We start from the raw sequence: 206460 nt of genomic DNA on the forward strand, positions 1-206460 counted from the left end.
GTTCTGGAGCGGGGGTTGTGGACATGGTGTTAACTTATTGTTTAGCTGTGTAAAGAGAAGGAGCTTGAGGTCGTCGTGAATACAATTCATTTGTATGACTGGTAGTTTTATGTGGGTATTGACAAGTAGATGCCAAGTTGCTAGCACACATTGACGTGAAATTATTTTTCTGACTCGTTCCTCATGCCTCACTTTCAAGACTCTTATAGTGTACTCGGCATACATCATTGTAGCTCATTCGTGACACATCTATCTACTTGTCAGATGAGCAAGGTGGTGAAATGTTGAGACTATCACAAAAGGCGAAACAGGACAGGGTCGCCCTCGTTATCCTGATCCAGAATTGAAAGGAAGTTAATCGCAGCCTCACCACATCAATCGAGAACCAGAATGAGCCGAACTATTTGCCCCGAAAATGAAGTGCTATTGGCCTTGTGGAGGATCGAAGTCCAGACCTTCAGCATTTGATGGTAGTAGCAACACGAAGAAGATACAATGCAAAGCAGACTCTACAAGCCCAATCGATGAGGGGTAGATGGTGACTCGAATGGAGCGTCATCCATGTACTTGTGCTGCTGCCTTGACGGTCCTGGTGTTGTTCCATGTCACGACTTCAGCAGTCATCGCTAGCGGTTGGCTATCCTTGGAGCTGAATATCAAAATGGTGGGAAGCCTTTCGTAGAGAACACGGAAGACCTACCTGGTCCAAGCCGGCTCAACAGGACGTTGTAGGCCTTGCAATGTTCCACAGCACTTACCCACCACGTCCTGTTAAATCCAAAGAACATGTTCATGTCGTTGTCCTGTCTTTGCGCAAAATATCTATACCAGACGAGGCGTCATGGTATCATCACGTGACGGGAAGCCAGTCCTCTCAGAGGACTTCGAGGCAATCAATCGCGGCCGGGGTAGCTCAATCGGTAGAGCGTGTGGCTCTTATGAAGAGACAACCTCAAGGTCGCGGGTTCGAGCCCCGCCTTCGGCTATTCCTACTTCTTCCTGTGACGATGAGTTTCTTTCGGTTGTATGGTGTAATGGTTAGCACACGAGATTCTGATTCTCGTGATCCCGGTTCGATTCCGGGTACGACCTATTCTTTTGGCTGATTATGAACACTCGAAATTGACAAAGCGGTGGTCGTTCCTTTTTGCTTTGCGAACCGGACTTCTGTGCAAGGACCAACTTCATGCATATGCATGTGTCCATGTGGAGCCACGTTAATGGTCCATCGGTCTGGGTGGCTGCGTCTTCAGTCACAATGCTGTCATGTCTGCTAGCGGAAACCAAAACTAGACAAGCAGTCGCTATGTCTCGAGAAGGCGTGTCCAGTGACAAGAGCGCAGAGACAAGCTCCGCAGCGGCGATTATGCTGTCATGATTGAGAGGATGCAGGTTGAATCGAATGTATCTTGTTAGTGTTATGATCGATACTTGTGGTAATATATGAACAATTGTCTGAGATAAATTTATGATGTTTTTGATGCCTGTTCAAGAACAAAGAGTAGCAGATTGTGATATCGGGTTCGACGAGTATAGCCTGCTCCGGAAAAGTACAAAGACACGTGGGATGTGAGCTGGTTTGGCCGCGAAAGAACACCATGCCCTCAATGACTTGTTGCTTGAACTTCATTCAGGAACGAGGAGCGAAAGACAACTAGACAGGTGAATTGGGCCCAGGCTGCAGATACAAAGCAGATGATTATAAAACCCTCAATGTGAATGCGGGCTGGATCCAGAGATTGTTTCGGTCAAGTGTTTCTACTCAGGGATGAGGCGAGGTGGTTGAAGTGAGGTACAGTATGGTAAGGTAAAGTAGCCAGATCGCCCGCAGGCGGGAGTGAGACGCTAGTCGGTTTGTGTACAGCCGCGCATAGTTGTCATAAAGAGACGAGAAACACGGGACACAGTACTCAGTTGCACTCGACCATCGAGGGGTAAAGTGTGTGACGAATTTTCATCAAGATCATAGCCTGGTCTGCACTGTATCTCACACAAGAAGATAAGAACAGGAAGCCATTGGTTGTGACTACGACTTCTGTCACTCCCAGTCCCAGCTGCCCTCCCTGAGCCGAAGCTGAGTGGAAGATGGAAGATGCAGAGCTGCAGTGGGACTAGCGTGGGCTTGGCGCTCCTGCAGTTCTCGGCTGGGCGATTTTGGCCCCGCTGCCGTCTGCCTCTGGACGCTTATCCCTCCCTCACTTGAACCACAACAACACCTTTCGTAAATTCTCCACTCACCCATCTGTCACCAGAAAAGAAAAACCCTCCCTGAGACTCTTTCCAAGGACGTAATACCCCTTACGCAGCACATTTCAACAAAACCCAGTCTCCAGTAACAGCCAGCCACTGCGTTTTATGTCGATCGAGAACTTGAAGAGTTTTGGTAAGGACGACAACCCCTCCTTCGACGTCACCTTGACCCTGAGTCGCTGTTCCCGACGGGCTATGGTTCGAATGTGGATGTGTAATGCATCTTGCTGTTTCTTGATCCCGGATGGATGTCGAGACTCGCCTGACTGCGTTCGCATTCTGGCTCATCGTGTCTGCCCGACTGTCACCGTTGCTCTCGCCGTCGTCGTTCCTACTCCCAGCCGCCGGCACGTGTCGCTGACAAAACCTCATTACAGACCCCTTCGCCGAAGCCGATGAGGATACAGGAGAGACTAAGCAGTCTCAAAACTACATTCACATCCGTATTCAGCGTACGTTTCTCCTCTTTCTGCTGTCGCTAGTCATCACCTCCAGCTGTTGGAGCCCAACACATCACCGTCTTGTCGCCTATTGGACAAGAACAAAAAAAAACTAACCATTTTCTCTTGTCCAATCACAGAGCGCAATGGACGCAAGACCTTGACCACTGTCCAAGGACTTCCTAAGAAATTCGATCAGAAGAAGATTCTCAAGGTCATCAAGAAGAAGTTTGCCTGCAATGGCACCATCGTCAACGACACGGAGATGGGTGAGGTGATCCAGCTTCAAGGCGATCAGCGTAAGGATGTTCAGGAGTTCTTGACCGACAAGAAGGAGGGTCTCGAGCTCGATGCCAAGACCATCAAGGTCAGTGATTTTGTTTTGCCCAGTCTAAGACTATTATGTCCGCATATTGACTTGAGAAATTCAGGTCCACGGTTTCTAAACGTCCAACACCGCGCCATCACGCCTACTCGTCTGGTACGAGAGAGCAGCCAGCGAACCTGACGACAAGAACCACCTTCGCTTCTTCACGCGCAGCAAACGCCACGTTCACCGGCCATTTTTCTCTCTCTATATACGACTCATGACGAACACAGTAGGCTGTGCACCCGGGGTTTGTATCTCTGGATGCGGCGCGGGATTTTGGCGTTCAAAGATACCCTCTTGTCAACTGAAACGAAGCGTGTGAAGGCAGTGTTTTCAATTTCCATTGCCTTCTAGCTGTTGTAGTTGTTGTTGCTTTTGTGCTTTTCCTTTTTGAACGAGGCAGTCTGTTATCGGACGGCGATCGTTTTCTCGGATGAAGAGTGGCCTCGATTTGGTTTGGCGGTTTCGGAGAAGGGTAATACTCATTCGATACTCGGCCGTGTTGCTCTTGGCAAGTAGCTATTCAAATGCAGCATCGATTTCATGCTCAATTCTTTTTATTGTTGTATGTGTGAGTGATATGTACAACTTGAATGTTGAATTTACTTTTCCTCGTTTGATTTACATGCTATGTTACATTATACAGAAACGGCAGCAGGATGCCTCCTTTTTCTTTCTTTTCTTTTGACATGCAGGGCCCACTTAAGCAATCGCCTTTGTCTCCTCTGCCTGCAACTTGTCGAGGGTCATCTCTTCCGTCGTGCCCCAGGCCTTCCACTCACCCATCTTGCCCTTTCTCAACGTCCTCTGCACAACGAAATACTCGACGACCTCCTTGCCGACATTGTCGGGCGTGCTGCCCTCCTCCAGCACTTCCGACACCTTCCCACCCGACGACCTGATCTTCCTGAGTCTCTGCAGCGACTGCCTGCTACGAATGCGCACCACAGCCTGCTGGATGGCGCTCTGCTTGGTCTTGTCCTTTTCGCCCGCCGTCAGCGGCACAAAGCGATGACTGACGACCTTGGGCGAGCCGATATACTCGTGCAGCTTCCAACGCATGCTGGTGTTGGGCGCCCGGGCTAAGATGCGCGTCTTGAGCCTATCGAAGACGTTCTCGCACAGCTGCTTGCGGATCACGTCGATGTCGCCGCTGGCGAAGTGCGTGTACATGGACTCGTAGAGGGACTTGGAAATGGCGGGCAGTTGGTGGCGCTGGAGAAGGGGGAAGCGGCACGCGGTGCGCCACTTGGGCGATTTCAGATTGCTGAAGATGGTGCGGCGCGAGGGGTCCCGGATGTATATGTATTTCATCACCCCCGTCGCGAGAAGGTCTTTGGTGTGTTGGATCAGACGGGCTTTTTCTAGGGCCAGGCGGCCGGAGGGGTTCGAGAAGATGCTGGGCAGGTTGCGGCCGTGGGGCATGATGAAGGTGCCTGGGATATGTCAGTCTTGCTTCTCTCCATGACGTGCGAGTATGTGTGTGTGTGTGTGTGTATGCATGCGCAATGGGCGGATCCACTCGCGGTGCGTGGCGTAGGGTTGAGCGTAGAGATGGAAAAACGAACCAGGCAAGAACCCGATATCATCAGGAAACTGCAGAGCCTCCTTGGACTCCTGCATCAGGATCTTCATGCTCTTCTGCGGCGTCGTCTTCTGACTCGGCATCTGAGGAATAAACGAGTTGTTTCTCTTAGCCATTCCTTGCCGTGTGGTGGTGAATGATCGAGCGCGAGGGGAGAGGCCATGCTGCGTCTGTCGCTGCTGCTGCTGTTGCTGGGCCTGCACAAGTAGAGGAGCGCATTGCTGCTGTCTTTGCTGCAGAGTACAAGGGCGCAGGATGACCTGCCGTAGTCGTGTCGTGGACGCCATTGGGAGGTTTTAATGGGATTCTTTCTGTATGCCGGGAATATTATGTTTGATTCATGACCAGCGAGCTGCGAGACATTGATCATGCGGCCTTGGCGGATAAGGTCCGTGCACTTTATATTCTATCTACTCCGCCTCTCTGCCTCTATCCATATCTATCTCACTCATCATATTTGTAGCATGAAGGACAGTGGGCCGAGTCTTTGGTTTCACACTGATGGCTGAACCTTTGAGTAGCTATCCTACCTGCGCAAATGGCTGTCAGACGACGAACGACCCGTTCCTACGCCTGATGGCTGACTACAAGCATGATACTCCACCGATAAAAGGCTGCTAACCCTCCATCATGCGCAATAGCATACATGTACAATGCAGTAAGATACACCATGAGCAAAACCCAACCTACCGGAGAGTCCGTGGCGAAAATTTGTGGGTCTGCACAACACGAGGTAGATAAAACCCCCTCACTTGAAGGTCGTCGCGAGAGCATGTAACCCCTCCTCGCCCATGCAGTTGTTGATGAACCATGGGGCCGCATCTTCGCAGATAAGCAAATGCGCCTGCAGATACCTTACCAAGTCGAGTCTGGCTACGGTCAAGCTTCTCTCAGCCCTCGCATATCTCTTCACATGTATCGGAGCATACTTCGTATCATCATCATATGCAACTTATTATAGCCAGCCGTCACACCAATCCACTCCGGATGGAGTAATGGTGCTGCAAGACAGCGCAATTGATGCACCTACTCGTCAGCTATCGGCTGAATAGCTCATCTACATACACTCACTTGTTTTGATGCCGCGTCCTGTACTCAGTGACTGTCCTTTTCTGCCTTACCTCTGTAGCAACCTATACCGAACATCGTTGACAATGTCCACCTTCAACCCCGCCCTTGGAGTTAGTGGGACTGACATACCGGGCACGGTCTACTTGATTGATCTTGAGCACATCGGAAGAGACACGCAACATGCTGGCCACAAAGACATTATTCTGGTGCCGCAGCCAATCCTCGACAACAAGCGCGATCCGTTGGTAAGCAGCGTTCAATCCTCGCGAAGGAGATTTGTCTGCTAAAAGTGAGACCCCTAGAACTGGCCACGCTACAAGAAGTACTGGTCTTTGTTCCTCGCCTCGCTGTACGCTTGTATCGTGGCTTTCTCCGCGAACATCCTAGGCGCAGCCTGGACCACAGTTGCAGAAGATTCTCATACATCTCTAAACCAGATGAATGGTGCCTCAGCAATGTGGTACATATTGGTCGGCTTTGCCAACTTACTCTGGGTTCCAACGGTAAGCCCAACCAGCATCTGCCGCTGCAAGGATTGCTCTACTGACGGCAGCTCAGGCAATGAAAGTAGGACGTAAGTTCTGCTATATTGCTGCCATGACCATCGACGTGGCATCTATGATATGGAACGCATACTTCATGGGCGCGGGTCAATGGTACGGTGATAATTTCCTAAGCGGGATTGGTGTTGCCGCCTACGAAGCTATCATTCAGCTCACGGTATGAAATTCAATGAGCCTCTCGTTGCCGGAAGCTGAACTTGACTGCAGATATTCGACATGTTCTTCGCACACGAGCGAGGAACCATGCTTGCGGTATACGTCTGGACCATGTCATTGGGTGCAATCCTCGGACTGATCCTCGGGGGATATATCAGTGACGATATTGGCTGGCGAGCTGGTTGCAAGATCAGTGCTATCCTTGGCGTGCGCTTTGATGCTTACAACTGTACTGCTGATATACTGACATACATCAAAGGGTGTCGTCGTACTCCTGTTCATCTTGACTTTCGACGACTCGTTGTTTCCGCGCCATGTTTTCCGGGACGGCGTCACAAATGTCATAGTCACTGAAACTCGGACTGATTCTGAGCCGACTGATACCGAGGGAAAACATGCTGCCGACAAGACGTCAGAACCAATCACTCGCCAGATCAGCACTTCCGTTGGACCTGTCGAAGTCCCGCCTCGGTCCTACCTAGAGGTGCTGAACCCTATTCATTTCTTCGCAATCGACCAGACCCGATGGATACAATACTTCTTGCGTCCCTTTGAGCTTTTCCTCTTCCCCAACATCGCCATCGCTGGCATAATCTTCGCCTTTGGTGCCACAGGAGGTGTAGTAACCTTCAACACGATCAGCGAAATCATGACCGAGCCGCCATACTCATGGACGGACGGCCCGACCGGTCTCATGTACCTCAGCTCTTTAGTCGGATCGATCATCGGCATGTTCACCGCCAACATGGGTGATCGCATTGTACTTTTCCTGGCTCGACGAAACGGTGGGTACAAAGAGCCCGAAATGCGACTGTGGATCCTGGCCGTCACTTTCGTGTATGCCGGGGTCGGGCTCTTCGCCTACGGCTGGGGCGCTGAGACCGGCGCCCCGTGGGCCGTAATCGCGATTGGGCTAGGCGCCGTGAACGCGCACCAAGTGACGGCCTCTAGTGTTGCAACGGCGTACGCAATGGAGTGCTACGAGGGCATCGCAGGCGAGTTAGTCGTCGTCCTGGCGTGCTGTAGCGCCGTCGTCAACTGTGCCATGTCCGAGGCCGTCCAGCCGTTCATCGCAGATGCAGGCTATGGATGGACGTTCACGTTCTTTGGCTTGTGTGTGCTGCTCAGTGTCGGTCTTGCGCTGCCTTTGGGAATTTGGGGCAAATCTTGGAGGAAAAGGGGAAAGGCAAGGTATGAGAGGTTTATTTCTCAGGGAGTGGGCATTGGCATGGGATGATGGTTTGTCTAGGTATCCATTCTCCATAGAAGAGACATGTGATGATACCGTATACTATATCCATCTTTTCTTACTGCGAACCTGGCAAACTATCATTGCTGTACTTGAAAACCTGTTCACTGCTATCACTATCTCCAGCGTATAACATATAATGACAATCTGTCTGTAGCAGGTGACACTAGCGATCGAAGAACCACAAGGTCTCCCTGCGTCATCAATAACACTAGACCTCTGAGACTTTGGTTTCACTGCATAATGTTCGCACCCATATCCTTGACCTCGCCACCCACAGATCTCACGGGGTGTCGATCGATAATGAAAAGCCTGTCAAACGTGTCTGCGTCCCAGCACATGCGCGCGGAACTGAACTCTCGCGCTGCGAACTGCGGGCCGAGCGTTTCGCGGAGTAAAGTGCGCATGCGGGATTCGGAGTCTAAAGGGATCTGATTGCGGGCGAGCGGGGTGGATTTGGGGGGGGCGGCCTGGGCAGGTGGAGACGGGGTTGATGTAGCCTGGGTGTTCGTCGCAGATTTCGAGCTCTGGAGGGTTCGAGGCTGTGGGCTCGATGAAGAGGCCTCGGTCTGCGGCGAAGAGGACGGGGAGAGCTTTCATGCGCGCTGCTTCGGGAGCTGTTAGAAGGATGTGGGCTAGGGTCGGTTTTGGACTGATCAGCTCAAAGTGAAGACGGGTGAAGGAGGAGGGATGCGGGTGCTGACCCATGCTGTCTGTCTTAGTTGGCCTTCGAAATCAAAGATCAGATCAGAGGATGCTCCAGCGGCGAGAATGACATGTTCAGCGAGATGCTCGACCGCATCTGCGGTTCTCGCTCCCAGAACCTTGCCGGCATCCTCATCATATATCAATGCCTGCACTTTCCCCACAGGATCACCAGCAACGAACTTGACACCCAGTCTACACGCCTCTGAATATGCACTCATCATCGCGCCTCGAGCGAACACCCACCCAGCACCTTTCTTCCTCCAAAACCCTCTCCAGCCAGGGAACTCACCGTTCAACACCCCCTCAGGCATCATCTTCCTAAACGCCTCTTTGCCATTCACGACCTCATACTCGTCCTCATGCCCAGTCGTATACCCCTTGACATGCTCATACGCTTCATCTCCCACAGCAGCAAACACGATGCCCGTCTCATGGTAGAAGCGTTTGTACACCTCATCATTTCTCCAGGCCTCAGTAGCTATCTGATGCATGCGGTTCCAGACATATGACTCTTGGTTATCCGTCGACGAGGGCGGATCGCCTTCTTCCATGATTTTATTCACGTCGTTGCCCGCTGAGATGCTAGAGGGGATTGCGCAGCTGTCGAGGACGAGGATGTCGGTGTAGCCTCGCCGTGCCAGGGTTAGTGCTGTGCTGATGCCCCATGTGCCGCCGCCTATTACTTGGATTGGAGAGTTTTGAGTGGGAGGCATTGTTGAGGGTGTGGTCTTTATGAGGTTGGTATATTTGCTTTGCTTGGGCTTATGGATAGGTCAACAGGGCAGAATTGTCAACCGTATGGTTCAGGCCAAGTCGATCTCTGTATTGCACGTAAGGGTAGATATATAAAGCGAAAGTTCAGACGATGCTAATGTAGTCAGACACGATTGAAGTGAATCAAGATATCACAAGCATGATTAGAAATGAACATGATTTCAAGGAGGTAGTTGATGTTTCATATTCTACACCATGCAGGTCCGATGGTGGCGTGGGAAGATGTGGTGGAGACGTATATACATCGTGTGGAGACATGTGATAAGAGGAATTGGTCCACCTTCCACTCCTGGCTTGCATATGACAAAACGACTGAGACGATCCTGCGAGCTTACCGCATTCATAGTGGCAATATGGATTGTGAGATCCAGGAGTGGTGGATTGGCACATGAGTATGATATTCGTGGACGAGTATACGATTAGTCGACTTTCGGCTGACCACAGCGCTGTGCAGTATTGCGGAAAGCCATGATCATCACTATCTATACAAGTTGAAACTACTATATAGGCACATACGGCCACAGGCAGCTGAGAACTGGGCATCCCGTCCGCTCTGCCAGACATAAGCAGTTGACCGGCTGATTAGTACTACGGTGGGTGACCACGTGGGAATCCCAGCTGCTGTATGTTTTGTATTTTTGCAACAGACATACGAACATCGGTCTTCGCACTGTTGTGGTTCACCATGTTTTGGGCATCGTACTCAGAGCACGTCCTCGTAGTGGTACGCAATTCAAGCTGCGTAGTGTTTGAGTCGACCGTGTTCGGCTGCGACGTCCAACTCGTGACTCTTGCTGGGCTATTTAGAATTCAACATTTCCCTCCCGGTTATATTACTTTTGTTTATCTTTCAATCAACGTGAGTCTCGTAATGACCGATCTCTCGAACGATCTGGGCTTGACTGGACCAGACCATATGCTGTAGATGCGTAGCTAGACTTTCTCCTGCTCGTGAGTCATCATACGTGTGCCCAGCCATTCGCAACAACGACCTGCATCTCGTTCACCAGGCAATAAACACCGCGTTCTACTCGACCTGCAGCACCTGAAGACCAAGCCTCAACTCTTCTCCGCATTTCCCGTTCTTTGAACCACGTACTCGTGAACCATCTTCGAAGCCGGTTCTCCCATAATTTGCTGAATATGCGGAAAGAGCTCAACCAGTCATTGTAAAGGAGAGGACTCATCCGTCGGTAAGCTGCATCATTGTAGCCAACTCGTACTCGAGGGTTGACCCATATGCCGCTTTCCTTTGCTAAAGGGTTATCGGCGTATATGAGACAGCATTCAGACCCCTCCACATGAGATTTTGCAAGACTATCAGGTACCCCTCGGAAGCGAAGTGGGTTCTTCGAATCATAGAAAGGAGCAGCGTCCATGACGACTGTTTCGCGTCAAGAATGAACGATCTAACAAAGTGATTCTGTTTGACGTACCCATGCCATTCCAGCAACCCACTACTGGTACAGGTCCATTTGCTTTCATGGCTTCTCTCGACTTCCTCGCGCGAAAATAGGGCCACGTCATCATCAGTGGCTCATGTCCCTCGGCATCACGGAGAGCGAACGTGTCGTAAAAGTCTGGTGGCTTGGAGAAGTCCAAGGAACAAGCAGCTCCATAGTGCCCCTGATTAGTGTTTAGGAGTGTACGGAAATCTTCTGTCTGGTAAAAGTCAGTAAAGTTCAACATTTGTATGAAGATAAGGATGCAGACATCAAACACGACATCGTTCAGGAACAAAATCTTGTCGAATACGGTGCCATTCGTGGCAAGCTCATAAAGCGGCTGTAACGAGAGATTACGCATCTTCGACAAGTATGGTATACGCCTCAGTTCAGATTTGCCTCTAGAAGTGAAAATCCACCCGTCGGTCGTCAAAGGAGTTGCAATTTCGTCTGCGTGAGTGCTTTCACTCAACGAGATGCTTCGCTGTACGCCGATTCTTTCGAGTTCGGCATCAAGTTCTTTGAGTGCACCCTTCGAGTCATCCCAGCTCCCGCTTTCTACGACACTGACAAAAAAATTATCCGGTCCAAGATACATGCCTAAATCAGCAACCGCAGCGTTCCAGTGACTGCGAAGTAAGGCCTCATTATTCCAATGCGTACTTGCAAGGAATATTTTTTGCCGTTTTGATTCAGTGACATCGCTTGAAGGACTCTGAGGAAATGCCACTAAATTTCGTCGTACATGTAGAACCTCCAGAATTGTCCATATTAGCCACACTATCAAAGTGATTCTCCTCGCCCTCTTGAGATGTCGAAGATGTGAACGCATCGCCATAGTCGGCAACACGGAAAGGGAGGAAACAACTTTTAGGCTACAGTAGTGGTACTGTTTACCCTTTGATCAGTGACCTGAATTAGACTAGATCCCCGGTACAAGGCAAGAGCCGTACCTTATCTGCTCAGGGGTTGCCACCGTCTACCGCCGTATGTGGAGACCTGCGGTTCGCCAAGACACTAGGCTGGACTGACTGGTAGTCAATTATCTCAAAACACATGCTCAAGCGACGTAATGGATATTCAGCATAATCACCCACTCAGAAGACATAAATTAGCGCCGTGTCGAACAGATCTAGACATCTGATAGATAAGAATAGATGTCTTTGCGAGAAATGAATTAGGGCGGTCGCTAGGTCTGCATCTCTCATTGCTGGATGAGTGATTTCCAGCAGGAACCGCCGCAATGCATCACACTACTATGCAGATAGAGCTCCTCATAATGTAGGAATGTCCTGCCTGCTGAAAGCAAGAAAGGTATCCTCCACCCTTCCTAAGTCGCGTCAGGAGGTATCACGATGTCGAACCTTTCTCGAGAGACTTTGCCTCAGCGTGCTGAGAGCCACCTGGGCGGAAGATCCGATAGCATATCCGAGGTCGCATCCAGTCTCGACCTTTCCGACATTACAATAATTGACGGCCAGATCAGCAGTTCGGATGTGAGACTACTAGAGCTGTATGTCGAAAAGCATGCTCGAGAAGTCCGTCTCGACCTGGGCCGTACGAGCGGCCTTCAACTGAGTATCATTCCGTTGACCGATTTCCCAACAGCAATAGGCGATCGGAATCTCGAGCGAGTAGTACTGTCAATTCGTCTACAAGAACTTTGGCTGATGGTCCATCCATGGTCCTCTCAGTCCACCCTGACCAAGATCAGCAAGGTTTTTTGCTTCGGAACCTCTGCAAGGTTCTGCGTCTGCAAATTCTTTGCGACGTATACGACAAGCGCTTTGGACACCACGTAACAGAGGTGAAGAAAGTGGCAGCTTTCAAAGACCGCAGGCAAGCTTTGGTGCGAAACATGATACACATACCGCCAATGGCAGCAGCCTTGGTGGTCGTCATCTTCAATATGGAGCAGTATTATATCGGTGGTGAGCTCAGTGGTGCTACAGGTCAAGATGTGGAGAAGCTAGCTGCGTTGACATTTGCGGCCAAATTACACGAACTGCTAATGTTGGCTTCGTTGGGTGAAGTTGTCTTCACCTGGCTTCGTAAAGAGTTAGCTTTTGGTGGTGGAGTGCCGTTCGGAGCTGTTTTCGTTGGCCTTCAGATTGATGCAATCAGCACGTTGTGGGCACCAGAGTTCTGGGGCACAGTTTACGATGCTTGGACTAGAGGGAAAGGTAATCGGCTCAGGAAATGGGCTTTGATCTGTCTCATTACGACTTGTATCCTACTAGGAGTGTCCGTTGGACCATCGACAGTAAACTTGATGAAGCCACGCTTGAGCAACAGGCCGGCGGGAGGTACTGACTTCTGGCTCAATGCAACTGAACGGAATATCTATCCCGCCACTATCAACGCAACCTCAGCCACTGACCGATGTGCAGCTGAAGATACTGGGGACGCCTCCTGTCCATACGGGGACTATGAGATGATAGAAAGACATTATATGGCATTCTGGCCTCGTCTTGAAGCACTCGGCGACATGCCTGAAGAACTTTTTGTCACCGGGCCTGCATCCTTACGACGGATGGAACTACGGCACCGTAGTCAGCGGGGTAACAACAGGCCTATCTGGACAAATGCTTATACTACGGTCACAGTCCCTTTCGCTGGGATATCAGATGCCCCCGCCGAACTTGGGAGGATGTGGGCCTTCGCAGCAGCCAACGCCAAAGATTCGAAACGATTCAGGTATCGTCGAGATGCCGAGTACTCTGTCGACATGTATCAACCTGTAGTCATGGTGCGCTGTGAGAACATCTCTGAAGTCAAGCAGGTGGCATCGCGGATCGTTGAATTCGTCGACTTCGGGAGTCTTGTAAAAGACATTGATGGCAATAGCGGTGCCGAAGCGAAGTACTCTAGGAAGTTTTCTTGGGATAAACCATACGATCTCGAAACTCTCAACTTGACACTACAGTACTCGATAGCGCCTCAAGTCATATGGCTCGATGACGCCATGCTTTTGCGTTCCATCGGGAGTACCCTGGCAGCTATTGTCACATTTCCGAACAGGACTGGCCATGGAAAATACTTTTGCTGTAGTATCGACAGCCGTCTTGCTCCTTCAAAAGGAACCAGCACCAGAAATTCGCCAAAGCTAGTATCAGGATCGCAAGAAGACTGGGTTAGTCACGGGACTATCCAGGGTGGGTGGAACAAGACATACCCTTCTGCTGCATGGGCGAAGAGTATATTCCCTCCAACGAACATCAGCGCAAAAGCAACACACAACGTTTTCAGTAGCTTGGCATCGGCCGCCGGGTTATGGGAGTCGTCTGCCCCAGCGGAGCCCCTTAACGACAATTATATTGTTGAAACGCTACTGGCATCCTCTGTCGCTAACGCTCTTGGAAGACTTAACTTCAATCTGAGTACCATAGGTGCGCTGAAGCACGCCACGACTCATCCATGGGCTGCCGGCACAGCAAAGAATAGCTGGATCAATGATTTTTTCCCCAAAAGCCAAATGAGCTCCGGTGGCAACATCTGCAACATCACAGAAGACGAGAAGCAAAAGTCGACGAAGCTCAAGATGCTCGCAGTCGTCAATGGTTACGCGTACAGTTCATCTAGCGGCGAAAGTATAGCTGAGATCATGGTGCTGCTCATATATCTTCTGGTCGCCGGAGCGCACATCGTTTTCTCCGTACTGACTGGTTGGACGTTCCTCTCCTGGGGCACTGCGCCCGAGAATGTCACACTTGCCCTCAACTCGGAGCAGAGTGAAGCGATGAGAAACACAGGAGCGGGTATCGGGACGGCAGCGACCTTTGAACAGTCTATTCGAGTCATGAGGAGGGGCGACAATCTAGAAATCTAGAAATGGTGTTTGATGATACCAAGAATGCTGAGTTGGAGCCGATCAGGCCTAAAGTCGAGTATGGGTGAAGTGTTTGTAAGGGCTGCCAGAGCCACCACGGCTGTCAATATTTCTCTCATACCTTGTCCTTGTGTGTTATCATACATTTGGCATTGCTACAATTTAGGAACTACTTCGAAGGAAATTCCCGGACGGAAGATGCAATTTGGCATCCGGAGGCGTCCTGCCAAACCAAAAGCTCTGGTCATTTGTGCAAGGCCAAAGACCGTAATTCAGCAAAGTCAGGGGGGCAGTTATGATGAGAACATCAAACTGTCCGGACTATGCCAGCGCTGTTGTCATCTTCCTTCATAGTACTGCTCGAGAGCTCCACGCTTCAGCTTGTTCTCCAAAAATCATACTCAGAACTGTAAGGTTAGCCGCGTAACATAATGGAGTGAGTTGCAAAATAAACAAGAAGACTCTAAGCTTCAGCTCTTCACTTCTAGATACCCAATGCCCATATCAGATGAAACAGACCCACAAGTCAAGCAATCGGGTATCTTGTTAACACAGGAAAACCTCAGATAGCCTTGACTACTGGTTGATGTAGTGATGTAAGCATCTCCATTACTTTAGCATGCCATCATTTTCACTTTCCATCTTTCCGGCGCCGAATAGTGACCAGTCAGCCACATTTGCCGACAAGAACTATACAACAACATACCTCCACCAAGAACTCGTGTTCTCTGTGACTATTATTTTCCAGCAAGACCATCCGGGAAGATAAAGCCGATAAGTATGGTCTGCCTCACTTTACCTCTCGAAAGCCTCGAAAGTGAGGACTTACTTTACTTTTCTCGCGCCTGCCTCTTTGGAAATGTCACTTCACTTCGCCGTCGTGTCTCAACGCTACTTTGTCTTGCCTTTGTTGTAATTTCCATCCAATGATCCAATAACTTCGTTGAGGGAAGGAAAGGGATAGGTACTCGGATGAGACAATGGATCTGTGCCATTTATGGAAGCGAGTCACGGCGATTTCGAGGCTCATGACAATGAGGACTCAGGTCAACGAATCGGACCGTGAGGAACCCCTGTCTGAAGAGGTCAGTTGCTTTTCCATCTGTCATACTTGTCTACACGCTGCAGCCGTGCAGAATGAAAAGAAATACCCTCTCATGAGTCTACATCCATGAAACTAATCCCCAAACCCTTGCAGAACCACACTTTCTCCCGCAAATCTCCTATGAGAAACCCATGTCCCGACGACTCAACCACCTCCGCTAGTCGTGGCTGCAACGAAACCTCCTTCGACTTCCTCGGCCTCCCCCCCGAAATCCGCACCATGATCTACGCGTTTCACTACCCGCACTCGCCGCCCTCAAAGCCCGACCGCAAGAACTATACCGCTCTACTACGTGTTTGCAAGACCGTGCATGTGGAAAGTAGAGCCTACTTGTATCAAAGGCCGGTTTGTGTCGAGGGATTCAAGGGGCTCAAGGCTTTTTCGACGCAGATCGGAGAGGTGAATAGGGGTTTTCTGAGGGATGTCACCGTCATCCAAAGGCTGGACGAAGAGCCAAAGCAAGAAGATGACGAAAGCTTGGAAGAGGAATTGGGGGAAAACCAATGTTTGCGCGAGGGCTTCATGACGCTTCTGTCCGACAACGGCGTTTCGACGAAGCCAGGGCTGCGGGTGCTGCGTGTCAAGCGCGTGCTCTTCATGGCTGACGGGAAGCTGGCGACTCCTGGATACGTCTCAACTTGTATGACACGGATGCTTCTGCGTCGTATCGAGCTGATCGTGTTGTTGTTCACGGCTGACGTAGGTAGGAAGGTCACCAGGACGTCTTCTTCGGACTATAAGGTCACGTCGGGCGGCGCAGAGGTGACGTTTGTGGAAGAATGCAGATTCGACTGCATGCTTTGAGGATTCCGAAGCTGCAGAAAGACAGAGAGATTGGGGGAAATAACGCAGGTTTACCAGACTGGAGTCCAGCCCGGTGCAGGCTAGAGGTGAAGCAACGTCATGTGTTGCCATTTACGCTTTTTTCTTGCCTGTATTTTTCAGTACCATCTAACCGTATGAGAGGATCAAAACACATAACAATTTGCGCACCACTGAGCCACTGATTCTAGATCCCTTCTCCTCCATACTCAAAAGAAAACCAACTCAATCTTCTTCTCCTTGTCTTCCTGCGCGTACCCTTCTTTCAATTCTTTCCTAGCGAGGAACCTGACAAGCGGGCCCAACGTCTCCTTCATATCCAGGATGCCACGTTTCTTGCCATCGATAGAACTCGCATCGATCACGATTCTCTCCAGCTTGTTCAACTTGAGCGCACCCGTCTCGCCCGCATCAGCCAGATCAATCAGGCGCTGCGGCGTGCCGACACCGATGCCCATTCGCGTCTTCTCGCACCCCGTGATGGCTTCCTTGAGCTTGATGTGTTTGGCGAAGAGTTTCGCGACGGCGCATTCTTTGGTCTGGAACTGGCGCAGCGCGCGCGTGACGTCTGCGGCGCGGATGCCCGAGGCGCACACCACGAGCGTGTGAGGGGACCCTGATTGCGTGGGCGCGTGCGACAGTTTGCGTTTGGCGTGTAGACCCGTGCCGCGGCGCGGCTTGCTGTATTCTTCCAGGAAGAGAGGCAGTTTCTCTGCCGTGCGGTCGAGAGACCAGGTAGTCGTGTCTTTGATAGCGGACGCTAGATCTCCCATTAGCCCGTAGAACAAACGCAAGCAAGACGAAGGAAATCTCACCCTCAACCCTTATTTCATCCTCCTCGACCCCCGTCAACTCCTCCCCCTCAAACCTCCTCAGCCTCTGCGCCACATGATCGGCAATCAACTGCCCGTCCATGAACCCCAGCGCCCTGTTTATCCCCAACTCCACATCCAGCGCCTCCTCGCGCGCTTCCTCCTTCTTGCTGCGCTTGCTGCCTTCGCCTTTGGCTTTTTGCTTTGCTTTCTTCGCCGCGCGCTTGCTCAGCCCACTGGGGACGGCGGATGTTGGCGGGGCATCGAGGTCGGCGTCCGAGTCTTCGAGGTCGGGCTCTTCGGATTCCGTGGCTCGCTTGCGCTTCTGCGTGGGTTTCGTCGGTTTCGCCGTCGCTGCTGCTGCTGCTGCTGCTGCTGCTGCTGCTGCTGCTGCAGTGGCTCGGTTCTCGGGCGGCGTCGTGCTGGGCGAGAGCGGTTCTCGTAGCGGCACTCCTGCTGAACTACTCTCCGAGTCGGACATTTTTGTGTCTTGTCGCTCTTTCTCTTCTTGTTCTGATCAAATCTCTTGACCGGGAGTTTTCTCTCTGCCTTCCGGTTCTTGTGGGTTTTCTTTGTATGAAGAGTCACGTTGTCGGAGGCAGTGTATATACAAACGAGATGAGTAATTTCAGGTACAGAAGATGAAATAAATTGGAGACAGAGCACCGTTTTCTGCGTTTGGGGGATCAGAAAAAGGTGTCTTATCGATAAGAAGAAGAAGCTGGACTGGCGGCCGAGACAATAAACTAGGACTGCTATTTATTGCTGTACTTCGTCGCAGGCATTAATTGAGGTATTCACTATATATCCTACCTAGACATACCTGGGATGCCTGTAGCCTTTGACCTCGACGGGCTGCTCTGGCTAGCATAAAACGAGCTCTGGCGAGGCAATGAGATAGCTAGTTCATGTTTGGGAAACATCGAGTCGTTACGGTGTGTGTCCCCAGACTAAGTACCGAAACCCGCTCGACTGCCCGTGGTCCATCAACACCACCACCACCACCACCACCACTACCATCACGTCGCCAACCTCAGAAAACAAAATCATGAGCGTCCTTGCCTCGACACATCTTCACAACCCCCAGTCCTGTTCCAAACCGGTGTGGCACGTTACCACAGCTCAAGGACGCCGGTGACTCATAGATTCTGCATTGGCTCAATCTTTCTTTCCTTTCCCATTCTCCCATTATTGGTCGTCCTCGAGTACGAGCCACCACCACATGAACCAGCTTCCCATGACACTTCCAACGCCACACCGCCCACCTGATCCTGATCTCGCGCGAGTGGCTTGGCTTTTTTCCTTGTCTACAGATACAAGAAGTGATTTTTTTTTGCATATGAAGATCAAAATCAATCGGCAAGAAAAAGATCATTAGAAAAATTTGCGGGTATTAGATCCTGCTTTGGAAAAAGAAGAAAAAGCAAGATGTGAGATCAAAACAAAAAACCAGATGGCGAACAATGACACGAGAGAAAAGGACAAAAGGGTTACGAACGAATGAAGGGACATATAGCAGTAGTAATAATAATAGTATCAATAGTGTGAATGAAATGTTGGAAAAAAGGAAGGAATAGTTGCATAAAATAAGGAATTATGTCCACGAAAGGAGTTTTGGTGAGATCAAGGCCCACTGGGAAACGCGAGCAGGTCGACCTGACCTGACATCAAGCGAGCTCAGACGAGCTTCACATGACATTGCTCTCCTCTTCTTCCCAGCCAGGAAGACCACCCTCAGCAGAGATGGCCAGACCATAGCCATTGCCAAGTCCACTTAGACCAGCACCGAGGCCTCCGAAGCCTTGGTTCTGCTGGTGCTGTGGCTGTGGCTGAGAGAAGACTGGCAGACTGACTGTCCTCGAGTGCTGGCTGCGTGCTGCACTGCTGTTTCCAGCAGCTGACAGAGTACCAGTACCGAACCCGCCATTGCCGAAGCCGTTGGTCAGGTTCACCGAGTGTGTCGAGTGATGGCCGTAGTGCGAAGGCGCTTGCAGGCCGGTGGAACTTCTGCCGTTGTTGGCATCACCGCTGTAGAACGCTTCCTGCGGAGTGAGCTGCGATTGCTGTTGCTGCTGTCCTCCCTGGCTCAAACTCATGTGAGAGAATTGAGGGCTGATGTCATGGGGCGACGACTGGCCATGCTGTTGCGGCTGCTGCTGCGCATGCTGTGCTGCAGCAAGATACATCGTCAGAGGATTGTTACCACCGGCGTTGAGAATCGTGGATGGCGTCGGACCCTGGAGAGGGTTGAAGTTGTTCGATCCGCCCTGGCTTGGGGAGATGGAGTTCTGACCGCGCATAGCACTCAGCGGACTAGGCGATTGCACGCCCTCCTGTTGCTGGCTCTGCTGTACTTGTGGGTTCTGCACCATCTGTCTCGGGGGATTGCCGCAACGATCCTTGCCAAAGTTGACCTTGAAACGCTTGTATTCCTCTTTGCCTCGGATGGCTTCGATGGCCTTGATCGCGTTGGCAATGTTGGTGAAGTTGACAAAGGCACAGCTCTTCTCGCGCAGGGTGTTGACCAACTCGATCTCGCCGTACTCGGAGAAGTCCTGTCGAAGGCGCTCCTCGGTCCACGACTCATCGAGGTTGCCAATGTAAACGTTACGGGAAGCACCACCGCTGACAGCGAGAGCGATAGCGGGAGGAAGAGCTCCGGAGTGTTTGCCCCAGCCAATCTTCAATCGTCGGTTGTGGATCATGAGACCTTGGAGGTTAGACAAGGCGAAGAACGCGGCAGCGGACGTGGGGTCGATGAACGTCACAAAGCAAATGTGCTTGTCGGGAATGTAGCGAATGTGATGCAGGAGACCTCCTCGGACGACGTTGCAGATTTCCTCAATGGTCGTCTCTGGATGAATGTTGCCGAGGTAGACGGTGCGGTTACCAAGATTGTTCACACCTCCCGCAGTCGTAGCAACAGCGGCAGCGGCGACTGATTGTTGGGCAAGAGCATTCGAGATGAGGTCCCGATCGGCGCCGTTCAGCACGTGTGCATAGCCAGGGGCAATGCCCAGATACTGGGCGGCGTTCTGCTGCTGCGTCTTGGAGACATAGGCGCATCTATCCTTACCGTAGTAGACACGGCGGGGTGCTTGCCACTTGGCCTCTTGAGGGAGTTGTGTGACAGCCTTGATGGCATTGCCGATAGACAGGAAATGAACGAAACCAATGGCCTTCTCTCTGACAATCTTAACAGTATCGATGGGGCCGAACTTGGTCAACTCTTCCCTAAGCTCATCCTCGGAGACCTCTTCGGGGATGTTACCGAGGTAGACGTTACGAGAAGCGCCGGACTGTTGGACAGCGAGGGCGACAGAAGTGGGGACGGACGAAGGCTTTCCCCAGCCGATCTTGATATCCTGACCCTTGATGCAAAGCTTCTTCAAAATCGCGTCCGAGTGGAAATGAGTGGCCGAGCTCCCATCCAAGAAAGAGATGAAGGCGCAGTTCTTGTCGGCCAGGAGGCGAACAGATTCGATCTGGCCGCTGCGGACGTGGTTCAGAATTTCTTCTGCAGACGTGTCCGGGGGAATGTTGCCGAGGTAGACGGTGCGACTCGCACTCGACATCAGGCCAGGCGCGATGCCTAGAGGTGCGGTGGACAGAGTGCCCATGTTCTGGTTGGGAAGAGCGCCATAGCCAATCGACTGCTGCTGACCGCCGGGGTAGTATGGTGTAGCATTCATCTGCGGCGGAGACATGAGACCAGGGTACATCTGCGGCGACATGGCCACGTTCTGTTGAGCCTGGTAGCCATTGTTCATCTGGTTCTGTTGCATCTGCTGGCGTTGCGGTGGCTGGAAGGAGGAAAAGCTCTGGAAGCCCGGTGAAGCAAAAGCGGACGGTGACTGAGGCTGGAAGGGACTGCCGATGAGCAAGTTCGAGGGAAGTAGCGGAGTGAAGTTCATGTCAAGCCCTGTACCAGGGGTCTGCTCATTGGTCGAGGTCATCTGGGGCAGACGACCGGTGTTGATCTGGGGAATGTTGGTTCGGTGTCTGTCAGAGAAGCTCGGGATAGACTGGTGATTGGTGGTGAAGGCGCTGTGGGAGAATCCCAGATTGTCGCTGTTCATGCCTTGATTCGCGAAAGCTTGAGACAGACGGTTCGCTTTAGACGCCGACGCTGTCGAGTCCGACACTTGCATACCAAGAAGGTGAGGAGGCAGGACCAACGAGTCCCGCGAGTGGGGAGATAGGACAGCCGTGGTGTCAGAAGAGGACGTGTCCGGGGTAAGCGAGACCGGACACGTGAAATGGGTTGATTTTTTTTTGGTTCTGTCAAGTCAAGAGCAGTGACGAGGGCGGTAGTGTGTGTGCAAGTGCAGCGACGACAAAAGGCGGTCGAAGAAGCTGTAGGCAATAATTGGCGTTCAAGTCTGTTCGGGTACAAGGTTAGCAGTAGAACGGCGCCAGTGCCAGCCAGCACAGCAAGAAAGAAACAGACCCACCTACCTCGATAAGGATGAAGCAAATCTGGTATGTGTAGATTGTAACTGTCAGAATAGGAGAGTCCCAGGTATGGCGATCTCCCAGAAGTCTAAAGGAGAACTAAAGGAGAAATGAGAAGCTGTTTGTGGTATTATTGGGTATAACTGTGGTATCCAATCGAAAGTGTGATATATAGTATAACACCGTGCTCTGCGGTAGCCGGCGACGGACTCGCTCTCTTGTCTCGTAAATTGAGTGACCTTTTTTTTTTGTTCGAGGCGGTGGAAGGAAAAGGATCAGCTAGACACGGGAGTCGGGCCCCAGAGGCGTGTGTGAGAGTGTCGGTGCCAAATGGCGCTATTAAAGAAGTATGGTGGGGATATAGGGGGTTATAAATTGTGTAAACGAAGCGAATGGATGATTGAAAGTGAATGGATTTATCCAAAGTAGAATTGAATTGAGACAAGCAAGAAAGATGATAATTGAGAAACGAGTGACGATTTTCAAAGGGCGAAAAGAAGACGACGACGACGACGACGATGACAGGGCGCTTCAGGAGCAATGGCAGAAAAAGGAAGGAAGGGAACAGACCACAAGGCCAGAGACTAGATGGATGTGGATGGTGGAACGTGAATGCCGGCTCACGCTCGCTGCCCTGGTGGTTGAGGGGAGATGATGATTGCGAGCATCAGGGCCAGCGTAACCAAAAGGCGTCTGGGCGTGATTCCGCCTCAAAAAAAAACCCAAATGGCTTCAGCGTCAAAAAGACACACCAGAGTGGCCGAAATTACAACATTTGCCCACCCAGGCGCTAGGGCTGCCGTTCCAAGCAGCAGTGTGCAGCAACCCTCGCGCCCCCTCTTCTTTTCATCCATTGTTGTATCTCCAGGACTACCTCAATCTCTCAAGATTGCCCTTTCCATGCGATCCTCCGTCCATGGCCAGATCATGCCGTTTTCGGTCGTCATCGTGTGCTGTGATGCAGAAAAAGCCACACCCATGCGGACACACACTTTGCTCGTCGAAAGCCTCTGTGAAGCTGTGGAAATGTGAAACGCAGCTGTGTGCAGGCCGCAAGACCACTTGCCCAGTGTCAACAAATACAAACCACGGCCCTTTGCTCCAAAATAAACGCCGATCGTCAGGTACAGGCCAAAGCGCGCCGAGCTGTCATAGACGGCCGTCCAATCCTGGCATCTCATCCCCAGTTTTTAAGAATCCGCGGCTAAAATAGAGTAACTCTAGCTGCTTGTGCTAGCTGTATTCGTCCACCAGCAATCTCCAGAGGCGGCCCTCTCGCTACCACTCCCCATCTCCTTTCGTCTTGAGAATCCAAGTATACTGGCACGCTACTGCAGCTCTGTAGACAGACGCTCGACAGGGTGACTGCCTGCCTCGTCAAATGCAATCTAATCTCACCTGTCTCAATACTAACATACCTGTGGTACTTGGACAAGCTTCGTAAGGCGGCAACGGTCGTGAGCCCTCCTGTTGCTTGTTGCTTTACCTTACCTGACGCTGCTGCAGTGCATTGCATACGGCATGTACAATACACTGACAGTTGCCGTCGCCGCCACCTCGGCTCCGCTCCATAAAGCTCTGACAAAAACGCTCTGGGACAGAAATAAACGTGCCCATGGTGCGACAGTCTTTTTCACCTTTCCTTGCCCTGCAAATAGCCTCACTGTCTCATTGTCTTACTTGAAGATCTGCACACGCGACACTGCATCTCTGGCTGTGACCTGCGACTCTAGCAAATATGTCTCATCGTTGACAGAGGGCAACGCTGCTCGACCGAATTTTTTACTTTCTGCTTTGCCCTTCCAGCGACCGGGTAAAAGACGACCAACCGTTATAACATGTCTGCTATAGGGGTCTCACGACATGGATGTCCCGAACCTGCAGCAGAATAAGTGCTGGCTTCCGCCACACAAGTATATACATGTGACGCAACAAAAGAAACAACCGGCCTTGCAACGCCCGCAAGTCGGCAAGTAGGTAACAATGCGAACAAGCAAGAAGCTGCGTCACAGATCTGGTGCCAGAGCCAGGCAAGGACCGTGTGGAGAGGGAAAGATGTCATATGTGTGCGCATCGCAATCTACACTTGGTTTGAACTGCTGCTGTATGACATGTGTAATGTATGAAGTGCGGAAAGACAGATCTCAACTCTCAGTGTGTACTTGCGGTAGCTTGACATAGAATCAACGACCAAAAAAAGGGGGGCGGAGTGGAATTGGAGTAGCGGAGACTCCACTCTCGGCCCATGAGTGCCGCTGCCGTCCTTGGTAAAGGCATGGTGAGGTAATAATTGCACCTCAAGTATTTAAAGATAGATATAATGTAGGCTTTGAAGGCAATGTGTTGAAAGCCCCATTCTTTGGTGGAGCTCATGGTCTGCTTACTCTACTGTAGGGTGATACTCTTTGCCTCGAAATCCAATACGAAAATTCTAGCTTGCGCCGTCTCGAGTCGCAACCAATATTATGTGTACTCTCAATAGCAGACAGAGTGGATAGATACAGTGTTACTGTCTCGAGTGGGCAACTTGGTGTCACAGTGACTCAGAAGTTAAGAGGACACAACACTATGATTTATGAAAAACAGACTTGAAGTGATTAATTCATGTGTATCCATATATTGTATCTATCCCACTCTTTCTATCAAATGAACGCAATATCATCATCCAACCAGCTCAACGCCCATGACCATCTATCTACTGTACGCCAACTCGTGAAATATGCAAATGGAAACGTCGAATGGAGTCGCCTGCGACCAAATCCCATACGCCAGCAATAACACCATGACTTGCACCTTGAGACTTCTAAGCGCAAGTCGTCGCAGAAATGCCCATGCTGAGGGAAGACAACATCACAAAAGAGCGATTTCAAGGCTTCGCAACCCATGTTTGTGAGTAGCATATGCCTCCACCCTCGGCTTTCTCGGCTACAAAATCGCTATCTTCGCGACCGACGTGAAGACCAACCTCTTCTACGCCCTTGCAAAAGTCCCAGCAAGCACTCCGCGATGCGCAGAAAGCGACCCAGCCTGGGCCAGTGAGTCTGTCGCATTGCATCCTGAGTCTTTTCAAATTGATCGATTCAGCCAGCAAGTGCAGACAGGGAGTGTTCAGAGGGTGCCCAAACTCCCAGGAATGAAGAGTTACATCGAGTAGCATAGCGCGGTGTTCCGGGCCGATTGCGAGCAGGAAAGTGTGTAGTGCTGCAGTGTCCTGGAAGTGCAGAGGCTGGCTGTAGAGAAGCCAGAAAGCTTCGCGATATATCTGTTTGTTCGCCAATACCAATGCGCTGTTCAAGGTGATGTCGCGTGCGTGATTGACGTCTCGAGGATTCTGACGGCGCGCGACTGCTTTGCCGCAGCTTGGACCGTGGTGATGATACATTATTGTGACACCGGGTACCTTAAGCACATTGAGGTAGATCTCGTTGCGCAGCTCGGGCGGCAGCGACAAGAAGGGGAAGTGGTTACGACGAGACATGTCGTCTTGACACGGTTTCTCAGTATCGATGCTGGTGACAGCGGCTTTGGAAGAAGTTGTAGAAACAGAATAACGAAATTCGTTGAACGATGACGATTCCGAGGAATGATAACGAATTAATCAAGGTAGGTTCGGGTAATTGCGCGTTCCCGTCTGCACCCGAAAACGGGAGAAACTCCGGCCGTTGGTGCAGGCGTATGCGGTAAGGTGTATGCGGTATGCTATAAAAGTATGGCATAGATTGCGGGAACAATAATGAAAAAGAAATGCGATTACCTAGAGAGCACCAGTCGTGATATGTTCCCACCGACTGTGAGGATCCGGACCACGGCGAGCAGGCTTGGGTGGAGTGATAACGATGAATGGCGTGATGGTTTCAGCCGGAGCCAAAGTGGTGCAGCGCTCTTGTACAGTAGAATATAAGGAAATTGTGGGTGAAGAAGAAGGAGGACTCAGAGACGAAACATGCGACAAAAAGTCGAACTTACCTAGTCATTACCATCACGGTGTCCATCAAGGTTTCTCACACATGCTCTGGAGAGCACGACAGTGTCGAGGGGTGGAGGACGATCAAAAATCGTCTGCTGACAACATTGAACACACGACTCTTCTCAGAGTAGACCAAGCCTGTAATCATTCGTCTATTCTCTCGCGAGCAATCTCCAGTCCGCACTTGACAGCGTAGGGTTGCACCAAATACTCCTTGAAGGACAACGTCGGTAGGCAGCACCCATGCTCGACTTATGAGATCAGATTGAACTCATCAACCACAGCCTATTGAGAGGCCCCACGCGGTGGAGTAGATCATGTTACTTCGTGAAGATGAGCGCTGGGAATATCGAGAAATGGGCAGTGGGCAATTGTGTGAGAGGAAACATGGATGGGGAGCGACTGAACAGGTGGGGTAGCCTCGGCAATGGAAGAGGTATTCTTGTACCATGATCCATGACAGGAGCGAAGACACAAATGTGGCAATGATCTAGGCTCAATATTGATCTCGCTTTGGTCTTAAACGTTACTTGATTGAGGGCCTGACAGGGTTGAAATACCATCAACCACGAGCTGGAGGATTGATCCTCGTATGGCTGATTATACAATGGTGTTCCTCTGAGGCAGTAGACTCGGTCCATACATGACAATGGCGAGAGATGACATGTCGTGTGAGAGTATGATGATAGAAGTCGATGGCAGTCATACTACATGAAGGAAAGCAGAATATATTCTGAGTGATTTGAAGAACACAATAAGCATGAAGTATTGAGCGAACAGTAGAATAAGGTCGTGTTTGAAGGCGAAACAAGATGGGAGATGGATGGTCGAAAGTCCAGGAGCGGAACAACTTCGGCAGGATTGTGCATGGGTACGTCAATCGACCTTCGAAGCTCCAATGATGAGGCGCGAGTGATTCCAGAGTAACAAACCGCCATTCATCTCCAATACCACAACACTATCATCTCATCCACAGATCCATCAAGTCTCCACTTCACTGTGTAGAGAAGAAAAGCTGCACACCATCTCAGACACAACACGAATCTAGCGAGCGCCGCAGAGACATTCACCAATCATGTCCGGCGGGATCATCAAGGCCGACAAGGACTACACCAAGGAGGTTGACAAGGCCATCCCTGAGGCTGAGCAACTTGCAAAGGTACGCCTGGAGGTCAGCTGCTCCTCGGGCCTGATTGATGCTGACAGTAATACAGAGCGATGTGCAAGGCGCGGTCGAGAAGCTCCTTGCGCTTGAGAAGCAGACCAGACAGTCTAGTGATCTACCGTCAACATCCAAACTTCTCGTTTCCATCGTCACGATATGCAAAAATGCAGGCGACTGGCCGCTGCTTAACGAGCAGGCCCAGTTGCTATCCAAAAAGCACAGTCAGCTCAAGCAGGCCATTACCAAGATGGTCCAGGTGGTGATGGGTTTCTTGGACGAGACGCCAAACAAGGAGACTAAGATGTCGGTCATCGAGACGCTGCGCACTATTACCGAGGGAAAGGTGCGTCTATCATAGCAGATGGTTGACTAGAAATGCACTTACTGATGATGAGTGTACAGATCTTTGTCGAGGTTGAGCGAGCCAGAGTCACACGCATTCTCTCAGACATCAAGAAGAGCGAAGGCGACGTCAAGTCTGCCGCGAACATCCTCTGCGAGCTCCAGGTCGAGACGTTTGGATCCATGACAAGGCGAGAAAAGACCGAGTTCATTCTGGAGCAAGTGCAGCTGTGCATCGACAACGGTGACTGGACACAGGCCGGTATTTTGAGCAGAAAGATCAGCACCAGATACATTGCAAGAAAGCCCAAGAAGACGGCGGAGCAGCTGGAAAAGGAACGCAAGGAGCACGAAGAGAAGGAAAAGAAGCGTAATGAGGACGAGGCATCCGAGCCAGTGGAGGATGATGTTACGGACCTGAAGCTGCGCTACTACGAGCAGCAGATTGTGCTGGCGAAGCACCACGACAAGTACCTCGATGCCTGCAAACACTATCGACAGGTCTTGGATACGGAGGCTGTGGAGAACAACCCAGAGCAATTACGCGCAGTGAGTTCAATCACAGTCTTAGACGATACTTCATTCATTGACAACTTGACCAGGCCCTCCAACGAGTCATCTACTTCGTCATACTCGCCCCTCATGACAACGAGCAATCCGACCTTCTTCACCGCATCCACCGCGACACGAGGAATTCTCAGATCCCTACCGATGCCGCTCTGCTGAACCTGTTCACCGTTCCCGAGCTCATGCGTTGGCCGTCGGTCGCCGAGAATTACGGCCCTCAACTCTGCGCAACCGACGTCTTTGACGCTTCCCCCAAGGGTAGCGATCCCAAGGCGCACCAGCGATGGGCCGACTTCCGTAAGCGCGTCATCGAACACAACGTTCGCGTCGTCGCCAAATACTACACTCGTATCCACTTCAAGCGTCTCACTGAGCTGCTCGACCTGAGCGAGGAAGAGACGGAGAAGTACATCAGTGACTTGGTCGTCAGCAAGACCATCTACGCCAAGATTGATCGTCCCGCCAGGTTGGTCAGTTTCGAGAAGAAGAGAGATGCCGACGAAGTGCTCAACGAGTGGTCGGGCAACATGAAGAGTCTGCTGGGCTTGCTGGAGAGGATCGACCATCTCATCACAAAGGAAGAGATGATGGCCAGGATCCAGCCGGTCAAGGGAGAAAAGGCGGCTACTGCCAAGGCAAGATGAGAGGCGTGGACCGCATGACACGAAACACGATAGACGGGCGAGCATCTATATCTCGCCTGCTGTATTCTAGCATCGCTGTAGTCTAAAGTCGGGGCCCTCTATCATCGCTCTACGCTACAATAGAACAACGTCGATCATGACCATGTAATGTCGAGCCGTGCCATATCATGCTCCTCCTCTCTTCGTCACGTGTGAATGTGGTGGAGATATGTATAGCCCTAGAACGGCATGTCCATGTCCTCGACACTCTCTTCCTCCTTGGCCGGCTTGCCATTCGGTGTCTGACTCACGACTTCCCTGATGAATGCGACAAGTGCGGCGACATATTGCTTCTGGCTGCTAGGCAAGAAGTGACCACCAGGGTGGTAGACGAGTCTCGAGACTCCACCCTGGGCTCCTCTGCCCGCAGCGCAAGCATCCACAAGTCTCAGACTCCGATCTTCCTCCACCACGGTGTCGACACTACCAATAAAATGCAACATGGGCGTCTGGATCTTAGGCTCGTAAAAGGCGCGATACAGCTCGTTCGTCCCAGCGCCGAATCCCGAGTACGACACGGCGAACTTGAGGGGAGGGTGTATCACATCCGTCATGAACCCCGTGTCTTTCTCAAACGACTCCGGGAATCTAATGCCGCCGTTGGCCTGCGCCTTCTCGAAGGCTTCTCGTCGTCCGTCCTCTAGCAACGCAGCGACCATGCCTGCGAGCGCCGCACCCTGCGAGAAGCCAATCGTGCCATCGAACGGTCCCTGTGTCTTGAGCACGTCTGCAACAGTCTCGAGTCCCTGCTCTATGCCCTCGTAGCGGAAGGGTTCGCCATCTCCCTTTCGTCTCCACCACGCATAGGCCTCGGGGTCGGCGGTGTCAGCTGATACGCCGTCTGTGTCGTAGCCTGGTATGTCGTTGACCGAGAGCTTGATCGGCGCGGTCGGGTAGACGAGTTCGACACCGCCTGGGTACGAGGCCAGGTGCCCTGGCTTCGGGGCTGCTGGGAAAGCCTTTTCGAGGTTTTTCTCTAGAGCTCGGGTTTTGGCACGGAACAGAGGCCCGTTCTGGGTGTAGCCGTGGAGCATGAGCATCTTGAGTTTCCGCGGTGAGGCGGATGCCCCATTGGTTGAGGGTGTAGCGGTAGACATGCTCACACAGGCGAAGAAGCGCAGTCTTGGGTTGTTGTGCTTTATTATGGGACGTGTGGAGATGGAATGGAATGCTATCGTCCTGGAACGCAGGATGACATGGCCCGGGATCATTGATTGTATCTATACAAATATATAATAATCAACGGACTTTTGATGACTGTTCTGTCCTACATAAATGGCTGCACGCCACCGGGTTAATCGCCGTTTATTTCCATGTTTGGGGTGTTTGCTCATATCTTCCACCCCACTACCACTACCCTCGACGGTCATCTCTCTATGCCGCGCTGTCGCTGTCCACCACGCCCTATCACTGCCTCTTCTAGACGTCGGCGAAAGTCGTTCATGTCACTGCGTCACTAGTTACTTTTCTTCTTGTGTTGATGCTCTGGCGATACGGTGTCATGGTAGCCGGTGACCCAATCTGTTCATGACATCCCAGATCGAGTATCGTGGGAACACGTCTGATACAAATGCGTCCCTGCATGAAGACGCCAAGATATCGACAACCATGGATATGGGAGACAATCATCTCGCTCAACTGCCTGAAGAATTGTTACAAGCATCCCTGCGCTTTCTAGACGGCCCGGGTCTGGTGTCTCTGGCCCAGTCTTCCAGCTGGTCTTATGAGAAGGCCATACCTTTCATCTGGCATGATGTTGAATTAGTAGACTGTCGGACGAGACATTTCACTGAGGATGTTCCGTATCATAGTGATGAGCATGATGACACTCCTATCATACGCAAATTGGTCGTCTTAGCTAGGTAGGTCAATACGAATGAGAATGATTGTATTTCCTTGGAACCTTCATAATTTCCGTTTCCTTTGCGACGGTACTCGAATCGTTATATCGAGTATATTGCACTTGCTTGGCCGAAAAGGCAGTAGGGCAGACTCCACCCACGGTGTGACCAGGGCCCATGACTGACTTACTGCTTCTCAGCAAACCATGGATTGCATCCCACGTTCACACAATAACACACAGATGTCATCTTCCGCCGCCGGCTCTATTCGCTGAGCTGCCCAAGACGAATTTCCAGAGTCGCTTCCTCTCTCACGATCCGAGGACCCTCCAGTTGCTGGATCTTGCTTGCGCGAATCTGACCCACATCCAGACCCTGAGAATCGTCTTTGGTCATTGGCATATCACTAAAGGTCTGCTGAATGGGATTCTTGACAAGTCACGCAAACGTGTCATGCCACTACGCAAGCTATGGCTCGAGAATTGTGCACTTACCGGTCTCTCTGCCCATATGTTGTCAGACCCCGACTTGGGGCGTCTCGAAAGTCTGCGACTTAGAAGATTGCAACTACTCCCTCATACGGGACGGGCGTCCAGCCAACAAGTGTATACGAGAGGACAATCGACACAGCTCATGCAAGACGGTCAAGGATCACAGTACATGACCACCACTGACCAGTGGAACCGTCAGGAGGTTGCCTTTGGAAATGCTGTACATAGCTGGGGCACACCTAGCTTTGCGTGAGTCGCACCCTCCAAGACTCACTTGTTTCGTGCGCTGAGATAGACTAAACAAAGGCAAGCCTTCGACGACTGGGAGAAAATGTTCGAGAGCTCTCATATCTACGACGACATGGTGTATGATGATGTTATTCGCACCTCGGGTGGCGATCTCGATCGCTACAGGAACGAGCTATGGGATCATCGTGATCGAGTAGATTTCCACATACAGAAAATCTTCAACTTCAACGATCATGATTTTCCTGCTGCTGAATCAGACTCGAATCCGTTTCCTGCGACAATGGGTCTTATACAGGCTGCCGCGGATTCACTCACATCTCTCAACCTCGACTGGGTCATCACACGGAGAATATATAGCGTCGGAACTTCTGAAAGTACCCACAAACCTATGGTGGCTTTCAGGGAGCTCTTCAAGCTTCGCTTCCCCAACTTACGCGCATTTCAAGTTCGTAATGCTGTGGTGAAGGAATCCAGACTTCCTGAGGGCTTGTACCTGCTGGATGAATGTTCTACATCTTCAACAGACCCGGAATTGCAGGGTAAGTGGTATAAGTTCCATCCCTGCCACATATAGCTAAGATCAGACATATTAGTCCCTCGCGATATGTGCATCGACTTCATGGAAGCGCATCCAAAGCTGATCTGTCTTGCTTGGCCCATGGACGCTTTTTTCAGCGGCAGATCGAGATCTGAACAGTCCGGTCGGGTATCTAGGATCATCGACACTCTTGCACAGCACCTATTTAACCTCCGCGTCGATGTCATGTATTCTCCAAGTGGCGAAACCCAGTCGGACGTTTCAGCAGACGGTGCTAGTGAGTTCTCCGTTAATGGCTGTTGTCGAGATCCATACTGACACGATGATAGAAGAAAGGGCCAATCGCAGGCGCTTCATATCCGACTTTGCGTCGAGAATGCGAAAGTTAGAGCATGTGAAGATGGAGGGTTGCATCCCTCGCGATGAGCGAAGAGAGACAGTCCGCGCCTTGGGCAACTGCCCCTTGCGCAAGATTGTTCTGATCGGTGTGAATAGCCCGGTGGGAAATACTTGGGGTTTGCGCGGGCAGGATGTAGAGACATTGGGCATCAATGAGGATCTGAGTGACCCGGACGATCTTGAAACGCTCGAAGACGAGCACTATGAAGCTATCGCACATTTAGGCGCATCAAAGCCAACACGAGCTGCATTGGGAGATGTATTCCAAGCCGAATACGGCTGGCCGCCAAGTCCACCACTCATCCATACGCTGGCTGCATATCATGCAGACACCATCACCGAGCTCAAGTTTTGCGGGTACCGGGGAGCGCCACTCCTCTGGGAGCCCACTCAAGTTACTTACCCGATGTACTCACCTCTTCGTCATTTCCATCGTCTGCAGTCTGTAGTACTCTCACTATGGCTCCAGACGTTCTGGGAGAATGACTATCGCGACAAGGACATCATTGCCTATTGGCTCAACTCGCGGTCCCCCCAATCTACCGCTTTAGCAGTACTCCCCGACCAGCCTTTGACGGGGTGGGCGAAGCAGTTGGCAGATAGATTCGAGCCCTATGCTATCGCGCGGCGCCTGAAAGACTTTATAGGTCCGTTTCTCAGCGAGACAGCAAAGGCATCGAGAGCAGGTGTACATGTAAGGGGCAGTTTCTGTATCGGTATGTTTGGTGGTATATATGATGTTGATATCCATGTGGGCAAGGGTGGGAACGGCGAGGATGTGCTACTTGACTGGATTGGACTGAGAGAGGAGTTGCATCCGGACAGAAGAAGGGAGAAGCTCGAGCGCAGGCGATGGTTTTAGAGCATGATATCAGCCTTCAGTAACTGAATGCTACTGCCGTATCAGTAGGTGAAGCGGTCCGTGGTGACCGCAGAAGTTCAATAGCAATGGTGCGTGCTATAGTCTCCTGATGGTTTGAATTATACTTCAGGCGTGTTACAATACAGCGTTGTGGCCGTGTATCGCTGATGGTATTGCCACAACAGCAGGCAAACAACGGTGGCTGGGGGATACTATTGTGGCCTATTGTCACCCTCATCACACTCGTACGCTAGCACAGTGCTATATCAACATATCTCCTGCTACTCTTTCCTTCTCTCTTTTCCTTTCCTCCTTGACCATCGTTTTCTTTGACTCTATCTTCATACCACTGGCTTTTTCCCTCATTTCACATCGACCACAACTGCTATTCACATAACCATCACCACGATGAGTGCTGTTGATACCCTCAGTGATGGGGAAAAGGAAATGGTCAAGGCCATTTTCCTTTGCGCCACGGAGGCCCCCAAGGTAGGTATATAACACATCATCCCTTTACCCCTATCCCTTACCTACACAGATTACCGCCACAAACGACATCATGGAGGCTCGGCGCGGATTTCCCCAATGTTTACTGACAACACACAGGTCAACACCAGGGAGATGGCGCGCCTAGCGGGCTACAAGAACGCAACCAGTGTCAACACCGCATGGCACAAACTCCGCATCAAGCTCGGCGAGATCAACCCCATATTGACTCCTCCACGCGCAGTCGGTCGTCCTCCTACGACTGGAAAACGAGCAGCGGCGAACAGAGTCCAGCCTCCTCGAGCCGCTACCATGGCGGACCCGGTGGTTGACGCTGTCTCTGTGGCTTCGTCTACTTCTTCGTCTTCGTCTTCGTCTTTGACTTCTGTTGGAGATGACGCTCAGCCTGCTCCTGCTGCTGCCCCTACTGCTCCCGCGCCTGAGCCCGTTCCAGCTCCTCGTGCTGTGAGCAAGAAGGCCACTATCAAGCCACGCACCACTACTGCCCCTCGAAAACCCGCGAAGCAGCCCACCACAGCCGTCTCTCGCAAAGTACGAGCAATCACCGACGACAAACCAGCCCGCCCCGCGTACGGCCTGCGCAGGAACCCCCGCCGCGGCGTGACCAGCGCGGAAGAGATCCCACAACCCAAGAAACGCCTCGAAATACCCGTGATGACAAACCGCATCTTCCGAACCCCCAGCCCCGCGACCCCTCCCGCTCCCCTGAGCCCCAAAACCATAGCTCGACACGCGCGCAACGCCGCTCGAATCAAAGAGCTCGACGAGCAGATGGAGGCGCGCAAAAAGTCACTGATGGCCGCGAGCGCGCACTCGGTCTTCGTCAACAGGCTGTCTCCCGTCTCAGCGGCTCGGTTCCAAGGTCTTCCGCTGCCGCCTCCTCGACCCGCTAAAAGACCTGCGTATCCGCGCGTCAGTAACCCACCTGAGCATGGTCCGTCGACGGAATTGGATCTGCATGTTGAGGGACACGGCGAGAGGCTCGACAGGCTGTGGGTTGAGCGCGCGGAAAAAGCTAAGCTGAAGGCTGAGGAGAAGAAGAGGAAAGGCGAGGAGGTTAAGAGGACGAGGGTCAGTCGTCGCATTCAGAACTTGGAACGAAAGGCGGCTGTTGCTGCGCTCGTCGAGGCTGCGACTGAGGAGGAGGGGCCGATTGGGATGGAGGGACAGGTATCTGAGGGTGGAGACCGCAAGGGTCCTGCGGTTGGAGAGGCTGGACCTAGCACTTAGACCACTTGATGGTGGAGACTGGTCGTCCCTTGATGCGATACATACCCCTGATGGGTGGATCGTGGATGGAGTGGTACCCTGGATGAATACTTCCCATGGATAGGAAGGTGTCACAGAAAGTGGCATTCTGCCTCTTGTTTCTTGTTTCATCATTTTCTTCTCTTTCAACTTTTTTGTTTTCTGTTATCTTGATATCCACTCCGACCTGCTGTTCCTGATCCGAGGCCAATCAGGATACACCGAGTCAGAGATATTGTGGTCCCAGTGCCGCGTAGTCAGGGGTTTCCAATAGCTGCTGATCGAATGATATTCTGTTTTCACGTCTCTTTGCCTGCGGAGTAGTTTGGGACTCCCCTGTCTGAGTTTGTATAAATCAATTTATCCTAGTCCCTTTTTGGGTATACGAGGATGGTACGTCGAGGCTCAAAGGGCAGCCCTTTTCGGTGTCACAATCATCGGCATGGGCTCCGACTCGACGACATGTCTGCGCTAGGCAGGAGGAAAACCCAGCTTGACAAGAAAATATCTCCTTCAGATGCCTCGTGTCAATTGATTCGATTCTATATTTCAACTATGTAAATTGCTCCAACCACAAGATCTTCGTTAGACATTCGTCGCAAGCTACTCGGATATTACACATCAGCGTTCGCGAGATCAGTCTTGAACCTCGCCGTCGCGCGGGCTTTCGTCTCTGCGAAATCCACATGCGGCGCGGGATACCCCAACTTCTCAAACTCGGCTTTGCTCAGTCGCGCATGAGGAGCAAAGACGGCTTTGCCCTTGACGTCCTTGAGCTCAGGCACCCACTTGCGGATATATTCGCCGTCGGGGTCGTTTTTCTCTGCCTGGCTGACGGGGTTGAACACAGTATATGAAGGCTCCCAGCCCTGCGTGTTATTGGACAAGTCCCAATCGACGAGGTGTTCGGCGAAGAAGCGCTCTCCGCGGCGATAGTCGATGAGCAAATTACAAGTCAAGTAACTCGAGACGTTCATGCGCAGCCGGTTATGCATCCATGCCTCGGCGTTGATCTGTCTCATGCCCGCGTCGACGAACGGCACGCCGGTCGTGCCAGAACACCATTTCTTCCAGCCTTCTTCGTCATCTTCCCACTGTACGTTGTCGAACTTGAGGTTTTGAGGCAGGTTCATGCTGTTGTGTGGAATGATGCAGGTGATTTGTCGGTAGAATTCTCGGAACACGAGTTCACGCACCCAGGCTGCTACGCCTGCGTCGCCGGAGCTGTCGAAGTTGGCGTTCTTATTGTGTTGCTTTGTGCGCGCCAGGACTTCGCGGATGCTGAGGATGCCGGAGGAGAAGTAGGGGGATAGGCGGGAGGTTGAGTCGTGCGCTGGCTGTGAGCGGGTTGCTGCGTAGTCGCCGATCTGTAGCAGAGTTATGTTAATGGATGGACTTGCGGCTGTGGACATGTCTCGGACTCACTCTATTCAGAAACTCTTCCAATCGCTTCATGCCTGCGTCGTGACCGGCTGGCCAAAGCTCCCGGATCTTCTTCTTCTCGTCTTCGTCCTTGAACTGCTTGTTCTCTGGCAACTTGGGCAGTTCACCCTCGGACAGATGATTATACTTCTCCACGGCCTTCTTGTCATTGCCATCGGGAGGAGGCACTAGATCCAGAAGACTCGGGTCGTTTGCCAACTCGGCAAGCCATGACTTGTGGTACGGAGTAAAGACTTTCGCGGGACCACCACTGCCCGTCTTGATTGCCCCGGGCTCAACAACAGTCTGGTCATGCAAGAGCTCGACGCTGACATCCTGCTCGTCATGCAAATGTCTCGCGACCTTGAGATCCCGTCTCAACTCATCGACCTCATACTCGAAGTTCGCGAAAACATGACTGATATCATTTTCTCTCGCAAACGACAGAACCGCCTCTGTCTTCTGTCCTCTTTCCTCGACCGGCACAATAGCAAGCGGGATATCTTTGTCGTGCAGCTGTGATCGAAGGATACGCAGAGACTCGAGCAAGAAATCAGATCGCGCGGGCGAAGTACCATGCCACTCCAGATCACGAGGCGAGTAAAGGTACATAGTCAACAGCACGCCTTTACCCTCCTTGACCTTTTGCGACGCAGCATGCAACGCCCTGTTATCCTCCTGCCTGACATCCTTTGAGCGAAACCAATGCAAGACGTTCCGAACCTCGTGGTCAGTCTTCTGCTGCTCCAGCAGAGAAGTCAGTTGCTCGAGAGGCGGATCGGCATCGATTTCTTTGGCGCGTTTGGGTGTAGGGTGTTTGAGCATGGGGTCTTGACTGGGCGTCTTGGTCTCTTCTTTGTTCTTTTTTGATTGCGGCTCCGAGTCTGCGACCGCGCGCTCGTGGCTTGTGGATCGCGCGTGTTTGGCCATTGTTCTTACTGTGCTCTGTCTCGAGATGCTATTGATTCTGTTTATGTATCCCAATGGGCAGATGCGGTGGATTTGTCTGCGGGCGAGGAACATTCAATTGGGAGTGGGCGATCCAAGTGGAGGTTTAGAGATAGGATAGAAAGAAATGCGAAAGGAAGGAAATGTTAACAACAGCTTTTGTTTAATTTGTTTCATTGCACCTACGTAATATCCTACCTTACTATTGCCTGTTAGTCTCGCTATAGTTTAATGGAATGCCTATGATGTAGGAAGCTTGAATTGTTTTGGAATGCGATTAGACTCGTCCGATCTGGGGAGTCCATTGCGTCATGCCGAACCTTATCTCGGAAAGTTCAAGATCTCGATCTAGGGTACCTGTATCTTTTCCTGGTAGTTCACCATGCCTTACTTTGGACCAGGTTGATAAATATACTTGAGATGTGAAAAAGTGCTTTGAGGCATTGCTGCCATGAAAAGGGTATCTAATTTGTGAAAAACAATGACTTCGCCTGACCCCATAGTCTCTGTCTAGGCCGTTTGCACTCTGGACGTGATAGATAATGAACCATCGAACGAACCCTCCGTGGTCCCTATTGGTCCTTTCTGTGTTCTCTGTTCATGTTCGACTCAACAGCGTGCTTGATCTCCAGCCCAGAGTCACCACTGTCGCCTCGCGTGTCCGCTTCTGTACCACCGTCCTTTGCCTGTCCGCGCTTTATCAAGTCACGCAGGCTGATGGGTGGGACAGTCCTCTTATCCCGCTTGCCATGAAGCAGTCTCGAGTTCCTCAGCTCCTTCTCGAGACACGCACTTAGTCGTTCCAGAATCCACTCTGTCTCTGTCTGATGGCCCATGAGAGGGCTCTTCTCTCCCAGCCAGCTCCAGCGGTAACGTCGTTTCTTCTCCTCCCATTCTTCCTTTGTCTCTGGCAAGCGCAGTCCCTCTGGGACCACTTCTTGACCTGTAAGCATGCTCTCGTCGTACTCAATTGCCATAAGTTTGAGGAAGTATTCCCACTCTGACCACTCGTATTGTTTCGGCGGGGAAGCGCTGAGGTGTTCGAGGAGCCTCTTGCTTTCGCAGGCCAAGACGAAATGGTAAAAGTGAAGGTCTCGATCAAGCGTGTCGCCGCTTTGCTGCGCCTTGGCCGCTGCATGCAATTCGTCCCCTTTCAGATGAGTGGCCAATCGATCTGCTATACGATCGTGTATGGTTACATGCTCGCCATCATTATATGTCTCCTCATCTCGCGCGTGCGATCCTCGGGCGAAGTCAGGTGCATGATGGGACGCGAATTTCTTGGGGTTGAGTTTACTGATAGGAACTTGTTTGAGCTGCTCTTTTGCTGTCGCTCGAAACCCTCCTTCACCCGGTAGCACGGTCAGTGTGCCTATCCAGATTGTGACGTTCGAGAAGAACTGTACGACTGTATCACTCATGTCGCTGATGAGAATGGTGAGTGAAGGCACAGCGAGCAAGGACCAGAGGACAAAGAATGCCCTTCCCGAATTCGATGTTGGCGATGGGGTACCATATCCGATGGTGAGAAGGCACGTGTAGCTAAAGTACACTGCTTCGAAATAAGTCCATCCTTGGACGTGTCGCTCCGCTACCCAGAACACTACAGCTCCAACAAGCCAGAGAGTGAAGGTAAGAAATGTAGAGATACACAGAGCCATCCACTTACGATCACGTTCTGCGCAGCTCTGCACGCTACGCATGACCCGGAACTCCTGCTCCCTTTGTCGAGACGCGTTGCTGAACGTCTCATAGAATGGGATGGTCTGGAAATAACTGACTTTGATGCGGTGATTATTCGAGTCAACGCTGTTGATCGCACGAACCCGCTTCTTCTCCATCATGCGTGCCGAGATTTTCTTTTGACCTCGTTGCAAGATAAGAGTCCTAATGGACCCGATAACCAGCCCAATGATGACGATACCTCCAATAGCAAATGGAATGAACAAGCCACGTCCAAGATGTGTTTGCGGGCTAAAATCGCCCAAGCCAACGGTAAGGAGAGTCACGTCTGCCCAGTACACCGCCTCAAGATATTCCCATCCCTCAATGTGACTAAAGACGAGCGCGCCCAGGAGTAAATATGTTACAAATGACATGGTCTGCAACATTAGAGTCCTCTGCGCGGCTGTAAGGTTGAATTGCCGGCCAAAATGCCCTCGATACACCCCCCAGACAGTCCAGCACATGAGCAACGCGATGAAGAAGTAGATCGCCGTTGCCATGATTGCATAGTAGAAAGCCGGGGTCAAGGCATGGTTGATCGCAGGTGCCGCAGGACTCGACTGGGGTAATTGATATGTGGGAGATGCAGTAATGGCGATCAGATCGGCCATCAATAGACCCGTAGAGAGAAGAAAGCCGATGATCGTTATCGGCTGAGCTATGACAAACTTGAGCCGGCGGGACATGTTAAGAAGGAGTGCGCCGTTCGCAATCAGCGCGGAGGCTACAGAAACAGAATTCAACGCAAGAAGCCTATTTTCCTGTCAGAGGATACCATGCGTTGGCTCGTGGTTACTAACCATTTTGGATCATCTATCACGGTTCCTTCGGCCGGCGCAGTTCCAGGCGGTAAGTAGAACCTCCAGCTAGAGGACAAAGAACAAATGTTGAACGCTGAAGCAATAGGACCAAAGGTACCAGCCAAGAGTGGAACTGCTGTGGACTCGAACCAATAAAGGCTGAACAGCACAGGAATCTTTAGCTTCTGCTATCTCGAATAATTGTACAAAATACATACTTTGGATCTCGGTAGTCTCTTTCTTCCTGCTCGACTTTCCTATCTTCTTCCTTGGCTTCGGCTTTGTCGCCCGCACTAAACTCGGGGTCGAGTTCTTTCGCTGCCTGCTCGATCGGCGCAGCAGTCCCTGGGTCGTTCATATCGGCAGATCCGTGTTTCGTAGGTGGATATGCCTATTACTGCAGTGCATATTCGTCCTTTACAATGTCAAGGCGTGTCTTAGGAATACAGAAGGTGGAGAACAAGGAGACATAAGGTAGGAATGGTAAGGTTTCCCAGACACGTGTGGACCAAAACAAGCATAATTCTATCGTCGAGCAAGCCATTGCGTAATGCAGATCCACTTTCCTACCAGTTTGAACGGGTAAGCGAGGCTTGCGGTACAGTGTTTTCCAGGTTGTGACGTGCCAAGGAATCTAGTCTGACCCCATGCTCATCTCCACCCAGATGTTCTGGGGTAAGCATAAGCTTGATTCGACCTCATCTTGTTTCCTGTGGAATAATTGTCCTGGCCGCATAATAAAAGTACCGACGGATACAGTAATTCTTCGGGCTTGATGTACATACCGTTTTCGTTAACTCAGTATGTGAGGACATCACTTCTCGAGTAACAGTGTCTTTCTATGCCTTCGATCAAGTCTCCTTGCTCAAAGCAATCAGTTTCTGCTTCGGACAGCTCTATCTCGTGCTCATAAGTCCAGGGGACTATATGCTTTGCGTTTAACACAAACTGCTATGTAGTCCATGAAATCGAGAATATCTTCTACATGACTTATGGTCATCCATAAAAGCATCGGTAGCTCAGCCAGCTATAGCTTGCGATGCACCAAGTCCAATGCGATTCGCGCATGTCAGGTCTATGATGCACGCCCAGTATCCTTGCGCTGGTTGATGTACAGCGATTATTCTGGGCTACTATGCAGATTTTGCTTGTCTAAAGCGCTTTGAAATCGAGATTGGTGTTTCTTGTAGAGTGAACATCTCTGTATAGTTTCGGTGGCAGAACCCACTGCGGTTCGCTCAAGTTCATGGTATGCTTGCGCGGCCGAATCATGTGTGCCTTGCACCAGGGGGAGCTGATGACTTATGTCATGATTCCACATATATAACGTCAGTGTATCCTAGAGGAAGCAGGTGATAGAGTTTGAATTTAGGATGTGTTAATAATCTAGGTCGGTGATATGTTTGCGAAGTTAGCGTTTTCTCTAGATAAAGAGGAAAGAACAAGCCCTTTGCACGCGGGAAGGTGAGTGAGCAAGCTCTACTCCCAGGCTTCCCAATGTTGGTCGACCTATCTGTGATGGATCAATAAGTCCCGAAATCAAAGAGAGGTCGATAGTGGCTCTTGTCGCACGACATTTCAAGCCATGCTGTATGATGTACCGCTAGGAGGAAGTCATCAAGAGGTCAACGATATCTGTAATTAATCGTAGGATGAAATCTTGTTCGGCTTTCTCAATGCAGACTAATAAGAAGAGTCAAGAGTTGTCAATTCATCAGTCAAGCCATGGGTAGATTCAGCGATCTCCATCTTGAGTATAACAAGTCTTTTGTCCATTCATAGGCCATAATTAGGAAGTTGCCGACCTCAAAGGGTTTTGCAGGACTATACAGAGTGGGAGATGGTATGATCAACTCTACTGCATACTTGTCCTGTAAGATAGTGAACATCGCTTGTGTATCGATCGATAGCATAGGCCCTTCTTACTAGTCTCTCAGGTGGTCAAAGCGCATACTCTGCGTAGAGCAGAGAGATGACTAGACAAGAACCTCGTGAGGCGAAAAGTTGACAGTATAGCTCGTATGTGTTGCATGATATAGAGTTAATCCATCGTCCGCATCTACCTTTCGATAGAAGGATGAGGCAGTCATGGAATAGGAGGACAAAGTGAGTAGCAAAGTCTTGTGTCGGGTGGTTGATTGCAAAAGCATCGATGAACCCCTGAATTCGAACTCACGACCTCCAGGTTAGGGGCAACCCTCGATGGTATCCTTATGTATTCCTTTTGACTGGGTCAGCTCTTGACATACTAAAACATCAAGAGGATTGTCAAGCAGTGAGGGCAAGCAGTGACTGCTATTTTGTGTCATCAATGACTTGCAAAAAGAAACCCTGAAGGACCCGCGGACTCTGATGAGCCTCCCTGACCGGCTCGACCCAGTCTACGGATTGCTGTTGCCACTGCTGCCCACTGAACTGTAACATGGACGTACCTGGCTGACTACACCAACGGCCCCCAGTTGCTCGGGGGGGCGAAAGTGAAGCACTTTCCATTTGATATATACCCAAAATTTAGGGGCTTTTCCCAGTCTCTTTCTTGGCAGCCTGGATATACAACGTTATTATTCACATACCCTTGTTTCCCGTATATACCGAAGCTCAATCATCTTTTGACAGACAGTAGGCTTGAAACACAACTACATCTGTCGCAAATGATCCTACGCCCTGTCCTGTTCCACCAAGGACAGTTGCGCAGGGTCATGTTCCCTGGAAGCTAGATATTCCAACTCTACCGGTGCACCACCGGGCTTGCATGTCTTGAGAAGGCAGCATAGAGAAACCCATTAAATGGCGTTCGGCGACATCATAATTTCAGAGTGGGATCATGCAAAATACCCATCTCCAAAGATCAACTGGTCAAGCATGCTATGCTCCATGGTTATGAGACATCCCAGTACAGTCACCGCAGATCCGCGTCAATCATAAGTGGTGCTATGCTTGGTAGCGAGGGTACAAGAGCAATTTCACTAGTGAGACACGCGAATCCTTGTTTCAGTATAGAGTCCATGAAGCGGAGGGATAGCATAGCACCATGCCATACTGCTTTGCATTGATGGCAACCAGTAGGACAAAGCACTAGCATGGTGTAGAGAAGTGGTTCGGGGATGGTACGACTTTGACGCTCGGACTACCACTTATTCGGGGTCACGTTCAAAGTGTTGTACCGTAAGGTAGCTGTCAACATTTATGAGCATTCAGACCATCCCTGTCAGGACATGACTTTTACTTGAATTCTTCGACCATATACCACAGCCATGTGAGCGGTGATAAAGGCACATTGTGATATTCATATCTCCCTCCAAGCGAGTCGTCATCTGCACTAGTCCATGCAGGATGTGCGTATCAGGAAACCAGAACTCTTGCCTGCACGGCAAATGTCTGTCTTGCTCCTTCGAAACATGCTGAGATCATACGATCAACAAGGACAACTCCTCGGGATTCCAGTCGTACAGGAGATAGCTGCTTCGATCTCCCATGACATGAGCGGCTCAAATCTGTCGCTTTTCAAATGCATGATCATAATTCTCCGCAAGTGCGTCGCAGCTCCAACGACAAAGCCCTGGCTACCGTAAGCTAGGGATCGTTCACTAAAGTCGCTATGATGTTTCAATACTTGAAGTCGCGTCCAACAAGGCAGATGCTGGGAATGTGAACATCGCAATTGGCACAATATGTTCGTTGTTGGATGAGATCCATAATTTCCATCAATCTTGTCTATACGGTCTCGAGAACGAACCCATCATGGAGCAAAATGACCGATGGTTACGATTTCCAGCGATCTTGGCAGATCGTTGCAACCTTGAAGCGCATTTGCGAAGTTGTCGTTATAAGCAGCGACTGCGCTGAACGGATGTGGTTGGCTTTTGCCAAACATGAAACGATTTGGTGAGAGTTGTTGCAGCACTGCATTGTAAGGCTGGCACGAAAGATGACAGGGTGCGAGATGCCAGCTACAATTCCAGTTCGTAAACGCGGACAACAACCCCTACGGCACCTGGAAGTTGCATGTCAAAGTCCCGAGCGGAAGACTCGCCATCCAGACTCTCATCGACAAGGCAGATCAGCTCGATGGAAGATAAGTTGCTATAACCGTCTGCTCGGGAGTTCGCAAGGACTGCTTGAGAGATACATCCACAGTATTGGAGTACCTGACGAGGACTTCGATCATCGTGTAGCATGCCCCACAGAAATGCAACCAAGGATTTTGTTTCCAATATGCTCTGCCAGTAAACTACAGAGCGCGCAGTGATGGAGAGCACTAAATAAAGATGGAAAGCCAACCTGTATTCGACCACAAAGACTTGGACATCGATTGGTGCGAATGCGTCCCAGTCACAGGGTCATAGATGATGAGGATCTGCCAGCGACCTCTTTTTGCCTTCATCATAATTCGCAGTCCACGATCGCGAAAGATTTGTCCCGAAGGCATCGACGAAAGACAACGACTGAGTCACGCCTTTTGAAAGGAGTACGCTTCGATACACAGGTGTCTTTGAGTGAGGGCAAATTGGTACCCTCAGAACTTGGAAGCCGTGCAGGTAGTGTCTCTCTATGCGAAGATTACTTCCCATCAGCGAAAAAGCATTTCCTGCAACGACCGTTGAGGAAGGTCTAATCATGCATGTAGTGATATGCTTCATTAGTCAATTGAGCTTGGGAACGAGAATTCTGCTTGGGAGCGCAGAGCCTGATTCAGCAAAGTCCTGGCATAATCGCGGGATGAAGGCAGCTGTGGGAACAGATCTGCTCAATTGTGCCTCTCAGAGCATGCCACGATTGAAGCTTGCAAGTTGGTATTGAATCTCACAAGCTTCGGGAATGTCGCGAACCTCAGACGAACATCATGTCATGGTGCTGACTCGGATCGAGTTGCACGACCCCTGCTCAACCTTCCGCTGTGCGCGTCGCATCGTCTAGAGGTCCGGGTCTCGGATGCTTGTGAATTTTGAGTAAAATGTTCGTTTATACAGGATGACCCGGAAACTAGCTCAGGATTTGATGCCGAAGGGTGTTTCCCGAGCCAAGTTCTTTGCTCTTCCGGCGTTGCAAAGATCAAGCTTGAGAGATATCAAGTGGCGATTTACTCAAAGATCATCCAATGTGTGGTCCAATGCGGACTTTCGTGTGAGAGTTGAACATCGTCGAAACTCAGAAAGCGAGTTTCCTTCCGACCATTGGTGGCGTAAGTCCTCTCCGCAGTCGAGGTGTACCGCAGATGAAGACACCGTGACGAATAGAGTCGAGCGCCAGAGCGACAACGGGGCATTCGGACTGCCACCTTACATACATTAACCGCCGCTGGGATAAATTGATATGCAGGTCCAAGCACATCCGGCCCTAAGAGATCTGGCTTTGATTCAACCAATGTGGAGAATCATGATGGATAGGTATGGCATTATGGGCTTTAGGCTAAGCGAACTCTGCCGACCGATGCATGTTCCATGTTTCGCTAGTTGCAACACCATACCATCCATCATAGTGGTTCAGATAAACGAAGAAGACTGTTGATATTTGTGCCATCTGTATGCACAATATGTCGAGGCAAAGTCAGTGGGCGGAGATCGAGTCTGGCCAGAATAGACAGATGTAATTCCTGCGAGAAGGGATGCTGGTCCAAGCTTCCACAAGACAAAGGAACACTACAGCAATGCAAGCTTGGCTGACCCAACCCAAGCACCGCTCACGCATCACAGCCATGTCTACCTTACTCAGAAACTTCATGTTCTTTGGGTACACGGTCTGATAATGGTACATCAGCTTTTGTGTATCTGCCGATTTGGGCTGCCGATGCGCTTCTCTGTGCGCCTTCATTTGTCTACCCGTATGAAAGGTGCTGGATGCGGGCTCCCTTCGTATGATATTAGCCGAGTCCCTTACGACAGACTCGATGTCGTGCCGCCTTGGTCACCGCTCTGATGTGGCATGTGACCTCAGTGATCTACCCAAAGTTCGACAAGATCTTGCCGACGTTAGCCTATCACATGGAACGGACAGCTATGCTTCCTAATCGCAAAATCCAAAGGCAGTTCGGGATAGCGACAGAGCATGGTGAAAGGACTGAGAGATGATGGAGCTCCATACGAGAAATGCACTTTCTAGCTGGGCAGGCAATTGTTACCTCTGGTAGCACGATCTCTCCAATATCTTGGATGGATTGTATGGTCGTTTGATGCAACATATTCTACGGTCTAGCTTGCAAGCGAGTCACTTCTTTGTAGCATTGATTGCAGTCATCAACATTCCACTTTAGCAGCACAGAATGATGGCCATTGATCGTCTTCGAGGACTGAGGTCGAGCGAGGGCTTTCATCTGGTTGCTGGCAGAGTCTCCATCAACGTGCAAAGTATCCTTGACACAGAAATAACATGAGGATGACATTTTCGCCAGTGGACGGAAAAGCTTGAGACGTCCGATAGCTCAGAGCACTACAATCGATTATAGCATGTATGATCAATGTTTCGAGAGCCTTTGGAATCTGCCTAAAGACTTGATGAGCTTCAAGAGCATAGCAAATGAAGCAAGTCACACATTCTTGCCTTGGCGCAGTCACGTCTGCAATCAACAAGATGATGGCCAGCCCACTCTTTGTCCGTTCCCTGTTGCCTTTTCTCTCATGCCCCGATCCTCAACCATTCATCCTCACACCGTCTAGAGATTTCATTATACCTGGTTCTATCAGTTGAGGGCTCCTCAACGCAATCCAATTCCATCCTTCTTGTATGTAACGCCGTAAATTCTCATATATGCCTATCCAGCCATCATGAGACTGTGGTTGGTCAAGAAGAACATTGTCTCAGTACAGTACTAACATTACCACGCAGAAATTGCAATGAGTGTCAGTACGTATGACTATTTCTTCTACTAACTCGATTCCCATCTCCGTCCTTTCGGGCATCAGAGGTTATGCTATCATGATCATTCATCGATTACCGAAGATGCGAGCCAGAGACTGCGGCACCACTATCACCCTCACACATGAATCAGGACTACGCTGCCAGCACCATTCGTGTCTTGCTTAGACATTGGGAATGTCACTGGTCGAGCTTCGCGTGTCAGACTATGGCATCGACGGCTCTCTCTCTGAATCGGGTAATCATCTTTGCCAAACGACCCCTCGCTGTCTCCAAACAGGGATGATCGATCACATGTCGCTCGACGAATCCCGGCTCTACCTACCTGGATCCTGAGAAGTGAAGGACAGCGTCTTGAAACGACTAGCTTGGTAAGATTACTCCTTGATTCCGGTTGAGAGCGTTATAGAACTGAGGAAGATGAAGTGGATCTCCAATGAAGTCGCTGATAAGCTCAGGCCGTATCTGGTAGTCATCACCTACTGCTCTCAACAAGTCACGCGTCTCATATTCGTTCAGAGCAACTATCATCTTCGAAAGATGGAGTATCACGGACTCTACCACTGATCCACCAGTCATCTGTGAACACCCTGACCTTGGGACGGAGATCTCATCAATGGCATGCCTCTGGGCCCCAAACTACCTCGCTCACTTCCACCTTACCCTCAAGTCTTGGCGGTCAAGTTTGCGACTTCCTCAAGCACTCACTTCACAACTCTCGTACCTTCGTCTCTCGTGCCTCCTGTGTCTCACGCACACAGACCTTACCCATTTGCTTAAAAACTCATCTTTCTATCTTGCTGACCTTCTTCTTTTCCCTCCAGTTGCATCCTGCGAAATCTGTCAAGAGCTATACGTAAGTACATTATCCTTCCTTCATTCACTTGCCCTGTCATTTCGCCTCTAGCGTTCTGGTATCACTCCACCTTAACCTTCATCGCCATTCATTACGTTCTCACTTCTCGACCATTATCACTAATTCCACCGTGAGCTAGATCGAACTCACACAGATTGTTGGCTACATCGAAGGCAACCTGCGCTTGCTTCAGGAGATCCATAACCGGCTACCGACACTCTACTCTGGTCAACACCTGGTTTTGGCGCTAGAGCCAGTGGTGCGGGAGCATCAACAATTGACAGCTAACCTACCCAACGTTAGACTTACTCGTGGTGCTCTGCTTGCGTTTCATCGTAGTTGTCACCATCACGGTCTTCTTCTTGCCTTCCCTGGTCTTCGCTCTGTAGCTCCCCTTTCGCCACGTTTCGCAGCTTTCATCGCACAATTCGAACACCTTACCAACAACCCGCGTTCTGATTCCAACCACAGGCATGGACGCGGACAGTGAAGCTCTGGCCAGAGCTCAGGCTCATGGCTGGAGTGATAAGTCGAAGCTGGACTACGGAGCCATTGCACTCGCGGCTCCATCGTGGGCGAGCGATGCCCAAGTGTATGAGTGGACTGGTGATGAAGGCGAAGTCGCTCCTGCAAACGCGAGCCTCGAAGAACGTCTTTACAAAGATGTGCACCACCAACGTGCAGGTACCGCTTTCAGCGCTCTGGACCTCAGTGTCACTCAAGAGGGTCCTGTCCGTATCGTACCTGTAACCCAGGTAAGTCTTCCCCCTTTTGCTACCGTCTCCATGGTTGGTGCAATGCTTACACACTGCTTCAGTTCGAGAACGCCGGACTCCATCCCAGACTGCTTGAGAACGTAAAGCTTTGTGGTTACGAAAAGATGACCGCCATTCAAGCCTACACTATTCCAGCGGTCATCATGGGACACGACATCATCGCCATCGCTCAGACCGGATCTGGCAAGACCGCCGCTTATCTGATACCAGTCATCAGTAAGCTCATGGGCAAAGCAAGAAAACTGCAGGGCCCGCGTCCCAACATCAACTCCCCTGACTACGATCCCCGCCGTGACAGGGTCTGCGCTGAGCCTCTGGTCGTCATCGTGTGTCCTACGCGTGAGCTTGCCCAACAGATCTTTAACGAGGCCCGCCGTCTCTGCTATCGATCGCTCCTTCGCCCCGTGTGCTGCTACGGTGGTGTTCCACTCAGAAACAACATTCAAGAGCTTGGCAAGGGCTGTGATGTCCTTGTAGCCACTCCCGGCCGCCTCTGCGACTTGATGAACAAGCCTCACCTTCTGTCCATGAAAGGTGTCAAGTTCACAATTATTGACGAAGCCGACGAGATGCTTCACGGGGACTGGTCTGACGAGCTCAACAATATCATGGGCGGTGGTGACGCCAACGAAGACGCTGATCATCTCTACATGATGTTCTCTGCAACATTTCCTCCCGAGAGCCGTCGCCTCGCTCGCGAGTACATGGCTCAAGACTACGTCCGTATCCGTGTCGGTCGTGCCGGATCCTCTCACCGCAACGTCAAGCAGGACGTCGTCTATGTCGAGGAGGATGCAAAGCCCAATGCTTTGCTCGACATTCTTTTCAACGAAGAGCCATGTCGAACTCTAGTTTTCGTCAACAGTACCTACGGCGTCGAAAACGTGGATGACTATCTGTTCCAGAAGGGTCTACCAACCACCTTCATGCATGGAAAACGCTCTCAATTTGAACGTGAAGATGCCATGTAAGTCAAAATGTCCTTTAATGTCTTGCTCTCTTGTGACTCACTAATCTACTACAGGCATAAGTTCAAGACTGGCGACACACCCATCCTGATCTCGACACACATTTCCGGCCGTGGTATCGACATTGCCAACATCGGCCATGTTATCAACTACGACCTTCCCTCAGGTGTTGGCGGTGGCATCGACGAATACGTCCACCGTATCGGCCGCACAGGTCGCATTGGACATGTCGGCAGAGCCACATCTTTCTACAACGACCGCAACGAAGACCTGGCTCCTGGTCTGGTGAACATTCTTCTTGAGACCCAGCAGCCAATTCCAGACTTTCTCGAACCTTTCAAGCCGGAGAGCGGTCTTGCCGAGTTCGACGACAAGAGTGATGAGGAGTTGGATGAAGGTGACGCTTGCGCTACAGGTCCGGCGAAGGCATCTGAGGAGGGAACTAAGGCTACTGGTGGCGAGATCTGGGGAGATTCCAAGCCTGTCACTGGTGCTGGTGACTGGGGCCATGAGCCTAGTGTCGTCGCTGATGACGCTTGGGTTGCCGCACCTGCTGCTGCAGGAATAGAGGCTAAGTCGTAATGTGCCAGCCTTCCTCTCCACAACCGCACGTGGGTTGCCTTTTAGGTGAGCCTATCTACGATGCTCACACTGACTGAAGCTCTATACAGTCAATTGAGCCTCGCTCGATCGACTTGCTTCTTTGCAGCCACAGCGATGGATTACCTTTGTACTTTATGTTACGCTGACTACTGCACTTACCATTGTGGATTTCACCTCTGGCCATAGCAGATAGTCCAATAATGGAAACTGATGATTTGCAAGCATGCTATCGTGTCATCTTCGTGATTGCCAGCGACACAGCCGAACGTTCAAGGCGTAGACACATTCACTTGCACAGCGACTCTGATCTCTATCTCTTCAAGACACCTCATAGTAATCGGTGGGCGTGCTTTTCAGTACACGAAGGTAGTGTAGGCAGCTTTTGTCTCACTGATCAGCTCGTTCTGTATTATGATGACGGTGTCGGCTTGGGTGTGGGCTCGGGCGTGGGCTTGGGCGTTTCACGACCCCCACGTGGCGGGTGCGGCAGTTGGTTCCTGCAGCTGGTAGGGCTGGGCAAACACAAAGATCCACTCAAGCCACACCTGCTCCAGGGTCAGAACAAAACAAGATTCCCGCCAGGACTTAGAATGATTCGTGGTCGTCACAACAAGATTCAGCTTCACGCGTCAGTGCAGCAGCCGCCAAAGCAGAGTCTTTGGCGAAACTCTGCTGGCTCTTATCGAAGAGGTGGCAAAGAATGGCTGGATAAAAATATCTGAAACTAGGTACATGGCACCCTACTTTGATAATCCTTGCAAGTGTGTGGATGGGCTGAGCCACTCCACCAATTACGCAGGCACTCCCCTCTAAGTTTTACCCATTGGTCGATGATCGTCAGTGTCAATTTGCCAATGTCTGCCTTTCACAGACTGGGATTATAATAATCTGCTGCTCTGCTGCTTGTAGGTTTTGTGTTCTAGTCACTCTGTCTATCCATCTTCAAATCACAAACGGTGCCGTAAATCTCCAACGTTGATCTCTAAATCTTGCATATCGTTTCGTCTATCACATTTTCGATACCCGCCAACCTCGACCATGCGTTTCTTCGTCATTACCGCACTTGCAGCTCTTGCTGTCGCTCAAGGCACATCCACCGCGAGCTCTGCATCGTCTTCCACATCAGTATCTCCATCTTGCGCTGCTGGACAATCCACGTGTAACGGCGTCTGCTTCGACTCTACTGCCTACACCTGCTGCTCGTCGGGTCTTTGTGCATCTGGCAGTTACTGCGGTCAAGACTCTAACGGCAATGAAGCATGTTGTGCTCAGAACACTGCCGGCACCTGCAGTGCAGCTTCTACTCCTACCTCGTTGAGCCAGGGAGCCACATTGACCTCGGGCGCCTCCACCGCAAGCGCCACCGGCTCATCCACCCAGAGCACGTCCGGTAGCGCGTCAACCACTCGATCATCGACTACTGCTGCCTCGTCGGCCGCCTCATCCGCAGCCGCAAACAGCTCATCATCATCTGGCGCTGCAGCTGGCCATGCCGAGAGCTGGCTATCCAACGCCGTGACCTATGTCGCAGGCGGTCTTCTCGCCATCGCTTTGTAAAAGTCTTCCAAACTCATCTGGAACTCTGGAATCTCTGGCGCAAGGGAGATCATTATCTTGATCACGCAGTGGCTGAATATGGCCGGATAACATCTGCTTAATGAGAGGAGGTTGTATAGATATGGTGTTCTGGGATGCATTTCATTATTCAGATTGGATATGATGTTCGTCATGGGATGTAAAAGCTATATACCAGCGCGCACTTGCGCATTTTATCGATATATGTTCTTTCCTTGTCAAATTATTTCTAAGGTCATCAGTGCGGTGACAACTGCGACTTGCCTTCTTCATCAAGATCGGTCGATATAGTGACTTTATCGCCACATGGTCTTACATACACCATCACTATAACACAACTTACCTCATCATCTATAAGTGTACAAACAACTTCACCGTAGTAAAACCAATCCTACTACACAACCTGGAGTTCCTATTCAACCAATCAACCGACACAGAAGTCACCGCCACGACAGACCTATCGTCATCATCACCAACATCCTCAACGACACAAAAAGACAACTCCAGCATCACGTCTCCGTCAGCAGCTGCACCACCTCCACCGCAGTCTACAGACATCGAGCCCGCACCCTCGCAGAGACTCAAACGAGCAATACTCCTGAACCGTCTTGGAGCGCAATATACTAAGACTTCGCTGCGGGACAGCGTACATGGCGCTCTGCATGTGACGCAATCGCAGGCGAGCGATGACACGGCGGGAGAGGGAGAGTCTAAGTCGAAGTCAAAGTCGAAGTCGTGATTTCGTAGGCTTGGAGACGCTGTTGTCGATGTCTTTGCAAGAGGATCTCATGGTCTACTTTGGGAGGAGAGAGACTCGATGGCTGGACGACGATGGTGTTAATATGACGAGGGATAATTGGAAACCTGATTTATGAAGAAAACGTCGAGGAACCTAGACTCCTTGGTCATAGGCTGTTGTGGATGCCGGGGAGCTCTTTGTCGTGGGCGTGGGACGTAGACTGCTAAGAAAATCGAGCGATGCAGCTCCTGAGGACGTTATCACTATATCACTATGTCCAAGTCTCATGTGGGACTGGGAGGAGAGAACCTGTGTATTTGCTATAGACGGACGGAAGACAAGCACTTAAATCAGCTTGTTCCATGGTGTCATCGATACATGGTGATTGGATGTGATAGCTTGTTCTTGGAAGCACGATAGTCCTTCTAGTCGAGATTAGACTTCAAAGCTCTCAAGCAGTGAGCGGTCAAAAAAGATCCTCAAGACCTATATGTCAAATGTTTCGCAGAGTCGAGTATGAGTAAGTGCACATATCATTATTATTAGAATTATTAATTATCTATACCGGGTTCGTCCATGGACAGTCATCCCCAGCAGAAGGTATATCTCCATTCCTATATCTCGTCTTTCTCGTGAGGGAACGGGCTGTGTCTTCGTTCCCTCGATAGATTTTCCTCCCTTGCAAAGTGAAAAAGTGAAAGAGCGAACAGATACTGTAAGCTGCTCTCTATGCGTGAGCGTGATATACGACTTTTGTCGTAGACAAAAAGAATAAAAAAAATGTAAAGAAATATCGTTCCTGCCCCCCAATATATGTTATTGTCTTCAGTCGTGAAAACATCAATGTGTTTGTACCTGTCAAGATGATGATTAATCATCGACGGGAAGCCGTAATGCATCGCTGTTAAATGCTAGTGAAATTGAGAACCGAAGTTGAAGTAGGAAACAAAAGGTGTAAGATGGTCAGGTGAGCAGGTGATTCAGTCCCTCACTACCATCTCGCCACCTCGGCCGGGTCGACCAATCTTGTCGATGCCGAGCCACTCTCGGCCGTCGCGACCAATGTATCGACCGAAGCCGTATTGAGGCTGCACCAGCGGTCCCATAGACCCACCAGACAGGCGTGTCTCGGCCTGGGCGTCTCGACGTGCTTGCGCGATTCCACGCAAGGAATCGGCGATCGAGGCTTTGCTCGCGGTTGCTGCAGGCGGTGCTGCACCTATGGCGCCAGCGGCGGCGCGCTTCTCTTGATCGTGAATGCTGACCCTGTTGCCTGATCGAGCAGAGAGCAAGCGGGTGACGAGGGCGACCTTGGATCCAGGAGCATGGAATTCCGGGTCGTCGAGGATCTTGCTCTGGTGAACAAACGCGATCAGATCGGCAAGGCAGCGACCGTTGTTTGGCAATCTGCGCAGTTTGCCCGGGAAGACAAGAGCGTATGCCAGGCAGTAGAGAACGAAGAAAACAGTAAGGGCGTAATAGGCAGACATGTGGGAGTAGACGTTGACGCGTTGCTGGCTCACGGAGAATTGTGACCAGAAGACTCCACCTGCGAGTACGGGCAGAATTGCAGCAATGAGGGTAGTAAGACTGATTGCAGCGACACGAAAGTGTTTGTTGACCGTAGCTTGGAGTGTGACGAGTATTGGTGCGTCGGCATTGTAGGAAAGCAGCAAAGATTTTTCGGCAACCTCACCGCCCGGAGTGCTCAGAGCAGCATATGGTTGAAGACGACGAAATGCAAGGTCGAAAGGTTGCCAAACTAGCAGACACAGAAGTCCTAGCAGTGATGGGATGAAGGAGTAGAGGAAGTTGGTCGCGCTGAAGCCAAAGTTGCCTTGGACCACGGAGAGTTGCGGGTTGAAGCCAGCACTAACGCGAGTCTGTGGGAGGTACGAGACAATCAAAAACGCGAGTAGGAGAACAACCGCTAGGATGAGCCATAAGGCTACCAATGGTGTGCGCAAAAACCATAGAATATGTGATTGCCAAGACTCGGCCATGTCCTGAGGGAGTACTGGGTCCGTTGTGTTATAAGTCCCTGTGGAATACTCACTGAACGGACGGCCACCTTCTGCGTCGTCGTATGTAGTAGAGTATCTTTCAGACCGTCGGACGTTTTCCCCGCCTACCCTTCTCGAGGGTCGATTGGGCGCTCCAAGAGTATGGACCACCTCATTGGGACGAAGCGAGCTGTGGAAGTAACCAAGCATATCATCTCGGGCAGAAATCGTCTCCCGGACCTCGTCTTTGGCAGTAACCAAAGGGTAGTACGCGTAGCTGTCAAGGGTGTTGCTGGCCTGAATTATAGTGATGAGGTCGGCGAGACTACAAGCATCCCATTTCAGTCCTGTCTGTCGTCGATGTAGGTAAAAGAAAAGTACAACTGATGCAACAAGTAGCAGTATGTAAAGGACGATGACGGTCCAGATGACGCCTTGTGTAGCGAGCCAAACCCAACGACCATCTTGGAAGTAAACATTGAATGATGAGCCAAGTAGAGGGATGGTAAGGAGACTCAGCCAGCTGGCGAAGAGAAAGAGAGTGACCGCCGGCTGACCGGCTTTGACGTGGGTGAAGCTCGGCATGAGAAAGTTCGAGGGCGAGAGTGGCAGAAACACTCCATGACTTCTGGTAACGGACGTCTTCGATGACAGAGCAATGAATGGAGCAACGCGGTAGACAGCGCATTCGATCTCGAATAGCCAGAGAAGAAGAGCCATGCCGAGCATTGTAGGCAAGTATTGCCAGAGAAAGTATCGCCCGTCGCCTAGCTGACCATACTCCGAGAGTCCTGTCTTCACCCTTGACCAGATTGCGCAAAACAACAGACATATAAGATATGCAGTGAGAAGGGAGATGAACAAGGACAGGCCAAGCGGTCGAAGAATCCGCGGTAATGCTGTCAAAGGCTGATGAAAAGAGTCGGTTGCTGGGTCGAATGGCATCAGCAAACTAGGAAGAGGCGAAGAGGTTGAATTGTCAGGCGAATGGGTAACGCTCCTCCGTGGGCTTCGTGGCGGAATTGGCGGTGAAGTTGTGTCTCTTCGATTTACTGGATGACTCCTCAGGGGGCTGTTCTTCTCAAACATAAACGGGCCCAGATCGGGTTTGTCTTCGTACGATTGGTTAAGTGGTATTCTCTCGCCTCGCTCGTTAGGGCCATTGGTAATCTGATCGAGTGCGAACCGGATGTAAGGAGCGTCCGACGTTTCCGGAGAGGGCGGCTGAGGGGCATAGGCCGCTTGCTTCATTGCTGAGCTCTCTACAGGGACTGCAGAATACCTGATACTTGAACGTGGTGAGTCCTCGTATACTATACTCGGTACGGGTTTCCTTCGGATAGTGGCGCTACTGCCTATTTCGGACTCATCCCTTCGCCTTCTGCCGATTCCCCTCATGGGTGTTATACGTGGTAATTCGACCTGACGGACTTCGACTGGCGTTGCGATTCCTTCATAGCTTACTCTGGGAGGACTTGGTCTTCGTGACGGGGCTGTTAAAAATCGCTCTATGTGTGGTCTTGGAGGCGAGCGTGGGGTTGGGTGTACACGTCGTTCTCCCGAAGCAGTCGATGATCCAGATCTGGAAGATAGTGAATAGAAATCCTCTGAGGCTGCAAGTGATTGTTGCGATGTCGTTCGTTGTATTGATGGTTGCGACACTGTCGTTAATCAGTAAAATAACTTGACAAAGTTGTCGCTATGAGCAATTACCATTTGTGTGTTTGAGATGCAGTGAGTCGCCTAGAGCCGCCATGATCGATTTTTCAACGTCGATGACGACCGTGGTAACGTGCAAAACGTGAGGTAACGGGAAGTGAGACTGAGGTATGAAGATAAAGAGCGTTATAGCCCAACGTGCGAACACCTACATCTTTTTCTTCTCACCTGGTGGTGGACATTGCTATAGTCTTTCGTGTGGCCGGCTAGGGAGGCTGGAAGCCCAACCACCCCCGTCCAAATGCTCCGCCTACATTATACGATGCATCGTGGGCACATAAGAGTCATAACACTGTTCTAATTCATGTCTTTGTCGCTCTAGAGCCCAACATGTGCTACATAATGCCGGGCATGTGACGACTGTCAAGACTCTGTCCTCAAAAACACATTGCCGTGGTCAACATGGTTTGTATACATCCCAATTACCTGTAGATGAAACATTCGCGCGGCATACGCGTCGTCGTACCAAGGTGCGCATTTGGCGACGATCCCTGGAGATTGGTGCCAAGAGGTTGGCTATGCTGATCTGCCTCAAACTCTATCTCACTTTTCCCCGCCAATAGCCGCTCAACTATTTCAGGTACTTCACATAGTAGGGTGCAGTAGGTCGATGGAGCATCATGCCCAGTTAGTAGGCCTCGCCTCGCGTTCACTAGCCTTCTCAAGTGACAAGTCCAGGCCATGAAATACCGTGGTCCTTACAACCGTCCCTAGACTCCTTCTATGTCGAGTATCATGAGTTTCTGACGTTAGGCCACCCGATACCTTGGTACAATATGCGACCCTTGCTGAGAGACTTGGCTCAAGGATGGAACTCCTCTTGGACGGCGCTGGGTATATAACCATGGTATTTACCCATTTTATCGTGTCGAAGTCTCGTCTTACACTCAACATTGAAATCCTGAAGTCGTACAAGCAATGAATAGCGGCAAAATGTCAGCGAGCAAACAAAAGGTCCTCATCACTGGCTGCTCGGACGGAGGTCTGGGTGCTGCTCTCGCTGTAGCATTTCACACTGCTGGCCTGCACGTCTATGCTACCGCCAGAAACCCTTCCAAGATGGCACATCTTAGATCACTCGGTATCGAGACGATGACGCTAGATGTGTTGTCTGATGCGTCAATTGCCGCCTGTGTAAGCCAGATATCAGAACTCGACATCCTTGTCAACAATGCTGGAGCTGCTTACTTCATGCCAATTTCTGATATCTCCTTGGACGAGGCGAAAAAGCTATTCGATCTTAACGTGTGGTCCTTCCTTGCCATGTATCAGGCCTTCCTACCGTTACTGCTCAAGTCGAAGGGAATAATTGTCAACCACACGTCGATCGCGTCCGTCGTCACCATACCCTTCCAGTCTGTTTACCATGCCTCGAAAGCTGCAATGGCGATGTTTTCTGACTCTCAACGTCTGGAATTAAAACCCTTTGGGGTCAGAGTTGTCGATCTAAAGAGTGGGGCAGTCATAAGCAACATCATGGAGAATCAAGCTGCGACAGCATATCCATTACCAAAGAACTCTATTTACGCACCATACGCGGATAAGATAGACATCACCGGAAAGAGAACCATGGACAATGCTATGCCCGCGGACAAGTGGGCTAACCAGGTTGTGCGTAACTTACTGAAGGAAAGCCCCCCATCAACCATTTGGACAAATGTCTACCAAGCTTTTCTCGTGAGACTCTCAATGCTTCTACCTTTCGGCTGGTTCGATGGTTTTGCTAAAAGCATGGTCGGATTGGATGTTGTTGAAAAGATTGCTCAAAGACCAAAGTCCGACTAGCATTAGTATAGCCTCGGCGTCGTCTCTCCATCAATGTGGATCACGCATAGGAGACACATTAGCGATATTTGTGAATATCCGACAAGTGGTACAGTGTATACGTTGTGGGTTGAAAGGTGTTTTTATGAGCTGCAGCACTCGACAGAAATGTCTAAAGATCGTATTTATTCGAGTATTATTTTCTGTATATTAATATCACAAGATGTTGGTGGCCGCAAATTCGATCCTCTTTCAGCTTCTCCGCGCTGCCAAGAAAGAGTCCGCACTACTGTACAACCCAAAGTACCTACGATGTCGGTCCGCCGTGCTTTTCGTTCCACACAAAAACCTTGAGTTCGATGCTGTCAGATCGCATCCGGTGGGAAGCGGGACAGCCTGTGATTCATCACTGAATATAGTAAACTATCAACCTATGAAATTTCTGTCATTCAGTCTTACACAGACTTCATGATCTGATGATTTACGTCCAACGAACGATTGAACTCATAGCTTGCTTTGCACTTGCAAGAATGACGCGATGAGCCGTGTTCTAGTAATCCTCTACGTGCCATTTAAAAAATGTACGGCAACAGACCTCGAATAATCATGCCTTCGAACATATCAAGTCGAGCACCACTTCCGGAAGCAGTGCCGTTGCGGGACTTCTCGCCGCCAGCATCGGTCTTATCAGATGACTTTGACCGTTTACTATCTGAAGACGACCTCGCATCAGAAAGCGACATAGATCTAAACTTTTCCCAATCCTCAGCTCGTAACTTGCCTCCTGTCGATAGCGGCAGACATGCGTGGACTTTCCTCGCCGTGTGTTGGCTCATGGAAGCTTGTCTCTGGGGGTTCCCTTTAGCATTTGGTGTGTTCCAACAGCACTACTCGGTTCATCCGCTCTTCTCTGGAAGCGAGAGCATTCCTTCCATCGGAACTTTGGCAACAGGCGTATCATATCTAGGCATGCCATTCACAAATGTAGTCGTGCTTCGTTGGCCCCATTACCAACGACACATGTGCTTCGCTGGCTGGCTCCTCTGTGTGTTCGGACTGGTCGCAGCTAGTTTTGCCACCAAAGTGTGGCAACTAATAATGTTCCAGGGATTCATATATGGAGCGGGATGGGTAGTGTGCTATACACCGTTCCTATTCATGCTGAATGGATGGTTTGTCGAGAGACGAGGACTTGCATATGGTATACTATTTGGGGCCAGCGGAGTCAGCGGACTGTTCATACCCATCGCTGTCGGCGCTCTACTAGACCGATTCGACTTTGAGATAACTCTAAGAGTCTATGCTATCATCACCATCATGATCAGCGGACCAGGCTTTCTGCTTCTCAGACCGCGCATACCGCCATCGGTCCCTTCGTCTGCGCCCTCATCTTCCCACTCTCACACTATCAAGGAGGATATCCGTCTCGAAGGTCATGTGCTAAACCAAAGAGCATTCTTCACTACGGAAATGCAGCGTATCATAAAGTCCCCCCACTTCATCATATTTGCCCTTGCAATATTCACCCAGGGTCTCTCATTCTTCCTCCCCAACATCTTCCTCCTAACATACGCAAACACTCTTTCTCTCGCACCCACGGCCTCCAACTCCCTCCTCACACTCACCGCTCTGAGTCAAGTCGCTGGACAGATTGTCATCGGCTACATCAGCGACATTTTTCCCCCACACATCCCCACCTCTCTCTCGTCTCTCTTCTCGGGCCTCTCGGCAGTAATACTCTGGGGCAACGCGAAAGGAATGAACCTCCTCGTACCCTTTGCACTTGTCTGGGGCTTTTGGAGCGCGAGCTACAGCGTGCTCTATAGCTCGATCTGCAGCTTTTTGACACAGGACCCCGACGTAGGCATGATGCTATACGGCATTTTCAGCTTTGAGAGAGGCTTGGCTAATGTCATCGAGGGACCTGTGGGAGGCTGGCTCGTCGGTGTTGGAGACGAAGGCGTGGACTTCGAGGCGTATGCTTTGGGCAGATACAGAAGTGTCGTCCTGTTCACTGCGGGTTGTATGTTTGCCAGCTCGTTGGGTATTGTCGGATTGGCTTTCCGGAAGAGGACATAGTGGAGTTGTCCATTAGTCTGATCATCATTTGTTTTGGAGCGCGGGACGAATAAACGATACACGGAAAGGGAAGACATTCGTGTGCGCGTCTCTACATTCATGACTGTAAATGCAGCACCTCCTTGCGTCTCGTTCGAACTCGGTCGAGAGGGCAACCTCTGTCCATTTAGATACACATTCACTATTCAGACTTCCTACTATGACATACGAATAATGTATCCAAACAAGTTGACATTCTCTTGCTTCAATACCCGTCTATATTCTGTTCATTTCTTCTTGCCTTGGCCTGATGTTTGTAAGGTTTTTTGTGCGACAGATCTACCTCTCGATGTGTTCGGATGTTGCACATTTCAAGATTCATGCTGCAAGCGTTTCTCCAAATATTGAAGGATGTCTCACGACAATGACCTCCCCTCTTAGTCAACGGGTGAGTAAGCTCACTCACCTGCGTCGTCGAAACTGTGATTTCTATTCTAGATGCGGACTTGACGGGGCCTTCATGGTTGATATTGGATGTGTACATATCTGTTTGAACTTGACAGGAAGGGCCAGCCTAGCTATATCCCGAAACCGAGTCTTTCAATTTCGTGGACTCTCTTGTAGTCTTGAGCGGCGTGAGAAAGACTCACGTTGAACCCGTTTATTGGGTTTTTCAGTAGTCATCGCCGTACTTGTCGATCAATCCCTTCATGATCCTCGCAGCACCACTTCTATATCCACCACCAAACATGGCATAATGATTTAAACGATGATACAACTCGTACAGATCCACACGGTCCTTGTACTCCTCCACAGGCTCCGTCTTAGGCACCAACTTATGATACTCGCTGAAGAAGTCCCGTCCAAACCCGCCAAACATGTTCATGATACCGAGTTCGAACTCGGAATGCGCGTACACGGCACTGGAGTCGAAGATGACGTCCTCGGAGTCCTGCATACCAGGTAACTTACCCTTGGACGCATTACCGGACCATAGGTCTCCGTGGACGACGACCGGTGTCACGCCCTTGCCGTCGTTGAGGTGGTCGTCGCCCAGCAGTCGAGGGACGACTTTGTACGCTGTGGTTTCGATCATCTGTCGTAGTTCGCGGTCGGAGCCGTTGGATGCTTCCGAGCGCTTGAGGATGAACATTAGTCTGTTCTCGGCGTAGAAGTCCGCCCAGCTGGACTTGTAGCTGTTTCCTTGCGGAGTGTCGCCACAGCACGTCGTTGCGGGGAACCCGAATTGCGGTCTGTTGTAGCCTTGAGGAGTTGGTGCTGGAGTAGTGTGGAGCTTGGCTAGCTTGGCTGCTAGCGAAGGTGCAGATGAAGAGGATGAAGAGCTGCCGAACCGTGGAGAAAGATCCAAGAAATCGGTCACCAGGAAGTGTTTCGATGAGTTCTCACCGAACTTTCCATGACCATAAGATCGAGGACACAAGGTCGGCACGACATCGTGGATGGCCTTCATCGAGGCATGTACGCCTATAGTTCATGTTAATTTATGCCCTGAGAAAATACTTGATTTTGATTTGGTACCCATAGACTAACCTTTAAACATGGTTTCGGCATCTTTGCCAGATCCACTTTTCATAAAATACTTCTTCTCACTACCGTCAGGTAATGTTGCTGTTATCTTCGATGTTGACGCCGAACTGCAGCCTCCCTCACCTGCCGAGGATACTGAAGCATTGGCGGGGTCAAGTCCAAGTAGTTCGATGATGGCTGAGTCGAGATTCATGGTGGCTGTGGTCGCGAATGATCTCCGTAATTGACGTGAAAGCATCGAGGTTGGACCATGACTGAAATCAGAGACACAGACGGGCAAGTATGTCAAGCCGTAATTCACTAGACAGACCGCCTTTGGATGATCTAATCAGCTCGCAATAATAAGGTGTTGCCAGGGTGTTGCTTCAGATGCTGGGGATGTGATGTCAATTCCCCATAACGCCAAGAATAAATGTGTAAGCTCGCTCTATATCCGCTCGGCAGAAGGACGTCAATGATTACTCAACATCATGCCTGTATCATGCGAAACAGACGCTTGTAAATGTATGGCTGACTTCAATTGTATATCATATTAATGTCGTGAAGCGACTTCAATGCTATCTACCAGGATCCCTCGGTCTCAGCATTTCACGCGCCAATAACAAGATCGTACAGTAAGCGAAGACTCTCGGGGATCTTCTTGCGTTGCTTTCTCGGCTGTGTTTTGTTGAACGCGAGCCTCTTTGATATCTCGTTAGCCTCCGACAAGCTTACCAGCTTCCTCTTCCGCGAGAAAGACATGTCTTGAACAAGTGCTTTCTCAAATTCCTGACACACTTGCAGAACACATTCTGTAGTGTTTCCCTGCTTGTCTGCTTTCTGCTGGCCGTCATCAGGCAAGACGAAATCTTCTGGGTCCTTCGACAAAGCAGGCCGTGCTGGAGGGTTTTGTGCGATGAGAAGGTTCTCGTTACTCAAATTCCAGTGTCCAGTCGTAGTTGGTATGAAAGGAGCTCTGGAGAAAACGTCGGCTAGACGACCATCAAGCGCCATCTCATAAGGAGTTCGTCCAACACCATTTTCTCGGAAAAGAAGCTCAGAATTTTGATCTAGCATAACGCGGACCAGTTCTGGTTTGCCATGTTTGATGACCGTGTGCAGAGGAGTGTCACCTTCGCCGTTAATGATGGTCAAGTCAACAGCTCCACTGAATTCGAGCAACATGCGTACAAATTTTGCTGTTTGACCAGGGCAGTTGTGCCGTGGTTGCCATTGCTGATGGTGTAGCCACAACGCCAATGGAGTGGTAAAACCAGGATCTACAAAGGATCGTTCAGTAGCAAGTTTCTGGTAGATCCGATTATCGATCTGCTGAAGCAATTCCTTGATGAGGGCAACTTCATCGTCGAACTGCCATGGCATGACAGTCAACAATACAGCGTGGAGGATGTTTCTCCCAGACTTATCGCGACAGCACTGATCTGCACCAGCTGCTATCAGTTTTTTGACCATCGGCAGATGATGAAGGGTGAATGCATAGTAAAGCGGCGTCTGACCGTCCGAATCTCTTGCTTCTAACGCATCCGGCTGAGTTTCGATGAGATATTGCACCAGATCGAGAGCTCCAGAGCTCTTGCCCAACACCGTGAGGTGCATCAGCAAGTGTGCATCTCGACTCAACCAGTCCTGAATCGATTTCTCCAAGCCATCTTCTGATGCTGCTAAAGCTGCAACTCGCTTATCGGCTTGATTTGCCTTGGCGAAGGCCATGTAACACGATCTGGCTTCATCGCTCAAGAACCATTTGACAAGTTGGAGATTGCCATTGTAACCTGCCTGCAGTAGTGGTGGAAGATTAGCTCTATACCGAGACGTTCTGACTCCTCTGTCTTCCTGTGCCCAGTCTTTACGTTTTTTGCCATAAACGGAAAGACCTTGATAATACTTGCGAGATTCTTGGACTTCTGCACCACTCTCTGAGATCAGTTCGTCCAGCCCAAGCCCGGCGCCAGTTCGTGTAATCAGCGGAATCAGGAATCGGACGTTGTCCAATCGCATTGCGAACTCGAAGTCAGACTCGGGAAAAGAATAGAAATTGAGTGCTTCACTCGCGTCCACAAGCGGGCGCCGCACGTGGTCTTCTGCAAGATCGATCAAGAAGACAAACAGGTCAAGATGGTCTGACTGCATTGCCATCTGGAAGAGACTTAACGCACAAACATCAGACTCATCATTCATAGCCACAACGGGCTTCCCCAAGCGGAAGTCTGCCGGATGCCCAAGGTGAACACAGCGATCTTGTGACAGGTCCAGAGGTGTAGATTGACTTTTGACTTGCAGATTAATCGCATCGATGTTCTCAATGGTATATTGGTCGTCCACGAGCTCGGAATGGATTTCAACACCGTCCTTGACTTCATTTTCACCACCGTTGCTCTCGTCGTCTGACGTTCTTGAGGCCAGGTAGTAGCGAATTTTACGATTGTTGCCTCTTGGAGCATACTGGATCCTTACAATTTCCAGGACTATCTTCGCAGCCTTCAAATGGCCTCGCAACATACATATGTGGAAGGCGTTGACACCTAGCCTATCAGTGGCAGACATTGACAGAGGCGCAAAGGTTTTGTCCTCCCTGGTCCAGGGCGCCAAAGTGTATTTCTTTATGATGTCGATGTTGCCTGTCCAGCAAGCCTCGAACAATTCAACGTAAGCTATTCGTGTGCTTTCAGTGGGGTCGCCACGATGGAAGATGAGTTCTGGCTTCCAAACACTTGGCTCTTTGTTGTGAGACTGCCAAGTATTGCGACCGTAGGGCTCTTTGGGCTCCTTGTGCATATCTTTGAAGGATTTTGCACCATACTCGAGAAGCCGTCTCTCGAAAGTCTCGAACTCGTCACACAACCTTTTGATCTCGGCCTGTTTTAGACTCAAGCCTTGTTGATATCTAGGCTTCTGTTGTATTTGACATTCCCAAACCCTGCATTTATGCGGGTAAACCACGTCACGTTGTTCGCGAATCTGCTTGGAAATCGTCCAATACGCATAAGTCCCTGGTTCGTATGCGTCCAGATAGGATGCTTCATCTTCCACAGGATTGACAGGCTTAAGGGGTTTGGAATCCTCTTCCTCGTAATTCGAGTAGTCTCGGAATTTCCCCCTGACTAGGTCGAGTAGAGACTGTCCTTCTGAGTTAGGGCGACAACTATCCTCGCTAATTGCTCTGTAGCCGTCAGGCGTCAAAACATTGACGTCGGCGCCATATTGTAATAGCATTGACGCGATAGAAGGCAAGTCACATTTGATGGCTGCAATGATGGGCTGACTGAAACTAGTCTCGAAACGCCCAACAGCATGCTGATAGCTGTCATTGAAACCTTTCTGAAGATTGCTGTATGCTTCCCAAAACGAGGACTTTTCCACTTGAGTGTTCGCACCGGAATCAAGTAGGAAGCGCAAAGCCTCATCATTACCTTGTAGGACCACTGAGCATAGCGGGGTAGCGACGGTGGGATTCCAGTGAGATCCAGAAATCGCAATATGATTCAAAGCAATCCGTGTTGCTGGGGCATTCGCGTCCATCATCGTTCCGATCAGCTTCCATTGGCTGCTGACGGCAAAGTAGTGCAAAGGAGAAGCTCCGCTGATGTCAGCCTGGGTGATAGAAGCTCCCAAGTCCAGCAATAGTCTTGTCATCTCCTTAGCCTTCTCGGTTGGTAGGAACAAAGCTAGAACCATGGTGATGATCGCGCTTCCATCCAGCTTGACAGGCAGTAATAGGTTCGCTCCGAAATCAGAGACGAGAGTTTTGACAACATCAAAGTGTCCTCCGACAATAGCGAGGTGTAGGGCCGATACGGGAATGTCCCAGGCGACAACATCTACATCGTATATGTCCGGCTCATTCGCCGTAGCATCCCCGAGAAAGTCATTCCCATCGGCTGTTTCGTGGCTGACCATTACATATGATTGTTCAGTGACGGCATTGGTATTGGCATCAATCTCACTTGCAGCGGTATTTGAGCCATCGTCCATGCTGATATCAGACTCTTCACCTTCTCCCACGTCTAAGGTGCGATTCTTTGAATGATTTGACTTTCTTTGCTGTTCTTCGTCTTGATTCGCCTCACTCTTTCTCAGTAGAGCGGCCACTATTTCAGCATTGCCACGTATCGCAGCCAAATGCAGTGCCGTTCTGCCATCGACCAACCGAGCTACTATACGCGCGCCACGATCGATCAAGCATTGAACAATCTGAAGACTCGAGCACATCACTGCCAGCTGCAATGGTGTTCGGCCCGTATGATCCCGGCGGTTAGGGTCAGCACCGTCCTGGCTCAGCCAATGCTCGACCACCTCGAAATCTTCGTTAATAATGGCGTCGCAAAGTACTGCAGTGTTGCCAACATAAGCCATCTCAGTCCAGTCATCATCTGTCAAGGGATGGAAAGAGCCGATCGCCTGTCGACCCGGGTCATCCTTGAGAAAGCTTACGTCTCCAGAGATGAATTTCTTGCTTTCAATTTCTGCGATTTCCTTCTCCTCGGGTGTAATTGGAACTGGGCAGGAGCCACAGCAGTCATGCATCACATCATGGGCGCTTCCGAAGAATGCCGGATGTCTGTGCAAGTTCACTTCCCTATCATCAGGCCGGTTCCACTCAGCATTAAGTAGTAGATCTTTCTTGTACACAAGAGCTTCTCGATTCTACGAGCATGGTATTTGGGACCATAAGGGATGGAAAATGTGTGGTAGTCGCTGACATCTTCTTCATCTACCCAATCGGCAACCTCATCTTCATGTTCATCTTTGATGTTGCCATGCAACGTATGTTGTTGCTGCAGCCATCTATTAGCTGGGGGTCTGCCGCGCTCTCTTCGTCGCTGATCCACATATGATTCTCTGTCGGCGGCAGTCGGGAGCTTCTCCAAAACAAGGAGACGTGCCAAGCCGAGTGTACGTTTGAAGCTGCGCTCGAATATAGTGGGGTCAACACGCGTACGATCAAGACGCGGCCAGTATATCTCGAAGCCGCGATGAGAATACTTAGAGAGTCGATTTTCGTACGATGGGGATCTCCGAGTCAAATCCATTGTGTTGATCTGGGTCACGCATGCAGCTACAGCTCTAGGACTAGCGTAGACCTGGGTGCCGTCGTAAGCCACACAGGAACAATCAACATCGAAGCCAGTTAGAATCTCTGAAATCGAGCGGTAGATGCGGAGGACGATTTGGACATGGCGAGTGGGGTATTGACTAGCAATAGTGATAGTGTTCTTTGTGCGAATGGTCGTCGTTTCGGTCAGAATTGAATCACGAACACAACGCTCAATCTGTTTGATCTTCTCAGTAGCCTATTCTTCGGTCATTTCGTAGAGGAAAAGGTCAACATCTGACGCTGGTGCTACTATTTCATGGTAGTATTGGCGAAGAGCACGCTTAGAGGTTGCATGCTTGGCTGGCACAGGTAGAAGCGGAGTCAGAGCTGCACTTCCAGCAACCACGACGTTGGACCAATCTCGATCATTCAGTGACGATTCGCAAAACACGCTAAAGTTGGTGCGGAATTCCTGCAGAGACTGAACAATTGCCGGACTTCCATTCGGCTTTCGACTCGGCTCGTCAAGAGGCATCAAGAAAGATTCCTGCTCTGATTGCGACTCAGATTCAAGCTCTCGAGCGCGAATCTTCAGCTCAGCCTGCGGTTCTCGGAAAAGCGGAACGATATTGGGTGTCGAGATAGCAGCATGATCATGTTGCTGAGCGAAAATATGGCGGAGCTTGTAGTCGTATTCCTGGTATGGCTCAAGGATTTGACTCATTGGCAAATGGGGGTGTTGCACAGCATAGGTGACGAAGTCCTCATGTCTGACCGGCAGACTAGGGAGCTGTATAGGTGAATCCAAAGTTTCCTGAGCAGCCATCTTCAATTGATAAAGGCAGCGCACTATTTGAGATGTCAAGTCGTGGTGTGATGGAAGTGGCAATATCTAGGTTGAATATGATGAGGTGAAAGTAACGGTATGAAGAAGCTCACAAGCATCTTTATACGTCTTCGCATTGCACCTACAGGTAAAATGAGGAACGCCATTCACGATCACTAGTGTGGTTTGATGGATTGGTGCCTATGATAGTACCCACCTTTCAGGCAGCACGAAGTCTTGGCGGCTGACTCTTGCAGAATGCAGCGAAGGATGCAGGCAGCGACGAGGTACGCGTGAAGTTCGCGTTTGAGTAAGGCAGGATTAGAATCGTTCATAACAACAGAAGTATACCTCAGCTTCGACGAAATTGAGAGTATGCAGAAGCATCTGAGCAGTCCTTGCTCTGACGGACTAAAATGAGACACAGATGCAGGTAAGGTACCTTCACCATCATCTATAATGCAATAGGCTTTGCTAAAGGGAAAACAAACCCCGGGATGGACTTCGGACTTTCCACAACTTCTGAAGAAATATAGCCTCTACGCGCTTACGTGGGTAGAGGTATGTTGGGAGAAGACAGAGTGCCAGTGATGTGAAGCGAGGCGAGGGATTTGGATAGCGATGTCTGCTGTCCCCATGGACGCTGGAGAATGCAGGTATGGCAACATATCCAGATATCAGCAATGGACACTTCATGACTATGTTACTTCTCGGATCGAAATCTGCCTGAAATAATTCTTGCACTGTGAGTGGAGTGGAGTATAGAAATGTTCATGGTATGCAGCGCACTCACGAGCATGCATGTGGAGGCTGGGTGAGGATATCCTCAAGCATTGAGGCGAATCAAACAGGACAAACTTCACCATAGTTGATTGGCTGCTGGTGACGCGAAGCTTATGTCTGGAGCGCGACTTCCTAAACGTGGAAGTGAAACCCGCGTAAAGCACTTGCGCTCTTGCCTTCCTTGACTTCTCCAACATTGTCGCCGTCGCCCTCTGGTACCTTCTTCTTCACATCTCGGCCAACCCACCATCAGGAGCTGCAGACACAGACACTCATCGCTTGCAAGCTGTCGGCTGTTTCTCCATCACGCATAGAGAGGATAGATAGATTGAGCACTGCCAGTTGTTTCCCCGCAAGCAAGCCGCAGAGGCTTGACTCAATATATTCATCATGGCAGATGATCAGGTCAAGATTGACAAGCAGCTCTTCCACCATCGTCTTTCTGCTTTCGTCGCACAATGGAAGCAGGACAAGCGTTCTGGAGACTCAGTCTTCAATGGCGCAAATTCCATCGTCGCCTGCATAGGTAAATCGGAAGAGGCTCAGCTGTTCAATAAGATTACTGCTTTCCAAGTACGCACCGTTTCGGCATTCTCTCGTGGTTTATATGCGTCTAATTGACATTCTTGTAGTTCTGGCTATTGGGTTATGAGTTCCCTTCGACACTTTTCGTCGTCACTACGGACATGATGTACATCCTGACCACGAAAAAGAAAGGTTGGATCACCCCTCCACGTTTATCGTAAGCTCTGCTGACATCAATCTCTTAGCCACTTACCTCGAGGTGCTCAAGGATGGAAAAACACCTGTGGAGATCCTAGTCAAGGGCAAGGATGAGGCAGAAAACAAGAAGAATATAGAGCGATGCCTTGATCTTATCAAAGCCGCAGGCAACAAAGTCGGCACTGTCGCGAAAGACTTCTCATCTGGTCCTTTTGTGACAGAATGGAAGAATGCCTTTTCTGAGATCTCCAAAGAGGTTGAAGAAGTCGACATCACTGCAGCAATTTCTGCTGCGCTTAGTGTCAAGGACGAAAAGGAACTTCGCGCCATCCGCGATTCTTCTCGCGCATCAAGTGGTCTTGTTGCCAACTACTTTGTCGACCAAATGTCAAGCATTCTCGACGAGGAGAAGAAGATGAGCCACAAGGTCCTCTCAGACAAAATTGCTAACAAGATCGAGGACGACAAGTTCTTCCAGAAACTCAAGGTTTCCAACGGATTTGATCCTCTTCAGCTCGACTGGTCTATCGCACCAATCGTTCAGAGCGGTGGCAAATACGACCTCAAAATCTCGGCCCAGCCCGACGATGCCAACCTTCACGCCGGTGTGATTCTGTGCACCCTTGGTCTGCGCTATCTGACCTATTCTTCCTTGATCGCTCGCACTTATCTTGTGGACCCGAACAAGTCCCAGGAAAGCGCCTACAAACTTCTGCTTGCTGCGCACGAAACAGTCATCAAGAATCTGAAAGAGGGGGCTATCGGAAAGGACGTCTACAGTAAGGCCTTGTCACTTGTTCGCTCGAAGAAGCCGGAGCTAGAAAAGCACTTTGGAAAGACCGTCGGCTACGGTATCGGTCTTGAGATTCGCGACACGTCCTTTTCTCTTAATTCGAAGAACACGCAGACCCTCCGCGATGGTATGACCTTTTGCATCACTACCAGCTTCACCGACGTTGAGAACCCAAACCCTCAAGACAACAAGAGCAAGGTCTATTCCCTCATTCTCACCGATACCGTGCGTGTTGGAGATGCGGAGGGCTTGGTCTTTACAAAAGATGCAGCCTCAGATCTGGAATCGACGTCTTTCTTCTTCAAGGACGATGACGAGCCGGAAGAAAAGGCTAAGCCAAAACCAAAGAAGGACCCGCGTGTTGGCGCTGTCGCACAGAGGAACATCACCAGTACTCGACTTCGCAGTGAGCGCAGCTCGCAACCCAACGAGGAGAAGGAGCATGCTCGTAAAGAGCACCAAAAGGAGCTCCACCAGAAGAAGCTTACTGAGGGACTGGAGAAGTACGGCGAAGGCGTAGGAAATCTGAACGGCACCGAGGAAAAGAAGTTCAAGCGATTCGAGTCCTACAAGCGCGACAGCCAGCTACCTACGAAAATCAAGGATCTCATTGTCCTTGTTGACATGAAGACCTCTAGCATCATCCTTCCTATCATGGGTCGCCCTGTCCCTTTCCACATCAACACCATCAAGAACGTCAGTCAGACCGATGAGGGCGCCTTCTCCTATCTTCGCATCAACTTCCTCTCACCCGGTCAGGGTGTAGGTAGAAAGGATGACCAGCCTTTCGAAGACCCACAAGCTCATTTCCTGCGCAGTCTGACTTTCAGATCGAAGGACACAAACAGAATGGACACTATTGTTTCGCAAATCACCGAGATGAAGAAGTCCACCGTGCGCAAGGAACAGGAGAAGAAGGACATGGAGGACGTTGTCGAGCAAGACAAGCTTATCGAGATCAGACAGCGTCGCCCACATCGTCTGGACAACATCTTCATTCGTCCAGCTCTGGAGAGCAAACGCGTTGGTGGAGCTGTCGAGATTCACAGCAACGGTCTTCGCTACATCCACTTGGGAGGCATCAGAGTGGACGTGCTGTTCAGCAACATCAAGCACTTGTTCTTCCAGCCTTCGCAACATGAATTGATCGTCATCATCCATCTCCATCTTCACAACCCTATAATAATTGGCAAGAAGAAGACGAGGGATGTTCAATTCTATCGTGAAGCTACGGAGATGCAATTCGATGAGACGGGCAACCGTAAGCGTAAGCACAGATATGGCGATGAAGAGGAATTCGAGGCCGAACAGGAGGAGCGTAGAAGGCGAGTTGCTCTTGACAAAGAGTTCCGCTCATTCGCCGAGAAGATTGCGGATGCAGGCAAGTCTGAAGGCCTGCAAGTTGACATGCCATACCGCGAGCTGGGTTTCAACGGTGTGCCATCCCGTTCCAGCGTCTACATTCAGCCGACCACCGAGTGCTTGATTCAAATTACCGAACCACCATTCATGGCAATTTCCCTCAGCGAGATCGAAATTGTACACCTCGAACGTGTGCAGTTTGGGTTGAAAAACTTTGACATGGTCATCGTCTTCAAAGATTTCCAGAGACCACCAGCGCACATCAACACTATTCCTGTCGAGAGTCTCGATGGCGTCAAGGACTGGCTGGATTCAATTGACGTGCCGTACTCTGAGGGTCCTCTGAACTTGAACTGGGGCACCATCATGAAGACAGTTACTGCTGATCCCCACGAGTTCTTCGTTGGTGGCGGTTGGTCATTCCTTGCCGCAGACTCTGACTCGGAAGACGACGAAGAAGAGGAAGAATCTGCATTCGAGGTTAGTGAGGAGGATCTCGCCTCTGATGAGAGCAGTGAAGACGAATCCGAGTTCGATGATGATGCCTCAGCGGAGGCGTCCGAAGAGGAGGTCAGCGATGAGAGCGAAGGCGAAGATTGGGATGAACTTGAGCGTAAAGCTAAGCGCAAGGATCAGGAAAGCGGTCTCGACGAGGATGAAGATCGCAGCAAGGGCAAGAAGAAGCGATAGGCTGGTCGATGAACCTCGCTAGTCACGAATGAGAATTGGATGCGAACGGGCGGCGTTGAAGGCGTCAAAATGGCTCTTGTTGTTGAACACACGTAGTATATCTATGGAATACCATTGACAAGTAACGTTATGCTGCTTCTGAACACCACGACGCTTGAATCGCCGGATGAATTGCTTCATATGGTGAGTCCTCCCGGCAGCCATTGTCAGCATTCAAAGTCCTGGCCCGCGTGGTTTATCAATATCGAATGATCCGACATTGGGAAATGCTTCTTGCAAGCCTCGGACAAATTCGAGGGCTTCTCCCTTCGCCTGTCAATCACAACACTAAGGACGTCATCTATAGGGGAACACAAGCACAATGTTAAAACTGCCGCGTACTTCTCGTTACGTTGTGTGCGTCGAACTTGTAGAACAGTCAAGGGATGAGCCCGACATAACCAGCAAATTTACCGAGCGCACAGCTTTCGCAAGGGACTAGACTAGCTCGCAGCTTAGGTCCATGAACCCAACAGTCGCCAGCCATGCTTATCTCCTCTGTACACAGCAAATTTTTGATATGAGTGGCGGACTTCGATGGATTGCTATTGCCATGTATGCCGGGCAGGCAAAGTCCGGCCACATTTAAGCAAGGTGGAAAGTGCACCAAGCTGATCCACTCTGTTTCTTCCTGCCAATTTCTCTCAAGAACTATCATGCTGATATCCGAAGCTGTCTGCATGATCTGGATGTAAGTATGTCTGGACTGACCTCCTATCATCCCAGAGATAGGTGCTGTGTTTCCCAGGAATGTCTCTGATTTGGGAGTGGCATTCTTGATTACCCCTTGATTGTTGACCAATTTGAAGCATTGGAATGCAACAAGCTGTCCATGTCACTGAACTAATCTCAAACATCTTCTTCATTATCCTTGTGTGCAGCCACTGTTTATTGTTTCCTTTCATCGTCTACACGTCGAGAGCGGACAGAGTATAGCACGAAGCAAGATGCACCACCGATCCAAATTCTTTCCAGTCTTTTTCTATCTGTTTCTGATTCAAACAGCTTGGGCTCGACTCGCACTTCAACATAATGCAATCGAGCGTCGACAGAACGATGTGCGCCCATACAGTGGATCACTAGGGGCGATAACAGGCGGTACAGGCAAACAAGTCTTGACTTTCGTTACGCCTTCCCCTCACGCAATACCGGTACCAATCACGACCCAGAGCCAGACCGTGACATCTTTCATCCCGCAATACACTCTTTGCGAGCTTCCTCCTGGTCCAGAGGCTTCTGTGATGACAACTCCCACCCTGACCACTGCACCGTACAAGAACTTCACAGTCCCTAAGCCGTCCAGCACCAAGTCATGCACCACGATCTATAGTCCGACCATCTCCATGGTCTGTGCAACTGTGCTGACAGGCTTGGTGGATCGGTACAGTGTCACGGCTTGCAACCAGTATATCACGTTCTCGACGAATTATGGATATGCTCTGGTCACTCCTACGCTTGTGATTACTTATGTGCCTTTGAATGCTACGACCGTGGCTGGACCAACTGGAGTTGTGATCAATGGCACTCTGATCGGCACATTCAATGGGACTAGTGGTGAAGTAGCAGATAATGTTCCTTCGATTGACATTTCGAGCACAATCACAGCTTCACCGAGTGCGTCCAGTCCTGAGGCGCTCGAGGATCCCGAGACCATGCCTGCCAGCATGCCCGACTCGCCTCCCACTTCAGCGATCGTGACAACAACGACGGGAATGCTCGCGCTGCATCGTCGTGCAAACGTGACTCTACAACAAACGACCATAATGCCTCCGCCGATGGTCCAGACGATGACAACATACTACCTCGCACCGTGGCAGCAATTCACATCTCCCGGCTCACTTGGCCACACGCCTCAGAATGTGGACTTGGAAATATGTACGACGTTTGCCAACAGTACGAGGTCTTGCATCCTCGAATTCCACGAATGGATCACTTCGCTCGCGACGATAACGACGGCGACGACGACATCCGTCAATTTGACCACCAAGATCCTGGGGCCGAGTCAAGTGATTGTGGAGACTTTGTCCGCGAATGTCACTGTCGAGGCAACGACGTTCAGGCTCCAGACGGCGATGGTGTTGGAGTATGAGACGGTGGGCGTGATCACCAGTATGGGGACTAGAGGGCCGACTAGTACTGGGCCTACTATGTATCAAACACTGACGGTTGTGGCGGCTGGTGAGACTGCGTAAGTTCCTCGACTTCATGTGTTCCCGGCTTCCCCTATATTCAGTCCATCTCTTCTCCCTGATGAAGAAATAACACTGACATTTGATCGCAACACGAACAGGTCCCCAGCAACGCCAACGCGAACCAGTACGTCAACAATCAGAACAACGAGGACAGTGACTGTCCTGGGCGGAACCACCACGGTCATCGTCTCTGACGCGATCAAGACCTTGCCTGTCGGGTAAGTGATTTTCCGTCTCAATCCCTTGTCGTCCGCCTTGTGCTTCTCCTGAAGTCAGGGATCTTTCTGGAGCCTCACCGTTGGAGCACAGCGTGTACACGCAGGCTAGTATCGAGACTAATAGCAAGACCAGAGTGACCTCGCTCGACGCAGCCAGCGCACTGGGTGTTGGATCCTGAAACTAAGGACTACTCGACGATCCAGGTGGCAGATGTCTGGTTCTGGAGACTGGGGTTCCACGGCCTGCATGGTCTGGGCAAGCAGTTGGAGATGATGACCTGCGTGCTTCTTTTTGCTTCCTTCTTTTCGTTCTCTTTACTTTACTTTCCCTGGGGGTTGTCTTTTCTTGATCATCTGCTTTCCTCCATGTCTTGAACATCGTCTACTTCTTTTTTCTTCCTTGATCGTCCTGTCCCGTCTGTCTGTGTGTCTGTCTGTCTCTTCGAGAAGTTCTAGCTCCAAGTGTGTAGCGACATGAGAAGCATCTATTTATCCATCCACGTTTCGATACCTCACGACTTCATCATCTACTTGTTCTCCACCCAAAGGGGCATGGGACAAGACATCTTCCTACCGGCAGGCAGGATACTCGAAACAAGTAGTGATGATGCAAGTATATGGTCCAAGTATTGATATGACTTGGGAAATTGAGCTGGGTATCTTATTTACATATCTGCAGAATTCCGAGAAAGAAGACAGACCAAAGCCCAAAACGCCCTCCCACCGGGTGAGACGAGATGTCGGGGCTTAGGACCTTTTCATGCCCGCTTTTATTAGTCCTGCCGCCTCTTGCTGAGAGTTGAGTTTTGAAGCTTGGTGTCTGCTAGTGTTACATGGCTTTTTCCCGCCGTCTCCTTTTGCTCGGACGCGCGTGGGGAGTGTAGAAGGGAGGGTGGGGTGGAAACTATTATTACATGGAGCGGAGAGACAGGAAGAGAAGAGAAATGAGTATGTGGCCGATGACAACCCGACTCACATATCCCCCATCATATCCCTCTTCCGCCGCCCGTTGCCCGTGCCTTTCTTATCTCTCTTGTCTCTAATCCCCTTGATCTTCTGACCGCTCCTCATGCGGCCCGAGTTCTTGACTTTGATGTCTTCCTCCTTGATATTGCCGTCTGCGTCGTATCCGACCTCAATGACATTCTTGCCGCCCTTTTTGGCGTTCTTGTTGAACGGCGATGGTGATGACGATGACGACTCGGCGGCAGCAGGGACATGGCCCCTCGTCTTTCGGGACTTGCCCTTGACGTTTATCGCGCCAGACTTGGAGTCGACGCCGCCGAGCTCTTCCTTGCCGCGCCCGATGCGCATGTTGCGATTCGTGCGCGTTTTGGCGCCCAGCGCCCAGAGGTCGCCCCAGGCTGCTTTGCGCGCGTCGCGGTAGGCTTGACGTGAGAACGACTTGGGGATGGTCCAGCGCTCGAGAGTGCCCGAGGGGGTGCACACGTCCATGATGACGTGGCCGTGGCGCTTCATTGGGGGCATGACTGCTCGCGGAAGGGAGAGAGAGTGCGGGTCTCCGTTTGCGTCGAGCAAGTCGCTTGCTGTCGAGTTGAATTGTTCGATGTCTGGGATTGCGGGCGCGGTTGGGTCGAGTGATTGTTGGGCTGCCGCTTGTTCTTGTTGATCCACGGCTGCTGCGGAGCTGGCCTCGAGCGCGGCATCGACGTCTTCGTAGCCTGCGAATGCGGCGAGTGTTGCTCGCTCTCCTTGGATCAAGCCGTCCGAGTCTTTGTCTCGAAGATCGCGGCCACGCATGATGGACAGGTAGCTGAAGTCGATGTCTTCGTGGTTACGGTCTTTGGCACCCAGGATCTTCTGAAGGAACGGAGGCCGGATGTATCGTTGAGTGAAGTGGCAATGGTCTTTTCTTCCTTTGCTTGTGCCGCTGCCTTTGACGTACATGGGACACTCGAGGTGGTTTGTGCATGGAGCGATGATCATACCCTTTTCCCTGGGGGCTTTGCCCCATTGGACTCCCTGGCCGTCTGGGTTGCCGTAGATGTCTTCGCCGATCATCATGGCGTCTTCTTTGCCTGGGGTGGCCAGACGGGTGTCGAGCAGCATCTCACGGGCGGCGGCCACCATCTCGAACCCCCGAGGGACGCCCTTTTCGAAAAAGATGAGCACACCTCCGTCGCTGCTCAGGAGACTCCAGAGGTTGTTTATGTGTTGTTTGCGTATGTAGTCCTCCTTGATTTGCCAAAGAGTGTGTGGAGCGAAGATGATGTCGAACTTGCCTTTATCTCGAGCTTCTTCGTCACTGGCGTGCAGATAATCGGGGAGTCGGGGCAAAAACGAGGTGTCGTCAAGTAAAGCACTCGCACGTTGTCGCAGGCTGTCACTTCCGGTGAGCACAGTCGCCCTGCCGACTGGAGCGGGAACGTATTCTCCACCAGTCTTGCCTCCAGCTTCTGCGATGGCTGTGACCGAGTCTGGATCGTCGCTGGTGTCGTGCATGCGCTCCCACTCTGCACGCAAGACATCACGAGCTGCGAGCACAGCAGCACCTGCACCGCCTGCATCTAGTATACGAGGACCGCCTTCTCTCTTGAGTAGACCCTCTAGCCATGAGCTACCCAGTCTCTTTCTTGTCTCGACCATGATGCTGTAGGCCGTGGCATAGACCCCAGGCATAATGGTGGCTGCATAGACATCGGCGTCCATCTCAGACATTCTTCCCTGATACGTGTCCAATGGGATAGGCTTCTGGGGCATCGTCAGACCACGTCGTGGTGTCGAGGCGGAGTAGGGCAGACCAGGACCACCGAAGACGCGGTGAGCTGTATCCGAGATGTGCTTCGGGGGCAAGCCAGACAAGATGATGGAGATGGGATCGACAAGGCTATTCTTAGGGAGCTGAAGGGTGGAAGCAGGCGTGGTGAATCGATTTGCGATAGTGAGTGGATGTGTACGCTGGAATATTTCATATCCCGAGTCTGTGTCGGCCTGATCGCCACTCTCCACTCGTAAGGCAGCCAGATCTGCGAGGGTCTTGTCGTCGAGCTCGTCGAATCCAGGTCCTAGTTTCTGCACTGCCTCTTCCCTGCTCTCTCTCTCGTCTGTCTCTTCCAGCTCGTCCAGCTCTTCTCCCTCTTCCGCCATGTCGTCTTCCTCCTCTTCCTCGATGAACTCGACTTCTCTCAGCTGTCCATCTCGGCCTTCCTTCAGGATGCCAGTTCCAACATTAATCTCCTCGCCGAGCTCACCTTGGAACTCGCTCTCGTCAAAGTCCACGAGGTCATCCTCTTCTTCTCCCGCCTTGAGGATTCTGATCGGCGGTCCAAACAGACGCTCGTAGATCCTGTACTCCTCAGCGTCGAGAATGTCTTCCGGTAGCGAATCTCCGAACTGGACTCGTGCTTGTCTCGCCACTTCCTCGGGCGTGAGTGTCGCGTCGGGGTCCCATTCGAAATCCACTTCTTGACTGTGCAAGGAATGCGTCACGGGCGTGTCTGTCGTCTCTACATCGAAGTCGTCTTCGGCCTGTCTCGTGAGTCCCTCGGCTTCGAGCTTAGCGTCCAGTCTTCCTATGAGCGCTTCGAGCTCCGGATTTCTCTGGCCGATCGTCTCTGATCTCGCATCTTGCTGTGATGATAGCTGCCGAGACACTGCAGAGAAAGGGCGGACGCTGTTGGAAGCTGTAGAGCTAGACCATCTTGAGGGAAGAGGCGTGCGAGTCCTGGCGAACTGTTTCGCAGCAATGAGAGAGCGGATCCTGCAGCTGGCGCAGGCAGACTGATGTAGCTGCACAAGCGACATGGATCACGGTGGCGATTAGCCTCTATACCCTTCTTCTCAGCACTGTCTGAGATGAAATGAATACAAGGGCGCGAATACCAGATGGGATGCCAGTATAATTCCAGCATACGCCGTCGAATATATTATTTGACTCTGCCGGGCGGTGGCCTTTCTTGGCAGTATAAGCATCGCCTCATGCCCTCTCATTAGTCAACTTGACCTTGACTCCTGCTCTTTTTCACACGAACACTTGCCTCACTATGCCATTAGATGCAATCACAGCAACAGTATTCGGACCAAAGCAATTTGTGTGAGCTAGACTAAAGTAAACCTTTCCCGAACGCAACAGCCACCTCTCCATCTCTCCGTCTCTCCCAGCTAGACAAGGAGCAGGAATATCCTCCTGCTGACGTTGACAACGCACCATGCTTGACCCATGCCATGCCGCCGTCACCATTCATGCCTTGTCTCGCTCTCCTCAGCCCCCATTGTAAATGTATGTGATAACAATTTGTTGCATCCACGGCTCCCCTCGTCCCCTTTTTGTGCAGCCCGAAGCTGTCAATAGCATCCCCACAAGTAATCCTCCAGATATGGCGCGAGTGGTGAGTGAAAGGGAAAAAAGCAAAGCGTGGAAAAACAAAAAGAAAAAAAACCGACTAAATGAAACTGGGTAATTAAGGGCATGTTGTGGACAGTGTGTGTGTGTGTGTGTGTGTGTGTTGATGTTTTTGCTAACAAGGGATAGTGACCATAAGAGCCTGCAGGTCAGCCTAAGTAAGGCAGCCTGCCGAGTGACTCTGCCACGAAAGAAGCCTGCGTCCGTCCTTCCCAGATGACCCAGTGAACAGCCGACGAGGGCCGTTCCTGTCCGGTCCCGAGGGCGTTCACCGCTTGTCCGGATCCATGGTTATGCGGCGAACCAGCATTTACCATTCGTGACCCCGAACAATCGGATAGACAGCAGATTAAGGTTGTGTAAGGGGAAGCCTCATGCATCCGACCGCCTGCCTAGGCCGGCCCCCGGATGACATGTCCCCGAAATGATTGAGATGATTTGTGTGAAGTCGCGATACGCCGCCCGCATTCCGAACTGTGAATTGTGTGACACTCTTTGAGAACGGACGGAATATATCACGACACGAGAGCAATTGATCAGTAGCCAGTGTATCCAGATTGGTCGACGCCGCGCTTGGAGGAACGGAGTTGCCTGCACAGAGGAGAGATTGTCAGCACGGGGCACACGGGCTTCATATCCGCCTCCGCCTCCGCGGCAAGCCTCGTCATAAGAGCACTCAAACGCAGAGGAGGGGGCCCTTACAAACAAGGATCTGGATCGGGACAAGGGTGAACAACTCACATTCCCGATCCCTCGGCGCGTGGAGCGACGGGTCCACGGCGCTTGTCAGTCACGGCACCAACAGTGTTGCCGGCGGTGGCCTGGTTGGTGCGAGTGCGACCGGCCTTGTCATCGGCATCATCGGCCTGAGGCTGGTTACCAGCGGCCTGAGCGATGGCCTGGGCATTCTTCTGGTACTTGTAGACGGTCCAGTCAAAGACGTAGTCGTACTGGAAGCCTTCGCGCACGAAGAGATCACGGAAGATCTTGCGGAGATAAGAGTAGTCAGGCTTGTCGTCAAAGCGAAGAGAGCGCGTGTAGTTGAGGTAGATGGCAAACTCATTGGGGAAGCCGCGGCAGAGGACCTCGGTGGGGGTCGTCATCTTCTTCTCCATGATGCGGTCGTACTTCTGCTTCTTAGTAGCAGCCTTCAGACCTTGCCAAGGCAGAGAGCCACGGCAGAAGTACAACATGACATAACCCAGAGACTCCATGTCGTCACGGCGAGACTGCTCGACACCCAAGTGGGTGTTGATACTGGCGTAGCGTGCAGTACCAGTAAGGTTCTTGTTCTCACGGTAAGGGATATGGAAGTGAGTCTTGGGGTCACGGTACTTCTTGGCCAGACCGAAGTCGATGACGTTGACCTGGTTTCCACGCTTTCCGATGCCCATGAGGAAATTGTCGGGCTTGATGTCACGGTGGATGAAGGATTTTGCGTGGATGTACTCGATACGCGAGATGAGCTGGTCTGCCAAGAGGAGAACCGTCTTCAGCGAGAACTTGCGGTTGCAGAAGTTGAACAGATCTTCGAGAGAGGGACCAAGGAGGTCAAGAACCATGGCGTTGTAGTCACATTCTGTGCCGAACCAGCGGACGAAGGGGATGCCGACGCCACCGGCGAGCGACTTGTAGACACGGGCTTCGTATTCAAGTTGAGGGTGCTTGGCCTTGACAGATTCGAGCTTGATGGCAATCTCCTCGCCAGAGATAATGTTGGTACCTGGTGCATAAGCGTAAGCAGACATGCAAGACAGAAAAAGGAAGAGGTCATGAGTGTACCAAGGTAGATGTCACCAAAACTACCGCTACCGATCTTTCGGCCGATACGGTATTTGTTGCCCACGCGAAGATCCTGCCGACAGTGTTAGATTTCCATGTGCCCGACTTAGCTGACTGGCAGGCGTATGTGACACGGTGGTGTTATATTGGGCTGCGCGGCTTCTGGTGGTCTGCCCTTACCATTGTGGTCATGCTTCCCTAAAGAGGCGTGTGGGGGGGCTACGTCGCTGGAGACGGAGTCGGTGGAGATGTGGTGTTGATTGAGGATGGACGAGAGCTAATAGACTTCTAAACAATGAAGATATTCGTCAGTCAGGCTAGTCGGCGTGGCGGTGTGGCCAAAGCGGAATGCCAAATGAAAGAAGTGGAGATGAGGGGAATATGAGTGAAGAGTTTAGGCAGATCGTCAACAGCAGACAACACAGCGTCAGGCAATCACCAGCGTGGCAGTGTGACCAGCTGCTTGAGATTATGGTAACGTGATGGAGAAGACAGAGACGATAATTCGAGTCAAGTTGTGATGAAAATTGCAGCATGTGACTGAAGTGTCGATGGTGCTACAGGTGGTGCTACAAAGGGAAGGCAGGGGCTGGTTAACGCACCTCGTGCTTTCCGATGGTTGAGTCGGGGAATCGGTGACAAGCTGAGCGTCAGAGTGACGGCAAGGGCGATTCAAACAGCTAAAGGACAGCCGTCAGGGTCGTAAAAAGAGGGCGGTTGATGAGACAGAAAGCCACTCTAAGGGAAGAGGTGTGAGCTTCTGGAAGAGCAGCCCGCGAGATGGGAAGGAAAAGATTATACGGGTTTAAAGGAGAACGTCCTTTGGGATTGAAGAGTTGGAAGGGAGGAAGGGACCGAGTGAGAGAGTGAGTGTGTGTCAAGGCTTTGGCTTTGGCTTTGGCTTTGGCTCTGGCTTTGGCTGAGCCTAAGCCCCGAGCCTGAGCCCTTTCGCTTTTGCAACCACCCGCGCCTGAACAGTCTTGGCATCCCTTCCCGACGCCCAACCCGCCCGCTTTTCTGACAATTTCCAAAGTCCCACGCGCGCTTGCTTGTCCAAGCACTGTGCGGAGTACTGTCCTCTGTACCCTACTCGTCCCCTCTCTCACCTGTGATCCTCCTCCTTGCAACCTCATGGTCTGAATAATACTCCCTCCATGCTATGTTATACACATTCACTGTGGAAGTATCTAATCACGGTATGTTTATCTAATTCTGGAACAAATGGCCTCTTGCCGCCGTGTTTAGTTTTCTGTCTGCCATTTCATAACGCTTTTCTCGGCTGTCCTTTGCGAAACAAGAAAGGTTTCGACACTCTACCGTTGAAAAGCATACGAAATCCAGAGGATCTACGCTGACCATTATGTCGCCTTATCAACCGGTCAGGCTAAGGCACGCTCCTAGAAGAGGCAGCTCACCAGACTCGACCACTGCATGAAGCTCCCGGATTTCCCCCAAGATTTCCTTGCATTGATCTTGCACCAATGCGAACCTGCTGCATTTGCATTATTGTTGAAGATGGCTGCATTCTGCACGATCCCTATTTAATCTCCTCTCCAGCGATGTGTTCTGTGGAAGGTTGAGCAGGCCCGGCTTGGCAGCTGTATGCCCTGTATCTGTATCAGAGTTGCACAACGTTCCGCAGAAAAGCAAACTTCTGATTTTGCTTGCCAGGGAGGGCGTCTTAATATCAGGCCATCTTTGCCATCACAGTGCGAAAAACTCCATGACGTATGTTTCAAGGACGTAGCGACAAGGGGTATGTTGATTTGCCATGCGTGATACATCACCGTTTATTGACTGGAGCAACTGCGTCTATGGCCGTCTATTCCCGGTCGGTCAGTCGGAATGCATAATCTCATGCAACTAACAGTACAAAAAGCTGATGATTTCTGATACAAAATGTCAAAGCAACTCTTCGGTTTCACTGAGATTCAGCTAGTATCTCCGGTCAGTATAAGCTACGGCTAAGACTAACGAGGGCGCTAGCGAGCGTAGTGAGCATGCTGCCCGTGTTGGCAATGTCCCCATCTCGAGGCTCACATCGATTGTGGCGCAAGGAACGATTCCAGATGGCTGATAGCTCGAATCTGATAATGGGGTACGGCACAGCAGCTGAGCTCCTTATCCAGAGTACCGTGAGATTGACCGACGAAGTCTCTCAGAAAACAGACAAGAAAAATCACGAATTCGGTTCCAGACAATGGAGCAAACGTATAACTCTAATTTCATTGCCACACAAGCGATGTGTCTCAAGTCATGAGCTGGAAGGGTCCTTCCGGTGCGGATAGTACACATGGTGGAGTACATCCGATTATAAATAGGTTGATTCGGCATCGCATTGTAGGGCGCGACTTGGCTCAACTTCGGAAGCGGTCTATTCCCACAGTAGTACTCCGTGCTCCGCAGGAGCAAACGCCTTCGTATAGCGACCACCAATACTGTAACACTCGAGTCTTGAGGGAGGTATAACGAACGACGAGCTTCTCTCAATACGCTATATCTCGCATCCAGTCGATTCCGATATGCTTTGATCCATGCAGAGACTTGCTTAAGGTTTGTTGACGGCCTTTCTGCTCGTTGTAAGTCACAGGGCCCAATAGGTAAAGCACGTGAATCTGCCATCTCGCGAGTATGAGAGCTGAGGTGCATTCACTGCATTGCTTGGCAGCGCCTGATCCTTCGACGACCTCACATGGTGGGGTATCACCACATCACTCCTCACTTACTTATTGAACATTGCATTGGCCTCTTGTGCGCACACTATACGTCAATTGCGAAGGATCATCGATTGTCTTGACTGGGCTATTGTGGTGCAGCAGGCACTCCACATTCGAGCACTAAATTTACATCCCATCGCCCGGACGACAACAGCACTTGTGGCTTGTATGCGGGGCTCGGATCACACATGTTAATTGATCGCAGTTTTGTGCTCTCTACAAGTCTTTCCTATATTCTCTGACCTCGGCTCGCTCACGTGCATATGTCGGGACATTTTTATGATTGTATGCACATGACTGCGACTCAAGTATAGCTCAGGCGCCGCTGTAATCGCGCGCAGTAATTAGTCAAGAAAAGACTGCACAATTAAGGCGCAGAGAAGAAAAAGAATATATAGCAGTGGAAGAAAAGAAGATGCCTCCCAAAAAGAGACAACTAAAGACGTCCTCGACGAGTCCAAGTGAATACGAATCCGACAGTTCATCTCGAGCCAAAGATCTCAAGCGGTCCAGAAATCGAAAAACATCCGACCATTCAACATCAGAGAACACCGAAAATGACGAAAGCAACGACAACGATGCCACGACCCTAGATCCAGATCCCAAACACAAACTCTACACAGAATGGGCAACATCAACAGGCATAACCATCTCCTCGATCGCCCCCATCACCCTATCAGGCCGCGGCACCGGCCTCCTCGCCACGACCCCCATCCGCGCGAACCAGAAACTAATCTCCGTGCCACCAACCAGCATGCTGAAACCGCCGACCTCCTTCTTGACATCCCAGCACCCATCTTTGAAATCCGCGTCGCCACAGGCTCAACTAGCTGCCTATCTAACCCTCGCGGCGCGCGAGAGTCCCGCGCCCCCCGTTTGGTACCAGAGGAGCGAGAGCGTGTGGCCGTCGTTTGACGACTTCAGGTCGTGCATGATTGCGCTGGGCGATGATGCGCGCGAGGTGGAGGTGTTGAAGCGGAATGCGCCGCCGGGGGTTCTGAGGCCGCTGGAGAGGCTGGAGCAGGATTTGGAGAGGGATTTGAGGGATGTCGCGGGACTGTTCTCTGTTGCTGCTACTGAGACGCAGGGTCGAGATGGTTCTGGAGTCAAGAATGAAAAGGAGCACGGTGAGCAGGAGGTGAATGGCAAGGTGACTTCTTCTTCGGACCCTGAATGGAAGCAGAGCTTCGTTTATCACTGGATCCTGGTCAACACGCGGAGTTTTCACTGGAAGCCGCATGGTGTCCGTGAGGGAAGCATGGTCATGTGTCCATTCCTGGATTACATGAATCACTGTCCAAACGGACAAGGGTGCACAGTGACGGTGTCGACGCACGGGTATGAGTTGACTGCGAATAAGGATTATAGTGAGTTGTGTTTTTCTCCAGCTATGGCTCCTTCTCTACTTGTCGAGGACAACACATGGGCAACGAACTAATCGCCGCCATTTCCAGAACCTGGAGATGAGATTCTCGCGACATATGGTGCGCACCCAAACGACAAGCTTCTAGTACACTGTAGGTCTTTCCATTTTCTCCCTGCTTCTCAGACCGTTCCGAAGCTGATGAAGCTTTCTCCAACAGATGGCTTCATCCTGCCCGATAGTCCAGATGATGAGATCCGCCTGGATCATGTGATCCTATCACGGATGACCGAGTCCCAGCAGAGCACTCTCCAAGATGTTGGTTTCCTCGGGGGCTACGCCCTGGACCCGACCACGAATGAGCTTTGTTTCAAGACGCAGGTCGCCATCAGATCAGTCTTGCTGACGGCGAACGAGTGGGAACACTACATGGGTTCCGGAGAAGATCTTGCGTCCGACAAGGAAGGCGAGGTTTATGCGTGGCTGCGGCCTGCTCTTGACGAATACGCAGCGCAGGCAGAGTCTGCCATTGAAAGACTAGTATCATTGCGTAAGGATGTCAAGTCGTCAAATACGGCGTTTGAGAGTAAGCTTGCGCTCTTACAAGCCAGGTGGGTGCAGATCCAACAAGCTCTGGAGCGTTTCATGAGTCAGTCGTACGCCGACTAGGGAGCTGCTGCTTCCCACGCATCCTTCAGCAAATTTACGGCAGAAGAATATCGTATTCATCTTTAGAAATCTTGACAGCGTCTTCGCCCATGCCATATTTGCGTCGAAAGACCTCAAAGACAATCAGACCAGCACTGGTGCTGGGCACTGTGCGCAGTGTCGTGGACCAGAAACCCTGAAAGAGCCATCTCCTCCAGCCACCATGGTCTCTCGCGCGGATGGCCGCCTGGCGTAAGGTTTTCTCGTATGCGTGCCGGTACAGTTGCATAGTGTTCAGCCGAGAAGGCTTGGAGTGCATCTGCTCATCCAAGCTCGCCAATCTCTGGTAGTGTAGCTCCTGGATTTGTTGGATGGGGTGCACTATGCCCTGTTGCAGAACAGAGGCAGAAACGCCAGCAAGCAAGATAAATGCGGGCTCCATCAGATAGTGCGGCTTGATGAGTGGTCGTTCATAGGTGTCGTGTTTCATCTGAGCGTCGATCTGGTGCTGATGAAATATAGACAATATGTTATAATGACCATACCACCTGCTCACAAACTCGTAGAAGCACTGGGATTTGATGTACTCGAAGCTGGCGAAAAAGGCGCCATAGCCGAAGGAGTCTTTGATGGATGACAGACCGTATCCGGCAAAGACACCACGAGGTCCTATTTCCTTCAGCTTGTGACTGGCGTATTGCCACATGTGTCGGTAATGGCCTTCGGTCAAATCCTTGGTCCGAAAACGAATTGTCAAAGCATCCAGCGGCGCGGCAACAAGACTCTGGATGATGCCTGCAGAAAAGCCAGCCAGGAACGTCCTCTCGAGCGGCGGCGGTGGATAGATGCGCTTGGAAGAGTGCGCGGCTGGTTCATATAGTAGACCCAGATTGGTAAGATACGAGGCATACAAGACGGCCCCGATACTGACGTTAGCAATGAGGGGTGGCAGGACCTGATTTGGCAGAAAGGACCACCCGTGAGTCTTGATGGCATACGCAAGAATCCCAGGGGTGGTCAATCGCCAACTCCATTTGGCGCTCTCCTGCAAGAAGGGATTGATGGCCCTCGGAAATGCCTAATCAAACGACTATCAGAGCGACGGAACAGACAAGAGAAGGAGAAGTTTCAGCCTTGACATACAAGATAACTATTCGAATATCAGAGAGGTGAGTATATGAAATGAGAAAATAAAGGTAGTCTAAACCTACTCGATTCGTGTCCGGAAGAAGGCTTTTACCGGTACTTTAAAGTAAAAGGCAAACATACGGGCAGTGACTGCTCGCATACCAGCAGCTGAGGCACCTGTGGCGGCATTATCCTTGCCCTTGTCACGTTTGTCTTTATGTGCATGTTTGGTATCCGGTCGAGTGAAGGCGACGGACGAAGGTCGCTCCACAACAGGATTCGCTGCACTCATCGTCCACTAGATTCTGCTGCAGACTTCGAACGCATAACAACAGTCTGTTCAGCAAGGAGATCTGGACCTCTTAACTATGTTTCTCAGGCACAAGGACAGTTATCATCACGATCACAGGGCTTTTGGTCAAGAACGAATAAGCCGAATGGCTGGTCCAAGCGTCCGGAGAGCACTGATGCTTGGCATCTGACGTTTCGACGCAGGGACCCTCGTGCATGTGAACGACGAAGGATTCCGGGGTAAAGTGAACCTTACCTTACGCTATCTTCCTCTATTGCTTTTACCTTGTGATAAATACACATTGACATTTACTTCCATCGAAAACCATCGGTCTTTTGCTCTACACACTATGTTCTATCAGGGAGACTTGCAAAGCGGCATCGCCTTGGCAATTCAAGAACAAAAGCTGGTTGCTTGTCTGGTACGCAAAGGTGAGGAGCAGTGTCCATGACCAAGTGTAAGCAGGTGATCGAACACATCTGACCTTGCTCTTCAGATGACGATCCAACCAGTGAGACTTGGGAGAACGAGTGGCTGAAGAGCACGGTCGAAGACTCGGAGGTATGCATCCGACGAATTGTCCGAGGCACAGCATCCGCTTACGGTCAAGTCAGACCTCGTTGGGTGACAGATTGGCAGAGAAGGCCGTCTTCCTTCGTCTCGACCATGGCACACAAGAAGCTGGCTTTTTGTCTGCCTTTTGCTCTCTAGAGTCAACGCCTAAGCTCATCATAATCAAGTACGGTGGCACTCTTGTCATCTGTGTCACATTTGCGTCTAACAGCACCACAGGCAAGGCATTGTCCTCGAGGACATCGACTTGAGCGTTTCCGAGGAGGTTTTCAAAAGTCGACTCCTTGCACAATGCAAAAATCCGACCAAGCAAGCGTCACACATCACTTCCGCCAACGACACAGCGCCCACAGATGTCTCACAAGTACTGCCAGCAGCAGTTACCCAGGCGATTGAGCCCTCAGACACGACTGCTCCCGCTCCACCTTTGGCTACTGTACAGGATGCCGCGGGCACAACCGCTCAGCCTCAAGAAGCGACCCTGCAGGAGATCTTGTCAGAGCGAAATGCCCGTATGGATGAAGACCACCAACAGAAAAGAGCTGCTGAGAAAGAGGCCAAGAAAGCGGCCGTTGTCAGATCAAAGGAGATGGCTGACAAACAAGCCGCGGAATCAAGTTCGGTGCCGGCTGCTCGGCAGGACTGGCTCAATCAGCAACGCCTGAGGCAACAAGAAGCACGAGCCGAGAGAGAGAGGATACTCAAGACTATCCAACAGGACAAGATTACTCGACAGGAAAGAGAACGGCAAAGGAAGATTGCAGCTCAGGGCAGTAGCTCTTCTGCCGTGCCAGAAGCATCTTCCTCAGTCGCGCCGCACAGATCTGATCACCCACGAGGGTGGGCAAGCACGACATGCAATCTTCAGATCAGACTGTTCGATGGCACCTCACTCCGGTCTCGTTTCGATTCTTCTGCTACGCTCGATGGCGCAGTCAGAACCTTTGTCGACGCGCAGTCGGAAAGTGAGGTACCATACAACTTTCGCGAAATACGAACGCCGCAACCCAGCAGAACAATTGAGATTGGAGAGGAGGGACAGACTTTACAGTCACTCGGACTGACGCCCAGTGCGACTTTGGTCCTCGTGCCCGTCCACGGCTACACTGACGCATATGCCTCGAGAGGGGCAGCTGGGTTGATGTACAGAGGGGTTCATTCTGGGTTTAGTCTGGTTTCGGGAGCATTGGGCGGGGCATTGGGCTTGGTAGGTGGCATGTTGGGTTACGGCGGTGACGCTGTGCGAGACGGGCCGTATCTCAGCGGAGTGGCAGACGAAAGTGAGGAGGCGTCCGATGCTGAGGGAACGAAGATTGCAGGAGCCGGACCGTCGTCGGGCTTCAAGGTCAGAACATTGGCGGATCAGAGGGAAGACAACGATGAGCAAGAGTTGTATAATGGCAACCAGGTAAGCGGTGAAGAAAATGACGTCTTGCGAGTTCGATCAACAGCTGATATCACGATCTAGCTCAACTTCGAGCCGAGGAAAAAGGCAGACGATGCCGATGAAGACAAACCGTAGAAAGTCGGGTCAGACAAGGCTCCATGGTATGGGGAAGGATGTGTTGCATAAGGTAGAGTTTCGGGACATGATATGGACGATCTCGTGTACTGTACAGTATACTCTACTACTTGGCATCTATGGGTCCGGCAGCAACAGACTAGTTTCTTGATATTCAGTGATAATGTGATGCACCAGGTGAAGTATCTGTGTAGAAAGTCAGACAGAAGCAGGGCCATGATTTATATCCGACTCATAGTTCTGCGTAGCAGCGATGTATGCGCGACGCCGACGAAAGTGTATACCCTCGCAGACCCTTGGACAACAGTAATTCGGTGTCCCCGGGCTTCACTTTGGCCGATCTGCACTCCATACCACCGCATTGCGTAATTCAAGCGGTCTACTTTGTACTGACAGTGCGTGGTGCTATGCAGCGGAACAGTAGTCTGGTATCCATGTACTTGTATCTGTACCACTGTATGGTACATGGCAAAACAGTCCTATGTCTGGGCCACGAGTCGTACAAGCCCACATGAGCAATCTCTGGGCACAACAGTAAAGGGGCTCTTTTGGATGCAACATGCATGATACCAGCCCGTGTCGACTCTTGGACTGACCGGATCATCAATTGATTTTTTTCCAACGTGTATGAGATGGTGCTGCAGTAGTTGCTGGCGAACACTTCCTTCGTCCTCTCAGACCCTGAGGATCTCGATCCCAGGCGGATCAGGGTCCATGATTACAGAACGTCATATCAATCAGGAAAGCGAACGGACATTAGACCTTGCCTTAGTGGTAGTGAATAGTATGGGCGGAGTGTGGAGGTGGGATGCTGAGCCAACGCCAATCGCGAGCCAGAGCCCCAAAAACCATGCGAAAGATGGCAAAAGAGCAAGAGAAAATAGGTGAGTCTGAAGCCGGAGCCAAGCAGATCCCGTTTATGGCGTTCTACACCAGTCAAACAAGTGCCCTTTTTTCCTCTCAGATGATTACCGGGTCTGGTATACGAGCAGCTCCAGCACAGTAGTGGTACTGTACTGCAGCTCCTACACACATGATGCACGCCTCTTCCCCCCCCCTTCTTTCGGTTTTCCAGCATGAGAGAAACGGGCGCATCGTCCATCGCCCATCCCACCTGACCTTGCTCCCTAACCCCTAGTCACAATAATTGCATCCATCCCGCCTTACCGCCAAACTGCTGATATGATAAGCTTGCTTGGCTAGCTAGGCAGCCTGTCCACCTGCTCGACCCAGGATAGGACGTGGTCTTTTGTTTTATTTGTGTATATATCTGCATCAATCTCACCTCTTTTCGCTGCAGCAGTCTTTGTTGCGCCTTTTCGCATGCATTGTTCATACCTCAGTCTTTGACCACGCCTCTTTCTGCGACCGATAGACCAAAGAGTGTTTTTTAGCTCTATCCGAGAGTTAGCAGCGCTGGTCGTGGCTCCTCGTACCGATTTAATACAACCATGGACGCCTCTACGAATTCCGGGCATAATGATCCGGCACCGGCCGCATTGGGAGACACGAGTAACACGCAGCCACAAGACACAGAAAATAGAACCAGGAGTGGTTGGAGACCATGGGGAGCAAGAGGAGGAAGAGGAGGAAGAGGAGGAAGAGCAGCGGGCGTGGACACGTCCGACAGTAGTTCGATAACAGATCCCCCCAGCCTGAAAGCTCGTCGGAAAAAATGGACGATGGGAATGCTGAACGACACGGAGACGGACGAAGTGCCTGGTACGACTTATGCGCTGCTGCTGCTGTTCTTGTAAAGTCTATTGCTGATCAACGGAAAGGTTCCATCTTGCTCCTGTCCAAAGCCTCCAATCGCAACGAACCGCTTGGTCTTCAGAATGCACCCGCGAGGAGATCGTCGTCCTCGATACCCATACCCTATCCTTCATCACAGCCTCACTCGCGAGCACCGTCGATTGCGTCTCGACCGCCGCAGCCGGAAACGAAAAAGACGGCAGATGGCGGCATTGTGCTGGAGCCTCAGCCCGATGAGTCGATGAATGATCCCTTGAACTGGGCGACTTGGAAGAGAGACTCGGCGCTGCTTTCTCTTGGCTTCTACTGCATGCTGGGTGGAGGCATGACACCCGTCCTCGCTGCAGGGTTCGGCGAGGTCGCTGAAGCGTATGATGTTAGCTTGTCCCGCGTCGCCTTGACTACCGGCCTGTACATGATGGGTCTCGGTCTTGGGAGTGTTGTTGCCTCGCCCACGGCCATTCTGTTTGGCAAGCGACCCGTTTATCTGGTTTCGGGCGTCATTTTCATCCTGACGGCCATCTGGTGCGCGCTGTCGCCAAACTATGTCTCGCTGCTGATTGCCCGTATATTCATGGGCTTTGCCGTCAGTCCGGTCGAATGTCTGCCTTCTGCAACTGTCGCCGAGATCTTCTTCTTGCATGAGCGTGCCTACCGCCTTGGCATCTATACTCTGCTGCTCCTGGGCGGTAAGAACTTGATCCCGTTGGTCAGCGCTGCCATCATCGAGTCACTCGGTTGGCGATGGGTTTTCTGGATAGTCGCTATGGTCGTTGGTTTTGGATTGGCTTTGTTATTTCTGTTCGTTCCAGAGACCTTCTGGGACCGTACCCCAAGGCCTCACCACTGGGACCAGCACCACGATCGTCCGCAAAGGCCTCGCCAAGCAAGTATGTTGTCGCTGGCGTCCATCTTTCGTCACGAAAGACATCACGATGTCATGGCGGATCCTCACCCTTCTGAGATGGAGAAGGACATGACGCTTCATTCTCCGACGCAAGAAAATGGCCCTGAAGTTGCAAACAAGAGGCCCTCGAGACATGCACATTTCGGTGACGATATAGAGAAAGTCGATCTGACAGAAGAGTCCTTGTCGCCACATGACACATCTACTGTGGAACCGGCGGCAGTCAGCAGTGAAGCAGCGGCTGATGCGAGTGCGCTGTCCACGGAGCAAGAGCCCGAGCATGCCCGTCCATTGACTGCAGAAGGTGACACAAGGACTTCAAGTCACACTCCGGAGACGCACGCATATCCAGGTTCGGTCAAGCACAACTACACCAATTATTACCGTGGAGCACCCCCGAAGTCTTTCGTGCAGACATTGAGACCCTTCTCAGGGCGTTTGTGTCAGGACAACTGGTTTCGCGTGGCTTTCCGACCTTTTATCCTGTTTGCATACCCTGCAATCCTCTGGTCCGCGATGGTGTATGCGCTCTCTGTCGGCTGGCTCATTGTGCTCTCCGAGTCTGTGAGTACCATCTACGAGTCTCGCGACACATACAACTTTACATCGTTGCAAGCCGGTCTCGTCTACATTTCGCCCTTTGTCGGCGGTATCTTGGGGACGGCAGTGGCAGGCAAAGTCAGTGACTTGATAGTGCGGTACGTCAGCCGAAAGAACGACGGCATCTACGAGCCCGAGTTCAGATTGATCATGGCCATCCCCGTCGCCATCAGCACGACCATCGGACTGATGGGATACGGATGGAGTGCGCAAGAGCGAGACGCCTGGATCGTGCCGACCGTGTTCTTTGCCATAATCAGCTTCGGCTGCTGTCTGGGCAGCACAACGGCAATTACATTCGCCGTCGACTCGTACAGACAGTATGCGGGAGAAGCGCTCGTGACGCTGAACTTTGCAAAGAGTGAGTTTTTTTTTCTTTTCTTCTTTTCTGCCAAAAAGGTGAAACGTCAATACTGACGGACCCCCCCCCCCCCCCAGACATCTTCCACGGCCTGGTGTTCTCGCTGTTCTTCAATCGCTGGCTCACAGCCGACGGCTCCAAGACTGTCTTCTTGTCCCTCGGCGGCATCCAGCTGGCCTGCTTGCTCTTCACCATTCCCATGTACATATACGGCAAGAGAGCGCGCATGTGGACTGTGCGGAAGAATCTGATGGAGAAGTTTTGAGATTTTCTTTTCGACGTCGAGGAAGGGTAGAGTTGGGGGGAATTAGAGAGGTCTTGGTGATGCGATGATAGATGATGACGACGATGATGATTTAGCATATATATATATATATATATATATACCTGCACGTCTCGGATGGGGGTTTTTGTCTTTATTCCTAGACGGTCAAGCACAGGGGACAAAGGAGGTCCATGAAATGAGCTTTCATCGAAGCATTTCAGCGGATTTATATGAGAAGTAGAGAGTATGGATACAACATGCGAATAGCACGAGGGCCGTCGTCGGTCATGTCTTTGGATTCTGGAGTTTTGGACGGATATACACTTATGATTACACATACATACACGACTTATCTAGAATCAGATGTACAGATACAGAAACAAATACAGATACAGACATAGCCGACGAGCGAAAGCGCTTATCAATGACTCCACCGTGGGTTCTCGACGCAGCGCACAAGAAAGGACAGAGGCAATGACAAAATGAGTTGGGGGCAGAGAGTAAAGATGCATGATGACAGAGATAAGGTGACTCCTCGAGCATGGCGGATGTATATACATGGATCATGAGGATATATGCAAGGAACAGCAACACCTTACTTATGGTCGGGACGGGATGTGGATGGAGGGCGACCCTGTCTTCTCACTCCTTCTCTTTCATCACTTGTTTTATCTTCACTTCACGCACTGAATACAGTACAGGAACCGGGATCAAGTCTCCAGACGAAACCTGGAAGATTGCACAGTACTGTTGCTCTATACCGTTTTTGGTGATCATTTACCCGGTTCTTTTGATTATTACTCTTGGTTGCATCGACGGTCGTGTCAGAGAGGCGGGACGGACTTCAGGATGCCGAAATGCACTCACTCGTTTCGAGCAGAGTTTCGACAACCGAGATCCCGAGATGGTAGGGATATGAGTCGTGTAAAATACAGGATGAGACAAAAAAGCAACGAGGACTGATTTCACAAGAGGGAGAAGAAAAAAAAGTGACGATATATTGTACAAGCACTTTCTGCCATTCACTCCCAACACTTATTTATCTAAACAAATGATGGGACAGAAAACGATCACAGAAAGTGGAGGAATCCGGCTCTGTATTCGCTTGATACCCTGTCTTCTTCTTCTTCTTCTTCTTCTTCTCCTCTTCTCGTCCTCCTTCACTTCCTTCCTTGTCGCATCCTCTCATATCTCGCCCGATCTGGTCAAATCAGACAAAGAGACATTTAGTGAGCGGCGACCTTGCCGGACTTGACGGCGGGGTTGCGAGGGTCGTGCTTGTACTCGTCGGCTGTTTGCGGAGGGGTCTCGTCAGTGACTGATTGATTCTGGTTGCGCTGGCTGATTGATGGATTGCTGTTGTCTGGCGGCTGCAATGCAATGTAATAGTGCGGAGCAAATGAAAGAGGTTCACTGACTGTTCATGAGGGCGGTGGCGAGGGAGTTGATGCCGTAGAAGATGATGCCGCCTGTTTTTTGCGTCAAGTGTTAGTCTGGTGGTTCGGTTCGGGATCGTCTTGTCGTCCAGCTGTTGCGCTGCGAGGAGGATTCGTGGTCCACACGTACCGGCGATGTAGAAAGGAGCCATGGGCCTCACTGCAGACATGTCAGCATTTGTGCCGTCTGCGTATTCTAGAGCAGAGAAGAGGGCGGTAGAGAAGAAGAGCGCGCGTGGGCAGGAAAAGAGAACGGCGGCGGCGGCGGAGTCGGCGGCGCAGGCGACATACAGACGGGGGTGGGGAACTTCTTTCCGAGGATGCCAGACATGATGACTGAGAGATTGTTGGAGTTGAAGGGCAAGATTGGAGTGATGTTGTCTGGATTGATAGACTCTTGCTCTCTCTCTTTCACTCTCTGTCTCTGTCTCTCTCTCGCCGTCGTTGCGGGCGCTGAGCTCTCGACTTCCGAACCTGCGGACAGAGAGGCTTGGCGTCCTGCGGGCTTGGCACGAGTCCGTGTCATAGCTCTGTTTACCATCATCATTTGTACAGATAGTGATACATATACATATCTGTTCGATACGAGAACACACGGAAAAGAAAGAAACCAGGATGAGCGCGTGCAATGCAGCGCTGGAGGGCTGTGTGGCTTCCCTGCGCTCGAGCATGCAGCTGCTCGATTCGTCGATAAACATCCTCGACTCCGCCGTCAGTGACTATCCTCGACTGGCCAGGGTCTTGCAATCGACGAGGGTAAGTCTTTTCTTCTTTTTCTTCTTTCTCCTCTCTGTAAAGAACAAGACACATTGACAATAGCACAAAAACAGCATTACGAGTTGGTCTCGGAATCCGACCTCGATACCGCCCAATCCGCGCTCTGCTCGGAGATACAACCGGAAGTGGACAACCTGCTGAACCGCGTGTCTACCCATCTCGACAAACTCGAGCGTCGCGAACAGTCGTTGATAGCCAAGTGCGACCTGCAGGAAGGACGGCTGAACCGCAACGGACCGCCGGCAATGAGAGCAAAGAGTCCAGCACGCCGTGGTCTGACCAGGCGAGACGGCGGCGAGGGCGCGGTCAGCAGCATCGAGGAAGTCAAGATGCAGCAATTGCGACAGAAGAAAGAAAGGCTGAGCTATGCTGTCGGACGCTTGGAGCTGCAGGCGACGCAAAAGGAACGCCAGCTGAGAAAGAGCATGGCTGGCACTGGTGGCTTGAACTTCAACGAGGATTGATCTTGATCGTCTCATGAATCATACGCATCGGACGGGACTGGACGGCATGGGCGTTATGGCGAACGAGATGGACGATGATACCCTTTTTTTCTTTTCTTTTTGTCTATTCTTCTGCTTAAACTCACGGCCTGTAGATGTTCCTGAAGTCAAACGAATTGATCTCGTCGCCTGAGTTGCGCGACTGCTAGACCGTATACTCTGTACAAGTGAAGATTCAGCATCATTGACACGTCTGCCATCTGCCTGAATAAAAGTATTGATTGACTCACCTGATAAGGCCATGTCAAGTGATGCACAGAAGTGAAAGTGAAGGTGACGCAGATACAAAGCTGCGAGTCATGCGTCGGGCAAGCAAGAGTCATCTCACCAGGAATCCAGTCAAGAAACTTGTGCCCCGCCCTCCAAGAGTCATATATCTTTATTGTATCTTTGTTATATCTCCCCGATGACACATCCTCATATACCGGTATTCCACTGATCATCCACAGTCATGGCCGACCAGAACGCATTGGAGTCCAAGCCGGCTCAATCCATTCCTGAGCGTCCCAAGGAAGAGACTCCTGCCGCCGCCGCTGCTGCTGGAGGAGATGGAGCAGAAGGTGACAAGGGACCTTCGAAGAATGCGCTGAAGAAGGCGGCAAAGGAAAAGGAAAAGGTATCTTTCTTCTCTTCTATTCTGCATGAGAAAAACACAATAACCAACACGCTACAAGGCAGAGAAGGCGGCAAAGCGCGCAGCAGCAGAGGCGGCCCGGAAAACGGCACAAGAGTCGGAAGACGTCTCCAAGGAAGACTACGGCGAGCTCCCCATGATCGGATCCACCGAATACGTGCCCTCTGGAATCCCTCGCGTGAACCTGGCCGAGATCGCAGAGCAGTACAAGGACACGACTTCCATGGACGAGGCAGGCGGCCCCGACGTCTGCTTCAGAGCGGTCGTCGACAACGCCCGCAACCAATCAGCAAAGCTCTCTTTTCTTGTCTTCAGACAGGGCATGGCCACCATCCAGTCCGTCGTTGCCGCCAGTGACAAGCTCAGCAGACAGATGGTCAAGTTCGCCGGCGGCATTCCCGCAGAGTCGGTTGTTCTTGTTCATGGTCTGGTCAAGAAGACGCCCGAGCCCGTCAAGAGCGCAACCATCAGCCAGCTCGAGATCCACGTCAAGAAGCTCTATATCGTTGCAAAGGCCGACTCGCAGCTGCCCATGCAGGTCGAGGATGCCGAGCGTGCCATCCCCGTCGAGGGCGAGGAAGAGAAGGAAGATGCCTCGGGCCGGCCCAATGTCACTCTCAACACCCGTCTGAACAACCGTGTCATCGATCTCCGAGGAAAGCACAACCGCGCCATCTTTGCCATCAAGGACGGCGTCGTCGCTCTCTTCTCCGAGTTTTTGCGCAACAACGGCTTCATCGGCATCCAGACCCCCAAGCTGCTCGGTTCCCCTTCGGAAGGCGGCGCCAACATCTTCCAAGTCACCTACTTCGCCACAAAGGCCTTTCTGGCCCAGTCACCTCAGCTCTACAAGCAAATGCTCATCGCTGCCCGTTTCGAGAGCGTCTTCGAGGTCGGTCCCATTTTCCGCGCCGAGAACTCAAACACCGCTCGTCACTTGACCGAGTTCACCGGTCTCGATCTGGAGACGACGTTCGACGAGGACTACCACGAGGTCGTCGAGCTCCTCGAGAGGCTGATGCTGTTCATCTTCAACGGCCTCAAGACCCGCTACAAGGCCGAGACCGACCTGGTGCGGTCCATCTACCACGTCGACGAGTTCAAGCTGCCCGAGGCAGGCAAAGTGCCGCGCATCCCCTTCCGTGAGGGAATCCAGATGCTGCGCGACGACGGCGTCGAGATCGGCGACTACGACGACCTGAGCACGCCCGACGAGAAGCGACTCGGCGCGCTCGTGCTGGAGAAATACGGCTCCGACTTTTACGTGCTCGACGAATTCCCCCTCAACATCCGCCCCTTCTACACCATGCCCGCGCACACGAGTCCCGCACACCCCAAGAACGCAGGCAAGCCCAACGACTCGCCGCTGGGCATCAACGCCGGCTACTCCAACTCGTACGACTTCTTCATGCGCGGCCAGGAGATCCTGTCCGGTGCTCAACGTATCCACGACGCCAAGTTCTTGGAGAAACGCATGAAGGAGTGCGTCACCCCCGTCGACCCCACCTCGGACGGTCTGCGCGACTATGTCAACGCTTTCAGGTACGGATGTCCACCGCACGCCGGTGGCGGTATCGGCCTCGAGAGAATCGTCATGTTGTGGTTGGGCCTGCCCAATGTCAGACTCGCGTCGTTGTTCCCTCGTGATCCTAGCAGGTTGATGCCTTAGATTCTTTTTTTTTTGGCTGTTTCTTTTTCGTTTTCTTTCCTTGGATCATTGGATGGCGAAAAAAGTAGTAGCAGTAGCAGACACTAGAAAATTCCAAGAATGTGTGTATACGAGTTTCCTTACAGCTGACACTCTATTTCTCCTCTTTCTCTTGCGCTGTCGTCGAGCCGAAAAGAGGACCTGATGAAGAAGCGAAATTACATTTTGGGGAAAGGAAGATTGAATGAATAGAGAAAAAAAAAAGAGAGATGTGGTAGTAGAATGTCAGGCATTGTTACAGAGTCGCTCATTGCTTTGCAGAGAGGCCAAGTGAGCTCGACGTCGGTTGAGCTTTGATCGTGTTTGTTTGTGTCCGGACGAGATACCGCTCCACCTCTTCTTGTTCTTGACCAAAGATCTAGATAGAGACTCCGAAAGTTTGAAGAAGAGAGACAGGATATCGAGATAGAAAGCGAAAAGAAAGGGAACTACCGCCTGCCCAACATAGCCAACCTCGCAGGGTGAATCCCACTATCCGCCTGCGCAGGCACGTCCTCCACACTCTCCACCTTCTTCTCCTTCTTATCTCCATTCTGCAGCGACTTCTTATTCTTCTTCTCCTTCCTCTCCTCAGACTTCATCTCCGCCTCGGCGCGCCTCTTCCTCTGCTCCTCCAACCTCTTATTCTTCTCCTTGAGCTTCTCCTTCCTGCCCTCGGATTTATTGCCCCCACCTCCCGCCGTGAGCTCGACATTAATCCGTCTCTGCGACTTCTCCGCGGGTCCGACCCCGCTGTCGAACAGGCTGTGGTGGTACAGCTTCAGACACGTCTTCATGCGGTCGTAGTTGTCGAACTCGAGGAAGGCGTAGCCTTTTGATTTTTTCGTCGCTGGGTCCGTGATGTGTCGGATTGACGACGGGGTTATCGAGGCGAAGTGCTTGGTTATCGTCTCTGTTGTTGCGGTGAAGGGCAGGTTGCCGATGAAGACTATGAAGCGCTGGTTGTTCTTGGGTGCTGCTGCGGCGGCGGCGGCGGCGGTGCTTGGGTCGGTCGTGTCTGCGTCTGTTGACGAGTTGGCGGATTTGCCCTTTTTCTGCTTCTTGTGCTTCTTTCCCTTTGTGTTGCTGTTGGTGGCTTCTTCTGCGCCTTCTGAAGCAGCTACTGCGGGGGCTGGCTCGTCGTCCTCCTTGCCGTCGCGCTTGCGCTTCAGGGACTTCTTGTCGCTGGATGCATCTTCGCTCTCTTTCGCTGCAGCAGACGATTCTGCTGCTTCTTCGGTCTTGCTGCTGCTCTTCTTGCTCTTCTTGTGCCTCTCGGCTGATCGTGCGGCTTTCTTTGCTTTCCCCGTCAATGGAGCTTCTTCTTCTGCTGCTGCTGCTGCTGCTGTTGTCGGCTCGGTCGCTTCTTCAACAACTTCGACAGGCTTCTTCGAGTCCTTTTTAGACATTTTCGGTTTCGCTTTTCCTTTGCCTTTTCTTTGCTTGGAACACTGACGCTTGGGGGGGAATTATCTTTGATATTTCTCGGAGGAAATTGAGATGAAAAGAGACAGATCGATGGAAAAAAGACGATGGAAAATGGGTTTCCTTTTTTTTTGTTATTCAAGGCGTCTGAGACTTTTTTTCTTTTCTTTCTCCAACAGAAAAGGTCGGGGCGGGTTGAACTTTGGGTCTATTCTCCGCAAACGCCGGAGGTGGAAAGTGTGGAGAGAAAAATACACAGGGTCAGACAAATACGCACCACACCACCTACCACCAAGGGTATTAAGAAAGTCCCTGTAACTTGTCTACTCGTGTAACTCTGTATATACTTAGCTTGACTATCATCACTAAAGTATCACTCGTCTGTATCACTTGTCTGTATCGTGGGAAAGGTGTATGACCAGAGTAAAGAATAGAACCATATTCATATCTGAAGCAATTCTTTCGGTTCCTCGTCTGTTACCACTCTAGGCTACTCTAGGCTAGGCTCAGAACATAGATATCTCGGTCGCTGGGTTTGGGGGCTGTCTCGGATTGCACTAATACTGTTCCTCGTACTACGAAGTACCCGAGCATTGTTTTGTCGGACTACGGGGATTAGCATCCACCTTCATGCAAGATGTGTGTGCTCATGATGAGTTATGATGCATATCGATTCAATCCAGAACACTCCTCGTCGATCTGCAGCACAGTATTACTCACGACACACTGTACATAGCTCAGACACTTTTGTCAACTTCCGACAAAACCAAAGGGGTTTAATCTTAACATTAGGGTTACTTTCTTGAAATGGGTCGAGGGCAATTTCGGCGGATGTGGTGGTGAGAGGTGGGGGTAAAAGAGGGTGGTAGAGAGGGAAAATGTGTGGGTGGGTTCTATCTACAGCGTTGTTTCAGGTTGCGGGATCAAAAAAGGGCGAAAACCATTTCAGACGTTTCCAAGAATAGACGACGACTGAGATATGCTCGGCTGTCCGTAATCTTCGAGGAAGACCGACTCTGATCCTGCTTCGCCTTCCTTTCCCGCGCCTCCTCGTGTTCGCTTTACTTGCTGTCTTGAGTCGCCGAGCGCGAACACCTGGGTTTTCGATATCCTGCGTCGAGCCTGCGATTTCCGCATGCTGTGTGTCGCTGTGATGCCTTTTGAGAGCAGAAGAAAGCGCGCACGTTGCGTACTACGGTAGCGGGGTTGGTCGGTGTATGGGTGTTTGAAAGGGGGGGTATCTGCGCCTTGAGTCTGCATGTTCATGTCCGCTGCGTCCTTGCCAGTCAAGAAACATATAAGAAAAAAAAGGAAAAGAGTCGTTGATCCAACGCCAGCCACGCCGGGACTAGACTAAGGCAAATCGAGTTTGAAGAGAGATCTATGATGCTGGGAAAGATGCAAGTACGTTCGAGGTTGGGGAGGAAATGTGATGGTCGGATATTCGATAGTGTGAGGGTTGTTGCTGGGCGTTGCTCCTTCGGCTTCTTTGTTATAAGTATATCCCTCAGAGAATGACACACTTGGACTTCTTGGGCTTCGATGTAGGGCGGGGGCTCAGAACAGCTCTGCGGCTCATGTCAGACGATTGTTATGAGAAGTTCACGGGTATAACCCACCTGATGGCCTCGTCGAAGACGCTCTTGAGGTTCCTTTGAGTCAGGGCAGAGCACTCCATGTACTTGACAGCCTTGATCTCCTTGGCCACAGTGACTGCTTGCTCGTATGTTATCGGCGCCATCTTCTTTTGTCGGAGTCCCTCCTTGGTGCCCTCGTCATCTCTTAAATCAAGCTTGGTTCCGACAAGGATGATGGGCACGCCGGGTGCGTGATGCTCGATCTCGGGGTACCACTGCATGGCGTGTCAGCTTCGGGCTGCAGAACAGGACGATGGGCCGAACATACCTTGGCCTTGACGTTGTCAAACGACGGCGGGCTGACAATGGAAAAGCAGATGAGGAAAACGTCGGTTTGAGGATAAGAAAGTGGTCGCAGTCTGTCGTAATCCTCTTGACCAGCAGTATCCCAGAGTCCAAGACTGATGGGCTTGCCATCGACCATGACACTGGCCGAGTAGTTGTCGAAGCTACATTACAACAAATTGTCAGACAGCTGTTTCTGTGTGTGCGTGTATCATGAGCGGTCATACACGGTTGGAATGTATTCGCCGGGGAATGCATTAGTCGTGTAAGATATGAGCAGACAGGTCTATCAACAGCGTCAGCATCTCTGGCCAGCTCCATCAAGCTTCGTGGTCTCTCACCTTTCCAACGGCACCGTCTCCTGTCACAACACACTATTAAAAAACAATAAGCATAGGCTCCATGCTCATTCCGAGCTCGACGAGTTTCATTGCGATGGCCTACTTTCAGGGACTGAGTAGCGGGCGCTGCTGCCATTTTGGAGTGATTGGGCGAGGCGCTCTTGTCGACGTCAAAGACAAGATGAAGACACTAGCTAGATGTATGGCGGTCTTTCGGTAAGCGGTCTGTCTGATAAGAGACATATATCAGCTACCTGGCAGATTGACAACAATAGGTGATGACAACACCAGCTGCCCCCAAGTCTAGAACTAACCGGTCTTTTGAGGATTCACGGATTCCTTGCTCCTGAGCCGGTCCCTTTATTGGTCCACAGTTGGTCAAGTGCGTGCGTGCGTGCGTGCGTGCCGGAAGAGGATTGATGGATGGGCAACGGTGCTGCACAAGAGACCGTTTGATGTGATATGCCTTTTTTTCTGTTTTCTGCCCTGTCAGTTCGTTTGTAGAACAGCTACAAGCAAGTATCGTCGCCTCCTGATCTGGAGATCTGAGGTAAGGTTCACAAGGGCTTCTGCCAACGATTGGGTGGTTGAGGCTTGAGACCGACGGGACGAACCGAGTGCTGTTGGTCTCCGACTTTGCGGGGCGGCACGAGGCACAAAGGTAGTGGTTTGAATTAATGTGATAGCGCGTCTTGTCTGGTCTTGTTGGCAATACTAAATAAGATGGCGTCGGGAAGAAAGTGACACAAAAGTCCTGTCAAAAACACACAAAACACCCGATTGTGCATCTGCACGTTGTATCCGTCGTGTGTAACAGGAACCCTTCCTCTGCACCTTAGCCTGCACATCTGCAGGAGCAGACTTCCAACGAGCTCGCAGGCGGTCAACAGCCCGTCCGCCTCTGCTCACACAGACCCCTTGCCCGCCGGAAGACTGTCCATCTACCCGCCACAAAGGGACGGAAGACGAGACGATCATGATGTTGGCCATCGTACTTGTAGTCAGTTCCAAGTTTGTCCCCAATCTATGCAACTATTGCTGCTTCTTCGGTGTCGGACTAGACAAGTAGGCTGGACGCGTTTTCCATCAATCGGGCTTAGCCTCCTGAAGTGGTCCTCTTCAACCTTACTTACCACCTGAGCCACCGCATCAACTCAAAATCCATTATGTACAAGTGCACAGTGCCTGCCCAGCTCTGAGCCTCACGAATTCATCTGACAAACGTGTATCCGTGTACGAGTATCTGTGCATATGTACATCTGTGCATACGCTTTTATGACTCTCTTAGCTCCGCTTCAGGAGAAGCTGCAGGCTGCCAAGCCTTGCCACTCTATCATATTCAAGACACATCACCTATGTCTGTCTGCACGTACAGACACATCATGCAGTGAGTCGTTGATCGTGATCAAGGTGCTTCCCTGATACTCAATGCGAAGTGTCGTTGGCGCCAGAACCGCGTACACGCATTGATGAGATTTTAGTGTAGATTGCGTTTGTAGGCTATCTCGTTTGCAACCAGACTTTCTATGGTGGAGCTAGTCGCTGACTGCCAATTGGGACCAAAGTCTAACCGCCTTCGGGTTATTCCTCACAGGCGAACTTCTCGTGAGATCGAGGTCTATCTAACCTCACTACTTCGTTGACTCTTCCTCATTTTCTCCATACCACCAGGTAAGCAACGTAACGGTATGCAGAACGTAGGCGGACCTTGTTGCTGCTGCTGACATGACACCAGTCGACACAATATGCCAGTCCTCCGTGTAGGCCAATCAATTCGATTGAAGCCAGAATACGCGGACGAATACATAAAGATCCACGCAAATGTCTGGCCCGGTGTCTTGAAGCGCATCTCGGAGTCCAACATCCACGACTACAGCATCTTTTATGACAAGAAGAGCGGCATCCTGTTCGCTACTTTCAAGTACACCGGAGATGACTTTGACGGTGACATGAAGAAATCAGCTGCGGATCCAGAGACCCAGAGGTGGTGGCAGGTGACTGATAAGATGCAGGAGAGCTTGGACGGAGGGAAAAGCAGTGTTGATGGTGGGTGGTGGAGGGTCCTGGAAGAAGTCTTTTATGCCGAGTGATCAGGTAATGGTTCGTAGGTAGAGCCAAACCACACATCTCTTTTGCCTGTTGATTCGTGCCCTTTGCATTATCTCTCTACGAATCTGTGCATTGATCGCCACAGCAAGTGAAGTAGATCGCATCGACGAGCCTTGGTTCAGTTCGATGTTACATCCACAACACACTCCACATTTCCACTCTTCTGTAAAGCACTTCTTAAGCCTCAAACACACAAGACCTGAATCCACAAGCATCAATTTTGTTGCAAGGGCTAAAGAAGAAGAACACGATACCTCGTGCTCATTTATAGCGATTCACGGAGCTGCACATCAGTAAATGCTCCTTGTCCTCATCACTCATCTTTTGGATCACTCGCACAGTTCCAAAAGCATCTGCATGTCGCTTTGCTGTTGTCAACTGCATCCTTACTGGAAAAGACTTCAAAGTCTCTCTCCATAATCTCGCTGCTGAGCGAGTGGTAACGATGCCACTTAGGCTGCCTGGGCGCCTTCCAGTGCCGTCCACTCCAGCTGTGCCTGGTACCAATAGTCAGACTGTGATACCTAATCAACTCACTGGCAGCAATGGAGGCACAACTTCACATAGTAAGTTTTGTCTGCCAATTTTCTCTTCATATTCACCTGACTGTTGAAGCAGATGTGTCCAGTGAAGCTCCTGGTGTGACAAAGCGGAAGCGCAGCGACACCTCTCCTACAACTCCTTTGAAGAAACAGAAGCAACTTTCATCTGACAGTAACAGCGCGACCCTCCACAGTGTGGAGTCAACTGCAGACCCAGACTGGAGCGACCAAGCAGGACCTAAATCTGCTAGCAATGTAACTCACTTGCCCTCACCATTCTTGAGCCCACCGAATGTTGCCCCCGGCTCGTACATCACCAGAATTGGATTAAACCCTACCTACATGCCGAGCCCTTTTCAACAAAGGACTTCATTCGCGCGTTCTACCGAAAGCGGTGATGCAATCAATGTTACAACTGGCGAAAAGCCAAATGAACAAAGAAATTCTGACCAACATATGAATTCTCCTGATCGGTCACAAAATGCTCCGACCGATCCCAGTTCAAGGCCAGATATGTTGTACCCAAGGTATTCTTACCAGCAGCGCCCCGTGGGCAGTGCATACCGCTCTGTATACCAGTATGAGCAGGGAATATATCCAAGGCTGCTTCAGCAGTCAACATCGACGCCCACAGATGTACCTCATTATAGGGATAGCTCATACAGATCCCCTTATCAAATTCAGCAAGGTCCGCTTGGTGGAACGCCTGTACCTCATGGCAGTCCTGTCTTTACTCCCTCCGCAATGCCATCCGACAATAACACGGTAGCGCAGCCAGAGAATGTCAGAACAGCCAGAGCAGGAGGACAAACACCTTCACAAATGCAGCCAAGCAGTACTCAGCCCGTCAACCAACACGACTTGAATCACAGTCCTATTCCCGGTGCATCATACTCTGTGCGTGATCCTGATGGGTCACCATGGCCTGGATATATGTCTTCACCCAACAGATCACAGGTGCCTCGGGTGAATCTGACAACACCAACTAAACCAAAGATCTCGCATGCGATGTTGCCACCTGAGGGACATCCTTCGCAGAAGCAAATCAAATCTAATCAGGAACAGGCGAGGAAGCTTTATGTCGTAAGTTTCTTTTGGGACGTTTGATGTTCCTTAAAGCCTGACAAAGTGCATCCAACAGCGTGCTTACGTACAAGAACATGGAAGATACCCACCAAAGTTCGAAGCAAGATTTGTTGTCTCAAGTCGTAAGTAGCCTGCCCCAAGGGACATAGGAGTTTCGACATGTTGATAAGAACCATTAGCACAACCACCGGTTCCAGCTTCGAATGATGACGATAACCAAAACACAAATAACACCGAAAACCCTTTCAACGCCGCCAACATATTCACGGCTGGTATTGGTAACGATATGGCTAACCATTCATCAGAAAGGAAAGGTAGAGCTAATAGGTCGCAGAATCGTCCTCTGTACCTCCCAAGCCAGTAGCGACGCTGGCACCAAAGAAAGCACCCGCTCGGCGACGGGCGTCCAGAGCCAAGATCAAGCCTGCGGTTGCTGTAACTACCGGCAGCAAAGACACTTCTTTGACACAACAGCCCACACTCGTCGCAACCCCTGAACCTCCTCCAGTGTGGAAAGAGATCAGCCAGCAAGGCTCCACCAAAGCCACTCTTGTGCCTCCCACACTACAAGAGAATACAGCAGTGTTCCTGTTTCCCAGCCCAGCCGAAGATCTCAATATTGAGCTTAAGATACCACTCTACGAGGTCGGCTCATTCAAAGACGTCCCAGGCAGCACAATGGCGCCCCGCGGCTACGCCGGCTCAAGCAGAGGCGACAGACCCTGCATAGCGTCTGTATACAAGCCACAGACCGTGCCGCCTCCCGGATATGCACCTACTAAGACGAAAGGCTATCGCGCTCCTGCTCCGAAGAGACGATCGATTATCACCTTGACGGCCGACAAAGACGGAAGCAGAAGACCTAGCGCTGCTGATGAGTGGATGGAACGAGAGAAGAAGAAGAAATTGGAAGGATTGAATCTTGGTTCTGTTGAAAGGACTGAGTTTCCTTTTGCCATGCTGTGTAGTGAAGGGAGTGTTGGGCGTATGGTGAGGAATATTTGATTTGGAGAGGAGAAGAGAGACTTCGATTCCATTGGGCTTGTATAGTGATCACAAGCCAGCGGGAAATCTACCTCCTTTAGGCTATGCTTCTTAGATCGAAAGAGTTCAAGAGATCAGGCGCGGCAAGGGGTATCTTGGCTCCATACAGAGGAACGGAGCCACCGGGGGTGGACTGCAAATTGCATAGTCTTGTGCAATTCAGCCAACCATGCCAATAGATGACTTGAGCAACAACCACGGGAGAAGTGGGATCGAACGCGTATACATTCTCAAATCGTCTTGCTCATAGTAAATGCATATGCGCATATCGCCACTCTCGCGACCGAAGAAGCAGTCGATCGAAGAGAATAACGGATTGTCATGCCATCACGACATCGAAGCATTCACCTACATGCCCTTTCAGTCATCGTCCTCACAATACCTTGACACAATCACTTATTATCACTACTTCATAGAGACTCGATTTCGCAACGTCTCGTACCATGGACATCTTGAATGAAATACACCATATCGACCGTGCGTTAACGTTCTAGCGGGAATACTGCTACCGCGAGTCAGATTGAGCTGAGTTGTGGTTCATTCATTCGAGATCATTGGCATGATGCTGCGACGTCTGGTCTCTACCAAAGTTCTAGTAGAGGCGGTCGACAGAGACGCCAAGAGCAAGCAGACAGGACCCTGTGGGTCACTTTTTTGGCGATAGAACGATGAGGTATTGCATTTTACTTGAATTGCTGGGAGTTCATATGTCTGATTACTTCATTAGATATCAATTATGTGCTTAGAGAAGTATCGGTCTCCGGCTCTATAGGGACATCTTGCGATAGGCTGCATTCAACCCGACTTTATTTGAAGTGGCGAAATCATTACAAGCAATAAGCTTGAGAACACAAGAATCTTCACTATACGAATACAGCAAGAAATCCAGGATCATATCTTCTTTGCTATATCGAAGGGAAAGAAATATAAAAGAGATAGAGATACAAAGGATCTGGATAGTATCCAGAAACCACCTCATCTCCAAAAGAGAAAAAAAATGTTCAGATCAAAACCAGCTTCAACGCAAGGACCCATGTTCACGCCTTCGGACATAGCAGCACTGATATCACAACTCCAACCACTCAAAAGTCCAGCAGCTGCGACTTGTTCGTCTCCCTCTCCATCTGATGTCCAGGAGCCAAAGGCCCATCTCATACGCAGTCGCTCAGGCAATAATCTGCTGCACTCTGAACTCAGCCGGGCGCGGTTCAGCAATCTGCTCCTGCGGTCAGATGCCAGCATTTCGCTATCTACTCTCGCCCTTGAATTAGGCGTAGACAAAGCCTCAGACTTATCATGGCTTCTCGAGGGTGCTGGAATCTGTTTCACGAGAGACAGAGAGCGCATCCTTTCCGTGCAGCAACAAAACGAGGTCCGCGAGTCGTTGAGGCTGGACCTTGAGGAAGGGAGACAGGGTGGCGTCAGATTAGCTGAATGGGCGGGACTCGGTCGATGGGATATAAGTCCCAGGACGGCAGAGTTGTTGGCGGGCAGTATAGAGGGATGTGAGATCACAGACTTGCACGGCTTCATCTGGGCTGCGTCAAGGCTACAGAGGTTGCGAGAAACGATCGCGCAGGAGTTGGGAGAGACTTCGGACGCGATCGTCGACGTGAGTGCCTTCAAGGGCGACATGGCTCTATCTAACTCGTGGCTCGTGGGGGTTTGTCAGTCGCTTGTGGAAGAAGACGGTAATGGCATTGAAGGAGTCGTGGAAACGAAAGGTGGCAAAGTGTTTTTCACCCCACAATCTGCGCTTTCAGCACTCAGAGAAAAAGAGGAGATGGCTGTGAAGCAAGCCATGGCAGAGAAAGTACGAGCGTTGGAGGAAGAAGGGTGTTGCGAGGTCGAGTCCACCAGCGGTGCCTCACTGGACGCCATCGAAGCCGCGTGGCGGGAGAGACGTCCGGAAGCACTTCTGTTACGCCTGGGAGACTCAGAGGCATCTGCCACCCTCCTGGCGCGAGAAGACGTTTTAGCAAGCAGAATCGAAGAACTAGTCCAAAGCGCCAGCAAAGTAGCAACCTCAATCTGGGCACCACGAACACCAGGACAAGAACCAAGTTACGAACCAGACACCTTCATTTCCACTCTGACAGACCTTAACGAAGCAACGACCAGAACCAAGACATCGACCTCGTTCACCCGCGTCATCCTTTCGCAACCACAATCCTCTTCGACAATCAGAACCGCATTCGAAAACACCCTCGCAGCGCTACAAACCAACACCGCGACCGCCCTATCTCACCTCCTCCGAAACAAACTAATCGGCCCCTTGAACCTCTATACCGCGGGCGTAAGCAGTCTAGTAAACAGCAACAACCCCGACCTGGCGACCCGAGTCTCAGAGCACATCCTAGAGACCACCTTCCGGCGACTCACACTCCCAGAAATCATCTCCGAGATCGAGCTGCACAAGTTATTTCCGACGACCAGAACCAACGTCAGAGAACTCGACCGATTCTTCGAAAACAGTCTCGGCAGTACCGGAAACAGTAACAAGGCAGAGACGAGCACGAACGGCAGCAACAGCAGCAACAGCAGCGCGAAAGCCCCAACGATCAAGTCTCTGCCAGACCTACAGTCAGCCTCTGCACGGCTAGCGCGCAAACTGCGCGTCGAAGCCTCACTCAGCGCGGACGAGCTCAAAGACATCAAACACGCATGGATTCAAGACCGACTCGACGGCATGAAGAAGATGAAACGCGGCAGCGACGTGCTGCAGAACCTGGTCTGGATCTTGCTCTCCACAAGGCGCGAGGGAGTGTTCGCTAGTGCGGGCAAGGATACTAGTCGGATGATCAAAGTCGTTCAGGCGGATTTTGCTTCTTCGGCTTCTTCTGCTGATCATAACGGTGAGGGTGATGGTGATGGTGCTAGCAGCAAAGACAAAGACGACAGGGCTTTGGGGAAGAGATTGGGCGAGTTGAGGGACTTGGTCAAGGAGGGGCGGGATGGAGACCGGGAGAGGAAGGAGATGAGAGAGATGGCTAAGGTTGCTGCTGAGGGTTTCATGGCGACGTAGAAGTATTATAGTTCGAAGCATCCTTCCCAATGGAATGCAGGAAAAGTAAGAACGATTGTTAGGACGAAGTTGACGCGCAGCACATTGCTCTATCCATAATTGAAATCGAGATCCTATGATGATAAGAACATCACTAGAAAGACTTGAACGACTTGCGTGCATACAAAAGATTAAATCTGCAAATTTGGTATGGGTGTATTGTATGTCATAGCAAAATAAGTGAAGTCCAGATCACAAGTATAAAATGCACATGGAGGATCAATCGTCGCAGGATGATGCGAAGGTCTGTGACTGCAACTTCAATCGCATAGACGTAATTTCGATGATGTTCGACGGCTGTCCAGAGGCATAACATTTCACATGTACAGAACGAGCATACGGGAGGCGGTGGGTCAATCGGCATTCAAAGACAAAACCCCTGTTTCTTGAGACATCGTTAGCATAATGTGCTTGCTTGCGTGTCAAGAATGTGAAAGTAGGGTAGATAGTATAATCAATCAGATAGGAGCGAAAGATGATGGAATAGTTTATCCTCAAAGAGATTCGGTTGAACTATGCATTGGTATTGTGGATCATCATGATGAAGGAGGAGAGCTGTGGAATGTGCAACGGAAGGAAGATTGCTTACCATCATTGGGAGGTTGGGATTTTCCAGTCGTTGTCGTCGTGTGCCAGAGATCTGTGTTGTTAGAAATGCACCAACGCAGCGCACTCGAAGATCAAAACGACAGAGGACAGATGCTCGAATCATTCGGTCATTGAAGAAGAGTTCATATACGGCTTGACTAGTCGTCACTGAGGCCGCCGAGACGCTCGCAGTAGAGCAGCCATGCTGAACACACCACAGCCACTTCAACCTTCCTTGTCATCCCCGGCCATTGTACCAGTTTTGTCCTTAGTGCGCGTGCGAGTTTGAGAGGAAGCGAGATGTTCACATCCACATGCAGAAAACAAAAAACAGCGAGGTTGGAAAACTCTTTTCTTTTTGCTCGAATCTTTTGAATTTCGCTTGTGCCGTTGCCGAAAATAAAAAAAACTCCCGTTCCAATGTGTGGTGATTGTCGAAGCACTCACAGTCCCCTCCCGGTTTCATTTTTTGTTGTTGCAGAACGACATGATTTAAGCCTGGTTGGAGGGGCCACGGGCACCCTTGGGGGTACCGTTGCGGAAGCCGTTGCTGAACTTGCGCGAGACGAGCTTGAGTGTTCTCATACGGCCGGTACCGGTGGTCTTTCTTCTCTTGGCCTTCTCGCCCCAGTTGTCTGTGAGGTCATGTCAGATAGAGTGCTCCTGGATGGGTGTTGCATGTGGTTCCGAGAAGAGTTTGCGACTCGGATTCGAGTTGTTCTTCCGTCGAGGTGGAATTGATTCGAGGTTTTTTCATCGGGGGATAGACATACACTTTCTGATGGAGGCGCTGGGGTATCCGCAGTTGGAGCAAGTGTGCTTCTGGACGTGGAGAGAGCGGCTGCCTGTAAGGTTCATTCCCATCAGTCTTCTGTCTTTCTGGCAACCAAGTAGCCCTGCAGACGACGATTCTCATTGATCGCTACCCATCTGTATCCTGCTCTTTCTTTTCATCGCTCTCGTCACATACCGCAGCGTCTGCACAGAACGTGCGTCTTGTTGTGGCGCTTGCCGAAACTGGAGGTACCCTTGGCTATAGCAATCCGTCAGCAAGATATTCCTCCGTTCTCGCAGACACTCAAGGTAGTCTGTCTGATCGATGTGACGCACTCATTTTGACTTGTCGACTCCGGTATTAACTGGGTGGGCTGGGTGTTATCGTCTTCACTGGTCGTCACGTCCGGGACTTCGAAGTTCAGCACGAAGCGCAAAATTCAAGCGAGCGGTGGTGCAAGGTGCGAAGCGGCACTACCCGCGTCTTGGCATTTGGCATTTTGACCAAGAACAAGCCAGGCTTCCGGTGGTCCGTGCACAGCGTAGAGAAACTCGCGCCCAGCTTTTTCCCCTTCTTTCACAATCTCGGTGCCAGAGGCTCAGGCACCGTCCCTGATCTTGTACTATGCTTCAGTATACGCAGCTGCTGGACCTTGAAGAAGAATATGACTATGACATGCACAACGTATAATCAGAAGCACCAGAACAAGTAACTCATACAACCGAAGACATGTTGGATTAATCTGCCGTACCCTATGTACAACACACACACGTTCTACCCCTTCACATCCAGTCTAGCCCATCCCCCACCCATACATCAACTATGAAACCAATAACGTAACATGCATACAAGCAGAACAAAAGAAGAGTAGGTAGGCTAGCTCATATTTTCTCTCCAGCCACAGGCCCTGCCTGAAATATTTGTGCAAACCGATAAGTGATCAGTAGGCAAAATCATATGACCTTCTGAACAGACGCCGTCGTGTCCTTGGGTTCGCGTCGTCATGAGGAGAATATAACAAGACTTCTGCCGGTAGCTCTAACAAAAGGCGTGATGGAAGGGAAAGACGAACAAGTAAAGGGAGAAGAAAGCGAAAGAAGTAACACTTTTGCTGCAAATCAAGATGAAACATTGCCAGGTGAGATGTGGCGCCTAGTGCTCATACTAGCGACATCACCAGTATGCACTGGTCATTCATAAGAAACCCTACATATCGGTGGGATATCTTCCCTGAGGCGTCAATCCTCCAATACCAGGAGCTTGTCTGGTGTTCATAGGCGGACCGCCTCTGCCGCGAGGGCCATTGCGGAAGCCACCCCTTGGTGCGCCCATTCCTGGGATGCTGAAATCAGGATTGGCTCCAAGGATCATGTCATTATGTTCATTTCGTCGGGAAGGTGGAGGAGGCCCGTTGCCATATGCAGCGCCGCCGGCCATGCCACCTGGTGGCGGTCCAGCCCGCCAGTTGGGGTTGACACCGCGTTGTGATACGGATGTAAAGTGAGAGATGTCGCTGCCCGCCGGCGACCGAGCACCCTCGGCAATGTTTTCATAACTGCTGTCTGGCTCAAGGTTATGGTGTGAAATTCCGCCGTGGCGTCCATCGTCTGCAGCGAGATGGCCTAGTGCACCAGGCATAAGGCTGTTGGGCAAAACGCTCGAGCGCTGCGGTGATCCACTATCGTAAGTGATGGTAGGGACGGGCTCGGGGTCGACCGCGAAACGAGGATCAACGTCTTCGTAGTAAGCGTCCGAGCCTGCGCGTCTGTGGCTCGGCGAAGCAGTTCGCGCACCGTTGGTCATAGGCATAGGATAGTCGGCCTCGATGGGAGAGACGGGACCATGTTCCGGGACTGGTGGAGGCCCTGCCCAAGCCGTCCTTGGTGGCACATATGTTCTAAAGAAATCAAGTCAGTTTGGTGATATTATGACACTGGTCACGTTAAAACTTACTGTTGAGAGTAGATGCTTGAAGGCGTCGGTGGCTCAGGGTTGGAAGGGTTTCTCTGGCTCGTCGGAGTGATATCCCGCTGGTTTTGAGGGGTTAGATCCCTACGCACTTGAGGTCCATCATGATTCTGGTGTCCATAAGTGTTCACTGTGTCCATCGGCGGCTGTACCATTGGGCTTCCGGTGCGCTCATCCATCTCGATTGCTTGGCCGATCGCAACGTCTTCGCTCGGATTCACAGGGGAGCTGTTGTTGCGGTTGAATGGCGGCAGACCAGGTGGAGGCATGTCGTTCTCGCCACCGTATGCAGAACCATAACCTGGCGGTGGTGGGCCTTGCTGTCCACGACCCATTGGCATACCAGCCACAACCATCGTGCTAGGTGCAAGGCCGCCTCTACCCATTGGCGGACCTCGCCAACCAGGTGGTGGAGGACCTCGCATGCCTTGTGGGCCACCTCTTCCTCTGTACATCATGCCTCCTCTACCAGGACCGGGGCCAGGGCCGGGACCGTAGCCACCGCGCGACCCGGGTCCGAAATTGGCTCGTGGTCCAGGTCCGTATCCTCCTCGTGGCCCATAGCCTCCTCTTCCTCTAGGCGGGCCATTAAATCCTCCGCGACCGCGATAATCTGGTGGCGGAGGACCCGTGCCCATGCCCGATTGCTGCGATTTGTTCGAGCCGTTGGAACCTACAGATCCCCTAGAGGCGTGATGTCTTAGACCTGGAGGTGGTAGACCCTCTGCCATTGCGATCTCTCCATGTGTTATGGGGTTGCCGTACTGATCGCGTGGCTGCTCCCTCATGTAGTTGTTGTCGGGCATTGGGGGTGCGCCATCCATGGCAATTGCCGGGTTGGTGTGGTGTCCAGAACTAGCGCTTCTGACGGATTGTGCACGAGGGTTGAGAGGAGTCCGGTCATCAGAGCTCTTTCTGTCCAGAGTGTTCGTCTCGTACGATGCGAACTGGGGGATCTTGGAGTTGTCCTCAATCGCGCCAGACATCGGTGGCGGACTATCGGCTCTCGGGAGCTCATCGGCAAGCATTCTAGGAGGCTGCATGTTGGCGTAATAGTTCTGACCATTCATGTCGGCATTTTCAGCAATGCGCTTCTTGCGCGCCTTTCGTGATACGAGTGTTCTTCTCATCGCGCAAGTGACAACGCCGCTTGCAATGATTAGAATGGTAGCCGCCAGAACAATCCATCCTCCCCACTGCATGTGCGGAACAAAGAGGAGGATGTCCACGAGGAAGGCCAGAAGCGCGACCAGCAGGGTTGGGAATGTCAATATCAAGAGGGCCAGCAAGTAGCGGGGCGAGTGAGCTGGGGAATGGAAGTGAGCAGCAAAGGCCAGGAAGAAGCATATCAGAGTAAGAAGCGCCGCAACGGGGTGCACAATAAGGATGCCAGAAAGCGAATGTCTTGCGCTGTAAGGTAGAGAAAAGTCATTGTCATCGGTAGACCCGCTTATGCTGCCAGTGCTGTAGCCAACTTTGGTGGTACAAACATCACCTCGACAGTATCCGAAAACGCCATAATCGACACCGTCGAAGCTGGCCAGGGGGATGACTTTGATTATTGGAGTCGATATTGTAGCAAGCAGTAAAAGAACAAAAGCGACCAGAAAAAGAATGGTAAGCGGGGTCGCTGGCCGTAGTAACATGATGGGCTAAAGTCAAGATAGACAAGTCGATATAGAAGTTTTGACGAGAGATGGTCTCGATCAAGGATCGCGCTTGTGCGATGGCATATGTCTGTAAGGCACTATGCTGTACCTGCGATATGCCTGTACCCTTTGGGATTCTTGGAGTCCGGCGCGTGGTGTCACGGGGGCCTGCAGCTTCAATTTCCTGTCAAGACAAGATACCTGGATGAGATGCAGCTTGATGCAGACTGATGCAGCAGAACGACAACCCGCGCGTGGAGAGTGTGCGACGGGGGGAACGGTAAATTAGATGTGAATCTGAGCGAGTGTAACAGATGTCGGCGCTTCAAACACACGCGCAACAAGGATTCGTGAATGTCAGAGAGATTGAACCGTCCCAAGAAGAAGCAGCAACGAGGCAGCGAGACAGGGTGATTTGGAGAAGAGAGAATTGAGAAAGCGACGACAAGACAATACGGTACCAGACCTGAACAGTGGGGGGGGCAAGAAAGAGGCGGTGCTGGGCACTTGTGCGAGCAACCAGGATACACACACACACACACACAGGTCGAGGGACAGATTGAGGGCCAAAGAAGGGGCGGCATTCACTTCTACTCCACGTTACTGGGCCATGTGCTTGACGCTAATTCCGATTAACGGCGTCCGCTATAATACCTTAATTCGCGCCAAACAAGCCTGCTTGACCCGTCCTTGCACCACTTTCCTCCGCCAAAAAAATGGCAGACGTTGATGTTGTCAAGGCTTCGTCGTCGTTTTCGAGTCACCTTGCGCAGCAACAGAGTGCTAAAGTCGTTGAAGCGCGAGCACAAGCCAATCGCCAGTGCGACAAAACAAGGTCAACAGAGTCGCGTCTCAGGTCATTGCAAGTCATGCTCTCCTTGAGATTGGACACGGCTCGATTGTGCGATCGTACTTTCGGCCAAAAGCCTCAATTACAGCCCCCGGGTTGCGTGATTGGCCCGGTTTTGCTCCAGGCTCTACCAAGGTGCAGCTTGTCTGCGAAGTTTGGCCAAGAGCAGCACGCGTCTTTAATCACACTCTGATAGTCTAGAGCCTCATGCTGCTGGATTGACTTGTACTTGTTTCAGTATTTCGTATGCTTTAGTCGTCTTGTCCGATCTTACTCATTCGTGTAATAAAAGGAGTCAACTTCAGTTTATACATTTCTCGTACCTGTCTCGTGCCCTAAGGTACCTTACCTTACACTAGACTCGCGACGACGTATTTCGTAAAGCCCCGACAGAGTTCATGCCATCCACACATCCAGCGCTCGCTTTGTCCTTCTAAGGTTCTCTCCGCATTTCACAATTATATCCCCACTTTTTTAGCCGATCCCTGTCAAAGCCTTGAAATGAACCAAAGTCCGGATCCTTCGAATCGATAAGACTCAGGTACAAGTAATATTCACGCATTGGCATTACCGACGACGACCAGCCTACTTGTATACGACAGCCACTCCAGCCTATCGACTCTTATGACAACACATCACATAGTTCGCTGTAGTGATGCCAGATGCAGGCCTGTCCAACGCAGATGAAACCCTTTATCTTCGCGAAATGTTAGACTCTACGCGTGGACCATCATGTCATATAATCTTCGTGTGCTCTGGCAAGCTTTCCCAAGATAAGCTCTCACCATATCTCCTGCCATCTCGAGCCTCTTGTCAGATTACCGGAATTAGGGCCCTTCTTTAGAGCCCAGATTGCCCAGTGAGCACCCACAGTCGGTCTCGCCCTAAATACCGCTAAGCCTTCTTCAAATCCTTCGACCCAGTATCTATCACTAAATGGCTGCGTATTTTTACGGTTCGCGAGATATGCATGTGTGTCGTCGATAAACATGTCCCTTGTGCTATCTTCTGACACGGCAGCCATCCAAAAGTCCCAATCTGTCTTCCCCCACAGTGCGTCTCCATCTATAGGTACACCAGAGCTTCGTCGCACTGTCGGATAGAACTGACTCTGCTCAACGTAGACGCGGGGATCGAAAGTGGATAGATTGAAGAGCGCCGATGGAAAAATGTTGAAGGTAAGGTAAAATATACCATCTCCATACGTGAGGTCGAAATATGGTTGGTGACTTCGAGCGTCCGTTTCGACCCCAAGACCATCGACTATCTTGTGCGCGAAAGAGGAGCCTAAATCCGTCCATGTCTGTCGTTTCGTGATGGAGCCATAAGCAGAGAGCGCAACAGCAGCCTTGACGGCCAGACTGGTCATGTTAGCGTATCCGCCGAGACCATCTGTAGTGGACAACTGCCATTCTGGGTAAAGACCATAATCAGATATATATGTGGCCCATTGTTCCAACAGTTCACCATACTCTGACGACCAGGAAGTATCGCCAGTCGCTTGTTCGTAAGCTTTGATCATGAGGATCATGTTGCCTGTCTCCTCAATGGGCATCTGTTCATCGATGCCATCATCATGGCCTGAGGCTATTGGATAAGAAGCTCCGAGATCATGGATGGCCCAAGGGTGAGGGTATCTGCCAGCTTTGGAGTACTGGAGTACAGGATCCAACAACAATTTGATCCATTGCGGACAGAAAACGTAGAAAATTGGGAATAGCGGATAGATGATGTCCACGGTGTTGAGGTTACCATCGCTTGATATCTCCTTGATGAAGGCTTTGGCCTGACTGATATTCCGTGTATCGGCAGGATTTGTCAGGTCTATCGCACCAAAAACCTGTCTAGTCGATAGTGCCAGGATATCTGAGTAGTTCGAGCCCGCCAATTCTTTAGCTGTTGTGTCGATAGTCGAGTCCAGATCGCAAGCCTCACTCAAAGCACTCTCGTAATCACCAAAGAAGTGTTCGACAACACTGGCAATATCTGGATAAGCAGAGCGATAGTAGTGGGTCTCGGCCGAGCCGAGATAGTCAATTGCCTCCTCGCGTACTACGCCTACGGCCAGTCGCACTGTGATCCCTTGGGATAAAGTAGGACCAAGCTGATAAGCAAACCCTCGAAATCCATTCTCGTAACATGAATCACTTCCTCCATTCAGTACTCCATTGCTCTGGAACTGCTTCTGGAGTGTAGTAGCGGGACCAGATCCGAAGCTAAGCATGCCAGCGGTACGTTGCTCTGCTGCATACACAACCCGACCCCAGAGAGCCATCTCGTCGTCTGATTCCTGAAAAGTGGCGCCGTTCGCGCTTATGTCATGGATCGAGGTATTGCCAAATTGATAATGAGAACATTCCGCCGCTTTTGGTTGGCCAGTCCAGTCTTCACCAATACCTGTGTACAGTTGCAAGGACTCCGCTTTGCCAATGGCACTGATGGTCAAACAGGAGAAAGGCAGCGACTGACGAACGTAATCGTCGAAAGAGACGGGTGAGAAGAAATCAAGTGTAAAAGTCTCCGTCGCAGCACGAACCTCAAATATGCTATGTGTCGATGTATAGTTTGCATTGATGAGGGTCGCCGACCTGAAGTTCGATTTCTTAGTCTTCGCACCCAAAAGGCTGTATGTATGCCCGTCGATCCTGGCCAACACCGTCCACGAGACCTTGTTCCCAAACCAGAACTCTGGCTGAGCTGCAGAAATTGTCTCTGCTTGGCTTCCTGGTAACCAGACTGTGCTTGTGCTTAGCTTACTCTACTACGTGTATTTGAGCCTACTGGGAATATTACCGGACAGATAGGGGTTTCGGACAGCTAGAGGATAAGATGGAGGTTGGATCGGGCTGAAGGAGGCATGTGCAGTCACTTCATGATGCCCGATCAAGATCCCCAAAGTCCATTTGGCTAGGTTGACCATCATCGAGTATTTACAAGTGAGAGAGCCATCCAGCAATGCGACGCAGTACAAAAGTATGGTGAATGTCATCACTGAGACTACAGCACAGTAGGCAAAGACGGGTTTTCCGACAATCCTCCCCCATCCAGTAGGCTGCACAGCTCTACTTTGCCCCGATATCGTTCCATAGTTGGTACCTGGTGAAGCATACATGATCTCCTTCAGTTGGACGTCGGATGCTGAAGGGAGGAAAGGTCATGTAAGAGATGCATGCGAACCAGAGGATGTCAAGTCACAAGTGATGATCATGCATGCGATGTTTACGCGACTTCCGTAGAGCAGTGCCCGATTGATCGTTGATTTAACAGAGCTTTGTTCATTACAACCCCGCAGACTGCGCAAGTTGTAGTAGGATGATGTATGAAGTGAAGTTGTCACACGATCACTTGAGACACATACTGACCTTCGGGAATGGCTTGCTTTCCAGAGCCACAGCAGAGTCATAGTCCAGAAAAGACAGTGCTATACAGTAAAGTGGTTGGACATTCACTACCAGCTTTCAAAGCTTACTTTACGTTATGGTGGAGTTGAGGTTGGGGTTCACGTTGCATGTGACGGAGAATCGATCCACCGGCGTCCGATCAATAGGATGCAGCGACATACGAGACCATTTCTTCTACTTATCATCTCTTGTACGACTGAGCTGGTTTGGAAACATTGTGCGTAAAGGCACGGACCCAATGAGCAGTAAATGAAGAGATGGGCATATATAAGAACGTAGTCATGCTTAGAGGTCCGCTTGGCGCGGATGTTCAGGACGCGTAATTTGATCGCCTCGCTATCAAAAGAACTGTTCATCACCATGAACCTCGTCATTCACCCATTGGTAGTCCCGTAATGCATATTAGTCGAAGGAATGTGGAGGAACGAGTCAGAGCTGCGCATCCTATATACTGTGGATACGCATTCAAGTAGGTCGAGTATAGAACAGATGAAGATGCGAAGGGTCAGCCTCGAAAGCGAAAGCACAGTCAAAGGTGTGTTTCGGACATACTGTCCATGGTCGAGTTGCTCAAGCTTCATGATTGACTGGTGAGAAGTGTACGTGGAGACATCACGGCGGCGGCAGCAGCAGCAGCAGCACAGATATCACGAAAGGGCCAATCGGTATGGTTCTTGCGCAGAAGCAGCAGCGCCACCTTGTCCGTTTTCCAACGATTTGTGTGCTGTACAGTGTAGTATGTGTACTTGCAACTGTAGTAGTGAGCTGTTAAGCTGTGAGGCTCATGGTACCTTAACTAAGGTGGGTAGGGCGTTAGGAGTGGGTACTGTACATTAGGTGGGAGGTCCGGGGCTAGACGGAAGCCGAGAATGCAACGGTGGACTGGCTGCTTCTGTTCCGTGCTTTTGCTCTAGAGACAGCGCTGGCGAGATAGTATGCAGTAAAGTACGGTAGAGTAGTAGTGGTTATAGTAGAGGTACTGTATACCTTACTGCGCTGTACACAGCAGAGGCACAGTACAAAGCGCAAGCTGGCCCAAGGCATTTGTACCTTTCCACTATCCGAAGCCACCATTTATACCTACAATAATACATTACATACTTTCATATAATCCACTCTTCTCTCTCATTGACCCTTTCCTCCTCTCAAACCGCTAAATCAACTGACCATTTGGATACGGCCCCTGGCGTTCTCGTAGAGATGTCTGGAAAGTTCGTGAGAGCGTCGAAATACCGTAAGTAAACACAGCCACGCGACACGTCGAAAGGCAACCTACTGAGCCCAGGAAACAGGACACGTTTTTGGCAGATCTACCAAGAAGGTATGCGCGCATGCTGTTCGACTCGACTATCGCCACATTAATTGACACTGCTGCCTCCAGGAACAATGTTACGATAACTTGAGGATCTCCAAGAACGCCTGGGACACCAACCTGATCAAGGTCGGTCAAGGAAGATGCGACGGAAGGACATGACACCTTTCTTACCCCCTCGATAGGCAAACCCCAAGTATCTTTCGGTCAATTGGGAAGCCAGCGGAGGTGGTTCTTTTGCTGTCATCCCAGTCGACGAGAAGGGAAAGCTCCCCGAGATCCTACCGCTCTTCCGTGGCCACACCGCCGCCGTCCTCGACACCGACTGGAGTCCTTTTGACGATTCGCTCATTGCGTCCGGATCTGACGACGGGAAGGTCTTCCTCTGGAAAGTCCCCGAGAACTTCTCACTCTACCAAGACACCGAAGAGCCCGTCGATGTGTCCCCTGTTGCCAAGCTCACTGGCCACACTCGCAAGGTTGGACATGTCCTCTTCAACCCTTCCGCCGAGAACGTTCTCGCCAGTTCATCTGGCGACTACACCATCAAGCTCTGGGACGTCGAAGCCCAGACTGCGCCCCTCACCCTGAAGCACAATGACATCGTCCAGTCGCTCTCCTGGTCTGCTGATGGTGGCATGATGGTCACCACGTGCCGCGACAAGAAGATCAGATTCTGGGACGTCAGACAAGAGAAGGCTGCCTACGAGGTTCCGGGACACGCTGGCGCAAAGAACAGTAGAGCTGTGTGGATGGGCGAGCACGACAGAGTCGCCACCACCGGTTTCTCGCGTATGAGTGACAGGCAGTTGGGTCTCTGGGATGTGCGCAACCCCGCGGAGCCTATCAATGGATTCGAGATCCTCGACTCCATCAGCGGTGTGTGCATGCCTTTCTGGGATGACAGCACTCAGATGCTCTACCTTGCCGGCAAGGGGTGAGTCTTTTTCTGGACTAACGCATTTCATGCGCTTTCGGCTGACGACGAGGAAACAGTGACGGTAACATTCGATACTACGAATACGAGAACGACAAATTCCAGTACCTGTCGGAATACAAGTCGGTGGAGCCCCAGCGCGGTATCGCTTTCGTACCAAAGCGCGGAGTCAACACCCACGACAACGAGGTCATGCGCTGCTACAAGACGGTCAACGACGCCTACATCGAGCCCGTGTCGTTCATCGTCCCCCGCCGTGCTGAGGTCTTCCAGAACGACATCTACCCTCCCGCGACTGGCACCAAGCCATCCATGTCTAGCAGCGAGTGGTTCGGCGGCAAGGAGGCAGCTCTGCCCAGCAAGATCACCATGGAGAGCCTGTACGAGGGAGAGACTCCCGTCGAGATTGCAGCCGAGAAGGCGCCCAAACCCGCCGATGTCAAGGCCACACCAGCACCCACGCCGGCGAATGCACCCGAGCCCACCCCAGCACCAGCAAAGACGGAACCAACCCCCCAGCCAGCCGCCGCTCGCTCACCGCCCGCCTCGGGATCCATGAAGGACAACCAGCAGAGCATGGCAGCAGCTGCCTCCAAGTTCGCCGACAAGGACGCCGAGGAGTCATCGGACAACGACGCAAGCAGCTTCGAGGAGGTTCCCAAGCCCATCGAGCGTCCTCGCGCCGCCGCCGCTGTCGTCGCAGAGAAACAGGAAGGAAAGACCGGCGTCAAGACGCCACCCAGACAGCAATCATCATCCGCCGAACCCACGAAGACCACTTCTGCTCCCGCTGCCGAGCCAGCAGCTATTCCATCCCTGGCCTCTTCGACCCAGGAGTCGGCTCCTGCTCCTTCGCCAGCTAAGGGCGCGGCCGAGGGCATCAAGGGCGTGCTGCAGGACATCAAAGGTATGCTCGCGGCGCAGTCTAGCCAGATCGAGAACTTGACCAAGGAGGTCGCCGAGCTCAAGGCTCGTCTCGGGGACGCGTGAGGATTCGATCGGTCTCTTGAGGATTTGATCGCGCTTTACCTTGGGGGATGATTGAATAGGAGAAGTGGCAATTGGGGAAGGGGGAAGAGGGAGTTGTGGAGAACGAGATATCTTTCCCTTTCAAGTCCAATGAGAAAGCAAAGCAAGTCAATCGGTGTTTTTGAGTCAGTGCGAGTCTAGTCTGTTGTGGATGTTATTGTTGGACTCATCCATTGTTCACTCCCATGATCGGTCGACCCCGTCTTGCCCGCTCTCTCGGGGTCTTTCAGTCCGTCTTGTTTTTCTGGAATATAGATTGATTGCTTTTGGTATACAGAAAAAACCCCAACAAATTCGCAGCCCTCTCCCTATTCTATCTCTTGTTACATTGCAGTGCAGTCTGATTCAATCCGATTCAATTCAATCTGCATATTCCAATACAATGCACTGTACTCTAACACTGCAGTAGATCGCAACACAATCTATCCATTCAATATTTCCAGCACATGCGATGACTCCTCGTTCTCTTCGTCATACAGAGCGCAAAATCAGCTCGAGCGGGGAAGATATAGAGGGCGACCCTGTCCCGGGCCCGGCCTCGTCTTCGATACCTCGCAATCCGATCTCCCGGCCATTCATATCTCTTTGATTTACACGAAGTACAGAGGACCTGGATTTAGTCAATGCTTCACTCTTTGACGAATGGTCGGTAAGGACAGAGGGAATGAGTCTTCGATAGTATGCACTAAAAACCGTAGTGACTTGTCAGTCTTTCCCGGATGAATGATCGATGAGTCGTCGGTGAATGGTCACCGGCCATGCAATGAATAAGTATGCTTCTCTGTGATAATTTCACTTGAAACGAAGATGCCCAGGAGCGACAATGCATGACCATGTGATGAAGACGAGCAGGTCCATGACATTATCAAATGATCAGATGACACGGGAGAAGAGGGAAGAGGATCTCCATTATGTGGAGAAATCCTAGTGGTATAGATCCGTCATAGTTTCTGGTGAAGAAAGTGAGTGAAACAAGGAAGGAACGACGGCCACCCACCCCTTGCTATGGTAACACACAGGCAGGAGCCGCCGGGGCTGAGAGATCACCTGTGGTACAATGCATATTTGAACTACTTGTCTTCACTCGTAGATGGGAGGTGGTGATTGTATATGGAAATTGATAAAACTTGTGTAGGTGTACAGAATGCGAGGCATGTATAACCTTGTCGTTAGTGTATCTTCATAAGGGATCTCTCCTTCTCCTGCTTGTTTCTTCTTCTTCTTCGTCTTCCTCACTGCAGACTGTACCATGAACAAGGCCGTGAAGAAAGTCTGGTGAGGAGGAAGGAGAGCAACATATGATCGGTACAGATGTGAACAAGTAAGTCAAGATAGGTGAAAGAGTGAAGTCAGGGTGAATAAGTAGGAGGGGGTATCTCTTGATTTGTCTATATGTTTTAGTATACAGGTCATTTCTATTTCTCTCGCATCGTTCCTTTTCTTTCCATTCACTCTTGTTCCACGAACGAAGAGGATAATCTTTATCGTACATGAGCAATATTGAGTTGCCTGACTGCGACCACAAACTAGATCAAGGCCTGGCCCTTGAACATGCCCTCTCTGACCTCCTTGACAATATCTCGTCTGTCACCTTTACCGACCAGCACCAGAGCCCTGCCGCGACGGCCCATACGTCCGACGCGACCCAGACGGTGGATAAAGTCGATACTGGTGTGAGGGACGTCGTACAACACGACTGTCTTCACAAGTAGAGTGTCGATTCCTCTGGAGCCGAGATCGGTCATGACGAGGACTTTGACATTGGCTAATTGGCGTCTGCCGCTTGCGGGTGCGGCGAGAGGCGTGCTTGTTGTTGGCGGCGATGGCGATGGCGACTTCTTGCCGTATTTGTCGCTGTTATTCGACGTGGTCGCGACACCGGTAAAGTCGTCCAGGACATCAGTCTGTTTGCGGTCGTTGGTGTCTCGGTTCAGAGCGACGGCGTCGACGCCCTTGGATTGAAGGTAGTCGGCCAACTCAATGGTCTTTTCGCGCTCGTTGACAAACACGATGACGCGCTTCGTGACGTCGCGGCTCTCCTCTGCGCTCTCGGCGATCTCGCGACCCAGGTTCCAGATGGTGTCGGCGCAGGCGAGGTTTCTGTTGCCCTTGTAGGGATCCTTTTCGACGTCGACGACACTGAGCTGGACACGACGGGGAATGGCGTGGAGATTGGGAGTGGCGAGACGGCGGGTGTCGGGGAACTTCTTGCGGAGGTACGAGTCGAGACTGCGGGGGATCGTGGCGGAACAGAGAACAAGCTGTTTCAGACTGGGGGTGGCGCGGTCGAGGATGCTGCCGGTCAGAGGAGTGAAGGAGCGATCAAGGAGAGAGTCGGCCTCGTCGATGACCAGATGAGTGACGCGCGAAAGGACGTTTGGGTCGCTCTCGGTGATACTGGACAGAAGATGAGGGGTGGAGATGAGGACATCGATGCCGGCAGGAGAAAAGAGTCGGTTGCGGATGACTTGACCGCTGAAAGCAGCCGAGACCAAAGCAGACCTGAACTTGACTGTGTGAGAGAGCGACTTTGCCACGGCTCCGACCTGCGAGACCAGCTCTGCGGTGGGCAGCAGGATGATGGCACGGGGACGACCGGTGGTGGGATGGGCGTCGTTCGAAAGAGGTGGCGGCTCGAGTTCGAACACATTTCCTTTGCGCTTTTTCTCCGCCTCCTTCTTGGCCGTCTCGGAGGCCTCTACTTCCGTGTCAACTATCTCCTGGCGCTTGATGGCGTCAATGATGGGCAAGAGGTAAGCCAGAGTCTTGCCGGATCCCGTCTCGGCCGCCAAGAGGAACTGCTGCATGTCCGACTTGTCCGACGTCTCTTCAAGCGGCGCCGGTGTCTTGTGCCTCCTCTTCTTTCCATCCGTGCCCAGCAGGGCTGGTATAGCGAGTCGCTGGATCGGAGTCGGCGAGATGTCTGCAAGGCCCTTCAAGGCTTGCGAGGCGACGGCTTCCTGGATCGAAGGCAAGAGGTCGAAGTCGGAGAAGGAGTCGACGTCTGCTATGCTCTGCTTGACCGAGGCGCGATGGCCGTAGGAGACAGGAGCGAGGGCACGCTGCATCTTGAGTGCCTTGTATGGATCTGCCGACTTGGCGGGCTCTTTGGCGCCTCCAGGCTTGAAGCGAGACGCTCTCTTCTGTTCGGCGGCGGAGATCTTGTTGAAGGCCTTGCCTCTGATGTCGGCCGAGGTCTGGTTCATGGCGCCAAAGGGACTGGTGGTGCGCCGTCTGACCGGTCTCCCACTCGGGGCAATCTCTGGCGTCGACTGGCGCACTTTGGGCGAGAGAGTCATCCTCGAGGGTCGTGATTTCTGCTCACTGGCCATGTTGCGTATGGAGCCCAGTCCACTCGTGCCTCCCATACTCGGCCGCCATGATGCGCGCCTGGCGACACTGCGAAACGGCATCTGCATCGAAGCCAGCGCCGAGGCCTCGCAGAAGGGACACAGCGAAGAGAAAGCGGAAGACATTATTTGAGTTGATGTGCAGTAGTAGTGCTGTCCGTGTCAGTGTCCGTATCTGGTGCCGGGGAAAATCATAAACATAAAAATATCCTCAAACAGAGCAAACATTTACTTGTTCTTCTAACCAGAACGGGCGAAGTCACCAAGTAGAAGTGACTAAGAAAAGACAATCGCCCCCGTTGCACGGTTGGATAAGCGCACAGATCTCTCTCCAGTCCTATACCCCGACTGTGGGTTGGAACTAGTCTAGTTCATGGCGCAATGTTTACAAGTAAACACCGGTTCTCCTCCACAGGTCCAACTCTGTACCTTACAACGACAACACCTTATCTGAATTCCTTTCCATAACATCCCATCGCAACGCACTCGCAGAAGCAGCAGCTGTCTCTATCGCTCTGTGCCTTGCCTCTTTCCCTCTCTCGCTCACGCGCTATTGTTCCCCTTCACTCGCTTTATCGAACAAGCAACTCCACTGTGATATCGTCTCTTGCTGCGGCGATCGTTGTTGTTGATCCACACATACACACACAGCCGTTTGTTGTACATATCATATCTTGCTCTCTCCATTCGCCACGGAAAGTGCGCTTTCCCAAACACTCGACAGATCCTCCCCAGTCCCAGTCACATTCACAGTCGCAATCGCAGTCGCTGTCGCTGCCAGAACCGCCACCAACATGGCAACCGAGGCTGTATGTTCTCCTGTTTGTTTTGTTTTTGTGACCAGATCTTGGTACACCTTCCCCGGAAGACCCACCCATTAACATCCATCTCCTCAGGTGCAGCCGCTCAACATTGTCAAGACCTCGACGCCTGGCAAGCCTATGCGCGCCTTGTCTGAGATTGGCTCGACGGAGCAACGAAGAAATTCGCCCAGTTACAACCAGACCACCAGAGTATGTCCTTCGCACCTGCCTCAATCAGTAGTAAAATGCATCTGACAAAAGCAGACAATGATCAACCGAGACTCATCACCCTTTGACTCGTCGCCCTTCCACCTCAAGTCTCCCAGACTGTTTTGGGAAGACCGCGCGACCGTCTCTCCTGCTGCCGCCGACGTGGAAAACGACCCCGAGCGCAGCTTCTCTCCAGAGGTCTCCAAGCGCCGCTCGTCGATAGAAAACCTCAAAAGGGCTTCTCGCGTCAAGAACAGCAGCATGTATGCCCGTGAGACAAAAGACAACTATGATCCCTCCAGCTCGCCCATGATCGAGCGCCCCTTGAACAACAGACCCTGGGGCGGTCATCTGCAGAACAACGTCTTCACGCGCAACGACAGTCTGCGCAAAGAGAACAGTCCAATCAAAGCCACAGTGAAGCCTCCTAACAGGAGGTCTGAAAGCACGAATGACCTTCCCACCATGACTCCTTCCAACGATTCCGCATCCTCGTGTGCTGCTGATGCTTCGACGTCACCGCGCAAGGACGCACCGCTGTCTCCCATGAGGTCGTCACTTGCTGCCAACAGCCGCTTCTCCTTCCCCACCGAAGAGCGCGCTGCCTGGTCAGACGACGACGAAGACTTCCGAGCATCCACCCCTCGTGCTCAACCACGACATGCCAAGAGTGTCACTTTCCAAAACTCTCCTCCCGAGGTGAACGAATACGAAGAACAGACCCCAGAACCTTCTTCCGTCGCCTCGGGCTCCAGAGAGGGCAGCTACGATTCTTACGATGATGACGACGACGATGACGATGAAGAAGACGACGAAGAAGAAGAAGAAGAAGAAGAAGACGGAAGCTTCAGCCATGACGACGCTGGCCATAACGAAGACAGCTTTGATGCCTCTCTCGAAGACACAGACAAGACTCCGGTCGTCTTACCCGACGACTGGAGACACGCCAGTCCCGACACCGCTCGCAAGGACCTCGTTGATGACTATGACGATGTCTTCGAGGAGCGCGGTCGAGGGAGTCCGGCGCCGACTGCTACTCCTCTCAAAGGTCAGCGACCGCCACCCTTCCGCACAGACTCGGGCGCCTCACATGCCTCTGACGGCAGCGACTTCAGACCGCTGCCTCCGATCCCTGGCTTCGCCTCTCCCAGACGTGGTCGCAACGAGTCTCCCAGAGGCCTTGCCATGGCAGCCGAGCGTGCGAGCAGCTTGCAGCGCGGTCTACCCACCCCTCCGCGCGCCGCTTCTGTGTCAAAGGACGAGATCCTGCGCATGCGCGAGGCGACCATGAACCTAGAAGACAGAATGGGTCTCATGGCACTCCAAGAGTCGCTCTCCGATGTCTACAAGACCCGCAATGGCTCCAACTCAAATCTTGCACCGCCGGCAGAGATCTCTGAGAAGGCGCCCGCGGATCGAGAACTCACAGAGCAGCACGAGACACATGAGGACAGCGACCACGACCTCGATCATGATTCTGAATCCGAATACTTGGACGACCTGCATGACTTTGACGTCGCACCGAGCATCTCGCGCGAATCCATCTTGCGCAACGTCAAGTCGAACCGCTTCCATGATTATGATGAATATGCCGATGACCATTCTGCTCTTTCGAGTCCTGGACGAGACTACGCCGAACTCGCCAACCTCGATCCCGACGTTGCAATCCCCTCCAGGGAGAACTCCACCAACTTTGGTCAAGATGTCGTCATCAAGGAGGAAGAGGACAGCTTCATGGAGCTCGATGCAATCCCAGCTCTGATGGCGGACGATGACTTTGAGGAGTCTCCTGCCAGGATGGATGACCATGAGCGACAATCGTCCGTCATTCATCATCAAGTCGAAGATGTCGAGGAGAGCGACAGCCACTACGACGATGAAGAAAGTCGCTACTCTTCGCCAATGTCAGAGGCACCTGGAGGAGATGCCTCCGAAGGTCCGGGTACACCTCGAGCATCTGCTCAGCCCATGCTTGAAGATGATGCATTCTTGACCCCGTTGGAAGGTGCAAACAAGGATGAGCATTCCGAGGAGAAGAGCCTCCCCTTGCTTGGCTTGAGCAGTTCCGATGAGTACGACTTTGGGCTCAAGGAGTACATCACTCCATCCCCACCCTCGACATCTCATGGAGAGACTGCGGAGCCGCGAATCATGACTACCGAAGCTCACGAAGAGACAAACAGTGTCGTCAACCCACCAGAACTCTTCAAGCCAATGACGAACAGCAGTCTGGAGGAACGTCCTCACACGCCCATCGAGGAGGGTGAGGATCTTGACTTCTCTGATGCTGAATCTTTCGACTCTGCAATCCGCGATTCCATCACAGAAGACATGTTGCCTATCCCAGAGCAAGACATTCCCGAACGCAGAGCCACCATCAAGACCCAAGGTAAACTCAGAGCCCGCCCGTCGGGCACACCTGCCGACCTTCAAGCTATGATTCAACAAAGGCGTCAGGTCAGTGTTGAGGTTCCGCCAATCCCCGATCAATACCGCGTTGCTTCTCTCAGCGGGTCTGAGGCGAGCGAGACCGATTACATGGACACTGAGCTTGACAACGATGAGTCACAAACCAGCGAGGCGCCTCAAGCGGAGACAGCCAGCGATGATGTCGTGAGCGAACAAGCAGATTCGTTCATGGACAAGGAAAAGCGTCGCCAGAGTCACAAGCAGCTGAAGCTCGACCTGGACCTTCCCACCGAGTCCAGCTCGGGCCTTGGTCTGATGGAGGAATTTGACCGTGTCATTGAATCCCAAAAGGTTACTACCCCCTTACTCGTCCACAGAAACCTTGCCTCTGCGACGCAGACTGCTCGTCAGGGCAACGGCCGGTATCATGGCGACTCGTTCGCGTCAATCACACAATTCAGCCCACATTCGAGAACTGGTACTAATGGTCTTGTCAAAACACAGAAAGGATATCTCACGCGTCACAACACCAAAGTCGTCATCGCAAGCAACCGCAACTTCAGCAACGAAAGCCAGATGAGCCAGCGTCCCATGTCACCGCCCCAGTCACCTGGTATGGAGTCGAAGCCCTCTACTCGTGGTACGAGGAGTGCTGGAAACAGTCCGAGAAAGTCGAGCGGCGGTGAGAAATGGTTGACTGCCGAACCTTGGAACGGTAAGACAAGACGTAAGAGTACCAGACGATCGTCCGGACGAAGATCAAACATTGGCATTGCTTCTCCTGTCGTTGCACAAGAGAAGGCATTGCGCACGGTCGACGAGCTGACGACTACGGACGAGGCGGACGAGAATACAGAAAGGGGTCGCCTCTTTGTCAAGGTGGTCGGTGTCAAGGACTTGGACCTTCCTCTGCCCCGCAGTAAGTTGTCTTCTGTTCATACTCATGATACTCGACTAATGATCACTCCAGATGATCGTCTCTACTTCCAACTCACACTGGACAATGGCCTTCACTGCGTCACAACCGCAAACCTAGAGTTGAACAAGAGCGCCCCTGTTGGCCAAGAGTTCGAACTCGTTGTACTGACTGACCTCGAATTTCAACTCACCTTGACAACGAAGCTTCCTCCAGCGCCTCGCAGACAGGAAGTAGCAAGTGCTCCTGCGGCTGCCCCCACCTCTCCGACCAAGTCTGCAAAGTCTGGCTCTGTCTTTTCTCGCCTGCTCGCCTCTCCAAAGAAGCGCGCAGAGCGTGAGAGAAAGGAAAAGGAAGAGCTTGAACTCGCGGAGCGACGCAGACGGGAGGAGATCGAGCGTAAGCGCGCTTCCGTTCCCAAGCCAACCCCATGGGACTTCATGCGTGAAGTAGTTGACGCGAAGACCGGATCATTTGCCCGCTCCTACGTGTCACTCAAGTCTCACGAAGGCCAATGCTTCGGTAGACCATTGACTGTGGATGTCCCCTGCTTTAATGAGTGGGCTCTCGAGAAGGATGCAAACGTTGTCAGCAGCGTGAGAAGCAAGCGCAACAACGGCGGTCTAGCCTACGGCAGAGCCGATGGTGCCATCAGACGCCCACCTTATGTCGTTGGTAAGCTCGAGCTACAGCTCCTCTACATTCCCAGACCGAAGTCTGCAAGCGACGAGGACATGCCGAAGAGCATGAGCAGTGCGATTCGCGAGATGAAGGCCGCAGAGCAGGTCAAGGAAGCCTTCTGGGAAGGATGTCTGAGTCAACAGGGTGGTGACTGCCCGGTAAGTTTTGGAATCATGAATTGTTTTCTCACATTTTTACTAATGAGTATCGCGTTAGTACTGGAGACGTCGCTACTTCAAGCTGCAAGGCACGAAGCTCACGGCTTACCACGAGGCCACCATGCAACCCCGTGCCACTATCAACCTTTCCAAAGCGAACAGGCTGATAGATGACAAATGCGCATTGGTCGCAGACCCCAACGGCGGCAAGCCCACGTCCAAGAATCGACGGAAATCGGCCTTTGCAGAAGATGACGAGGGCTACCAATTCGTCGAAGATGGTTTCCGCATCCGCTTCGCCAATGGCGAGACTATCGACTTTTACGCGGACAATGTCGCGCAAAAGGAGGGCTGGATGAAGGCATTGGCACAAAGCGTTGGCAAGGCGCCTGTCAGCAAGCAAGCCAAATGGACGGATGTTGTGCTCGCCAAGGAACGACTCGATGGCAAGTCGAACGGCGATGCTACGACGGACCATCGCAAGCCCAGTGGCGAGTCGCAGAACTCTGCTTCTACCGCCAGGAGCGCACCCAACAGTCCTATGCTGATGAGATCGAACTCGTCGAGACCGGGCACTGCTCCTTCGGTCCCTGCCGCAGAGGGCGATACTACCCCTCCCATGAGGCCCCGAATGGGGCATCGAGATAGGAGCCAGGTCAAGAGTATGATCTTTTGAGTGGGAGTGTTATGATATTGAAGCAGATGATAATGTTGATGTTGATGTTGATGTTGATGTCCATGCTGATGCTGCTGATGTTGAACGAGAAAGGAAGGTGATGGGTGATGGGTGATGGGTGATGACCGGGAGGAGAGCACGATGAAAACGGGAAGAAGAGCCGTGTACTGAGCTGGCTCATGTTTTGATGAGATGATCAATTTTCGTATTCCTGGATTTTTTTTGTCTCTATTAATGGCGGCGGTGGACAGGGGGTTTTTGTCCTGTTGTTTTTCCTTTGAGGCGTTCTTCTTTTCTTCTCTCTGATTTCTTTGTTTCAAAGCAGTACATACCTATCCATCCATTCCAGCTGAATGTTTTTCTATCAATATTTCTCTACTTTTTTTTTGTTTGTTGTCTATGATTGTGTATGTCTATCCGTCTGCCAGCGTCAGTGTAATGTTCGAAGAAACAAGGAAGAGAGCAGACGAATAGGAATACCGTAGCAGTAGTGATGGCAGTACTGTATTTCTGTAAGGCTCGATGATGGAAGTAGGAGTCGTCGGAAAAGGAACTTGTGTGTTCTATATAGTACATATCATTCTTTTCTCTCACCACACGGTCCTGCTGATCTAGATACCTTGATTTTCGGGTTTTGGTTCTTGGGGTGTTCTAGTCAAGTTCAAGCTGGCTATCACACGTACCGTACACGAAACAGAATGGAGAAGGTGGGGATGGGGGGGGATGGGTATGAAGAATACATGCGACGCATAAGGAAACGGTTAGACGACAGACAGACAGACAGACAGACAGACAGACAGACAGCACCTCTTGCAAGAACACGAGACATTCCTTCTCACGATGGCGTCTATGATCTCTTTTGCTTTTGTGTTTTCCTGTGTGGTTCAGTCGTTTCGAGTCGGGTATTACTGTATCAGCGCGTGCACACGGAGAAGGATAGAGATGGTTTACGGGTGGAATGGAGAGACGCGGGGCTCTGACAATCATTGTATTTCTTTTTCTTCTTTTCCCGTTTTGAGCCGCCTTGGGCATGGGTCTAGCATGGAAATCATCCATCTATTTTCCAGCTTTCTTCCTTCCTTCTTGTCTTCTTTACTTTTCCATTTCTGTCCGTCGAGATTTTCGAATGATCACGAGGCGGATGGGAAGAGACGAAAATGGAAGACAAGTGATGCATGCACATTTCTCCCAGGTCGTCGGAAACGAGCAGACTTTTTGTTTGGATATGCTTCGTCGATAAAACCATCTAGTCCTCGTCCCAGTTGGGGTTAGGACCAGGCGGCTTGGGCCCACCGGCTTGACGAGCGACGATGATCTGGTCGACTGCGAGAACGGTCCTGGCGGCCTCGGTGGCGAGCTTGATGGCCCAGGACTTGCTGACCATGAGATCGAGGATGCCGTGCTCTTGGGCGTCGAGGACGCCGGTTCCGTCGTCGTTTTCAATGTCGACTCCTGACGTGCTGACCGAGGAGGAGGCGGCGGCGGCGGCGGCGGCGTCTGCTGTGGGAGTGTTGTCTGCTGTTGTTGTTGTTGTTGTTGTTGTTGATGATGTTGATGATTTGCTGCCAGAGAGGTTGTGGGCGGTGTAAAGACGTGCGAGGACTTCGGTGGCGTCTAGACCGGCGCTCTCGGCCAACAGGCGAGGCACGACCTCGAATGCCTCTGCGTATTTGCGGATGGCGTACTGGGCGAGACCGGAAGTCTTGTCTGCAAAAGCGGAAATCCGCTCTACCAGGCCCATCTCGGCGGCTCCGGCGCCGGCGACGAGGCGTGCGTCGCGAGTGATTGCCTTGACGACGTTGACGCCGTCGTCGACTGCGCGCTCGACGTCCTCGAGGTGGTTTTGCGTGGCGCCACGCAGGACGAGAGTGGCGGTGCGGGTCTGGTCGTTCTCCTGGCGGAAGACGGTGACGCGGTCGCCACCAATCTCCAGAGTCTCGACGACGTCGATGGAGCCCATCTCGTCGGGCATGGGGGCGCCGAGGCGTGCAAGAGGGGTGGCACCCACAACACGGCAGAGACGGCGGAGTTCGAATTTGGATAGAACCTTGATGACGAGAATGCCGTAACGGTTCAGGTAGTGCATTGGGAGCTCGCCAACAGTCGAACCAGCAACGACGACACGAAGACCGGCGTCGTGGAGTTCCTTGATGATGGCCTCGATCTGGGCCTCCTCGCCCTTGGTGAAGTCGAGCATCTCCTGGGCGTTCTTGAGAAGAACGGTACCCTTTGTCTCCGTCTGGGAAGTGTCAATGGGACAGCTGAACACACCGACCTTGGCCTTGGAGGCCTTCTTGATGCTGCCGTCGGGTTCGCGGCCGAAGACCATGCCCTTGACCACCTTGCTCTGCTCCAGCGAGCCGCCCATGATCTTGACGACGCGCACGTTGTCGACGTTGAAGTTGAAGGGGTTCTTGGGCATGACAGCCAAAACAGCCTCAGCGACCAGTTCCGCGAGGACGTCCTCGTTGCCGCACTGCTTGGCGGCAATGACGGTGCGAAGAGCCTTGGACAGGGCGGGGAGGGAGCGAATGTCGTCGACCTTGTCGACCTCGAGTTCTTCTAGTGCCCTCAATGCCTCGTGCTGTGCCTTCTCGTAGCCCTTGACAATGTCGCTCGTGTTCAGTCCCATTCTGATCAGCTCCTCGGCCTTCTTCAACAACTCTCCCGCCAACACAATGACCAGATTCGTCGCGTCGCCCATCTCGGCCTCTTGTTGCTGTGATGCCATGACGAGCAGCTTGGCGGCAGGATGCACGACCTCGAGCTCGCGCAGGATGGTGGCAGCGTCGTTGGTCAGGATCATCTTCTGCAGGTGGTTGATGACAATCTTGTTGCGGCCAAAGGGGCCTAATGAGGTGGCGACTGTTTGCGAAATGGTTCGGCAGGCATCGATGTTGCGGATCACGGCGCCGTCCTCTGCATCGTAGCTGTTATACACGTAGTAGTCAGTGAGCTGCTGCTGCTGCTGCTGCTGCTGCTGCTGAGACTGAGGGTGGGCTGTTGGCCGTCACCACCACGACAACGACGATGACGGGGCGCAAGGACTCACTTTTGGTAGCCGGCCTTGAATAGGCCGCTGTTGGGCGCATTCGGTATTGACAGAGACATGGTTGATTGTGGTGTGTATGTGTGATGTGGGTGTACACTGAGTGATCCCTTGTAGCTCTCTCTCTCTATGAAACTTTTGGACACTCTTGTTTGCTTGCGGGACACACACGTCGGAGGTGCCAAGATGTCCGACCTCCCGCCACCGCCACCACCACCGCCACCACCACCGCCACCACCACCGCCGGCCGCCGCCTCCAACCTGTCGCCTCCGCTTCTTAGGATGAGGTAGTTCACATTTCACTCAAATGTAACCTCAACATCGAGTGAATATAATACAATAAAGAATGGATTCGCAATAATTATGATGCATGTCCCTCACTTTGTTGTTAAAAACCAAACACTGGAAGATGTGAATGAATGCCACGCACTTCTAAAAACATCCTTGAAGATGGAAAGCCTATGTATTATATTAGGTGCGCCAATCGGGCTTCTATGCACCACAGCTGTGTCGCCTGCTTTCGTGTATTTGGTTCGCTTCCGACTTGTCGACAACTACCAGCACATGCCTGCTCTATTCGCTCAATGCCGCACAACCCCAAACCTCTTTACATAATACTGCCCCGACACACCACCTGTCCAGGGCCAACATGGAAAAAAGAAGAAAAAAAGAAAAAAAGAAAAGAAGAAAAGAAAAGAAGAACGTGTTCTCCACCGAGGCAAATGTTTCAATGTTGTGCCTGCAAGTGTATGAGAAACAGCGAAATAAAAGACTCAAGGAAAAAAAGGGGGAATCCGGGGGGGTATGATATCAATGCGTCTCCTCACATCTCCACTTCCACCGTCCGCTGTCTGTCGATGCTCGCGACCTTCACCTCTATCCCACCCCAAGTTGCATACTAACACAGGAAACAAAAACAAACAAAAAAAAGCTGAAAATCGTCTCTGCTGTTCAAACTCTCTTCCTCCCTTGCTCGCTCTCTTCCACCCACCTTGCGTGTCGCTGGTGGAAAATAAGTCTCGTCTCTGTGTGCCCATCATCGAGCCTCGCCGTGTCCTACCCGAGGACCGAATGACGTATGGCTCCCTTTTGTACAACGAGTTCAGTCAAGGAAATAAAATGTTGCGGAATGCTGGAAATGCAATGTCGACGACGAGCCCGCTTTTTTTCAATCATGCTGTCGTGCATGCCACTTGCTGAGAACGCCGCTCATGCTGATGCCGCACACTGCACCCGCTCAGGCGGGCCTCGGCCCGTGGCTGAAGAAGTGAAGTTTTATGTTGTGTTGGGCGGCCCCAACCTGTCGTTTCATCGCTCGCCTGCTCGATCCATTATAATGCCACGTCCAGCACCAAGCTGACGTCGCTGACCGCCGGTCCCGCCAGATCCTCGAGTACGGGTATCAGATCCAAAAGTTCGTTGTCGTGAGCGTCTGAGAACCAACTACTGATTGGAACTGCATGTTGTGGGTGAAAGATATATGACGTCGGCGAGTTGTCGATGATGATTGTTTCCTTGAGATCACGTCCCACTTGCGAAAGATCCTGTTGGCTTTTGTCAGCGCTGCGTGTGCTACCAGTTGACAGCGTCGCTGCTTACCTTTACGTAATTGCCTTGGTGATTGTAACAACTCTCGCGGAAAAGTCTGTGGTGCACGACGCCGTGTATGTCGAGTTGATCTAGCAAGGGGTCGCCGTACTGCAATTCTGTCAGAAACACAATCCGACTGACAATGTAGAATAGACGGCTTACCTTGGACACTGACGCCGTGAACACAACCACCTCATACAGCTCACCGACCCTCTTCATGAACTGATCCACTCCTGGTCTTTTGATGACGTAGACGTTGTGGTATTGGCCTTCGATTTCTACCGGTATCGTGAAGTCTGCTTGGTGTAGGACCTAGGTTTGATCAGCTTGAGTTGTGAGGAGTCTTCACATAGATGAGCCTTCTTACCTTGAAACTACTGTGAACCAGTGTCTCGTCGAGATCGAGCACAAGACACTTGCGGCCCTTCAGCCATGGCTGAACAGGAGGCAGTAACCACTTCTGAGGCTCCGGACTAGGGGGTGAAGCGGCATACGGACTGGCAGGGGCAGCCTCGTGCGCGACCTGAGCCTGACGCTCCTCTAGGGGAGGTGGAGGCGGTAGGTCAATCTGTTTGTGAGTTTCGTTGTGGGAGATTGCGGTGTGCGTTTCGTCCTCGGAAGTGCCAGAGACGTCGTTTGCCGAAAGCGGCAATGATGGGCCATTGTCGGTCATCTCGATGTCCTTATCCCTGGCCTCCTGCTCCGGAGTCCGGTCCGAGATCAACTCGTCTTCTTCACCTTGGGGGATAATAGGTGTGGGAGCCTGCACAACCACGGCAGGATTGCCCAGATGTGACGTTCCCTCGGCTGCGCCAACAGAAGTGTCGACTCGGGGCGCTTCACCTGTCGACAGTTCGGCGGCGTTGCCTCGGCTGCTGGATGTACGTGGGGGTATCACAGCCGTGGTAGGTAGTGCTGCGGACGAGTCGTCTCCTCCAAGGGCTGCGGCAGAATACTGGCTTTCGTCCCTGCGAGGAGTCTCAATCACCGGCAATTTCTCATTTTCGCCCTCGACCATGGCGCCGGAACCATTAGCTGGGTACGCAGGACTGGTGGTCTTTTCATCAATCAGAGACGCCGTGTTTCCATCGTTGTTGTTTCCGAGAGGTGTAGACGAGGACTGCTTGGCCGCAGCGGATGCTTGTTGCACGGGTTGCGAAGCCTGTTGAGGAGCCGATTGGCGCGGCGCTTCTGTGAGTTCCTGTCCTGGCTCGCCGTTCTCGTCGGGTGATCCACAGCACAGGAAGGACAAGAACTTTGACTTTTTCTTTGCCCGTGGTTGCGCAGTCTGCGTGTTTGTTGTCGACATTGGACGGGCCGACTTTTCGATTATCTGGGAAGCAGCGTTGTGTGAGCGCTTGCTGCTGGTCCCGCTACCTCTTCTGCGGAGGCTTCGCTTCGAAACGCGGTGACTGATGGAATGCGACGGGTCGTTGGCAGTGACACCACTCAAGCCAGTGCCTGATGATACGGTCGGCCTGGTAGAGGGCGCTTTGAGCGAACCGTGATGTGTGGAATTAGCTGTGCCAGTAGTGCTGTTTGCTAGCGTATGCGCGATGTCGGTGTCTTGTGAGTTTGGAATGGTAGTTGCAGGAAGCTCGGTAGGAGCCGATGACATTTCTGTGGGAGTGGCAAGTCAGTGGTCTGAAGGTTGGAAGTCAAGCGTCCGGGGGCGACAGGCAGCCAGGCAGCCACCGAGCGTCGGCCACTTGATGCTCAAGTGCACGTGAATTATCATACCTTTGTGGAATATTAAATGCGCGAGCTATTCGACGTCCCCAGTACCACAAAGACAACAGGGTGATGTGGCGATGGGTGGTTCAGGACGACATGAAGTCGGCGGTTAGATTAAGTGTTAGATGTACGGTTGATGAATCCAGCAGCTGAACCTGATGCGATTCTATGCGAGAGTTGGAAGAACGAGCGACGTGTAGGTGGGAAAAGGGCAAGAAAGGTGTGATCCGAGGTCGTCGGTTGGCGAAGAGATGAGATGTGGGCGGCTTCCCAATCAGAGTGCGAGAGAGAAGATGGATGATGGACTGCCACGTGAGCTGCCGGGGCCGTCTTTCTGAGTTGCTGCTGCTGTTGCTTGCTTACTTTCTCCTTAAGGCAAGCACCAGATACTGGAGATGGGGTGCGCGAACGGGCTATGCCGTCGAAAGCGCGCGGGAGATTGAAATGGGGTATATTGGAGAGATAAATTAAGAAAGGGCTGCCCAGCAAGACAAAGAGAGAGAAGAGAGCATATACAGGGCGAAGCTGGAAGGTCGCGCAAGGTGCGATGTCGTGAATGATCGAGGAGGAGAGACCACGACCGCCCAGCCACTTGCTCGACCGTTCAACCTGCCCAAGTCTATCCTAGCCCAACCAATCAGTGCGACCAGCGTCTCAAGAACATGTCCCGAGCTTTCGGCCGCTAATTGTCCTAATGATTAAGCTAGCCCTCTTCGGGAAACGTAATTACTCTGCCGTGTCGCTTCCGAGCCACTCTGAGGCCTGGCTCGTTGCTATTTTACTTTACCTTACCACACAAGGCGCGCTCAACGCACTCGATCCATTTTGCTTGTTTACTCTTAAGTAGACTTGGGTTGAGTCCATTCAATCAACATGGAAGTCATGCCTTAGAGACGACAGTGTCAGTAAACGCATCAGCCGACTTGACAAGATGAGCTACATCACCCTGCATAACGTGTGTCCAATCGTGCAAGTCAGATGCTGTAGGGTAAAGTAGCTAAGCTGGCTAATTAGCAACGTACTGTCACCACAAGATATATACGGGTACCCGTACTGCCTACGGAGCCTCATCGGGGGTCGGCCCGAGGCACAACATGAGTTCACCATACATCTTCCATGCATGTGCTGTTACACAACGCGATAATCAACAAGAATTACCTTTTCCCTGTTGCCGCGCATCCCTGAGCTATACGAAGCTGTATTCTGGGTACTGGCAATCTGCTGGACCTGATGAGTCCTCTGATCTCCTACACAGAGAATGGCGGCGTGCTGCCTCGTACAAGAGATTACTCCAACGGGCTTTTCCCATACCCTATTGTTTACCTCTGACTGTTGACAAAACAAGCCACATCTGCTTTTAATTGCATCATATGTTCGCGTTGGTCATGCTTTGACGCACCCAGCAACGAAGCTCTCTGAATAGCGTTCACGAAGTTTATGCGAAGCTCTCGACATTTTTCGACTGCTAATATATGCTCAGCAAGATCGTTTGTCGTTCGCGGTGCCTTCGCCATTTGTTTTCTCCTCGGGGATCTGACATGTGTCAGTGGTCGCGGTCCCGGGTGATTAGTTTAGAATCGCCATCGTCCAAATCGAGTTGCAACTGTTGCACTCGCGAGATGCTGTTTCTGCCAACATACGCTGAATCTGTTCTTCTTCCATGGATGCTCGATGCCTTTTACAGGCCCACTATCTACGTGACCATTATATTGAAAATATGCTAGGTGGCAATCACCCACCCATCCTACCATGATTGATCAGGTATGGACTTCCATGCCATTCTTATTCGAATGCTGGAGCTTTAGAGCAGGACGCTGCGAGGAAAGCAGCACATATATGGCTTGTCCTTGCTGTTTGAGAAATACGCTCACACGATCATGCTAAAGACAAGGACATGCGGCATCGATAATGCTATGTGCTGTAGCGTGCTCCGCACACATCGATATGACGCCTCTCACTAGCAATACGTATAGGTTCCATGTCCACAGGTGCCCGCAGCTTGGAAAGTATGAAGAATCGAAGCCCCGTACAATAACGGCAGTGGCAGACGGAATGCAAGGCATCATCGCGTGTCCATATGGAAATTCGCTGAATGTAGGTACTCACGTTTGCCTGTTTTCGATCTTTGCTTTTCCACGTACCCTACAAATGTCCAATGTCCAGTTTGGAATGGCCATTGTTGACCAGTGAAGCATATCTGGACTGTAGAAAGTCAGCAAGCAGCCGTCTCTCAATCAGATATCTCTTGTAGAGGGAGGCCCGGCTGGTATGACAGTCGCACACGAACGTTGGACTACCCCTCAATTCAGCTTCATGACCGAATATCAAGAAGGGCAATGCAACGATAGCGAGAGAAACGATGGCAGGATCTTGTGCAGCAAGGCGGACTTCAAGGAGGGATTTGATCATTCTAGAGACGGGCTGTATGAGCATCACAAAAACATCATACCTCGCGAGCCTCGAAGTACGACACTAGAGGAGCAGGTATGTTATAGTGACGCTGGATTGCGGCATCAACCAAAGAGAAAGATAAAGGTGAAATCACAAGGCTGTACGATTTACGAGGTACGATAGGTAAGGTATGTAATAATGACCAGAACTCCTCTTCATATGTATAGTATATACACACCATTGTCTCCACTTATAACACAAGACCGTTGCGAAAACCGCGCATGAATAGCGTGACCGTACCTTGTCTTGTGCTTCCTACCTCGGTTGAGTTGCCCAGATCATACTGTACAGTAGTATGATGGGCCTGACCGTATCTCCGGAGATAGAATCATTATACCCACGAACATCATCAACATCCCTCCGTCTTCCTCCTCGCCATCTCGCCAGATAAGGTACTTTTTCCACAAACGAGGCGGCCTGATGTAGGACGTGACGTGACGTATATCTGTGCCACAAGTACAACACCTACGATCCCATGATGGAATCCACGGGGATCAAGTAAAGATAGTCACAAAAGCCACGGCATCGCGGCTACAGGGAGACTCGACCTTCGGTTGACGAGATCGGAATTGAGAAAGAAGAACAGAACTCACGACAAACCGCAAGCTGACCCGGAGCACGGCTCCGTTCAACAAATCTTTCCAAGACTCTGAGACACTCTAGAAGCTCACCCTAGTCACAGCTTCCCTAGATGCCGGACAAGTAAGACAAACTGGCATGACAGAGAGCAACTGAAGACGAGGGGTAAAACCGAGAGGAGGACGATAGAGAGATCAGCACGACAAGCTTACGGCCATCCCGCATGACAGCGACTACCTTCGGCAAGGTAAGGCACGGTACTGCACCTTAAGTTTTCTTCCATCAGGACCCGTGAGACACATATGGAAGCTTCTTTCGACTACACTCGCGCATTCTTGCGTCATGTACTGTGGCACGTTGAAAAGGTAACGTAGTCTTCGTATGTCGTATACGAGAAGTGCCCTTGATGTGGCATAAGATAGGTAAGGTGGGTCCGGGATCTAAGGTATCTAAGGTACCGCAGTATATCTAGTAAAGTACAGGTACCGTGCCTGGCACTGATAGCTTCACAAGCACGGCATCTACAGTCAAAGTACAGCACACCTGACCCAAACTTCAACAGAGAGTGCAAGGTATGAGGAACTCGGATTCTTTATTCGACTATTGAACTGAGATCTAATTAGCAGTTGCTAAGCAATAAAAACTAATCCCCCAATACGTGTAGGGGTGCTAAGGCAGCAGCTGATAGCTTCCCTCAACAGGAGAAAATAAAGCGGGTACCTAGAGTACAACCCAGATGATATTGAGACCGTCTCAGATGAGGTACTCTACTGTACGTATTCTTATGGTGCCTTGAGGAAAGGTAATGATTAGGATTGTGCTTGTCCTTCGTATCCGTAAGGTACATGGGGGTTTTCCGAGGCCGGTCCATCAACAGATGACTGAAACGATTGCAGGTCCTCGGTCCAGCTCATCCCGCAGTCCCCTAGGCTTTCGGTACATCTCCACACCTCCAGCCTCGTGCGCTTGTGTCGGATGCTTCGCTTACCAAGAGCATCAGGTCGGGCCCATATCTGTAGGTACTTGCATCACATCTCTTATCCTTCCACCCAACGTCTTTACTGTCAGTTGACGCCAGAACCTTTCCGAAACCCACCGTCGCGGTCAGCATGGAAGAGCATCATATTCGATGCTGGTTCAATCCCTGATACATCTAGAGCGCTATCTGTATTGAGCGTTTCGCTTAGATAGGCAGACCGTGCGCAGCACGCTCCATCTTGACCTCTTCGAGATTTGGAAGCTCAAGACCCTTGACCTCTTCTTCGCATTGCTGCGCCTTCTCGGTCATGTTCTTCCACCATATGACAAATTCCAGGGAAGCTCCCATAAGCAAGTCGCTCGAGCTGTCGTTCTTCAGGTCAGTCCAGAGTCTGTCGATTCCACGGCCAAGATGACGGAAGCGGACGAGGATGTCTACGCGGAGATGTTCAAGCTCGGCTTTGCATGAGTTGATGTAGACATCCCAAGCAGCTTCGTCAAAGGCAGGCACTTGAAAGACGGCTGAACCACGACGCGAATTTGGCGTAGCGTCAGGCGATGGCGGGAAGACTTTTTTGTCAGAGTAGCATTTGCTTAGGCCAGTAAGGCGACTGTTGACTTGATCGAGGTCAGCGTGGTCATGTCCAGAAGATGGTATCGCCACGCTTTCAGTGGTGAAAATGCCGACACCGCTGTTCTGAGGGACGATAGGGGGAGTGTCGGTCATGTTCGCCATGGCAGAGTCCTTTCTAAGGCGAAAGTCGGACCTCAGGGGTAGCAATTCAGCAAAGGAACCTTCAAGAGGTGATTCAAGGATGGTCGAAGTAGGAGACTGCATTGCTGGCGAAGTAGGAGGAGTCGTGCGTGCAAGATGCAGATTGACTTTCTCTGGCCAGCCTCTGGTTAGACTTTCTAGCTCGAGCTTGTCGTAGCGAGCCAGAGCCGTCAGAACAGCAGCACCGGCAAATTGCCAAGTACGAACTTCTTCAATAAGCTGAGTGGGCAAGCGGATCCAGAGGTTAGCAGGCATGGACCACTCGCTGATGAAGGCCTGATCGTAGTAGAACTTGTCGCAATCTGGGGGCAGTACAGGAGTCTTCTTGCGCTGGAACGCAGCTTCCACATCGGCGCGATGAGAGATGCGCGAAGGGCATCGATGACGGGGGATGAAAGATGGATACATGACTAAATTCAGTAGTCCCTGGTTGTGTGAGGCTATGGGTTTGATGAGAGCAGTTGAGTGACTCTGTGATGGTGCCTGAGAGAGTTGATTGTGAACTAAAGAGCAAAAGTGGTCAGGTGAGGTGAGGGATGACAAAGATGGTGGATCGTGGTGATGCTGTTGCAAAGTGAAGAATACAAGGCAGGTGGGATGGATGGTAATATTAACCAGGATGCAAGTTCTATGAGGTGTTTCTTCAGTAATTATTACATCTGATGACGCGCCTTCCATTCACATGAACAAAGTCAAGCTTGGCAATCAAAGTGCTCTCAAGGTCTTAGGCTGTTGTATACCTGAAGTCACAAGCGTGGTCAGTACCCACACGACCGATACTGTCTTACCGGGTCTCCTTTGACCAAGCAGGCTTCTTCTATGATATGCATTTGTACCACCCTGAATCTCGACCAATAGGAACGCGGGATCCAAGAAGATGTGGACAACGGCGGTTTTCGGATGTGGTGTAAGTCAACGCGAAGGAGACAACGTGATATTGCCGATACGTGGTTTGCTTTTGAGGAACAACAGTACATATGGAAAGTGCTGCCTCGGCTAAAATGGAAGGGCAAAAAGTACAAAGATGGTAATCACCTGCAAGCCAACAACGACATATACAGCTGCAGTAGAGTGGATGATACATGGAAGGGAGGGTGTATGCGAGAGCGTGGGTGTTCTGGGAGTCGCAAGGGCAGGCAAAGGATAAACCGGCCTGCGGGTTTTCACTCAAGCCTTAAACAAAGGACTGTCAGCTTGCATGAACCAACGCAGGGCAAAAGCGGAAAGCGGCAGGTCGCAGAAGAACAAAGACCGCCATTGTCACTCACCTCTCAATGAGATGCAAACCAGACGCTGTCTCTACCACATGGCTGACCTCGCCTGGCTTGAGTGCGAAGGCAGCATCCTCGAACTCTTTTTGCATATCGCCCTTGCCAAAGAAACCCCTGTGGATGGAAGTGTGAGTGGGTGGCCAACATGTGGCGTGACGAGCAACGCCGAAAGTAATGGAACAGAGACACGTCCAAGCAGACTCGGCCTCAGGGTGTCACTTACAGGTCGCCTCTCTTTCTGGAACTACTGCAATCACTTTCGGTGGTAGCCAGATCTCCCAAGCTCGTGGCACCACTTCGGATGCGGGCTTCGTGACCGAGTATGATGCTCATGGCCTCGTCCTTCGTTCGTGTGATCTGCGCCTCTCTCCAACTCGACGGACGCCTCGAGTCCTTATGTTTGACAAGCAAATGTGAGCAACGGATCTTGCCTTCTTGTGCACCAGCACCATCGGGTCTGAGGTTGGCAGAACTGTGGTAAGTGCCCATGTAATGCTTGAGAGTTTCGCTATCTGTGCCTGAAGGGGGTTCCCATCGGCTCTCCTTGGTGGATGCGTTGAAGTAATAAGGGAGGTTCTTCGAATTGGAGTGTCTAACCTCCCAACCGCTTGGTAGCCCAGTAGCCTGATGGTCGTCTGTTAGCCGGGATCATTGGGAAGAATGAATCGTTGCGACACGCAAGTCTCTGGGACAAGTCAAATGAGCATGGCGAATGAGATCGACTATTGACCGCATAGCCTGCACAGCATGCATATGCTACCACGAACAAAAGAAGCACACGATTCCGGTGATGGTAGTACTGGCGCATGTATATAGGCGTAGGACACGGCTGACCGTGTGCAAAAACTCACCATGATTTCGCAGTTCCGACCTGGTACAGATATGTTCTCGAGCGCGACTACAAGAGGATGTCAGGGTTCGAAGCAAAGAAGGCAAGACCAAGGTTAAGGGTAGAGTGGTCAGTAATATTCTACTGGAGCAAAATGGTACGTGGATGGTAAGGTCGACCAAGAAGCAGAGCACAAACAACCTGAACCCAAGCGCAACAGCATGAACGCCCGCTTTTGCGGGGTGGGGGTTTTTGAGGGTTGGCACAGCAAAGCTGCAACAATGTCAGCCAAGCCAATATGACCATTCACTGCGCTTCTCTGCGAATAAAACTTGACTAGGCACGTGCGCGTTCTTATGACCTAGTGATCGCCGTTCGCGACTGGAATGTGACACTTTTTGAGGCTTGGCGTGCCTCGAAGCTCAAGCGCCATGAGGGCCAAGTCAGTCCAGCTGCAGTGCGGATACCTTACTCTAGTGAAGAATGTCAGGCATCCGCTGCAAGGTACTGTATTTTTGGCAGGCACCAGGTACGGAGGCCCGTCCGTCACTTATCTACAGTGTGCATCTTATGAGCGTATACCTACTGTATCGTCTAATCGTGAATCTACTACGAAGTTTTGCACCCCCACAACGGCTCTTACAACCAGCATGTATCAAGGTTAGAACTTGGAATAAAGATCCCTCAACTCGAAGAATTCAGCTTGGGATGGTTCTCTATGTGAGAGCCATTCCTAAGAACATGAGCTCACAGCTTTGCCAGCAATACCGTCGTAAGTTAATTTGGAGTTGCGCTTATAGCGGTCGAGCTGATGTTTCATGTAGTCGTAGTTGCGAGTATAGATCTTATCGGCAAGCAACCACCACGCGCTTGCAGGTGGCCAGTCCCATACATGATATCGAATCAAATTGCGTGAGATACCACTGAGGCATATTGCCATTCCGAATGCTACGGAGGCACTTATGCACTATTCTCGTAATGCATTGCCTCGCTTGAGCCTGACAATAGATGGGACTGTCTTAGAGGACATTGTCGACTTCCGGACTGTCGCCCTCGCGCATCTGCTTTATAAGTAAAAAAATGCAACAGAGTAGCGTGTTAGTAAAGTCAGTTCAATGCCATGTTGAACAAGTACGACCACACCATGGCCACGGACACGTGACAGAAGCCGGCCCATGGCTTGGCACGGGTCCATGGAGTTGTCCATATTGTATCCCTTTGACAGTAAGGTAGGTTACTAGTAAATAAGAATGGCATTGATTGTTCCAATCTGGCTAGTCGAGCATAGTAATGACAGTATCGATCGTGTCCAGAATGCGAGCACTCAAGGGCAAGGATAAAATGAAATCTTAGGACTTGTCAAAGTAAAGTCGAACTTGGAGATTATGGTGCAGGCATCGGCATACGACTCGAATTGATTGCCTTGAGGTTATCGCATCAATTGCCAATGCCCGCGTCGTACACTAGTAAATTACTGTACTGTACTTTAATGGCGCGCGGCGCGACACGCCCACTTACTCCTTCACTCACTCATTCACACGGTTTTCTTGTCGTCGCCCTGGCTTCGGTGAGGATAATGTCTCGTAGCGTGGCTAGCTTTTGAGGAGTAATTGTGTCATTTCCTTGCGCTTTCTGCGGACATTTCTATTTCCACCCGCCATCCTTGGATCCTTCGCGGCGCATCCTCTCACTACTAATATTCTATATCCCTGGGCACCCAGAAGAGGTTATTCAGCCTCACTGCGCCACTTTCCCCCTTTGCTGATTTTCCCACACCCAAACATACCATTCTTTGGCTCTTTGTCTTTCTAGGATCGCCTTGTCCTTCTCGAGAATCTCTTTCTTCTCTTGCATTGGCGCTTAGCGCGGTCTACGGAGTTCCGGTTGTGCGAAATGCCCCCTAGGAACAATGTGCCCCTGGAGGAGGCACTGGCGAAGAAGGGCGGCCTCACTCTCCAACAGCTGGCGAACTACGACGATGTAATCACTGATGCGCTGGTCGATCGCGTATGTATCAAAGTGTCCAGGGCCTTGGGCAAACATGCTGATCCGTGTGCCTGAAGGTGTATTACTGGACAACGATCAGAAAACTGAGACCTGGTTACCATGCTTCGCGGGGTTTGAGGGAAGAAGATGTCACGCGTATTCTACAAGAACACGTCGTCCTCAACAAAGATCCGATCGCCGCGACGCAGGCTCTGCTCAAGCTTCCCGGTATTCAGCGTTACCTGCGCAGTCTTTCCACTGCCGACGAGAAGGAGCACTTCCAGAGGCATCTGAGGAAGTATGTCAACATTTACCTTCCAGACTGTCCTTTTGAGGTCTGCACCACCAACCGTTATGAAATCACCACCCATGAAGCCTCGACTGTGGCACGCAAAATGATAAAGAAGGGGGAGGTCATTCGCTATTTAAGTGGAATTCAGGTTGCCATGACCAAGGAGGAAGAACGTGACCTCGACGTGCGAAAGCGCGACTTCAGCATCGTAATGTCCAGCCGGAAGAAGACGCCTTCGCTATTTCTCGGACCAGCTCGTTTCGCAAATCACGACTGCGACGCAAACGCAAGGCTAAGCACAACAGGTGCACATGGCATGCAAATAGTCAGTGTCAAGAACATTGATGTGGGCGAAGAGATCACTGTGACTTATGGAGAAGACTACTTTGGGGATGATAATTGCGAATGTCTATGTGCGACTTGTGAGCGCTTCATGAGAAATGGCTGGGATCCCACCAAGAAGGCCGAGGACAGCGACTCAGAGGATGAGGACGAAGAAGGCGTCGACGATGGCGAGCACGAATCCAAAGTTGACGCGGAGAGTGAAACAAACCCGAACTTGACACCACAATCATACTCCTTGCGCACCAAGAAGCGCAAATACACTTTCGATCCAGACACGCATGCGCCGATCCTGACTCCAGAAGCGACACCCCCGAGGCCTGCCAAGCGACAAAGAGCGTCAGGCGATAGCCCGTCGCGTTTCTCCACCCCTGTTACATCTCAAAACATCAAATCGGAGCCTGGCACTTCTGGCTTGAGAAACCAGGTCTCCCAAGACGGCAGGGAAGTGAGTCCGTTTGCTTTCATACCTGCTTTCATCAGAAGTGGTCTGAAGAAGAGCGCAAGCAACGTCAAATACAAGTTTACATACAGCAAGCGAGGTCGACCGCTGGAGCTCGCGTCCGCCAACGACACCTCCCGATCGCACTCACCCGGCTCTTCCACTGTGGATGGCTCCCAAGTATCTATTTCCACGGACATCACCTCCATGGACGACGCAGCCGGAGACGACGATGAAGAAGATACGCTAGAGGTTCAACCGGTGTTAAGCAAGGAGAGCGAAATAATCATAGATACCAGAGAGACCCCCGGGACAGACCTGGACGTGTCTCACTCTGCAGTCATGACACAATTGCCTGATATAGAAGCAGCAGAAGCAGCAGGAGCACCAGAAGCACCAGAAACAGCAGAAACAGCAGAAATTGGAGCAGCAGTCGCACCCGAAACAGTTCCAAAGCAGCCAGACGATTCCGAGTCCGATCTCACCGAACTTTCTGACAGCTACGAGCTCGACGACGAACACCACCGCGTCGTGAAGCGGCAGTACAAGCGCAAGTTCCTGACACGCCAGTCCTCGCGCAATCTTAGACATTTAGCGATACCAACCGTTGAATCCTCAGTCGCTCCCTCCACTGAAGGCGAAGACGGTGTCCGCCTCAATCCTCGCAGACCAGGAGATTACACCCTAACCGAACGTCTTCTCCCAACAATTTACTCACGTTGGATAGAATGCCAACAATGCGACGAGGCATTCGTCCAGCTTGAAGCATATCAGACCAGACGCGAATGTCCGCGCTGCGAGCGCCACAGCAAATTATACGGCTACCCCTGGCCCAAGACCGATCGCGAAGGCAAGGCCGACAAAGAAGAGCGCGTGTTGGACCATCGACAAGTCAACCGATTCGTCGCTCCCGAGGAAGAGAGAAGCACACGAAAGGGCAGAAAGACACTGAAGTCACTCATAGTAGAGCGTGAGAGAAGTCTACGAGAAAGCGAGAGTGCGGAGACGGAGGCGCGCGAGAGCCTGAAGCGAAAGAGACGCAGGGGTGATTCCTAGTCATTTGGGACCGAGCCATTCTTTGGCAGCGAAGCGCAGTGGCCCGTCTTTTCTTCTTCTCCTGCTTTACCTTGCACGGAGACATGTATTGATACATCTGGGGTTCCTTTGGCGTTCCTGACTTCAGCAACTTTTTATTCATGTTCCGCACGGCGATATCGACGGCGATATCGACACACGGCCATTGATGGATAGGGCGTGTGCGCTAAAAGGCACTAAGGATTATTACTGGCTAACTGGCCTCTTGTGCCTGTGGATCATCTGGAGAGAGAGAGTTGCTTTTCTATATCACTTCGAGGGTTTCCATTATGAAAGAAGTAGGGGAAAAGGCCAGCATTCACGTAAGATATAAACGTCCCCATTAGCTGGTCGTTAGTTAGATAGCTAGCATATACAAAATCGGCACCAACAATGACTCTGTCCTCTTAGGAGCATCGTAGCACAGTAGGTGGCATAAGTATCGCCGTCAGCGAGTGCGTGTAAAACCACGACACAGGTCAAACGAAGCGCACCGTCCCACGGCACCTATGTACCTGCTCATTCTACACGTCCAAGTGCCGAGCCTGAACCATAGAGCAGCTCCGTCTCTCCGACTCAGTCGCCGGCCGGCTACACCTGTACAGTAGAACCAGAAAAGCTCACTAACCGCACCACATGCATCGGCCGGCACTGTACATAAACAGAAGTATTTTTTTTATCTGTTTCTACGAGTCAACAGCCATGCTGATGGATGCAGTAGCACTGCGCCGTGCCGATCCGACGCGGAACGAAATCCGTGGAACCTAATTACCCACCTCTTCTCCTCGCAAGCCACTAAAGGTCTCTGACCTTCTGATGTTGAGGCTCAAGTAGAGGCTCATCGAGGAGCCTTGACCAAGAGAGGGAAGGGGGAAGGTGGTTCGGACCGGGTCCGTTCCATGAATTGGGCCCCGCTGCCGCTACGTGAAGAGTGCCGAGTTCTGGGATCGAAACTTCTGCTTTGTCTGTTCCATTGACGAATGTCGACAAAGCCGAATCAAAGCTCGCTCGCGGTGGAAAAGACAACGGAGTCCGGCCCGGACCTCTGCAGCCTCTGCGTCCACAGTCTCTCTACTGACCAGGATTAAGATGCCGCCGCACGGTACGGTAGTTACTGTAGTAGTGAAAAAAGTCCCACTTTCCGACCTCATCAAGCCAAAGATCCACCACAGAAAGCCCCACCCACGGGCCCCTCCTTCTCCATTAGTCGCGCGAGTGGTCCGCACAAGTTTAACGCCAATGCTTACCTTATTTAAGTACATTTATCACTGACTCGATTATGCAATGCCAGCTGCCGTAGTACAGACAGTAGAGTAATTACTGTAGTTGGTTCTACTCTCTAACGATAGCTTAGCATGAGGACGACGATCCTTTGACTGGCTTCCCACGCTGTGGTCGTGTGATCCGCCACTAAAGAAAGCCTGCACGTCAGTCTTATGGCGGTGTTTGTCAAGGGTTTGGCTTGCGAAGTGAAGTACTTCTAATATTGGGACGGTTCGAATGTTAGCCTTGTGTAGCTGGGAAAGACCGAGTCGCTTCATATTGCCAGCCATTGTCGAATCGTCGGAAAAGAAGGTGATCTTACTTCAATCATTATTGCTTGCTCCCGCGATTCCAGGCGTGAAGTGGTCAGGATCCCCGCTTCGTGAGATTAACAGTAACAAGCTCCGGACAACCATGTTGAGCGAAATCAAGTCAAGAGCAAGCTTTCTGGAATTCATATATATTTTTTTCTCGTTAAAAAAGTACTCGAGTCTATTCGATGTATCGTGTAAGCCATGATGTACTGATACTAGTACCATATAAATATCCAACTCCAACCAAAATGCATCCGGGAATCCTCGGTCACCATCATCCCTTTTTTTTCGGAACACCGTTTATACCAGAACCATTCAGGAAACTATCGCCTCATGCTCTAGAATGCGACTTCGTGGCCCTCGCCTACGACAGACATACCATCGACGAGGCTGGCTTCTGTTGCAGCGGCAGTCTCAGCGGTGACTTTCTCTAGCATCTTTGCGCTTGCAGCGATGAATCCGAGGTAAGGTCTGCTTGGGTCGAGCACGCGCGACATGTACTCCGGGTGGAATTGTACACCAACAAACCAAGGGTGATCCTTCTGCTCGATGATCTCCATCCTGACACCAGTTTCGTCTTTGCCGATGAATGTGAGACCCTTCTTCTCAAGGGCGGGAATGTGCTTGGGGTTGACCTCGTAGCGGTGGCGATGACGCTCGAGGATTTGCGACGACTGCGTGCCGTACAATGCGCGGAGCTTACTCCACTCGGTGTCTGGTTGCCACACAGTCGGACGGAGGCCCAGACGCATGGTGCCGCCTAGCTTGCCGGTGTGGTGCTCTGGCATAGAGATGATGAGACGGTCTTCGTCCCTGGCATCGAATTCTGCAGAGGAAGCCACCGGCAATGGAATGCCGCAGACATTGCGTGCAAACTCGATGACAGCGATCTGCATGCCGAGGCAAATACCGAGATAGGGTGTTCCGTTCTCACGAGCCCACTTCGCGGCTGAAACCATGCCCTCAGTACCTCTGGAACCAAATCCTCCTGGTACAAGGATTCCAGATGCTGTGCACACATCGTGCCATGCCTTGTGGTAGCCAGCAGGGTTGGATTTCTCCGTCTGCGGCTCCAAGTGTTCGGAATCGACCCAGATGATCTTGAGCTTCCTCTTGCAGCGCATAGCGGCGTGCTCGACACTCTTCACGACACTCAAATAGCTGTCCGGTTGCTCGAGGTATTTTCCAACGAGAGCAATTTCGACGGTCTCATAGACACGCTCCAAGCCTAAAGCAAGATCCTTCCAGGTTTCCCAGATCTGGGCGCCCTTGGCGGAAAGAGTTGGGTTGATCGAGACCTGGTCAAGGCGAAGGACGTCACTGAACAATTTCACCAGACCTTGGTCTTCGAGAAGCAAGGGGACTTGATATGTGCTAGGCATGTCTCTGACAGCCAGAACCTGGTCAACAGGAACTTGACAGAAACGGGCGATCTTGGTGTGCGCAGCGGGATCAAGAGGGCCTCGCAGCGGCAGGCGATCAAGTCAGGAATAAGACCGGCACTGCGGACAGCCTTGATGGCCATTTGTGTAGGTTTGGTCTTTTGCTCACCGTGCACCATAGGCACGTAGCTGACGTGGACCTGCATGAAATTGTTCCTTCCAGCCCGACCTCGAAGCTGCGTGAGGGCCTCAACGAATGGCATACTCTCGATATCTCCGACTGTGCCACCCAGTTCGATGATGCAGACGTCGGGCTCCTCGCCGGTTCCATCTACAGGAATCTTGGCAACGCGTTCGATCCAGTCTTGGATGGCGTCGGTGATGTGTGGGACGACCTGGACAGTGTGGCCGAGGTAATCGCCTCTTCGCTCTTTCTCAATAACGTGCTGGTAAATCTTTCCGGTGGTGATGTTGTTGTCACGCGTGAGGGTAATGTTGAGGTAACGCTCGTAGTTGCCCAGATCGAGGTCGACTTCGCCGCCGTCATCCAGTACAAAACATTCGCCATGCCTTTGATTGGAGATCAGAATGGATATGAAATGTGACGCCGAGGCAATGGCAGCACATACTCCTTAGGATTCATTGTTCCGGCATCCACGTTCAGATAAGGGTCGATCTTGATTGAAGAGACGTGCACAAGAGGTCAGCGGATGGCGATGCGCGCATTTTTGAAGTGAAAACATATCTTAAGACCCATAGTCTTGAGTAGCAGGCCGGTCGACGAGGCTTCAGCACGTCAATACTTTGTTGCATATTCCGAGTGATATAGAATAAAAAAGCATACCAATGATGCCTTTGCCAACGCCGCTGATAACACCTGTTTGACGATCAGAAAAGCCATGTAGACCACATGGGAACATTACAACATACCTCCGGATACCAGAACATACTTCATCTTGGTTATATTAGCACCTTAGGGTGGCCTTCTTGACTTACGCCAAGGGGGAAGGGAAGAAGAATGTTCGCGTTTCGCGATTGGACATATTTTTTTTGATTCCTGGGGTCCAAGGGCTCGATGGGGTCGAGTTTGTTTCGTTTGCACCGCTCTTCTTGAGGCATCTTTGTGGGGTAGATCGCTTATTGTACTGTGCTACAGCAGTGTTCACGGCAAGGTACCTTACTGCACCTCAACCACTCCTTGGATATCATAAGTATGGGAGTCGCTGGTACGGACTGCTCTGCTATTACGGGGATGCCGGTGCATTTTCAAAGTGTTCCTGCAGACCTGAAGCGCAATCGTGTGGTCCGTCATGAACGTCGCAATGGAGACCCTGACGCACTGGAAGGCAGGCCATGATGATTCGCCTATCACCTCTCACGACCTGCTCTATTCGGACATCCGCGGCGAGAGCTGCGGGGTCAAAGTGATATGTGCTATACGCTATACATACGTGATATCTGTATACCTTAGCTACAATTCGCGTGATGTGCAGAGGTCATGACATCACTTCTCAAGGGATAAGGAGATAGCTATGCCACTTTGACAAGGTATATATCAGCTCGGGGTCTAATAGAGATTCACTGCGACGTCGATCTCACTATCTACTCACCCTACACATCATATTCGTAGTAGTCGTAAAGTGCTTAGAGATGCATCTACTCTGCGCTTTCCTTGCCACTGCTTTGACGTCTGTACATGCTCAATCCCTCGACACCCAGGTACCTCTACAGCCATTGACCTTAGCCGAAATACCGCACCTTGGGTTTGGCACCTGGAATCTCCAGGGGAAGAATGCAACCAAAGCTGTGTGTTTCGCGCTCCAGGCCGGATATAGACATATCGATGCTGCAGCCATATATCGAAACGAGCCCTACGTAGGTAAAGGTATCGCGGATGGGCTCTCGAAAGCTGGTCTGAAGCGTAGCGACATCTGGGTGACATCTAAATTGTGGAATGACCAGTAAGAAACAGCGACAGGTCGATGTGATTGTTGCATTATTTTCTGATTGCTTCGATCCAGCCACGCTCCAGACAAAGTCGAGGCAGGAATCGACAAGACACTGACAGATCTCGGCCTCGAATATCTGGATCTGTACCATATGCATTGGCCTGTGGCAGCTAACGAGCACGGTTACGACATCAGCTTTCTCCAGACTTGGGAAGCTATGGTACAACTCCTCCAATCTGGCAAGACACGTAACATAGGAATTGCCAACTTCTCGCCAGCGCAACTGGAGCTGTTGCTGAACAGCACGACTCACCCGCCTTCGGCACATCAGATGGAATTGCATCCATATCTCCAACAGAAAGCCTGGATTGAGTTCCATGAGGTTCATGGCATTCATGTCACAGCATATAGTCCTCTGGCTGGATCCAATCCGATCTACAACGGTGAGCCGGCCGGTGGCCCGCCGCAGCTGCTGAGAAACGAAGACTTCATCAAGATCGGTAATAAACACGACTGTACGCCAGCGCAGGTTGCGCTGGCATGGGGCCTTAGCAGAGGGACTAGTGTCATACCAAAATCGGCGCATCCTGACCGTATCTCTGAGAACTTCGACAGCCCGTCATGCGAGCTTGACGAAGAGGATTACGAGGTCATCGCTGACATTGGAATGAAGCTGACTCACCGCTACAACAACCCCAGTCGCAACTGGGGCCTGAAGTTGTACGAAGGACTTGAAGACTCGTAGAGAGGCCCTTGCCATTGTCAATGAGCAATGACTTCACCTACGGTTTGTGGGACCCGATGCTGGCTGCACAATCCAGAACAGGGGCTGGCTCCGCTTTTGTACCGTACATAGCATCTGCGGGTCCATCATATTTACAGTATGTCGAATGCACTATATATATTACTTCCCTTGCAGCTGCTGGTGTGACGGTATTTCCGGAATCTTCTGCCCCATACGTCGCAGGAGACACGATGCGGTGGCGCCACCCTCATTTAATAGACCAGGCTCTCGGAAATTGCATCATGATGCTGCTATTGGAGAGCTGACGACACTGCTCGTGTTGTGAATCTGAGCATGCAAACCCACCGCGCTGCATTCCAGCGGAGAGCCTGATGAATTGTAGTAATGACCTAGCTTTCGTATGTATCAGGAGGTGATGTTCTGGTAAGGACTGTAGGTTTGAGTTCTTCAATTCCATGTCACAAGTGGAGTCCGGCCACGAGAAGGCTTGGTTCGCAAGGTCATATAGATAAGATTTGACGGAAGGAGAGTAGATAAACAATGCATCATAAAAAGGGCAAGCCTGACCCTTTGATTGTAAGTGGGCTGCCCGCTTACATGTAAGTCCTGTCGTTGAACGTGACATCGAAAAATAGCAGCTCGTGCGCCGGAGTCCTCCTCAAACGTTATTTTGTTCCCCTCAAGTACACGCTGGATCGCACCACAACTTGATGCGTGTATCCTGCTCTTTTGTAGCTTCTGAATAGAACAGGAAACAAATGCCCATATATCCACGAAAGAAGAAACATACAAAATCTATAATCAAGTATAGTCGCTTCGAGTTCAGGCGGATCTCTTCCTTTTCTTGGTGTCTCGCCCTTCACCTTCACCTTCGTCGTCTTCTTCCTCGACCATGTCCTCTTCATCTTCACTGTAATCTCCGTCATTTTGTGTTCTCCGTGTGCTCTTCTTGGTCGCCTCACGACCCTTCTTCACAGCCACGTTGAGACCTTGTTTGCGAAGTGTTTTCAACAGACTGCTACTCGCGCGCATTCCAGGGAACTCTTTGGCGCTGAACACCTCGAAGGGATCCGAGTAGATTTGTGTCTGAATCTTGGTTGTACCACCAACCTCTAAATGAAGTGGGTCGACTACAATCAACCTGAACAGGAATCGATATTTGCCTGGACTCCTGCACGATAGATCTGGGAAGACGAAAAACGTGCCTTTGCGGCCGCTTTCATCCTTCCCAGGAAATGGAGAAGCAACACACGTTCCCATCAGGCGTTGTGTCATGGCCATGTCCGTTCGACTTTGCTCGATCTGAGACGCATCTGCCAGCGTATCCGCATGCACTATGGTGCAGTGCAAGGTCGTATAGACGTGCGGAGCTTCGTCTTCATTGTCTCCGGTTTCTCTATCGACAAGAGAGACGTCCACAATTGGTGGAGGATCAACGACTCGGCGATCCCTTTCACCGAAACCGCAGGCGCGAGCAGCTATTGGCTGTTGACGCATACTAAGAGTGTATCTCACCTGAGGCACAGGACTGATTTGTGAAGTCACGGCTTCAAACTTGCCAGACACAACTGAACGAGGTGCGCGTGGAGAGCACGCCGACCCAATAGATGCCGAAGAAGGGCTACCCGAAGTGTAATTCGGACTCTGAGTAGCGCCACTTATGGATGCGGTCCTCACAAAATTACTTGCATCGCTGTGGAGCTGGTACTGTTCAGACGTTCTCCTAGTGACCAAAGGAAATGAAGGTCCTGATGGAACAGGAAATGCGGATCTCTCAGTAGCGGCAGCAGCGCTACTCGGGGCGACCTCAGGTGAGTAGTGCGGTGCTGAGGGGAGCGCCCTCTGATGAGGAGCCGAGGGAGGATCCGAGAGGAGTGTTGATATGGGGACAGCCTGACGAGCATTACTTCGTGGCGTTGACGAAGATAGCTTTAACGGAGGCAAGATGGGAAACGATTGTGGCATCCCTTGTCTCCCTGGTCCAGTGTCCATAGGCCCGTAAGTAGGATGATGTACGACACCACTACTGCCATGATAGCGTTGTGGATGGCCTAGAAATGAAGGAGCTGGGAAAACTGGGGGCAATTGAGTATCCGTCATACTTCGTGATGAAGTACTGAAATCGCGAGGATGCACTGGCGAAGGAGGATTCGAATGGGACATGCGTATGATTTAGGTTATTGGGTCAGAAACGACAGCCGCATTTGCAAAGTTGCGGTGCGGCCAGATGTTGACACGCTCACAGCATTCGTTATGAAAACGAGGAGGAAATGCGTAGTTAGAGGCTACGAAGTTTGATCGTAGTCTTCGAATATGTCGTGCAATGGTCGATTGGTATTGGTGCGACGGAGCAGATTTGTAGTCTGCTGCATGCTCTAAGAACAAAGTACCAATTACACCGGAGACGTCGCGTGGGTTCCAAGATCCTGGACACAACGTAGCGGGGCGGCTTGCAAGATAAAGGTAGCTTGCAAGGTGTGGCTTGTCAGACAAGGATGTTGTTTGTCCCTTACAGACCACAGTAAGAATGATATGCGGGAGGGCACAGGTGCAGGTTCACCGGGCAGGGAAATCTCCTCACATGTGAAGCGTGTAGTAATGGAGAGAGATCAATGAGGAATGATGCCAGGTTTTGACCATATCTTTATGTCTAACGATGGGGGGCACAGCTAGCACAAATAGAGTGCCCCATCTGCACGTACACGCTTTGGTTTAGGCGGGTGCATTGACGTGTTGCAAGGGTCGAAGTTAGGCACAGTAGTTGCAGGCGCGAGGCGCTTGAGCATACTTGTATCGACAGATGAAGGAAGCCAAGCGAGCTGACCTTATGGGCACTGTGCAGATAAATCGTAGCGCCGGTGTACACCTGTACGGCGCCGTTCCAGATCTTCGTGTGCAGAGCAAAAGCTGTCCCTTTTCAGTGTTCGGCAGGAATTTTCCGTCTGGCAATCGGACAGTCGCGGCTCGTGGGAAAAGTCACAGGAAATAAGAGACTCTTCGCACGGCGATATTGCCGCAGCGAATGGATGATATTGGTGGAATCACCTAACTCCAAGTCTGCTCAAGCATCTTACTTTGGTCACCAATGTCCTCCAGGAAGCTAGCAAGAGTCACGCCAATACTCGGTGGCACAGAAGTGCGGGACCCAAGCACGCGTCACATCCTAGCAGCATCAGCTACCAGGTTACAAAGCATCTGAGCGTCTTCGTGCTCTTTTAGTGGCGTCGACGTGGGGTCCACTAAGGCCTTGTGTTGCACTAGTTCCCACCGTACTGGATGCAATACAGCATCAATATGTATCGCGGTAGCTGCGAGGCCAGCGGAAGCGGACTCTTACTCGACATCCACTGGGCCGAGGTTAGCTTCCGAGTCCACGGTGGCCCACAAGCTCATTTCGACTCTCTTTGCAGAGTCCGAAATTAGCTGTATAGCGAATGATTGTCCATCCCTGTCCGACTCAATATAAGCCAGGTCAGCGCAGCGCTATCTCCGGCTTGGTGTCAGGGTGTGTAAGCTCTTTGTCTTGAATCCGGGTTGGAGGAGCTTAGAGCACCTGTCATGCGACAATTGTGTGCATGAGCCAACACTAAATGCGTGTTTAGAAAATCTAGAGAAAACAGGCACCACAAGTTTTGAACGCACCAATTGGAGTACATGGACTTTCTTATTCGCTTACGTTGGTAACTGCGATTCGTTCGCAGCAATTGAGACCTTGCATTATCACAGGCTTTATGCAGCCACCACACGTGTCAGTAAGTACCATGGAAAAAAAGGATGTATCATTTTTTGACTTTCGGACCGTTAGGATCTCGAGGTACGCTAACCACGAACCGAGCCGACGGGCGGGATAAACGGTCTCACGGCCCACTGTACAAGTAAAGTAGGTAGCAAGGGTAAAGATGCCTTGCCTCACTGTACGGCGAATGCATCGAATGGGTCAGTGTTTGTGCATTGATGAGGACTTTAATTCAACATTGCGACCCATATAACAGAGGCCCAGCTCATGGATCTTCCGCAGGACTTTTCTTAAGCTTCGCAAGTTGGCGGCCCGTCCAGAGTTTTAGGTATCCGAGCCTCGTCAACTTTCTTGAACATGTTGCGACGTTGGGATTGTCGGCTTGATAAACTTAAACAGATCATGAATGCGCAAGCTTCGAATGTTTATCCATTGACTGAATTCAGGGCATGCTGCGTCTCGTATTCCGCCCATATAGGGACCATGCGTAAAACGATTTACAACGTTTATGTGAGACGAAATTGTTTTGCAACCTCGATGCCTTCGGCAAATGTACCAACCCTCGCGTCAATAGCATAACCCTCATTCTCCAATCGACGACATTCTTCGTAGAGATTGGCCAGTGGAACAGAGAAACATTCAATGAACTCGCTCTCCTCCAGCTCGGGCTTTGGCGACTGATTCTCGGGCTTGGACATGTCCACGCTGACATGGATCATGAAAGTATTGGTGTTGCAAAACCCAGGATCTAATGGATAAATCAGCCTGCAAGCTGGTTTGAGTCGCTTTTTGGATTTACCGTTGAACATGAGCGGTGTTACGCCTAAATGTCCTTTGATCACTTCGCCGATAAAGCCCGTCTCCTCCTTGAGCTCTCTGATTGCGGTCTGCTCCGGTGTCTCTCCTTGATCAATGAGGCCGGCTGGGACTTCGATGGACACCCGATCTATCGGTGCCTGCGTACGAGTTGCGTCAGAAATTGTCTTTGGTTGGACGACGTGAGTCAAGAGTAGAACTCACTCGATACTGTTTCTGCAGGAGAATTTCCGGTCCAGAGGCCTTCTGTAGAATGGCGACTATGCCAACTCCATCAACAAGGCTGTCTTTTGGTCTGGTCTTCCTCTCGGCGCTTTCCCATTGCCTAGTCTACAGATGTTCAGCACTCTGAGAAGCTCATTTGATATTACAAGCCGTTGCAGACCTTTCCATCTGCCGATTTGTATGTGTTTCTTCGCAATAGATTAGTTTTGCCATTCAGGTTTGCCACACGACAGCCGTAAAGGCTTACTTCATTAGTCGGATCCATCGAGCATCTTCACTCGCCTATCATGCGGTCAGGTGGTACGTTCTCTCTTCCTGGGCATCACGTTCAGCCACGGCTTACTAGAGGCTCCTGCTTCTGCACCTTGCATTTCTGTAAAGAGGACGCCATGTTCAGAAAATGTTACAAAGCGGAGAGATGGGCCAGATACGGTCGTCGTTTGCGTTCCTCGATAGCTTCGTAGCTTCAGCGTTAGTGATATGCAAGGAACGTGGCTTAAGGTTGAATCAAAGATCAGGATCAGGTCGTATGCTAGCACATGCATGCATTTCATCTAAATGCGCCCGCTCTAGTGTTATACAGTAGGGGTAGGTACAATATCGACTGACGTCACCGCATACCCTTGACAGCACGCACAACAACATGACGGCGAAGTGAGGAAGGGTCGTCGGAAACCAATACCCCGGATAGTTATCTAGCCATTCGCAGTTTAGAGAGCTTTGACTCCGACCTCGAGCTACGTTCGCAATTTCGGCTTCTGCAAATGAGCGGTGCAAAGTATGGTCAGAGGCACCGTAAAGGATGCACGAATCCATCAAGGGAGGAACAGCCACGCCCAAACGAGTGATATGCAGAAAGCCGACTTCGTATACGGCGTACCTTTGGCACATTGGTCACACATTCCAGATCAGACTACAGGACCACAAGACGAGTGACAACTCGCTTAAAAACTGGCAAATCATGGTGTATTATTGGATCTTCGAACAACATTTGGTCGTGATCAGGGATCCACAGGGCGATCGACGCAGATGCACAATGCATTAGGAGGTGCTGAACTTGCACTATACGCTTACAGTAGTCTGAATCTGCATGGTCTAGATAATCCGGAAAGATATGCATGCATGCATGTATGTACAGTATGTGCTGCGGAACATTACCTTGTGGTGCGCTTGGGACTATTCGGTCGGTCAGACTCAACGGGTCGCAAATCAGGCCAAGAGCATGAAATCTGTTGATAATCCTAGATGCCGTTGATCAGCCAGCACGCAGGAAACGCGCCAACGCCCCAAAAACAAGGGGGTGGTACAAAGGGGTGCGTTATTCTTGATTGACCCGTGAGCCGGAGTCTAGCCGTGCTCGGGGTCCAGCAAGAATTACGAGCTCCTTTGTACTGTGCAGTACCTTATGTGGGGGAGTATAATATCTCATGATAGAGGAATCAACATCACGCGGCATGGAGCAATTAGTAAAATCGAAATCGGACCCTTGATCCCCATACATTTTATCGTCGTACGATTGGCTTCATAGATCGAGCGACCTGATAATCGCCCGTCTGTTCACATGGTAAACATGTCCGACTGATCGTTTTTCTTTTTCTTTTCTACGTATTTTCTTTTCACGATAACGATTGCATACGATCTACAGGCAAGGTATCATAATCATGCCGCTAATACTGGATTCCGTGGTTGAGAAAGCCACACCTGCTACACACCTCGAAGAGCGGCGGCGAGTTCACCATGAGGCAGATGTTGTCGTTGTCGGAGCCGGTGTTTTTGGCTGCGCAATCGCAGTGGCGCTGTCCAATCAAGGTCGCAGTGTTATTTTGCTAGAAAAGTCGCTTAAGGAACCGGATCGTATCGTCGGCGAATTGCTACAGCCGGGAGGCGTTGCTGCACTGGAAAAGCTAGGCATGCAGGACTGCCTCGAAGGCATTGACGCCGTCAAGGTCTATGGTTACGATGTAATCTATCACGGACAGGAGGTCCCGATTCCATACCCCGCAGATGCGACTGCGACCGTGGTGGACGAAAGTGCAGCGGGAGGAAAGAGCAGCAGGAGCCAAAAGAAACCAGAAGGACGCGCCTTCCATCATGGACGTTTCATACAAAAGTTGAGAGAAAAGGCTATGGGGTGTCCAAACGTCACCGTCGTAGAGACCACCGCCACGGACCTTGTGAGGAGTGAACATACGGGACAGGTCCTTGGTGTACAATGCACGACAGCCGGAGCCAAGGACTACTACTTCGGACATCTGACTATCGTGGCCGATGGCTATGCTAGTAAGTTCCGTAAGGAAGTTCGGAGTGACACGTCTGTGGTACGGTCGAAGTTCTGGGCTCTGGAATTGATCGATGCGGATCTGCCTATGCCCAACCATGGACACGTCCTACTTAACGACGGCTTCCCGGTCCTGCTTTATCAAATTGGCACTCACGAGACGAGAGCACTCTGTGATATTCCAGAAAATCTCGCCGCTGCATCCCACCACAATGGCGGCACCAAAGGTTACTTAAAGAATGTTGTGTTGCCGTCATTACCAAGCAGAGTGCAACCATCGTTCAAGGCTGCCTTGGAGAAGGATCGCTTACGCTCGATGCCAAATTCATTCCTCCCTCCGACCAAGAACAAGATCCCAGGATTGATCGTCTTGGGCGATGCGATGAACATGCGTCATCCCTTGACTGGTGGTGGTATGACTGTGGCTTTCAATGACGCTGTGCTGCTATCGCAGGCTCTTAGTCCAAAGAATGTGCCACACCTGGACGACACACCTATGATCTTGAAGCAGATGAGTGCTTTCCATTGGCAAAGGAAGAGCTTCTCGAGTACAATCAACATTTTGGCCATGGCTTTGTATGCATTGTTCGCGGCGAACGGTAAGTCCATATATCATATCTTTTTGTTTCATGGCTTCAATACAGTCTAACACCATATCAGATCCTCAGCTCAAGGCTTTACAGGCTGGGTGCTTTCGATACTTTCAGCTCGGTGGTCAGTGCATCGATGGCCCAATCGGTCTTCTAGCCGGAATAATACGACAGCCGATGGTGTTGATCTATCATTTCTTTGCTGTCGCCCTTTACTCCATTTGGATCTACATCACATCCGGCAGTGTCCTTGCGATACCATTCAGGGCAATCGCTAGCGTTGGCGTTTTCTGGAAGGCTTGCGTCGTAATCTTCCCATTTATCTTCTCAGAATTGCGAGGCTAGGTCAGCATGATATTGACAGCGAAATCATTTGAGCGTGGCGTTGGATTGGGTGGAATCTGCATTGCCTTACTGACTATGAGCACCACGTCCCTGAGTCAAAGTCTTCGCGCGGTCAGACCGGGTTTTCACTTGAGATCGTCGACCTCCAATCCCTTAGGTCGTCTCTGGGATCACCATCATGTACTTTTATTGCCTTCGTTTCGATGTCCTGTATGTGTACACGTATATAGTCGTTCCCGTGGGAAAATAATTACCGCAAGTCTCGCGGATGTAATAAAACATAATATGAACTTCCTGTCCTGGCAATGGCGCCTGGTGTGCTGTACATCTGTCGTCCACTCGAATGTTTTCCCATGCCGCAGTCCGCATGATACCACGAGGATGGAGATGGTTAACCACAAAGCTGCAACCATCGCCGAGATCACCGCATGAGGTCAATTCAGGCTCTTCGAGTTACTGTGTGCGCCTGTTTAGATGTCGCTTGAATGGGTCCATTTTATTGAGGCTATCAGCACAGGCTACCGTTGCTTGTGATGAATCGAAGAGATACCAGGATTCGCGTTTTAACAACCCCATGCTTAGTGAGCAACTAATAAGTGCAGGCAAGGGACAAAGTTCTCCCCGCATGGGCACTCAACTCTAACGCACGGATAAGGCATGAAGTACTTGAAACGCTTGCACTTGTGCTCTGCCGACTTTGCGTAATAAACGTCAAGAATCTTGAACCCTGTATTGGCAATAACGCTGCACGCTGCCTGTACCTGCTGACATACTGTAGCGCTAAATACACAAAGTTGTTGCGATTAGTCAACTTTCTTCATCACGAATCCTATTCCATCCAGGCCGCGAACGGATAGAGAATAGTCATGGAGCCAGAAACTTCATCTTCTTCTTTACACAGCAACAAGTCAGGCTGGGATGGTAAACTACGAGTCGACAAGGAGAAAAAGGCTGTTCTTGTGAACCCGGAGGTCTTCTCAGACCCCGAATACTCCGACGAAGATGCACCACCGGTAGATGAGATTGAAGCCGACGAAGGTGAGACGCCCGCGCGTGATGTTTGATATAGCGAGTATCTCGCTGACCAGTACCGCGCAGATCTCCTCGATCAAGAAGATCCCGATGTAGAAGTATGCTCGCTCCCGAAACAACAAGCACCTCCTCAGCACTAACCTTAGTGCAGGAAATAGACGTGCAACATAGCAGAGTCTCCTCCATACCGGCTCTAAGACTAGAACGCTTCAAGAAATTAGAGAGACTTTGCTTGCGACAGAATGCCATACACTCGATGGAGCTTCCGGAAGAGATCGCGCCAACTCTGCAAGAGCTCGAGCTTTACGACAATCTAATATCACATATCAAGGGCTTGGAATCCTTTACAGAACTTCGTAGCCTCGACCTAAGTTACAACAAAATCAAGCACATCAAACGGGTGAACCACCTCACGAAATTACATCACATCTATTTCGTTCAGAATAAGATATCTAAGATCGAAGGTTTAGAGGATCTGGTCAACCTTAAATATCTCGAGCTGGGCGCAAACAGGATTCGGGTGCGTTGCAGTCTGTTATTCGCACGTTGTTCCCAAGGGCTTATGTTTCGCAATAGGAAATCACTGGGCTCGATAAACTCAAGAATCTGGAATCGCTTTGGCTTGGACAAAACAAGATCACCGCGCTCGCTGGTTTATCAAGTCTGACCAATCTGAAAACATTGTCCATACAGGCCAACCGTATCACCTCCTTAGCAGGCCTGGAGGATTTGCCTCAACTCGAAGAACTTTACATCTCCGACAACATGCTCTCGTCTTTGGAACCTCTCTCTAGTACTCCTAATCTTACAATCCTGGATGTTCAGAACAACCCTCTTAAATCTTTGAAGGGCGTCGGCGGCTTGAAGCAGCTCGAAAATCTATGGGCCAGCAATTGTCAATTGGATAGCTTTGACGACATCGAAGCCGAGCTCAAAGACAAGGACCAACTATCCGAAGTATACTTTGAAGGTAACCCCTTTCAGAAGGCGAACCCTGTCTTGTACAGAAACAAGGTCCGATTGGCATTACCTCAAGTGTCGAAGATCGATGCCTGTAAGTCTACCGCTCCCTAGGCTGCTTGGTAATTACGCTGACCAGAGTAGCGTATGTCCGTGTATGAGGGTATTGGTTCACAACATGCTCGCCCCGTTCACCGATGTAATCGATGTAAGATGAGCGAGCAATTGCATCAATAAGGAACCTTGCATTGCTCATGATGTGGCATTAGGTACGATGGTGACGATGCACGTGCAGTCTCATTTGGTAGTGATCGGGCTGTTTTGGCAGGAACTCACGCAGAGTCCCACGATATGCAATCGACGGAGGCATTGCGGCTGCGCTTCTCGGTTGTACTCATGCGCAGCTTACCGTGTTTCAACGACAATTGAAGGTGCATTGCAGACCATGAGGGTGCGCAGAGTCTCGCGCGTTCGCCCCGAACCCGATGCCAGAACTTTGTCCACATGTTCATCCGACGATGTTCCCGGTAGGCATCGAGGCTGTCGCGGCACGCGATATTGCACATCCCTGTCAAAATAGAGATATCATGATTCTTGGCGTGCTCACCTGACCGAACGGGAATGCCGGTATACAGAGAACCATGCCAGGAACGAGTGTTCCTATTATATCAGACGATAACTTCGCCCATTGTGGGAGCTCAGGGGATATATCGCGATCTGAACATCATGTGTTAGTGTATCTGAATGGAACCCACAGTGATGTCTACGTTATGAATTTGGCTTGACCAGCGCTAGTGAGCTTAACTACGTCATTATCCACTCGGAACATTGCACGAACTAAGATTTTTTCCATATCGTGATGCTTATTGGAAGACATTATTCAGACAGCCGGATGTAAGGTAGCGGATCGTGAAGTACAGGAACTCAGTAGTCCGAATATCCGCACGAATGTGATGTAGCGTGTCCAAGATCGTGAGGCGTTACTCCACACCTTTCACCGAAGCACAGCAAATGGTAAGGTACAGTCACTTTCCTCGAGTGTCTCTGGTGTCGTTGCCAATGTTAAGCTTTCAATTAGAGTTCTTATAAACCGTTGGTACTTCCTTCGACCTCACACCACGCCACATAACTCAGGGACATCTACATGTCGACATGTCTGAATGTGCGCCCCGGAACACCACGATAGGAGCATAGGTATACCAGCGGAAAGAGCGGGGCTTCGCGGAGCCGTCCCACAATCTTTGTTTCGCCCACCTTCGGTGGCATCTCGTTGACATCTACAAACTTGTGTACGGACGTCTCACGGACGTTCGGATTCACCAGTCTGTCTGGGGCAACGTCTGCTGCGATGACTTGGTCTGATGTCATCTTCACCTTTTAGTGGTCTTGGGACTTAGGAAGCTCGCGGTAAGTCTTCGCCTACATCGTGGCACATGAGTGATTACACAGCAGTAGTTACAGGGCATCGTGTAGGTATAAGGTGAGCTTGCTTTTCTGTTCGTTGGTGGTTTGGTATATTGCTATCTTCTTCTCCCCTTCATATGGCTGGCCGAAGAACCAATCCTACCATTAAAGTTGCACTATAAACACATAAAATGGCTTCGCGCTTCATGAGAGGGCTTGGCCTTGGAGACAAGAAGGCCGGTCCTGGGCCGATAAATGAGCCCCCCTCGGGTGAGTAGCTACACATCATGTTCCTGTATTGCCTGCCAATACTGACCATTCCCCAAGATGGTGAGAAGTATCACGAGGAAGACGCAAGCCGGTCTTCAACTTCGGCTACCAAAACCAATTGTGAGATAGTGGATTGGGATGGGCCTGATGATCCCGAGAACCCATTCAACTGGTCTCGCAAGTACAAGTGGCTACTCACCATCACAACCTGCTTTATATCTATCCTGACCGGTCTACCTGCTGGAGCATACGGCGCGGCGAATGATCAGATGTCAGAAAGATTCAACGTCAGCAACGATGGCTTCCCATACCTGGCGTTCGCAACAGCTTCTTGGAATGTCGGTGCAGCCGTTTTCCCCCTGCTCTTCGTCCCTCTCACAGAAAACACCGGCAGAATGCCTGGCTATTTTGTGTCTTATGTCCTCTTCATCATCTTCCTATTTCCGTCAGCTTTTGGTAAAAACTTCGCCACGTACGTCGTTACTCGATTCATAGGAGGTGGAGCTTCCTCTGTCAGTATCAACATTGTCGGTGGAACCATCACGGATATATGGAAAGGACCAAATGAACGGAGCTTGCCCATGTCAATCTTTGGCATGACGTCCGTCGTTGGTATCGCCCTCGGACCCTTCATTGGAGGCGCGATACAGCGAAATCTGAATTGGCGCTGGATCTACTACATCCAGATCATATTCGATGCCGGCTGCCTGCCATTCTTCTATCTTATTCTTAAGGAGACTCGTGGCGATATTGTGCTTGCCAGAAGAGCAAAGAACCTCCGCAAACAGGGTCGCAACGCCTATGCGAAGTCAGAGCTTCAATCAGAGAGCGTACTCAACATGCTAAAGATATCCTTCAAGCGACCAACAATGATGTTGGTTACTGAGTTCGTGGTGATCTCATTCACAATTTGGGTATTTAGCGATATACAGCGACATTGACGGACATATCACTAACATCTGCGATAGGTATCATTTGCCTGGGGCATCCTGTTCCTTTTCCAGTCTAGTATCACGCAGGTAAGCATAGGTGTATGAAATGTACAATGCAGCCTTGGCCGCTGACGTCTCGATGCATAGACTTTCCAGGCCAACTACGGCTTCTCCGTATTCCAGACCAGTATGATACAGCTCGCAATCTCTGCGGGTGCCGTTATTGCTACTGTCCTCAACCCCATTCAAGACAAGCTATATTTGAAGTCAGCCAGCCGCAACAAGGAGACACCAGGGAAACCGATCCCCGAAGCCCGACTATACTTTGCCGTCCCTGGAAGTCTGCTTTTCGCTTCTGGAATGTTCATATATGGATGGACAAGCTATCCTTTCATCCCATGGATCGCTCCGACCATCGGTATCGCCGTCGTCGGCGTTGGCATCTACTCGATCTACCTTGCAGTCGTCAACTACCTCGCAGATGCATACGAAAAGTACGCTGCTTCCGCGCTCTCCGCGGCGTCACTCGGCAGGAATATATTCGGCGCCTTCCTGCCCTTGGCTTCACCAGCCTTATACAGGAACGTCGGATTCCAGTGGGCTAGCTCTTTGATTGGCTTCATTGGGTTTGCACTGAGCGCAGTACCCGTTGTGCTGCTCATATACGGACGTCAACTCCGAGCTCGGTCACCGTTCATGAGCGAGTCTACTTATGACGAGGGCGAAGCAGAAGATAGACAGAACGTTCGGGCCAGCGTCCGCGGAGATGACAGCACAGTATGATCAAGACAGTGCTACGATGAGTTGTTTTCGCGCCTGTGCATTTTCATATAGGAAGCGTTCTTCGATGTGTGGGCAGTCATAATGATTATCTCATCTCTAGTACTAGACACGAATAAATGTATTGCTTATCTATCACTTCAGGTAGCACAAAATGTTTCTAATATTTCCCGGTAGACGTCGTCGGCTGACTCATGAGCGAAATCGTTACACCTCTGTCTCCCCACATGGAGTTTTAGATCAGTGCTACAATAATCACATTGAGCATGCGAACGAGGAATCAAGATCGGGCCTCATGTACAGCAAATCGTAAGATACATACGGACGAGCTTCTCAATTTATTGCTCGAAGAGGAGAAAACAACAGTATGATACATATCTCATGGCCAACCAAAAACGAGTCTAGTCTGTACAGTCGACACCGTACTGCATCGACAGCGCTGGAGATCTAACCTCAAGAGGCTAGCCCACTTGTCTTAACCCACTCGCAGGTCTTAGAAAATCAAATACAGAATTGATTGCCTTGATAGAGAGCTTGAACGACTCCTCGTCGCGATAATAACAAATACTTATAGCGACCCAACAGATCATTCATTCAGTTGGTGCTTGAATAGACATCACATACGGCGATCAGGTTTTACATTTTTCGGAGCTACTGGGCTACGACTACAATGGAATATTCGTCCTCTACCGTTTGGTTCTGTGGATATATACCATGAGCGACAGATCGATCGCATTCAGGACCATGTTAAGGCCATCTGCGGACAATGAGGCGCATAGGAAGGACTGGAAGCGGAAAAGGCTCGCTCAGCCAGATATGTAGCTTTCCAGTCCGGGATTAATTCTCACGGTAAGACTGTATACAGATATACTTCACCTGTGATTAGTATGACTGCGAGCTAAAAGTGTTATTTGGTCGATCGCTCCAATCTAAATGTATCTTGAACTGGAGAGTACGTGAATGATATGACGAGCAGGCATGCGTATCATGGAAGCAGATCCTGAGCAACAGCCAGCGTGCTTATTCCAACGGGAACAGTACTGGATGACTACCTGGCTGTTGGTGGTCCGCTTTTGTGCCAGAATTTATGTCCGAAACTTTGCAGGGCCGGGCAGGCCCCTGAGGGGGTATGCGAGCAAGATAATGCAAGTTACCGCCGGAAATACTTACTCTATTGAGGGTCATAACCACCACACTAGAGATGCACAAGGATAGTGCTTTGCTTCTCAGAAAATCATGACTCTATCAAGACCTACTAAGTTTTCAGACGATTAGATTATATCACATATGTGGTGGCAACATACAGGCTTACGCGGAGCTGCGTACCAAGAATCCTTTCCCGCCTACACAACGCAGTCCTGCACCAAGCCACGGGACTTGCCGACTAAACTTTTCGTTAAACATTCAACGAATCCATGCTTGAAAGCCCTCCCTGTTTGACCTTACGATAGTCCACCATATGACAAACCAGTTGGAGTAGCTAGACCGACTATATGTGGGTTATCTACAAGTTGTCTTAGCCAACAGATTGAATGGCCAAGGCATACTGTTGCACATCCCCATACGGTTTTGTGTATGCATACTGGTGGAACCCCATGTCGTCAGTCCACATCGGCGCCTGGTTCATCAGGGGATGAGGTGTTTGGTCGTGTACCACAATGCCTTTATATCGCCGCCGAAGGTGTCTCGATGTCTCTTAACACACGGGCAACATCCCCAGTAAACAAGTGATGGCTAAAATTGTGGTCCAGTTAATTTTGTACGAGTGTAGCCCAGACACCTTCATGTCGACCTCCGACACCACAAGGACCTCCACCAAGCCCGGGTGTGGAAGGCAAACAGCGAAGGAATGCAAGGGTCTAACTCCTTTTGGCTAGCTCAAAGCCTTCTGTAGCGATGCTTCAATCGCTTTTTGCCGTAGATGTGCACAAATCGTTGGATGTATTAGATTATTGTGGGCGCAAATGGCCGCCAGAGTAGTCTAAAGATGAATTTTATTCGAAATCAGTAGTTTCGTGAATGGATTGGTACTGTTAAGCGCTCGTCGACACGTTGCTTAGGGTTGAATGGCCAGCTCTGAATTAGATATGTTCTCGAAGTAATATGTTCTTAGTTATCGGGCAGCAGTCAATGTAGTTTGCTTGGTGGAGCAGTCACGACAGAGAGAGTGGACTAGTATCAAGGAAACGTGAAAATAGATCGTCAAAAAGTCATGTACATTCGTCAAGTCATCACATACTTTATAATGATCCATATCCCGATACCAAACCTCCTTTAAGTTGAAACTACTGGTATAGGATCTCCTAATGCGACCGATGTGCCATTGAACTGTAGCCGAGTGGTATACATTGCTCGAACACGACCAAAGTGTGTTGTGATACGAGCATGAAACGCCATTTGCACCTGCCCACTGCTACTTCTCCTCATGCCGATCGAGCCCGGCGACGATAAGCCAAAGTCTCCGGACTTGAGGAGAGGATAATTTCCTCGGGTATATGGACCTGTAACGTTCTTGGCCCAGGCGTACTTAACGTCGTATGAGGGAGCTCGCGTGCACCCAGACGAGAAAAAAAGAAAGTAGAAGCCGTCGTCAGTGCGGATGAGCGATGGTGCTTCGACCAGAGGACCATCACCCTTCTCACGGTCCATGATGGAGATAGGCTCTCCATCAAGTGTGACTCCATCAGCTTTCAGTCTACTGATCCTTATCGGCGTGTCGACTAATGGTGGTACTGTGTTACCACATATTCCACCATGTCCAGCGTTGTTGCCATCGATCTTCCAAGCGATGTACATAGTACCGTCAACATCGACAAAAGAAACTGGGTCGATCGCACCGCCTACGTGTACAGGGCAGACGATAGGCCCGTCCAGTGCGGTGTAAGGGCCAGCCGGACCCGAATCTGATATGGCAGCGCCGATGCAATGAGATCCCGTTGCATTCTTAGCTGCTGCAGAGTAGTACATGATGAACTTGCCATCGTCGGGACGTTGCAAGATTTCGGGAGCCCACACGTTAGCCTTGGGCACCGGGGGATGAGTATCGGACATCTGATTGGTGACCCATGCTCCTAATGTTGGTAGTGGGTCATGTAAAGAATCCATCAGCGTCCAATTGGCGTAGTCCTTGCTGGTAGCAATTTGTACATTGCTTGAACCAAACTCATATGAGGATTGATTGGTAGGCATTTTCAAGATACCGGCAGCATTGTTGGTCGCGAAGGCATACCACATGCCTTCGTGTTCGATAATGGCAGGGTCTGGAAAATTTGCGTATATCGCTTGTCGAATGGGCGAAAGATGTGGATGCGGAAAACGGTGTCGTCCGCGACCGCATTGGTAGATTGTCGCAAACACAGCACATAACACGATTGCCACAATCATGAGAAATAATAGTCCGAAGCAGGTCAGAGACCCTCGAGACAACAGAGAAAAGCGGCCTGGTTGAGGTGCTTGCCCATCGTCTTCGGTCCCCAATCTAGGGATCCGGTAGAAGTGTCTCTTGAAGAATGAAGGTTTCGTGGTCACGGAATGGCCATACTGTGATGTAGTGACCGCATTCTTTTCACCAACCATTACGGCAGCGTCTTTTTCTTGTGGCTCGAGTGTATGAGCTGGGAAGGAGCGTCTCCGTAGCCCTGGGCTGAAAGGAGTGGTTGGCAGGGAAGGTGCTTTTGGGTCAACGCCAGAAGGCTGCCACAAGTCGCCAGCGACTGTACCACTCTGCATGCTGGGTTGTCACCTAAAAATTTCTGTTGAAGGGTGTATGATGTCAATGATCGCAGGAATAGAATATTGGTGTAGTGCTACAGTGCATTGAACACAGATCGTCATGTCGAGACAGTAGTGCCCTGACCGGCCTGATCTAGAATCCTAGGACGTCGACCATGGAGCATTCAGGGGAGAGTAGGAAGATCAATTGGAAAAAGAATCACAAAGCACCAAGTATTGGCCGGGGGTGTCGCGAGGACTTGAGCGGTCGAGAACAACGCCATTGCACATGTTCATGACCGGCAGGGATAGGCGCCGAGGTGTTTATTTCCAAGTACCCAAACTCTCAAATATTGCTGTACTTCTCAGCAATGGCCAACTCACAAGAAGATCTGTGGAGGATCCGTTTCAGAGTGGCCCGGGGTATCAAAGTTTTAATTTTATTTATAGCTTCACTTCAGGCGAAATGTTTTGCACCGTCCACACAGAACTTATGCACTGGCATCTTGTTCCTCCCACCCTCAGGGAAAACAATAACCAGATGTTCACTGCCAAATCCCATAATCGTGACAAAAGCCGAGGCGTGATTGGGCACTAGGTAACACTGCTGAGTAGTACATCTACAAGCGCTGTCAGTGCTCCATAGATCCGGGCTGACCGGTCAGGCGTCACGACCGTTACCTTAAACCCCCCATATGTGGGTCTAGAACGTTATTATACGAAGACTCCGGCTGAGCTGACAGCGCGATTTTCGAAGACAAGCACGTGGGGCTATGGGACAATGCCAGGCACCTGTGCACTCGCATCTCGCATAAGGTACTTTTGATAAGAGAAGGCCCTTGGTCCGAGTACGGCTATAGTGGGTATTGCTCGTCATCATATTTGTTATAGCAAGTGTTCTTGTCATGGAGGATCAGTCAAGCTTCCCCAGCGCCGTTAGGATAAGGTACAGACTTCACAGTCAATAATGTCAAGATACGTTAGGCATACAATGTATCATTGTTATGCCGTCGCCGGTCAGCTGAAGCACGTTGCGATGTCTTTGATGAATTGATATGAGCCGCTTTGGCCTTGCCTCAATTAATCGAATCTAAGTCCAGAGCAGCCTAAGTAGATTTCACCGCGGTGCTTATGTGGCTTGCTACTTGCTCCGTATTCACGGATCCTTCTTCCGTTTATAGCAAACTAAATAACAAATACGATATCGTTACATTATGCTTCAACCTGTTGTGCTTGTCGATCTTCCTGCCTTGTTTCCTGTTAAATGCATCGTCCCTCCGCTCTACGGTGTGCTCTGCAGCCTCACATTCACGAGCAAAACCAAAACACTCGATCTACCCTCGACAACATGCAGAACTTAGTCATTTACTCCATTTCGTTACTGTTCCTTCGCGGACTGCTCTCTGCTGAAGAGTACCGCCTCCCATACTACATTGGTCAATTCAAGAAATTGCGTCTCGACAAAGTCACTGTGCGGAACGGACAAATCACTATGGCTATATGAGAACGATACCAGCCTACGAGTATAGAGAACTGCCCTGCCATGATTTCCTATGCCTTCCTACCTTTCGACTTTCCAGTATGCTGCATTGCTCAATTGCACAAGACTACACACAATTTTCAAGGGACAAATCCTTGCCGTAGTCGCAGCGTGCAATACGGACTCTACGTTCATCATACGCTACGAGCACCGCGTGCCGAGACAAGCAAAAAGAAAAGATCTCAAGAACAGTCTGGCAAATCCGCCATGGTGGACTTTGATCAATGCACCAGTGGAGCACAATCCATCTCATGATTAAGCCGAATGCCCTTTCGCCTCAGTTCTGGACAATGCACGAACGAGTGCTTCTGATCAGTGCGCGCTGCTGCTGCTGCTGCTGCTGATCGAGCCCGACCCTCCATTTTCTACATTGACACGGCATACCTCCTCGCGTTTCTGACATATGAAGGAATAAAATAACAGTGCGATGGCAGTCTCTCCCATTGCCAGAACGGGTGTCTTAATGCCGGCTTCCGCCAGAGCCGCAGCATATTGTCGCTTAAGGAATGTCTCAGGCGCGATATTCAAAGACTCATGACCGCCCGGCTAGAAATACCCGGGACCGACGAACCGCCATACTCATCCAGCCCTCAAGTCCTTGCTGTGTGCGGGTCTGGCCTCGTATCTCGACTATGATATGTTGGAACTCCTCGACTCGCGTCATATGAGGCTCCAAACCACGAGGCGTGTCAAAAGATGTGCTCTGCTGTTATGGTCGCATGTCGTAAAGTGGACACAGTGAGCGCCGAATTCTGGGGCTGGCGAAACTACCCTATGTTGTTATGGACACAAATAACGACTTGAATGATGTTGCGACGATCTCAATCTTAGGAGGACTGGGAAGCAATGACGAAAATAACGATTTGATACATGACAAAGTCGTGAATCTGCAAGATTGAATTATATATTATGGAATCATGTTATTGTCCCAAGACTACATGTTGTCGTCCATGTTATGATGTTTTCGCGGTATATCTGTTGACACGGCTCATCTCACTGTTCTGCATTCACCGTGGACCAATATTGACGGCGATGTGGTGAACATGGAAGTGACACGAAAGGCGAACGGCAACATAAATAATCACTGCACATGTGCGGAAGCAAGAATTATTGAACCATGTCTTCATTAAAAGGAAGTAAAACTAATCACGGGGTATCCTCATGAAAAGAATCTATCGGACTCTTGTCTTGTCGTGCATGTCCGAGACATCAGGACGTCAACTCTTGAATCTAGTTGGAAACCTCTGTGAGCTGTCGTTAGTGCATTGTGTGATGACAGCGTTTTATTTCTGAACCTACTGTCAGGGACGTTCTTGCCAGTGGCCTTTTCAAACAGACCGCGAGCCTTGTCGGTGATCTTCTCGTTGGTAGATCTCATGGCGGAGGGATCCTTGCCACCGTACTTCTGAAATCATTGTCAGACGACGATCATCGCGATCGTTTGGGCAAAAGCGTACCTTCTCGACGGCATCAAGACCCTTGTCGAGGTAGTCCTCCTGACCAGCGGAGTTTCCTTGACCTTGGGGAGCAGACATGTTGATTTTGTATGTGGTTTGACTGATTTGATTTGGTAAAAAGTGAAGTGGTTGTAGTATGTAGTTGAAGCAAGTTAAGGTACGTCCAAAGTGTAGGGGAGCTTGAGCTGTTTATAACCACCAAAGAGGACCCTTACCTAACGTGCCTGCCTGCCTGCCCGCCCTGCCTCTGACCTACCTCATTTCACTCTCACAAACCTGCTTCTAGCCTCTTACATCGAAGCTTTGGAGTGTCATGGCGATCGTACGTAGAGCAGGGTAAAGGTACCTTGCGCCATTACCTTATCAGGGACCTTTGACCTGCCCCTCCAATGACGTAGGTGTTTTAGGCTTGCGAATCCCCCTCTCCCCTCCTTCGGCCAGACCAGACCAGGCCATTCCCCAATCTTGGTTTGCGGTGGATCAACATACTATGGATCATCACATGCGGTCCGCCCCACTTGCTTGTATTACGTGCTTGTCTGTCGTCGCCATCATGTTGTGTCACTTGTCCAGCAACGTCGTCCTCTAGGCAGGAAAGCTTGAGCACGTCTAGGTAGGTATGCATCAGGACTGTGGTGGCGTGATTGAGAAAGGTACGAAAGTATGCGAAAGCAAGACTAAGGTACTCCGGGTGTTTGAAGTCTCGCTCAAGTCGAGTATGGTATCTCACAGCAGCATATGTGAATCGTCGTGAGCATGGTCCTAGTAAAGCGCAGTAGGCGTCTTAAGCAAGGTACAGTGTGAGGACCATAAGGCACAAGCCCCGGACCGTATACCTCCACTCTTTCCCAGGTGAGGTCATGCTCTCGGGTCTCGCGGTGCAGGTCCCAATGTTGGCAGAATGGTTTTGATTATTATGGGGAGGTGAACTCCCTTTTCTCCATTGTAAAGAGATCCGATCTGAGATCATTCTTCCCAGCTATTTCTGGATCTCTCTGGGACTGGAGAAGAGGTATGACGTAGATTGTGCAGTTTCTCGATAGGCGCTTCACGGACCGAGAGTGAACTAATTACTGTGATGTGTCGTGCGGCAGATCTGTGTAGATGGTGAGGTATAGTTCTACCATGTATAAGGTTTCATAGTAAGCTGACCCCTCTGGAGAACTGATCTGGAAGTGAAAGGTACCTTAGATTTCTAGCGAAGAGTTGACAGTAAGGTAGTTTTGCGGGCAAACAAGGCGATCGATTTTTTCCGTTATTGTTATATACAGCCTTGACCAATGTAGTCGGCTTGTATTTTTAGGTCTCTATCTTTAATATTACACGCGAAGTAGTCTTCCATTTTTTTCAATTTGATCAACCATGGCCATTGTCCACATCTGTTGTGGATGCCCGGTTGTTGTTGCCGACCAAGCAAAGTGTGCACTCGTCGTCTGTTATCCATGAGCCCGGGTCCTCACTCACAGCTATATTTGTATACCTTATTCATCCAAGCCTCTCCTTCGATCTTCGTGGAGGCACCCGAAAGAAAGTTTAAGCCTGGGTATTAAAAGGGAATCCAACCAATTGTCCACCAGTCCACCCACCGCCCATCAGTTCATGCAGCCAATGGTAAACGAAAATGCAATAGAAACGTCAGAAAATGCACAGTGGAACGCCCTGTAATGTCCCATGTGCCAGTGTAGGGTCATGCCTACACGCGTGCATCGTACGTCTCCCCAGATCAATATACCAAATTTGAAACCCCCGCCCCATCCCAAACTATGTGCACTTTCAAGACAAAAAGATTCATGTGGTTGAATATATTGTTTTTCTGTTGTCTGGCTCGTCAAAACTCTCGTCATTTTATTCGTCATGCCTTTCCAACCTAGCTCGCAGTTATGCTCTCAGGTGGACTCATCATAGCTCCTGTCTCTTTCTCGGGCTCGTTCGTCGCCTCTTTCTTCTCCGGTAAAGGCAGCTTGAGCGGGGCGATCGGCCTAACGGACCCTTTATTGTTGTCGTCTTTACTCTCTTCAAGCTTACGCTTCTTTTTGGCTGCCTGTTGCTGTTCTCTGATGGGTCGCTTTCGCGGCGATGAAATACGACCATTAGGTGGCAGTCTTGGGCGGGGGAACCTTTGTTTCTGTGGTAGATCTTCGTCTTCGATGAGGGGCCTGCCTTGATTGGCTGCAAGCTTCGTCGCAAAGAAGTCGCGTACGAGTCCGATCTGGGACGGAAGATTATCGGTGGTGATCGGCTCGTACGGTTGCGGAAGAGGGAAGACAACACCGGAAGAGACGACCGAGTGTGTATTGTGCGCCTGGTATGCACTGTGCATTCTATTTTGGAGTAAGTGCAGCGGCACGCTGAGGCTCTCCAAGCCAAACTCGTCGGCCAAACCGAGTTCTTTGAAGCCGAAGAAGTCCTCGTCAATGTCTTCAGCGAAATCTCCACCAACGAACTGGTCGCTACCGTCTTGAAAGGCACCGGCTCCGTCGGCACCGACATTTTCTCCCAGAGCAGGACGCTGCGAGCTGTTAGCAAATCCAAATGTTGTAAAGAATTAAGCTGTGGACCTACAAGGAGGTCTGCCAGATGCGCCTTCATGCGCTCGTGCACAATCAAAAGTTTCGAATTGAGCCTCTCGACATCGTCTTTCACATAAGTTTCGAGAGAATCCAGGTCCAGCCCGTTTCTATGTAAGGTGTGCAACACTTGCTCCTCAGCAGTGTAATGCGGTGAATATTCCTCATCCTTTGGCAGTTCGCGATATGTTGTAAAGGTGCGAATAAGTTTGGAGAAGAAGTCTGCCGCGACATCGGTCGCAGCTTCCAATGCAGATGGCTGGAAATCTTCGAAACCTGCGTGGTAGAAGATCTTTCCCACGGCCCGCTGGAACGCCGCACGATTGACCCAAGGAGACATTAGAGGACCATCTTCAGACACAGCAAGAGGCCCAACGTCTTGCTCAACAAATGGCTCCGGATCGTATTTTTGGAATTGGTTCTGATAAGTCTGCATGTACTGTTAGTTGGGAATCTGCGATACAGATTGCCGATGAAAGCCTACCTGCGCTTGTATTTGCATCTGCTTCACGATGCCAATTTTTGCGCAAACCTTACGGGTCTCTTGCATTTGTCGCATATTGGCCTCTACCCTTCTGTTCAGAGAGCCTTCTATAGGCTTGAAACTTTTACTTAGGAAGAGGCGCAGGTATTCTTCTTTTTGTGGTACGACCTTTCCTTCGGAGTCTTCTGTCCACGTCAAGGCATCTCCCAAGGAGGGGATTGATGTCAAGGCATCGTAGTAGTCCGGAAGCGTCAGATCTTGATCCTTCTCAATGCCCTCAGCCAGACTTTGTCCTGTAGAAGTCGTCTCCGGCTCCGCGCCCTCAGCATCCGGCTTCTTATCAGGGTCGAATTGTTGCTGCTGCCTCAACCATCTCCTCATGCCAGCTTTGGACCGCAGCAGTGCGGGCTCGTCTACGTTAAGATGATCGCCGCGGAAAAGACGGTTTCGCTCTGCGGCGGCCATCGCACGGTCCTTCTTAGTGACTTGCTTCCATGTCTTGAACTCGGCATCGTCTTCATCCGCATCATCAGGCAGGCTGATCGACGTCACTGTACCATCGATGTCCATTGCATCGCTCTGACTCTGGCTCAGGCCGTTCGTGCCAAACGGGGTTGCTGTGCCTGCTAGGCCTGGAGGAGGTGGTGTGGAGAAACCATTCGAGCTCGCGTCCAAAGGCGCGTCGGACTCGGCACGTAGGAACTCGTTACGAAGGCTGTTTGTGGAGGCATGTAATGCTGGCTTAGACTCGACGGCTGGAGTTGCTTCCAGATCCGTCTCTGGGCCCTTGCGATGGGTTGCGCTCTGACCCTTCTTGCCTTTACTTGGGGCCTTTCTACCACGAGAAGCCATGATGGGCTGGTCATCGTCGCTGTCCTCGCCGCCGTCGAGATCAACATCCAGATTTTGTAGGCGCCTTTCCTCAGCTTCGACCTCGGCCCTGTCTCTGACGACAATGTCAGGAATTAGAGGTACCAGCTTGTCCGTCTCTTTGCGCATATATAGCGCTTTCTTCCGTAGCGGGTGATTTGGGTCAGCATTGTAGGTCAGGCAATTTGTCCATATGAGGGAGAGATCGCTGACGAACTCCTTCTTTGACTTGTATGCCAAGCTCTTAAGCTTTTTGATCATGCTGCCAATATCCATCGGGTGTTTGATTATATGGAAGTAGTCGGGAGCGTCGCGTTTGTTCACTCTCTGGAGGAAGGGCGTAGAGTACTCGGTCATTGCCTTCAGTTCCATGAGAACCTTCTCAGAGGCCTCGTAGAGCTCCTCTTGACCAATCTTGTCCTCACTGGCCCACTTGCTCCGTCCCTTGCGGACCTCGCTAATGAGTGTGCGTAGCTGGGTGTCGTTTGCATTGACAAGATTTCGCTTCGCGTCAATCCTAGCAATCAGATTCTTGAGAGTCAGGCTCGACGCGCCGAGGTCGGCATTGCTGAGGGAGCCCTGCGCTTGAGTATTTGTGGCGCCAGATGCAGACGTCGGGCCTTGGGCGTGGGACATTTCGTTCTCGACCTGTCTGTCCAATTCGTCCAGTTTTTGCTGTTCCAGCATGGCGTCGCGGTCGAACTCGAGAGTGTAGAATGTTGTATGGAAACTGCGCTTAGCAGCTTCTTCGGCGGCTCTCTTGTCTTCCTCGAGTTTCTTGCGCACATCTTCCGAGGACTTGAGTAGATCCGTAGAAGAGGTTGCGCTGGTCCTGGTGTCGATGGGTCTGAGAGCTAGCGAAGGAGATCCGTTGGACATCGGGGGCTTGTCTTTGGGTCGCGAAGGGGAAACAGCAGCAACAGATGTGGCTTCGTTGTCGCCGTCACCGTTCTCGTCTTCGTCTTCATCGTCATCGTCACCATAGTCATCCTCATCGATGGTGCGAGCAGGTCTTCGAGGAGCAGGCTCGGGGGCTGTACCCGGTGGGGGGTTATTCGAATCCAGCGCATTGTCAGGTTGTTGTGACGAGTCAACAGGGGATTGCGCAGTATCGGGGACGTCGCGAAAAAGATCTGCGATCCTAGACTCGGAATGCGACCACTTCTCCTTCAACAATAAGTGAACTGGATCATCCTCTCCTATAGTCTCGACTTCTGCCTCAGAGGGGGCCATTGCATTGGTGATGCTGCCAATTGATCCGGCTCTGGTCACACTCCGAGGGCCTGCGCGAGCAGGACTGGTACCGTGTGCGCTCTTTGCTCTATTGATGGATGCATTGCTTGCGCCTGTGAGATGTCGCGGTCGATCTCGATGGATGGTGCCGCTCATTCTTCTGGCGACAGTTCACACTGCCCTGTGGACGTGTGGCACTTCCCTGGCCTAAGATGGGAATATGGGAGATGCACCATCGAAGGCAGAAATTGATGAAATCAGAACGATATTGATGAAAAAGCGACTGTAATCGATGAACTGTCCCTATTGTCGTCACTTCCACAATGGCCAACCACGCGATGAAGTCGACGACGCGGGCACCTGCCAAGACGCTATTGTTCCTTCCCCAGTTTGTTGTACCTTCTGTATTGTACGAGTACTTTGGGAGTAAACTTGGAAGCTACGATACCGCTACCGCTACCGCTATTCATACCTTATTCTGTTACCTGACCCTATTGTGCTGCAACAAGGTGACGGGAATAACTGTATTGACGATTGAATGAGTTGTCGGAGATCACTAGATTCCTCACCCCCGCCTGTTTTCTTCGTCCAGGTCGGAAATCAAAATTCAGCGGACACATTCAGTTCTCATTCAGACTCCAGCTTGAGGTAGACCGAGCAGGCAACTGCATGTCCACAGCATAAGAGGGATATGAGGATTCGTAAACCATTCGCCGGTGAGCAAAGGGCGCATTGCAGCGCATCCAAGTATTATAGCATCTACGGAAAATGCTAACGTCCGGCTCAAAGCGGCCTTCGTGATACTGCTGCTCATAGCAGCCAGTCTCGGACTCGCGCCAAACCGCCTACCGCAATACAAGCAGAGCGACAAAGTCTTGCACTTCATAACTTTCTTGCTCATTACCGTGAGTCGGATCCGCCTCTCTCGAGGATAACGCTTCGACGTAGAGCGATGGCTGACATAAAACAATACAGTTGTGCTTCTATTGGATACTCGAAACGAATCGTCGTCGTGTCATCCACCTTACTCTTCTCATATGCACCGCCGGCTTGAGTATCGGCTCGGAAGTTGTCCAGGGACTGCTCCCGGTTTGTCTACCCTTCGTTTCCTGCGCAAGCTGTTCGCTTTCGCTAATCACCCACGCAGAACGGCCGCGAGTTCGACCCTTATGACATCCTCGCAAACGTCTTAGGTTCTGGTCTGGCCCTTGGAGCATGCAGCTGGTACCACAAACGAATGCTGGAGAGACGGAGAGCCGCCCGAAAGTATCACATCGTTCCCGGCGAAGATGGCGATGGCAATGATGTCGAGCTGGGCGAGTCTGTTGGAGTGCTGGGTGGTCAGGAAAGCGGTGTGATACCCGCGGCTGATCCGCCGAATGTCACGGAAGAGCTGGACAACTGGGACGAGAACGCGGAGGACTGGGACGATGACAACGTGGACACTGCGGACGCCCCAAAGGCATCCGTCGGTGTTGATGCGGCAGAGGGCAAAAAACGAAGCGATTAGTGTGCAGTGTACGTCTACGTCTTTTGCGATGAAAAATAATGTAATGGCAAGCTTGAACATCAACATCCGTAGCGGCTGGCCGCTCGTCATGCATTCGATAGTTTTTATCTAGCCACTATGGCAGAATGCTCGTAAAGGCTAGATCGCGTTGATGCCGAGGTTCTCCATCGGAGAGGAGACAGCATTCCGGCATGATACATTTTTCAATTTCTATCCCATGAATGCAACCTCGCGCCTGCCTAGTCCTGGAGACAGACGCCTTGACAAAAATCCCTGAACGAAACACATCGTTTAAGCAGCAGCACCGGCCGAGACCTTAGCGGCTTGCTGAGGGGTGACCTTCTTGCCGTCCTTGTTGTAGCGAACTCTTGGGGGAGGGGCACGGTTGCGGCGGCCGTCACGGGAACGGACACTGTGGAGGTCAGCATCAGTATCGAGACCATGTGTGTGCCGGAGCTCCTATTCCAGGCTTTCGTTCGACGATTGATGAGAGAGAAACGTACCGGACAATCTTTCCGTGGATGGCGCAAGAGACGCAGTACTGGAGCTTCAGGTACATCTTTGGGACGGCGTACTCGGCGAAGACGGAGGCATCAGAGATATCACCTGCAAAAGTAACACAGCGGGTCAGTTCCTTGGTCCTCAGGTATCGCTGAACAAAGTCCTCCGATGGTCCGATCCAAACACGTCGTGGCGGTCGTTCCTTCTCCGCCACCTGTCCCTCCAAAATCCAAAGTGCGTGGGAGAATGGCGAAACGTACGGATGGCGGCAGACTCGACCATGTTGCGGATGGTGAATCTCTTGATTGCCTTGTCCTTGGGGGTGCATCGCGAGCAGTTGGAGCAGCGGACGGGCTTGACGTGACCACGTCCCTTCTTGTTGCGGCCGCTGTAAGGAGACTGTGTCAGCGATGTCATGTTCGCCGGGAAGCACGAGTTGCTGGGCATGCGTACTTGGACGCTCTCTTCTTGACCATGTTGGGCGACTGGTACAATTAATCTCCTGGACAGTAAAGTATAGGAACGTCTTGTATCCCAGGTGGAGGCGTTTGGCGTTGGATGTGTCGCTGTCGCGGTCTCGAAATTCAATAGCTTTGCGGGCAAAGGTGCAATTTCGTAAGTGCAGGCCGTCACGTGTCTAGCGAGGTCTCGCCAAGCAGAGTGTGCTGTGCCAAGAGTAGCTAGCCAGCTGTGACGCTGTGTGCTGGGAGAGTGAGTAGCCTGACTACCTGAGAGCCAAGCTGACCTCGGCGGAAACATACCCCGCTTCTCCGTGATGACCATCTCGCTCCTTTTGCCCCCGAGCCCCCTTGGCTGTGCGGAATGCACGCCTACAGCACCTTAGGGGAAGAAGAGATGGAAGCTTTTCTGCAGTGCCTCATCCCGGCTCCCAGGGTCCCGTTCAAGGGTCCCGAGGGCGACCGAGCTGCCCGTCAGTGTCTCATGCCTACGCCGCACGGACCTCCCTATTCTTGGTTTGTTGTTTACGGGAGAAATGTACATAGAGGCACACAGGCATAACTCATAACTCTACCCCGTCTTCGGTGTTATTACCACTTTGCCCTCAGGCTCGGACCTCCTGAAAGTGCAGATACAGTACACCGCACTGCTACAAGACAAGAGGCTGCTGCTAAGGTCTCCACCTTAATATTCCTGATCTCCAACCGGCCAAGGATGTCCGCCACTGGCACATATAGAGGAACTCCAAAGTCTCGGGGTCAAATCCCGTTTCATCAAGACAGCCCCTCTGCGATTCCCAGACCAAAATACGAATCATCAGCCAGTGCTGCCAGCGACGCCATGTCGACACTCAGCGCCAGCAGGGCGAAGCAGTCCAAGAGGGACGAGGTGTGTAAAATCCTTCTTCGTGCCTGACGCTGTCTGGTGGTGCCTGATGGTGCCTGAATCGCGTCTCTAACCATCGTTCTCAGGCTATCCGGAGGAAGATTGAGACGGATCTGAGCAAGAAGAAGAACAATCCGGCAAGAGCGAGACAGTCCCGTAAAGCACCCCCTGGCACCGTTCTGGCACTCCGACCCAGTCCCGCCCTCCAGATCAAGCCCAACACCACTGTCGCCGAAGCTGCCCAGTTGATGGCAGCGAAGAGAGAAGACTGTGTCCTTGTCACTGATGATGATGATCGCATCGCCGGTATCTTCACCGCCAAGGATCTTGCATTTCGAGTGGTTGGAGAGGGCATCAAAGCAAACAGTATCACCATCGCCGATATCATGACCAAGAACCCATTGTGCGCAAAGACAGATACCAGCGCGACAGACGCTTTGGATCTCATGGTGCGCAAGGGTTTCAGACATCTTCCGGTCATGGATGAGAACCACGACATCTCGGGCATTCTAGATATCACAAAGTGTTTCTACGATGCCATGGAGAAACTGGAAAGGGCGTACAGTTCGTCTCGCAAATTGTACGATGCGCTCGAAGGTGTACAGGCCGAACTCGGCTCCAGTCAGCCCCAGCAGATTATCCAGTACGTCGAAGCTATCAGACACAAGATGTCCGGTCCAACTCTCGAGTCCGTTCTCAACGGCCTACCTCCCATCACCGTTTCGGTGCGTACCTCCGTAAAGGAGGCAGCGGCACTCATGAAAGAGAACCACACAACTGCGGTACTTGTTCAGGATCAAGGGTCAATCACCGGTATCTTTACTAGCAAGGATGTCGTTTTGCGCGTCATCGCTGCAGGTCTCGATCCGTCAAATTGCAGCGTTGTTCGTGTCATGACACCTCATCCCGATTTTGCGCCTATGGACATGAGCATCCAGTCTGCTCTGCGAAAGATGCATGGTATGTTATTAGCGATAAGTACAGTCGGATAGGGACTTCGCTGAATCGTCTACAGACGGACACTACCTGAATCTGCCTGTTATGAGCAATGAAGGCGAGATCGTTGGCATGGTGGATGTGCTCAAATTGACATATGCCACCCTTGACCAGGTAAGCGCCATCGAATAGCATGAATTTGGGTTCATGAAATTGACGTCTCTAGGTCAACACCATGTCGACTGGCGACAGCGAAGGCCCCGCATGGAACAAATTCTGGATGTCACTGGACCACGAGACGGAGTCCATGATGTCAGGTGAAGGTGGAAGCCACCACCCGCGTACCGAAGATGCACGCTCTCTCGTTTCTCCCGAAATGCAACGGCCAGGAATGGACCGACTTGAAAGTGTCGCTCCAGCAGACTCGGCATCGCACCACGGTCGCGACTCGCCCGAGCCTTCCGCGGTCACTGGCGCCATGACTGCACCCATCGAGAGCACTCCCTTCCCCTTCAAGTTCAGGGCGCCCCACGGCAGAATGCACCGTCTCCAGGTTGTGGCATCAGAAGGCATGGCCGAGATGATTGCCAATGTCGCGGAGAAGCTTGGTGCGGAGGCCAACGATATCGGCGGCGTGCCTGTGTTCGAAGATGGCAAGCTCGGCCACGCCGGGTTTGCGCTCAGCTACCTTGACGACGAGGGTGACACAGTATCGATCACGACTGACCGGGACCTGTTGGAGGCGATTACACTTGCGAGGCACGGACACAGGGAGAAGGTGGACTTGTTCGTACACGACCCAGAGCAGCCGCCCATCCCTGCAACAATGGCTCCCCAACCGGCCGTATCGCAGGTCGCAACGCCTCCAGAAAGCTCAGTGAGATCAAGAAGAACGCACATCGAAGATGATGAAGAGGATGCCGAGGAGATGATGGAGCGGCGAAGAGAGAGGAGGCCGACAAGTGGTCATGGAAAGGCTGAAGCGGCGCAAGTCATTGCCGGCGTGCCCAACGATCTCTTACTACCAGGTGCCATCGTCACGCTAGCTGTGGTGATTGTCGGTGTTTTTGCCATCGGCAGGGCTACCAGCAAATGAGTGGGTGGACGGCAGGCAGCATGAAGGCATACCAAAGACGGCACTTCATGCGGACCACCGGCAACAACTCTGACATTCAGCGCTCCCAGCGATACCATCTTTAATTGCTCTTGTTTCTCTGTACATGTCATCACACATGGTTGTCATTCGTTTTCTGGCTCGCGCTTCAGAAGGCAATGGACGCTACTATACTAGGTTTTACCGTATTTCGTTTCTGTCGTTTCAATGAACATCTTAATGTCTCAAGTGGTCTTGGTGAAATTCTACGTGTCCGTCCCGGTGTCCTGCATGTCCGGCTCCAGGACGACTGTCTGGTGGTAATGACGAACATACAGTAGGCATACGGTAGTAAATGAGGTAGGTTAATCCTATTGGCCATAAAGTGCAGGGAGCCCAGGACTTTTGACTTATTTGGCCGCAAGGAATGGTTGCCTTTTGTTTAACTGTGTACAGTCAGGTAGCCTTATTAGGAGCATCACAGATGAGACCCTGGGAAAAGTTGCCAGCCATCCCCCACAAAATAACAAGACTTCAAGCATCTTTGACTCGGTCCTGATTATTTATTTCCCATACCACTGAGATTTCTTATCTGCCCACGCTAAAAGCCTTCGCTGTGTATCACGTAACGACACACCCACACAGCGCAATCATCAAAGAGTGTTCGAGGTATCCATGTTCCACTGCGCGTCTATATTTGATAAACACGACCTGACACATGTGCACACAGGGGCCAGTCAGACATTCTTGGCAGCGGCATTATTTTTAACACAGCAGATTGCATGTGCGCCTGGAGGGGAAACATCTCTCTCTCTTTCTGCATCTGAAGAAAAATCATCACATCTTCTTCCTGTCAACCATGTCGGTGTTACCGCCCGAAGTGCACTCGGCACTGAACAATCTGCTTCAAGGCCTACAGTCGACGGACAACACCCTTCGCACGCAGGCTGAAGAACAGCTCAACACAGAATGGGCCCAGGCACGACCCGAGGTGTTGTTGATGGGGTTGGGAGAACAATTGCAAGGCTCCGAACAAGCTGCGGTACGGAATATGAACGACGACGACAGCGAAAAGAAAGAAAGTGAGCGTGTCGCTGACGGAATTGCTTTCACAGACACGTTCATTTGCAGCAGTCCTGTTTCGCCGGATATCTACGCGCACCTCCAAGGACCAGGCCGGACAATCTAAGGAACTGTTCCTCACCCTCCAGGAAGGTCAGCGCAATGCTATCAGGGGCAAGGTCCTAGAGTGTCTTGCCAGCGAGACCATGCCCTCCGTGCGCAACAAGGTCGCCGATGCGATAGCCGAGATTGCCAGACAATACACCGACGAGCACGTCATGAACTCCGATGGCTCAAGAGACACCTGGCCGGAATTGCTGGGATCCTTATTCCAGGCCAGCCAGTCCGCAGATGCTGGTCAACGAGAGGCTGCCTTCCGCATCTTTGCCACCACTCCCGGCATCATCGAGAAGCAGCACGAGGAGGTTGTTCTGGCCGCCTTCACCAAGGGTTTCAAGGACACCGATGTTGCTGTAAGATCTAATGCCTCTGCATACATTGATCCTGATGTGCTAACACGTGCCTGTTAGGTCCAACTCGCTGCCATGGACGCATTCGCCTCGTTCTTCCACTCGATCAACAGAAAGTCTCAACAGAAATACTACGCACTGATTCCCGACATTCTCAATATCCTTCCGCCGCTCAAGGAGGCCAGCAACTCAGACGATCTCACCAAGGCTCTTCTCGCCATGATCGACCTGGCAGAAGCGGCACCAAAGATGTTCAAGCCACTGTTCCACGACCTCGTGACATTCAGCATCACCGTCATCCAGGACAAGGACTTGGACGACCAGGCCAGACAGAACGCCCTCGAGCTCATGGCCACCTTCGCAGACCAGAACCCGCAGATGTGCCGCAAGGACGCCTCGTACACTTCTGAGATGGTCACCCAATGCTTGTCGCTCATGACCGATGTCGGCATCGACGACGATGACGCCGAGGAGTGGAACGCATCAGAGGATCTCGATATTGATGAGAGCGACATGAACCACGTCGCCGGTGAGCAGACAATGGATCGCCTTGCCAACAAACTCGGCGGTCAGGCCGTTCTACCACCCACCTTCAACTGGCTTCCCCGCATGATCGCTTCCGGAGCGTGGAGAGACCGTCACGCCGCTCTCATGGCTATTTCTGCCATCTCTGAGGGTTGTCAGGAGCTGATGGAGGGCGAGCTCGACAAAGTCCTGGAGTTGGTCGTCCCAGCGTTGCAAGACCCGCATCCCCGTGTGCGATGGGCTGCTTGCAACGCGCTCGGCCAGATGAGCACCGACTTCAAGGGCACGATGCAGTCAAAGTATCACAACGTCGTTCTTCCTGCTCTCATCCCTGCTTTGCAGTCGACCGAGCCTCGTGTCGCTTCGCACGCTGCCGCTGCTCTGGTCAACTTCTGCGAAGAGGCCGAGAAGGAGACCCTCGAGCCTTACCTGGACTCGCTCCTCAACAATCTGCTCACTTTGCTCCAGAGCCCCAAGCGTTTCGTACAAGAGCAGGCTCTGTCAACCATCGCCACCGTGGCAGACTCGGCCGAGTCCAAGTTCGGCAAGTATTACGATACCCTTATGCCCTTGCTGTTCAACGTGCTGCGTGAGGAGCAGAGCAAGGAATACCGTCTTCTCAGGGCCAAGGCCATGGAGTGTGCCACCCTCATCGCTTTGGCGGTTGGCAAGGAGCGCATGGGACAGGATGCCATCGCTCTTGTCCAGGTGCTCGGAACCATCCAGCAGAGCATCACCGAGTCAGACGACCCTCAGGCTTCTTACCTGCTGCACTGCTGGGGTCGTATGTGCCGTATCCTTGGCGCAGACTTCTTGCCTTATCTTCCCGCAGTCATGCCTCCACTTCTCGAGCTTGCCAAGGCTAAGGCTGATATTCAGCTTCTGGATGACGAGGAGAACGTTGCACAGATCGAACAGGAGGAAGGCTGGGAGCTTGTGCCCCTCAAGGGCAAGTTCATCGGCATCAAGACCAGCACCTTGGATGACAAGCACATGGCAATCGAGCTCATTGTCGTCTACGCCCAACATCTCGAAGGCGCCTTCCAGGATTATGTCCTCGACACCATGGAGAGCATTGCTATCCCAGGCCTCGCCTTCTTCTTCCACGAGCCTGTACGCGTTGCTGCCGCCAAGTGTGTGCCCGCCCTTTTGAGCTCCTACAAGGTCGCACAGGGTCTGCAATCGCCGCAGTTCCAACAGCTGTGGCAGAGTACCATCGTCAAAGTCTTGGAGGTGCTTGAGCCCGAGCCATCCATCGATACCCTGGCCGAGATGTACCAGTGCTTCTACGAGTCGGTTGAGGTTTGTGGCAAGGGTTGTCTCAGCAACGAGCACATGGCCGCCTTTGTCACTGCCGCCGAGAGCGTGCTCAAGGAGTACCAAGTCCGTGTGACGGAACGTCTGGAGGACGCCGCAGACCGCGACGACGGTGAGGAGGCCAGCGAAGAGGTGCTCTTCGCCATCGAGGACGACCAGACTCTGCTCTCAGACATGAACAAGGCTTTCCACACCATCTTCAAGAACCAAGGCACATCATTCCTTCCTCACTGGGAGCGCCTGCTACCTTTCCTTGACCACTCAATCACAAACCCTGACTCGACGCAACGACAGTGGGCGCTCTGCATCATGGACGATGTGTTGGAGTTCTGCGGCCCCGAATCGTGGAAGTACCAGTCGCATATTGTCCAGCCGTTGGTGGACGGCATTCAAGACGACATTCCGGCCAACCGACAAGCAGCATGTTACGGCGCCGGTGTGCTCGCTCACAAGGGCGGCGAGCCCTGGTCCCAACTCGCCAGCGCCAGTCTGCCGCTCCTTTTCCAAGCCACGCAAAGACCGGACGCGCGTGAGGATGACCACGCCTTCGCTACCGAGAACGCATGTGCAAGTATCGCCAAGATTCTTCAGTTCAACAGCAGCAAGATACCCAATGTGCAAGAGGTTGTCACTGGCTGGATAGACACTCTTCCCGTGGTCAACGACGAGGAGGCCGCACCCTATGCTTATTCCTTCCTCGCACAGCTCATCGAACAGTAAGTTTTTTTACCCTCCTTTCGCAATACTTTTAGATCAGGAACTGACAATGGCCCAAGAAACAACCCGGCTGTGCTGCAGCAAGCGGCGCGATGCTTCAACTTCATCGCACAGGCACTGGAAGCAGAGACGCTGCAAGGACAGACAGCCCAGCGCGTGGTCAACTCGGCGAAGACGCTGATCGCCGCAGCTCAATTAGATGCCAACCAGCTACTTGCCGGTATGACACCCGAGACTCAGCACACGGTCCGCGCGTTTTTTAGCTAGACTTAGGTAGAGGCAGAGAGAAGAAATTATTACAGGTCATGAAACAAAGGAAAAAATCTCAAACACCCAATTTTTCGATTCATGGAACCCGTGAGAGAGTATTTGGACCTCCTTCAGCGAAGTTGGCGCAGTAGAGCAGAGACGACCTGTCGTGCTGGATTCGAAACCCCGTCGCAACGTACACTCGTGACAACGCACGCATTTTGCCAAAGAAAGCAGCAAGTTGGTAACAGTGAAGAGCCAACAGTTCTCTTCCAGCTCTCATTTTCGTCGCACCTAGATTTCAGTAGGCTTTTGCTACTCATTGTCATTAGAGATGATGACGATCCCTTATGTGTCTACATCCATGCTGACGATGGTCCTCTCGGTTCTACTCTGTTTCTATTTGCCATAACCTTCCAAAGCACCATATCACTACTTTCACAAGTCAGTAATCACATCCTATCAGAAACAAAAACCCCTGACTTCGTCCAAATGGCTCTCGGAACCGGAACCTTGATCAAAATAACATGAAGCAGATATATGAAGCAAAAAGGGCGAGGAAAGGAAAGACGCATATCAAAGACGTGTGATAAACAATCCCTGCTCTGTTCATGAACCAAGAGGGAGGGGCATGAAGAAGCAGAACGAAAATAAAGAGATGCATAAAGAGTAAAAAGAAAGAGTGGGTTTGTTCTTGGAGGGCTGATCATAGGGAGACCCTGTCCATTATCTACTTGCTCCTGTCACTCCTACCTCCTGTCCTCAATCCTTGGACTTCGATAACAAACTCCCTGTTTTTCCGATATCGCTATGTCCCTCTCCTCATCAATGAAATTTTTGCTGCTCAGTTGCTCACCTCCCACTGCTTGCTGGCTGGCTGTCGGGAACATGGCAGGACTCGGTAACGCTGCGATAGATGCGACGGGCAAAGAAAACACTGAGGAGTCGTTTCGAATAATTGTCGTTGTTTCTACTATGCGATTCTACTCTACTGTTGTTGTTTTCTGTCTTCTTCCTCGTCACTACACAGACCTCTGAGATCGATCGCATCTTTCCTCTCTTATTCACGAGTTCGCGCGCCTTGGTCGCTGAAAAGACGGGAGACACGCGGGTGCGAGAGAAATAAAAATCAGAGCAAGGAAAGAAACGAGGATGCGAAAGACTTTACTTCGGCTTCATGTATGTCTGTATATAGATGTAGCAATCCAATCCGCTATAGGTAGAGCTCTCCACGGACGGATCGATACGGCACAGCAGAAACGAGAAATCGAAAAGGAAAACAAAAAAAATCATGCGCCCTCGCTGCCAAACTCGGCAGTCCATTCGGCGTTTCGCGTGAGATCTTCCCCGCTGACCGTCGGTCGCGAGGCCTTGATTGCCCTCTTGAAGTCTTTGACCACGAGAGGGGGCTCGAGCAGTTGGTCGGACTCGACTTCTGTCCAGGACATTTCTGTCGCGCCGTCGTCTCCTGGTGAGCAGGGGGTGACTTTCTCTTTGCCGTCTACCATGACCTGTGAGGAGGTGTCAGTGATTTTGTGGGAATGGTGAGAAGGAAAGCGGAATAAATACCTTCTTGTAATGAGTGGCTGTTTGAATCTTTCGGACGGGTTGCATCAGGGCATCTTGCACGGCAATGCTGATATCACTTCCAGAGTACCCCTCGCTCAGCGCGGCGAGTTCCCTGTAGTCTTCCTGCTTCAGGTCGCATGGGGTGGTGCCGACGGCGAGCTCGAACATTCTCATGCGAGCAGGCAAGTCGGGAAGACTGATGTGCACTCGGCGCTGGAAACGTCTTCGGATGGCCGAATCGAGCTGCCAGGGGATATTTGTTGCTCCCAGAATCAGCACGCCCTTGGAGTCTCGACCCACACCGTCCATCTGGACCAGTAGTTCGGTTTTGATACGTCGCGATGCTTCTGACTCGCCTTCTCCACGCGGACCACACAGCGCATCGATCTCGTCGATGAAGATGATGGAAGGCTTGTTTTCTCTCGCCATGTTGAATAGTTGCTTGACCAGACTGGCGAAAACGTATTAGTCTCCGAAAGCAGCATTTTGCGCGTCGAAAAGGAAACATACCGTTCACTCTCACCCATCCATTTGCTGACCAAGTCACTACTGCTCACACTGAAGAAGGTACTGTTTGCTTCCGTAGCCACGGCCTTCGCGAGGTAACTCTTACCGGTACCGGGGGGACCGTAGAGCAGGATACCTTTCCACGGTTGTCGCTTACCAGTAAACAAGTGTGGGAATTTGATTGGCAGGATGACGGCTTCCTTGAGAGCTTCCTTGGCCTGCTCCAGACCTGCGACGTCTTCCCATTTGATATTTGGTTTTTCTGACAAAATAGATCCAGCAAGAGCACCTCGGAGTTTCTTGGAGTCTGCATCTTCGCCGTCTTCGTCGTCGCCCCTAGCGAACGGGAAATGTTAGTGAGATGCACAGAACATGATGGGACCAAGTTGACACACTTCTTGCCTCCTCCGCCAGACACCTTGCCGTTGGACCCCACAGCACTCGGCTTCTTGTTATTAGGTTTATCTTGTTCCGCCAGATGGTTCTTCAACTTCTCGGCTCGGTCCATGTATTCTGCGGTTTTCGTACGGATCATCTCCTTGGATTTGGCATTTTTCTCCCCTGTTCAGTCCATGTCAGCAGCTTGATGCGCAATAGATGAGGTACGGCAAGCAAACTTACATTTCAGAGCGAGCATGAACAGCTCGACTGTTTCGAAAGGTCAGTGACTGCCTGCTGAGTGTCTATGAGTGTGCAGCAGGTGATCGACGCACGTGCTTGGTAATATGTCTGATATGCCTTTTCATATTCTCCCGCTGTGTCTTGTTCGATGGCCTTCTTGACCACGTCGATCGCCCTCCCCAGGAAGTCTGTGTTGCTCATCTCGGCCGGTCGTCGCGATGTTGTGCTATGCTGTGTTATGCGGTGCTCTTATTGTTGAATTGTTCCTAGATCGGTGTCTGATAGCGACAGAGGGGCGACAGTGACTCGGTTTGTGTGCGCTACCTCTCGAGCCAGAAGGATGTTGTTGTTGTCGCAGATGCGCAGATGCCTAGACTGTGTGACTGTGATGGTTGGAGTTGATGCGTATCCCCAGAAAGGCTTCAGCTCAGTCTATTGCGATTGGAGAACAGAATGGCGCGCGTGGTGTTGAGGATAACGAACAATCTTGAGGCGTGAGAGAAGAGGAAGGAACTTGATCGCAAGCGGCAGGTACTGGATGGCATGTGAAGCAGGTACGGCAAGACAACCCTACTGATACTCCATCTCTATCTCTATACCTTACAGCAGCACCTCATGTACAATCAATAGCGGCCGGTCCCCGCGGTGAAACCCCACAATCTTGAGGTCTTGGTCTGGATTTGGCCGCCGCTGCCGCTTCCGTCGCTGTCGTCAGGTACACACACCACTTTCTACCGACCTACCTGACTCTATTCATTGTTATATACTATATCATCTCTCACTCTCATTGTGATTACGACATATAGTTGTTTACCGTTAACAAGGCAGGTTCTTGCGCTTGTTCAAATGTTTCATTTTCTATTCGACAGCTTTATATCACTAATGCGCCTAACAACGACTCATGCTAGAAACTAAACAATCTACCTCACCCACTTCTTAGTTATTAGTTTGGCGACATTCATGCCCATGAGTGAACTAGTCTCCATAGTAGAGATGAAACTCTCGATTCCACTCGTGTACCACAATCCTGCCTCGTCCAACTCGATCTCCTCAAATGTCACCCTCGGATACTCGTATGGGTAGCTGTGCCATACCTTCCTGTACATCCAGCTCACATCGTCCTCTCCCATTTCTATGTCATCTTGCGGCAGCGGCAAACCAAAGATGAAGGAGAGAAACGTGCTGTTCACGGTCTCAGGCGAGAAGATCTTGTACAGGAATTCTTTGCCGTGTCTACCCTCTCGCATGTCCATGGTCGGTCGCAGCGTCGAGATGCTGAAGAACCCTGGCGAGCCCACGCCATTGGGTGAACTACCATATTGTTCACCGGGCGGTAGTGTCGTCAACACAACCTCCGGAACATTTTGGTCCGATGGTAGATTGAATGCGATCGGCGAGAGACGGTGCCGAGATGTCAGTAACGTGACGTGCAATTGTACGTAGGGAATCTCATCCGGCACATGATTGGGCTTCGGGTCAATGTTGATGTTGGAAAACTGTTTCGGAGCTGCAAGAATTACTTCATCGTAGATGGCTTCTTGCTGGACTTGAGCCTCGTCCTTGTCTGCATTAGCCGAGTAAGACAGCTTCATCCCACAGCTGCTGGTCTTTTCGATTGCGTTGACTTGCGTATTCAACATGACATTTGCATATGAGGCCTCCAGCATGTGAGCAAATATTTGCCAATTGCCACCCTCGACAGCCATTGCGCCTTCGGCAGCTATTGTCTCGTCAGCGATGATCCTGTCATGATCACAGACACCACTTGCCCATGCAGACCATAGCCTCAAGACCATGTATCAACCCAAGATTCTGCGCGTAATTGACCCTCGTACTCGCCTGCACAATCTCGTTGGCAAACAACTCGCCCACGGAGTTCTGAGTCAAAAACTGCTCGCCTGTCGACGACGTGACGCCCGTCAAACCAACCTCGTGAGCGACATCACTCAGCGAACTCCACGGAAAATAAGGCTCGTTGTACATCTTGAGGAACTTGCCCACCGTGCTCTTCATGAGCCGGATAGTCCTCAGCGGCGCAAGTCCATACTTCCAGAACAGTTTCGCCGTGTCCCACCAGCCCCTGCTGCCGGGAGCCTGAGTGAAGACAAATTCGCGACCATTCCAGATTCCCAGTGTTGGAGTGTTACCGTCTACTGCGGCAGACTCGAGGCCATCGATGGAGAGATTGAACTCCTTGACAGCATCAACGAGGTTCCGGTTCACTTGCACGAAGACGGAGGCGCCTAGCTCGGCGGGCTGGAATGGGTCGTCGTAGACGTCGACCGTCGTCGAACGACCTCCGACGTAGGATTCTCGCTCGTATACGGTGATGTTCAGTCGATGTTGGTCATTGTCGTTGAATTTGCGTAGGTAGTATGCAGTCGATGCTCCCGCGCTGCCCGCTCCTTTGAAAATTCATTAGATGAAATGTTATATATAATGATGCATACATCAGAGCAAATTGTTGAATCCTGATACATGAACGATGTTACTGCGAGGCTCACATCCCGAGGCAAAGTGAAAGACAAAGACATAAATTATGGCGCATCTGAATTGATGGAACGAACGAATAAACATACCTACTATCGCCACATTCTTCACCGGGCGAGAATCGTCCTCATTCTCTCCGAACACCACTTGCGAGCCAGCAGTAAGCTCTGCTTTGCTGGGAGATACGAGACAGCAGTAAGCGCATACGGCAGCAGCAGCGGTGGACAAGACGCCGTCCGGCCTCATCATGAAAGGGAGGTAGTTTCAGACTCTCACTCAAGTATGTGTAATGTTAATAGAACAAGAACGAGCAGACCATATAGCAATCATCACAAGAAACCTCGGTATGCCTTGTACAGTATTCGTTGGTAAACGATGAAGATGGTTATACGATACTTACCTTATCCAAATGTGAACTTACCTTAGGTATGCATCTGCCCACCAAGGTACCTAGGTAATTAGCCGAGCTTACGAGACGATGGAGACGCCGCCACCCCCGATGATGCACTTGTTTGCTCGTGTTTGCGGCTGCTTATGTGTGGCTGATGGACCCATCTCTAACCTAACATCATGTCGTTTCAGGTCTTGCTGCAGCAGTGGACATACAGTACATGATGTTCAATGTGGTTGTTTCTCTATTCAAGCTTGCATCTGATTGGATTTGGATGAGTCGTTTGTTCGGCTACGGAGTAGTGATTGATTACTGCATTCTGGCGCAGTTTCACCTTAGGTTAGCCCATCCTATGATTGATCAAGGGGAACCCTGTCCATCATCACTCATTCTTCGAGTACACAGAACTTCGACCGATAAGGTCGCAGTCACATTCGAAAGGCTCTCTGTAGCTCTCGTAGTTGCGCTTTTCCATTCCACTCTTATATCTAAAGGTTATGGACAAGCCCTCCCCCTCCTTCTATAATTGGTCAAAGTACGTAGATTGTACATTTGACCCGTACAGCCAGCCCTGCCGTTCGTTTGGATCGCCTCATTTATCAATAAGGCATATTATAAGTCATATATGTGTAAAAGCGTGCGGGTCGTGATTCCATGATAGAGCAATGCACTGGTCATTCAGACTAATGTGCGTGTAGTCTGCTGCGGCTGTATCGAAGACTGATCAGTGGAGCTGTTCACAAGTGTCAGCGAAGTGAAAGTCTCTTACCATGCCGCGCGAGACCAAGATTAGGTTGTGTCAATGTCCAAGCTTTTGACCAATGGCAGATCGCGAAGGTGTTATGGTCTACGGGAAATAGACCCAAACAATCGCGTCACGAGGACAGCTCTCGCATCGAAGTAGCATCCATAGTCGACACTCTATCCGCAAATGTTGCCGCAGCGCCCGAGTTGACGGTTCGCATGATGCGCTGGACTTTGAGCTGACCAGCTTTCGGTACAGTGACGAAACGGAGGAGTGCGCAGGCGGCTGTAGAGACGACGAGAGGGAACAGGTAGTACATGAGCAGCGCCAGGATTGATAGGACAGTTGAATTCAGGATGAGCTTCTCTCCGGGACTCATGACATAGAGCCCGAATGTAACCTCATATCTAAAGTATGCTAGCCGCAGGTGATATTCCAACAGGGCAACCGGAGAGCCATTGCCAGGGCGGGAGGGTGCGGTGGGTGGGTTGTAAGTGGGCATGCTGTAGGATGAGACAAGGTAAGACTCTGAGGAAAAGGCTGAGGTGCGTTGATTGCTTTCAAGATCGTAGTAGAGTGCTGAGCCAGTCCGTGAGGAGGAGGTAGCAACACGAGCATGCGAGCATAGTTATATGCGAGAGAAAAAAAGATGCTATCATCACTAGGCTGATGTAATGGTATGGTCAGGATAGCCTTACTAGAATGCACGGGTTTCACACTCGTCGGGATTGGCGGAAGACATGGCCCATACCAATCACTAAAAGCTACCTTGCGCATTTTCCTCGGGGGTAGCGAACAGTTGCGGTACAATTCATCGCATACCACTATATGCCTCCGGAGACAACGGAATTACTTCGCGCGCCTCAGGTGACACACAGAGTGGCACAACTGTATGAGCGAGGATATGGTGATCAATCGGGAAGCAATGCGCATAACGATCGATCGGAACCAGCATCGATGGAGAAAGCGATGGCCGGAAGGAAGGCATGTCACTTCTGATTAGAGATGACTTTCTCTGATGCTCTCAGAAAGTCAGCGATCTGGTAGTCATAGCTTGACATTCAATAATGGATGCCCAGTGTGCAATGATGCAAGTAGGGGTGCAAAAGACTCGGGGTCGAGGACGATGAGACCGGTATAGACCGAAGACGCTAGACCATTTCTTTGGTGAAGCGTAAATTGTTCGGATAATGTACGGATTTGGTTTGTCTTCTCGGGCTCTGTATACTTGTAGGCATTAATATGAGCGCGACAGAAAGCAATCGAGATCGATCGATAAAGTGCTCTTTTCCTGAGAAAGACGGCGAATCCGGCAGCTACTCCGGGATAGTCGAGGCTTGGCGGCACAGGGCGTTGTGTTTGTTTGTCTGCGATGTTTGCTTATTTTGTTTAATGCCGAGTCGGATGTGAAGACGATAGCGCGATAAAGACAGTGGAGAAATATTAATGTATTGATGCCCCTCGTAAACAACACTGGTCGCGACCTAGACTACAACAGCAACAAGGCAAGTAAAGGCAGTTAACGCGAGCCTCATGTCTGCACAACTGCCTGTACGTCCTTCGAGGCGCACTGTGGCGCGGCGGCGAGCGGTGCTCGATTCGGACGACGAAGAAGATACCAAACACAGCATAAACACTGGCGACAACGCCGAGAACGAGGACGAGAGCACTGCTCTGGACGACACACCGGCTCCTAAGAAGAGTCAAGCGCAGTCCAGGAAGATATCAGATGTGACGGCAACTCCGCGCACCACAGATCACTCGCGCCGCATGCGCCAGTCAATAGAGCCTTCACAGATATTCAGCCCGCCTGAGAGTGTCATGGACATTGACGACCCTTCCTCTCCGGTACGGTCAGCACCAAAGCCTCAGAGAAGAAGTGTCAAGAATGTTCGCGCTTCGAGGAAAAGCCATGTGTCTGTAGCAGTCGCAGAGGAAAGTGTAGACCAGTCGCAAACACTGCTCAGTCCGGAGCCTACAGCATCACCCGACGCTGCGAGGGCTAGACAATCCACGCCTCTTGCTGATATCACCGAAACCGCACTGAACGAACAGCAGACGCCTCGTCCACAGTCTTCCCAGAATGTGCAGAAGGTCGATACCAACATCACGCATCTGGACAAACCTATGGACATTGTTGTTCGCACTCGCGCTGCGGCATCCATACCAGTATCGCAGGAGCCAACGGAACCCAAGTCCCGCACAGTCATCACTCATCTAGTACTAACCAACTTCAAGAGTTATGCTGGCAGGCAAGAAGTTGGTCCATTCCACGCCTCATTTTCCTCTGTGGTCGGACCCAATGGCTCCGGCAAGTCCAACGTCATCGACTCTCTATTGTTTGTCTTCGGTTTCCGCGCCAGCAAGATGCGTCAGGGCAAGATCTCTGCGCTCATTCACAATTCCGCGCAATTTCCAGATCTAGACTACTGCGAGGTCGAAGTCCACTTCCAGGAAGTCATGGACCAGCCCGGAGGCGGCCACGAGGTTATCCCTGAGTCTCAGCTCGTCATTTCCAGACGCGCTTTCAAGAATAACCAGAGCAAATACTACATTGATGGGCGCGAATCCAATTTCACAGCAGTCGGCACGCTATTGCGTGATCGCGGCGTCGATCTTGACCACAAGCGCTTCCTCATCCTTCAAGGTGAGGTTGAGTCTATTGCCCAGATGAAGCCCAAAGCTGTCGGTGACCATGACGACGGTCTTCTCGAATATCTTGAGGACATTATTGGCACTTCCAAGTACAAAACCCCGATCGACGAAGCTGCAGCTGAAACCGAAACCCTGAACGAAGTATGCGCCGAGAAAAACACCAGAGTGCAGCACGTGGAGAAGGAGAAGAGTGCGCTCGAGGACAAGAAGGACAAGGCTCTGACATTCATCCGCGACGAGAATGAGCTGGTCACGAAACAATCCGCACTATATCAGATCTACCTTGCAGAATGTTCCGACAACGCCCAGGTCACCGAAGAAGCAATCGGCCAGCTGAATCGCCAACTCGAGGACGAGCTACAGAAGCATCAAGGCAACCAGGAAGGCATCAAGAGACTTGAGAAGCAGTACAAGGCGGGTGCGAAGGAGGTAGACGAGTTAGAACAGCAAGCGCAAGTTCTTCTCAAGGAAATGACCAAGCTCGACAAGGAGGCTGTCAAACTGGCCGAAAAGGAGAAATTCCTGAGCAACAAGTCCAAGAAGTTGGAGAAGACGGCCGAGAGCAGCAAGTTTGGCGTTTCTGAGTCGTCGACACTTGCCACACGCGCTCAAGACGATGTCCAGAGAAACACAACCACCATCTCGGAGCTTGAGCATGAGATGGAAGCCGAAGAACAGCAGCTCTCGCTGATCCGAGAAACCCTGAAAGGCAAGACCCAGGGCTTCTCCGACCAGATTGCCGCAAAGCAGAAGACACTCGAGCCATGGAATGCCAAAATAAACGCCAAGCAGTCCGCTATAGCCGTTGCACAAAGCGAGCTCGACATTCTTCGCGAGAGGGAGAACGCGGGTGCGACAGCTGTACAAGAGGTAGAGCAGAAGATCGCTGCTTTCAATGAAACTCGGGAGAGCAAAGTCGACGAGTACAAGCAATGCAAGCGAGAGAGAAAGGAGCTGGAGAAGGCAACACAGGACGTTCAAGAGCGCATTCAGGAGTTCCTTGCAAAGGAGCTCGCCATCCGCACCAAAGTGTCAGGCGCTCGTCAAAAGGCCGATGAAGCTCGTTCCAGTCTCGCCGCCACACAGACACAAGGCAATGTGCTTACCGGTCTCTTACGCCTGAAAGATTCTGGCAGGATACACGGCTTCCACGGTCGACTTGGCAACCTAGGTGCAATCGACCCCAAGTACGACGTCGCGATCTCTACAGCTTGTCCGTCTCTCGAAAATCTGGTGGTTGATACCGTTGAAGTCGGCCAGCAGTGTATCGAGTACCTAAGAAAGAACGACCTCGGCCGCGCCAATTTTATCCTGCTAGATCGTCTACCGAAACGTGATCTGTCAGCAATCAAGACGCCAGAGAACGTTCCTCGTCTTTTTGATCTGATCAAGTCAAAGCACAACATGTACTTGCCCGCTTTCTACAGCGTGCTTCAAAACACCCTCGTCGCCAACGACCTAGAGCAAGCCAACCGCATCGCATACGGAGCCCAGCGATGGAGAGTTGTAACCCTGGACGGTCAACTCATCGACAAGTCAGGTACGATGAGTGGTGGAGGCACGAGAGTGGCACGAGGTGCCATGTCGGCCAAGGTCGTTGCCGATGTTTCGAAGGAGCAAGTCTCAAAGCTGGAGGTCGACAGGGACAACCTCGAAGAGATGTACGGCCAGTTCCAGGCCAATCTTAGACAGCTAGAGTCTGAATTGAAGGAGCACCAAGACCGTATCCCCGAAGTCGAGACTCACGCCCAGAAACTCACTCTGGAAATCGGCAGTCTCGATAGGAACATTGCAGATGCCCAGCAGCGTATCGAGGAACTCGAGGCAGAGAGTCAACCTTCTCAATCAAACGGCAAACGTATCGCCGAGCTAAAAAAGATGATCGCAAAACTGGAGAAGGAAGTCGAGGATCTTCAATCAGAAACTGCAGACATCGAGGCCGAGATCAAATCCCTTCAGGACAACATCATGCAAGTCGGTGGCGTACAACTACGCAGCCAAAAAGCCAAGGTCGATGGGCTGAAGGAGCAGATCGATCATCGCATGGAAGAGCTTTCTGCTGCTGAAGTATCCAAAGCCAAAGCCGAAAAGCAGCACTCAAAGCACGTGAAGGCCCTAAACGATGCACTGAAGGAACTGGAGAAAGTTGCTCGGGACCTTGAGAAGGCCCAGAATGACGTTCAAAACCACGCGAGCAGCACTGCTGGCTCTAGGGAAGAAGCAGAAGAGGCTCAGCAGGCGCTGGAGCTCAAGAAGGACGAACTCCAAGCACTGAAGACAGAGCTCGACGAGCAGGTTGCTGAGCTCAACGAGACCCGTGGCGTCGAGATCGAGATGCGCAACAAGCTTGAAGAAAACCAGAAGATCCTGGTCGAGAACCAAAAGCGCCTGAAGCACTGGCGCGAGAAGTTGAGCAAGCTAACGCTCCAGAACTACGGTGACGACGGCGAAGAGCTGGAGCCAATGCCACTGACCGAGTACTCACGCGACGAGTTGGACGAGATGAACAAAGATGACCTGAAAGCTGCGATAGCGCAGCTTGAAGAGTCCACTTCACAAAGTGTCGAGCTGGCTGTGCTGGCAGAATACAGACGCAGAGTCTCCGAGCACGCTTCTCGAAGCGCCGATCTGAACGAAGCATTAGCAGCGCGCAACGTTGCCAAAAAGCGCCTCGATGACCTACGCCGTCTGCGTCTCGAAGGATTCATGGAGGGATTCTCCTCGATCTCGCTTCGTCTCAAGGAGATGTACCAGATGATCACCATGGGCGGCAACGCCGAGCTCGAACTCGTCGACAGTCTCGATCCCTTCAGCGAAGGTATCTTGTTCAGCGTCATGCCTCCTAAGAAGAGTTGGAGGAACATCAGCAATCTGTCTGGTGGTGAGAAGACGTTGTCGTCGCTTGCACTTGTGTTTGCACTTCATCATTACAAGCCCACCCCACTATATGTCATGGACGAGATTGACGCTGCTCTGGATTTCAGAAACGTAAGTACTGATCTGTACCCCCTTTCTTATGATCCTTCCATAATGTGGTTGTCCTCCTTGACTATAATTTCGTTACTGACAATCGCAAACCAGGTCTCCATCGTAGCCGCGTACATTAAGGAACGCACGAAGAACGCTCAGTTCATCGTCATCTCCCTCAGAAACAACATGTTCGAGCTTGCGGCCAGGCTCATCGGCGTGTACAAGGTCAACCACATGGTAAGTGTTACTCCCAACAGGAGTTCGATGAATTTTGTGACGTGTATGACTAACAGGCATATGCGCAGACCAAGAGTGTTACTGTAGAGAACAGGGATTACATTACTGGCAGAGCTTGAGGTTTTGGTTCGTCGAGTCTGCGTTGTGCTCAATGAATGTATCGGAGTTTGGGAGATGATTCAGGTTTAGGAAGGACTGTTTATATTCTTGGGTAAGGGTATACGTTCACGACAGGGCCTTGGCATTGGCGTTTGTAGGGGGATTGTCCTACGTACCATGGTCTGGAATGATACCACTCAATTATGCTTTGCACATGTCAACTAACAATGAACTACTCGTAAACATGGTAGATCCGTAAGTCGTGGGCCCTTGGATGACAACTCTTGGGCCGACTCATACCTTGCAAGACACATCACATAAAGGGGGAAAACAGCACTGCTGCGCAAATTGTAAGACGTACTGATATACGCCACAAAGAGAGTATTATTTCAAGTGACTAGTATGTTTTCAAGAATTTTCCTTGAGTTTCGGGCTTCTGTCCAGTAGAAGTCCTTTTCTACCCCCCTACTAAATGTACTCACTCGAGCAGGTGCAGCATTTGAAGTGATCGCCGCCGTTCCTTGTCGTTGAGCCAGAATGTCCGGCATCAGTAATCATCGACCCAATACAGAAGACCCGCGAGAAATCGCATGTGTGGCGAAGTCTGTTGTCTAAAAGCTGTAGACAGCGGCAGCCATGACAATGACGGCGAAGGCTGGGCCAGCACGAGCAGAAACACCCTTGTTGACGACTGGGCCAACGATGGACGAACTGGCTGCAGCACTGCTGCTTGAGGAGCCGGAAGCAGTAGTGCTTCCATAGTGGGAAGTCGTAGTCTTGGTGGAAGTGCTGCTTGTGACTTCAGTGGCAGTAGTGGAAGTATCAACAGATTTAGACGGTGGCACTGAGCTAGCGAGAGAGCTGCCGGGAGGAGCTGTAGTGGAAGAAATCGAAGTGAATGAGTCAACCGGAGAGGAGGCCACAGGGCCAACTTCACTGGACGAGTATGGTGAACTGGTGGCTGGGCCAGAGCTTGGGATTGAAGACTGCTCAGTAGATGCAGCGGCTGGGGGGTAGGATGTAATCAAGGACGAGGCAGATGAACAAGCACTATCGGCGCAAGCAACAGCGACAGTAGTGGTGGAAGTGGCTGTGATGGTTGGAGTGTAAGGAACAGGGAGAGTGCCGAAAGCCGAGCACTCGCTGATTGTCACAGTAACGGTAGCTATACAAAGTCAACTTTCCATCGAAGGCACTAAGGGAGAAGCTAAGCATACCTGCTTCAAAGAGACCGCATGGGCAGGTCATGTCTTGAGCAGCAGCAAGAAGGCCTGACACGATTAGCATGATGATCAGACCAAGTCTTTTGTGAAGATACCACATACCGAAGGCGATGACAGCCAGGGCTTGGAAGATAGCTACGCACTTCATCTTGACGGAAGTAGAGCAGATGTCTGAAGCTTCTGGTCAGTACTGAGAAGTAGATGATGGTTACAGAAACTGCTACACTGACTCACAAAAAAGATGTACGAAAGTAAGAGCTACGCTGTTACGAAGGCGTGAAGATGTTATTGGATATAGTTGAGATGTGGTGATGGATGGAGGCCTCTGGGTTTGAAAATAGTTGGATGCGTGAGGTTGAGGGTGGAAAGGCGATAGAAGAAGCTAGAAATGGCGGTTTATATCACCAACAAAGAAGCGCTAGTGCGGGAGGTTGGAAAGTGGGAAGACCAAGCAGGAGCATTGTACATGCACAAGGCTTCTGTTCTGTCGACCGACCAGAGGTGAAACACGTTTGGGGCACTGATGCATATGCAGTGTACTACTTACTCTTCATTAGCCACGTTACACCGCGGCTATTTACAGCATGTCAGTTCTGATGGCGAAGATGCCAATACACCTACCATGCAGAAAGTTGTCCTGCTCTCCTGGATGAAGATATACTGCAAATCAAGGTAACCTACCTGACCTGCCGTTGGCTATAGCACGTTGGTGCAGAGCACGGTTGTCCTGATCCAAGGTGCTTGTCCAACGATAAAATATGGTGAGGACGTACCTTCCATTCGCGATTTTGATGCTTCGTTGAGTCGTAGCCAGAGATTCCTTCCTCACGAATACCATCAGACCAAGCTCGATCCTCAGGCGAGTATTTCAGGACATTTCGCACTCTTGAATTTCCATCTTCTTCTTCATCAGTCACCACAAGCAAAGCTCTTACAGCACCACAATCATTCTACTTCTTGGTCGTGCCTTTTGGACTCACAGATATTCTTGTTTTCGTCCAGTTCCACAGGAATCTTTTTTCCATTACGGTCAGCCAAGAACCGACAACATGAAGTTCTCAGTCTTCGTCTCCATTACGGCGCTGGCTCTTCCAACCGTTCTCGGTCAACTCGACATCGGCAGTTAGTCCCTGTATGGCAGTTCGTTACATCTTCGACAAGGCTAACGATATCTTGCAGGCATCATCAACCAGATTGCAGGCTCACTCGGTATGTAGAGGGTGTGTGTTCTTTGCTTGATGAGGTTGCGTCTGATGTCGTGAATCAGGAATCGTTAGCAATGATACGCACGTCGTTCTTCCAAGCTTGGGCCCAGCATCTGAAAGCATGAAAACGACTTCCGCAGTCATTGTGCAATACCAGCCAGCTGTTTCAACCTCGACTGTATACGACACCAGTGAAGTCACGGTCTACAGCTGTGGTCCAGATGTTACCGACTGTCCATTGAGAAGAAAGACATCGGTGGCTGTCGTGACAGCTACAGTGGCTGTGTCCACCACCATCTGTCCGGCCACCATGACCAACACCTTCATCGCTCAGTTCACCGTACCGGAGACCTCCACTGGTCCCACTGCTTTGTCGACTTACTCCATCGGAGACACGTCAGAGTCATCATCTCCATCAGTCACATCTCCCCCTACGCCTTCATCTTCCCTGGCTACGATCTGGTACACAGCCAGCAGCACCGTGACAATCGGCTCATCCGGATCTTTCAGCTTTGCGTCATACTTCACATCCACTGGCTCCTCGGGTGGTAGTGGAGGTGGCACCTCAAGTGGTGATGTCTCCTCGACTGGCAGTATCTCCTCGACTAGTGGTGGTTCTTCGATTGGTAGTAGTGTCTCTTCGATGTTCACATCGGAGTATCCTGCAACCTTGACGCCTTCAAGCAGTACCGCATCTTCGGAGTCTACAAGTACGGCTACCAGCACATCCGAGTCATCCGAGTCATCAGTCTCAACAAGCAGTGTCACAACAAGCACTATCATTTCTGCCAGCACTATGACTTCCACACTCACCAGTGTCAGTTCATCGAGCACCATGACGTCGACTATGACGAGCACGACCATGATGACCAGCACAACCTTGCCACGCCTCAACACCTCGAGCTCAAACAGCGTCTCATCATCGGATACGCCCCTCGGGTCCATTACTATTCTCGTCGGTAACACCAGCACCTCGGTCGGCTATGAAACTGTGGTACCACTGGCCAATCTCGGAACTGGCATCACAACGCCAGCCATCAGTGGCCCGACTGCCGGCAACTTCTCTGCACCATCCAGCCCAAGCGTATCGACTCCCTCGGCTCCCACGGCCCCCATGATTTATGCTGGTTCTGCGTACAAGCGTGCAGCTGCTGCTCTCACGGCTATCCTGATGGCGACGGTGCTGGCTGTGGTTGTCGGATGAGGCATGCATTTGCTCGATTGATTGTCCAGATGGGTCGCCAACAGAGGTGATTGTATCAGGCTTTGACTGTTGACTCGGCTTCTCCTCTTCTCCTTTTCCTTTTGTTTTTGTTTCAACAGATTAGACAATATGTCATTGTACAGTGCATAAGCAGATAGAAAGCAGTAGGATGTGTCCATGTCGGACCATCTATTAGATGAACAGGGATAACAGATAGCTCTGCAATGTACTCTTACAAACTTTTGGTGCCTTTTGTCCTTTTCGTCCTTCTGATAAGTGAGGTAGATGTTGTTGAGAATGCAACACGAACCCTTTGGCGAGAGCTGCAGACACTGTCGGCAGTAATAGGTCGTCAATGCTTGGCGCGTAGCAACCGCAGATGCATCTCTAGATCTTACATAGCTCATGACAGAGTAGGAGATGTACATGTGTATAGACATGTTGGCAAAGCGACCAAGAACAAGAAGTCATCGGACTTTGCCATTGCTAGCATCGTCGTGGCGTTGCCTGTCTCTCAGGAGATACTCCCTCATAAGAGCCTCGGTGCTTTCGGGGTTGTTCATCTCCTTCCTCTCCCGCCAGATGCGCCAGAGCTCGAAGACGACCTCGACAGAGATGAGGAAGATGATCAACCACTCGAGATCAGTCGAGTGTTTCTCGCTCAGCCGCTCGCGGAGCACAGTGGCGATCTCACCAGCGTAGTCAATCTTCTCATTGAGCACGCGAATGCGACTAGGCACGTCGAGAGCGAGGCCGACATCATCATAGTACTCACCGAGTCCAAGCGACGAGGGCGAGTCCCAGAACAAATCGGGCATTTCGTCCGTCAGCTCCGAGTAGAGGTTCAGCTGGGCGCGGATGGAGAGCAGCTCGCCGGTCTTGCGCAGGATGAAGCTGCGCGTGAAGGGAGGTCTGCTGCCGCGGCTTAGGATCGTGCTGATTGTGCGCGTCGAGGCGAAGTAGGAGGTCAGTTGGTTTTCTAGCACGGCTAGCTTCGTGCTACGTGCTAGGCCGGAGGAGAAGGCTACTTTGGCTAGGATGGTAGAGAGTTCTGGCGAGGGCTGGGCAATATCTTCTGTTGTCGACGCTGATGCTGGTGCTTCGTCGGCGGAAGAGGAACCGTTGATTGGTTTGACGCCGAGGATGATGGTGTCGCCTATCATGCGACTGGTATGGTTCGAGTCGTCCTCGAGATACTCCAGATGCTCCATCTCCACGGTTTCGAGATGTGGGTTCTCCAATGCGGCCGGCAGGACCCTGTTGATGATATCCTGTTGCTGTGCTTCCGGTACGTTCCAGGTGACTATGGTGCCGGAAGGGAAAACGAACAAGTCACCACGGTTCTCGAGAGATTGTGTCTCATCCGCGCCGCGGTTGTCGGTGGCGAGACCGGGCGTCTGCACGTGGATGACCTGGGGATATAGGGCTGTTTTGAAGGGATCCACGTCGAAGCCCTCTTGCTTCAGGAGACGTCGCGCGACAGGGATGCTGTACTGCTCTGCTGTGCAATAGGCGGCAATCTGCTTGGTTTCTGCCTCGGGATCCACGAAGCGACGTTTGCCGCTGCGCTTGATAAAAGCCTTGCGCTTGAAATTGATATCTGGGCCAGGCCTACGTACGAGGTTGATGGGGGTTGCCGCCAGGTTTGGTCGGAGTGAGTCTCCTGCAACAGGGAGCGCATCACGCTGAACCGCAGACACGTGGGTGGAAGAGAATGGTCGCCACTGATGATTGTGATATTGCGCCGTGCCCAGAACGACACGACGCGCTGTTGTGCGTGAAATCCTGGTAGCAGTAGAGGTATCACACTTTGAGATGCCAGATACTCGACCAGATGGGTTATACTTGGCTATGAGTGTCGGGACGTGGAGCGCATCACGACGCAGACACGATGGAGAATTCATGTGCGAGTATGCAGGCTGGCTTAGTGCTTGATACCTGATGATCAAGCTACGACGTCTAGCCACTAATATGAGCGACGTGCCACACGTAGGTGTTCTGTACAGTAGTACGGTCTGCTCTGGTACCTATCTTATCTACCTTGGTCTTGGGGCGCCTAAGGGACGAACAATCTCCTCGGCTGTGGATGAAAGAGAAGATTGGAAATATAAAAGATCATGCGCCGCAGCATGGCGTCATGTGAAGCAAGCACGATTGGATGCAGTAATTAAGAGAGCTCCAGCTATCTGTTTCTCCCCCACGTAAAGAATCATATACAGGTGTCAGACTACTGTACGTATGTATAGTAGCTTGGTCTTAAGATTCTGAAGAAGTGTGTTCTCCTGTCCTACTTTGGCTTCTAGAGTAGCGTAGTGCGAGGGTACACTGTACTGTACCTTACTTATCTCAACCTGGCTAGTTTGAAGCCCAAAGTCAGTCTGAGCGAAGCGGGTTGGCGTCATATTATTATTGTACTGTGTGTACCGTAACTTGGTAGTTCAGTTCTATACAGCATCTTAGTCCGCAAGCTTGTCTAC

At 51.2% G+C, this 206460-nt stretch overlaps 61 protein-coding genes across 72 annotated transcripts; 28 read left to right on the plus strand and 33 right to left on the minus strand.

Moving 5' to 3' along the window:
• Positions 1–2355: 2355 nt before the first annotated feature.
• AAFC00_005811 (uncharacterized protein) lies at positions 2356–3136 on the plus strand (the record flags this gene model as incomplete). The annotated part of the gene is made up of 4 exons (XM_069345656.1): positions 2356–2383; positions 2628–2702; positions 2831–3057; positions 3122–3136. 4 exons carry the CDS (start codon positions 2356–2358, stop codon positions 3134–3136), a joined length of 345 nt encoding a protein of 114 aa, XP_069197854.1.
• Positions 3137–3762: 626 nt separating this feature from the next.
• AAFC00_005812 (uncharacterized protein) lies at positions 3763–4932 on the minus strand (the record flags this gene model as incomplete). Its single annotated transcript, XM_069345657.1, has 2 exons — positions 3763–4496; positions 4629–4932. 2 exons carry the CDS (start codon positions 4930–4932, stop codon positions 3763–3765), a joined length of 1038 nt encoding a protein of 345 aa, XP_069197855.1.
• An 867-nt stretch (positions 4933–5799) lies between these two features.
• AAFC00_005813 (uncharacterized protein) lies at positions 5800–7672 on the plus strand (the record flags this gene model as incomplete). The annotated part of the gene is made up of 5 exons (XM_069345658.1): positions 5800–5961; positions 6019–6219; positions 6275–6436; positions 6487–6642; positions 6695–7672. The coding sequence occupies 5 exons, from the start codon at positions 5800–5802 to the stop codon at positions 7670–7672; spliced, it is 1659 nt and encodes a 552-aa protein (XP_069197856.1).
• A 668-nt stretch (positions 7673–8340) lies between these two features.
• Positions 8341–9105, minus strand: AAFC00_005814 (uncharacterized protein; the record flags this gene model as incomplete). Its single annotated transcript, XM_069345659.1, has 1 exon — positions 8341–9105. One exon carries the CDS (start codon positions 9103–9105, stop codon positions 8341–8343), a length of 765 nt encoding a protein of 254 aa, XP_069197857.1.
• Positions 9106–10125: 1020 nt separating this feature from the next.
• AAFC00_005815 (uncharacterized protein) lies at positions 10126–10972 on the minus strand (the record flags this gene model as incomplete). The annotated part of the gene is made up of 3 exons (XM_069348269.1): positions 10126–10550; positions 10603–10828; positions 10880–10972. The coding sequence occupies 3 exons, from the start codon at positions 10970–10972 to the stop codon at positions 10126–10128; spliced, it is 744 nt and encodes a 247-aa protein (XP_069197858.1).
• Positions 10973–16576: 5604 nt separating this feature from the next.
• On the minus strand, positions 16577–17660 carry AAFC00_005816 (uncharacterized protein; the record flags this gene model as incomplete). Its single annotated transcript, XM_069345660.1, has 2 exons — positions 16577–17127; positions 17183–17660. 2 exons carry the CDS (start codon positions 17658–17660, stop codon positions 16577–16579), a joined length of 1029 nt encoding a protein of 342 aa, XP_069197859.1.
• Positions 17661–18867: 1207 nt separating this feature from the next.
• On the minus strand, positions 18868–21330 carry AAFC00_005817 (uncharacterized protein; the record flags this gene model as incomplete). 2 transcript variants are annotated; one of them, XM_069345663.1, is made up of 1 exon in its annotated part: positions 18868–21330. In XM_069345663.1, the coding sequence occupies one exon, from the start codon at positions 21328–21330 to the stop codon at positions 18868–18870; it is 2463 nt and encodes an 820-aa protein (XP_069197861.1). The 2 variants fall into 2 exon arrangements, with proteins under 2 accessions (XP_069197861.1, XP_069197860.1); XM_069345662.1 differs by having other exon boundaries at positions 18868–21258.
• A 5346-nt stretch (positions 21331–26676) lies between these two features.
• Positions 26677–28319, plus strand: AAFC00_005818 (uncharacterized protein; the record flags this gene model as incomplete). Its single annotated transcript, XM_069345664.1, has 4 exons — positions 26677–26760; positions 26816–27109; positions 27169–27657; positions 27711–28319. 4 exons carry the CDS (start codon positions 26677–26679, stop codon positions 28317–28319), a joined length of 1476 nt encoding a protein of 491 aa, XP_069197862.1.
• A 218-nt stretch (positions 28320–28537) lies between these two features.
• Positions 28538–29455, minus strand: AAFC00_005819 (uncharacterized protein; the record flags this gene model as incomplete). Its single annotated transcript, XM_069345665.1, has 1 exon — positions 28538–29455. The coding sequence occupies one exon, from the start codon at positions 29453–29455 to the stop codon at positions 28538–28540; it is 918 nt and encodes a 305-aa protein (XP_069197863.1).
• Positions 29456–29966: 511 nt separating this feature from the next.
• On the plus strand, positions 29967–32738 carry AAFC00_005820 (uncharacterized protein; the record flags this gene model as incomplete). 2 transcript variants are annotated; one of them, XM_069345666.1, is made up of 5 exons in its annotated part: positions 29967–30220; positions 30400–30939; positions 30997–31478; positions 31533–31754; positions 31807–32738. In XM_069345666.1, 5 exons carry the CDS (start codon positions 29967–29969, stop codon positions 32736–32738), a joined length of 2430 nt encoding a protein of 809 aa, XP_069197864.1. The 2 variants fall into 2 exon arrangements, with proteins under 2 accessions (XP_069197864.1, XP_069197865.1); XM_069348270.1 differs by having other exon boundaries at positions 29973–30220.
• A 408-nt stretch (positions 32739–33146) lies between these two features.
• AAFC00_005821 (uncharacterized protein) lies at positions 33147–34475 on the plus strand (the record flags this gene model as incomplete). The annotated part of the gene is made up of 2 exons (XM_069345667.1): positions 33147–33227; positions 33345–34475. The coding sequence occupies 2 exons, from the start codon at positions 33147–33149 to the stop codon at positions 34473–34475; spliced, it is 1212 nt and encodes a 403-aa protein (XP_069197866.1).
• A 632-nt stretch (positions 34476–35107) lies between these two features.
• On the minus strand, positions 35108–36845 carry AAFC00_005822 (uncharacterized protein; the record flags this gene model as incomplete). 2 transcript variants are annotated; one of them, XM_069345668.1, is made up of 2 exons in its annotated part: positions 35108–35860; positions 35919–36845. In XM_069345668.1, 2 exons carry the CDS (start codon positions 36843–36845, stop codon positions 35108–35110), a joined length of 1680 nt encoding a protein of 559 aa, XP_069197868.1. The 2 variants fall into 2 exon arrangements, with proteins under 2 accessions (XP_069197868.1, XP_069197867.1); XM_069348271.1 differs by having other exon boundaries at positions 35919–36740.
• A 590-nt stretch (positions 36846–37435) lies between these two features.
• Positions 37436–39746, minus strand: AAFC00_005823 (uncharacterized protein; the record flags this gene model as incomplete). The annotated part of the gene is made up of 3 exons (XM_069345669.1): positions 37436–39341; positions 39389–39547; positions 39607–39746. 3 exons carry the CDS (start codon positions 39744–39746, stop codon positions 37436–37438), a joined length of 2205 nt encoding a protein of 734 aa, XP_069197869.1.
• Positions 39747–47569: 7823 nt separating this feature from the next.
• Positions 47570–49422, plus strand: AAFC00_005824 (uncharacterized protein; the record flags this gene model as incomplete). The annotated part of the gene is made up of 3 exons (XM_069345670.1): positions 47570–47851; positions 47914–48839; positions 48897–49422. 3 exons carry the CDS (start codon positions 47570–47572, stop codon positions 49420–49422), a joined length of 1734 nt encoding a protein of 577 aa, XP_069197870.1.
• A 1059-nt stretch (positions 49423–50481) lies between these two features.
• On the plus strand, positions 50482–51000 carry AAFC00_005825 (uncharacterized protein; the record flags this gene model as incomplete). Its single annotated transcript, XM_069345671.1, has 1 exon — positions 50482–51000. The coding sequence occupies one exon, from the start codon at positions 50482–50484 to the stop codon at positions 50998–51000; it is 519 nt and encodes a 172-aa protein (XP_069197871.1).
• A 1737-nt stretch (positions 51001–52737) lies between these two features.
• Positions 52738–55516, minus strand: AAFC00_005826 (uncharacterized protein; the record flags this gene model as incomplete). The annotated part of the gene is made up of 2 exons (XM_069345673.1): positions 52738–55421; positions 55474–55516. 2 exons carry the CDS (start codon positions 55514–55516, stop codon positions 52738–52740), a joined length of 2727 nt encoding a protein of 908 aa, XP_069197872.1.
• Positions 55517–56412: 896 nt separating this feature from the next.
• AAFC00_005827 (uncharacterized protein) lies at positions 56413–57264 on the plus strand (the record flags this gene model as incomplete). Its single annotated transcript, XM_069345674.1, has 1 exon — positions 56413–57264. The coding sequence occupies one exon, from the start codon at positions 56413–56415 to the stop codon at positions 57262–57264; it is 852 nt and encodes a 283-aa protein (XP_069197873.1).
• Positions 57265–59974: 2710 nt separating this feature from the next.
• AAFC00_005828 (uncharacterized protein) lies at positions 59975–61042 on the minus strand (the record flags this gene model as incomplete). The annotated part of the gene is made up of 2 exons (XM_069345675.1): positions 59975–60786; positions 60853–61042. The coding sequence occupies 2 exons, from the start codon at positions 61040–61042 to the stop codon at positions 59975–59977; spliced, it is 1002 nt and encodes a 333-aa protein (XP_069197874.1).
• Positions 61043–67883: 6841 nt separating this feature from the next.
• On the plus strand, positions 67884–71061 carry AAFC00_005829 (uncharacterized protein; the record flags this gene model as incomplete). Its single annotated transcript, XM_069345676.1, has 3 exons — positions 67884–68066; positions 68126–68210; positions 68264–71061. 3 exons carry the CDS (start codon positions 67884–67886, stop codon positions 71059–71061), a joined length of 3066 nt encoding a protein of 1021 aa, XP_069197875.1.
• Positions 71062–72047: 986 nt separating this feature from the next.
• Positions 72048–73689, plus strand: AAFC00_005830 (uncharacterized protein; the record flags this gene model as incomplete). Its single annotated transcript, XM_069345677.1, has 3 exons — positions 72048–73288; positions 73391–73510; positions 73644–73689. 3 exons carry the CDS (start codon positions 72048–72050, stop codon positions 73687–73689), a joined length of 1407 nt encoding a protein of 468 aa, XP_069197876.1.
• A 793-nt stretch (positions 73690–74482) lies between these two features.
• AAFC00_005831 (uncharacterized protein) lies at positions 74483–77275 on the minus strand (the record flags this gene model as incomplete). The annotated part of the gene is made up of 1 exon (XM_069345678.1): positions 74483–77275. The coding sequence occupies one exon, from the start codon at positions 77273–77275 to the stop codon at positions 74483–74485; it is 2793 nt and encodes a 930-aa protein (XP_069197877.1).
• Positions 77276–78409: 1134 nt separating this feature from the next.
• On the minus strand, positions 78410–79847 carry AAFC00_005832 (uncharacterized protein; the record flags this gene model as incomplete). 2 transcript variants are annotated; one of them, XM_069345679.1, is made up of 4 exons in its annotated part: positions 78410–78464; positions 78615–79596; positions 79656–79728; positions 79836–79847. In XM_069345679.1, 4 exons carry the CDS (start codon positions 79845–79847, stop codon positions 78410–78412), a joined length of 1122 nt encoding a protein of 373 aa, XP_069197878.1. The 2 variants fall into 2 exon arrangements, with proteins under 2 accessions (XP_069197878.1, XP_069197879.1); XM_069345680.1 differs by lacking the exon at positions 78410–78464 and having other exon boundaries at positions 78611–79596.
• Positions 79848–82787: 2940 nt separating this feature from the next.
• On the plus strand, positions 82788–84404 carry AAFC00_005833 (uncharacterized protein; the record flags this gene model as incomplete). Its single annotated transcript, XM_069345681.1, has 3 exons — positions 82788–83739; positions 83827–83889; positions 83956–84404. The coding sequence occupies 3 exons, from the start codon at positions 82788–82790 to the stop codon at positions 84402–84404; spliced, it is 1464 nt and encodes a 487-aa protein (XP_069197880.1).
• Positions 84405–86152: 1748 nt separating this feature from the next.
• Positions 86153–87898, plus strand: AAFC00_005834 (uncharacterized protein; the record flags this gene model as incomplete). The annotated part of the gene is made up of 5 exons (XM_069345682.1): positions 86153–86234; positions 86300–86364; positions 86418–86542; positions 86596–87784; positions 87845–87898. 5 exons carry the CDS (start codon positions 86153–86155, stop codon positions 87896–87898), a joined length of 1515 nt encoding a protein of 504 aa, XP_069197881.1.
• A 1451-nt stretch (positions 87899–89349) lies between these two features.
• On the plus strand, positions 89350–91786 carry AAFC00_005835 (uncharacterized protein; the record flags this gene model as incomplete). Its single annotated transcript, XM_069345683.1, has 3 exons — positions 89350–89620; positions 89680–91521; positions 91599–91786. The coding sequence occupies 3 exons, from the start codon at positions 89350–89352 to the stop codon at positions 91784–91786; spliced, it is 2301 nt and encodes a 766-aa protein (XP_069197882.1).
• Positions 91787–93012: 1226 nt separating this feature from the next.
• On the minus strand, positions 93013–93553 carry AAFC00_005836 (uncharacterized protein; the record flags this gene model as incomplete). Its single annotated transcript, XM_069345684.1, has 4 exons — positions 93013–93077; positions 93205–93255; positions 93353–93382; positions 93514–93553. 4 exons carry the CDS (start codon positions 93551–93553, stop codon positions 93013–93015), a joined length of 186 nt encoding a protein of 61 aa, XP_069197883.1.
• Positions 93554–93837: 284 nt separating this feature from the next.
• On the plus strand, positions 93838–94463 carry AAFC00_005837 (uncharacterized protein; the record flags this gene model as incomplete). The annotated part of the gene is made up of 2 exons (XM_069345685.1): positions 93838–93978; positions 94053–94463. The coding sequence occupies 2 exons, from the start codon at positions 93838–93840 to the stop codon at positions 94461–94463; spliced, it is 552 nt and encodes a 183-aa protein (XP_069197884.1).
• A 490-nt stretch (positions 94464–94953) lies between these two features.
• AAFC00_005838 (uncharacterized protein) lies at positions 94954–96805 on the plus strand (the record flags this gene model as incomplete). Its single annotated transcript, XM_069345686.1, has 2 exons — positions 94954–95118; positions 95177–96805. The coding sequence occupies 2 exons, from the start codon at positions 94954–94956 to the stop codon at positions 96803–96805; spliced, it is 1794 nt and encodes a 597-aa protein (XP_069197885.1).
• Positions 96806–97272: 467 nt separating this feature from the next.
• AAFC00_005839 (uncharacterized protein) lies at positions 97273–98232 on the minus strand (the record flags this gene model as incomplete). The annotated part of the gene is made up of 1 exon (XM_069345687.1): positions 97273–98232. One exon carries the CDS (start codon positions 98230–98232, stop codon positions 97273–97275), a length of 960 nt encoding a protein of 319 aa, XP_069197886.1.
• A 1523-nt stretch (positions 98233–99755) lies between these two features.
• AAFC00_005840 (uncharacterized protein) lies at positions 99756–100647 on the minus strand (the record flags this gene model as incomplete). The annotated part of the gene is made up of 6 exons (XM_069345688.1): positions 99756–99816; positions 99868–100100; positions 100154–100334; positions 100398–100456; positions 100512–100544; positions 100615–100647. 6 exons carry the CDS (start codon positions 100645–100647, stop codon positions 99756–99758), a joined length of 600 nt encoding a protein of 199 aa, XP_069197887.1.
• A 1609-nt stretch (positions 100648–102256) lies between these two features.
• Positions 102257–102601, plus strand: AAFC00_005841 (uncharacterized protein; the record flags this gene model as incomplete). Its single annotated transcript, XM_069345689.1, has 1 exon — positions 102257–102601. The coding sequence occupies one exon, from the start codon at positions 102257–102259 to the stop codon at positions 102599–102601; it is 345 nt and encodes a 114-aa protein (XP_069197888.1).
• Positions 102602–106289: 3688 nt separating this feature from the next.
• Positions 106290–108317, plus strand: AAFC00_005842 (uncharacterized protein; the record flags this gene model as incomplete). Its single annotated transcript, XM_069345691.1, has 1 exon — positions 106290–108317. One exon carries the CDS (start codon positions 106290–106292, stop codon positions 108315–108317), a length of 2028 nt encoding a protein of 675 aa, XP_069197889.1.
• Positions 108318–109436: 1119 nt separating this feature from the next.
• Positions 109437–110058, minus strand: AAFC00_005843 (60S ribosomal protein eL37; the record flags this gene model as incomplete). The annotated part of the gene is made up of 4 exons (XM_069345692.1): positions 109437–109579; positions 109718–109789; positions 109915–109977; positions 110055–110058. 4 exons carry the CDS (start codon positions 110056–110058, stop codon positions 109437–109439), a joined length of 282 nt encoding a protein of 93 aa, XP_069197890.1.
• Positions 110059–110925: 867 nt separating this feature from the next.
• AAFC00_005844 (uncharacterized protein) lies at positions 110926–113333 on the minus strand (the record flags this gene model as incomplete). Of its 2 annotated transcripts, XM_069345693.1 has the most annotated exons (3): positions 110926–111616; positions 111673–112134; positions 112198–113333. In XM_069345693.1, the coding sequence occupies 3 exons, from the start codon at positions 113331–113333 to the stop codon at positions 110926–110928; spliced, it is 2289 nt and encodes a 762-aa protein (XP_069197891.1). The 2 variants fall into 2 exon arrangements, with proteins under 2 accessions (XP_069197891.1, XP_069197892.1); XM_069345694.1 differs by having other exon boundaries at positions 111673–113333.
• Positions 113334–114967: 1634 nt separating this feature from the next.
• AAFC00_005845 (uncharacterized protein) lies at positions 114968–117298 on the minus strand (the record flags this gene model as incomplete). 3 transcript variants are annotated; one of them, XM_069345695.1, is made up of 2 exons in its annotated part: positions 114968–116922; positions 116980–117298. In XM_069345695.1, 2 exons carry the CDS (start codon positions 117296–117298, stop codon positions 114968–114970), a joined length of 2274 nt encoding a protein of 757 aa, XP_069197894.1. The 3 variants fall into 3 exon arrangements, with proteins under 3 accessions (XP_069197894.1, XP_069197893.1, XP_069197895.1); XM_069348273.1 differs by having other exon boundaries at positions 116980–117109; XM_069348274.1 differs by having other exon boundaries at positions 116980–117106.
• Positions 117299–118787: 1489 nt separating this feature from the next.
• AAFC00_005846 (uncharacterized protein) lies at positions 118788–120826 on the plus strand (the record flags this gene model as incomplete). The annotated part of the gene is made up of 5 exons (XM_069345696.1): positions 118788–118821; positions 118880–118908; positions 118969–119028; positions 119085–119836; positions 119896–120826. 5 exons carry the CDS (start codon positions 118788–118790, stop codon positions 120824–120826), a joined length of 1806 nt encoding a protein of 601 aa, XP_069197896.1.
• Positions 120827–122391: 1565 nt separating this feature from the next.
• Positions 122392–124341, minus strand: AAFC00_005847 (uncharacterized protein; the record flags this gene model as incomplete). Of its 2 annotated transcripts, none has more annotated exons than XM_069345697.1 (1): positions 122392–124341. In XM_069345697.1, one exon carries the CDS (start codon positions 124339–124341, stop codon positions 122392–122394), a length of 1950 nt encoding a protein of 649 aa, XP_069197898.1. The 2 variants fall into 2 exon arrangements, with proteins under 2 accessions (XP_069197898.1, XP_069197897.1); XM_069348275.1 differs by having other exon boundaries at positions 122392–124197.
• Positions 124342–125009: 668 nt separating this feature from the next.
• On the plus strand, positions 125010–130068 carry AAFC00_005848 (uncharacterized protein; the record flags this gene model as incomplete). Its single annotated transcript, XM_069345698.1, has 6 exons — positions 125010–125024; positions 125112–125228; positions 125283–127988; positions 128142–128556; positions 128608–129392; positions 129451–130068. The coding sequence occupies 6 exons, from the start codon at positions 125010–125012 to the stop codon at positions 130066–130068; spliced, it is 4656 nt and encodes a 1551-aa protein (XP_069197899.1).
• Positions 130069–131314: 1246 nt separating this feature from the next.
• AAFC00_005849 (uncharacterized protein) lies at positions 131315–133179 on the minus strand (the record flags this gene model as incomplete). The annotated part of the gene is made up of 2 exons (XM_069345699.1): positions 131315–132998; positions 133121–133179. The coding sequence occupies 2 exons, from the start codon at positions 133177–133179 to the stop codon at positions 131315–131317; spliced, it is 1743 nt and encodes a 580-aa protein (XP_069197900.1).
• A 1269-nt stretch (positions 133180–134448) lies between these two features.
• Positions 134449–136325, minus strand: AAFC00_005850 (uncharacterized protein; the record flags this gene model as incomplete). The annotated part of the gene is made up of 4 exons (XM_069345700.1): positions 134449–134661; positions 134717–134815; positions 134870–135019; positions 135075–136325. 4 exons carry the CDS (start codon positions 136323–136325, stop codon positions 134449–134451), a joined length of 1713 nt encoding a protein of 570 aa, XP_069197901.1.
• Positions 136326–140654: 4329 nt separating this feature from the next.
• AAFC00_005851 (uncharacterized protein) lies at positions 140655–141632 on the minus strand (the record flags this gene model as incomplete). The annotated part of the gene is made up of 1 exon (XM_069345702.1): positions 140655–141632. The coding sequence occupies one exon, from the start codon at positions 141630–141632 to the stop codon at positions 140655–140657; it is 978 nt and encodes a 325-aa protein (XP_069197902.1).
• Positions 141633–142387: 755 nt separating this feature from the next.
• Positions 142388–143349, minus strand: AAFC00_005852 (uncharacterized protein; the record flags this gene model as incomplete). The annotated part of the gene is made up of 4 exons (XM_069345703.1): positions 142388–142397; positions 142493–142609; positions 142719–143119; positions 143347–143349. 4 exons carry the CDS (start codon positions 143347–143349, stop codon positions 142388–142390), a joined length of 531 nt encoding a protein of 176 aa, XP_069197903.1.
• Positions 143350–145217: 1868 nt separating this feature from the next.
• AAFC00_005853 (uncharacterized protein) lies at positions 145218–147442 on the plus strand (the record flags this gene model as incomplete). The annotated part of the gene is made up of 2 exons (XM_069345704.1): positions 145218–145331; positions 145388–147442. 2 exons carry the CDS (start codon positions 145218–145220, stop codon positions 147440–147442), a joined length of 2169 nt encoding a protein of 722 aa, XP_069197904.1.
• A 2925-nt stretch (positions 147443–150367) lies between these two features.
• On the minus strand, positions 150368–151062 carry AAFC00_005854 (uncharacterized protein; the record flags this gene model as incomplete). Its single annotated transcript, XM_069348595.1, has 2 exons — positions 150368–150989; positions 151049–151062. The coding sequence occupies 2 exons, from the start codon at positions 151060–151062 to the stop codon at positions 150368–150370; spliced, it is 636 nt and encodes a 211-aa protein (XP_069197905.1).
• Positions 151063–151122: 60 nt separating this feature from the next.
• Positions 151123–151374, minus strand: AAFC00_005855 (uncharacterized protein; the record flags this gene model as incomplete). Its single annotated transcript, XM_069345705.1, has 3 exons — positions 151123–151205; positions 151264–151296; positions 151350–151374. The coding sequence occupies 3 exons, from the start codon at positions 151372–151374 to the stop codon at positions 151123–151125; spliced, it is 141 nt and encodes a 46-aa protein (XP_069197906.1).
• Positions 151375–152069: 695 nt separating this feature from the next.
• Positions 152070–153113, plus strand: AAFC00_005856 (uncharacterized protein; the record flags this gene model as incomplete). The annotated part of the gene is made up of 2 exons (XM_069345706.1): positions 152070–152380; positions 152441–153113. The coding sequence occupies 2 exons, from the start codon at positions 152070–152072 to the stop codon at positions 153111–153113; spliced, it is 984 nt and encodes a 327-aa protein (XP_069197907.1).
• Positions 153114–153935: 822 nt separating this feature from the next.
• Positions 153936–155276, minus strand: AAFC00_005857 (uncharacterized protein; the record flags this gene model as incomplete). The annotated part of the gene is made up of 1 exon (XM_069345707.1): positions 153936–155276. One exon carries the CDS (start codon positions 155274–155276, stop codon positions 153936–153938), a length of 1341 nt encoding a protein of 446 aa, XP_069197908.1.
• Positions 155277–157355: 2079 nt separating this feature from the next.
• Positions 157356–158281, minus strand: AAFC00_005858 (uncharacterized protein; the record flags this gene model as incomplete). 2 transcript variants are annotated; one of them, XM_069345708.1, is made up of 6 exons in its annotated part: positions 157356–157597; positions 157649–157805; positions 157870–157995; positions 158051–158078; positions 158138–158172; positions 158234–158281. In XM_069345708.1, 6 exons carry the CDS (start codon positions 158279–158281, stop codon positions 157356–157358), a joined length of 636 nt encoding a protein of 211 aa, XP_069197909.1. The 2 variants fall into 2 exon arrangements, with proteins under 2 accessions (XP_069197909.1, XP_069197910.1); XM_069348276.1 differs by lacking the exon at positions 158051–158078 and having other exon boundaries at positions 157870–157948.
• Positions 158282–159551: 1270 nt separating this feature from the next.
• Positions 159552–161103, plus strand: AAFC00_005859 (uncharacterized protein; the record flags this gene model as incomplete). Its single annotated transcript, XM_069345709.1, has 2 exons — positions 159552–160767; positions 160829–161103. The coding sequence occupies 2 exons, from the start codon at positions 159552–159554 to the stop codon at positions 161101–161103; spliced, it is 1491 nt and encodes a 496-aa protein (XP_069197911.1).
• Positions 161104–161969: 866 nt separating this feature from the next.
• On the plus strand, positions 161970–163256 carry AAFC00_005860 (uncharacterized protein; the record flags this gene model as incomplete). Of its 2 annotated transcripts, XM_069345710.1 has the most annotated exons (5): positions 161970–162141; positions 162202–162233; positions 162287–162655; positions 162712–163189; positions 163240–163256. In XM_069345710.1, the coding sequence occupies 5 exons, from the start codon at positions 161970–161972 to the stop codon at positions 163254–163256; spliced, it is 1068 nt and encodes a 355-aa protein (XP_069197913.1). The 2 variants fall into 2 exon arrangements, with proteins under 2 accessions (XP_069197913.1, XP_069197912.1); XM_069348277.1 differs by lacking the exon at positions 163240–163256 and having other exon boundaries at positions 162712–163209.
• A 1434-nt stretch (positions 163257–164690) lies between these two features.
• On the plus strand, positions 164691–166484 carry AAFC00_005861 (uncharacterized protein; the record flags this gene model as incomplete). Its single annotated transcript, XM_069345711.1, has 4 exons — positions 164691–164769; positions 164827–165683; positions 165738–165788; positions 165849–166484. 4 exons carry the CDS (start codon positions 164691–164693, stop codon positions 166482–166484), a joined length of 1623 nt encoding a protein of 540 aa, XP_069197914.1.
• A 2271-nt stretch (positions 166485–168755) lies between these two features.
• On the minus strand, positions 168756–169865 carry AAFC00_005862 (uncharacterized protein; the record flags this gene model as incomplete). The annotated part of the gene is made up of 1 exon (XM_069345714.1): positions 168756–169865. One exon carries the CDS (start codon positions 169863–169865, stop codon positions 168756–168758), a length of 1110 nt encoding a protein of 369 aa, XP_069197915.1.
• A 3097-nt stretch (positions 169866–172962) lies between these two features.
• AAFC00_005863 (uncharacterized protein) lies at positions 172963–173267 on the minus strand (the record flags this gene model as incomplete). Its single annotated transcript, XM_069345715.1, has 3 exons — positions 172963–172976; positions 173032–173137; positions 173190–173267. 3 exons carry the CDS (start codon positions 173265–173267, stop codon positions 172963–172965), a joined length of 198 nt encoding a protein of 65 aa, XP_069197916.1.
• Positions 173268–175056: 1789 nt separating this feature from the next.
• On the minus strand, positions 175057–178499 carry AAFC00_005864 (uncharacterized protein; the record flags this gene model as incomplete). Its single annotated transcript, XM_069345716.1, has 3 exons — positions 175057–175698; positions 175752–176186; positions 176241–178499. The coding sequence occupies 3 exons, from the start codon at positions 178497–178499 to the stop codon at positions 175057–175059; spliced, it is 3336 nt and encodes a 1111-aa protein (XP_069197917.1).
• A 535-nt stretch (positions 178500–179034) lies between these two features.
• Positions 179035–179853, plus strand: AAFC00_005865 (uncharacterized protein; the record flags this gene model as incomplete). The annotated part of the gene is made up of 4 exons (XM_069345717.1): positions 179035–179059; positions 179133–179248; positions 179319–179432; positions 179491–179853. 4 exons carry the CDS (start codon positions 179035–179037, stop codon positions 179851–179853), a joined length of 618 nt encoding a protein of 205 aa, XP_069197918.1.
• Positions 179854–180144: 291 nt separating this feature from the next.
• Positions 180145–180830, minus strand: AAFC00_005866 (40S ribosomal protein eS26; the record flags this gene model as incomplete). The annotated part of the gene is made up of 4 exons (XM_069345718.1): positions 180145–180265; positions 180357–180459; positions 180615–180742; positions 180808–180830. The coding sequence occupies 4 exons, from the start codon at positions 180828–180830 to the stop codon at positions 180145–180147; spliced, it is 375 nt and encodes a 124-aa protein (XP_069197919.1).
• Positions 180831–181527: 697 nt separating this feature from the next.
• AAFC00_005867 (uncharacterized protein) lies at positions 181528–183730 on the plus strand (the record flags this gene model as incomplete). Its single annotated transcript, XM_069345719.1, has 4 exons — positions 181528–181701; positions 181785–182658; positions 182714–182808; positions 182861–183730. 4 exons carry the CDS (start codon positions 181528–181530, stop codon positions 183728–183730), a joined length of 2013 nt encoding a protein of 670 aa, XP_069197920.1.
• An 856-nt stretch (positions 183731–184586) lies between these two features.
• Positions 184587–188085, plus strand: AAFC00_005868 (uncharacterized protein; the record flags this gene model as incomplete). The annotated part of the gene is made up of 4 exons (XM_069345720.1): positions 184587–184769; positions 184843–185262; positions 185320–187817; positions 187878–188085. 4 exons carry the CDS (start codon positions 184587–184589, stop codon positions 188083–188085), a joined length of 3309 nt encoding a protein of 1102 aa, XP_069197921.1.
• A 1271-nt stretch (positions 188086–189356) lies between these two features.
• On the minus strand, positions 189357–190965 carry AAFC00_005869 (uncharacterized protein; the record flags this gene model as incomplete). Its single annotated transcript, XM_069345721.1, has 6 exons — positions 189357–189578; positions 189637–190087; positions 190147–190479; positions 190539–190704; positions 190765–190791; positions 190857–190965. 6 exons carry the CDS (start codon positions 190963–190965, stop codon positions 189357–189359), a joined length of 1308 nt encoding a protein of 435 aa, XP_069197922.1.
• Positions 190966–191684: 719 nt separating this feature from the next.
• On the minus strand, positions 191685–193503 carry AAFC00_005870 (uncharacterized protein; the record flags this gene model as incomplete). 2 transcript variants are annotated; one of them, XM_069345722.1, is made up of 3 exons in its annotated part: positions 191685–192484; positions 192534–193169; positions 193344–193503. In XM_069345722.1, the coding sequence occupies 3 exons, from the start codon at positions 193501–193503 to the stop codon at positions 191685–191687; spliced, it is 1596 nt and encodes a 531-aa protein (XP_069197923.1). The 2 variants fall into 2 exon arrangements, with proteins under 2 accessions (XP_069197923.1, XP_069197924.1); XM_069345723.1 differs by having other exon boundaries at positions 193344–193500.
• A 2420-nt stretch (positions 193504–195923) lies between these two features.
• AAFC00_005871 (uncharacterized protein) lies at positions 195924–200371 on the plus strand (the record flags this gene model as incomplete). The annotated part of the gene is made up of 3 exons (XM_069345725.1): positions 195924–200033; positions 200127–200252; positions 200321–200371. 3 exons carry the CDS (start codon positions 195924–195926, stop codon positions 200369–200371), a joined length of 4287 nt encoding a protein of 1428 aa, XP_069197925.1.
• Between the last annotated feature and the right edge of the window lie 6089 nt (positions 200372–206460).

Source organism: Neodothiora populina, assembly GCF_041146345.1.
Source record: "Neodothiora populina strain CPC 39397 chromosome Unknown canker_contig_6, whole genome shotgun sequence".
NCBI classification, from domain to species: Eukaryota; Fungi; Ascomycota; class Dothideomycetes; order Dothideales; family Dothioraceae; genus Neodothiora; species Neodothiora populina.